This window comes from Bombus huntii, chromosome 9 (genome assembly GCF_024542735.1).
Source record: "Bombus huntii isolate Logan2020A chromosome 9, iyBomHunt1.1, whole genome shotgun sequence".
Lineage (NCBI taxonomy): Eukaryota > Metazoa > Arthropoda > Insecta > Hymenoptera > Apidae > Bombus > Bombus huntii.
The window spans coordinates 11,451,092-11,678,269 of record NC_066246.1 but is presented as its reverse complement, the minus strand read 5'-3'; the positions used below and the strand labels follow the sequence as shown (position 1 = coordinate 11,678,269).

General features: G+C 37.3%; 8 protein-coding genes and 2 long non-coding RNA genes across 24 annotated transcripts; 4 read left to right on the top strand and 6 right to left on the bottom strand.

The window, feature by feature from the left end:
• Positions 1-12,825: 12,825 nt before the first annotated feature.
• LOC126869358 (dynactin subunit 6) lies at positions 12,826-14,307 on the bottom strand. Its single transcript, XM_050625760.1, has 5 exons — positions 14,165-14,307; positions 13,802-13,972; positions 13,598-13,725; positions 13,385-13,527; positions 12,826-13,310 (listed from the first exon to the last, which is right to left on the bottom strand). Exons 1-5 carry the CDS (start codon positions 14,191-14,193, stop codon positions 13,209-13,211), a joined length of 573 nt encoding a protein of 190 aa, XP_050481717.1. The 5' UTR covers positions 14,194-14,307; the 3' UTR covers positions 12,826-13,208.
• Positions 14,308-14,987: 680 nt separating this feature from the next.
• On the bottom strand, positions 14,988-132,930 carry LOC126869348 (probable nuclear hormone receptor HR3). Of its 5 annotated transcripts, XM_050625747.1 has the most exons (10): positions 95,549-96,620; positions 85,483-86,675; positions 38,833-39,060; positions 31,302-31,467; positions 29,628-29,854; positions 26,667-27,044; positions 25,039-25,311; positions 24,001-24,225; positions 22,868-23,206; positions 14,988-19,862 (listed from the first exon to the last, which is right to left on the bottom strand). In XM_050625747.1, exons 2-9 carry the CDS (start codon positions 85,604-85,606, stop codon positions 22,947-22,949), a joined length of 1,881 nt encoding a protein of 626 aa, XP_050481704.1. In that variant the 5' UTR covers positions 85,607-86,675; positions 95,549-96,620; the 3' UTR covers positions 14,988-19,862; positions 22,868-22,946. The 5 variants fall into 5 exon arrangements, with proteins under 5 accessions (XP_050481704.1, XP_050481699.1, XP_050481701.1 ...); XM_050625742.1 differs by lacking the exons at positions 85,483-86,675; positions 95,549-96,620 and adding an exon at positions 129,060-132,930; XM_050625744.1 differs by lacking the exons at positions 85,483-86,675; positions 95,549-96,620 and adding an exon at positions 129,090-132,925.
• Positions 115,636-117,156, bottom strand: LOC126869362 (uncharacterized). Its single transcript, XR_007690909.1, has 3 exons — positions 116,972-117,156; positions 116,206-116,261; positions 115,636-116,110 (listed from the first exon to the last, which is right to left on the bottom strand). It is a non-coding gene; the product is annotated as an uncharacterized LOC126869362 (long non-coding RNA).
• Positions 132,931-133,299: 369 nt separating the features above from the next.
• On the top strand, positions 133,300-140,817 carry LOC126869360 (uncharacterized). 3 transcript variants are annotated; one of them, XR_007690906.1, is made up of 6 exons: positions 133,300-133,539; positions 133,636-134,978; positions 135,491-135,636; positions 135,734-135,910; positions 136,004-139,246; positions 139,950-140,817. It is a non-coding gene; the product is annotated as an uncharacterized LOC126869360 (long non-coding RNA). The 3 variants fall into 3 exon arrangements; XR_007690907.1 differs by having other exon boundaries at positions 135,734-135,914; XR_007690905.1 differs by having other exon boundaries at positions 135,734-139,246.
• A 23,128-nt stretch (positions 140,818-163,945) lies between these two features.
• Positions 163,946-176,953, top strand: LOC126869347 (histidine decarboxylase). Of its 6 annotated transcripts, none has more exons than XM_050625739.1 (16): positions 163,946-164,130; positions 168,544-168,576; positions 169,673-169,959; positions 170,664-170,921; positions 171,204-171,347; positions 171,999-172,065; positions 172,447-172,609; positions 173,300-173,370; positions 173,558-173,577; positions 173,670-173,768; positions 174,144-174,364; positions 174,535-174,662; positions 175,484-175,645; positions 175,705-175,781; positions 175,864-175,972; positions 176,449-176,953. In XM_050625739.1, exons 2-16 carry the CDS (start codon positions 168,549-168,551, stop codon positions 176,787-176,789), a joined length of 2,175 nt encoding a protein of 724 aa, XP_050481696.1. In that variant the 5' UTR covers positions 163,946-164,130; positions 168,544-168,548; the 3' UTR covers positions 176,790-176,953. The 6 variants fall into 6 exon arrangements, with proteins under 6 accessions (XP_050481696.1, XP_050481695.1, XP_050481694.1 ...); XM_050625738.1 differs by having other exon boundaries at positions 168,506-168,576; XM_050625737.1 differs by lacking the exon at positions 163,946-164,130 and adding an exon at positions 167,774-167,995.
• Positions 176,954-181,097: 4,144 nt separating this feature from the next.
• On the bottom strand, positions 181,098-197,393 carry LOC126869359 (protein quiver). Of its 3 annotated transcripts, XM_050625761.1 has the most exons (7): positions 195,987-196,516; positions 192,545-192,801; positions 189,465-189,520; positions 188,609-188,758; positions 185,147-185,194; positions 184,577-184,723; positions 181,098-183,960 (listed from the first exon to the last, which is right to left on the bottom strand). In XM_050625761.1, exons 4-7 carry the CDS (start codon positions 188,631-188,633, stop codon positions 183,704-183,706), a joined length of 477 nt encoding a protein of 158 aa, XP_050481718.1. In that variant the 5' UTR covers positions 188,634-188,758; positions 189,465-189,520; positions 192,545-192,801; positions 195,987-196,516; the 3' UTR covers positions 181,098-183,703. The 3 variants fall into 3 exon arrangements, with proteins under 3 accessions (XP_050481718.1, XP_050481721.1, XP_050481720.1); XM_050625764.1 differs by lacking the exon at positions 185,147-185,194 and having other exon boundaries at positions 188,609-188,696; positions 195,987-197,393; XM_050625763.1 differs by lacking the exon at positions 185,147-185,194 and having other exon boundaries at positions 195,987-197,389.
• A 3,132-nt stretch (positions 197,394-200,525) lies between these two features.
• On the top strand, positions 200,526-202,975 carry LOC126869354 (protein phosphatase methylesterase 1). The gene is made up of 9 exons (XM_050625755.1): positions 200,526-200,541; positions 200,617-200,865; positions 201,029-201,221; positions 201,283-201,392; positions 201,468-201,701; positions 201,938-202,003; positions 202,087-202,409; positions 202,486-202,618; positions 202,775-202,975. Exons 2-9 carry the CDS (start codon positions 200,792-200,794, stop codon positions 202,791-202,793), a joined length of 1,152 nt encoding a protein of 383 aa, XP_050481712.1. The 5' UTR covers positions 200,526-200,541; positions 200,617-200,791; the 3' UTR covers positions 202,794-202,975.
• On the bottom strand, positions 202,857-206,410 carry LOC126869350 (kelch-like protein 5). Its single transcript, XM_050625750.1, has 9 exons — positions 205,597-206,410; positions 205,279-205,440; positions 204,881-205,194; positions 204,681-204,776; positions 204,419-204,608; positions 203,970-204,357; positions 203,685-203,897; positions 203,414-203,585; positions 202,857-203,332 (listed from the first exon to the last, which is right to left on the bottom strand). Exons 1-9 carry the CDS (start codon positions 205,823-205,825, stop codon positions 203,255-203,257), a joined length of 1,842 nt encoding a protein of 613 aa, XP_050481707.1. The 5' UTR covers positions 205,826-206,410; the 3' UTR covers positions 202,857-203,254.
• A 151-nt stretch (positions 206,411-206,561) lies between these two features.
• On the bottom strand, positions 206,562-210,500 carry LOC126869349 (mucolipin-3-like). Of its 2 annotated transcripts, XM_050625748.1 has the most exons (4): positions 210,352-210,500; positions 209,984-210,256; positions 209,088-209,373; positions 206,562-208,965 (listed from the first exon to the last, which is right to left on the bottom strand). In XM_050625748.1, the coding sequence occupies exons 2-4, from the start codon at positions 210,124-210,126 to the stop codon at positions 207,499-207,501; spliced, it is 1,896 nt and encodes a 631-aa protein (XP_050481705.1). In that variant the 5' UTR covers positions 210,127-210,256; positions 210,352-210,500; the 3' UTR covers positions 206,562-207,498. The 2 variants fall into 2 exon arrangements, with proteins under 2 accessions (XP_050481705.1, XP_050481706.1); XM_050625749.1 differs by lacking the exons at positions 209,984-210,256; positions 210,352-210,500 and adding an exon at positions 209,635-209,921.
• A 916-nt stretch (positions 210,501-211,416) lies between these two features.
• On the top strand, positions 211,417-218,614 carry LOC126869357 (BTB/POZ domain-containing protein KCTD16). The gene has a single exon (XM_050625759.1). The coding sequence runs from the start codon at positions 211,949-211,951 to the stop codon at positions 212,699-212,701; it is 753 nt and encodes a 250-aa protein (XP_050481716.1). The 5' UTR covers positions 211,417-211,948; the 3' UTR covers positions 212,702-218,614.
• Positions 218,615-227,178: the final 8,564 nt, after the last annotated feature.

Below are 227,178 nucleotides of genomic sequence, written 5' to 3'. Positions count from 1 at the left end.
AATTCGTCTTCATTCGACGGTTGCATGTAGCGGCGACATTGTTTTGCCCGGAGTTTGCTTATTATTATATTTCTGCATCAAGGCTGAATCAATGTTCTGAGGCGAAACAACAGCATGAGTCGCTCTCGACTCGCGTCGTCCTTTGACTTCTGTGCCGCTACACATCGATGACTTTGTATTAGGTAAATTAATTTGTGACAAGACGCATCAAGGAGAGAAGTTCATCAAAGAAGTTTTCACGCTACATATTACTTATCTAGAACAATACATTCTCTTCCAGAATCCCTAAATTTAATTCGATTAGTTTTTTAAAAGAACACATAAGAAAGAACGAAACCCATTTTTTACAATGCCTGAAACTTATGAATAGAAGCATTTATTGAAATTACCTACTTTAAACTTACCTATCGAATATTACCTACATACATGATAAATAGATAATCACTATCAAGATATAATTGTATATTATCTATGACATCGACGAATCATGTTTCCTCTATGTATAGAAAACGTAATATAAAGAACACGAAAGTCTGATAAATATCTACAGAGATATAAATAAATAGAGTTTCAAGAAAAGGGAATAAATCACGCAGTAATACTTGACAGCAATCATTTACGAAGCTTCTAACAATTCTCAAAGCTCCTACTCCTTCTCCAAGTAGGTATTGTCATCAAATTATCTACTTAAATCCCCGATACCGTAATATCAAAACGAAAGCATCTGCTCTCAAGTTGTCAATCGATTTTTAAGAGAATAAAAGCCAAAGTCAGGGAACGATTTCGTAGAATACACAACGAGATTGATTCTCGTGTTGAGTTAGTACGATCTCGATGACGCTGAGCGGATTGACACCAAGAAGGGTGCATCATTATCCTGGGAGTGGATTGGCTCGCGCCAAGATCGTTCGGATAACAGCGCTCGTTAAGGAAGCGTAGTGCGGGGGTGGCATGGTGAGCAACCTAATGGGAGACACGTTCATCGGCGGCGTTCGCGGGCGAACGATAAAAATACAAGGGACGCGGTTGGTGGGCTTATGGCAACGCTTACGGTGCTGAAAGCGAGCTGGCTCGTTAACGCTGATCGCTATGCATACTCGTTATGACGTAAATACACCCACGTGACCGGTCGCGTCTAATAACGCGTCGATTATGCACGTGAGTCGGACCACCCAAAATAGCTCGCCCATTGCACCGAATTTTGATGAACGTTAATTTGATGAGTAAGAATAGCTGCCATTAATTTTGATAATTCGTGCGTTGTTAAGGTATCGCTGTCATTGAGTGTTTAAAAAAACCTCTTTTAGATTTTTACATCTTTTTCGAATTATTCCATAATGAAATTAACTTTAGTTATATATGTTATGGGAATGAGAACTCGTACAAACAAGGAATAGGAATCGAAGTTCAGTATCTGAAAGATTCAAGTCATAATGGGTGAGAATTGTATCATCCATTTCTACTTTTACATTCAATCCAACATTTTTACATTTTACGTTCAATCCAACATTTCTACTTTTTACAGCTTTAATTATTCTAATGTGATCTTTGTAACTTTTTCTGTGAATTGCATACTTAAGTACAAATTTTCTATTCTCTTCTAATAATTTACATGTTTGACTATTTTTCCTTAATGTCACATTAAATTTGCATTTTGCTGTTGTAATATTTACGTTATTTATTTATTTATTTATTTAAGGTACAGAATATATAAAGAGAAGGAGATTTTAAGGTACAAGGAAAAGAAAAGACGACCAAAGGATGCAATTACTTACTGGCGCATAATTTCCCGTGGCAGGTTACACCCATTCGTGGTTTCTTCTATTTGTAGGCGTTTCCAAGCTGGGCTAATCGGTACATCACGCTAATAGTGGCGCTATTTCGGCACTCGTTAACGCAACACGAGTCTAATTGAGCTTTACAGAATCTAAAGTTAAACGGCTGGTCGTTATATGAAAGCGCAAGAACATGTATCTTCGAGTTCGTTGCGACAACAACCTTTAAAGACGTCTAAAATTATTTGATCAATTATGATTTTTCAAACTTAAGAAACCTCTTGGCAATAGAATAATACAATTCGATCAAAAGTAACTCTGAGAAAACAACAGAGCTAAAAATAGTTTCATTAAAGTATTGATAATTAAATTATGTTGAATACATTATATATTCATTCATCATATTCATGAATACATACGAAGAATTATATATATTATTAAGAATTCATTTATATTTTCCTTAAATTCAGGAAACTTCCTTACAATACAAGAATACGATTCGATCCAGAGTGACCCCAAAAACGTATCGGAGTTAAAAGCAGTTTCATTCAGTGATAATTAAATTAAAATAAATATATTATACGCCCCTTCGTTTCCTCAGGTTTCAATGGTCTTTAAATACATTTAAATACAGAGAATATGTTGCTGTATGAGAAGCTGTCAAGGGAAGTTTATCGTGCGAGGCAAATCATCTTGATAAAAGTTGTTCCCGGTGACAGCGAAGCGGAAATGAGTATCGACCGGATCTGCAGGCGGATACGGAGCTTGACAAAATGGCACTTAACGGGTTGTAAAGCAAAATGAAAGTGCTGTAAATAAAACTCAAGAAGCGGTGCATGTTGTCAGGACGTAATTAAGACGACTTTCTTGCTAGAAACACATTATAGAAATTTATTTTCAGGTCGTCACTTGTTTGAATTTTTCACGAAAACCGCATATTCTAATCCATGTCATATTCATTTATTTTTCTAAATTCATTTAATTATTTTGTATTTATTTCTATTTATTTCTATTTCTATTTCTATTTATAATTAAATTCATTTAATTATTTTGTATTTATTTCTATTATTAATATTCTTAAAGAAGGCTAAAATTAGTTCTGATGATTAGAATATATTAAACAACAAAAATGAAAGGTTCACGAGATTTTTCACGAAAAATTGTCGATGTAAACTCTTATAACTTTATGAACAAAAATCGTGCAACAATTTGCTTAGAGCTATTTTAAAGGACAAAACTCAATTATCGTCTTGTTTAGTTCATTTCCTTGAAAAATGTTTTTATACAACATTACAGAGTTGAAAAAATAAACATGCCTATTTTTTGACAATTTTGTGGAATTTAAACAATTCTGTGGTATTTAGAAACCTTTTTCTACGATAGAGATTCTACTTTCTCCTTTACAACGATGCTTTACAAGTTGATGCGTGATCTTTTTACCGCTATCTTACTGTACTTTGTTATATTAGTATCTCATTCACTTGGTATCATCCAATGGAGCTACTTTACTGTTCTGTAAAATAACAAAATATAACAAGAAATCTGTGAACTCGATGAGTTCGTTAAGTTTAACAGATAACTCTAATGTTAAACCATTTATATCTTCTTGGAACCATTCTCAACTGAGAAAATTGTGGAATCGTAAGCGTCTTGGTGACTGAAATTCACACGGAATTCATTTCTGCTAGCGTTTCTCATCATTTCACGCGCGTCGACTTATGGAGCACGGATTTTCCCAAGCAGAATCTCGCTAGGCGTGCAGGACGAGTGGAAAACGCGCGCAAGGAGATTCAGACACGAATACTCAGACGGCCCTAAATCTTGTCTCGCGAGGCAAGTCACTGGGCTTCTCTTTATTTTGCTCCTCGAAGGCGTCGTTGCGCGCGACCCGCGGAGCTTTCGTTACGCACGTGTGAACGGAAGCGTTGACTCTTAAACGCTTCGGTTCTTAAGCGCGCCGCGACGCTCCCGACGACAAAAGTACGACTTTTAATTGCCTGATGTTTCGTCAGCCGAACGGTACGATACAGTGATGTTTACAAAGTTAAATTATTCGAACAGTACGAACGGATTATTTATTAGTTTATGCTAAACCTATTTATGAATGGATGTTTATGCATTTACGAATATGGAATTTTATAATGCAAAGAATATATGCACGATATGTAAATACCTAGACAATATTTTTATGAATATAGAGAAAACATATTCAGCAGGTGATACAACTTTGTATTTAAACTTCATATTTTTAATTGTGTTTATTTAGTTGTATATGGACCTTCATAACCACCATCTGTCTAGCGGTAATAGACGAAATATATCTACCACGTTTTTGTTAAGCTCCAATTATTTCCTAAGAGCAATTCATTTTTCTTCCTTTCGCTTTTCTTTTAATCACATGATCTTTAAATGTAGAAAGTGAAATTAATATTTCGTACGTTCTATTTGTTCTAATATATACCTTCTTTATGTATAATTACATTTATATATCTTTTGTATTTTATATAACTCATTAAAAAGAAGAGTACTATGATGCTCAAATGGTTGAAATAGATGTTTGAGAATAAGTTAAGCGCAAGTTCAAATTTAATACGGCTAAACTGGATACTACTAAAATGGAGGATAAAATAGTACTATCTACGCTTGACGACTCATTTCCTTTGCAACATCTCTTTCCTTTTATCTTCCTCGGACAATTTATTCTTTCCCCTTCTTTGTCACCTTACTTCTTACGCTTCTCTTTCTCCTCTTTCCTTCGTTTATGGGGTATTACCCACGAGCTTTTCACAATGATTTACAATAAGACGTTTAACCAAATCTTGACTCAAACTGGAAATATATATCGAATATACACGTCGAAATATATCGAATAATTGAAAAACATTGCTACGGCAACAGAAACCTTATCACGAAACGCTTAGTTCTAGACTAATCATCTTTTCTAATATTGTCCAATTTTTACATTTTACACTTCAATTTATTAAATTTTCAAAATTAAGTAACGTCCCAAATTCATTTACTAATTCAATCCAGGACCCAGAGATCCGCTATTCTTATATCCATAATTCAATTCTGATTCCACGAAGAGAACACCAGTTTCTTGAGTTCCCGACAACCGCGAGACACGCGAATCCATCAAGCAAGTAGAAGAGGAACGCAACGTCAGATGAGAGAGGCCACGGTGGCCGGTTCCGTCAAAAGGGACACGGTTGCCGCGCCTGCGTTTCCAAAGATAGCAACCACCGTACGGGGGAAAAACGTGGATGGAAAGGGTCTAGAATTCGCGATTGGCGGCTTGGTATTATTTGCGTCCGCAGCGGCTGAGAGAAGAAGGGCCACGGTTTACGAGAGAGCGCACAGAAATCGATGGTTAGCAAATTGGTGGGCGTCGTAGAAACCGAAACGACGCGTACACAGTAATGGATTAACCAAAGGTTTTTGGTTCACCGTGGCGACAAATCGTACACTGTGAAAAGGAGACGCTGGTAACCTATCGCGAAACCTAATCCATCGTCGTGTCGCAGCGCGAGCCGCAAATGTTAGGATTTGTACGCACGAAGACAAAATGGCTCGCCCTGTAATCGGTGGGATTTCCGTAGCGTGCATCACGACACGCTGCATTAGCAGGAAAGGTGGACAGTTTATTGCGTTTGGTTGAATGATGCGTTTCAAAGGAGAGCAATTCGGGAGTTGAAGTTAGCATGATGAGTGTAAAGAGCTGTTGAAATGGCTTATAATAACGTTCTGCAGTATTTGGGTACACTTCTATGCAGTAGTTAGCATTCTTGGTACTAAGAACTATTTTATTCGAAAGTTGCTCGTCGGATATTTGCTAATAGTCTGTTTTTGATGTTTTTTTCTCGGAATATGGATAGATATAATTTAAGTATACACGTAATAGATTTATTTAATACAAGTGTAATAAATAACAGGAAGGAAAGCCCAGAGGAGGAGGAAAGGTAAGATGGAAACAAGGGAGTGAATAGAATGCTTGGAAAGTAATACTTTTGTTACTATTTATTTAAGGATGATGGCGTGAAATAAATTCTTACTTTTGTTTTCCAATCTCGCATACAAGAAATCATCCTGAATTATGCTTTAATCGATATTCCAAGAATAGGTTGTCCTCTTAATTGGTGTCCGATAATCAAGATTTTACCGTATAATTAAATATAAATGCCTGTGTAACATATATCTATATGAAACTTCATAGACGAGAACTGAAGATCACGCGTTTACGAAGTGCGAGAATGCAGGAAAAAACATGCTGCTTGAATTATGGCGGACATTTTCGTTGAGACGTTAAACGGGTACGATACTTAAATCACGTTAATCGTACGGGACACGACTAAACGGGTGCTATCTTAAGAGGAAGCCCGCAGTCGAGAGAAGTGGCGAACGTCCTCGACGCTAAATGGGACGTGCTTTCAATTATGCGTGAAATGAAGGCGGCGATGCGTGCGTCTGCTTGCCGACAGGCAGCACGAACGCGCGTATGGCACGTCAAGCCAGCGTATATGTACATACATAGATGCACTCGTAGAAAGAGCTTGAAACGTTCACCATGCTTGTCTGAATAATCGCCAAAACGAATGTAATCGGTTTTTAATTGTGCATGGAAAGTACATTTGTAAAACAGGATTTATGCCGCAAAATCTCACTTCCAGGTGCATGCATAGAGAAGTTTCGTAAAATGTTGCGTAATCTGCCTATCAATTAATGAATTTCACATTAACTCATATATAAATAGGGGAAGACTTTATACATAATTTAATTTTATTTCATTTGATTTTTTCTAAGAAATCCTCAACTATGCGTCAAAGTTAAACTGTGGCCTGAACCATTAACTACATTATTCCTTTAGCTGTATCCATGTACATACATACATGCGTAGAAAGTTTATATAGTATGATAATAAAGGTTAGTCATACACATGCACACTTTCCAGCTATGATTACGCGTAGATAGATACAGCACGAAAAGCGTGGAATCTCGTCGTGGTTAACGCTCGCGGCGCATGGTAATCACGAACTCGATTGATTAGCCGACAAAGTCGAGCCGACAAATTAGAGGAATGCCATCTACGTTCCTGCTTGGCTCTCCCTCGGCAAACCACATCTGCATACACGCTTCTGTTCTGTGGACGAAGTGGAAAGATTATCTGATTCGACGTGTATGTACGGTAACTTTTTCGTTCGCAGTAGTCTGTGTCTACAAAAGGGAGGTAATACGTTATACAGCTGATATTTGCGAAATTGTTCATCAATTTCTTCTTTATTGTTTGAATTCTTTTAATGAAATCAACGTATATCTTTTTTTTAATGATGTTTATTTAACCCAAGATACAATTTTAAATACATTTTGGTATTCACAATAAACTGTGAATTTTGGTAATGATGTGTTAGGCAAAGGTACCGATACGCGGCGGTACGACGTAGCCATACTATATTATGTGTCGGCGCTTTACATATGAAATCAACGTATATGATACGATCTATGTGACAAATTTTATTATTAAAACATTTTACTTTTCTCTTACTAGCAAGTAAATAACGTAAAATCTGATTAAGGACTAATGTGGCGTTAACATTTCATTTGAAGATTTTGTTCAGTTTATTTGCGTTGTTGAATTTCGTTTCTTAATTTTATAAAGACCAAGTAACAAAATAAAAGAAAGTTACGCAACTGAAACTTTATCCTTCGTATGTATCTTCCGCTTTGTTCATAAATCAATCAAGAAACGGAAGCGTGTTAATCTCCGCGTTTACTTAAACGGAGCACAGCTGGCTCGGTCGGCTAATTAATTTTTTCTCATCGCAAGTTATTATACTGGCAGGGAAGAATATGTACACGGTGTCGTCGGTGTACTTCAAAGCGATCGGCAGTCGCATTCGGATGCAAGGGACAAGTCGAACAGCAGCTCGACGTCCAAAGTCCAAAGAATCACAGAGACGGACTTTGTACGAGATAATCTTCTTCGTCGTCGTCCTCTCGATTTGCTCTTCTTTCTCATTTTAGCTAACAACCACTGAATGTCGATAGACACTTGTGCAGATACGTGATCTTGTACGCTAATTGCATTCTTTGTTAATTTAACGTACTAGTAAAATAGTAAAAGTAATTGTGTCAGGAATAATAAGATCATTGATAAGGTAGTATGTATTTTATATAAAATCTTAAACATTGAAATATTCTTAATATAGAATGTAAATTAAATACATATGTATCTAAATAATGAAAGTGAAACAGCATTCTTTCAAACGATAAATTTTACACGATTAAAATTAAAATATCATTTCAAACAATTGTTCCCAGACACGGTCTTAATAGTGTCTTATGAAAAACAGAAAATACGCACCGACTGTCATATAAAAAGTTATGTAACCCCCATTACGAAAGATACTGATGACTTTAAAACTTGCCAAAAATTTGTTACTTATGATAATATCTGCCTCTTCGAAATAACGTTTTATATTTTCAATCGAATTTTCAGAGATCAAATATAACATAGGATAGAAAATAAGAAGGAGAGAGAAAGTGAAGGCCATAGAATGTAGTAAAAATAGTGGGATGAATATCCGGCTGTCCGAAACAAGCCTAAATACGTCTCGAAAATATTCTATGGCGTAACGGGCGAATGGTACAAAGGATTCGGCGGAAACGTCGGGTATACGACTGAATCCTACAAATAATCCCGTCGAAGCGTCGTCACGCTTCGATGGACACATAAATGCCGAGCTCGTTCGTGCATGAGTTTCTTGCGTCTCGAATCGCCCACGCTGATCTCTTTGCCTCTCTGTTATCGCGAGGAAATCAAATTTTGACGAAGTTTTACAGCCAATGAAACGGAGAATCTATGACTTGGTGAAGTGCATTCATATATTTTTACGATTGCAAATTTTCATCGAAGAAAAACGAATTCGTGAACAAATATGAAAAGTGAATAGTGAGATATTATATCATTGTTGTAAGAAAGAAAAATATGGTACGATATTTAACAATTGGAAGCTTTATCTTGATAAGCAGATTAGAAAATTAGTATTACGCAAAAGAGTTTTCTAAAAAATACAAGGGGATACGTTAAAGTTTAATTGTGTAAAATTAAAAATAGCATTGGTATCAAATGGGATTGGAGATATGTTGTTGACAGTGTTGGTGCGTATGAGGGGTGGCAATGGTTTGTGACACGAAATCGCCTACATTTCACTGGAACGAAAATGCATGCGCATTAGGCGAACCGAGAGAAGGGTGTAGAAATAGCGAATCCATGAAAGTATTAAAATGCAAAAGGCATAAAATATATTTGAAAGTTAAATACGAGTCAAGTGGCGCCCCGATAGGGTGTAACCAGACTCGAGTGGTCGGGGCCCCTTCCATCCCTCTTGTATTCATTGTGTTCGATGGTTTTGGCAACTTCTCTTTGCCTTATGTATTACGTATAGGAATATAAGTAAATAACCTTTGTTTCTTCTTGTAAATATAAGATTAATTGTGAGTATGTACAATAACGTAAATAGCAAAGGGTATTCACGTACAGTAAAGTACTTTTTACGAACTGTTGTTAACGATTTCATAGATCGAATATATGATGCAACAGTAAGCATTAATCAGAAAAGAAAAAAATGCAGCTGAGCTGTTATAAACTAAGAATATTGATAAACTTCTATTTCGAACTATGTAGCATTTATTACACTAATTACTAGGTAGTGAACATTTCAACAAGAAAATTCTATTTATCAAAACTTTCTGGCCGTAATTTTCACGATCGCTGACCGCTGACATTTATACCCTCGACATTTTTTTCACTTCTGTCAATCATCGAGCATCGTTTGTGTTTCCTTCTCGAACAGGGCGTACAATGGCCGCGCGATTCCCGAGGATTCCCTGGCTCGTGCACAAGGAGGAGAGAGTTAGAGGGGCAGGGGGCTGCTATTGTTCCGGTGTAGCCTTAATGCGCGCCGTTGTAAACAGCGTTACAATGGAATAACTTCGTTAGCATAATCGCGTCACAGAGTCGCCTGGCGCCCCCTGCCGCTCCCGCTCCACTGCACCCCTTTTGGATTTTACGGGTGGTTTCCCTCCGGACAGCCTTGTGGGCGGACCCGATCCGATCCGCTGCCGCGTTTAACCGTCGCTCCAGTATTATTCATTGTCACGATTGAATCGTTTATCTCGTCGCCTCTCGGCTGACCGCGCGGCGGGATCGCTCTCGACGACATCGTGTACACGGTATCGACATGGATCTCTCGACATGCGACGATTTCATCGCTAAATGGACCTAAACGACCCATCCAAGTTTCAATACCGAACAGATGATTTGCGAAGATTTCGGTCATATAAGATACTTAGAATGATATGGAGGTCGAGTCATTTCTTACATTTCTGATTAACTCCTCGTATTTCCATGGATAAATTATATTAGATTGAGTTATAAGTTTACTCATTCTAGTGTTATTTCATACAATGTCATGAGAACCCTTATTTTATTTAACTATAAAACAAGCAAAGACTTAATTCGCAATGGATTAACGTTTTCCCAGTAATTACGGGAAATCTCTGTCAAACCGCGGCGATATCGAATTAATTCTACGCGCGATCCCGTCGACGTACATGACATTTTTCGCCCTCCAGTCTTCGTTTGCGTTCACAATGGAAATGTTAAGCGAGTCGTGCATTCGCAACGCTCGTCACTCTTGTTCGCCGCTCGACAAAGCGGTTCTCCCGTGTTGTCCGCGGACGTCAATTTAAGCGCAAGAGCGAGGGCGCCGAGAGTTGTTTGACGCGTTCACGATCGCCGCCACCGTTGATGGACGAAAGATCATCGTGAAACGTTCTCTAGGGACCGTCTATCGCTAGCGCAAATCGTCCAACGATAACTATTCCCTGAATTATTGGCGGATGATTTTAATGCGGTTGAAGTTCCACTTGGTGCTAAATTCATTTTGTGCTCTTCGTGATTTTCGTTGTTTTATATTGCAATTGCAGTTGCAGTTGTAGTTCTTTTCATATTCCATCCATTAGGCCCGATTATTAAGCAAGAGTAATCCTTGTTATAAATCTAAAAATGATCTTTTTCCATAACTACGGTAATCGCCTTTATAAATTAGAATTATATGCTACAAAAATAAAATTTTGTTTATAAGAAAATTGTTTGTATAAATTAATTTTGTGGAATTAGTTTACTGTTTCTGGATAACTACTTTTGCGAAGGAATTTCTTTATGAAGATACTGCGGCCCGCATAATTGATGTAGTTATAGTGTCGTAGCATATTATAGTGCTGTAAAAAGTAATATGTGAAGTATTAGTAGTAAGTTTGAAGTTGAAGAAACATTTCAAAAGTATCGTAATCCAAAATTTGTTATGTTGTTTGTTATATGTTCTATATCTCGTTTGAAGTATTTTCAAATTAGCAACTAAAGAATTAAGTCTCTTTTCAATTTAGACAAAAATCATCCGCTAAAAGTTTATCAATAATGAATTCGCTCTAACAGGGATAAGAAAACCTTGCACAAATCTGTGGTTGTTACGCCATTAGGGACTTTCCCTTGGTTGTGCCGTCGTACTGATTTCTGGCTTCTCCCAGCGCGACGAAAAATAATCTCTTTTCTTCTTGTCTCCCCCTTCTGGCCTAGAACGCCCGCTGCGGACGTCAAAATATGACAGCTCTCTCGGGTCACCACTTTCCGCGACAAGAGTTGCGTTCAAGAGGGTTGCGAAGAGCGATCATTAAAATAAAGCGGCACTCGCGACCGCTACGCTCTTAACTGCGTTTCCTCTTCATATATTCCTCCAGAAAAATTGTTGTTCTATTTGTTACATAATAAAACATATTAAATTTATTTTTTTATTTGAATAATATTCAATTTTTATATAAAATATATTTAATACAGAATTTCGTATAAAACGTTTTTTCACATAAACTAGAAAATTTAATAGTATAATTACTTATCGTAAAATTTTATTAGAAATTGTTAGATGTAACTAAAATAATCCAAACATAACAAAATTTTATGTTATACTGTATAGATAAAATTGAGTAAAAATTGAATATTATTTCTGTTATCGTTCAGAAGCAGTTCAATTGAACTTTATGTAGTATAAACAAAATAAAATGTCGTCTATAGATGATTAATGAGTTAATTCGGACAAACTATGTAGTAACACGACTCGCACATTTGTTGCTTAAATAAGCATCGCATTGAGAGCCACTGTGGTACGCGGCTAAGCTGACGGAAACGGTAAATGGTTCGCATCCAACCCCCTCGTCGAGACGCTAATTCATATTCATAGGTGTAGCGTTTAGTATTGTGCCGCCGCGATTCTCCGGAGAGTTCGCCCGGAGAAGAACGTCGAGAAGGAGAAACATCAAGTTATATTAACTTGTCGCATCGCCGACGCGCACGGACTCACTGATATCGCGAAATTTCGTCCAGGTTCCTAAGCTCCAATGAATAATAAGAAATATATTTTTATTTACAGATCTTGCGACTTATATGAATAATTAATTAATTATTGGAGCTTAATAAAGGATGGAAATGTACTCATAAAATGCTCAATTATAAAAATTTCATGTAGATAGAATTATTTATATACATGTATTTTATATAATAAATAAGTAAATTATATAGGTACTTTGTTAATAGAAATAGAACATATTTCATATTTTGCACTTTGTTGTCAAAAAGTGTAAATGTTAAAAACTGCAGAACCGTATTCAAATCCAATACGTAATAATAAATAATAAATAAATAATATAATTAGGATATAATAAAATTGATAAGTTTTTTATAAAACAAGTTTTCTCGTCAAATTTCAGAACTGATTTCAAAATAGATGATAGTTCTGCCATCTGTTGGCACAGCAGGAAATTAAATTTATTACTAGGATATACATATACACCTCACTCTACAATGTACATATAGTCGATTCATTGATTAAAAAGCATAGTGAATATAATATGATACAGTAGTACTATTCTTATATCCTAATATGTGACAAGAACACTGAATAGATGTAGGTTTTCTATGATGTTACAGTAAACCATAAAATCTTATATAAGAAGCATATTTTATTTAATACTTCAAAGTATTATCAAATATTCTGTAAGTTCACTTTTAAATATTTGAAAATAAATCTATATTAAAAAATTATTCACAAGATGCTATTATACATACTATATTCATTTTTGTTTCAAATAACTCATAAGGGCTATATGCTGATGTATTGTACATTACATGTGAAACTACTCATAATTTATCATACATATAATAATAATACTTTTATAGTGCAGAATGTATAAATACAATTAGAAAACAGAAACGCAATTAAAATGCACTGTTAGTTTTTAGAATTAACATTAAATGTATAAATATCTGCTGCATTTTTAAATCATTATATCGCAAATATATTACCTAAGAATGTATATAGTTTGTTATAGCCCCCCTTCATTTTTTGTTGGTTTTACATTAGGTTTACGAATGTGATGGTAAGTTGGTAAAATTTTTAACAAAAATTCTATTTGACTTATTGGAGGCTGAAATAAATAATAAAATTATAAAACAACAAAATATTACCTATAATGTAACCCCACATTCAATAGAAACTCACATATGGTTTATCGTGCATTTCTCTACGTTGGCATTCGTTACCATAAATTATTGTATTTTCTGGTATTGTGTCTGCTTCTGTGATTGTGCATGACGTTCCTATAATACAACCATTGGTCAGTTCAACCTCACGACCAACATGAGCTACAAATAAAGATAAAATTATAATAAGATGCATCAGAAATAAATAAGTTCTCAATTACAATATAGTAACCTTTGCTTTCTAAAATATTATGATCTCCAACTTTAAATGCTTCACAAGTACAATCAGTTTCAAATACATTATAATTGCCTATTATTTGTACCGGAATTGTTGTTGGTTCGGGAGTATCTGGTGGTAACCTATAATAACATAATTAAATGTTTTAGTCAAATAATAAGTAAGAAAGAGCAAAGAAATGTTTGAAATTAAAATTACCTATTTGTTATGATCGCCATTTCTTCTATAATGTTCCCTTCACCTATTATAATTGGGCCAGCTTCTGCAATGATACTTGCTCTTGGATGAATTATAGTTTTTGGTCCAATAGTGATATCCCCTTTTAAAATACTTTCCTCGCATACTAAAGCTCCTACTGCTATTTTTACGCTATAGAAAAATTATGTTTCTGTTTTATATTTTAGTAACTACACACATAACAGACTTAACCTCAAAAAGATAAAGATGAATATGTTAATTTCAATAGATACATTGAATCCTTTTCAAATTTTTTGTGATAAACGAATAATGAGAAGTTAGTAAAATAAAAGTATCTTAAACTAAATTTATAAATTCTCTCACTTTGTACGACGACTGCCAAATGTATTCATTTTAGCGTCTGTCACTCTATCACCATACTCTTAACACGCCCTCCTTGGTGATTTCGAAGAATTAGTCGCCGCGGATTTCTTGAAGCAGCTTCAACTCACAATAAATTCATATTAACATTAAGAAATATTTATGTGATGTACAAAATATTTAATTCACCTTTCTTCTTCCTTATGAAATATACAGAAAATTTATTAATAATATCGATGATTTTATTTTTATTAAATCTGGTATTAGAACATTGAAAATATTTTGTAGAATAATAGAACAGGTTCGAAAAGGATTCCACATAGTTGTAGAATAATTAAATTGTTATTTAAATTTTATAAATATATATAGTTACAAGTGTTATTTATGTAAAATAACACATTTTGAATCCTTTTCTAGGTTTTAATTTTTACATACATACTAATTAAAAATTCAGCTAAGAAATGAAACTAATAAATAGGTTGTAAAACCTACAAAAATTAAAATCTACAAAACTGAAGATGTAATAAAATATGAAAAATTATCATAGTACCTATATGATCCATATACATATTTTATTCCATCATCCTTTCATTTTATAATTTATGTTGTAAATGAAAAAAAAACAATAATGTGTACTGGAGTAATGGAGAGAAAGCAGAATCCGTAGGAAGATAGAGCGTAATTGGGAACAAGACTACCTTGAAAGAAACCGTGAGAGGAAGTGTTAAAAAGATTAAGAAAGTTAAGGAGGTGGGGATTAAGATGAAAAAGGTGAATTGATAGCGCGTGAGTCGCACCACCCTAAAGAACATAACTCTTTCACTCGTTTTTTCTTTTTTTTTTAATCGATATTTAATATAACTCTATATTATCCGTCAACTTTTATTTATATATATTATATATATATTTTTATATATTATATATTATAAAATTTAACTCCAAATTGCGATAATAACGTCTAATTGCAACGTGCGTGCGCGTGTACGTGTTGCGCCTTTGTGTGTGTGTGTTTTGCATTAATTTTTTTCTTTAATTCTTCTTTTCTCTCTCGCTCTCGTTCTCTCTCTCTCTCTCTCTCTCTCTCTCTCGCTTTCTCACTTTCTCTCCTCCATTCGTTTCGTTTTTGTGATCTTTTTGTTTTATTATTTTGTTTCTTAAATCGTACTTCGGTTATTTCCGATGTCTAAGTAATGTAACTGTTTTGTGTACATGTATTTACGCCTGTGTATGCATGTATGTAGGTTCGTATGTGTGTGTGTTTGTTTGTTTGTTTCATGTTATGCAGTACCTGTGTGTTTTGTACGCTGTGTATATATGGGTGGGTTTGGTGGTCGTGGGTGAACGATTACAGGTGGTAATGTATCTTGCACTCGCGCGTACGTGACTGTGTACGTGTTTTTCTTTATCTACAGTTAAACGAATTCTACGCACTTACTCGTTAATCGGCAGAATAATATGCATTTCTTAATTTCGCTACAAGTATATTTAAACCGTCCGAAAACGTGTCAGTCGGCGCACCGTGACGGATTCGCCATCGCTATCGTCGAGCCTTCTTCCTTTTCAATTTGTTTTGTATCTTGTTCTTCCTCTTTCTTTCATTCTTGCCTTTTTCTATTTTTCTCCTTAACACCCTATAACTTACTTCATTCTCTCGTCCTTCCTCTCCTTATCTTTTCTCACCTTTGTTTTTCTTCCCTCTTTCTTCACAATTCGCTATAACTCTCGCGTCTCCGACGTCTCAATAAGCGATGTCTCGTCTGAGAATACCACGTTTCCCTCTTGCACTTTCGTCGCTACGTTTCCTTTTACTTTATTATTTCGTTATTTCGTTACACCTCCTTTTTTGTCTGCACTCGACACGTCGCTCAACTCGGTCGAAGTATACGAAATGATGATTAAAAACCGAATAATCCCTTAAGCAGCGCGTCCTTTCGACAATATAATTAAATAGTGAACGCTGTGAACAATTGAAACGTTAATGTAACATGACGTGAGTTGTCCATTTTTTTTCTTTTCTTTCTTTTTTTTTTTATCTTCGCGAATACAAAAAATGCGCTCGATTATTTCGTTCGACGAACGATGATTCGGGCAGTCAGAGCCGCCACTTGAGGGATTAAGCGTCACGCTAAATTACAATAAATTGAAGGGGATTTTGTTACGAGACGCGGACGATACTTTACGGTGAAGAAAACTTATCTATAAACTCTGTTTAAATCTATCAACTACGGTCACGCTACGCGGTCTGCTAAGCTGCGCTAAAAATGTGGGACACTTTATAACTGTAAAGTATCGACGCTCCCGATGCACTACGAAACTCCAACTTAGCGGCTTAAAAACTTGGCTAATTCGACGTTCTCGAGAGCTGGCGTTTGGAATACGCGCAGAAGAAATAATATAGTTGAATAACGGACAGTCAGTCATCGTCATTTGTCTTTATCTGACATCACGACGAACGCGAAGTTTGAAAGATATTTATCAACGATGTTTAAAAAACAGTCAGATATGTAAATATTCATATTGCGAAGAATTTAGCGAGGAATTTATTCATCTTTCGATCGAATCAGACTTTAAAATTTTCAACTAACGAAATATCCTATTATTCATTATATATTATTCAGTGATTTCGAGTGTTTAATTCTAATACAAATTCGCGGCTTTTATTTAGAGATTAAGAAGATCAAGACTACAATTTATTCAACTATACAATATCCTCTGCTCAATCGACGACAGTCACAATCTGGCGGATTGGAGATGGATCGAATCACGAAGAACGTCGCAACCGCAACTAACTCACGGGGTACACGATCTTGGAGCATAGCTTTTTTTTTTATAACGGAGCTAGAATTTTTTCGAGCCATAAATAGAAAGTCGAAAATACAGGACCGACATCATTCTCGATTTGAAAAAATCATCGAGTCACCCGATTGTTGTCGCGTTTTCCTTAAAGCGTCTAACGATATTCGCCAACAATAACATCTCATCGACGACCCAACCGTTCCCTTTCTGCGATAGAAACGGCCGGCTCTATATTTAATAATACCTAACTAACGCGCTAATGTGTGTGTCTTTAACCGGAATCGTTGATCGCGTACAAAAAACGGATTTAACAGCGAAGTGAAACGTGCGGCCGCAACAAACGACGTCTCTCGAAAAAGAAAAAACCTATTGGTCGTTGATCGTCATCACATTGATACTGAATCCACGAAGTGTCTCTTCACGATCCATTTACAGTCCATGCGTCGAGCACCGAGCTAACGCGATTTCCGTAATATTTCTCGTTGAGAAGTCCGTGTTTCGCTGATAATTCATATTCGTTTGTGATAGCGGATTTTAAAAGATTTCTTTTGTTTCTTATTTTTAGTCAAAGCAACGAAAGGAATGGAGATTCATGTACGATCCTATTTTTATCACCGTTTCTATTATTTTCTTGCCTTTTCTCTTCTTTTTTTTTTTTTTTTTTTTTAGAAGATTTAGAAAAACGTTTATTTAACATAAAAATTGACCGAGGGGTTTTATTTGGTGTTTTTAAATGGTGAAGCAGATTTATTTGTTTACACCGTTGTTTCGTGTTACTCATGAAATTTGTAATTTCTATTTCTGGAAGTTCTATTAAACTTACATACGTGATTATTGTACTGAAGATATTATTACATTGTTAGCATTTAGTACCAAATACCTAAAGTAGTCTTTGTCTAACTAGAAATATTTTGAGAAAGAAAGTAGAGTACACGGCACAACAAGCGCAAACAATCTCGAATGGAATTACGCAAATGGCTTGTAATAACCGAGTACAACAAAATGTATTATATATACTAAATTTCGTATAATCAGTTGTATAACATTAGTATCCAATTATTAACGAAACTATAATGTGTAACTGATTTTTTTTCATTTCAAATTAAATAGTATAATATTCAAATTCATAGAAATTTAAAGTTCACTAAACAAATCATTTTTATCAAATTTTCTTCAAATATCGAATTTGTTCAGGAGGTTGTTTTAATATTTAAAATTATCGCTCTGAAAATGATCCTATGATTACAACACGATTCAAAGAATGCAAAAAGCAGTTGTTCGTTCGGACCTCACGGAAATCGAATTGGCGCGCGCTCGTTCGTGACACGATAGGTGACCAGCCAGTATCCTCTGGCCGACGAAAGCGAGGAATGCCGGTAACGGTGCGTAAAAACGCTTCGAGAGGCTTCACCGCGGCGATGGATTATTATTTAGTTAAGAAGTACGTGTTTACGTATAAAGAGATGCGTCATACAGTGCCGTACAGTACCAAAATGTTTATAATGCGCACATAATGTTACCTCGATTAATCTCTATCTACGCGCTCGCGCAGGCATCGTGTATGTAAAAGTGTTCCATTTTAGTCGTATTCTTTTTAGTCTCGCTGCAGGTGTGTGTATATCGTGTGTATGTATCCGTGTGCCTGTGTTTCTCGTACTTTTTTTTTCATTTTTATATCCACGTGTTGCGTCCGTGAGCCGGCCAGGCCGGTCCAGGGACAAAAGTTCCATTCTTTTCTTTATTTTATCTTTATATATATATATATGTATGTATATATCGTATATACATATATACATGTATACATATATATACATATATGTCTCTCTAGCACTCCTCTTTTTATATTTTCATTCTCGCGTTTCACCTCTTTTTTTTCTTTTTCTTAAATCTTCTCTTTAAGCACAGGGACCGTTGAATCTTGATCGTGCCGCCGGAATGTGCTCATTTTTCACCCTTTTTAATATGTATATATATTTATGGTATATATATGCGTGTGTGTTTATACATATATAGAGTCTAAAGTAGCTCAGAGGGAACTATGCGAACCACTAACGCAGGAGTTGAACAGCGTGGCCAGTTAGACATCGCGTCGACGTTTTCCCTTATTTCATTTTTCGTTCATACATTCCATTTCCTTCGTTCGTTTCATCTATTTTGTTTTATATAGCGTTGACATCTCCTCGTAACATCGATGCGATCTCCAGCTGAACACAACGCCGATACCCTTCGTCGACGCTATTTCGTTCGGGTAATTCTTTGCTTTTGCACCGTTTGCGTTTATTTAAATGTATTCAGTTTCTATGTCGCGAGCGACGACCCGACCAACATTCTTTAGTACACGCCAGTCCCCCGTAATATAGATATATGTATATATTGTTATATATGTCGTCCGTGGACCGTCCTGGCGGGGCCCTTAATTAACCACTTTTTTTACTTTATTTTAATTAATACAATATATATACTTCTTTATGTATGTATCATCATAACAACCGATATTTCTCAGTTCTCTCTCTCATTAATTCTATTATCACGCAGCTATCTTTCTCACACGCTTCTTTCTCTCGTCCTCTGTTACTGCAATTCTTAATTTTCTTTTTAAATTCCTTGTCGTCTCCGGCTCTCTTTCTCTTTCATTCGCTCCATTCGCACGTATTTTTCGTCTCGCTCTCTCCCACACGCACGTAATCGTAACACACTCTTCCTGTCACAAACTCGCACGCTTCGTACACTTTCTCTCGCTATATATAATATATTTTATATCTGTGTGTATATATATATATGTATGTATATATATATACTTCTATATATCTTTCATATATACTTTATGTTGCTTTTTATGTATACTTTATATATAACAATGTTATGTTTATTTAAGGCCCAATACGTTCATTACGAAGGAAATAATCTGCAACAGAAAGGAGACGAATATACTGTTAAACGCTTGTACCTTTTTGCTCCCTGTCGTAAGCACCGCGAGTATAGAACTATTCAGTCGATAAAGACGGGTCCAAGTGTTTCTTTTTTTTATTTCATGAATGCGTGTGTGTGTGTGTGTGTTTTCTTGTCCTTTCTCCCTTTTCGTGGCGCCAGCTTCCGATGCGGCGACTCCAACCTATCGAGGCTAAAAGAACGCAAGTAGATGCGTCCCGCCATGGTCAGACCGAGCGGGACGAACCTTACCTCCGCTCGACTTTTTACAAGATATTTTTTATGGCTTTGAATGATTAATATTCTCTATCCAAATTGAATTAGTTATTTCAAGTCATTGGAGTTTCTCCTCTTTTAAGGACAGAAAACATACATCTGGAAGAAATTTTGAAATAAAGTGTAATTTGTGAAAACAAATGGTCTATTCATTTTGGACGAAGAATTTTAACAATTGAATTTCTTTTCCTAACATTTTTATCGCAGTGTCTAATTCCATTCGCAAGAATTACATAATTGATTAAAATTTAAAAAGTACAATACTAATACAATAATATAGTATTATTAATTAATTAATTTCGTTTAAAATTTATTTCTTCTTTTCGTAAAAATTATTGAAATCTGTTCTGAATGTTGTTTTTTTTGCTGTCATCTATTCGTTCTGATTGCCTCGACACGCCCGTTTCCCTACGCTTTCCATTCACGCTGTTCCTCCTACGATCCTGAGTTCGTTTTTGCATGCCATCGTGTCCCGACTCAATGCTCCCTAGGAAGGATCACTGTAGATCAGAAACAAGTAACTTTCGACTCGCGCGCTGAGAAAGCTCGAATTCCGTGATTGATTTGGCGATCGCTAGAAGCCTACCGGGTTTTCAGAAACCCTTTGCAAACACCGGAAGAAACAAATTAAAAGACACGGCAGATCATTTCGATCATCTCACGCGATTAATTTATACAATATGTACAAACGCAGAGGACGCAATGTTAGCGTCGTGGTTATCGTTATACGCATCATATTCGTATCGATTTTAGAATGAACCTACGATGAAGAGTAATTAAATTAGTCCTGAACGCGAACGAAACGCGTGACGAAAACGATTCTTATATTTATATCATAATTACAAACTTTCATAGGTTAGAAAAAGCACATCACGTAACGATTAAGTCGCTTATAATACTTTATTATTTCTTACAAAATCGTCCCAGGATGAGACATTTAAACGTGTATAATTCAAAATTCGTTTGCTTTACACAATAATCTGTCGATTTATATAATAACAGCTAAAAAAAAAATAAAGAAAAAAGTAACGTTTAACGCTCCATGTGAGCACGTGACAAGCTGAGAATAAGTTAGTTAGCGTCGCGGGTTATAACTTCGAGAGGAACCCAGAACGCGTGCTCAAAGAGACGCGTAAAAAAACCCGGTAGACTCTGTACGTCCGTGTTGTCGTTTTACCTGGTCGAACGTTCGGTTTTCGTCGCGAACCCTGTATTTTTCTTTCAGAAACACCAAGGTAACTTTCACTTAACAAATACGATTAATTAATGTTTGCGGAGGAGATAAAAAAAGGAGAAACATCGAAACAGATAAAAGGAAAAAAGAAAAGAAGAAGAGGGCTTAGCGCGAATTATTCTACGGCAGTTTATACACGTCGAAAAAGGAAAAAACAAAACGAGAGCTTTTAAAAAACGAAACGAGGGGAAGATGATAAAAATAAAATAAAAAGAAATGTTAATAAACATAATAATAATAATGGTAGTAATAGTAACAGTAACAGTAATAATAATAGTTATAATTATAATATAATAATAATAATCGTAAACGATACTACGCAGTTTCTGACCAAAAAAATACAAGTTACGTGTCCGTTTTCTTTTCTCCCCCTTTCTCTCCTTCTCCTTATTTATAACGACGAATAAAAGTATAGAAATTTAACGAAGAAACTTACAATGACCGCAAGCTAACCGCAGTTACTTGTTTCCCGCTCGAAATCGCCGACTTTTTAAAGCCAGGCCACGCTTTGCATGTAAAATTCAAGATCCGAAGCATAACGAGCTGTAAACGAAGTTGGTTGTTTGGGCAATCGTGAAATCGGGTTGCGCAGGTCTTACAGATAAGATTAAAGATATTCTATTATCTCGGTTACGAAATGGTCATGCTCTATCATCGTTATACATTTTCGTCAATAGGAACGAGACCAAAAAGGAGAATTTATGTACAAAGCTGTATGTGGCCTAACAACCACTTGTTCGACTTCGAATCGCAATTCGCTCGTGTCTACGACTCGATTCGAGGATCTTAACTCTCATTGGTTGAATCGGAGGGCTTGAAAGAAAATCGTGCAAGTCACGGGCGAAAATAAATCTTTTTATAACATAAATCCTTTTGTACTTAAGCACACAACGATGTCTCTGGTCGCTTGATTAAATTACAAAGGCTCTACACGAGCGGGAATTAAATATAATGAACTTTTTCATAAATTAAATCTATCTATATAACACTATCCGTTTCCTTATTTATTTAAGCATTCTCATTTAAAGCTATGAAAGCAAACGCGAGTACATAGTATGATTAAAAAAAGAAGGAAGAAGAAAAAAGAAACAGAAGAAGAAAAGATAACTATTTTCTTCGTAATATCCAGTAGACTCGAATCATATGCGAAAACTTGTGTCCTGCTTTTGAACGAACGACTTGTAAGAATTAAAGTACGTATCAAGTATGGAAAAGAAGAACGACAATTGACGGTATCTCATTACTCGCACTAAGTTCTTTTAACCCTTCGACTCTTCGCGTGAGCGCACGGCCTCCAAAAAGAATGCGCCTCCGGGCGGTTATCAGAGCGACACTTCCTAGGTAGCTTCAATGCCCAACCTCGCAGTAACGTCGTCGTTGATACGCGGTTGCCCGCTTCATCGTGTCCTCCCCAAAAATGTTATTCGTTTCTTTTTCTCTGTGTTCATTCATTTCCGGACGGTGAAACTCACCTTGACAGAGCAAGGCCCGGCGCTACTCGCGTACCGCTTTGTTCGTCAACGTCGGGACGCCCTGCGCCGCGTCGATCGTTCAGCTGTCGACGCTGAAAAGCTCTTTGTGAAGGGCCGGGAACTCGAGATGCGGCTGCGACCGTTTGAATTTAGCCAGAGCGTCCATGTGCAACAGAGAAATCTCCCGGAGCTGTGGGATTTTCGCGAGGATCGCGTCGCACACCGTCACGTCGCCCTTTATGGGCGACACGTGGTTACGATCCAGTTCCGACCTGAGCGCCCTGATCACCGCCTGTGACAGTCTCGTGATTTCCGCGAGCCCTTTCAGTCCCGGCCGATCTGAAATTATTTTTGGACCTGTTTATTTCTGGCCATTCCGACCCTCGCCTCCGCGGGGATGTTTAGCGGGATTCAATTCCTTTCGTGGAGGTTGTCGGCTGTTGAGAAGGAGTAGCATGCAGGAACGGTTATTGGGAAGACGGAAGGGAGAGAGGAACGAGATACTTCCGTCGAACGAGTATTTATAAGCGGCGATTAATTTTGTGGAGGAGCGTCGTGACGAAATGGGACGAATTAAGCGGCCTGGGGATAATTGGGGGGCCGAGTTCCTGGATAATTTTGGAGAATGAATCAGGGACAAAGGGACGAGAGGAACTTGATATCGTGGCATTTATAGTGCCATGTATGTGTTTTAAATAGGTAGCAACTTTTTTAATCGCTTCAATTAATGGCATTATTTTTAGTTTGTATCTTTCTTAAGTCGAATTTAGATTTTACTGTAGAACTCTGACGCTAACTAGTTAAGAGAATTTTAATACCATCCACTCTGTAGTTACTGAATCGATTACCGTCAAAAGTACTTGGCTAGGAAGCTAATCCTTTTGACTCCACGAAGCAAAAGATATCAAAGGTTATAATTGCATTTATTCTGCTTAATGAGGCGCTATTGCTGTTCTTCGTGTTTTTTCTTTCATGTAAAATAATTCTATGATATATTGCATCGATAGATGAATACGTAACTATAACAATACCTTTAATTAGTAACGAGTGATAATATTTTTTTAGCGTTATGTGATTGAAAGGAAAAGAAATGCATTCTAAAGTAATAATATAGGGTTGAGAACTTCACTAACCGGGACTAAGAAGAACCGCTGCACTGTAAAGCGCCAGCTCTGTTTCCGTAAGCTTCAATTCGGCGATACTCCTGGCTAACTCAAACACGCAAGAAACAAGTTTCATTTCCGCCGTGTCCGTCGTGTAAAACGCATCCTGTGGTAACATGGTGTCACCGTAGAGGACACAGTTCTGCTGGAGATCGAGGTACCTGCTCATACGTAGCACAGCCAACTCGAAGGAACCTGGAAACGTCATGAGCAGTAGTTAATTAATTGAGAAAATTAACATACATAAATGTATTCAACTAAACGTATATAAGACAATGTTTATAAAATATTTTGATAACAGTATTTAATTAAATTTTTTTATTAGAATAATGACAAATATTTTTTTATAATATATATACAGCTTACAAGTAGTTAATGAGTATTTTACAAGTATTTAATAATAACTCTTTACAAAATTTACTTTTATGTCAAAATATAAATTTTACGGTTAATTATAAGCTTTTAAATAATTGATTATACAATAATTTAAATTTATTATGCGTTGAGTTAACAGTTAATCTTTAAATAGTGTTTATCTTTAACAAGGTAATCTTTCAATAAGATAAATTTTACTTCATAGAGTTTTAACTTTCCTATTAAAAATGTATAAGGTTAATATTGACACAGTTAGCATCTATTGAATTTCACTACCTCTTCTCCGATGTTCCTCGATATATTCAAGTTTTATTTATCTAGTACTATTCTATTTATAGTAATTTAAACAACCTTAAAAATTGAAACTTTAGTTAGCACTAGTGAATGATTGCGTGCGTGGGATTAGACTTTTATCTTACACGCCCGTTACGGTTTTTCTTTCTTCCAAGATAAGGCGTGGGACTACGCCAGTATTTATTTAACTCGAGCAATATTTACATCGTTCTATATACCATTTTATGATTCACAATCGAATAAAATCCGCCGCAATTTATTACTGTAACTTTAAACTGCTACTTTCTATTTCTCTACTCCAATAAAGCTTGATTATGAATATAAATTCAAATTACTCACCAGCTTTTAGTAGAACAATCTGGTCGTCCTGCGAGAGCTTCATGAATCCAGGAACCATCTTGGCGAACTCGATGATCTGCTGGATAACGGTGGTTAGTTTTTGGGCACACTCAAGCCAAAGCTGCTCGTGCGCCATGTTCTTGTAGTAGATCAATCTGGAGAGATCGTGCGGCTTCCGGAAAGACTCCTGGATCTGTTCCGTCGACAGCAGACACGTTCTTGCGTGTGCATCCGCTATCGTTTTTGAGAGCAACTCGCTGATCTGTGCCGGATCTACGAAAGTCCATCAGGATGTCGGGTTGAAATCTCACTCTTCAACGATTATATTAATAAAAATATCAAGAAAATAAATATTTAACAGTTACATTCCACTTATTAAAACGACTATACGTTAAGAGATATTACATAGAGAGAAAAATTGTAAATTTTTCAACACGTGTTGCACGAATCATTAACAAATATAACACAGAGAGAAATATTGTAAATTTTTGAATACGTATAGCATGAATCAAATATGTATATGTATAAGCGATAGATGGTTAAAAAAGAAAAACACTGCGGTTAGTCTTTGCTATATATGCATTTGTTGCTATCTTTCACATGTTAGAATGCAACGATTCGATATGGGAGAGCACGTTTTCCAGGTTAAGTTCACGTAAGCCAATATGGACCAGCGAAATCTATGGTCGAGTTCGTTGTAGATCTCCATAATTACAGTACTTTCAAACTACATTATCGCTACAGTTACCAGAGCCGTTTCACTTCAGTTTTCAAGACAGAGAACTTTAAACGACCTCTCCTTTGCTTCGAAGAATCGCCACGGTGAAATTCAAACCCTTTCATTCAATTCCTCCCCTCAACAATTTAAATTACCTACTCTCAGCCACTCAACTCTTACACTGTTGTCTATAACTTTGGGAACACTAATCAAATACATCTTACTACTTCTTCGAGTAAGTTTCCAATGTAACTTGTAGATTAAATAGGATAAATATTTGACGTACTAGAGTTGTTAAAAAAATCAAATTTACTATTACACCTATTAAACAACTAAACGATCAATGTATTTGCTTTCGATATAGCTGAAAAAACACCAGGAAAGGTAACGCGTTTCTATTACTAATAATTAATACAGAGAAATTTTTTCATAATTTTCAATACTTTTCAATAGTTCAAAAATAAGTCCCGAGTAATTTATACAACGGAATAATATATTTTTATATACAAATACCGCTCTTAAAAATATATTATATAAATACCATATGTGAAGCTTATTACACAGCTATAAAAATTAAATTCCACATAAATCTATGCTTAATTCCTAACAGTAACCATTTACATTTTCCATACTGAAATTCACTCCGCTATATAAACTCATCCTCTCCGTATATTCATCAATTTTCTCGCCTCAAACCTACACCCTCTTCTCTAAACACAGAAAAGCGTACTCTCCCGTCGGCGACAACAAGAAAAAGAAACACGAGAACTACCGATCGATTTAATTGACGACGCAAAACAGAAAAAAGAGAATACAAGAATGAAAACGTAAAATAGAAAGAAAAATAAAACGCGAACGAAAGAAAAAGCGCGACGCATGCCCATGCAAAGGGACACAAACGTAACCTCACATCTCGCATGGGACATACTGGGCAGACTCGGCACTTCGTCGTCCTCGGATGGATTGCTGACCCTCTGTTGCTGACTGCTCAGAAAGGTCGTCGAGTCGACCATCGTGTACGAGCCGTGGCCCAAGCTGGCCAGTTCGACGGTGGTCTCTTGCTTCACAGCAACGATCCCACCCCCGCTTAGGGAACCGGCACCACCACCGCCACCGGCAGCCGCACCACCGCCGGTGCCAGAACCGCTCCCTCCACCACCCGAGCCACCACCACCGGATCCACCACCGTTACCACCGCCACCACCGCCTCCACCGCCTCCGCCGCCGCTACTACCTCCACCACTACCCCCCGTGCTGCTTCCGGTCGTCGAGGCAGACAGCGACTTCCCTGGTACGCGAAAAGTCAAAGTTCATTCGGTCTCTGTACCTCGCTTGCTTATTTCTTTCTCCCTACTACTACTTCTCTTTCTCCTTTATTTCTCTCTTTCCGTCTGTTACTCTTATTTCTCCTGTTACGTTCTATTCTTTTTCTTTGCTTCCTTCTCTTTCCTTCTCTTTTTTTTTTTTTTGCTTTTCCCCCAACGACAAGAGAAATTACGCTACTCAAGGGTTAAGTATAACAAGTCCTCGAGTTTTGAATCGAATAGAAATTGAGATGAGGTTTGTTGGCTTGTCGAGATGAGACGAGATTCGGTAGAGGATGTCTAGGATGGAACGGACGGCGAAGACCTTTCAAGGATGGAATGCGGTTGCGATCGATCCTGCTTTTTTTTGGATGGTAGGTAGGGAATTTGGAGATTGTCGCTTCCTGACTATGTGTTAGTGAATGTATCTATAGTAGAACCTCGCTTATCAGAACATCAATTGGGAAATTGTAAGGGTGGTACCTTGTAAAATTAGAAAAAATATATACAAGAGTAAGAAATGAATAAGAAGGTTTGGTTCTATTTAATTATTCATTTTATTCAGAGAAATTATATTATTCAAATAGCGTGTGTTATTATTAGTTCGAATAATCAGGATTGGGAAAGTTAACAGTGAAATATAAAAGAATTTGTTATTAACACTAGATTTACTAATCTTTAATATATGCCTAAACATGTAATACACGTTACAAAAATAAATAGATATACAACAGTTACAAAAAGTATTTGCACGCTATTATATTTAATTGTTATAGCATATTAATTAATTAAGTCAAAATATATGAAATTTCGTATCACAAAGTAATACTTTTATACGACTAAAAAAGGATACTATGAAAATAATATGTATATAGAACCTTATAAAAAGAGCGCTTTGTTAAAAGAAAACGTAAGTGGGCAAATGCTTTTTATAGCCACTGTATGTAATCATATTTCCGTCTCAATAGAAGTAAACATTAATATCATCAAAAACTCATTTTGGCTGGCTCGATAATTCCAGTGGAATTACCAATTAAAGGGGATATTATATTGTACAAAATGACGAGGTACATGCGTTTATGAGAATAACTTTTTAAACATTTACAAAGATGTTACATTTTGTTGCAACATCATCGCGCTTTTCAAACGGTAAATCAATCGTATCTTTATGACCATAGCGTTACTTCGTAGCCACCAATATCAATATTATTCACCGAATGCATCGTGCAGTCAACTGGCAGTGATAAACACAGTAATTGTATCAGCCGCGTGCTACTGAAAGAGACCACTACTACTTGGCGTTGCTTGTTCATCGATTGACATCTTGTTACCTCTCTTTCGTTAACAATAAACTTCAATGGAACTATAAACTCCTGGCTTGGCTCGGATTCAGCTATATCTGCTACTCGGCCAGATTCACGTTGCATTCGATCAAAATTGAAAATATACATCGCGAGAGATTCGTAGACTGCTGTACATTATATCGTAATTCTGGGAATAAATTATCGCAATGTTTAAGCAATTTTATAGATCTTTCCTCTAAATATGTAAAACTAGTGGGTTGTTTTTCGTGAATTTGAGGACTTGGAATGGAAGAAGGCGTTATTCATATTTAAAGGTCAACTATTAAATTTTTATATTTAATAAACTAGACTAGTTGAAAAATCTTGTTATCCTGAATAAATTTGACTGGTTTTTTGAACAGTTTTAAAAATAAAATTGTATCGAATCGTAAACAATAAACGGCGTTTCGTTTCGCTGTACGAAAGTAACCAAAAGCAGAGGGGAACTTCTATTGAAACGAACAGATTGAAAGCAAGCAGAAAGCAGGACTTCGACCAACGATAATATAAGAAATTCAAACATCAAGTGTTGTAACTTTGTTTCTGACCAATTATCAATAGAGTGTAAACTTTTTTGCGAATAATATGTAAAAAATACAAAATCTACAAAGTAAAGTATATTTCTTTTTAAATTATCTTTATAAAAATATGAATTTGCATAAATATCCGCTATTTAATCATTAATCACAGGATGATCTTTACTTCGATAAATATTTGGTCGCCCAGAAAGTTCGTCCCGATTTACATTTCGACTCGATATACATTTATTATATTATATAGGTGCTATTTTATTCCACAACCTTTCTGCATCTTTCACGCAACTTGAATAATCCATCTTTCCAGAAGCTCTCACATTTTTTGGCGAAAAACTTTTCAATACGATCTTTCAGGTCGATCAAATTCCTTAAAAATCGAAACGAACTTTCCGGGCAATTCAATATAAGCATTTCACATCTCTCAGTAGTTTTAAACACAAGATATAACACTAGACATCTCAATTTCTTATATAATATTAAACTTGGATTTACATTAACTTACAATTTCACCCTTTCAAAAAGTACATTATTAAATAAACCTTCATACGTTAAACCAAGCTTTTTTCACTGTTTATCGAGAGATAATGAAAAAGAGACAGATTAGAAGCGACCCCAACGTTTGTTTTCGTTTTTTTTTTTCGAAAAAAAGATGGACTAGATTGAAAGGATTTTAGAGGAGAGTACTCACCGGTGGTGACCACGCTGGGAAGTACCCCAGTCGCGGTGACAGCGGAGGGCGTATCAGGGGCGACAGTGTCCGCGACCTGCGTCTGCGTCGGTCGTGGATCGTAGGTCGTCGTGCTGTCGACGTAGTCGGCGCTAAGCTCGTAGTTCGTCATCGCTTGATGATTGTAATAACCCGACCCACCCGTGCCGGGGCCGGGAGAAGCGTATTCACTACCGCCATACGTGTACCTGCGACAGCAAATCGAAACGAGGATGAGAACGTGCACTTCCTCTCTGATCAAAAGCTTCGAGATTGATATGCTGAAGTGTCGTTTCGTTGTAGACCTTTATGCGGCATAAAATTCCGATACTATACATTTTTATTTTCACATTTACTTTCAATTCATTTCATGATTTTTAAGAAGAATAAATGTAATGTATTATTTCTGTTTTATATCTTAAAAAAAAAAAAAGAGAAATGAGACAGATATGCGTGCATGATGAAAAAATCTTAATATATAGTATTTATTTGAGCCTAGAATATTACTAGTATAATAAGCATACTGTATAACCTCGTTGAAAGATACGAGGACGCTTGCTCAGTTGTAATGTACATTCCGATAAATTATGAAACTATTAACAAGTCTGATGTATTTTGTTTTTGTTAACATTAGAGTGCATATGTAATAAATAATTCACTAGATATCGTGTGTAGAATGCGAAATAATAATTCTATCATTAAAATTAATAAATGTTCTCATGCTTTTGAATAAGTCTATATATTTGACGATTAAATTACGATTATGTTGTGTCCATGATACGCGTATAAAATTAAGCCTGATTGGTATTGACTAATGCGCTTGGATTGCATAAAAAGGAGTCCCGGTGTTAGGTAATCATGTGTATGTTTTACGATGTAATTATGTTATTGTATGTTTATGGAATCTATCATTGCACATATCTATGTATCACGCTAATTGTTAAAAGATAATTGTTCAATTAGCGGTATGTATCTTTTGTTTAATTGAATACACTGATCGATATATCTGATTTGGAAACGCAGCTGATGTTTTGAATTTACTTATCTTATCTGCTTTTTTTATACTGACATGACAGGAAAGAAAAATTTACACCAACAATACAAAACAGAACTTCTTTGAAACTGCAGCATTATTAGAAGCTGTGAAGTTGAAGTTACGTCTGATTAGTTTAGTTATGTTATGTCTGATGTCACTTATTATTAGTCACATAAATAGATCAATCGTATCATATTTTTCGCTTTAAGTTTTGCGTTTTCTTTTTGTCATCTAAATATCTCACAGTTTAATTAGAAGTTCAATATTATCTTAGTATGACTAATGTATCAAATGAAGCTTGAATCAACAATGTACGTGAAATGTAATGTTTTCAGAGAAATACGAGTATAATATCCATAAAATTCTAATTAATTTCCTTGTAGACTATATTACAGCTCTTGTACACCTATAACATTGCTATTATTAATTTCATTAGGTAGTTCAGAATAATCAGAGCACTAGTATTTTCATTAACCTTCTGAAGCTTCATATAATATGTAAATACATTATAAGACTCAATCAATAAAATGACAAGATGAATTTACATTTATTTCTTACAATCATTAATGATATTTCACGATCATTTACATCTGACGTGAAATTACTTTAGACTAACTTACCCGCCATTGAAAGGGTGATGCTGATCCGAACTGCTTGGGGTCTGATGTTCAAACACACTGCTATCGGGCGCTGTCTCAGAGGCCGCTCTCATTTGTGCCTTGTGGAACCTAACTTCGTCCTCGACCTTCTCTCTTTGCTTCTTCGACATGCGCCCGAATTTAACGGCTGCAACATGAATCATATCACTTCGTTGCAGTATCTTTCGACGTTTACCGCAAAATCTAAATTTAAACTTGTCCTCTATCAAACTCATATAACAACTAGTTAGCAAGAGAATCACTTAAATTTTTAATGTGTTTTATTCTTAATTAAATAGTCGATGTCCTCAATTAACTACCAGAAATCAAGAGGCGCAGAGAAGAAATGATACAAGTGATGATATCCTTAGTTTGGAAAACTGGCTAAACTTAAATTTCAATGCCCTACGATTAAAGTTTTGTGTACGAGAGCAAATTAAGATTTCCAACAATTTTTTTAATAAATGTGGAATTTAGAAAGCATTTAACCGTCATATTTTAGGTAGATTGTGTAGTACATAAAATTGTAAAAATATAGATACATAAGTAATATTCAAGTATAATGTTATAAAGAAAAATAAATAAGCAAAAATGCCCTTCAAACATTACGGCTCATTATTAAATTCATAAATACTTTGAAAATATCAACAGTCCCCTTGATAACTACAAAGCTTATCTTATATTTAAAAAAAACGCGCTTCTATCACTATTCCACCGATCCTAATTCCAGGCTGTAACTTCTTTCCCTCATTACAAATCTGTAATCAGTAATTTCTCTTCGACAACGTCATACCAAAGCTAAACATATATTACATCAACGAAAATTACCAATTTTGGATCGATGATCTTCTTCTTAAGTATTGTATGTATTTCGATCGCTATATACATATGTATCTCATGGTGTGACTCGATCATTGTACACGGGTTAATTGACTAGTCTCGATTCGATCAAACTTCGGAAGAAACAACTTTAATAAAGATCAAAGATCGACGAAGCACATATATACATGTATATAATCCTGTTTATAAAGTGGTCGCTGAACAACGCTACAAAGAAACGTTCTGATTCGAAGAACGCGGAAGTTCTTTGCATCTCTCGGACTTCTTCGTCGTTATCGCCGGCTCAGATGCACCCACCCATCCCAGTGACGTCACTGCACCACGAACACTATGACAGAAGAGCGCGCGCGATACGCTACGTCACGTGAAGCGTTCAACAACCGCTAGAACCTGAATCGTTCGTCTTCCTTTTTCTTCCGTGTTCTCCAGTTTCTCAAGTTCATTCGCGAGTTCAGACGAGACGCGCCTCTTTTCAAACGAGCTATTGTTGCGGCGGCTTCTGATTGCTTCGAAAATTGATCTTCCTTCCGGCGAAATTTGAATCCGTGTGATTTAGGGCTTCGATTCGCACGAAACCAGACTAGGAGAGCCGAGAAATACGATTGGTAACGAAGTTTTGAATCTTGTTTATTTCGACATAAATTGATAAGATTGGTATAATTGATTAGAGGAAGTTACTTGCGATGAAGTTACTTTCGTTGGTAAAATTGATCTCTACCGGACTGTATGATTTAGTTTTTGATTCGAATAAAATAGGACGAGTAAAGTCGGAAAGAACGTTTGATACTAATTATGTTTATTCGGAGCTTAATTTATAAGATTAATTATTTCAAAGGAATTGCTTGTAAAATTATTTTCGTTGTTAAAATTGATCTTCCTTCAGAACAAATTTTTGTCTATGTGACCTTAGCTTCGATTTGTATGAAATAAGACAAGTAAGATCATAGATAAACGTTACAAAATCGCCAATTATGTTTATTCAAAATTAAATTTAATTTCATGGTCTTGATTCTTTGTTCACTCAGCAAAGATAGTTGCATAAATTTGTATAAAATTTTGTATAAAATAACTTGCTTAAAAATTTTAAGGGATCGAGAGCTATAATTGACCTGATATATGACATTTTAAAAGTACAGTGTGGTTCGTTTTAACGATCCCCATCTACTCAGCTGAGTGCTTTCGTTACTCTTATGCAGGGATTTCAAAGTGTTAAAAATAGGTCCAATTGTAAGTATCCTATGAGCGATTTGACTCCAAGACCTTATGAACCAACTTTATTTGAATTCATAAAAAAGAATCAGATAGACAGATCTCTAGCAAGTAACTTTTTCAATTAGTATTACGTAAACTTTCTCTGCTGAACAGATTGATATAATTAATATTACGTAAACTACTTAACTCTCAACAATAAAATCTCACCAACCTCCCTTATAAATCAATGACCCAAGTAATAACGAAAATTCAATTCTCTTACATTATCAAATTCTGTATATTACATTAGTCCTTTCGTTTCTAGTACTAGCTCTAATCATAATCTATGGATCGGTCTATAGATGCGCTAACATAGTCGTCGTCCAAAAACAGCCCGTAGCTACTAATATTACCTATTCCTAGTCATCACCCAAACCACGGCAATGTACATCCAATAAACATACACGTATTCAACTACTATTCTATTGATATTATCGACGTTTCTTTTTCCTACTCTACGATAACAACATACCCAAACTTGCTCCAACAAAACACATAAAAAACAAATAACTATATCGGTAATACAATTGAACCGAAAAAAGACACAAACTGAAATCAAGATTTCAATGCATCAATCAAATCCTCCCCACGACTCTCCGCATTGACATCTGAAAAACCGGAGTCTAGCGTTAGAAAGAGAAAAGAGGAGGGGGGGGGGGGGGAGCGGTGCTTCCGTCCGTCCTCTCTAAAACGCATTTCGATGCACTCACGACGAATCTCGAGCGGTCGGTTGTGCGACCGCATACGCATGACTTGACGCACATATTCATGCGCGCGCGTGCACACACACATCAGTTTGGTACCGTCCCGCTCTCGGGGACGGGGTTGTTGGTTACGCGCGAGAGAGAAATGTGAGCCGTTGGTGAACGAGACGCGTGAAAAAGGGGAAAGAGAAAGAGAGACACGAGTCGCGAGACGTCAGCTGCCAGCTGAAACCGCTATCGGGATCGCCCGCGGAGGAAAACGAGAGAGAGAAGCTCTAGCCGGACGACGGAGAGGCAGAAGCGGAGGGTGATCGACCGAACGCGGCAAACGAGCGACCGAGAAAGCAGACTGGGGATTCTGATGAAGCAACGAGGAGGCAACGACAGAGGGAAAGAGCGTGACAATGCTGGCAGAAAGGGAGGGAGAGAAAGATGACAACAGGAAGAGTATGCGCTCGCGCGCGCGCATCACCGGTAGCACACGATGCACTCTCCTCTGAGCGTATATGAGAGCGCATACTGCAACGAGACGAGGACAAGAAGACTGGCTCCTTATCAACCGACGCAAATACTCCCGGACGCCGGCTTGTGAGAAGCAACGCGATTATCATGCCGAATCTATGTACATCGGGGAGGATTTGTTCTCGTTGCTCGAGATGTTCCTCTTTCGGATAGCATATCAAGCCATTTAAGGGATTCCAGCGTGTCCAGGGGTGCGCGACGCGCGACCAACACACCTCGCGGTGAGGATTCAACGAATGGGACGTCAATGACCTCACGGCGGAGCGTTCGGTCGTGAGGTATTCGACGTTTCGGTTTTGACAGCCTGTTGGGAGAAGGGGGACAGGGTAGGCAGTCTGGAAAGTTGATGTGTCGGGAATGCTGGGTTTGAGGATGAAGAATTTGGGATTGGGAAAAGGGTTGTAGAATTCTTGGAAATGTAATTAATATATTGGCGATCGAAAGAGTTTGAATATATCTGTAATGCTATTTCTATAGAACTCTTAAAAATCCTCATTTAATGGTCCTTTCTATAGAAATGCTGCCTTTAACCTAAATTCCACCAGGACCTACAGGCCCTATTTCTTCTAAGGTCTAAGATCTGCTAGAGAATGTGATAGATGAGTTCACTATAAATACACCTTCTTCCTCTTTTTCCTTATTCTTCCTCCTTTCCTCTTTCACTTTACTATAATTCCACAAATACTTCTAAAATAGATTTTAAGAAAATTCATTAAAAAATGCTATGAAATCTAAAGCTAGAGAATGTCTAAAATTTCTTGAAATTCCATTTCTTTCTGCTATCTGCTTCATTAGTCATATAGAGATTAAGAGCGTAAATTTTTCAAGAAGTCAAAGTTCATGATAACAGGATCTTATTCTAAAATATTCAAGAATATTTATGAATCTCGTCGGCGAAGGTGAACGGTTGATTAACAGAAAATGCAGATATTTTGAATCGACTGCTTGATAAATGCTATTTTAATCTGTCGACTAAGGCAGGATGTTCTTTGAAGGAGCAGCATGGCGTACAGAAGAGATGAAGATCGATTGGATCCTTATCAAGCATTTGCAAACGATGACTGGTGAGGAGACGGTCGATTATTATCGAAGAACCAACTTGCACGATTAGGATAATATTTCCAAACTCGTTCTTTCTACCTCACAATTTAATCTTACTTAAATCTCGAACTATTCCTATTTAATTCCTTTTTCATCGTTTACAATATAGAGAATTTTTAAAAACAATTTTTTTATTGATTTTAAGGACTGCAGAGAAATATGTTAATTTTAAATCGTGACAATATAAGATGAACAATTAGATCGGCAGCAAAGTCCGTTCTTTCATATCAAAAACAGCTGCGATTCCATTCAGACGCGACCGCAATGTCCTGCTTTTCGGCTGCTACTTTATCGAACGTGGCTTTTTATCTAACGGCAGAAACCTGGAAGCTCGGAGAGTATTCATTAAAAAACTTTATGAGCACTCGCAAAAACGAACTGTCGAAACAACCTCTATGAAACACTTCAACACACGTAGACGTGCTTCGACATAACGTGAAGATTCAAAAAAAGATGATCCTTCTTTTAACAATAATTATACGTTTATGTTGTTATGACGACAATTTTTTTAAAACGATTAGGATTCTTTCAATTCTTTACATGATGACCAATTCATCAAATATCGTACAGTGTGTCAGATTTGCACGAATACATGAAATTGCATTTCAAGTTATTAAAATTACAAAAATTACAAGTTGGACGGGGGGATGTAATATTGAATTTGTATCTTCTGGTACGAATTATTTTTCATTATAGAGATCTATACAAAATTTTAGAATATATTTATATAAATATATTTTATTTTATTTAAATTTTATTTATATAATTTTAAAATTATATAAATTTATATAAATGAGATTTATAATTATTAAAATATAATATATATATATTATTATAATAATTAAAATTATAAAATATATATTAAATATATTTAAAATATATAAAATATATAACAAACTAGAATAAAGTTTAACTATTTTCCACGCTATGTACCTACAGTGATGGGCGAAAGAAAGATTGAAAGATAGGAGGTACGAAGCAAAATTACATTTGACACGAGCAGTGAATAAATATAATATACTTTGAAATTGATGACTGTCATCAATATGATAAAAGATTATTAATATCCATAGTGTAGCAATTTTAAACTTTCCTTCCTTACCACTGTACATGCAGAACATAACGAAATTCTTTATCTCAAAGAAATATCTAATTCAAAGGAATGTCTAATTGAAAGAAATATTTTAAGTTAATGCTTCGCGATAAAAGGACAGATTCCTCAAATCGAAGAAATACCTAAAATTAATTTATTTTCCACAAAAAATTTTATCTATCCTATCATTTCAATTGCATTCTTCCAATCTTTGTCAAATTCATAAGATTTCTCCGATAAAACCGACATTCAACCACGTGAAAATCTAAAAAGCTACCTGCAGCCACATCGCCGGGGCACAGACCTGAACGCTTGCGCGTGAATGTCGTTAAACGTGTCCAAGACATCTCGTGTAAGTAAGTACTCAGGGTCCGATAAGGTGGAGCAACGTGGTAAGAGGCCTAGCTGCACCGAGAGGAGAGCGAAAGAGCGAGAAAGAGAGAATCGTGCGGGGGTGTTGAGACGTGGCGGAGGTTCGGGTCGAGAGGGGGCTGGACAGCCTCCGATAAAGGGTCGTACACCCCGAGAGGCACGCGTGGCCGCTGCTATCCCCGTGTATCTGATTTGACGAGTTCTTTCTCTCTCTCTCTTTTTCTCTCTCTCTCTGTTGAATGTTTACGTGTGACGTCGCCATGGTAATGCGCTCAACGTAAATTCGCAAAATTTCGAATCGATCGAAACGAATAAAACTGACAAAACGTTGCCACTCTGAAACGTTTTCAAACACATACATTTGCATCGATCCGTCCATTGTGACACTCGTATCCCGTGAATTGGCTTTTGTTGAAAATTTGCTATAACGTTCCATAGAGAACATCGTTTTGGAAATAATACGCAGCAATTTACGTTATTGAAACACAAAGTTGTTTTTTAATTTGACAACTTTTAGGTTTCTTTTTTTTCGACATTGTGTATAAACGTTTATATGCAAACGTCGATCACTTTTATAGGACGCGTACGTGTATTCAGAGTATAAATCGATGCAATGTGGTATTATAAAAGCCGAACAAATACACACCGCACGTTAGCTGCTTTCATAAATATGAATCGTGACATCGAAAGGGATAAAAAAAAATAATATATTGAATCGTATAATCGTGATATAAATTTCATTTTGTAATTGACCATTCTGTTATATTCGGTAGAACAGAATGCACATATGAGTGTATATCGTAGAACGTACACGTTCACGTGTCGCGTAATTAAACTCGATGATAGCGCTCGAAACAAAGAAATTCCATTTCCATATCGACGCTCGTGATTTGTTGGATCGTTGCTGGAACTTCTAACGCGACACTTATACATAAGCATTATCGTATAGTTCATTTGTTTACCAATTCCTTTCTTTCCATCCCTAGCCGTAGATAATAAAAATCGAACAATTCATCATAACTATCTAAAATGCATTAGAAACCGAATATAAATCAAGAGCGGGAAAAATACGATAATGTTATTTCTGTTGGTTTACTGAGTTTTATATTGATATCTAAAAGGAATATAACATAAATAAATAAACTCAAATATTACATAGTTGAATAACCTGTTAAATCCAAAAGTCTAATAAACTTTTATTAAAAAAAAAAAACAATAGCATACCTGGTGTTGGGACAATCAATATTTTTGCAATATTCACGAGGACAGGAAAAATACGTATAAAATTCGAAAACCAAATAAACAGGCAAGAATTGATTGAAAGAATATTAAATTTGAAAAAAGTTGTTTTTCTGCTGAGAACGTAAAGCTTGGTTATCATTATCTTCCCTTATAGCCCCCAAATATTAAGAAGCAACAAACGATACCAGTTTCTGTTAGTTTTACTATAAGTGTTTACATTAATCGATGGAAATATATCCACGGATAAATTTCCAAGAGAGTGACATCGTTTTCTAAGTAGCAGTCGTTACGTTGTTCGTTAGAGATGCTAACGTAAACTAACGCGAGTCCGTGACAACCTTGAGGTTCTCCGAGAAAACAGAGGCTCCAACCAACGATATGCACTCACCATCTCTAGACATGCCGAGGCGTAGGCACTTTTGCAACCGACAGTACTGGCACCGGTTTCTGTTTACACGGTCGACCACGCAATTCTTGTTCCGCGGACATTGATAGTTGACGACCGACGACTGAGACCGCCTGAAGAAGCCTTTGCAGCCCTCGCAGGTGATCACGCCATAATGAACGCCGCTGCTCTTGTCGCCACACACCTTGCACGGGATTATTTCGATCTGGGCTGAAAACAATAAACAAAGGAAAACGTTAAATTGTCTGTAACACCAAGTGTCAATCGAAGACTGATACAATAATCAAAGAGTAACTAATTAGAGATTCAGTCGTTGCATGTTACATATAAAGTCCGGTTACATTAAGTTTTTTCATCTGGTAGATTAATTGATATTGATTAGAGGTTATTTTCGTAAAATTTTGTTTTTTAGGTAAAGAAAGTTTTCGTATCTTAATCAATGCTTGGATTGATTTCTGAGTCGCCCCAATATGAAATTTAAATCTACATTTATAAACTATAATTGTAAGATTCAAATAATTGATGATTATTGATTGTAGGATACTTCGTCATATGTTATTTATACAGATTTTATTTCACTCGTGTGCTCATTTAAGAAAACATGAATGAATTTATTACTCAACCTAGTTTCATTTCTCCTTTCTCCTAATTCCTATTTCTGCATGCAATTCATTGTTAATTGTTTACCACTTAAACCAATGTCCAATGTTCAGTTCAAGACATTTATTTACTCTTTCATCATTTCTTGATAATGTGTATCAAAGAGGAAGGACTGAAACGTCTGACGTTTTATATGTTGCCACTTTATTCCTGGCTCGTCGAAGTTCATCACACCATCGGTCGTTCTCGCATAGTATATTTATGGATAACCTTTCGATTGGGAGACAATACTACACGGCGGATTCTGTAGCGATGCAACCGCGGCAAACCGTTCGAATGTATCGTAAGCTATCTACCAGGGAGTCACACCAGAGATTTCCTATCACTTTAATGTGTCGCGATAAAGCGGAGGATAAACGTGGCCGGCGTTTCTGTTAGGAAATCAAAGCTAGAAAGAAACGCAGCCACTTTGCACCGCGAATACCATGTCAGGCAGAAAGACGCCTTTCATGTACAAGTGTTTCTACAAATCGCAACTCCTTATCCCGGATGCACTCCCATCAAATCTTAAAAATCGCCTCTAAAAGATATCTTTGTCTCGTGTCGACGAGGAAGACGTGACTAAAGTTTCGTGCTAAAATCCTGTTTCCTCTATCACGTAAACAATTGCGATAAGGCGAAAGGAATATCCATGTGTCACAGTTGTATGTTCTCAGATATAAGATAATAAAATTATTTTAACGAGATGTTTCTTGCTGTTTTAAAAAAAATAGGAGCTGCTTTAATCGAGAAGAATATTTTGTGTAATGTTCTACGAAATATGTAATATCATTTTCCCATTCTATTTAGAATGTAAATTCAATGTATCAATTAAATTGTATTAATATACTTCTATATTTGAAGATGGGACAGAGTTCGAAGTATTCAAATTTGCCATAGTTTAGAGTACCTCGTATAGAATTAACTTGGAGTCTAACTGGATCGTCCAAAAGGTTATTTTCTGGACTGGGAGTTTGCACTGATACCCTGGTTCTCGTCGTTTCTGGCGGTTGAGGGCTCGTACTGTCCGCCCCCCAACTTGGCCCACCGAATGTTGAGAGACTTCCCTCCATTTACGTTTCACACTAGGGTGTTTCATTTAAAATCCACCAACAACCCTTACATATGAACACATATTACGGTGGTATTTCGCTGAATTTTCACAATCCTTTTAACCATCCATTGTTCGCGCGTTACAGTTCACATCATATAACTGCCGCTATCGCCCCACCAACTTGTGACAACTTTCCACAGCGAAAAACAATCGTGAAGAGTTTCCACAACTTAGTCATCGAACTGACTCAAGATGTCGTCCCATCGATTGTGAGATGGTATATGGAACAGAACACTGTGAGTACTCTATTCCGAACACGTTTCACGCTGTATCCTGCAAAGAGGGCGGGATAGGATGTCCCACGGACACACGAAGAATTTTTCTTCAGCAGTCTAAAGAGGATCGTTTGTCGAAGAAAATTTGTGCTGACACATAATCGATTCTAGCTCGATCGATGGAGCTGCATGAGCACAATCACCGAGAGAATGTAGCTTCTTGAATATAATTCACGTGTTAACCAGATACTTTCCTTAAAATGCTGCAATACGAAAATAGTCTTCGAACTTTTATATTCGTCTTACTGCCCTCTGCTGAAATCGTGGAATTATTGGTCATAACAATATCGGAAAGACGACGAAAACGAATGAAGGGATGTTGGGAATGAACGAGGCGGCGAAAATTTGCGTTCCAATATTCCACGGAACAATTTCCAGTCATGTCTATTTATACGCTTTCTAACCTAAATTTTGACCAAGAATACATCCCGATCTCTGTGCGAAGCAACCCCTAAATCAATCGCGGCTTATGGGTCGCGATTTCGAACGCGCCATCGAATATGGAATGCGCGCGACAAATTCCCGTCTCGGGCTTAAACCTCATTGATCACCACACGCTTGCTTCTCCTTCGCATACGAACGAACGATCTACCACGCGATACCAATCAAAATCATCCAGCCTACAGCCTTCGTTCGCCTCTTGCGGGCGAAAACGATTGAAAAAGTTGGATAACGCGTGGAAACGAAGTCGGAACCGGGAAAGACGCGATGGAACGGAAGGAAAAAGTAGAAATGCGGCTGCTGCAGTGGCTCCCGTTGCCCTCTATTTTCGTTCTCAGCTCGGTAATGCAGCGTCTACATCGTGTGCTGCGAGGGCGCTAAAGCGAGACAGAAGAAAGAGGGTGTGCTAGAGCAGGAAGAAGGAGAGAACCAGCGAGGCTACCGAAGAAAGAGAGAAAAGAGGAACGATGTTCACATGCTTTGTATATTATATATGTATACGTACATATGTATATGCATACGTACATGTGTGCATTGTATGTGAATGTGTTTGTATATATAAGTATCAATGTATATATGCACGAATATATACATATATGTAATGCATGGATGTAAGTATGGGTAAATATACTATATGTAGGATGTGTATGTACATATGTATGCATGTATGTATATGTGCACGAATGTACCTATGTATATATGCATGTAAGTATGTATGAATATATGCGTATATGTACTTACACATCTATGTATGTAGGCATATACTATGTATACATATACGTGTATTTATGTATATGAGAACGCGCACGCGAATGTACACACATGCACGTGTGTTAGTGCATCATTCGTACAAGCTGCCGGCTACTGTATTGGAGCGAGGAAGATTCGAAGCGGCTCGTGTCTGTATATCGTGCTTCTCTCGTCCAACAACTCTAGCGCCACGAGTAGCGTCGAGGCGCTTGCACCATACGGTCGAACATTACATAACCGAGAACGATGAACCCAGAGTACAGTCACCCGGCACGCTCGCATCTTTGATGTGCGTCATGCCGTTGCCTCGAGGAGAGTGCACAGCGCTTACTATATACCCCGGAACTCCCGAAATCGAAGCCACTTTGTGCCGTGGTTATAGCTTTGTCCGGCCATGCCTCGGCAACTTTAGCCTTTCCCCTTAGATATGCATACATGTTCCTACATGTGCATACGAATCACGGTAAATACGCGTGTGGAATCGACCAACGGAAGCAGAGTGTATTCTGTGTTTGCCAGATCGCGGAAACAGAGCTCGACGTTTGACGTTCGATTTCGTGAGGACGGCTGGAACTTGTCCAGATCTTGAAACGATCGGACGTGTATATACCATGGAACGATTCGCGAATAGAATCAGTGACGTCCTCCAGACTTTTCCACTTGTTTGTAAAGAGAATTACGGGATCGAGCACGATATCGTTCGATCTGACCGCCACGACAGATCACGATATATTTACTGTATTATTAACGGAGTCATCGAAATCTTTCAGCCTCAGAAATATTTTAAGAATGTCATATTGTGATGGCTAGAGCAAGTTCTTATATGAACAACTATGGAGGAAAGCAGAATAATACAAAGAAACAATTATACAAAGAAATTCGTTTCACACTTTTTTTGGAATTACTGACGTCCTCTATAATTAGGTGGCTTACTTTTGTCCTCTTTAGTTAAAACGTTCCATCTATTGCAAAATTAAAGGAAACTGAAGTTTTAACGTTCTCTTTGTTCCACCTTTATTCGTCTCGTATAACTTTACTTTAAACTACAAGGAACTTAAAATATTTCAACGTATCTTGAAAGGTGAAAAATTCTATATAAGACATTTTAGCTAAGGAGAGAAGACTTCTGAAAACGTACTTATACCTATGAATTGCAATGAAATTCCAATTACGGACGAAGGAAAACTTAGGGCGAAGAAAAGGTCGTAGAAACAGTGTGAATGAAAAGGAATCTTGTTAAGTTTTTCTCGTTCTCGTAATCAAAGCCATCCAGTCACATTGTTCCGTATGGAGTCTCCACTTGGTTCGAAATATGTACATATGTACTTTCGATGCTCTGAATGATACTACGCACAGGGATAAATAAATAGAGCTGGACGGCGAAAAGATATCATTAGCTACGGTACCGATTAAGTCGAAACCAGTTAATCACGTAACTCCGTGAGTTCGTTCGAGTGGCTGACCCAAGATTTTCCAGACAGGGACAGGAACGAAGAATAGAGTAAATAGAAAGAGACAAATAGTAGAGTGAGCGTGTTGCATCCAGAACACTCGAAACTTAAGCCCGATCGTCAAGTAAGCTCCTTCTCGAGCAGTTCTAGTTGAAGATTTTAGGACGATGGTCAACATATGCAACGTTGCTAATATGTCCGGGAATAATGAAATTCGAATCATTTCCTTCTGTTTCAACCCTAAACTGGTTTTATTCGCCATAATTTAAGAAGAAACAAAGGTAAATGTGGGGAAAGAAATGCATGGTCTGAAAAATATAGGTTAAAGTATAAATAAATATAGAGTATATTATTACTAAGTCAGATGTTATAGAGAATTAAAGTGCCAGACGGAGAAATAGGCGTCATCAAACTTTTACGACGCGAGGTAAAAAAGAGATGATCGAAATAAATAAAATGTCTTTTATTTGAAAAGACTATTACGAACGTCTATCACCGGTAGAGATATTAAAGGTTTCTGACTTGAGATAGTTCGAAACAGCAGTTACAATTTCCAGTGAAATCTAATTGTAAGGCAACCTGACGTTTACCAAATCGAATCAATAAGTTCGGTGTTCGTTGTTTCGAGATAACGATTAATTCACCAGCGAACTAGAATATTGAGCAGCCACGAGATTTTGCATAATTTTGTGTACAATTCGTCTAAGCGATCGAGTATCAATATTGCATAGACGATGCTTCAAACAATCGGAGGAAAATTAATGACTCTAAGCATAAACATGGTTTCTTGGTTACATAGTAACGCATCAGCCACATATTGCAACGATCTCTTATTTACGATTGCTGGAAGCTATTAGCTGTTTCCGACGACACACGAGAGAATCGTGTATTTTTATCCTTATGTAAGCGTGTTTTCTTTGGAGTGTGAATCGAATCGACGAAAAGAGAAATTCGGCGACGAATATTCAACGATACCGAGGAGACACTAGATCCATATTTCACTTTGCCTCTTATGCTACCTATAGTCGGATCATCCGACGAATGAAATCCGCTTCTGTTTTGCACAGAATCGAGTAGAAAGTGGTCAAAGGTTCCGACTATTACAGGTAGACGTGAACTCGCAGCTCGACAACGTGAAAATTGGGAACGCATATGTGGCTTTGGTTACCGATGGAACGGTGTGGAATACCAATCGAGAGAAACTTACAGTGCGACAAAGTGAAACAAGGAACGAGCTTTAGAGTCGTGCTCACGCAAGCAAGCAAGTAAGCAAATCAGCAACGTGTCGACACGCCGGCCAACTTTAACCGAGTTGTAATATCCAGTTGTGACAGAGCGTGGCGCGTAATCAACATATCGCTATCTCGCTGACATCTATCGTTCAACGACGTCGATGAATATCGGCGGCGGAGTATCTTCCTCGCGTTACCTAGTCACACGACAGTTCTGTCAATCTTTCGGCTCCATTTACCGTCGTCGTATGTCGAACGGACACGTCATGCCGGGCGCCTTCCGCTCGAGAAGGAGATTTCCTAACGCGGCAGTACGGTTCTCGATCATTTTCGGAGCACACCGTGTCCCAAAGAAGCGACGCGTGAATCGTTCACAAATAGCCGATCGTTTCCACCGCGGCAGAAACTCCCACACCGCGAGTAGGCGCGAAACGTCGCTAGGTGCCGCGCAAGCGCCGCATGTAAAACGTAATGTGTACACTGTACACGTACAGAGAGAGGTGTGTACGTAATGTGTACACGGACGACTGAACGCGCGCATTCACGCACTCACGTACGCACTATGAGCACACACCACGGGAAACGCGTACACAGACGGGAGGAGGTCGCGCGTTTTCCACCTGGAGCCTTTCCAGCCACGATGATCACTTTGTTGGCTGCACTTAACACGCACGCACACGGAATGCAACGTCGAACGGCGGAGCCAGCTTGTCCCGGTAACACATCGACGGCACCATCGTCGTTTTCTTCTTCATTGTCTGGCGTGGTGTTCGACCGAAGGCCGACCATGAAAACACGCCGAATTTCGTGTATCTCGTGGTATTTCGAAACGCGAAGAACCGCAACGTCTTCGATCGCGCATGGAGCACTCGAGCAGAGGTGGCGAGTAGAGTGCTGCTGGAGCAATGGCAACGGGAGACAGAGAAAGGGGAGAAAGGAGAATGGAGAGTGCGAAGAAAGAAAGGAAGAGGGCCGAACGAGGAAAATGCTGGTGTAACGCGAGCGGAGAAACGACGGAGGCGAACGTACTCTTCGACCGAGCGGGACCACTGGCACGCACGCATGCACGCGCCCGCACGCAAGCACGCACGCACACGTGTACTCATGTACACGCGCGCATACGTAGTCACGATGCCTCCACGTTTCCTTCCTCCGCGGTAATTTCGGGAGTCTCGCGTACCAACGCGTACACCGCACGTCACCACGATCCAATCGACCGTCCGATCCGAGCGGCAAAAGTGGCAAAACCAACACGCGGTACGCGTTCGTTATCTGATGTGGTGCGGCCACCACGCTTCCTACTCGGGCCCAGCGGGGAAAACTCGCGGAAACACCGTGCGACTGGCGCATTAGAATATTTCGGGGGTTTGATGAACCTCGCGGCTGTACGGGATACCCGAGTCACTGGCGGAGAAAGGAGACGAACAAAGGAAAGAGATAATGGAACTGACAAAGATGGAAAAACGAGTGAGCCGCAGGGGGCGGAGGGGAAGAAACAAAGAAAAGTAGGGGGAGAGAGATATAACAAGAGAGATAGAAAAAAATGGTAGGAGAGGGGGTAGAGCGGGAGTAACCGAGGGAAAAAAAGCATAGAAGAAGTAAAACCAGATAGATAGAGGGGAGATGGTGATAAAAAAAGACGGAAACAGAAAAAGGGGGGGTTAAAGTGTAGAAGAGGAAAAGAGGAAGAACGTTAGAAAGGAACGTGAGTGTGAGAGAGAGAGAGTGAGAGAGAAAGAGAGAAAGAGAGAGAGAGAGAGGTGTTTTTCGGGGACCGGCGTTAGCGAGTTGGCATCTCACAATATGTCAGAACTCCCCGCGCTTCCCCACCGCCGAATGACGCTGCGTCGGGTCACTGAACTGTGCGCGCCTCCGCCGATGATGGCCGAGTGCCTCACCCTTCGCTCTCCCCACCCTAATGTTCCTTGTAGCCCTCCCACCACCCGCGCAACACGACCACTACCGAGTACAGCCGAGCTGCGCCGACAAACCAAACTACGCTACGATCGTCGACTGCGCAACTCCGAACGATCACGGAAACGCACGACGAGGAACACGAGCGAGGAAGGCGGGCTTTCCGATCTCGTCCCGTGTGGCACAGCACGTTAACTTTATTAGCGCAGCTCGTTAAGGACACACCGGCTCCTAAATACACGTGCGTATCGTGTTTCCCTCGACGATGCTCGGAAATTGCCGCCTCGGAAAGTTTGTCTTTGGGGACGAGAACTGTCGCCGCTGCTACGACCGCCGCGACTAATTAAAGAACCACGATGGTTTTCCGTTTACTCTCGCCGTTTACGACTTTAACCTAAGGTTGAGTAGTCGTGGCGCGACGCGGTGTAGCCAAGACCGCGAACGCACCACCGGTTAGCAGGATTTTGGAACGGGAATAATGGATTTAGAGATTCCGCCCGATACCAACCGTATTTTACGACCAGATTTTAAACTAACGAGCGTGGCACCGGCGTTTTATGGACACTATGATTCAATAAAAATGGAGGTACGTTACTTTTATGGATATATCTTTACCTTTTATAAATTAGAAGAAGCTTGATGGACGTCATTATGACATGTCTCAAGTATCGTATCCACACAAAAAACGTTTCCTTTTTCGGAAATTTTTATTTCATTTGCCATAAAAGCAAAAATTGCAAATACCAGACGAAGTATTATATATAAACTGCTTTTTGTTTATGTGAATGTAGAAAAATATGTAAGAAAGAGGGAAAAACTTCTGTACGACATGTATTAGATAACCTTGATTTGATATTCGCACGAGAAACTTCTCTACGGTTGCATGGGCGGAATGCAAGACTTAATCGGCGAACTCCAAGTTCTCATATTTCACAATTTCTTTTTCAATCGAACTATTGCATATCGGCCGCCACGGGATTGCTACACGGTGCGTAACAATCAGTTTTAATTTATATTCAGTGTTAATGCGATTCCACGATCGGTGTACGCTTTAGGCATTTGTGCCAAGGTCACTTTCATTTTTGTGCCGAGCATAATGCACTTAATGCAACGTGCACCGCTGCCCATTGAAAGTATTTTGATTCAACAGTCAGTCCTTCTTCACGCGCTATTGCATTTTTCATTCCCGATTCCATCTGTTGTAATGTAATCAGTGATTCGAAGTTCAAGCATAAACTATGTTCGACATGGTACACAATACTAAATCATTTTGCATACTACTTCATCTGTATCCAACAACAATGATTTATACAAAGCAAAGAAAGCAACACTTTTTTAATATCCTTAACACTCACATTAATAGTATCATCACGAAACGTCGTTTCATCTTTCTCGCCATCTCTCTCTCCCACCTAAACATGCACACATACGTTTTCCAGAAACCTCATCCCTCGAATACTCCATTTGGCCCTCTGTCCCAACATGAATTTTCAAGTTATTGCCTCTTTCCTTATAGCGTTTCCCCTTAAATCCTCCTTGCATGCACACATCATGTTCCCTTTCACCCTCCTACCCTCTTATACTTCTTTCTCACCCCTGACTTCCCCTAACTCGCCCTTATCATCAAATAACTCTTTCAGAAGTTCGTTCCTTCTCTCGGACACGCGCACGGTACTCCCCACTACCACGACTCATCCCCACCCCGTACAACTTTATTTTCCATCCTCGTCCTTCACAGACAGTTTCTCTCTCTCTTTCCCTCCGGTTCCACCCCCTCTCGCTCCACCACGTATTATTGTCTCTGCCCCCGCGGCCGCAGGCATCGCCTCCTCTCACTTCAGGCCGTTCCCTCGTTCGTCCTCCCCCTCTCCCGTGTCCCTTTCGCTCCTTCTCTCATTTATTGCATAACCGTGCACGAGGTTGCCAACCTGCGCCGCGTAATACTCTATAAATACGTTTCGCAAATAAATAATCGCCCCGGCGATATGTCTCTTTGCGCCGTTCCAGCGCCTCGACTGGGCACCGGCGACGTCGTCGTTACCACGCTTGGAATTTACACGATGAAATGGCCAGATAGCTGGAGCCGATAAGCGACCCTCGTCGATAACGAGCCGTACATGCCTCAGAATGCACGTATGCACAATGCACACACGAGGGAAGCTGAGATGCGTGCACGCATCCGACGCCCAACGTTCAGCCACTTTCCCTGTGTATAACTATATGTTCATACGTGACGATATGAGGTACGAGTTCGCTCTCGATACACTTTTTCTGCCATCGGGCTGCTGCGCGACGAACGATACTAATCGATTCTCTTCCATGTTATGTAATTTGCAAATTCGGATCAGTGTTTGGTTTTCTTCACACTTACTGATCGATACCAGTCCCTTTTACTAAGCACTTGCTTGATTTATTATTGAGTTCCACATATATATACATCTTTGCTAATAAATTCGCTGGTAATATAAATATTTTTAACACCATTAGGTATGTTTTCTTTTCCATGAAATAAGGTAGAAAATCTCTAGAAAAATTTGATCTTCTGAAATGTTCCCGTTGAGAGACGTTAAGTTACATAACAGGAACCTCCAGAGCCACTTTACAATGCAAACCTGTTTCAGTTTCGTTCCCTTTGCCTTTGCGTACGCGCCACTATTCGCCAATTTGGCGTTATATTCGACGAGGTAGTGGAAGAAAAATGGAAGAAGAACATACCGCATGTTTCGCTTGATGCCTCTTTATGTATATCTCGAGGTCGAAGGCTGCGCCATAAATGGCGAAAAATCGGCCTGATCCAGGCTTACCATGATGAACTCGGAATCGCGAACGATGAGCCGCGTGAGCCAATCGTGGTCACGCCGTCGATCAGCTGTCGGGTAAATTTACACCAGGTGAATCAGAACTGTATGTGGCTTAGAAACATGTATCGCAAGGCGTGTTTCCACGGGAGATGTGAGGTACAACCAGTGCGGATGTCGAAACAGCTTCGATCGGTCGTAACTCCGTTAAGCGCAGAGACTTGGCGCAAATTACTCGGTCGAAGTTGATGTTTATTTCCATGACACTTAGGAACTTGCTGCGAAGTTTGTTGTCCCCTCGCGGCCCTGCTAAATGATGTCAGACATCGCAGCAAGGAAGCAGCCGAGTGACAGCGTTAATTCGCGCTGTCTTCTACGATACACTCTGTTAGAGGACCAATCGCCTCCAGTAACAAGATGCTGATACTCGAGTGGTATTTGCGTGTTGTTTTGGACAATCTCAAAATTTTGTAGGAATTGCATAATTTAATGTTTCATGCCTATATTTATTTTTGAAAGTGCTATTACAATTTCCATGTTATTGAATAATATTTTAAGTACGTTTAATACATGGACTATTTCCTACTTTTTATTTGATAAATTATAAATAAAAATCGTATACTTTGATACCTCTGATATAAAAAACTGTGCATTATATGACCATTTTACAGACCACATATCCGCTGTTTCATAGACTGATTTAATCTGAAACTGTTTACTCATTTTCTATATGGTAAACGAAATTCTACCTTTAAAAAAAAGTGATTTCGGCTCATATACTTTCATCTATTATTCTATTTCTTCAATTTTCAAAATAATCAATAAATATATATTCATCTATCATGAGAAACAACCTATAAGACATTCTTCAATATATTGTAATCATCGATATAAAAAAATGTCGTTTTATTCGAGTTGCTCCAAAAGAGACTACTCTTATTGTTAGAGATACTCCCTTAAGTCGCTACAAACAACAACAGTATTACATAACCCGTGGCTGAATCCAACACCGATCTAAGGATGATGCGGTAAACTTTAGTGCACTGTGTATGCACCACAATTAGAATCGTTTCATCTGGCAGGTCGGGCGGTACGGTGATACACCTGCACCATTGGGAGAGTTTAAAATTTCGTATGGTCTTTTCAACCGCATTGAGTCATTGTCGTGTACCTTCGTTTATTAGAAACGAGAACTTGGCTGGTCTCAGTTTATCCAAATATTTTTTCCATTTTTATTGCTTCCTTCTTAGTTCTCTATATCCGCGTAGCAGAAAGCAGACGTTGCGTGCAGTCGCTGAAGCGAGCTCACGCGTTTGTCGTCGGCAGTTGCGAGTGGCGTGAATCTCGGAATGAATGTAGGTCAGGCTATAGAATAATCAGCATGGAGGTAGATTCTTATGAACGAGTGCAAGCGTTCCGCACGCTTTTAATATTTCTCTTCTTTCTACGGCCTGTCGGCGTCGTTAACACACCACACATTCGCGGAAACGCCCGCGAATAGACTGTGCATTTTGCGTCGCGCAGCGGGGCGTTACGATTAGGATTGACATGCGATTGCGTCCCGTTCGGCTGCATCGTCCAGATTCTATCGAGGTTACCGATAAAACGTTCCCTATCGTTTGTTATCTCGCACAGAGACAACATGTTGTTTGACGTTCGGGTTACCGCAACGTCGCCGAAGAAAAAGAAACTTCGCAAAATTTTTCACTAGAATAGCTGAAGTTTGTCGTCGAATGAAGATGATACCGAATACGTTCGAGTCGACGCGAGAAAAGTTTGAGACCGATAAGATAATAGAGAACCACAGCTACCAATTTTACCCGTACGTTGCAATTTCTTGGAATTCGAATCGAACGCCGTTTTCATCTACTGGCAAGATAACGAACACGCAGTTTATTCGAGTCACCGATCTGTTTCCATCGCCTACACCCATGCATTGCTGCCTAAATATACGCGGGACAAAATATAGCGTGATGATCTTTGGGAATAAGGTACTGACTAATACATAGCTCGGAGAATCCCACGCAACGTGAATATTACCGAGACGAACATGCCTAACGTAACCGATTTTTCGATTTACCGATAGTTATTTTTAGATATTAATGTTTCGATTCGATACTATGACTACGCCTATGTAGTCTCCATGATTGCACGGGGCAAAATGTAACGCGATAAAAGGCAACCGGTGTAATCCGTGAGAATGACCGATCTCATGGATTACGTAATAATTTAACGCGAGAACGAGAGATGCAAACGGCCCTTGGGGCCACGCAGTGCGCAACTGCGAAGGAGTCCCGCACGGTCGCACAGACAAGAATGACCGTTACAGTTTCCTTAAGCGAATTCAGATGTGGCAACGCTTGCGACACTGCGATGCCGGCATGGACATGGTGCGGCGTGGCGCGGCGGTCGATCGACGGTGTCGACCGGTGCCAAAATCGCTCGAAAAGATTTTTGAATTTGGGCCGGGCCGGACGCGAATAGCTCGGAAACGCATCGGCCGATTCAACCGGTTCAACATTGTCTTCCGTTTCTCGTGGTCATTCATTATGTATTTTCGTCGCACGCAGTCTCTGCTGCGGACGCGTACGTCGCGGATAAATTGTGGTCCGTTACGCGCACGAATTTATCGTATCAGGCTATGCTACGTCGGTGCACCGGCCGCGAATACGGGACTGATTTGCATCTCTGCTCGTCGGTCGACTTTAACAACGACGCGATTCGCGTCCCTCCGAGTCACGCTCTCCGGATCGTTCGATACTTTTTCATTCGTCAGCAGACCATGGCGCGTGTCGTTAGTCGGTGAGGCTTTTCGTCGATACTCGTGGAAATCTCGAGTAGAGCCCCACAGCATTTTCTAGTTTTGGCTGCTAAAATCGATCGCTGGAATATTTTGTGGCACGGCAACGGTGCATGCCGGTAAGAGACCGTATCTTCCAGCGACATCTACTATCCGAAAACTCGGACGCTTGAAAAAAGAGCCGGGTTGTATAAACGCGAAGAGCGGTCGCGTTCTTCCCGATGCCATTTACCTTCCGTCCCTCCAGACGATGTTATCTGTTTATGTTAGCGCTTCGATTTTACGAACGTGGACACGCGCGGGTCTATCGACAGTGCGTTTATCCTGTAAGGATTATAGTATGAAACGACAACTAATGGCCGTGTTATATCTCACGGCGTCGATTCGATCGCGAGTTAATGTCTATTAACGGTTGTCTGTACGATAGATTAAACGTTCAAGCACCATGTTTTGAGACATTTTAGCCACCGCTCACCGTTCTCTGGTCGGTCGCGGCCTCCCTTGTGCTTCTGATCGAGCCAACGAAAAGCTCCGACGGGTTTCTCATGCGAGAAAAGTCAACGTTTTTCCAGCGGTCAATACGAGAAGCTAACTGGCGACCGGGTGTCGGAAGGTTAGTAACTTGGTCAACGGTGAACGACCGAGGGAGGGAACTGCGCATGCGCCAGTACGCCGGTGACCCAGATGCGCGCAACGTGATTGCCGCTCGGCCGTTCTCGCCGATTCTCGGCGACCCTCGGGGCCTCTCGCGGTCGCCTCGCGGTTGACCCACATCGCTGCTACTCGCGGCACTCGCCACCACTCGCGCGCTGTTCGCGCCATTCGCGCGCTCTCTCTCTCTTTCTCTTCTATCTCTCTCTGTTTCACACACACACCTTTCCGTCTCTTACTGGTGCTCTCGCTCACTCTTCCTCTCCCTTGGCGATTTATCGATGCTCTTCTCCTTTGCACCGACTCTCTGTTGAGTATCCCGCGAGAATTGGATGGGTTCGATGATGACGAAAGCAATGATGATGGGTGTTAATTTGATGAAAATTGAACAGATGGGAAGTCGGTTGTTAATTAGAATATACGTGCTTTAGTGTTTGAGTTAGGTTAGAGGAGAGTCGCAGAGGATTCGGGAGAGTTCGTAGAGGTTACGCTGATAAAATGAGGGTTTGATTGTCTGGTATCAGTTCTACAAACCGGTTAACCAAAGAAATGATTTTAATTAGAAAATTGCGTTGTTGGTTGGAGCAACATTGATTCAAATGTTCTTCTGTTTTATGTAAATGGAGAAGGAGGGATTGAAAAAGAAAATGTCAGGGTTATTTGAACGAAAATAAATTGGGAAAAAAGTTATGAATTTACATTTCATAATTAGATAGCGCCCGACGTAAAAAAAAAGAATTTGAGAAGGACGTGTGTAGCGATAATTTAAAAAAATTCGGGAGCCGGTAGCACTCGTGATTCGAGGAAAATTGGAGGGTCCGAGAGGATCTCTGAAATATGAAAAGGCACGTACGGTGTGTCTGTACTTGAAACTGACTCACTGAAGCGTTGTTCACTCGTGACTACCACTCGTCTGAATTCCACTACCTTTTTGCTCGTGCTCGGGTGTCAATGCTGTTTTGCCGTCAAAAGAATCGACATAATATTTTTACAAGAGCTTATATCTCGTTTCTTCACGATCTTCACGATCTTACTATCAAATGGAAATTTATGACCTTATTAAAAGAGAATAATAAATATATAGTATAAAATAAATTTCCTGAAATTTAAGAAAAAAATTCTCATACTCTGTATTAATATTTTACTATAACGCTATCGATCTTCTGAAAAGACAAAATTAGAACGTATAATTAACAAGAAACTCGTTTTTCTGCGTCGTTTCGTGTTTATCTAGTTGTTATATCTGACTGGAACGATTCGTAGGAGAGTAGGCTCGCATATGCGAGGTATTTCTTCCAATAGTGTATAATTTGCACGGTGCTCGCACCTACGTACGAGAGAATGTCGAAAGGAGTCACAGCACCTTGAACACCGTCGCGATATCGCGTATAGTTAACAATATTAATGACCGCGTCCGATAATTGTTAGCAACCGTCGGGAGGAGTTATTAATCGCCAGTTTCGATTACGTTTCGCGCCTAACGACACCTTTATCAGTCGACATTATCTTTCGTTCACCCCTTTCCTCTTTTTTTCAGACATGTCTGGTGTTGTATGGTCGCTTTTCACTTCGCAGTCGATGCCCGTCATTTAAAGTTACGGCATATTGATTTTAATGCGGCACTCTCTCACGTTCACCAAACGCGAGTCCCGTTCGTTAAGAGAGAGAAAGAGAAAGAGAAAGAGAAAGAGAGCCAGCCAGTTGCAACTGAAGAAATTAATTCCTTTCAGCTTTGTCGTTCCTTTTTCCGGGGATCCCGTTTGAAGAATATCCGTAATGAAGTTCATTTCGTCCCCAAGGAAACGGCACGGAGGGGACTTTAGCTTTCGAGTGGTTCTGAAGAGCCGACCATCCTTCAGCCTTCTTTCCTCACTTGGTCCTCCTATCTTTCTTTCTTCCTCTCTTTTCTTTTTTGGTACAGCGCTTCAGCGGTAAACTAACGAGCCGGGCGTAATAAAAGTATTCGACACGAACAGAGAGCAATTGATGGCTTTTTTCTCCTTTTTTTCCCTTCTTTCTTTTTCGACTTTAGTTTTTGCAACGATAAAAGCTTATTGAAGTCGGTTAGTTCGGCAGGAAGTTGCGTCGAACTTGTCGCGCAATTGAAACGTCTTTGTCGGGAACTGGCGCAACCACGACGATTTACATCGCGCCAGTAAAACGCGCTCGTCATTTAGTTCCGTTTATTTTTAGTCTGCGCGCGGCCGACGCGTACAATAGCCTTTATTCGATTTGACGAAAGACCGGCACGCGTCACTCGTTTTCCGGAATGCTTGCAGTGAAATTTAGAAAGCTCGCCCGCATCTGCATGACCGCATGTCACACACTGAATATACATCGTCCCAACAGTCGATACGTGTCTGTACACAGTTGTGACAATGGGGGATGCTTGGAGGATTCCCTTCGTTTTAATCGTGCCTTCTTTTTCTCTCATAAATTATGTTCTCTCCGATACGAAGAACCTACATTCGAACGTTGTGAAAGACTTACGAAGATACCAAGTCCACCATCTCGTACCCCCATTTTTCGTGTATTCGTCCCGACATCCTGGTAACTGTCTCTTACTTAAACGTCACCTGTCGCGATGAAAGCCGCGCATTTTAAATTGACCGGAGCAATCCATTAACAGCACTGATCGATCAGCTGACAATCGACTGATCATAAAAAATTCATTATTTAACACGTTAGTCGGCACTTTTGTTCTAATCCACTTACTAGTCTGACGCCTGTTCTTACTGGCTCGCGTCGATGGTTCTTGCGCACTTCCACTGTCTGCTAGACGAATCGCCAGAAGCTGTCCGAATCAAAAATCCTCGTTACGCGATCCTGCTTCCTCTTGGTTTAATTACCGGAAAACATGACTGGCAACGATAATCGGCCAAAAATGTTGATTAATCGTCTCGCTGGTACTCGTCTACACGTTCCTACACGATCGAAACGGTTAATTGGCCGAGCGAATCGGTCGATTAATCGATTAACCGTCGAACGGTGTCTCTGCTACCTGAAACGGGGGTTCTCGATCAGCGGAACCGATCCGAGATACAACGACGTATCTTGCCTGCTCGTTTAATTGCCCCATGCTCCGATCGTTAAACTCGAAAAGCCCGATGACGATCTTATCGGTCGAGCACACGACCATCGACGACCGACAGATTGTAGTACGATGCATCAGACTATCAGACGAGTGCATATTCACGTGTGGCGTTCGTCGAACGCGGATGCACCGGAGCATCGAAATGTCACCATTCGAAATGCAAGCCAACGAAGGAGGAATCAATTTCCGTTTTGCATTTACATACGAAGTCGGTTTATTCGTTTTCTTCCTAACGTTCGATCTATACGATTTCAGATGATGATATTCAGCGCCGCCGTTTTTGACACGTGTTACGTGCGATCTTGCATATTTATGAGCGCCGTTTCAACAAAATTACAGATTTGTTTCGCTACGAGGAACGATATGTTGCTAATTTTGTTCGATAATATCTGATACAATTATTTATTTAATATACGGGGGCTGGTTGGTTAAAGTCAAAGGAAAACGTTAATTTTGGTTAATAACTATGATTAAGTGTATAATTAGTGACTATTTATGACATATTTTTCTATATTCGAGATAATCATCAGAATTTTATATCTTACTTGACGTAATGCATAATCCCATTGAGTTTTCTACATTACTCATTTTAAATTCATCATTCTATTACATTAGGTTAAATGTACGCAACACGAAAATTTTGTATTTCGGTTTTAAATGTAGATACATATACTGTACATATGTATATACACATTATTTTATACATGTTTTCTCTTAAACGTTACTAATAATAATTTCATAAATGTTTATTGCTTTTCTTGCTGAAAACTGTCTTGTTCACTAAGTGGTTATAGATAGAAGATTTTAAAGGATTCGACATACGTACGTCAGCAAACTGCCGACGAAATATAGGTCCAATAAAATCGCCGTACGAAATTCACTGGGCGAGTGTAGTCGAGAAATAACTTTGTGCTCCAGAAATGTATCGCAAGAGTCAGTATTTGAAACTACGACTATAAATTTTTCTAAATCTCCGCTTAAACTTTACCGCCGAACGGTCTTTCAAGAGATATCAAAACTTTGACTGTAAAGGATCTTCCGTTCTCCCTGGAACTCCCTCTTATCTTCGTTCTCCTAAAAATGTACAAAACAGCTTCTTCTCTAGAAGTCGTTCTTGTCCACTTTCGTATGAAGTGAAACTTCTATCCCGCATATAATTCCTTATGCATATAATTTCAAATCCTCTATGCAAAATTAACTAAAATCATAATACGCGCAGTAGCTCCACCAGAAATTTATCTAATACGAAATTCGACTAAGATTCTCCTTACTAAATTTTACATTAAAAATTCGTTAAGCTCAATAATTCAAGTACGAAAAATATTACGTTACGTACGGGCAAAAAATGCGCTTAAACCTGATCTACAAAATTGATAGAAATTTCATCCAAAGTCCTTCAAAAATGAATACAAACGCTATTACCTCCGTAATTTTGCATCTCCTCTAGCTTTCCTCCTTAATTTCGCCTCCATTTCACTCGAAAACCCCTACTTCAAAGTCCCACGTCACGTACTATTATCCTACTCTTAGCGACCACCTTCTTCCAACTAAATTTTCATCTAGTAGCGTGTGATGCAGGAAACGCGTTTCGTCGGGTTTGCAACCGTCTGGGACGTTGCCGTGCTCATCTACGAGAGCGCGAGTCCATTTTCATCGGAACGCGGCTTGCGCTTCCGCCTCTCGCGCTTGCTCGCTCGTTAATCGCGAGATTTACACGAAAGCAACGCGACGCTGCCCGCAGCCAACGTTTCGACCGTTCGCGAAATGATCGTGCATGGTTGCGTGCGTGCATGCGTGTGTCTCCTCATAGCGATTTCGCATTCGGCGCGCGACCAGGCGTACGCAACAACCGCGCGCAAACTGTTTGGAACAGCGCGGCACACGCGGTCGATTCATCGAACGCGCACATATTTATAGCGGGCCGAGTTTCCACGAAGACTTTTCCTGGCGATGGATCCTACCAACGAAAGCCCAGCCAACTCGAGCGAATTGCCGGGCTGTTTGGGATTCTCCGCGGCGAACCGTATCGCCCAGACGATGTTATTGTTGTTGTTCTTGATGATGATGATGATCAAGATAGGTGATTCATTTCGAAGGAATTGAGATTCATTCGATCGAAAGTATTTTTATTGGAATCGTTCGAAGGTATCTGAATAAGTCCTACATGGTATTTGCGGTTATTATTTAACAAGGAAGATATGTTTTTAAGTATCTAGGAATAGCGCGATATAATGTGTGATACAAGTTAAAGATAATAGCAGTGAGTAGATGATCGGCATCTATAATGTTGACAATAGATTAGAAATTAGTGTTACAGAGTTAAATATTTGTGGAGTTGGATAGTTTAGATTGAGGACATTGGAAATTTTGTTCGTATTGTCGTAGATAATTATTGTTTGGAAAGAACGGGATGTTTTCGGTTTTGGATAAAGTAACTCTTTTAATATGTAATCTTAACGCATTCCTTTTGCAGTTTCTTCGTATTTGATTCGTGTTAGAAGCCTCATTTATCTCCATAAATTATAATGGGACGTAGTTTTGCAGAATAAAACATTCCGTCGGTTGTGCAGTAGTTCATTATACCTACTAATGACTACTTTATAAAATAAATTAGCCAATAATTGTGACTAATGTCATTGATTGAGGTTGTAGTTCTAGAACTGAAATAAAACACCGTGGAAAAGCAGAGATCCTGGTTTGATTCGAAGTTAAATGAAACTTCAATAATCCAAATGCTCGTTAATTACAAACGAAAACAGAGTTAATTTACTGATCGATAATATTGCGAGGAAGCAATAAATACTAAATTGCTAGTATTGTGAATGTTTCGATATAAATAATCGATAGGCACTTCGATGTCTATTTCCAGTGGAGGGGCATAATTAATTGTTAATATAATTAAAGCTAGATTATATTCCCTAATTTGAAATTATTTTTCGAAGACAGTTATTATAAATAGGAAAATTCTAAAATACCTATATATACATAATAAATTGATATTTGTTTTAACAACTTAAATAACACTTAAGCTGGGAGATAAGCGGGTGTATTTATAAAGTAAGCCAACTAGTAGAAATTACGAGTGAAACTTGGAATCGTTGATCGAAATTGGGCTGCGAATATCACATCGCATAACCATAAAATTTATGCAATAGCAAGAGGAAAGGCAGCACACGCAATGCGTCTATTAAACGCACTACTTTATTAGTCCTTCTCAGGTAAAATATACGTTCTAACATAAGAAAACGAATCATCATGCTTGCTATTATGCAATTTATTACTGGCCTGTATGCTGAAAAACCAGGCAGAATAATTAAGATGCCCTTATCTACCATTCCTAACGACCAGATTAAGAAATCACACTGCTCGTATCCAGATAAAGAAGAAATACAAGTTGGCTACAATTTATCATCCAACTATTAGCACCTTCTGCCTAATTCATTAAATCCAGTTAAACGTTGAAGGAGCTATCGGACATTTGCTGTTCTAAGCTTAACTTTTTCTCTGTGTGCTTCATATCTGTAAATCATGTAACACAAGGATCTTTTCATTACCACCATCGCCCTGAGATCTAAATTGCGATAATTTATCGATTACGTGTGTACAGTAGTTTACAAAAGTATCTCTCTATAAACATTTATTGTATGTTTTGTACAAAACATTCCAAAATTTTATTAGCATTGTAACTTGATTCACACTATCATCATACTTATAATGGTAAAATTTAATATAAAACTGAAAATGTACATGGAAGTTGCAAGATATTTATTGCAAATATAGATTTTACAGAGATCATCAAAGTATTCGAAGCCACAAAGTTTAGTAATTCTATCTCTGGTACTAATTGCATATTTAAGAATACTCCATGATATGTACCGATTATTCCATGCCACAAATGTTTGCAGTAAATCCTGTGACGCATATACATTTGCAGAAAGATTTAAAATTTTACGAATATAATCACGGTAGTCGTATCCCATTACAGTGCTAATGATATTTCAAGAAGTTTAATACAACACACAGAATACATTCATAAAAATTTTCTATGGTAAGTATTCGGATACTTTCACGAATCATTGTATATCAATTTACAGTAAACGTTTGGAAAAATTCGGATCTCGTAATGGTAGTAAAGCTTTGAAACGGAATACAAAGCGATACGTTGCGCGCCCGTGAAACACGACAACGTCATTCGGGTATCATAAAGTTGCAGGATTATCTGTTGGCGAGCACACAAACGAACACAAGCATTATGAGGTTCCCATGTAAAATTGCAATCAACGTTACGCCGATCGTTCGCCTACGACTAGTCGATTCTCACATATCAACATGCCTAATCCGCCTACGCTTCGCTCTCGTCGTGCTCTCACGCTTTATTTCATGCGAATCATTGCGCCGCATTGTGCGAGAACAAAAAGAAACAGGCAAAAAGAAAAAAAAGGAATGGAAGGCGAAAAAGTAGAGAGAAAAAAGAAAGGAGCACGTATTAACGTTTCCTTCGATTTTATCGTTGCGATACGTTCCTTTTCCTTGGGAAGTATGAACGTGCTCCGAACGCACCAGTCCCGATATATTCGCAATGGTATCGATATTGAATTGCGTAATGGCGCGCTTACGATTCGCTTGTGAACTTTCGCAAGGTGTATCCTGCACGTTTATTGTTTTTCGCGTGGAAACTTCTTTCCATTCACTGTCACAACACAGACACTTCATCGTGGAATTTTGTGATTTAAATATATCAGTAATCGTTCACGATGTTCCGAGATTAAAAAGAAAATCTCAATTATCTATTTTGTTTGTTATGTCGAAGTTTGAATGAGTTTAGTCTGATATTATTCCGTTACAAATTTAGCAGTATAGGTTTTACGTTCTCTGTTACACGATGATAAGAAAGTTCTCTATATAGCTACGTAATATTTTTAAAATCGTGTTTTTTAAAAATAGATTTATATATACGATTAGATCAAGAATTGAAAAAATTCTAGCTACTCGTATAAGGAGATTATGAAGTTTTGACGATAAAAAAAGAAAAAGAAAACAGTGTATGAAGCGATGTTTGCTTTTGTCCGTTTTATTATATCGCCTAGCGATCGTCCAAGCACCACGTGATATTTTAAGCGCGGAATGTGATAGTAAAAGTAGAAACTAAACAATTATTTTATTGGTGGTGCCTGTCAGAAAGCTACTTATATCACTGGCTACTTTTATGCTCTTTCTTTTTCTAGAATTTTCGATATATTATTCAAATATAGAAAAACTATGAAAATAATTATCACGACTGAAAATGTATATTTGAGACGAGAAAAGTATCGTACGTTGACGAGCATAAAGTTATCAGTCTAATATTAGATATTGATCCACGCGTGTTCGTGTATGGTAGTCTATATTCACTGAAAAATCTAATATCTCACATTAATGTGCACGGGCCATTAATACGATTACACGAGCGAAAACTAATGCATTTCGTTATATTTCGGCGCTACATTATATACTACACGAGAACATCTTCGATAATTAAATACCTCGTAACTTTATGAACGCTGATATCGTTTCCAATAATTAATCATGAAACATCATTATGAACCGATTTTCCAATTTCCACAAATGCATGTATTTTATCCCGAATTTTAAGTAACATAGAAACGAAATGATAATTTACGTTGGATAGTATTTATGGAAGATATTTTAATAAGTTTGGTAGATTGAAGAACGAAGATTTTCGTAACGACGGAAATCGATCGAGTTGTTTCGCAAACGAGAAATAACTCGAATGAATCGGGTAAATGTCCGACTTCTACGGGGTGAGAACAAAGGTGCTTCTATTGATTATCTCAAAATAACTCGCACGGACTTAGTAATCACGGCGGAGGAACGACAACGGGTCAATCTTATAGTAGCTATGTAGTTTTCATATCCGGAAGTTTCACGACGTTGTCCGACGTCGGAAAATCGTGTCAAACATGTCAGGCTATAATTTTACGATATTATATGTACATAAAACGACTTATTGACTTATATTTTCTAACTATCATCTTTTTATATATTTACGAATTTTATCAGCGAAATAACACCTATCATAAAATATCATTGTCCATATCTACATATATTATAAATTGTAACATTGAAAATTGCAACATTAAATTCTGTCATTATTTACATATTTGCAAAATTAGCTATTTCATATGCATCAAGCACGCAGCAAAGCGATGTTAATACCAATTCACCTATTTTTACATTCTCAACAACTATTTTATATTACATCCAATTTCTGAACTCTTTTTTTAAATTACTTCGAAATCTTCAAATCCGCAGTTGCTCGCGGAACTTTATTATCACGGTACCAAATCTCCCTTCCCGTTGGATTTTATATCGTGTCATTTCCAAGGCGTGCAAAGGGAACGCGGAAACGTGAAATTGTAAAACTCATTAAAAGCTACGAAATACCTGGTTCAGAAAGAGCCGGCAAAAAGCGTGGTCCCGATGCGCCGCGTCGTTTTGCACGTTTGATGAAAGGATTACTGGACGAGCGCACTTCTTGCACGCGATGTTTACCCGGTGTTTTCAACGCGTCTACGTGTTTCCCCGGTTAGTTTTTCCGTCTCGTTAATACGTCAACACGTCGAGGCTTGCCGCGCCGGGCGTAGACATAGAAATTTTTAGAACAGAAGCTACGGATACACAAAGTAGTAGAGGTGATTCAAAAAACGAAGAACTGCCGGAGTGATTCGAGTAGAAATAGAAACAATCGGCCAAAGATTGTGATACGAGTTGTGAGAATACGAAGATTTTCCGGATTGAGATGAATGTTCAAGAGAAAGAAAGAAGGAAAAGGAACGAGAAATTTAGTTTATAGTCCGAATATTTAGTATCTGTATATTCGACATTTTTAAAGATGAGAAGAACCTAAAGGTTTCTTAAAAGGGCTACGAGCCAACGTTCGAAAGATCGCGTGGTGTTTGACATTTACGTGAAAATGGATTGAGATATGAATTTTGAAAAAAGCAATCACCGCCACTGTTTATCTTGAAAATTTCAGCTCTGACCGACTGACCTGCATCGGTCGGCCCTCGTATATACGTGCATGCGTCCATGCTCCCTCTCCTCGCCTCTTTATATCACTCGATACTGTGTATTTCTGATATCTTTGAAATTCAAATCCAACCGCTCACGATATTCGAACATATTTCAGAAAGTTTGTGACTCACGGACGCGAACTTTACTATTACGTGTACTTTGAACATCATCTCATTTCCAACAGAGAAAAAGAAAAGAAATAGAGAAAACAGTAGGAGGTAAAAAATTCGAACGTATTTTGAAGCTCTTGATTCTTCGAAATCACAAAGTTGTCGCATGCAAACGTTCGCGGAAGAGACGAGCATTGTTTGTACTTTTAATAACGCTCCGGTTGCCGCGACGCTCGAGCGTAGCTAACCGTCTGAGACGAGGCCTCGACGATGATACATCGAGGAAAGTCGAGTGGAAAGCGGACAATGACGACGTGTAAACGCTTACGGGCATTATATCGTCACGATAGGCCAGTTACAATGTAAGAAACTGATAAATGCCCGCAAAAGAGGATAACCCGCTGCTATCGCGTTAAGATCGGAATATCGTCTCTTGAGTATAATTTGCATCTCGGCTAGGTGAACGAGGTGACAGTTTGCAATAGTACGACGTGGATGATTCGTGGCGATCGGGTTACGTAAAGGGGAATGGGTGCAACGATAACGTTGCGGCGTAACGAATCACTGGTTTGTGGTGATGTTTTATGAGCGCGTCTTCGGCGAAGAATCGCGGAACAGGGTGACTGTGAGTTAAAAAAAGCTTGCTCTTTCTTCGCCGGTTGCTTTCATCCCGCGATCTCTGGCTTCGTTTGCATGCACAGCGAAGCGCAGTTTTGTAATCATTGAATACGCGAGAGAAGTTTGCTTTACTTTCTACTGGAGGTAATTATTTGAACGGTGGCAGAATCGCTTTGTACCTGCTAACCGTGGCAGAAGAGTATATTTTAGGTTCACCGATGGTGGTTAATTGTTTAAAGAATTTGTTAGGATATTATTGTCCAATGATGCTTGAATATTTGACCGCCTTTTTCAAGCGACTCTGCTTAAAAGTATTCATTGTTTATTATTAATAATATTGCTATTTGAGTTCGATAAGTCTGGTAATGATCACAATATTTAAATCAAGATTACGCTTATTTATGTATATTTTAAAAGTAACGTTTACAATAGGTATATCTATATCATACTAAATTATGTATTTATGTACTGTTATTAATGTGTAATGCAATTCTATTTAGATTTATGGGCTTCCGGAATTCTGTTTAATAGGTTGTCGCACCGCTGATCTTCGTTTCAAAATAACTTCTTTTTACAGAACCTTTTTACCTCTTGCCCACTTTATGAATCTACTTTCAAATCCACTGGCATTCTATCCAAATAAAAAAAGATAGAAAAAGGGGAAACAAAAAGGACGATTAGATAATAAACGATTCAAATAAATACTTGAATCGTTGAACGCACGCCTGCGATTGACGGAGAGTATCAAAAAGATTAGCGGGAGCGCGTGAAGCCGCGCAATTCCGCGCTCCTCTGTGCATCGAAGGCGAAGACGACGACGAAAGTCGAGGAAAGTGCGCGACGATGACGATACGTACATGCGTATGCCGGTGCTGCGGCGTGAACTCGAAGAGGGGCTGCTGAACAGTAGTGGGAGTGGATCAGCGAGTGATACAGAGAGAACCCCGTGTCACGATAGAGACGGAGTCATCTAATAGAACGAAGACCGGTAGACTCATGAGAGAGAGAGATAAAAGCATCGTGTTAGTGGAAGAAGGAGGCATAGAAAACGGCGAGAAGCTACGAGAGGAGAGTACGGAGAGACGGAGGAGTAGCAGAAAGGAAGGGAGATGGGGAACGGCAAGGGAGAGAAAATGCAGGGAGGAAGACGGAGAAAACGTGGAGAAAGAGGGAATCAGGGAGACCAACGTAGGATAGAGGAAAGAAGAGGGTCGAGAAAAAGATGGGTGAATAGGGTGCAAAAGAGTGAAAGAGAGGGAAGGCGAGAAGGGTGGTGGGACGAAGTGGATGGCGAAGGGTGAGAAGAGAAGGGGAATTGTGCGCGCATCGGCGTGCATTGCACAGTGCATGCACCTCCGAGAGGTGTGGGTGAGAAACGCGGTTGTGTTGGTACGAGCGTGTAACTGGGTCGCGGGTTCGACAACTTCAGCCAAGGCTGCTCGCGCAGCGGTTCTCACTCGCCGTTTCTGTCCGCGCGATTTCGCCGCCGATTCTTCGTTCTTTCCGTCCCTCATTCTTTTTCTCGTTATACGGTAGAATTTAACGGAAATTACGCGAATTACTATTCGTTGAATAATACTGTACGTTGAATAAAAAAAGTATATCAACGTGTAATTCACGTATATATAAGTTTGTTTGTTTATCGAAATAACTTTCTGATTTTCTAAAATCGCGCGTTCGAAAGACGCGTGGCGCATTCAAGACACGCCCGCGCATCTTCCAACTGCGTTTTAAATTTCACGTCCGCCGCGAATTACGGTAAAAATAACCGGTCGCGAGCACGCGTTTCGCCGCTTGCGGAGGATACGTCGATCGATACGATCCACCGCGAACGCGAGCTTCCCTTTTCCCTTGCCCAGACTTAATTGAGGAAACACGATGCCGCGAACGTTGCTGCCTGAACGTTCCAACGATTTCCTCGATCTTTTTTTTTCTCCTGCTTCTCGCCTATTCTCCTACTATTCTCCTAGGCAACTCGGTCGACTAGCATCCTACACCAAGAGTCCCTGTCTAGGATTATTTATGTTTCTGGTCTCGAACATCGCGCGGTTCGCATCTTCGGATCGACACACCTGAGTATCCACCGAGACCTTGTGCCAGCGACATTTTTTCCAATGAAAAGCTGTTTAGTTCTATTCTAGACGATCGAACTGCACAACCACGTACATATTTTTCATTATCAAATACATTGCATTGAAACTACAATAGAGATTGAAGCATCGCTAAAATTTTGCATTGAAAAGATATGTTAATAGAACATGTTTTAATGAATTTTAACGAAATTTTAATGAACTAGCTATCGTGAAAACAAGATATCTTGTTATATGTATCTGATTAAATACATGTCTGAATCTATTTATATCTGAACTCTTATTATACGAACGTAAAATTACAGATTGTGGGGAGAACCAATGAATTCTTATTATATGATATCTAATTATATGAACTATTTGTTCCACGATTGAATTCTACTGTACATCTGAAAGTGATATAAAGGACTTTACTTGTGAGTTATGATGGTGAAGATCGAAAGTGCCAGTGTGACGAAGTATGAGCACGTCAGTAGCCGTGAGTTTCCACGTCTAGGGTTACCTTGGCAGCATGATTTAACGAGGTTCGTGCAAAACAACGAGAGCCGCTTTAAGGAGACGGAACACCGTGAATGCAGCGGGAAACTTTGCGTCATGCCGCGCATTATCATGAAAGCACGCTCTTTTTATTGGTCCGCCGCCGCCGCGCTATTGGAGATCGACGACACGGTTGTCGGTATTGTTAGTCGATGTAAAGCGTAGTCGCTCATCTAGCCAGCAACCATTGGGAATAAATGTACTTATGTATGCTACTATTCATAAGTCCCCGGCCACTTACTTCGTGAATACATACTTAGCATTTAGTATAGGGATAAATAAGAATGTAACGCTGTGATCAAGAAACGAAGTTGACACGTATCAATCGTGTACATTATAGGGAGAACTAAATTGTATTATATGTCGAAGAGCTTATTATGAAGTTATTTCAATAAATATCACGTTTAAAGTAAAAATCTGTATTATAACCGTATTATAAATTTTCTATCGAAATAAAACGATTCTATTATATTTCATAAATTTGTGAAAATTCGTATTTCGTTGGTTTAGAGAAAATAGTTGAATTTTCTATTTGTACTTCGTCTACTATGTAATATGCTGCGAATTTTGTTGAATATACTAGGAAAATTTTGCATCAACTTACGAGGCTAAAATGACTCGGCGTTGACTGGAAGCGAATTTACTTACGTTCAATCTGAAGAAGATTAGCTATCGAAAATTTTCTAATCCCTATCGATTATCGTCTACGAGATATTTTAGAAGCAAAGATTTCCTGTATAAGCATGATAAATAAATGACCACGTGTGTAAGCATCGTTTCTAGTAACTTCGAATAATCTAAATTATTTTTATACTATAAAGTATTTTATAAATAAACCATATTACGAAATCAATTTTTGTTTTAACTTACCGATTGAAGTTTACCTTTCATAAAGAATAAAATTTATGTATGTTCGTTCAACATTTCCCCATTGTCTAAGGAGTATCAATGTTGCAAATGCATATTTTTGACAAACATCTATAAAATTTGGTGTTTCATTCATTTTGTCTTAATTCATTTATTAACGATTAAAAACTGCTGATGTCATACGAGCGTGATTCGTGCGGACGTAACTCATTGAATCCTAGATACAACGTGCTTCTCCTGTGTTGGTTGATCGTTTCCTCGATTTTATTGCCGCGCTAAAAGTATTGCTGAAATTGAGCGAACGCAACGCCTCCTTCCTTGAACGTCTAATTCTCGATAAATCACAGATTGCGTTCCGACCTTCACGTTTTTTTAGCGATCAGAGAACGTTTTTCTTGCTAAATATTGTAGCTTTCACGGGTTATAATTTTGCTAAATGTTTTATTTTTTAAAGTTCTCCTATAAAATATGTAAATCAAATAAAAACTAATTTAGAGTACTTTTTCATAGAACGTAATATACGCGTGAAAAGAAGCGCAAACAATGCGAAAAAATAGAAGTACAGACATTAAGGGAGTATTTAAGCCCTATGAGAGTTTGATTCGCATAGTTTTATTATGTCGCGTAACTGGGACGCGTATGATCGAAGAATCGAAGGAATTCCTTTCGAACAGAGAGTATTAATATTAATACGCTCATGCTTCACGTGAAGTATTCGAGAAATAAATTCTATTGCATTAACATAATATAGATATGTAGTACAAATAGCGCGTGATTACGAAATTAAAGAAATTTCTCCTACTTGATACTCGTATCTTAGATTAAATTATACAGAAGAAGAATCATGTATGTAAGGAAAGATTGACAATAAAATACATAGTGTTTCACTCAAATACGAACAAATCATCTTTGGCCAGATATTTCCATACTACGTAGAAAAACATTCATTGACAAGTTTTCAACTTCGACCTACTAATTACATCTAATTATTACGGTGTTTTATCTTTGCTATGTATGATAATTAATTAATTTGTCGGAAACATTCTGCAACAACATACCATCATTGCTCACCTCTAATGAACTTAATGCTTTGTTAGCTTTGCATGAACAGCACAAAGTAGGTATATATGTGAATTGCAGCAAGTTTGTATAAAAATTCTATCTGTAAGTTTCCTAACCCTTGATGAATCAATCAATTAAATATTTGCTAGTATTCATTAAAATGAACATATTAATAGTTACTGGACATAATGTTACATTCTTTTTATGACCGCAGCACTACATCTAGCAGTGATATAGGACCATAGTAGTCAGACAGACTAATTATCAATGATTCAAGGGAAGAAGAATTTTTTATATAATAATTAAACTGTGAATCTTTATACAAATCCATATTTTTATGAACATAACAAAAGAAATGGATAGAACTGAATTTTACGAACACAACTAAGGAAATGTAAGCGAATCTCATATATTATATTTATTCTGTGAATTACATCTTCACAGAGTATATTATATTATACTCTGTTATATTATATTATATTATACTCTGAATATTTTATATATTGCTGTATATTATATGTATTTCGTGCATTCTGTATGCGTTTACAACGTAATTAAAGAAGTGAAATTCAAGCAAATTCATTAAATATTATAAGGAATACCATATTTCCAGTATTTTATAAAACATGTATATAAATATTGGAAGCATATTATGTATATTCTTACACCTTTAAACTACTCACAAATAGATAAACATTTGTCATCAAATAATACGTGATACAAAGTTCCTTCCTGGTCATTTTACAATTTTCGTAAAATTATGACCACTAATGGCAATTGCACATCGCAATAAGCATCTCTAAAATTCATATAATCATGAACAAAAATAAAACACAAGTCCTCCATCTTCTGTTATGAATCTACAAATTATCCAGCAACTTTACGACTATCGAGGGAATTTAGCATAAAGAGAAGATTCATAGCGGTTCATAGTTCGCGAGGCGACTGGCGACGCGGAGCAAAATCTGCATGACACGATTACGTCACACGCATTTTCGTCGCGGCGGCGTGCGGAGACCCGCGGGAAATCGCGCGTTCTCGCCCCAAGTTTTCCTACGGTCCGGCGTTGCGTACCAACCGGTGGAGAACGCTTGTTTACACGAGATCCAACTGTCATACTCACACAGGATGCGATTACGTAAAACGCAGCGACCCTCTCTCTTTTTCTAGTCGCGACACGAGACGAGAACCGCGAAAACGCGAAGTTCGCGTACTCGAGCGCGAAATCGCGCGTCGCGACGAAACCCGCAGCGTTGCGACGCGGCCGCCGGGTAAACACGACGATCGATTCCTGCACCCTGCCCTGCCCTGCCCAGTCCAACTTCTCGCCACGCTACTCTACACCAACCGATGGACTTGCAGAAACTTTCCCGTGGCGCGCTTTTTCCCTTTTTCTCTCTTCTTTTTCTCTCTTCTTTCCTCTCTCGTCCTTTTTCAGTTTCGCGACCGGCGGCTTTCGAGGAAAGAGTAACGGGCTTAATCGAACTTTAATTATACGCAATGCTGACGTACATACGATATAATTGTTTCGTTACGTAACGCCGACGAATGGTCGCGTAGCGATGGAGGGGGTAGTTTGCACGAGTTTGGGGAACATATTGCGACGAAGGGGCTTTAAGGAAGATACTGATAAGTTTCGATGATGTTCTAGTTTTTTTCTTCTTTTTTTTTTTTTTTTTTTTTGAAAAATTATATCGCTGACTGTGAGTGGGTCTTGATTTGTTGAAACGGAAGAACTTTGTGTGGTTTTGAAATTAAAAATTGACAAAGACCATCTTAGTTGGATTCGTTTCAGTCCTTGTAAATATAAATATGATACAACTTATTTTTAGGAGGAGTAAGATACTAGGTAGGAAGATAGAGAATTTTTAAATAAAGAAATTATTTTGTTCGAGAGATTGATAGTCCAAATGAAGAGTTCACTCGATGACGAATTAGTCATCTCTGGTCAGCAGATTAAAAATCAATATTAATGAAAAGATGAAAAATCAAAATCTTTTATGGAAAGTGTAAAACTGATTCTATCATAACGTATCAAACTGATTCAGGGAATACATAAAAGTTAATAATTTCGTCGAGTAGCTACAAGAAAGCTTTATAACATTTTTTGTTTCTTTCAAGAATTTTTAAACGACTAAGTATATGAACGATATGATATAAGCGATGCAGAGGTAATTTGATCGAAAGCGACTGCGCTATCACAATCTTGTCTCTTTAAACATCGATAAACAAACATAGATACCATGAAGAGGATTTCCGCGATATTTATTAAAAGCTTGACGGTGTTACACTGTTTTAACTCAGTTACAATATCGATATATATATAACATGCTTATCGGATTATTATTATAAAATTATCCGTGCGACGCATTCGAGATAAACATGCTATTTGTTATTTGTGTAGAAGCTTGATCATGTTGTCCATCTTTTCCCACAGTTTTAGGACGACACCGCTAAAAATACCGGGAAACCGTTAGAGCAACGCCACGAAGCATTATTCTAACTTTACAATTCGTGTCGGAACGCTGCAGACCTTAATGATCATGGTTGTATGGTGATCACGTCATACCAAGAGTCAAGTCGTAGTCATAGCCGTCGGACTCGCCTTACGCAATCTTATCGTTCGTCTCGAGCTCACAATGTTCTTTCTCCTTTGTCTTTACCACATTCGGTCATTTTCAAAGATATACAGACCGCTATGAAATATTACAGTATATACAACAAGTTCATGAATGATCATTACGAATTGCCTCCACTCTTCGTCATAACGAAATAATTTCTCTACGCTTTCTCTTCATTAAAAAAAAGTCCTCCAAATTGCAAACTGTCCAACGAAAACGATTTAGTACACAGAGAATCATAAAAATTCGCCCATTAATTGCTATCGATCGATGAATTCGAACCGTTCACTGACTAAAGTCAGGTTTGACAAGTTTGCTAAATGTTGTCGTGTGATAAAAACTGCTTGAAGTATTTAACGTGACGAACGTTGTTACGTTTACAACGGTCAGAAGAAAACAAGATACAAAAAAAAAGAGAGAAAAGGGCAGTCGAAAACGTTATATACTACGTGTATGTAATGCTATAGCTCTGGTTGCATAATACTGCATCTGATTCTCTTCCTCCGTCTTTTCAATTCTTCGTCCCTGTTCTCCGTTTTACCTTCTGACGTGACACCTGCTCTCGCAGCGCTGTCGTGAATTTTTTCTCCTGCAAATCGGTACAATGCGACTTTCCCGAGGATTCTATGCTCGCGTTTCTGGCTCACATTTACGTCCCGTCACTACTACCGCGGTCCACCAACCCATTTTTCCAGTTTAGACGTGATACGTCTGTCTTTTATTATTCTTTCCCTTTCTTCTTTAGGCTGGGAGGGCTTTCGCGAAACATGATATTTCAAAGGAAAAATGAGAGGAGAGGCGAGAGATATACAGATAGAAAATGCGAGAAGAAAATTTGAGAAGCATTCGTGTGCAATTAATCGCTCGGAACAAGCGCGAATTCGTAATTCGCGGTGAACGCGACGTGGAACGCGGTTAAGCTAGTTTTTCGCGCCTGCCTGTGAGAATCGTGGCCTTTGGGTACTGAGATCGCGTTTCGTGCGAGCCAGTTAACGGCAACGTTTTACTGATCGATCGATTACTGAACGATGACTTTTTATCACGAAAATACTCGTTCATCAATACTTTTTTTTAAAACAAAATGGAAAGATCTGAGATTTCATTGTTAACTCCAATTTGATTGGGAAAATTATATCTTTTTAATCAGGCCTTATAAAAGGAATAAAAGTATTGGGACTGAGTAGTTTATTATATATATTACGAATAAAATTCCAACACAAAAAAAGAAAGCTAATAATAGGCAGATAATGATACAAACTGCGTAATTCTTAATATCTAGAAGCTATCAAAAGTATTAAAGCAAAGTTATAAAAATGGCAATAAAATCGCATTATTTGGTAGAAACCGAATCGTATTTTTCTACCTCTGAAAATCTTCTTAAATTCGAAACATTCTTAAAACATTAAAAATCGTTTCTTTTTCGTTGAAGCTCGTTAACACATAAAAGATTCGAGTACCACAGCAGGATTAAATACCACAATGCTACCACCAAATACTAAATCAGACAACTACAAATACTTTTTGAAGATTGTGAATGGATCTAAGAAAATAATTTTGCAGCTCCTTAATGGATGGAATCGAACACCTTACACTCGATACACCTTAGCTTGCAGCTCGCTAATGAGTCTAACGACTCCGCGCGTGTACAAAGACGCGTTCAAATGGACACATCTAAATTGGTAACGTGTGGTGACGAGCCAAGAGTGCCGTTTTTGCGATGCCGCCCTACATCGGATCGCAACATAGCAATGGCCCGACCGGGAATCGGCGGTCGATAATCTTCCTTCCTATCAGTGCCTTCCTGTCACGCTTAAATATTGAACTTTCCCCCGTGATAACGCGGCTCGATTGTTATTTCATTCCGAGTGTTTCGCCATGGGCCACGTGGTACTCTACTTTTTGTGACTCACCTGTTAAAACATACACATTAGCGCATACCGAAGGAAGGGTCTACGATATAGAATTTAAATGGTTCAACCGAGTACATGTTTGTGTTAGATCGACTTACAAGAGGTGATAGTAAAGCGTTATTATCTGTATTTAAGGTATAAGATAATAATGGGGAAAGTGGTTGCATTAAAGTTGTTAACTGAGTTCTGAGAAATGAACTATGGAAAAATTGTTTACATTTTTTTGTGTTACTGGAGATTCCTATAAAACTCAAGTTTTTATTATTGATCTAATAATTTACCATTTATAAATCTAGAAGTTTATACGTACTAACTAAAATAAAGTAACTAAGTACAATAAATAAAGTAAGTTAATCACAATATACGAGTAAGTACAGGACCTTATACAAGCTCTCTCAATAGGCTTAGCCATTTAAATTATAATATCTAACGATAATGATTCAAAAGCAGCAAACATCATTCCCCTCGACATTCTTCTTCATATTCCCACAATCGAACGAAAGAAACAGAAACGGGACTTTCTTTCCCATGAAACTTGCGATTACTTCCCTATCACGATCCCTTCTGGCTACTTTGTAATTTCACACCATGTTCCGTTAGAGAATCGTCGATCGATAATTAGCCAAGCGATCAAAAAAACAAACCAACGAGTCACGATCCATGTACAATTGACTAAAAAATTTAAATCACTGCGTGATCCATAAATCCCAAAAATTTATGAAAATGTTAGCTTAAAACTTTGCCGGCTTAGGAAACTCTTTAATCAAAAATTTAGAAAGAAAATTATCTACATAAAGAAAATGACCATTATCGTTAATATAAAAAATTGCAAACTAAAGAGATTACCAATAATGTAGTGTTAATTCTGAATTAATAACAAGATCAGTAATTTCATATTTTTTACTAATAATATACGTTTTTTGTTCTTCGTCTATATAACGTTTACCATAAACGCACGCATACGGGCTGATATTGTTCACGGTACAGATGATCTTGAGGTGCAAAGGTTAGAAACGTGATCGTAAGTGGAAGCACACCGTGTTGGCCCGACAATGGGTTTCACGATATCGAGATATCTCGCTTTAAGGAGATTCAGCGCTGTTCCCGTCAGCCAGCCGCGTACACATCGTATCCTTGCAATTTCCTATTCGTCGAAAGGTGCCGCCGCTTGTTTTTCACCGATTCCCATATCCGTGGCCAATATCGCTTGACCTATGGTTAATGGCAGTATCGAGCTTTCCTGTACGTGCCGTTCTGAGTGTAGATACCGTTCGGCATTCATCGGGAATGCGTGCCTTGGAAAACATCGACATGGAATTCGTGGTCACTAGCTTCACATTTCTATAGAAATTTCTATAATAACAATATACAAGGATGAAAAGGTAAAAGTTAGGGAGAATTTGAGAACGTTGGACGCAAGGTACTTGGAGATATTGTGACGAATTTATGTAGAATATCTGAAAGACATTTGGCCATTTGATTTGATGAACGGATTGCTTTTGATAGAAAGTAATTTAAGTTAAGAAATTATGTGTAGAAAAACTGGATAGTTTTTATCCTTTGCAGCGAAAATTCAATAATATAACATATTAAAATATAATTAAATAATATATGTTAGAAATTTCTAATTCAACATAATTTGATAATTCAAAATGTAAGTTTTAAAGCGTTTTTAATAAAAATTGAAACGTAATTATTAAATTTTTCGTAATTTAGATATTCTCATTATACTTTATGTTATTAATTTAAGAAGAGAAATACGATCGGATGGAAAATGAATCAGAGACTAGAATTAAATGTTGAAGATGTGATTAGTGTGTTTGAGCATTCGTGAATATGGATAGGACATCCGTTAATGTCTGTGCATTTTGAATAGTACGAATTGCAGACATTTTGGTGAATTTATGCTGAAGATATGGAATAAATTAATCAAGATACGGTTATGCACATAATCCGTTAGAATAATATGCGATGAACGGATGAAAGATTGAAGAGTATAAAACGCGATTGAGAATAATTCATAAATTTCTGATTATACGTTACTAGAGTAATTGTATAAAAATTTGAGGAATCTCCAGAATAATGTACTTGCATTATACAATTCATTAATTATAACATGTTACTCGATATTACGCTATTTCGATGTTTCTATATATATATTAATATACATGCTACCAGAGTAGTCGTTATATGGAAATTTATAAACCATCTGAATCATCGATTCCGGAACTGCAAAATTATTTGAATAAAATTATTATATAACGCGTCAGTTACCGCGAATATTTTAGTCGATATCATAATATTTCGATGTAATTGCATTATGTACCGCATAATTCGTTATGGTACATTAAACGTGATATAATGTAGCCACAGTATGTTAATATTTTTTCTCGAAACGTTCAACAAAGTGGTAAATATTTGATATCGGACCGAGGATATTTATAAATACCCATTGTGTGATATCAACGTCCTATTACGTCTTCGTGTCTCGATTTGTCGAATCATCTATTCCCATTCGTTTCAGTGTTCAATTATCTCCGTCGTTTATACACGCCTCGTCGCTCAATCGGTTTTTATCTGTTACGAAACAAACAACATCCGTGTACATGTAAGTCGCTGCGTTACTCCCGAAGACAATGAATCCGCGAGATCGATTCCAATCGAATCCACGGAATGGAATAATCGAATAGGAAGAATCCCACTCTTCGATTTAGTCAATGTTCTATAGTTAATAATTTCACTCTTCTTCGAAAGCTAAAAATGCATTAGAACGAAAAAGTACATAAAGAGCATAACTCGGTATCGACCTGTCTTCGCATCAGTCTGCTTCTGCATTCTCCGTGAAACGTCCACTCCGCCTGAAATTCTCGAGTCGTTAAAGTCGCATCGAGTGAACAACGCACGTCCATTAAAAGGCGAGAGAGAGAGAGAGAGAGAGAGAGAGAGAGAGAAAGAGAAAGACGAACGAAAAAAAGAAAAACAAAGAATGAGGCGAAAGAAATAGCAGAAACGCTGGAGACGGATACGAACAAAAAGAAAAGAAAACGCGAAAAAGCAAAAAAAAAAAAAAAAAGAGGAAAAGAAAGAAACGAGGGGAGAAGGAAGAAGCTCGATCATTGTCCGTCGTTTCCACGACAAAGCTCGTACTTTCGAACGATGAGAAAATGTTGCACGTGCGAGCCGTATCGACGTCTGCGCCGCGGAACGGCGTAGCATACGTCAACGATGACGACGCCACCGGCCACGACCACGCTGACTACGGCTATGACTATGACTACGACCACGACGTCGAGAACGACGACAACATCGTCGTCGTAGTTGGCGACGCGAGGTGAGCTTCGGTTGCACGGGCGCGCGGCTATCGATCTGGGAACCCACGCTTCCGTTTCTCCTCCTGTCCTCTACCGCGCCTCACCCTTCTGCAACTGCAGCTGCAGCTGCAGCAGCACTAGAACCAGCAGCTTCGCGGCCCAACCCTCGCAACGCTGATACTTCAGCCCCTACCTCGCTTGGTATCTTCCTACTGACTCTCTCTTTTCGCATCTTTCTCATTCCATCTATCTCTTTCTTCCTTCCACTCGCACGTTCACAGTTCTTCGCTCGACCGTTTCCTATTGCGCTCTCTGCCTCTTTCTTTCCCCGTCTCCCTTTCGGCGCTTCCAACTTTCTGATTCTTTCTTCCTCCGTGGTTCGTTCCGTGCACACCTATAGCGCGGCCATTTCAAAGGGTAGGTGTTCCTCTTTCTTTTCTTCCACCATCCCTACCCCCTTTTTCTTCCGCTCTCGCTATCCCTACCACCCGTTCGCCACGATTCTTTCGTTCGTTCGTTCTTTCTTTCTGTCTTCGAGCTCGTGTTCCGGCTCGCGCGCGCCCAGAGTTCCAGTTATGTGAATAATGAAGGGCTTAGAAGTCGAATAATTAATATCTCTTTAAGCGGCGTCGTTGAACGGATCTCCGGCCCGTGGCGCGTTTGTTTTAATGGTCTGTCTTCACGAAGACGTTTCAGTCTTCCCTTATAAATCACTAAGAGATGATTAACCATGGCAGAATGTTCTATACGAATTTCACGATGTTCTACGTGTGTAGATGTTTTTCTTTCTCTCAGTCGCGTTTCTGGTTGTACATTTTCCTTTTTTTATTCGTCCTCTCTTTTTCCGTTGCTATAATGCTACGTTTAACGTAACTCGAACTTGCTCGTTCCTTATTCCCAGGTGAAAAACATCGGCCGCGCGAACAATGAATTGCCAGAAATTTAAATAATGTTTCCTTGCGGCGTCCCGACGCGACGAATTATTCCCTCATATCTGCGATATTGTACCGCGTTTAAGCTATTGCTTTCTTGTGCCACTTTTCTGTGTTTTAATTGCAAACGGGATGCCCGGGTTTCAACACGAGTCCATTGCACGATATTACGTACCATCAAGAGAAATTATTTTGGAACTTTATTACACGCAAAATTGACCTAAATCGTCGTTTTTGAAGCGTACTCCGTGCAAGCGAACGTAATAATACAATCTCCATTAATTGTGGATTTGTAATTTAATGTGATATAATATTTCAAACAACTCCGTTGATGAGAGTTAACAACCATTTTTGCTCGGAATCAAAACTAAAATAAATAATTTTTTCGCAACATTTATCCTGCATTGAATGTATAGATTTATTTATTTTCGTATACTCTTTGTTTTTATCGTATCGAATTTGTTCATCGAATCAAATAATCTTTTATTTTATTTGACATTTCGCATTTGAACAAACGTCACCGACATAAATTTCTGATTTTATTATGTTATCATTATTAATGGCGTCAGAATGATTAATTTCGCCAATGTAAACACATATAGACAAGTCCTAACATCTACTGGTCAAGTGCGATTGAAATTAAGATAATTCTGAGAGCAAATGTTGTTACGTCACACAATAGTCACAAGTATACTATTACAATTCTGCTATATTATTTATGACTCGAACGTATCCAAAATACAATATTTAAAATCTATAATTATTTGACAAAAGAAATAGAAAATTATTTGGAAGTAATTTGTGAACTATATATATTTCTGAAATAATAATGATTCACTGCTTCAAAGTGTATTTACTTCTTCAAAATAAAATTTATTTTAAATAGAATTTGTTCAGACCTAGTTCATCTAACATGTTTTAAGCTATCGTAACATATCATATTTTTCTGAAAATAGCCCCGCAATAGAGTCTCTATCGTGTAAAGACTGGAACGTTTACCTACTTACAGTAGTCGTACCTATTACTATAATCTTATCGTATCACGACGTCTATAAGGTCGATGATCTTTGAATGACTAGTGGCATACGTGCACCGACAAGGGGCACTGCATATCGACTTTCTTGACCACGTGAATGATTACGTGCCAATTATTTCAGAATCATCGAGACAAATATTAGACGAGTATGACTCAAAGTCGAAAGCAGATGCTCGTTAATAAGACCATCCGTGACTAATGCGATTGCACCTATATCATTGAAGCTGCATAAATTGTATTTAATCCTACAGTTATATACAGTCGAAGTAAAGCGAAAAAATATGATAACTTTCATTTATTTGTGGAAGTCAAATGCGATATATTTCTAATGGAAAGATACGAAATCCCTCCAAATATATGATTCTAATGAACTACTAAATTGAAATTATTGAATTGTTGAATTACTAAAATTACAAAAATGAAACTTAATCTTACGAAGAAATAATTGCATAATGTTAAATTACGATATGACGTCATTTCAATAAATAAACTGTAAATATTTGATATTTAATAAATCTCAAACACTAGAGAAATAAAATGATTGCGTGCTTAGATATAGTATAATGATCTAGAATTAAGACTCTCATAGCCATAGTAGAACGATCCAGAATCCTTGTAATCATCGTCATTTAGGTCGAAACTCGCTCCGTTAGCTAGTTTGGTAGAAAGTTCGACAGTAACCGGACGGTAACCACGCGATCATAACAGCGCGATAAGTATGAATCGGGTAGCGATCACGACAAAACGATAGATGTGGATCGATTTCGTAACGACAACCTTCGAACCCGTTCGACGGCTTTGAAAACACGGCGACCAAGAGAGGACGAAGGATTGCCCTGATTCAACACCGTTCACTGACAAACTCACGTGGCTACTTTGGCTTTCACTCGCAAAAAATATACAAGGAAACTCGTAGATGACAAAGTCGACAACGTATTTGTCCATTCAAGAATGTTGAAAGAATTATTCTCTAAAGAATTAAATTTTGTTCTTAATTTTTTCTTAATATTACAAAAGGAAGGGTTGATCATTTCGTCTGGTACTAAAAATACGTAACATTTGGTTTTTGAACTCGACCTTTTCTTTGTCCTACAACAAGATTTTAATAGTTCGATGCTTTGAATCATTATTCCGCTCGAGTTGTCTATGGATTTTCTTAAATTAGGTTAAAGTGTCCTCCTGAATATTCTTTCTCTTTGCGCCGACGTTATATTTGCTGTGTATAGCTTAGAATGATCGAAAAATATTGTACTTTTATTCAAATCGTCAATCCTCATTCATCATGTTATTTAATTATGTGTCTGTATGCAAATTCTATCTTGTAAATTTCAATAAAAATATTTACCAATTTATCTATTTTATTACTCTATTTATCTTTTCATATACATTGAACCTTTTACCATCGTGTTAATTTAGCATAAAACGATTAATTGAATTAGGAAATTTAACGATTAGGGTCATTGTTTTCTAATTTTATTTACCTTTCTAGTAAAAAAAACTGTTTAAAATTTTATACATCTTTGTTCCATGAACACAATCGATAGGCCATGCAAGATAGACAATTACTGTCACAAGTAATAGCGACGATATATAATGGTATCTCTGCGAAGAGCCGCTTGCGAAACAACGCAATTTATTTCTTCGTCGAACGAAATTACTTAATTTCCTGAACATCGTTCCCGAAACGTTCACTACGTTTCGTTAATAAGCCATCGTTATTAGACGTCTCCTTCGCAATGAGAGAAGAGGCTGAAATCATCGTGGCTATCGTTATCGGCTGTAGCTCTCGAATCGAACGACACGCAGAAAGTGCGCAATTATTTGATTTTATTAACCGTCAAAGATCTGACTAATGCCATGAAATTATTGCTTGGGTCAAAGGTTGCCCCGTTGCGAAATCGATGCACAATTGTTCGTCTGTCGTTTCGGCGTGATCGTTTCTCGATTTACATACAACATCATTCGATAGTAACAGCTATCTAAAATTTTTGACGAAGATTATTTCATCTAGTTAATATAAAATAAAAACTCGAAATGCGCAATTGTCAATTAGAATCCAAATTTCGTCGTTGATCAAATAAGAGATTGATTACCTGCTAACTGATGCTGGTACGTCGAAAATATCAAAATTGGATTTACAATATTTGAAATTTGTCCATAACGTATTTCGATCTACCAACGACCTCATAAATTTTGAATGCTAGAGGACATCAAGTGTCCCCAATAATTTCAAGCTGTGGGTAATTTGTAGCTACATAATTAACGTCGTAAATATTTATATGAGGTAAATACGTGTATAATAAGCTTTAGTAGGACATCGTTATTTTAGAACAAAATTTTCGTCGTAAATTTTTAAGAAGTTATCTTTATAAATCAGTGTTCCAATTTTCCTTTAACCTTTTGTTTGAAGTTAAAATCATGATCAGTACCATTAAAAACAGTTTCGCGTTTCTGAGAAGCTCGGAAAAATGGACCAAGTTTCAAGAACGAGATTGCAGATGACATTAACTATTATTATAAAAAATATATCGTTCGAGTTTATCAAGTTTTTCACTTAACAAGCTATCCTATACCCTAAAAGCCTTTATATACGTATTATATAAATTACACGTTAAATACACGAGATATCTTCTTCGATTATTAAAAGAACGCGGTATAATTATTTCAAAAATGGTATATTTCAAACGTTAAACGCTTTGTAACACGGTTACATTGCCGAGATTAAAATTTATAACAGCAATTTTCGCTCAGCGCACTATTATTACTCCAATATCATGAAATCCTATTGAACTTAGTTTACTTTTAAATATCCGTAAACGCTTTGACCCGAAATATTATGCGTGTACGGGTACACTACACCTCTGTTTACGTTAACTTCATGTTTAAATACTTGCCAATAATATCCTTCTTTATCTGTCACATGTCTTACATTCATCTTGTAAGGAACTTCTTCCAGGATAACAAGATCAGCCAGCAGGTAGAGCAAACTTTATCGAAGGGAAATATAAGGAATCCCATCATTGGTACAGTCGAATATGTGGAATAACTCTATATGAAAAAATATATCGGAGATACGGAGTACAATCTTTTCGTACGAGTTGGTTGTTAATCGATACAGTATGATATTTATGATTAGAAAAAGTATTGGTACGTCATTGTATTTATTATAGCATTTGCATATAAATTAATTAGATCTAGATATACTAAATTTCATATCACTTAATAGTACTTTTATATGATTGCAAAACCTTGATACTGTGAAAATGAAATGTATATAGAGGCTGATTGAAAAACGTTTCATTGCAAGATAAGGGTATGTACCAGTACCTTTTTTATCACTTTACTGTGAAGTTTGCTAATTTTAAGCTGAATAGCAATGAATTAATAAGGAGTTAATCTACGCGCGAAGAAAAGTAAAAAATATAGAACTCGATATATTTTGTCTAAAGCTTCATTGAAGAAAATAAAGTCTGAACACGTTGTACCGAGAATTAGCCAAATGCATAAATATCCGACAAATTTTCAAATTAAATTTTCCCAAAAAAGAGGTTTTAAATGACACGATTTTATTTTACAGTCTCGACTTATTTTCGCAAGTAAAAAATGTCCATTCCTATTTAATTAAACAGTTATCAGCTCAATTAGTTAATTTCACACGTACGCGACAAATTTTCAAACTCAATTTTCTCAAAAGTGAAACGTCATATGAGAAAATGTTATTGCATATTCTCAACTTATTTTTTCACGTAGATTCATCCACTGTTCAAGTGAACCATCATTCACGTACGTCTCGTCAAGAACGCGAATAGACGTAGATGAATTAAGATAACAGGCGAAGTTCAAAACTCGGGGCGGCGTAATCGGCGAATGTAGAAGCAGCAGCGGTGGCTGTCGCCGCGAAATTTGTTTTCTCGACAACGCGAAGGCAGGACGACATTACCAGCCGACGTTACGGTCGTTCTTCTTACGAAGCTTTTGCGCAACCCGCTCTTACGTGGGTACTTTCGCTTTGCATAATTTACTCGCCGCGTTTCGATCGTGTATTCGTATTCGGGACGGCTATGACTCCCGCGACATCGTCCAGTTGCTTTTGAAACCGTCCCCGTCCTTTGGCTATTTCAAACCGAACGCGCGTTTTCCCCGGACTTCGTGGAAAATGCGCCGTCATACTCCTGTGAAACGATTTCTGTGAAACTTGTAGCCAAGATACACGTACTCTCTTCTATCTTTCTCTTTCCCTCTCACTGTTCAGTGTCTTCAACGTCCTCGAATTGATGAAGTTCCGTAGTTCGAACACAAGGCTCGAGCTATGAGCTTTGATCGTTCACGCCTCGAAGTTTGATTATCGATCACTCCGGCGCTACGAGTTCGCGCACCATGGCCAACGCGGAAATACTTCTCCGCGTGTTACAATGTTTGTAACTTGAGCATGATTGGTCGAGTAAAAGTCGTCGTTAATAGCAGAAATATCAGAATGATCAATCCGATCGATTTATCAATTTATTGTAGAGATTGCGTAGAGTTCTTTTATTTTAATTTTTAACAATGTTTTCAGAATTTTTTTATTTCGATATTTTGTAAAATTCTCTTTTTCTTCATTCTTACAGAGATTTTATGGAATTAGTATATTTCCATATTTTCTAAAATTTTGCTTTTTTAATATTTCATAGAAATTTTATAGAATTCTATTGTTTGAATATCCCACAGAAATTTTGTAATGGTACATTTTTGACAATTTGGATTACTTTTAAGAAAGTACATGGATAAAAACTTTTCCCTTTACATTTATATTCTTCTATTCTTCCTTTTTGGTATGACTTTTATACTTCGATCGTAAATAGTTCTAGTGTCAAATACAAACGAGAATTTTTTAGAAATCTATTAAAATCATTTGAGAGTTTCTAGAAATTTTGAAAATTTTATACGATTCAAAGTTGAGAGAATATTTGACTTTTTTCGTTTCAATGGGGACATAAAAACGAGAAGAGAGATAGATCATAATTTGAAACCATTTTTAGGAACGATTTTTAAAAAGGAACTCGTGTATTACGGTGTGACACGCTTGGCGAATCTGTGCTTTCCAGTGGGTATTTGTATTCGGTACGGCGCGCGGTTCACGACATCGTAAAAGCAGTTTTGAAACCTTTCGAGGTATCCTTGCTGCCGGTTTCTAAACGATTTCCTTTTCTTTCTTTCTCTGTCTGGGGTATTTTCACCAATGAAGCTTAATGTAAAAACATTTCAGAACATTTTATGACAACCCCGTTACACTCAAGCTGTTCTCAGAGAAGATATTTAAATAAACCCAATTCCCGAAAAATCCAAGCTAATTATTCTGTGTTAAAAATACATTTCTTAACCTACACTAATCTATCACAATATATGAAACGTGGAATTGCTAGTTTGCATGCGGATGTTTATGCCAACTCGTATTTCAACGAAGAAATAACGTGTATTTTATTTTAAATATTTCGTATAATCTTGTTGATTAAGTGTATTCTATATACTTCCATATATACATAAATTTTCGATGAATACATAAATATCTATAATCTACCGATAAGTTCACTAACAGAGGTTAAGCAAAGTGCACTTGTCCTGCTTTTTCATTATTATACTTTAATTATAATTTCAATTCTCATTTTTCTTAAATTAATGAATAAAGATAATTTACCGAATCAAATTTACGTAACAAACTCATTGACCCATTTTATTCTGTACTCTAACTGAAACTCAATTACTCCTAAGATCATTGGAACCGATATGTTTGACGGTTGCACGTTATTCACCAAAATCGTCGTTCACCGCAAACCTTTGGCTAACGATCGTTTGCCGTGAGCACACGCCCGTGAATCGATACATATTTACGCAGACGTATCGAAGTTATCTAGTTGGCCGATCATTTCGGAAGCTACATCAATCACGTGGCCAATGTTTGAGATCAATTCCAGCAATCTTGCGCGATAACGGGATCGAATAATCGACGGTGACGAACGTGTACCGCGTTTACGAGACAATTTAGTAGTCGTTTATCAGCCATTAAAGTCGAAATGTTCCGCGGTGGTGCACTGTTCCGCGTTTGCCGCCGCGCGAAATTCGAAACCAAAATTTTACGAATGGTTCCCCGGTGACGTAACTTCGCTGAACGAATGCGAGTCGCGTAATGAAATTAACTCGCAACAAAAGCACCGTGTAAATAATGTAAAACGACGTTTCAATGTTTCACCGTTGGAGCCACACTGGAAATTTCACCGTAGAACTTTCGCGCTGCGTATTGAAATTATGAAAGTGCCCCGAATGGGATTCACGCGATGCAAACGACGACATCCACCACGGAATACGAATTAAGAATATTCTATTCTTTTTCTCTCTTGTACAATCCTTTTCTTTCTTCTCTTCTATATTTTTCTTGTTTTAAAACGTTTATGTTAGCGAGTAAAATTCACCCATCGAGTTGATGCTATCGTTAACGCGACGTCTCGTTGTTGCGGCCAAGTACGGATTTTCGGGCGCGCGCGTCTGACGACAAACCGCCTAATGTACTGCGAACGAAACCCACGTGCGAAGTGAACGGTCAGACGCGCGCCGAATCAACGAAACCCTCCCACTCGCGTAACTGCAAATTCTGTAGGTTCGCGAACTTTGAACGTGTGATAAGTGCGTTGCATAAGTCGAGTTTACCATGTATTTTCAAGGAGCTAAAGTTGGACAATGTATCGAAATATTCCTACGCTTATTAGAAGTCAAACGCTTACATTTGAATTACATACAAACTCATAAACTTTCGATTTACTCAAGTTAAACTAGAATTTTAGTACGTAGAATTTCCTATAAAATTCCACGCCAACCATATATCATTCAAACGTCAAAAAGAAAAGAAATATTTGCCCGTTGCCTTATCTCGAGTCATATGAAACAGTACCACGAGCAATGTACTCCTTGATTCCACGAAGTAACTGTTCTCGCATAGAAACAAAAAAAAGCACACACACCTACTGTCCTGTACACAGTAGCAGGCAACTGAAGTACTAGTAGGCACGAAGCGCATTATTCTCAAAAGGACGTTATGTAAACTCGACAATTCCGTGGACCCCGTACAACGGTTCTCCGACACGAGTGGAATTAGAAAATTCACAGTAGGCCATCACGAACCGGCCGGTACGTACGCGTGATTCTTTTTCCTTAAGATCGTATACAATCGACGTGGGAACGGTACGTTTCTATAAGACATACACGCATACACGCATATACACACACACATACACACACACACAGAGGTAGATCGTAACGGAGCTTTTTCGTTACCTTTTATGCTCCCGGACGAGGTATGAGGCGTCTGCGGTGCGTGCGAGGTCAGAGGTAACGGCGAGCCCGAGGAGGTCGCGGAGTGTTCCAACTTGGAACTCACCGCGCTCCACATCTCGAACATGTTGAACGCCGTGGTGATGGCCTTTAGTCACTTCCAGGCTGCTACTCCCGTAGATCACCCGGCGCCCTTTACAAGCCCGGCGTAACATCCGCTGCGGCGCTCCGCGACGCCACCCGAAAGGACGTCTTCGTCGAGCGAGACGGATATCTTTCGAGGTGTACGCACAGAATACTATATATCTCGTGGCCCACGTGTCACTCGAATATCTTCTCTATATTGTAGTTAACTATCGTTCCTTGATTATTCTATATTATGGTAACGTTGTACTATGCACCAACACGTTTATCGTTACAGCTAAGGATCGTTACCCAGAACATTAATACGAATTTCACTTTGTACGGTTGTACCTTCGTTTCGTTTGCGACTTTTCGATTCTATACGATTAAATATTGTTTTTACAATATTTTACCGGTTCCTCGATTGCTTCACGTTAAATATTGTCGAATCGATGATCGTTAACAAAACTATTTCTTAGTAACACTTCTCTTCTTTTTTTTCTACTTTCTTACCGATTATTTACTAAGCTCGATTTTATTCACGTACTTTACAAACGGCACTGAAACCCGTTTCTCTTCTACCTTTTTTCTCCCTTATCGATACACTGTTATTATATGTATATATATATATTTACATATATATATATATAGAGAGAGAGAGAGATGTACCACTACCGGTACCGTGAACCGATTTTAAGCGTACGAACAGCGACGCGTTCTCTCCCTCTTCTTCACCGGTATTGCGTTAACACCGCGTCCATCGTCATCGTCCACTTCCGTCTCCACCTCCTCTTCCGCCTCCTCCACGCCACCCCGACTCGCCCTACACCACTGCGTGACACGGTTTACCGCGTATCACCTTTCTACTGTTATTAGTATCGTCAGCACCTTGGCTAATGAACGTCCCGCCGACTTGCCGACCAGCCTTAATCGCCGCGAAGTTGAAGCACACCGAGCCGACTGGTCGTGATCGTCGACGTTACGATCGTGTCCCTTGCTTTCGTCGTCGCTTTCGTTGCCAGTACCTCGAGTGACATGGCGCCACGGGCGTCTCACGTTCGTAGATCGTCGATCTGCAAACAGTTTCGTCAGCATCTTTGCCCCTCTTTGATTATCGTTTCGCTCGGTACTGCTGACATTTTTTGGGAAATTCGAGAATATGCAAGTTTTATCAAGGATGCGAGGTTTTTTTTCAGGAAATTCGAGGATTAGAGAAGAAGATGGAAGGTTTGAAAATTAGGATTGTGAGAAGGTTAGCAAGATGAAGATACTTCGGATTCAGCTGGATACAGAGAAGTTACGAATTAAACTATCGAATAAAGATACTAATTGATGTTTTGGATCTACAGATCCATTTAGGGTTTATATCGCATTTTTATTTAGGGACGCGTGTAATGGAAATACATGAAATTATATTTCATTTGTTTTAAGTAAAACGACTTGCTCCACCGTTTATCAAGTCTACGAAGTATTCTGCGCACGCAACGAAAGCACAACAAAGAGATTAAACGAAAGAGTAATTGTGACATGGAACATAAGGAAAGACAACAATTACACGAGCCACGTGTACAAGATGTAAAAAGAGAGTCACGCAAGAAGAGAAGTGAGAGGTGTAAGAGGATCGGATAAACCAGAAGCGACACGCACGTGTTTCGAGACGAGTATCGTGTTCGACACGTTGACGTATTCGTCTACTCACATATGCTCCGGGCACTTGTCACACGATTGCCCGACACCGTTAAATCGCGAATTTAATTAACACGTTGCATCCCGTTACGACAAAACATGCTCGGCGTACAGTGAAAGCAAGAAAAGAAAGCAATAAAACCGCAGCCCGTATACTTTATATCAGCCTGACGCCTCAATCGAGAAGTCAATCAAAATTCTTCTTCACCGAAAACAGCCTAACGCCCAGAAAAAGAAAATTTCTTAGAAAATGTCGAAAGGAGAATTGACTTAAAATGAACATTTGCAGCTATCGTACATATTTGCATCTCTCATGTTACATAACAAATTCCAACGTTTCGGTCGAGAGTTTCATCAAAATTTTGGAAAGAAGCACGAAATTCCACATCATCGAGAAACAACCAAATATGTATCCTAGAAGAAGAACGAAGAATTCCTTACAAGATTTCCACGACAAAAGAATAGAAAACTCTTCACCAGATCACCAAATTCCTTCAGAGAGAAGAACAAAACTTGTCGAAAGTTCGTAGTGAGAATTAAAGAATAGAATTGCTCGTCATCGGGGGATGAAGCAGGGCGTCGCGTAACCTCAGAACGTGGTCGATCGGTCACGACTTGACACGAAAATTCAGACATGTGCACATCGATCGTGCATTTCCGTACACGGGCTGTTCCCCTTTAATCCTGCCGCGTTGCAAGTACTAGAGCCCGTGTCGAGGGGAACCGCACTTTGCTATCGAGCGAACCTCGCAACCAAGCGACCACCAGCCGAGCCTGCCTTGCCTTGCCTACCCACCCACCCGCCTATATACCTATCCACAAGCGCGTATAGATATACACACAATGACGCGGACGGGAGCACATCCACCAACGGCCTATTCCGTGCTTTCATGCCGCTATACAGTGCCTCTCTAGGGCAGGTTGGGATTCACCGTGGAAGGAAGCATCGTCGAGGCGATGCGATGTGCCTACATTCGCGACTCTACTCGCTACATACGTACCTCTTCGTGTAAGTATGTCCCTGCGTATGTCCCTGCGTGCACGTTTAACACGTGTATGTGACGAGAATAAATGTGCACAAGGTGTATGCCAGAGAGAGGAACGTGTATCTGTATAGGTATGTGTGGTTTTTTGTGTACACCTGCATGAAGAGAGCATGTACATCAGGAGAAGGGAGAAGAGAACCGTGTACATGCAAGGTGTTCGTCATTTACGTTGCGCTCAGTAAGGTGAGTATGTATACATAACTACATGCATGTACATAGACGACGACACACTGCACCCGTGTAATGAACTGTGTCACCATGATTTGTAGTCCAACAGGGATGTGCACGTGTGTGACGTGGCGGCCGGTGTACACGCCAACGGTGTTACGCAATAACTGCGACGAAAGCGCGCGCGAAAAAATCGCGACTCCCTTATATACGCGCCTACATATGTATACGTAAATATACGGCGGTCCGGAGTGCACACCGGAGTACTCTAATGAACCGTATCGCTGCTATATTTAGTGCACCGGTAAACACGCCGCTACGCTAATCCGTAGATACTGCACGCACTCCTATCATTGTATAATCACGCAAAAAACACCATATATGTATCTGTGTGTACCACGATCGACGTTGCTATAGTAGTTTCGTCCGTGCAGTGTTCTGCAAGTAGTTTCATGTGTATAAGTGTGAGTACTCATACATAGACATACGGGCAAAGAGAACCCCGCTGCATGGTTGCAACCACGACCTACACACCGAGACGAATAGCGAACCCGCTATTATATATGGTTTGCAGCGGAGAACGAGTAGAGAGGAGAAAAAGATGAGACGGTGTACAGCCTGGTACGTGGAACAGAAAGAGATAGGCCTATAGAGAAAGAGAGTAGGCACACGATGGGAAAGAAGGAAGAAAGGAAGAGCGGAAGGAACGAGGGAGAGATAAAGAGGGAGATGGTGTACCGTAGTACGGGCTACATTCTGTCGGCCCCACTAGCCCACTGACTCGTTGCCTCGATGCACTCCTCGTTCCTTCTTTCCCTCTCCTCTACACACGGTCTTCTTCCCTCTTTTCTCGCTCTATTCTCCGCGGCTAGCGGGCCTCCTCGTTCGCCACGCGTCCCGTCGAACATGCACGTTTATACGGTATATATACATAACTCTACACACGCTGATATGCATCTATACACCACTCTATCCCTCCTGTATACGGTCTTTCCACCGGTGTTGCTCGAGTTCCGTGCCGGTGTGCTGCGCCTCTACCGATGAAATGGGGTGATAATGAACCGTTAACCCCTTTCGCGACTCGATGCGCGCCGGTTCGCGGTTTTTTTTTATGAATATATCTCTACACCAGCTATCGGACATCCGACGTTTTCGTTTTGTTCGGTGTGCACTACATGGTCGTGTAGCGTGGAATTCTTTAGAGATGATACATTTTTCGACTTATGAGAGTTGGTTTCCTTTAAAAATCCTTTTTTTTATAAATATACTTATAACGATTGATAGACGGCAATATAAAGCCTTCATTTTCTTGATAAATATTGAATTTCCTATACAATTTACTAGATGTATTTCTAACGTTTGTAATATTCATTCAGCATTTTTATAAAGAAATCAAAAACGTATTCACACGTTAATTCGTAATACGATTAATACACGACTTAATATGTAATACAAAAAGGAATCTGTAATGAAACTTTGTAAAACAATATATTACTTATATAGTTATCCAGGAAATAATGAATATAGAGCAAGTTCAATCTTTCTACAACGCAAAATTGTTCCTTAAACCGTGTCCAAAGTGTAACTATTATTCTATTCCGAAACATTCTCCAAATCCAAATCAAAGCGACATAACCAACAAAACATCGAACACGGGTGTACTCGCCATACCGGCGATAACGCCATCTCGACGTCCATCGCCGGTTAACGATCCTCCAATTCATCTATGCATCCATTATTGCGCGGTTAGCACGCTTACCGCGCGACAATGTGTAAACTCCTGGTCGATCTTCGTTAGCTCTGATGCAGACGAATGATGCGACGTTGTTCTGATTCTACGGCAATAATACTATGCAATTCGAGTACTTTATATTTTCCATAGTTGTATTATATTTCCAATAGTCGGATTTGTGCGCATTGTATCATTAAACGTATGAAATTGTCAAATCGCGCAGCATCGAAATCTTTTTCTACATTCCTGTGCGCTGTTTCTTGGACAAATGAACAAACATTACTGCTGAAACTTTACAAATGACACGTTACGAGAATGATGGAACCGACGATGTGAAAACGTTAGAAACATCGAAAAGAGACAACGTGAAAACATTAAAATGATCGAATGGAGGACCTGAGGAAACGATACATCTTCGTTTCACTGGACTATTCGATAGATCGATATATTTTTAATGAATACACACGATCGTGAAACCTACTATTAGGTTTGAGTTAAATTTGGCTGAGATTTAGGTCAGGTTTGGGTTAGCAAGACGAAAATTAGTCCCCTGCTTCTAAATTCCAGTATAAATTACCCATACAGTGTCGTGATTTAGCACTGATGACTATGCAATTCGTCATCTTTATATTTTTAATATTAAAACTTCCAGAGTGATCAAAATAACCAACTTGTAACTTCTTCATAAATTTTATAAATCTATAATTGAATTTTTAGCACTTTAATTATCTGTCTTTGTAAAATATATAGATAAATTTTGTTTTTCTCCTGCATTATATATTTTTCCATTTTGATATCTTTCATACGCTTTAGTTATTCTGTATAATACATAAAATCATGCAGTCTCGCGATTAGGAATATTGATGTATCAAATCAAGCAGGGCGAAATCGTAATAAAATTATGTTTCTCGTCTACACCAAGCATCATCACGGCTGAAACAAACGTATAGGCTGATATCCGGCGCGAAGTCTTTCTCTCGTCAATCTTACGCGTTCCACGTGACACGAAGATCCGCGACGCACCGCGTGCAGAAATTGAAAAACGCGGGTCGAAGCTACGCTAAAGCGGTCGACGCGTTCCTGCGGCACTTCGTAAACTATAGCCCGAGCCCGGCCGCTATACGTGTGTATCCCCGGTGCACGCGTGTGTCTGTGAATTACTTTCGCCCCGGGGGGCATCGCATCTTATTTAGGTCGTGTACACCGAGCGTATACTTTGGTTCTGGCACGAGCGTGCCGGCGTTATTACGGCATCGCTGCCACTGCTGCTGCTGCTGCTGTTCTGTCCGACACACCGAGGGACGCAGGTGATTCGCTTTTACACACTGCACCGCGTACAAACGCACGAGTTTTGTCATTGCGTTTCACCAGCTAAGATGGATAACGACTTTCCAAGGTGATACTTCAATTGAGATCACTGAACAGGTGATACGAGTATATGGTAAGTATGGGATATTAGCTGATTGATTAAAGCGTTGTTTGTTAGAAAACTTAATGAATATACGAATGAAATTACGCGAATGAAAGTTCTATTGCCTACGTTATATGTTGATAAATAAATCTTAAATGAAATTTATATACTTCAATATTGGAAAAAATGACATACTGTCGATTTATAGATATTCGTAGATGACAGGACTCTTACGAAAGATGAACTAAATCTGGAAAGTTATTCAGGATCAGAATCATATAAAGACCAACAGAGTAATGTTTAATTCATTATTTGTTCATAACTCACAGCTGCAAGTAATTTGTACATATTTTTACTATATCCCTTCAATCATCAGCTAGTATCAATACAAAATTTTTAAAATCGATTAATCCTTTTCTTAATAATTTAGGTCAATTATTACGAGATTAGTAGGTGTCCTAATACTAATGAACGGGGGTGTAGGTAGTAGTACGTACTCATTCGGATGAATAGTAGACTCGACAATCTGACTAGTGATTTATGATCCCATGTAAGTTGCCGAACACCTGAAGGGAATTTTATTGCCGTCAAGGCAATAAATGCAGGCAACAATCTGATTGATAAATTTTTCATTTAATCACGATAATCAAAACCGAGTTAACAAATCAATCTCTGAATATCTGAACATGTTATATACCACTGACGACTTTCTGATTGTTATATTTATGCAAAATTAAACACAGATAATGATCCGCAGATTTGCGATTACGTTTCGAAGAATCAGAACTGACATAAAAGTTGTTACGCACTCGAACTCTAACTCGAATACTGCTTCCAAAAGTTTAATACTTTAATTACTCGTATTGGAAGATAATTACAGGCAATTTGGAAGAAGTGGTTGGAACTAGCAGTGTACCTCCGCAATCTTCTTAAGATTGTTTCCTTCTTTCTTTTGTACTAGAAAATATATAAATTATTATAATCGTAGAATTTTAATACACCTAATTGTACCTTATTTTATAGCAAATGCTTTCACATCAGCAGAACTTATTAATGTAAACAGAATAATTCCTGTCACGAGGAAGAAATTTTAACGCATTCTTCGTTAATTCAATAAATATCATTGAAGATGAATAACGACAGATGTAACTGTTAAGTTTTATTCGAAAGTGACAGTCCAATTGAGATTATTTCGAGTCGATGATCACGAAAGGCATACATTAACGAGAGTTTCGATTGTGCTACAGTCGCAAACAACTTTTCCCGTTTCATATTGCGGCACATAGGTATTTCCGCTTGCATCATGGGGACATCGTTAGAGATAAGAAATTACGAGTATCCACGGCTCTAATGTGCTCGAGAATTATGCTTTCTTAATTACTCCGATGCACGTGGCATTTTATCGAGGACTTTCATTCAGAAGTCAACGACACCAACCTGCGTAATAAGTGTGCCACCAATATTTATTGGAAACGAGAAAGCGGCTGACGTCCAATAATCCACTTAAAAACACCTTAGGAAATTATTTTGATTATGATTGCGATTTAATTTTCTACTCGGTCAGTTGATAGGCAAGAATGTTACACATCCAGTATTTTAACGTTACGAAATGTAATTAAGAATAATCAGTGCCACTTATGCGATATTATTTATAAATGTTAAACCCAGTTTTTTAAAACTATTCCTAATGCATAATCTGTGTCATTAGAATCTATTATTATTTATCATCTTGATTCTTCATATTTGTTATTTCCGATTTTTATATTCATAAATATTTTTTGTCATTCGAGATTAATAATTTTTTAACGACTTATATTATACGTTTTTTTAAACATCATTAGATTGAATACTGACGAAATGTAATACAAGGAAAAGAACTGCGATTATTTTTAACTGTGTTGAATTGTAGATCTTCAATTACTTGCACAGTTTTTTAATTTTAGATCATTCTATTTTAACAATATCTAAACGGACGTAATTTCTTGTAAAACATATAATAGAAACGTTTAAGAAACCACCAAATGCCACTTAAAAACACTGATAGAGACCAGAGGAAGAGAACCACAATGTTTTACGCTCAATTATCTTCAGACATTTGCGAATAAATTCGCAACTTTGTGTCATTCTACCATAATTACTTTTTATAATTCACGCAACAAAATTCTTTAAGAATCGTCGAAAGATAGAAGAAAATCACTATGCTTTACGCTCAATTATACGAACGAAATTTGTTGTAACTTACATCGGAAGATCTTATAGTTGGAAAGACGAGTTAAGTCAAACACCTAATCATTCGGACATAATGATTTCTCTATTTAGAAATACCGTATTTTTCAACGTGTCATATCATTTCTGTTACGAATAAATTACATCGCATTTACATTTGCAAAGAGTAAAACCAACATACTTAATAAAATAAAATCTTATTATTATATATCTTTATTTGTTTCTAATTTCGTAGTTATAGAAAAACGATCCCAGTTAGCAACAGTTAAAAACGAACAAATTAGACAACGATGAAATGTGAACTAAAGAAGGACACCAGAATACTTTATATCCAATAACATATTTTGAAATATTTAATATTTATAATATAAATATTATTATATTTAATATTTAAATTCCCTCAAACGTTCTCAATTTCTTTACATAATCAATAGATCATCGTAATGACAATATTCAAGGCTATTATTTCAAAACACCCTGACAAGTCTTCCAAAACCTTTAAAACCTCTCACTCCCAAAAATCCCTAAAAATCAGCATACATCAATACGAAATAATCAGTGAATCGTCTTAACCATAATATTTAGGAATATCACTGCTAAATACACTGACGGGTTTTCGAAAAATCCTAAAATCCTCAGTTTCTCAAAACTAGTCCTGGAAACCAGCCCAGAGAAGAAAATTCACAGTGCAACTGTTTCGACTTCCTGTTAACGGTACTTCCGTCCCCAAAGATCGTATTCGGGGCGCGCAAAACAAAAGGAAAGGTAGCGTGTATTGCGCGCAACTTGGTGCGTGTCAGCGACGAAAATCGAGATGAGAACCCGCGCTTTCCCGTTCGCCTGCGTGCGATGCCAACGCGCATGCATACGCGCGAGTAAGTAAGTACACTGCACGCAGCGGCGTCGCGCGCACGCATGCACGCACGCACACAACCGATCGGCCGCGAGCGTATCGCCGCGCGCGCAACGTAGGTATTACTTAATAATATCCATAACCGGGAGGTAAATGGGAGTGTAGGCGGGACGGGGGGAGGGAAAGACAGCGGCGAAGAGCGAGAAAGAGCGAAACACTTGCGAACGAGGAGGCACATCGCGAGCCAGAGAAAGATAGGACGAGAAAACAGGGGAACATTCACAGTCGCATGAAAGGAGCGTCGAGCGTTCGGGAGAAAATAAATAATATTCGTATAAAATGAGGTATAAAAAGAGAAAAGGAAAAGAATTGAGAGAAGGAATGAGGAAGGAAAGGTCGAATGGAAAATGCTAAAAAAGGGAGAGTTTCCAATTTAAATCGTGGTTTCTTTCGAAACGGAGGAACTCAATCAGTAGAAACTGACAAATGGCACGGTAAACAAGTGGAAACGGTAGAGATCTCGCAATGTCGACACACAAGCACGACTATCGAGAGCTTCTCCGATCGTTAGCTGGTGAATGTAATCGATGCTAAAAATACGATCGAAAACGTCACTTGCATCTCGATCGCCGTGCCCCAAATACCACGAAAAATTTCCGAACGAACCACGAACCTCCCCTTACGTTTATCCTATATACTAGGTCGGGAAAATCAGATGTAATACGACAAGGTACAAAATAATGAGTCCGTCTACCACGATTATATCAGAACCGAGCGAAACGACGAGTTGATATACAATAAACACGTAAAATCGTGAAACCCACCACTTCTACGTAAGTTGCCCCTCGAGACGTCAACCAGGGAGTGCACGATACCTTTGGTCGATCCAAAAATCACCAGGTTGACGATAGCGATCCTCTCTTATCACAGAAATGCAACCCTGTCACAATAGCTGCGTGTGTGTCGAGGCCGGTGGTCTCGACGCATCGTTCACTTTCACTGGTGAACCGGCCATGGATACCGGGGACCACGGTGCACACACGGCTGTAGCTGCACACGCTTCTCGCTGAGGAACGTTCGCCACACGAGGGGGTGAGAGTACTCTCCGCGCCGAGAAACGTCGATATCTTTTTTTTCCCCCTCTTGCCAGCCGCCACTCGCGGCGAGTCCCAGTGTGTCCGATAACGGGGCTAAATCGTTCGTTATGCTTTCAAAGAGGATCCGCCAGCGATCTTTCTTCCCTCTGACCGACTGTCGACGGTCGTCGTGTTGCGACCGGGGCGTCGACTGACACTCGCGGACAGTCACGACCCCATCCCTGCGACTTTCCACGCACGAGGATCGCTGAGAGCGCGATCGAACCGAGCCGATAAAGGGGATGACTCCGTAGTCTCGCGTGCCATCGGTTCTCCACGATCCACGGCCGATTTCCGCTTGAACCCTCTTACTGTCGTCCAACGTACGTATATCCCCTGTCACTCACCACTCGCGGATCTTCAACCCCCTTACCCTTCTTCCCCTCGTGTTAGATTATTTTTATATATACATATACATTTATATGTATATATAAGATTCTTTATTTTTTTTTCAATCCAATAATCTCTACTATATCTATGTATGCATGTGTATACATGCGTAGGCACGATGACTTAAAGCACTCGATTCGATCGTACAATATTACCGCATATGTAAAAAAAACTGCCCGTTACACGTTCTCTAACGATCGGGACGATCTGGCCGCGTGTCGTTACATCGGTCGCAACGCGAAGCTCACACTTTGCACACGAACGTTATTTAAAGACCGGTAAAAGAGCCGTGCCGTTGCTGATGTAACTGTCCCTTGAACGTGACGAACACAGTACTTGCGCTACCGTGGCTCCGGGTTGACTGGTGCGCGCCGCGCAAGACCGGAGAGAGCCAGCCCCACCGTGACACTATCGCCCTCTCGCTCGGTCCTAGCGTGTCTCTCCCTCCGACTGACTACGAAGGGAGCGAGAGAGAAAGAGAGGGAAAGCGTGAGCGCAGAGAGGCAGTGAGGAGGGCTCGACAGAGAGGGTACGGGAGTGGGGTGGTGGGACGCGATAGGGAGATTACGTGGAGGGAGGAGGGAGAATCGAAAGGGACGAGGAGGGTGAGAGAAAGAGAGACGAGAAAAGAGAGAGTTAGCAAGGCGAGCAGATCCAGCAGAGTGCCGTAGGGGCGAACTAACCGAGGAACTCTATGTGTGTATGCGGCTATCTGTCCCTTAAGACAGACCGAGGGGGTTGAAACGGTGGAAAAAAATATACGGTAGAGACGCGGAGGGTGGTTCCTGACCGGTCGCGGACACAACACTCGCGAGTCGAGTGATTGTTGTAAACAGGAAAGGGTTGGCGTAGGTCGTCCCCCTGGCCTGCTTTTTCCTCCATGTGATCGTCGGAGTTTTCGAGGTCTGCGTAGCGCGAGAGAGGAAAAAGAGTGGTAGCGCAGCCGTCCTTTGTGAAAATCGCCGCGCGTCACCACGTCCGGGGGTTGAAGATGCGGTTTCGCCAACTCCATTTGAAATGGACTTTTTCGTCTAATGCAGGCGGTTTTAAGAATCTTTCTCTTTTTTTGTTTTTTCGGGTTTGGGGGCGGAGGAAGAGAAAGTGAAAACGGAGAGAGTGGAATAGGGATAGAGGTACAATGGAAGTGTGGATACTTAGGAGTTCAAAAGAGCTTCAAAAGAAGGGGGTGAACGAGGGAAGCATCGACAGAGTGTACGAAGAAACGAGATGCATTTCGTCGTGCCCGTAAATATAAAGTACCATGCGGTCACAAAAGAAAGGGAGGATTCTCAAAGGGGAGAAGCAGGTTGAGATAGGCTGGTCTCTCTTATTTCTTCGTCTTTTTTTTTCTAACAATAGTTCGCGCTCATTACGTTTTCATCATCAGAGTGATGTCACGAGCTAGGAAGCTGTCGTCGCTGCAGAGCCGGAACTTCTCTCGTTCCTAGAGATTTCCGGAAGGAAATTAATTTGCTCTCACGGCGAGCGTTTAATTTATTACCCTTGCACATTGCGAAGTCTTGGAGAGGAATGCAACGGGAGAAGCTCACGGTGGAAGTCGCATCACCGAAAAAATATAAAGAAAAATTTCTTTACTTCTTTCGTAGGCGTTAATAAAATAAGAAGGAACGGATTACCGACGGTGAAGAATATCGCAGCTTATCCTATAAAAAATTCTTCGGAGATATATCCAACACGGAAGAAGCTTTAGAAAGAGGTGGCACGTTTAAAGGGAAACAAGTGGAGCAACGTCGTAAGCAGATCGAGAAGAATATACGAGTGCGGAAACTTGTACGATAGGAGAAGCGCATGTCGAAGAGTGAAAAATAAGGAGAGAACAGCGAATAACTTAAGAATCAAACACCAGGTACTTACAAAAAACAAGGAGAATTATGAAAGTGTATCATTGTATGTTATTATCTAACTAAAATGTATTATACATTACATTGCATAGAATGAATTATATTTTATACATCATATATTAGTATAAATGTATGAACAAGCTATACTAAATAATTAACATTTTGTATGTTATGAAATATAATACGTTGGATAAATTCACATTGAACTATTTCGTGCTTCCGTTCTTATTATCTTGATTCATCAAACGTTTTAAAATCAACTACTGCTATTTAACAATGAACTTTATTACGCGCAGCATTTCTGCACTCCATTTCCGCGTTGAAGGTGAAATACTTACGTTCATGTGCAATTTTATACAGTTGAAAAGCATCCTCGTTTTACCACGACGTCATTGAATCTTCGCTGAAAGCGTCGCCACTCGTCCTGGTCAATGTAAAAAAGTTCTCCCTCTGGTTTTCGCTCGCGAAACTTACTCGTCACACAGAATCAACCATTCATTGGGAAGGAACGCGCCACTTTACGGGGGCGAGGAGGAAAAGTTCATCCCCAAAGTGGTAGACGAAAGATTCGCCTTTGCATACTGAAACATTGATATTAATAAAAGAAGAAAACCAAATTTTCAAGGGAGCAGAGAGGCGGCTGAGGGCTCGCGAAATTCCAGACAAAACGGAAAACGAAACAAAATGGCCCGTTCCGCAGGAAACGAATAGACTAGGGGAAGGGTAACTCGCATGTAAAAGGAAGAAACCGTTAAAAAGGGAGGAAAGGAACAGGAAACTAAAGAGCCTCCACGAGATCGTGCTACAGCGTATAGAGAAAAAAAAAGTGGAAAGGAGAGAAACTCAGGGAAACAGGGTCACGTTCGGGTAGGTCACTCACCCTCTTTAGGTTACCACTATTTATTTTGCAACGAACCGATAAAACTTTTTGGTTTAAATCAGATTGACTGACATCAACTCTTTAACCGGTACATTAAACCTTTTGAGGAATAAAGAGTAATTATATCTACTTTAGGTTACCATTATTTGTTTTGCATCGAATAGATAAAACTTTCTAACTTAAACAAAACAGATTGATAATTGGCATTAAGTTGCGAATATTTATATATTTATGGGAAATTTAAATGTACAAACAAAAATGTACAAACTATTCGAAGCAAAGTACTCTTTAGAATTAAAATATGAAGCGTACCTTTCTTTAAGTAACATTTTCTTAATTGCATTCTAAATATCGTGTCTTTAAGAAAGACGTTGAATTTGTCTCAATGGATCTATCCTGTTTCTTATAACAAAGGGGACTCGCACCCTCTTCGTATTCTCATTATTCGTTTCGCATCGAGCCGATAAAACTTTGCGACTTAAATCAGATTGATTGATATCGTGTCTTTAAGGGATCTTCTTAAAGAAATAATATTTAAAGACTTTTAACGGATCTATCCTTTTTATTCTAACAAAGAAGAATCGCAAGATCGGAGGAAAATTGAATTTTCATAAAGTTTCTATTGACATCGGAGGGCCATGAAAGAATGAAATTTCTTTCCTATTCCGCAAATTACCGGCGGCGATGCAAGAAGTTGCTCCCCGTTAACTCCGAGAGAAACGAAAAGGGAAGGCAGTGGCTCAATTATGATGGACGAATGTACGATAAATAGGAAAGTTCAGCTTGAATATTATACAAGTTCGTCCCTCTAGAAAAAGGCAGATAGGAGGTTGAGCGGAGAGTAGCGGAAGAAGGAGCGAAAAAAAGGGAACGAATAAAATTGCTTGGCGTAGCATGCAACGAGGACATACCTCGGCCATACTTTTTCAGAATTATAATTTAGCATGAAGTTAACTTCGGACGAATGTAAACGCTCCCGACGTATTCTTTCTTTGCATCCTCTTCCTCTTTTTCTTTCTTGTGCTTCCCTCTTCTCGCCCCTTTTTTATGGAGACGTTGGCTCTTTAATACGGAAGAAAGAAAGCTGAAAAATGACGGTAGAAAGTGGAAGAGCCCAGGGTATTCAGCCACAAATGCAAATGTCCTACGGCTCGCAGTAAATATAACCATAGAAGAGTATACCGCGTTTCAGCTTCTTTCTACATCATTTGCTGACATAATTACAACGTTTTTTCAGTCGCTCATAGACAGACATTAGCCTAGGATCAAGCTTACCTCGAACGAACGTTCTTTCATCACTCCATCATTCCATCGTTATAAACAGGCTTGATCAACCAAAAAATTACTCGTTTAAATTCAAATCTATACGATAACGAATTTAATTACCATAATCATCTTCAGTCAAGAACCATTCCCATTGACATTTCATTTTCATCCTCCCACAGCGGACGTTGATCCGAAATACCAAGCAGGTGATTGCCAAGCGACAACTCCCATCCCAACTTCCTACTTTCATCTTTCTACCCTCTTGATAAGGTATTCATTTAAATTTTTGAGGGCTTTCGCGGAAAGTTGTCCGATTTTCCTGTGACGAACGAGAGGCATGTTCTACGAGCGGCGCACGCACTTGCCACGAGACGATCGATCTCACGAGGGATCGATCGGCAGGGATGACGCCTATAGGCGTTATGTATACACGACAAGGAAGGTACACCCATCGACTGGCTACCACCGTTAACCCTAATCAGGAGTCCAGAGGCTGCGTCGAATACAAAGAAGCCCGGCTGTTGTTCGGCCGCACGATCTGAATTAACTCGCGAACGCGGAACCGGGCGTGCAACCACACCGACGAGAATGCAAAGGAGCGGTGAACCAGTCGTTCTTTTACGCCCGTGGAACATTACGCGGAACGGTACCTGTTTCTTCGTATGTTCAACGATGAAAGATTCACGTGGCACCGCGTGAATACTGAAGCCTCCGAATAAAAGGAAGCGAGTAAAACAGGATCTTCGCGGTTCTTTCTCGGTTTTTTTCTTTCATTTTCTTAAATCTTCGGCTCTTTGCCCGATTGCGTTTGTTGGGTTTCTTCTTTGTTTCGTTCCAGGTGTGCCAGCCATTGAACGGTAAGTGTCAAATATCGTTACATCGAGGCAGGTGAAACGGAAGATATACAGCGATCTAGGGAAAGTTGAAGTTTTAGGGTTTTAGCAGATCTCTCGATCTCGGATCTTTTATTCGATTTATTTTTTGCACGTGTTAACACTAGGAGTAGAAAGTGGTTAAATGATATCAAATATTTTCGTAGTGAAAGTTGCTTGAACTTAAGCTGCTCGTTACTGTCATTTACTAGATTTGAATTTTATCAGTTTTCGAGTGAAGTTGACGTCCTTTCAACTATTTCTTGGAACACGAAGCACAATTTGAATTTATTGTGAATTGTGTACAATCTGAGTTACAAACAACAAAGTATCAGCTTCTTTGGCGTCACTTTAGATATCCGTTAGTTGAAGTTGGTTTTCTTGTTTTGCCTCAAGATACAGATAACTTGATTTATATATATGCAAGCATAAATTGAAATTACTGAACACAGGTGGCTTAAAAAAAGCAACTTGGCTAATCTGAACAAGGATTTACCGTTTTAATCGTCGAAATTGTTAAATTTGTTTGATCATAGTATAATATTTTTCTTTTTTTGCAACGCACAAACGAATATTCAGATTGTTGTATTTTACTTTTTATCTATTTTATTTATTCTACAAATGTTTTATTGGATTTTCCGCGAAAATCATCTTTTTTCTGTGATATTCTCTGTTCCAAGCACAACTTTTAATAACAGTGTACTAGTGGCAAGTATACAAAACCGATAACAATATAAATGTAGCACAGCCACAGCTCTTGAATTTCCGACATAGTTTTTCGCTATGAAAATATTTTTATTAAAAGCATAAATGCACTTCGTGTGCAATAAACAAGCTCCAAACAGCGGCACAAGGTGATGGACAGTACCGCTATAAATTCAGTGTTATTTCGGACCTGATGTCCCGTATCATGTGACATCTGTAGCGGAAAACGTGCAAGGGCGTGGAGCTCGAGATATTGCATAGTGTCCATCACTCCAGTGGAACTTCATAATAATGGAAAGTAACCGTGACAGCAAGCAGCTTGTAGATATTACATTCTTCATTGTCCCACGAACATTATCGCCGTGATAGATCATTCGAACGCGTTTAATTTTCCTCTAAGATACGGACGAGATTCTATTACAACATTACATGCCGCTGTTGCACGAACGTTGTAACTTCTTAAGCGATAAAATATGTTATTTAAACACGTTGAATCATACCGGAAGATTCAAGGAAACGAAATTTATCATACAATTAAGTAAAGTACACTCGGAGCCGAGGTTAAGGGTTAAATATTGAATCCAACATGTCTTATGAACTCGTGAATTGTATTTTTTATTTTCCTACAGAATTTTCTTAATAAATGTGTCCAATTTAAAACTATACTCGAGGTATATCGCGACACGACCGAAACTCCCGAGTCTATATTCTCTTCTTGCACTTTATTTCTTATGAACTCTTTAGCTCTTTTAAGTCTTTTACCTCTAGCTCTTATTCTTCGCGTTTTACGTTTTACTCTTCGACTCTCTTGCTTTGACTCCACTCTCTGTCCCCCGACCGCGCTTTAAAAGCATATTTCACTTCTTTATTTCTTGTCGTGCTTGTAGAACATACACGTATCCGCGAAATTTTCTTTCCATTAATTTGTATACATATATTTCTTTTTTACTTTATTCTCGACTTGATATTCGTCTAGTGGAAAGTTAATTGCAATCTAACAATTAAGAAACTAGCTTTGCATGAATTTTGGATAAATTAAATCTTGTTAAAAGATTTTATATTTTCATTTTAAAGCTAACTAAATATTATTCCATTGAAGTTCGTGCTGAAATAAAAAAATAAAAAGAATAAAATAGTAGTAAAAATACTTCAAGTTCTCTGAATATCATAAAATTGCAAGATCTAGATGGAAGGGAAAATAATATTATAAAAAATAAATACCTACATGAAATTCCATAACCACAATGTTAAAAATTGTACCGTGTAGAAAACTCAATAAAATAAAGCGTATAAAAAATTGGTCTGTCCATCACATGCGGAGTGTAACACAATCAGTCCAGTATACTATAAAAATTGAAATCGTATGATTGTTCGATCACCGCGAACGGACCGACACACGATATCGTACCGTTAGGTCGTCCACCCTCCTGTCGATCTCATTGTCGTTTTGCGCATTATACAGAGATTTCCGTACAGGTACGTGGGAAGATCGATTGATCTATAGTGATCGAATACCGAACTAGAAAAGGACTCCTATTATTACGTACAGCGAAGGCAAAGAGACTCAGTGAACTAACAAGGTTACCTACACGATCGAGATCGTAGGCAAAGGTGCTCGTCGTGAATGAATGAGAACTCGGCGCAGAGAGGAAAGTATTATAAAAAAAAATAAAGGAATATCCTCGAATCGAGTCATCGCACCCGCACGGAACGACGTATCGCTTTTCGTATGATTTTTCAATAACAAGAGAAGGTTTCCGCTACAGCGGCCGCTACGCGGGAAACGGAAGAGGAGATGCGTTTATTGTGCTCCTGAACCACTTGTCTTTATAATCTATAGCGTGCATGCTATTCGAGAACTGGGTTTACCGTTCGAAAAGAAAAAATATGTCTATATCCTGTATATATTTAGATACGGTGTAATGAAATGGCGGAATTTTATTCTTCGGAATTATTTGAGAATTCTAAGTTCTGGGGTGATATAAATATGAAACTGTCGTTAATAATTGAAATACGATGAGAGCTGCTTCATTTCTAATACCACTAAATATTTCTTTCATTATTTAATCAAAAACATGACAAAGTTAAATTGATTTTTATAGCTTGTATAAAAAGTAACGAGATCGCGGATACATTAATTATTATCTAAAAATGGTTTAGTTTGTTCCATCTAAAATCCTGCAACATTAATTTATCGTTGGATATGATTAACGAATGGGTGATTTATATACTATCTATGCATATATATTATAATACAACGTAACCGTATAATTCTGACCGTTTCCTATTAATTGTTTGTTAACAAGAGCATGGCGGGTTTATTATAAAGGAACGACCGATGAAATTCGCAGTGAGGACAATATATTTCGTTTGACTGAAACTTTACTACACTAGCAATTGGTAAATACAGCTTACTTGTTAAACAGGCAGTCATATTCAAAAAGATACGGAACGATCAAATAGTCGTTCAAATTATCAGATATTGGAAGTGTTATGTCGTCAGCAAAATCATAAAGCGTGAAGGTCAATATTCTCGATGGTTCAGTGAAAAAACTAATATCTTCATAAAACAGTTTATTATCTTTTATTGGGAGATAATCCGAAATTTATGAGATGATATGAAAGCAATACAAGAGCATGGAGCAGAGATATCAAAGGGGTAGGTAAATATCCGAAATCCGGCGTTGATCAGTCTGTCAGAAGGTAACGATTATCAGCAACGATAACGTCGATTCGGCTTATATAAAATGGTTAGAAAGTTCCATCTCCCGTCGTGCTTGCTTAATTCCTCCTCCTACTCGCGTCGCCTAGTGCTCCCGTGGATAACGAATTTGGTCGGAGACCCTGGCGTGTGTATTCTGTTTACCGGTTCTACCGTGTACGGTGAAACGGCGGATTACAGTTATTCACACGCGGTCACTGTCAATGACCCGTATCTTCAACGTTCCTGACTGTCCACAGAAAAGCTATCAGCCAGCTAATGGATCTGTACACTCGTCGTGAATCAATTAAGCAAATGGAAGACCAGAAATTTTCATAGGAAACTTAGTTTCACAGACTCCCTCGAGAAATATGAAAATTGGGAAGAAAAGGAAAGAAGCGAGTTGAGAACGTTAAAAAGAGAAATCTTAGAAACATATCCGTAATCGTCGAATACGATACAAGCTACGGATACAATCGGAATACAAAAAGACACGGTCGACAAAGGAGGCAGCAAGCTGTCACGAGGATCGCGAGGGAACGACTCTCGGCTTGCACAAAGAATAACGCCTCTTTCAATCAACTGAAACATAGCCGAAAGTCTCGATATGATCGACTTCGAAAAAGTCCGACGGAACAATTAGAGCTCTTTCGAAGCGGCTGTGGAGGATCTCTCAATTTCGACAAACGGAGAAGCTCCTTTCTCGTTCTTCGTCTCTCGTGGTTTACTCGGTAACCAGTCAAGGGTTTAGTCAAAGCTAGGCTGCGAGGAGAAAAGAAAACGAAACGAAAGAGAGTAAGAGGAGGAAGAAGAGGTGGAGGAGGAGAAGAAAAATGACGAAAAATTAACAGAAAGGGAAAAAAGGAGGCGAAAGTATGATCGAGGGGTAAAGAAGTCTCGCGTTGCCAAAGGCTTGGACTAGGTTGGAGGCGGAGAAAAAGAGAGCCGGAGAGCGTACTTTTCTCCTTCTCTCGTTCGAGAAAACAAGCCTGACGGTATGGCACTACCGGTGAAGAGCAGAAGAAAACGAAGAGATAGCGAGAGAGGGGTTGCGACGAGAGAGATGACGAGAGCGACGAAACGAAACGATCGATAGGTATGTATGTATGTACGCGTTATGCATATAGGCGCGATCGATGCGGGCCTAGGCGCTATGAGCGATATATAGGTACGTAGGTAGGTAGGTAGGTAGGTTGGTAGACCATTGAAAGCGTGCAGGGATGTACCGTTAGCCGCGTCACCCGCCGATATATAACTCTGCCCATTGAAATTCCTGTCGTCACCCGAAAACGAGCAGCTCCGCTCGTAGAATTGCCGGCGAAAGATCGCGCAATCGCTCCCCGTCGTTCGCGCGACGTTTTCACCAAAGCGACATTCGAACCAGAGTTTTCTCGAAAATTTTATTACGTTTCCCGCGGTTGAAGCCTCCGTCGAATGACAATCGATCCGCGTACGCGACAATCGAATTTTTTCAAGCAGCTGCGTCTTCGCAGAAATTACTTTCTCCTCGAGACACTGTATGCATCAGCTTTATGAAACTTTCGTGAAACTTTTATGGATCTTGAAAGTTGTTTCTTTTGGAGTAGAATTTTATATATTACTTCGAGGATGGTTTTAATGTATTATCTTTGGAGGTTTCTTTGGAGGAGTGGAGCTAGAGAAAGAGAGACAATTAACGCGTTCTTTAGAGGTCACGATCGCGCAACAATGCCATCGTACAATGTCCAATTAAGAGAGAAAAAAATATTTTATATGATTTCAATCGACGTTCCACTCACAGAGATCCGGATTGTTTTCGCGGCAGGGACATGGCGCGATCGCGTAATCGGCTTGCTCGTGAAAGCGACGTATCGCCAAACTCGATGACTTCATCGCCATTTTTTTGGGAATCTGAAAATTTCACCAACATAGTCCTCACCTGCTTCATTGTCGTAACATGTGCACCGACCGTTGCAATGGAAACTGATATAATGCGGAGAAATATTTGTAATATTCCTATAAGATTATAACTGTGATACAATAACATAGATTATAATTTTTATAAATCTCGAATAATGAATCTAATGGGTCGTTAAGAATATGCATCGGGCACTTGGAAATTATTGTATATAATCACTGTGGGTCTTAAAGAAACTATCTGTGAATTTCAAAGTTAAAGAAAATGTAGTAGATCACCCTAATAAAGAAAAACCATTTCCAAATTCCTTTACCAGCAACATACATATAGCAACAACGTTGCGGTCGTATCGGTTACCATTTACCGATGCTGGATTTACTTGTTTCTTTAATTAAGTAGGGCGGTTGACGAGATTTTCCTCTCTATAGGGGACCATAAACGAAAGTCTCCGCCCGCTATTCCCCGCCGCGCCGCTTTGAAATTCATTGCCATTTGCAGTACCTGCTCGCAGCGAAATGAATCGAGACATTGTCGTAGGCAGCTTTCTCGTTGGAACAGGCGGGTTCATTGCACGGTTTCGGCACTGTAACAAGATGCGAGGTGAAATTTACAACGAGCACAGTCATAAATTAAAATGCGACGAACACGGGTTCGATCGTACGCATTGACTGTCGTTCTTCTCGAGGCCTGGTGAATTCACGCTCGTCAACAGGATATACCCGTCTTTGGGCTATCCATTGTGTTTTTTTTTTGACCAGTTTTTCTTTAGTTGTTGTCTGATTGTTCTGCCTTCCTTTAGCTTTCTCGTTTTGGTGATTTGGTTTATGGTGTCTAATCTTTGGATGTTGGACGATTTCTCCGACCTCGCATCTATTCTGCTACGCGATTTGGGAATTTTAGCGAGAATTTTAGCTTCCTGTGAACGTGTTACGAGAATTTGTACGTTTCAGATCTGAATAACAATGAATTTATGGGTTCGATGATGGAATATTAATCACATAAACGTATTTATATGGTCATTGGAAGGAGGGTAGATGGTTATGGTACTTAAAATGTTAATGATGTGTCAGATATCGTTTTGTGAATTCTAAGAGATCTTAAAAGTAGAATTAGTCACTTTAATCATAATATTATTCTCAATTTACGCTCTCTATCAGTGAAAATTGTTATTGTTAACGGACTACTGGATATTAATATTATATCAATATCGACTTTTATCTTCTGCATAGAATATCCTATTTCCGCTTGAATTTCTCCATCCCATGTATTCATTTTTAACTTTACACTTAATTTGATCTAATGTAAACCCTTTTCAATTTTTATTTTATGAGTAATTATACTTGTAAAATTTCCTGGTATCTATAGAATGATATCTTACTAATATTTAGGTAGATCTACACAGATTTTGACCATTCTACCATTTTCTAATATTGAAACATGTAACCGAACCACTTAATTCTTTCACGGATTATGTCCGGTTATGTTTCACGGATATACAGACATCATGATTTTAATATTATCGGATTAATATTACAGATAATTTTGCACGGTTCAAGTCGCAGAGATTCGCTCGCGGATCTACCGAGTTTCTGGTTGCATAGAACCCGACGAAAATGAAAAAGAAAAGGGTACGGGCCGGGATGGAAGTGGCGGGAAGAGGGGTAGAAGCGCGAGAGAGAGAAAGAGAGGAAGAGAAAGGGAGTATATATTTAGTCGAGTTGGACCGATGCCAAGCTCATCAACGAAAATGAAATCTGGGTCTCTCTCTTTCTTTCCCTTTTCCTCCCACCTTCTGGCCATCCCTCTCTTATCCACCCTTTTCTCTTTCTCTTTTACTGTCGCCGCTTCTGCTGCTGGTCTCACTCGGAGATCGTCGTCGATGCTAAAACGTCGTCCACTCGATATATGCATCGCGACCTGCACCAGAGTCGAGAATTCGACTGTTGCCCTTCCCTCGTCCAGGTTCTTCTGTTTCATGCGCTTTTGGGCCTCGCTGAAACGCAGATTTCCGCCGTGATGAAGGCGGTTACAAAGTGAAAAGCACGCGGCTCGTTCCATTTAAGGGTGGCCGCTGGTTTCGGGACACGCAGATGCACCGAGAGAAGATACAAAGCTAAAAAGAGGTTTTTTTAATTTCGTTGGTTTCTAAAGACGATCTTTTCTTCCTGGGTTTTCGATGCTATTTTGATAACTAGATGATGATATACATTGAATAAAGAATGATAAATTGGTTCAAGAGGCGATGTAGATTTGATTGGTTTTAACTCGAATGCTCAGGGTTGAGGATCATACGCAGCAGGTGTACGGTTAATTTTGTTTACTTCTGTGTAAAATCGATTTCATTCTCAGGCTGTTAAAGATCGCGTGAGCTCGAAACTCATCGCGGCAAAATTTAGTCTCACGAGCAAGATATTATTTCGCGTAATTGCGTTGCAGCTCCCTATTGACGTCCAATTGGACAACATGCAATTATCATATAATCGGTTGCTGTACGTTCGTACCTGCGAATAAAAGATATTAACAATTACGTAATCTTCCTCACGTAACGTGGCTCTCTTTCTTGGACCCGGTTTGTCTCGAGAAAGACAAGCCCGATAAAATCAACCCTTCGTTTTCTTGTTTAATTCAATAGTTCCCAGAAATGTTTTCAGTAATTGTAGGTAATACTAATTTATGAGATACGATGGATGTGTAAAATACAGCATTGTGAATAATATTTTCTCGTGCAAAAATTTCATCTCTATTTTATTCTAAATATACGAAATCAAATCTTGACTACTATATTGCGTAGTAGAAGGAAAGAAAATAGCTACGATTCTTATAGCAAAAAATTGAAACCAGAATCTATTGTATTATCTAAGATTTTACCTCCCTGATATTTTATTGACTTTATTCTCATTAGGATGTTAAGCGTCGAACGAATTTTATATATCTATCTCATACTTAGTAAAAAACAAAACTGTTCAAATACTTTATATTATATTTAATAATATAAAACTAAAAAATGTAAAAGAAGGATTAATATTGAGCAGTTTTAAATGTTAACGATCCTACGATCATAACTTTCTTCCTTTTTGTACAATTACTAAATAGATGCAGAAACCTTAAAGAAAAATGATATTGACTTTAATAGAGGTGGAAATTTATTATTTTTTATTTATTATTATTTATGATCTATCTATTTCCCTCGTTGTTTATTGTCTATTATCTATTATTATACGTTTATTTCCATTATGACACTTTAACATTTAAGTATACCTCAAAGATCCGTAATTCCAGTGTTAACTTCATCATGGAACACAGTACCGGTTCTCCACACAACAGAACAAGACTCCGCTGCCATGCGAAAGTATCAAACTCAAGCGAAGCGAGCACGTGGGGCGAGATGCTGGTTTTGGCGAGTTGCGCAACCAATGAACTCGCATCGACCAGGTTCGGCATACGGCCAAAGCGAGAGTAACGTGAAACGAACAGAAACTACACCGATGAAGAAAAGAAGTGGGGAGAAAAAAGAACGAAGAAAACGAAGAAGAAAAGAGGCGACGAGGCTGTAGGCCCGGGTCCGGGCCCGGAAACGATTTGGCTGCCGCAGGCGGGGAAAGCGGCGACTAACTTGACAGATGGTTTTCTCCCTTCGCATTCTCGCGCCTTCTCCACCGTTGCGTCGCGTCGTTACAACCGCCGCCATGACCGCCATCGGCGAACCCGCGAGTGAGTATCCTCTGCGAATCGATTACTCCATTCTTATTCGGTGCGTTGTAATTTATTCGACGGCTAATACTTGTACACACGAGATAGATTGTACACAATAGCCAGTTTTGAAATGGGTTTTCGGCTATTTTGAAATTCGGTTGATTTGACCTACGACTTTCTATTTCAAGTTTTTACGCTTGTAAGATGCTTCATGGTTAACATAATGTTAATGCGTGTAGTTATTATGATAGATGTTTTTAGATTCGTACGTCGCATATTCATGATATGTAAGATAAAAATAATCGAAAAGAGTTAAAAGGCGTACGATACAAGTGATAACATATTTAGTCTGACAACCGTATAACCAACGTTGAATTTTAATAGGAAAATATTCGTGCCTTCAAATATTAAGATATCTACGATGTAGTTCATATTCATAAATGCTTATAAATTCATAACATAACATAAATCTTTCAGATTGTAGAGAAGTACCTATAATATGAGATAAACCTGATTTTCTTGTAGTACTTTTCATTAAATATTTTTATTTTGAATATTATCTCTGTCTTTCCAATGGGATGATGTAATATATTAATAAATCTTATCTTCTAAGGTTCTAAATGTTCTTAAATTGACACCAATAAAATTATTAGAGATCTTCAGAATGCAATTGACATCATTTACTTCAAATCTTCGAGATATAATTTGATCTTGGACATTCAGTAATTTCGATACATTAAACGGGACATATTTGCCAGATTGTAATAACGATAAAAATAAGTTACGATGTATTCTTATAACTACATATATCGTTGAATCTCACAATGATCAAGATTATGATGGAGATTATTAGGAAGTTATTAACATGTATAACTTATTATTCAAAAAGACACTTTTGAAACTTTTAACCAGGAAATACCGACTACCAAAGGCTGTGAACATAAGTGTATATTGCAGGCGTGAAAGTCAATGTCGAAGATTAACACTAGAGTTAACAATCTATAATTCGTACACATTATTCGCCTGTATTTGTAAAAGTATCTATGTGTATATAATAGAAATATTCGAAATAAACGCAATCACGTATTTTAAATCTTCGTGTCTTTTGAAAATTACCTGAAAAATATAGTTTAATCGGAATCGCGCGAATCGAACAAACGGGTTGTCTCGTCTGTTCCTCGATTCGACCTTATCGATTTTTTTTCATGCCGAGCTTTAAGTGCATCAGTCTCGCTCTCTAGCGAATTTGTTTGCCTTCGAATTTGAATGAATCGATTCTGCTCGATATCGAATTCAAACATACCGGGGTTTGTTACCGAATTCGAGTGCGTCGGTTCCGCCGGCCGACATCAGGCTTGGAACTCTCCTGCATTCCTTGATACACCAAATACGAGCATTAGAACTCTGTTTACCGTTAAACTCGAACGAATCGATATTCCTTTGACAACCAAGTCCATCTGCGCTTGATGGTAGGGAACTGCGAATGGAATATACGCGAACATCGTTTTCTTTCTTTCCTCTTCTGTTTACTGAAGAGGTCCTGATACTATTCTATTTTTACATCGTCTAACGACTCGGTGAACTTGCCCCTTCCGTGCTTGTTTCGCAACCTAACGTATGATATGATAACATTATGATAATGTTCCCTTTCTCGGATTGACTTTTTACAAGCATGCAACGAGGCAACGCGCCGCGTAGCCAACGCAACCCGTGAAACTAATTATGCTGATCACAGTTATCCGTGCCCTCGTTGCGTAAAATATTTAGCTCGCCACACGGAGCGATTGCACCTTATTTTTTCCAGGAATTTTTTGCCCCGCGAAAGACCCGTTGCAGACCTCGGGCTACGCCTCGAGTTCACGTACACTGTGTATAACGTTCACGGTGCGTACGCGATTCCTCTACTACGCCCGGCTGTACAATGTAGAACGATCTAATTGAGCTATTCGTAACTGCACGCGTCTACGCGTTAGTCATTATAGTGTACATGTTCCATAAATAGAAACGAAATTCTGCGAACTTCGCTTTTCGCTTCTCTTTTCGCTTCTATTCAACAACATTATTCGATGTTTTACGATCGGAAATACTGTAGGGATGAGAGTTGAGTCTGTCTGTTTATTACGAATGACTAATTAAAAGTTTTGAATGTCAGAAATGCGTAAAAATATTGAGTGATTATGAAATTAGAATGTGAATGTATTTTGGTTGGGTATTGTGCAAAAATTTTAGATATTCTACGATAGTGATGTCACCATGGCAATGAATCATATTTTCAGGGAATATTTCCATGTAGCGTTACGTAGGATCGAACCTTTATATGTACTTTTTATTGTATTTGTTTGTCACTTCTTCTAATTCGTAAATGTTTTAAAAGTACTTTAGTAAGTACTAGTCCGCGATAAAATGTTATGAAATACATGTATGCAGAGTGTAGAACGAATTTTGTTTAAGAATTAACTTCCATATGTTTCTCATGTTCTTATTAATTAGGTATATTTCTATAATAAATGATATAGCATTCATAAAATGATTCGTTATATAATTATGGTTTTATTCAGCTTACAGCTCCTGCTTTTCTCTTTTCGGACGGAGTACAATAAAAATTCTCACGATATAAAAGAAAAGTAATAAACAAACAAACGGTACGTTTAACGTTACACGTTGTAAATTTCGTTCTTTTACGATCTAACACACAGTCTCGAGATTTTTTGCCGACCTTATATGGCACGATCAGCGATCGTTGCGCAAATCTTTAATACAGCGTACTTGCATTTTATCGTTCCTTGATCTTTCTCCGCGTGTTGCCTTTACGCCCGCAGGCAAAGCCTCCAGTGCGTGTAAACCGTCGTCGTGCGATGCTTATAATTTAACATAAGTTACAATTGACAACGTAATGTCTTTTGATTTGCGCGCGCAGCCTCCAGTCGTCGTAATGCGGCGACGCGAAACGGCCCGCCGTAAAACACGAAATTACGATGATTTATCGCGCACGAATACAGGGGGGATTTTCGCAAGACGTTCAATGATACCAAGTGCCGTGCTAACGGGATTAATTTCGTTCCGATATCACGATATTTTACACTTCGTTAAATTCGATTACATCTATTAATCATTCGACGTTCATCCGAATCGTTCTGTTTATCGTCCTTCCAGTTGTATAAAACGTGTCCATGAATTGTGCACTTGTATAGAGGAAGGCTGAACTTTGCAATAGGTAATATAAATTTTGTAGAAAGAATGACGAATCGCGCAGTGTCGTACTTCGCATAAAAATGCGTTCGTATTAATCGGTAATGGAATGAAGTTGTAGCAAACGCGTATAAAAAAATGTATCTTAATGATAACTCACTTGAACAATATTATAGAGTTTTTGTAATTTTGATAGCGGAACACAATGTGAAGACTTATTTCATTGTAACAAATTTATATCGTATTGAAAGGAGGCTTAGACGTTTCATAAATGCACGGATATTAACTAAGAGTGTTTAAAACTAATGGAACAATTAAACGATTTAATCAATTTCTTCGTCAAACAATTTTTTTTCTATTGTGGTTCGTGTGTAGTTTAGAAGATTTTTCTTGAATCTTTAGAGAAATAGAGGAAATTTCTATTAATATCTCTGTTAAGGAAAAGATAAACATTTACATCGTTATGCATTCTGTAATATTACTTATTATTTCAGAAAATACGAAACAAAAATTGAAAAGCTCCATTAAATAAACAAATAAGTAATCGAAACAGAAAAACCTTTTTCATTCGTCAGTTTCAATTTCCGAATACAAACAACCGTTCAGCGTGAGAACCAAGAGAGAATTATTCGCAGAACGCGCGAACACGATACACGCGACATTTCAACGGCCGTAAAAAGAATTAAGTTGAACGAATTCGAATGAATATTCGCTACTGATCGGTCAAACTGCCTCGTCCACGCTTAATACGTGATATAATAACAAGCGTGACAACGCGTAACAACTAATTTTATTATATTAAAAGACCGTTTCTTTTTCGACGATATGAGTTTTATAACTATTATTAAGTACATAAATTTATCTAATAAAGTGTCGTTATCACATCGTCTATCTGATAAAGTACCTAATTTACTTGATAATCGATATTGACACTAATTAAGAAGTTTATCGAGAAACAAATTCTTCTTTATAATACTTGAATTAAAATAAGAAAAAGAACTGCAGAATAAAACAGAGTATTTCAGAAAAGAATTATAAACAAAGATATCATAAAAAAGAAAGTACACGTTATAATAAATGTTATTAATTTTGGTCAAAGTTATCCAAGTAACTAATCAAAAACAAAAATGATTCTATTACTGTTAGGATTAGGGTCAGGATTAGGCCTGTTACCCTAGAACTGCCATAGAAAAGTCCATTGTATGCCAAAAAAAAAAAAAAAATGAGATTAATATCTCCAGCTTCTAACATTTTACTCAACCCTACTATATTCATAACCAACCCAACCTATATTCATAATCATTTACTAAAATTCTAAAAAGATTTAGAAATACATGTTACGTTCTTACTACAAAAAGAATTAGAAAAAAATCAGTAAACACTTTTTTTAACAAAAAAATTTCCACACCTAAATCGTCCTCAATGTGGTGGCGCGGCGGCTCAAACGCTACTTGCAGAAAATACGCAGCGTTCCAGTGAACAATTTGAGAGAGCATTATATAATAGTTTAACGATTCGCGAACACGAACCTGCAACGCTCGCGAACGCAAAGACCGCCGCTTCTTGCTGGTCGCTCGTTGCACCGCGAAGAGGGGAAATCATTGATATCGGCGCAAAGAGGAAAATTTATCCTCGTCCTCGAGCAACGTCCCCGAGGACAGTGAGAGTATACCGCGCGGCGCATTGGTTGCACGTGTGCGTGCGCTCTCATGCAATACGCGTCGTCGAACGCGACTTCATGCAAAATTTCAAATTTTCCTCTTCGCAGCTATTAAACATCGCGAAACCATTCTGTTTCTAACTCTTTCACCTTCTAGCTTCTTCTTTTTTGCTCTATAGTTTTTAGTCACGTAGTAAGTCGTTGTATTGTGTTTTCTTGTTGGCGAGATCTATGTTCTTTTCGTCTTTCTTTCTTGGCTCGCGTAGCAGTACCGTGGACTTTGTACTTGGATTTCGTAACTTGCAAGATACGTTTACATCACGTACCTTCTTGCTTTTTATTGAAGCTGATACTGAAGGTAGCTGGGCGGTATTTTTTTCAGTTTTTTTTTTTTACGGCTAATATATCCTCTGATATCGGTGTTAAGTTTTATAGCATATTGTGTATGGTTATTAATTTTCATTTCATAAGGGTCAAAGGTCGAAATTATTTATATCGACTATACAGAGTATTTCGTAAAGAGGTAAAAAAGGTGATTCTACGTATATAAATCAAAAACATAAAAGAATTTTATACGGTTCTTTTTTACGAAGAACTGACTTTAAATATTAAGTACAATTAACCGTGTTAATTATGTTCATATATATGTATTGGGTAATGATAAACATTCTCAACAATTTCAAAAATAATAAAATTGATGATACATCGGTAGCCAGCTTTACTACAAGTTCCCCATTGTCCAATACTATAAACACAAACGTAGGTACAAATATTAGCATACAAGAAGAAAAACTTTCAACTTATTTTTTCACGTAGAATCTGGGTTATAATATCAGCAACAGGGCACACTGGTAATTCACGTGGATTCATTGTCACGAATAGAACGAGATTTTCACAGCGAGAAAAATGTATTACTTCGTTTTGTTGGACGTTAACGAAGCAACCGCTATTGTATGCATGTTTGGACTCCAAACAAATCCCGAGATCGCAATCCTCGTTTTGCTACTCTGTTCCAAGCGTTAGGAAAGTTATGTAGTTGTGAAATAAATTCGTGACCGGACTGCCAGGTGACTTCGATCACTGGTAACACTGTGTTTATCCGCTCCGCTGAATTATACATTTTTCTCTGTGTGGGCTACAACGCAAAGCATCGATGACACCACGCGGCCTTACGGGAAACTTTAACGAGATGTATCGGTGCTATTTCGTTAATTCCGTGAAGGTACTCACCAAACGGTTCTCGAAAACTCTCATGTAAGCACGTGAAACAGGGACAAGGAACTTACCTGAAAAGTAAAAAATGATAACGATTAGTATTACGACGTTTTTTTTTAATCGAATCGCTGCTACAATTATGGGTAATGACACAGTGAAATTTAGATTAGTTAGTTGCGATTCGAATTTGATACATGTACATCATAGTGAATAGGCGCGTATATCTTTTAACTGCTGCGGTATTATCGTAGAGTACTCTAAATGATATTAAATGATATCTATGTAAGTATTGTTACAATGTTCGTTCGCGAATAACACGCGATACTAATCTTCAATTGGGTGCGGCCTTCTCATTTTCTAATTACATACATAATGCTAAAGATAGTCTTGGTTTAGGAATGGGTTTACAAATCAAATGTAGTCTGAGAATATAATAGAATCTTGTCAACGTTTTTAAATTTTTACATATTGAAACATAAGATAATAACGGTAATAAGAATCATATACAAATTTGAGGCTAAGTGCAATTTTTTAGAATAGCATAATTAACCGATTTAATTTTTATATTAATCCAAAGAGGGAAACATTTTTTGTGCAATTATTACGTGCAATTCCTAAATATGTATATTTATTTCGATATGTCTAATTTGAAATAAAAATTCTTGTATTTATTTTATGATGACTTTTATTTCTAATTTCTTTATTGGAATGCAGCAAAACTTATATTTTATCGTAGCAATTAAGGGATATTAATTTCGTAAATATATAGTCAATTACTTACTAGTTAATGTATGCACATACCAATTTCATTGTCTACTAAATGAATACATTTACTAAAAATAGTAGACACTTATATTCTTCTCGACACTTTCGCTAAACTGTCACGTAAATGCATACATTGAAACGTCAGCATATACCTTTACTAAATTTTACGCTTTCACTGTGATATATGCAAGGAAAGGGTGGTTCGAGAGTTCGTAGCTTACAAGTGAACGAGCCAGCGAGCCTTAAATGAAGAAAATTTATCTATTTTTCAAGGTAAACGGCAATTTCTTACTTCAACAATGCTAATTACTTCTCTTAGTCATTTATTAAAATTATCAGTTGCTTATTATAATTCAACGATAAGAAGTTTTCAACTTTTTGTATTTAAATAGAGAGATATATGGACAAATTTTGAACAAATGTAACGAAAATTGTTTCAAGTTCTATTTCGGAACTTTACATCTCGAATGTTGTAATTTAAACTTCATATAATACCATAACAACCTCTGATAATATGATATCATAATTCCATAATGATATGATAACTATAATAGTTATCAATGACGTAATACCATAAACAAACTCTACTCCGTGTTACATTGAATGTAATATGTCCACATTGTCCACCAGTTACCCGGACAGTATATTCATCACATTTGTTAAATAAATTATGTTCCATAATGGTTACAAAATTACAAAAATTATTATTATAAAGAAAAATTCGTGACATAAAAGAATATTGCGAAATATATCATAATCATGTACCAACAAATGTCAACAATTTTTCATAATTTTTTATTCCTTTTTGCACTCAAAATATCGAACGACTCAAACGAAAAATCCATCCTAGATCACAGCAACCCACGCAACATAAAATATAGTAGACATTCAATCCAGTAGATTTCAATCTCGATCAAACGAGTTCGTCAACGTGAGTTCACGCGCATCCTTCGCCCACCCTTCGAGTGAAAAATCGAAGCTCGGTAGGCGCGCGTATTCGCGGACCGATCGTTCCCATCGAACATCGTTTTCCCGTCGAAACGTTCCTTTCATTGCCGTTCCCGTTCGTGCGAAGAAAAGACTTGGTCGCACGTCGCAAATACAGCTTCGAGCTATTATTACGCGCTCATTTACAACCCCCTTAGCCCCGTACCTTGAGCAAAGAACAAAACGGAAGCTCGGTCTTTTACAAGAAAAAGGCAGCGCACCGTCGTGAGCCGAGAGCCGCGGTGCCGTGAGCCGTTCCCGTCTCGGTTGATGTGAAACGAAGTTTTTTAAAAGGCACCGTCATGCAACTATCAACGTGCATCGCGAGGCCTTCTCGTTTCTTTGCGTTTGTTCGGCTGGCCGAGAGACCGTGCACGCTCCTAACGTAAGGAGCGATTGTTGTCGGCAATAGGCCTGTCGCAATCGGAAGTTTCGTCTTGCAACCGTCGCTCGGCCGTTTCGCTTCGGTACGCCGGCGAGAGCCAACAATCCCGCTCCAACGATTCACCGGAATCGGAGAGAGACCATTTCGATGAACATCTCTCCAGGTTCGTCCCGAAGATTTCTTTCTTTTTATTTTTTCTTTTTAGGGGGGGGGGGGGGGGACGTAGAAGGTTGATTGCTTGGCTGAGATTCGAAGACGAGTGATTTGGTGGATGATTACTCCGATAACTGGACCGTTCGGATATTTTAGCACTCTTTGTTAATATAATTGCATGTAAAAGTGTGTGTATGTATAATCGTACGGGAACAAATACACGTCAATTAGCGTACGTTTAAATAAACGTTAAAAATGTTTGTCTATGCTTCCTTTTGTCAGCGATTTTAGAATATTTCAGTTTAATTTTCATTTTATATTTTTAGCGAAAAGAACCACCGATATAAGTGACAAGAAAGATACAAGCGAAAACATGGAGATAGATTGCATATACTCGATAATGTCGAGTGAATGAATTTTTAATTCGTAGTTGCATAGGATCTTTGATTTATTGAATAATCATTGGATCGATTGAATGTTCTGTGCAGTCACGGCAACTCGCATCAGCGTTGAGCCCAAGGAAATTTATCATTCAGGAAAATGGAATTGAAAAGGAGCTAAATGCGGACAGTCCGTTACGCTTCTAATAAAAATCGTTAAACTCAAAATAGGCGTGCTCGATACGAGTTTAATCGGACTTTGCCCTGATTTATAAGCCAATGGAAAATAGGTCTCGGATCGTTAACCACTCGGGAGTCCTTGAGCGTATAAGGCGTTTTATACTCCGAGTAAACGATCGAGGGAAAGTCACAATACTTAGTTTACGATACACCAAAGGCGTAACTGTCTTCCAACCATAGGCGTTCAACCTGTTCCAACGAACCATTAACCATTCCTCCCGGAATCTCTTCAATTTGCATATCTTTCAATTAACGAATATCTCTCTTTATTGAAATGCAAACATAAAACACTGGAAAGAAAATATGAAATACATTTCTACAGAAACGAACTTGACACCTGCAAATTCACACAATTCCATAATACAAACTTAATTTGAAATTCCTTATTCGATCACAAGTATATTTCGAATTCGTAAAAATCTCAAAAATGAAGGAAATTAAACGAAAATTGCTAAGTACATTCTTATCATGGAAAAAGCGCGAATTTGAAACATGGTATCCGAATCGGTGATTCCCATATCCACCAATAAAATATTCGAACAAGGTGGCTGACTATAGCGCCGCACTTGGAGCCGCCTTAGTCGGTAAAGTTGAACATCGACGATAACTCCCTCACAGTTATCAACGGTCCCGGTCGATACAACAACCGTTCTCTAAGCGCCAGTCGGCTTCGTAAGATTGGTCCACGATGATCGTGGCGTCAGCAGCGTCATCTGACGTGGTATTCAGTACCATTGCGGCGACCGGCCTTGCAAGGCTGCAGGCCATCGAACTCTTGGCCTACTGCCGCGCTACGTAATACGTGTACATGATGCGCGAGAACGAGGATAACCGGCATGCAAGAGGGAAAAAGGACGAGCGATTCTCGGTGGGAGCGGTCTCTAACTCTGAAAATCTGAAAGAGTGGTGGGCGAGGCCAGTGCTGTACGATCAAGGTGTGCGACCACTTCAGACACGCTGTCCAGTATGAGTTTCCGAAATTTCATTTCACGGGATAGGGTCAGAGATGCAATTAAATGATGCTTCAAACGAAATCGAAAAATTGCAAATTGCTAGAATAATTTGGAAAGGTTCCAATATTGTGGCTAAGTTGAAGGTAAAGCATCGCCTTGAACAAAACTGTGCAGTAATAAACGATAATTGAAACGGTAGTTGGTACTAGGAAAATATTTGAATGTAAATATACAGAAGACTTCAAATAAATGTTTGTTATACTAAGGAAGGTTTCTTTGAAACGAAGTTTGTTTCAATATCTGTTGATTATTGACAATTTATTACACCTGGCTTAGCTTGATCCTCTATCTAAAAGAATTTTCCATCTACTCCCTTTTCTTTTTCATTAGTGATGATAATTTACCTACATTTTACCTATGCCATGTTTTATACAAATGCTATAAAGTACTACTACAACAAGTATAGCAAAATGAAGAAATTATAATACATTTAATAAATACATAATTATTTATGTATTACGTATAAACGAATACGTAAGTAGAGTCTGTATTTGTAACCATCAACCAAACCTTCAAGAGCGACGATGCCAAGTTACAGTTTCATTACCTCTAACCAAACCTAACCCAAATCCGTATTATGCAAACACCAGTCTCCAAATTACGATGGCCGGGAAACAAATAAAACGGTTCCGGCGATAATCGACAACGAGCAAGAGCCCACCAGCAAGGTAGCAGAGAATTGCACCGGTACCATAATGGCGAAGCCCGAATGCACGAAACGCAAAGTGCCCTTTGCCGCGGTTATTCGTCGTTCGCAATATTCCTCAGCCATTCAACGTCCCGGCATTCCTGCGACGCGCGTATAAAAAAGCTTTCAGTCGGTGAGAGGCGGTTCGTTTTATAAATGGGGAAGCAGCACGGTATGCTCGGGAAAAAGGGGAGGAAGTGGTGACGTCGGCACAAGGAATTTCATCATATAACTAGAATGCAAGGTATCAGTCGGTTTTAAGCGCGCCACAGGAGGCCAAACCGTGCCACGGTCGCGTTTCGAAGCGGGGCTTCGCTGTCGGACGCACTTTTACCCTACATCGTTCTGTAAGCTCGTTAACGAGACGAGTCTCGTGCGCAAACCTGACGGCCGTAAGAAGGGAATTAGATTGTTAAGGGTGTGAATTACTCCCTCGTCTCTCCTTCAACAGAAATCTTTATCCTTTCGCTTTTTTTAAATGTTACGCGTTTCACTGTTTCACACATGCTTCCTTTACTAGGGTGAGCGGTTTAGCGATTGTATGGTTGTGTGTTTATGCGAGTGACGTGATTCATGCAACAATGGGAATTTAATGACTGTAATTTTTGCGTGGACACGTTTACAATAAAAACTGGGTGCTCGTTTTTGCCATGTTTGTAGTCTCGTTTTTATTAGTGTCTTTTTTTTGTGAAATGTTGTTGGTAGTTGCAAAAAGAAATACGGAAAAAGCGTGATGTATTTGTTTTTTCCTTTTTTTTGTTTTTCTCTCTCTCCTTTTTTGTTTTTACTAGAAAGAAATTCCAAAATTCAATACGCTGTGAAAACTTAAAAAATAGGTATTATTTTTTGAGAGATTATAAACCTCTGCAGAGTTATAAATTGTTCCTCTTTTTCAATTTCATTAAAAAATTGTGTTTAGCTAAAAGTGATATGAAAATCGCAAAATCAACAAAAATGGACTTTATCATATTGTTTCCCTGCGGTCTTCATATATTTTCTCTGAAGAGCCATTCGAGGCACGATTCATTTACACACCATGTATTTTCGATGCTGATGAGAGTTCAACGCTTAATGGAATATTCTGTCGTGTTACGTCGTTTATTGCGCTCGTGAACAACACGGTACCAGGTTTTTAATTACTTTTTCTCCATTAAAAATTCTAAATTTAAAACTGTTTCCTCGCGTGTCGTAATTTTATAACTATTTCTTTCAATTTTACAAATATAACGAAAATTGAGACTGGATATGATTACGAATTCCTGCTCGAGATAAATGTAGCGAAAAGAAAAAAGAAATTTATATGCAAAGAAGCTCTTTCAGAGTAGACTGCTCGATTGAATGTAACTGAACTGTAAACAGGTCTGATACACGAAAGTGCACTCTACTTTGCCAGAATTTCCTTTCCCCTTGGCGGCTTCCATCTGTTTACGTCTATTTACCAAACTAGGCTTGAATTGCTCGACGTACTACTTGCCCGCTCGTTTGATGTGTCCCGAAGGAAATCGCGAGACACTATGAACTAACCCTTGATATAAAGTATAACTTGGAAATATCTCCTTGTCGTTGAACTTCGGTTCAGCAACATTTTTGTAGTTCAAACTTTGGGAAAATCGAATTTCTCTGTTCCGCATAATTTTCTTCAATAAATACAATAAACAAAATTTCGTTGAATCATACATAGCAGCCTCATTCGTTAATTTGATTTTGATTATCAATAGCATAAACTTTGAAAAATAAATACACCACACAAATAATTCAATGCGTCGCTCAGTAACCGAGCCATAAAAAATTCTAAAGATAAAGTTTCCTGGATTAAAATGCATTGCATATTCAATATCATCCACTAGACTTTTATTGATCGCTCAACTTCCATAGCACAGTTACCTCTAAAAATACTAATTGCTTCGTTTCAACAAATAATTCCATACAATCACGGATTTCTCCTTTACGAAACAAATATCGGCCATTTAAAATCTCTCTGAAATTAACCGCATCGTCCAACAATGGTCGAAAAAGAGAATATTCAGGGGAATCCTACTGTGTGTATTAATTCTATTATATCCTTTAACACTTTGCGTAATAGATGCTAGAAACTGATAAACGGACAAACATCGGCGGAATATATAACGTACGTTTGCTTGGTGTGTGGCCGACACGAACAGTTAATGGCAAACTGCCTGACCCCGTAACCCTCAGACCTAACAGATATACTAGTGTGATTAATGCCTGGACGCGTTACTTCGAAGTTTCCCTTTTCCGTAAAACCGGTGCACTAGGTACACGTGTATGATATGATCGTAACGTAATATCGGGCGACATTAATCAGTTCACAGCAACAATTTCGTTCATCGTCCTCAACCTTTTCGCAAGACGAACAGAATCTTTGTCTCGCAATTATTAATCGTATCGCAAGATTCCAGATGAAAAGGAAACTTAATGTGCAAGATCTAAATTTGTTCGTGTTGTTAGATCGTATTTATAGAAGCGACGATGATTATTTTCGCGTGTTTCATGGAAACACGGGAATAACTTCCGATGTTTACTTCGTTCTTTGCGAAGGGGTTAATGAAGAGAAATATTCTTTTTCTTTGGTTGCATTTTATTTGCACGGTGTCTTTGCCTTGCAGAAATTACTTTTTACGGTGTAAAAAGTACAAGATGTTTGGGAATATCCATGGAATCTCCTTTCATCCTTCCAATTTGAAAGCCATCTCGCGGAGGCGTTTATCGACCCAGCGATAATGACGCTAAACCGCACAAATTGATGTTAATTCGACCTTTGGAACGATGAGATTTTAAAACTTGAGAACAACAGACACCGGTATTCCCTTTCTTTCGCTATAAAGACTGTTTAAAACACGCGATATTTCGATCGATTCTGATAAATGAATATATTAGGTTGCATTTTACAATTTTGCAACATTCAATAACGATTTTCGTTTATGCATAGTTTTATTAAAAAACACTCTTCTATCAATCATTCAATGATGTTTAAAGCAACAACGTTTTACATTCTTAAAGCGCAATATAAATTTTTTTATACAGATATAAATTTGTCAAAACTGTCATCGAAATGGCAAGAGCACGAATCAATAAATTTAGCGAAATCATGATCAAGAAAGATATATCAATAAAAATGATTCATACTTTGATTACAAAATTTCATTACTAAAGTAACAGTTAAGTAATGAAATAAGAAATCGATATAAAGTATGTTCAAAACAATTCAGGTGTAATTCCTAAGCAGAATGCTTAGAAAAACATGCAAAGCACAAAACATCAAGCCGGCCGATTATCGTATATCGATGGTATGTACGGAACACGTGCGGTAAATAGCAAAGTGCCTGACCTCGTAACCTGTAGATCCTAGAGATGTGCTTCGTTATTTCAGCATAATACATGAACAGGTAGCCCAACGTAAGAACGCTTGACAATAAAGATAAACTCTGCAAAAACGCAGAAGGACCTTAACCTACGGCAAGACAAGTCAAATGATCTATTAAGTGAAACAAAGTCGCACGCTTTACATAACGACAATAATCGAGCCGTGACAATTAAACGCGACACATGTTAGATAATTATTCGTGATCGCGGACGAGGATTAATTACCTTGTTAAACGATATTCGAGCACGATTGGTGAGTATCAGCGGTAAGCAACGAAATCGTTGACCTAGTAACATTTGCGAATACCTCTCCGATCGAAAAATAGATGTTTTTGATTCTGGGAAATGAATAACATCGAATATCGCTATTCGACTTCCGTCGGAATAACGGTAAAAATAATTTTAGAAACGAATTGTCGTAGAAAAAATATTCTCCACGGAAACGTCTCCGGTTTTCCGGAGAATCCGCGACAAATTTTGTTTGCCCTGGCCAAAATCACAAAGGGATGAAAAAATACACTTTGTTTTTCATCAAACAACAATAATAAAAGCCAGGAGAACCTACAAAATTCGTATTAAATCGAGGATGAAACCTTCGGAAGGCAGAGTGAACGCAAGGATGGAATGTGCGAGTGTAAAAATAAACGAACGATGGGTCGTTAATGCAACGGTACAAACCGCTAACAAGGCGTGCTCGCGTGGATTCGGCGTAAGGCAAATATTATAACCGACGAAGGATACGCCTCTAAACGCCTATGAATGGTTAATGAACAGAGAATATTACAACAAATATTGCCTCGTAAAGTTTCCCATGGTACCGGACATGAGCTACAAACGGCAAAGTGCCTGGCCTCCTAACCTCTAGACCCGGCGCGAGATGTACCTTGAGAAATGGCTGCTCGCGTGAGCATCGATTCATTCGAAGTCTTCCTTTTTCCGTTATGCGTAATACGCGTGCATGACGCCGCACGCTTCGCCGCGGTCCGGGACGAAGGCGATTAAAACGGCGCTTTTAACGCGCGAAAGCTTCGTCTGCGCGCCGCAATCATCGTAATATCGTAATAATAAGGCGGTTAAAAAATTGCCCGGTTAACTGTGATTCTAGCACCCGCTTGCGGCTGCCTCCGCGCACCTTCGCCACAACCGGTTCCATTATCTTGCCGAACCGAGTCTCAATGTATTCGCCATTGAACGACCGGCGTGTTACGATAACAGATCCGTCGACGCGCTACCACAGTACTGTTAAGTAATATTTCGTGTCAGCGATTGGGTTGACTGGCAGGAAGACAATGGACAATAATTTATGACTGTACGAATATATTCCTGATTGGTTGGTATTTTTGGAGTGTTAATATGCTTCGCTTGCACGTTGACACTGATAAAAGACTGTTTTATTTTTATTGCTGTGGAATGTCCTTTTTCAAATTAACCTGCTCGCTTCCACAGTAGTTTAGTAAACCAATAAGAACAATACAACTGAGCAGCGTATGTGTTGGGCAAGTTCTGGAGCGTTGCCTAAGGTTCCTTTTATTACTTCATATCACAGCTTTGGTTCCAAATTAAATTCATATGTTTTAACTCTTATTTAGTGGAATGACGATTAGGTGACTCATAACTGTTTGGATTACCTCATGTAATTTTGGAGGGGTGATTTTTATCTTTTCCTTCGCACGATAATGCTTATTGATTACCGATACTTGTTAATTAAGGTATATAATGCAAATTGATATCAGATATGTTAACATTTCTGTATATTATTACTAGATTCAAAATTTGCATTTGCATGAAAAAATAACAAACTACATAAACAAGACTAGCATGAAAAAGAGACACGAAAGTGGCTAAGTATGTAAAAATATATTGCAATACGCCTTAAGTTTCAAAATCATCCCCCACTTTATCTAACTTTCAATAAAATTCCAATAATTCTTCCTCCAGACTTTCCGCTACCCCTCGATTCACCGTTGTAAAGTTCCAGCGATGCTCGATGGAAACGTAAAGCGTAAAAACAAAAGGCGATATCGTGCGCGATACTGCATCGCGGCAACAGCGGTTACCCATAAGCCGTAACAATGAATCAAGCTAATGTAGACGGAACTGGCTGGTTCGCGGGAGAAGAAGTCGATGACGGCGACAACGTCTGCTAGATATAAAGAAAAAGGAGCAACTGTATATCGATTGTAAATCAGTGGCAAATCCTGCCGGTAGAGGGATCGCAATTTTTCCACGGTTCGACGAATTCGCGCCGCTTCGTCCCGGGGCAAACGTTTTCCTTCCACTCGAACGAGCCGCGTGTTTCAAAGAGAACGGTGAGACAGCACGTGGTGGGTACTCGCGGATCACCGAAGTAACGGTGTCCGGTAACCGCGTCAGAGCCGGTGCTAGCGGTACTCGAAAGCGTTCCGTTACTCGACCGACAGATCCGCTAACGCGACTCGCGCTCTCTCCTTCCCGCCGCTAGCCATTCTCTGCCCCTTTCTCTCCCCGCCATGGGATGAGAAGCGTGCACGAAAAGCGCCGGCATATCGGGCCGCTCCGTCTCGCTGTACAACCCGCGACGAGTAATGGCCCTTCATTACGCGGCCAAAGCGAACAACCGACCTCGACCATCTCTTTCCTCTCTGTAGCTAACTCAACTTTGATTTATACCCGCTGCCACGTGGACCTTGCCCCTCTCGTATCAACAGTCTTTTTATATTAACGGACGCTTTCTTCTTTTACTTTGGTGCTTGGAATTTGGTCGTTATTACATTGAGGAAGATATGGAAGTTTAACATGTTCAATTGAGGTACTTGTATAATACGATGAGGCCAGAATATGGCGAAGTCGCAATTATGGATATTGAAGCATTTATGGAGAATTTAAATGTGCACAGATATTTATACAAGGCATTCAATGTAAGATATTCGTTATAATATTCAACGGACAAATGCCTGTTCAGACTGCATTTTTTAACTGTGTTCATAAAAATAAGAACTTAGAAACGGAAGAGTTCTTTTTGCAAAATATGGTAACAAATATTTATATCAGAATTTTTTTCTCTTCCTAAATAGAGGGAATGGTGATTAATATTTGCGATCCATCTTCTTGTTATAAAAATTTCAGTGTTAGAATATTTCTTTAAATTACAAATTTTATCAATGAACACCATCTTCTTTTGAGTGGCTGCCACTATTCGATAGTATAATTTTGGCCCGTAAGCCAATATACCGTTGATCGTAGATGAAATCTAATGGTTTGATAGAAGTTTCGACGCTGACTTGGCCATTCGATATGGTAATAGCGGATTCTGAACGTTCCTGATCCCGTGAGGAGTGGCTCTGACTGCGTGAACAGCATTCGGCTATGCGAATTAAAAAACGATTCAGACTGGCGTAGTTCGTTATTAGTTATCGCAAAATGTTCACGTTGCGATGGCATCACCGATATGGATGGTTGCTAGACAGGTTTTATTTTTGTATTGCGTTTCCGCGTACAGACAGACGGACTGTTTGCCTAAGATGTTTATCATCTGATTGGATCGAAGATGGATCGATGATTTCGTTAATAGAAAAATGATGCAGTTGCGATTTATGTCAGGAAGTGGAGTAGGTCCTAGCACAAATCTTTCTAATGTGTATATTTAGCGCCTGATAGTTGCTAAATATTTCTAAAGAAATAATTATAACGAAGCTGATTCAGTATCTGAATTAATAGAGGAACCTGATATTTTTATATAAGAGAACTTCAAATGGAAGAATTATTTATAGAGATCTCTTATAGTGATTATTTTATACTTATAAAAAAATAGATAAATGGCACAATACAGTGTACATACTAATTATATTCAAGACACTGAATAAATATCAGTGAAGATAATAAAGGATAAAATACCCATGTAGAAGTAACATTTTTACTATGCACGAACTTTTTAATGTGACAAATTATGTAACTTCTGTCTACAGCTGAAACCATTTCAATAGTACAAATTCTTTGAAGTGAATATTATCTGGTTTTATTTCAATTTAAAGGTACGACAAATTCGTGCGTTACAGTTTAGCAACAAAAGCCGACTGATCGAATGAGCAAGGACGTAGAGTTGCGTAATTCCCGAGCATACTTTTAATTACGAATTTGCCAAATTGAATTTCTTTTATGAAAATTTACGTAATATGATCGAGAAACTGCTTCGAGCCCCTTCGTACATCTGAATCAATTGATTCAGTAATTACTTTACGATCATTTAACCGGGCCAAAATTAATTTCGTTAATTAAAATGCGACGCGGTATCGCAGAAGTTCAAAGCATTCCCCAGGAAACATTACGTGTTCGACATTGATCCGTTTTAGTTTGGCGATGCGCCATGTAAGGGCCCTTCTAAGTAGATATTATCGCGTTACGGTCGGAGCATTCTCGAATATCTGAAACTTTCACCTATATTTTATAATCAATGCTTTATAGTTGCCATTTAATCGATTCATTTAATTAGTACACGACATCAATAAGAAATATATTCTTGGATATTATCTTATATCGATATGGACTGAAACTTGCAAGCTTCTTCTGTTAGAGAAACCTCCACATGGCATCAGTTTGACTTTAAGAAAACAGAAAGGATCAAGACACAAAGAAGTATGTATTTGACTCGCTGAACCCATTCAACTTGCAAATGATCGTCAAGTTTCTATCTACTCCCTAGTCAATGATATAGACGTAAAGTAACATTCAACGCTTTATGTTAATATTACATCAATATTACATCCTGCTTTCTTTACGAAAAAGATTCTAGAGAGATGACAATCACACGAAGCAGGCGTTAAAAGTACCCTTAATGCCTCTAATCGTATAAAAGTAATTTAAATTGAGATGCCCATAGATGTTAAATATAACCCTACCGGAAGATCTCGATCGTTTCCTATTCGTACCTGTGCCCGTGATCGGTGGAGACGCCAACTGCGAGCTGCTTATATCCGGTGGTTGTTGATTTTGTTGAGTTTGTTGCTGTGGTTGCGACTGTTGCTGTTGTTGCTGCGGACTATTCGCAGCTACCTGCACGGAACCCGGACTTGCCGCGCTTTCCGCCATTTTATCTTTTTCTTTTTTTTTCCTTACGTTCCTCCTTTCTTCGATTCGCGTTGCGACTTTTTTCCCTCTTTTTCGCATGCAGTTGCTCTTTAAACTTCCATTAATGACAGCCGCGACATTTTTCTGGCGTTCGAGGGGAGGAAAACGTGATTCGAACGTGATCGGTTGTTACACTGTTCCCGTTTTCGCTTCGAAGCTCGGCGATTCGATACGACGAGGCGAGTAGATGCTGAACGTATTGGATCAGGCACGTCTCTATCTCGCTCCGCAGGTGGAAAATTGTTACCCTGACTCGTACCTGCGCACAGCTCGCCGCTTCTGCTCGATTAACGAATTTCTTCACACTTTTCGATCATAGATGTATATATATATATATATATATATATATATATATATATATATATCGTTTTTTGTAGTTTTCTCTTTACACGTTACAAGATAGTACTTTTTTTTTTACATATATCTTTTATTCATGTTATCACGATAGACCTTTTAACAACGCGTCCGTCCGTATGCTGCCTCTGGTATCTTCTCCTCTCTTATCCTGGTTTATTGCTGATGGACTTTCCCTCTCTTTCAGTCGTGCCTCCCTTGTTTTACGATCAGGCTATCGTTGTCAACGGCCTGAACCAGCACATTACGCTCTTACAAGGAGAAAATTCCTCGACGGTTGCCACGCAATCCCGTTTGACATCAGAGGACATTACGACGGCTTCGAATCGCGATCCAGATGCCATCTCTTCCGCGAACGAGATTAAAGATGCACTGTCAAGGACTGCCCCTGTGTACCGTTCGATCGATCGTACTGTCGACCCGGCAAAAGTTCGACGATTCGATTAGTTTGGCAAGCTAGTCAACGGTATGTATTAATTCTTCCCGTGGTCGCATTCGTGCGATCGAATCAATGGCGGCTAATACGTTAACGAGATCGATGGTGCATCGAGAATGCAAGACATGGGAAGGTAATCGGTATACGATCAATTTTTGCTGACCTTCGTGTACTTTTCTCGTGTATAGTCGATCGTTATCATTCTGTGCTTGTTGATCACGATTCGTTCTCTGGACAATGAGATGAGTAAGAAGGGGAGTCCTTTAATCACGATAAATAAAACTTCATAAAAATTTCGAGAGGAAGAAAGACGATGAAATTCGAGTCGAAAGTATGTACGAATATCGTTCGCCGTTGAAAGAGTTTCTTTTTTCTCTCTTCGATCAGTCGTCGATTTTTTTCAGTCACTTGGATAAAGTTTTGTCTTCGAGCTATATCTTCAGTCCCCTTTTGAAAATGAAAGGGAACAAGGTGAAAAACTAGGAATTTCGGGCACACCCAAGATAATAACAAGCGAAAAATCGCGAAAAAGAAGGGAAGCTTATAAGATACAACAATGTATATGTTTCTTCGTCGATCAGTCGAGAGAAGAGAATAATCTCGAGGCACTGTTTATCGTATCGATCGCAAAACGTTGTCGACCTTCGTTACTTTGTAATGAAAGAGATCGACGTCGATCCTCTTTCACGATAAAGACGAAGGGAAAGGAAGTTGAAACAATTAAGGTACGCGAGATAAATTTGAGAACAAGATACAAGGATTGTAACAACGATTGCGTTACGTGTTCACGATCCACGTATCAATAATCAGTCAATCGAGAAAGGCATAAAATTTAGGCACTCTTCACCTTGTATCAACGATATCTTAATTCAGTTACTTGACTCGATCTACTAGACGATCCAATGAAACTAAAGAACCGCGAGAAACGATCGAGATTAATAATAATATACCCTGAACACGGTAACGTTGGCGATAAATGCTAAAAAAAAAGAAGTAAAAAATCTCCAAAGCGGAGTAACGAATACGGAAAAGATAGAAAAAGGCAAAAGGAATAGAGAGTCTGGAAATTTTTACACCTAGAACGATCAGTCAGAAGTACCGATTGAAAATACTTAGGCACTCGTTTGTCCTTATATACGTTATGTACGTGTATTTACGTATTTGCGTTGTGTACATATGTATGTGTACCGTGTTGATATCGACCCTTTCGTATCCTCGAACGTTACCCCTGTCAGGGGAAACACGAAATGGAATTACGAATACCCCGACGCGGCACGCCAACAAACGCAGGGGAGAAAAGCTGAAATAGGGTGGCGAGGAAAGAAAGACGGCTAGGGTAGTAGGAGTGGAACGGCGAGTCGATAGGTCAGTGGGTCTCGTTCAAAGAACGACTCTCTTCGATTCACCCGCGCGTTCGTACGCGCAGCTACGTCGCCCTCCTGCCTTCTAATGCCCACTTCCTCCACCGGTCGGTGTCCTCTGATGCGTCAATTTACCTAGTCGATTCGATATCTAGTAGTAACAGCAACAGTAGAAAAAAGGAAAAAGAAATGTGGCGGCAGAAACAAGGTGGGGCAACGAGTCGATAGGTCAGTAGGTCTCGTTCAGAGAACTGTTCTTCGAGGGAGTTTCATCCAGTTCGCACTTTCGGTTTCAATGTTTCTGCTCGTTAATCTGGATGCACTAATTGCAGAACCGTGCGTCGTGAGTTTTCTAATCTTCTTAAAGATATATACGCGTCACTGGCAGGGATAAGACACAATTAACGACGTTGACTCACGAATTATTCCCGAATAAAAAAAAACACTTTGCACGAACGACTGTCAGCTTTGTTTTCTCGTAACTTATAGAAGTAATGGCTTGTTGAGGGCTGTGTCCGTTGATAATCGTCTGTATGTTTGACAAAGGTTGAAGTTTGGAGGTGACCCTTAACACTTTTTTGGGGTTGCTGATCCAAATCTCAAGGAACGAGGTGCACGCGTTTATGTGCGACCTTCGCCACGACTAATTCGGTAGCTACGGTCTTCGGTCGATATTCCGTTAACAACCAGCTTCGTCGTTCAACACGACGTCGTGCAACGTAGCGAAACAATTTGATACCCGCGTTCGCGTTTCCTGTTCCTTCACATTTCGCCTCGTCCCGATCGTCCACTCTTCGATCGATTTCCTTCATCGGACTAACGTCCCACGGAGCAAACCACCAATTATCGTTATTTCAACAAGTATTATAATATCACGTAATTTCAATAGTTCTTTGAGGAACACGATAACACGATAGACGATATCAGTCTCAGTTGTAAAATGCGACGAAAGTTCAGTCATCGACTAGACGACGTTTTCCAAGCTTCAAGTATTCACACGAGGGAGCACTGCGAAGGATCATCGCATGCTCGAGCGATGTTTCCTTAATCATTGTCCAATCTCTCGAATCTCGATGAAGGTGCCACGACTCACGATCCACCTGATTTCCATAATTTTTAATATCACACGATAGATTTAGTGTCAAGCTCTGCTCCGAGATGAATTTTGGCCAAGGATCACGATACTCGTACACAGAGAACCAGTCAGACCGCCAGTCGGATCTACTTGGCCTCGTGGGCTTTACGTCATTGTCGTCTCCGTCATCCTGGCTCGCTGGTACGTGATCGTTCGTCCCCTCGATTCTGGCAGGAACACAACACGGTACCACGAAAACAACACTTGCAAGAGAACCCACGTCACAGCTGTCGCGCGTAGATCGCGTCACGAACGGGATCACCCTCGGATGTTTCGAAAAAAAGCTCGTGGTGATGTCGTTTCAAAGCTGAACGTCTCGTTTCGGCTATGCACTTCACGGGGAACCAGTGGCTCGAGCTTAAAGCGACCGTCAGCAGATGGCAGCCAGTGTTGAGCCACCGTTCACTACCACCCCGCCCGGATAACACTGATTCATATATCCATTTCCCTCGTAACTGATTGTCCCTCTACTCAACATCCCTCGTCGACTGATCCGGCCACCGCTCTAATGTACCAACGTCTCACACTTTCTTCCCGTGTTTCGCGACGATTTCTATGGGGTCACATCGCTGATAGAAATTACCCGAAATATATCGAAATGTTCTATCTCCGAGGCCTGTGTAAGAGGGAGAGTTTCATTGGTTCAACACGATTCAGGGATGAGACGCGCACGCGCCACCACTGCGCGCTCTGGCTAGTATTCGTTCGATCCGTTACCAGCTTGTATTCTTCGGTCAGATAGACTCTTCCGTCTTCGAAGCGATAAAGTTACACTCGTATCTCGTATCGTTCCTTCCATTTATGAAGATAATCTAAGTTAATTTTGAGGAATTCAATTCGATATTCTTCGTTCTTCGAGTGGCGAGGTTAGTTTCTAGTAATTTTACGGGTATAAAATAAAATTCGGCGAGAGAGTTGAAAAGAAACGGGTTGTCTGTCGATACGAAGGGTCGTGCCCCTTTAAGGTGAGATTGCCTCTACGATAATATATTTGTCCTGGCCTCGTGTGTGTTTTTTCGTTCCATTCGGATTGATTCGATGTTCTGGTGGTGGTGTTACAGGTTGCTCAGTTCGCACGTTTCGTTAAACGAATGGAAAAGTACGCGCGACAACGATAGAGAACCTATTTCTAATCCTAACGACAGTTCTGGCTAATGCTATATCTCGATCAACGTGACGACGGGTGAAACAATAGAGAAACTACTTCAAATTTTTAAAAATGTTCCATTAGAGTCGTACCACGATCAGTATGACAGTGACAGAAGCTTGCTTCAAATCCTAAAAAAAAGTATTAGTCAATGTCACGCCTTGATTACTATGATCACGGCAGAAAATTAATTTAGGAACCTAACGAGACTATTAATCAATGTCATTCGTTCATTAGAGCGAGAATAACGCGTAACAATAATAAAAACGTTACTTCAAATCCTAAAAATGATAAAGTATTAATCACAGTAAATTCTTAATAGAAAGCGTTGCATTCGTTTTTTCTTTCACGATGGAATTTCTTGAAAGTAATTTCTATCGGAAGCCATCGATCGTAACGTCGTAACTGAAATTCGTGTCGACGGCAGCTTTATTATCGGTTACAATTATTTGCACGTAACGCGCGTGCAACGACGCTCATATTCCGTGTTTCATCGTCTCCGTGCCATTGAATTTATCGCTACCGTTATACACCTTTCGACTGGATCCCCGCCTCTCGTCGTGTCCGTTTGAGTTAAAGCGCCGCTCGAACCGAGTACAAGCGAAGACTACACCGAACACTCTCCTCGCTCTCTTCGGGCTCGACACGAGTCGCTGCATTTTCAGAACGGTACTCCTAACTGTATCTTACATACGTATACATGTACATGTGTATATACGTCTGTTTCTACTCACCTGTCGGCATCGCGACCAAGCACCCGCGCATACCGATCGGAGAACAAGGGAAAACGACCGCGTCGATGACCCTAGACGAGATGACGAATTCTTTGAGTAGAAATTATCCATCGGCTCCCATGGAATTCGAGGGAACCAAACAAATCTTTAATTCACACGTCTTCATGCGTTGTATAGATATTGGAACACGATTCTTAACATCTGGATCATTGACAACTAAGGTGTAAAGTTCGTATCAAAGAAATTAAAATTGAAGGTTTACGAAGAAGATAAAGTTTTATCCATGTTTTTCTATAAAAGTATTATTCAAATCTCCAAAGCTTGCATTGTTATAAATATGCGAAATTTCGATGAAAAATGATAAACTATACTCTGGTAGACCTAGTACTAAATTCATATCTTATGACGTCACGAATTTGATAATATTCTTGAAAACCATCTTATCTTTTTTGCATGTGCGATTCGACGATTGGAACCTCGTTGTTGGAGAAATTTGATGAATCGCAAGTTACAAGCTAGCAGTGTGAGTACATTAAATTTCCAAAAGTCAATTTTATGCGTCATAAATATCATATTTAATGAATTTTAGAGAATTTTAAGAACCGTTTATGGAATACAGAGTACCTCGTAATTTCTTAATATCATTTGTCTCCTAATTATTGTGCCTATCCCTATTATTAACTAAAGAATTTTGACTTTCGCGAAGTACGATGAACTACATTTTCTACTCTCTCTCTTTAAGTCTACGTAAGTCATTTGATATGGAAACACGATCCTTATGTTCGTATCTAATGCCACATAACATAAAATGCGATATTGTTTTGAAGACTACGCGATCTGGTGTAAAAGACTTAGTTATTTACGAGGCACAATGAACTCTATTTCCCAACATTCTCCTTCTTTTTCTCGTTATTTTACGCGGTACGTTATACGTTCTAGTTAAAGCGAATTGAATTTTCCGAGGCCTGATTCAGAAAATCTAAACCGTAGCTAGTCGATAAATATATTCTCCGTACAGTCGGAACATCCTTTTAGGAATCCTTTGTGCGACCAAGATTTTCTCATTACGTCGACCCGGTACTAATTTATTCGTACACGATGGGCAATCAGGGAGGAAACGGTTAGTCATCGTTCAACGATCCTTCGTTGAATGAGACGCGACGAGTCAGCTTTGAAACAAGGTAGAAACGTTGCATACAATTAAGGAACAATCGGGCATGCATTGAAATAACGATCGAAGATCAAGAGAGAACGGTTTGAACCGTTAATCGTTTTTAGAATCCCGCTTCAATGAGCTACACGAAGCGAAACACGGACCAGAGAGAAACGTCGAAGGAGTGGAGAGAAAAAAGAACGAAAAAAGAAGGAGAGAGAGGACATACGATGAAAGGGGGAGAAGTTCTCGGCTGGCTCGAGTCAAACAACGTGTAGCGGATCTTCTACGCGGGTATACACGTAAGTACGTACGTGCGGATCGCGTGTAGGGATACTCACGTAATGTAGGCCCGTTGCCGGAGATACCGTAAGACCTTGCTGTTACGTCACTAGAAGCCGCGTGATTAGGAGAAAAAGGATACCGGCGAGAGGGGAGAGAAGGAAACGGAAACTCTGTCCTCGGGATGCGCACGCTGAGTGCCGTCTATTCTTGGAAATTCGTCGGTGCAATGTTTCCTTAGCCCTTCAAATGGCTTTTTTTCTTTTTTCTTTTTACTTTTTCGTTGCCTTTTAACCTATTAACCATAAGACGAGTTACTGGGAATATAAATTTCTCCGAATTGTACTCGATTCAAAGACTCCCCAGGTTTTTTATTTATTGTTTTATTTGTGTATTTTGAGCTCCTTAATTATGAAGTAGAATATTATTAAATTAATTGTAGAATTATAGATCAGTCTTACTTCATTTGTAAACAGTTTCTCCACGTTTCTAAATGTTAAAATGGTTAATAACGGAAATGGAATAAATCGTTTACTTGAAAGATTACAATTTCTGATTGTTAAATGGATTGAGAATGGAAGAATTAAGTAGTAACTTTGAATAGATCCTTTTAATAATTTTGAAATAAATGCGAGATTGTCTGTTTTTCAAGATGCAGTTTTCCAGATTTGTTGAGTTTTCCAGGCTTAAAAAATAATCCTATAATGCCAGACTAAGTGGAATCGGAGTCTTTTAATGGCTGCAAAATAGTCCCAATTAACAGAATTACAACAGAACTGTAGTTCCAGGCAGTTTGGGAGATAGCATGCGGGAATCGAAAGTGATTATGCAGCTGTTCCACGCTGAAATGTTTCTAAAATAAGAGACGTATGTGTGAAGTTATAATTACGTGTCTGTAAAAGTTGCTTATAAATTTTGATGTGCGAAATGGGCTAAATGATCTTCAGTTGATCTCTTCGGTCAAACAAATCTAGCCGTGCTAAATGAGACAATATGCCACTTTTATACAAGCTCTCATACTTACGAACTTTAATTTTACTCTCATTTTTTCTAATTCTGTACTATTTTTAACAAACATTCTTTTGCCTGATGCGTTCTATGCGTTGATACTGTCAAAGATTTACTTTATCATATCGCTATTTGTCAGTGTAAATAAATAGAATTTTCACGACATTTTCACGATGTAACGAAAAGTCGATGAAAACGTCTCCAAAAGAAGTTTCATTTCTTTCGACGAAACTGGTAAACGATGCGTCTCGTGTTCGCCGGAGATTTCGTAAGAGCTGACGTTTATTTCGTCACGTAAGTACTTACGATGACTGTTGAGGCTTCACGTGAAATCATCAGCCCTTCGAAACTCCCCTCCCTCATTTTCCTTCTCTTCCACGGAACCTCCGTCACCGACACGGTCTGCGTCCACGTGTTTCTATCTGCGGTCAGTGCACCTTGCTGCACGAACCACGGCCATTTACCGAAGGTCCACGTAACGCGACCGTGCTTAATAATCTTTTCTCCCAAGGATCGTCAACCTTGCCGATAGAGATGGAGAAAACGATAGGGAATAGACGGGATCAAGAGGTTGATACTCAAAGTCCATGGACCTTCTTCAGGGTGTCTAACCGTCTGACAGAGTGATTAATCAAACTAAGCTTTCTTCCACGAGCATTAGAGCGTGTTACATAATTTCCTATTAATTTGATAATTACAAGCTACCTCGCTTCCGAAATATGTAGCGCCATTAGATAATTTTAGAGAATATAATTAACCCCTTAATGCTCGAATTTCTTCTTTTTGCTTTCTCGTTTTTTTCTTTCTACTCTACCGGTAAAGAATGATTAACTATTTTATTGCAGAAAACCATTTATCTAATTAAAAGTTCATAAATACATGAATCAATCAATATTTTTCGAAACGATGGACGATATTACGTATGCCTTTTAAGAAGCTGATTTTTATTTAGTTTGAATTCTTCTAATTTTTATTGAAAATCTTTAGGTTGTAACATTACTAATCTGAAGTTTGATGAGATGTAATTTTCGATATGTATCTCACGTATCCCAACGAAACGTAAGCTCAAATATAAAAAATGCTTACGCACGAAATAAGCGATATAAAATAAACGTCTGCAACAATGCAATTGGAAACAGAAGGATGTACGTGAGCATTGATCGTTCATCATCCATCCGGTTTGATATCGCGCCGATGCAAATGTTCATTGGATTTTCGTGTCGATGACACGTGTTAATGGAACGTTTAGCTTGGTACACAATACGGAAGTGCAAAGTGCAGATGAAGTCGCTGAACTTGCACCTCCTCCTTCGCCATTCTTATAAAAGAAACGCTGACCTTTCGTCTTTAAAAATATTACCTCATATTCCTGGAGTCGTGTTTATATTTTCCGCGAAAAAATTCTGGATCTATTTTATTTCGAGAAAGGTCATTGAACTCTAAGAAAATATACACCACTTGAATCCAAATTATGTTAGATTATAACATATGACGTATTCTATTTTGCATCCATCTTCTAAAACTCCTATTTTTATAGGTGAATATTTGTATCTTTGTACATACATCACTGATGATTTATCGCATATCATTTGAATATTAAGAATTTTCTTTTCCATATACAATGGATACAAAAAGTATTTGCAAGTGTCCTTCTTTTTTATCAGATTCTACATACTTCATGTTCATAGTATCAAATTCTGGTAATGTGAAATGAAAATACTAAATGATACCTAAATTTAATATGCTTGAACGTAATTAATATGTAAACGCTATAATAGATGATGCGAGAACGTTTTTTATAACCACTGTAGAATTTAATTAATAGAATTTAACATAAATTCTTATGAAGCATAAATCGTCAAAAATTGGGCACTTCAGGTATAACCTAATAATAAAATAGCAGCCTATATTTTCATTAACCTATTTTTCGCATCTTTAGGGATATACAAGAATTATGTAACTTGAAGTCCAATGACAAACAACCTACTTATGTCATCACCCTCTTAACCCAGTCCCCTTTTTTCACGCTTACCCTGTCTATCCTAAACGCAACAATTCCATTCTTACGTATACTACTACGACGTTCGCAAGTCGAGCGTGTCGATCAGTCTTGTCTACTCGCAGGTAAGCACGAATACCGGTAAGACCAGGAAGAACGTGGATGGTAAATAAGATGAAGGGAAAAGGTGGAGGCCCTAGGAAGACTCAAAGGTTCACGGCCGGGTGGTTGCTTTAAATCAGGCAGGTAAGGTGGTTTGACGGGGAAGAGACATCACTCGCCACGTGGTGGCTCAAGGGTCATTGTCCTGCGGTCGAGCTTCGTCGAGGTGAATCGGCTTGAGAACCAGGTACTTGTTCAAAAGTTCCCGCTCCTTTCGGCGCTCTTTCAATGCTAGACTTCAGTCCGTGGACACTCGCTTTTGTTCGTTTACATTGCCATTTATAAACGTATTTCATGAAACGCGACCGGTTTCGATGGACAAAGCGCAGATTCAACTCTTGTCTTTCTGTTTCACGTTACTGAGGAAGTTACTTACTAATACCGAAGACATTCATTTTAATCTCGAATATATCGATTTGTTGTTAACTAACATTTGACTCTTTCATTCGCGGAAGAAATCGTATATACACCTGTATAGTCAGATACATACAATCATTCACCAAAGTTTTCGTACACTATATAAATAATGTGTATATGAAATATTTATTTACTGTTACTCACGTAACAGTAATATTTTCCCTATGAAAATATGTTGAACACGTAAGGAGAAAAGATTGTATCTTTTTAGCCTTATTATTTCAAGCTGTACATTATATTGTCCTTAAAGTAGCTCTTAATTAATCTTCTTATATATATATAGAATACAGTAAATTTGAAAAGAAGTTTGATGTTTTACAAACACCTTTTGTAACTGATTGTTCATATATATATATATATATATATATATATATATATATATATATATATATATATATATATATATATATATATATATATAGTCATTTTTTCTCTCAATAATGTAAATAATGTTGAAAACGTAATTTTTCCAGAGAGTCTGCGCAGTAAAATGAAGCAAGAACCTACACACACGACGATATTCAACTTTATTCATTCACAGTATTATCTTTGAAGAATCCCCATTTCAACGAATATCTGTCACGTTTGTGATATGGAATTAAAAGAAAAATCTACGGAGCACTTTCTTCTCACTGAACCGTGAGATAAGTTAATCGTAACCGCTTCCAAATTCTAACGAAGAGTTAACTCTTGCTTTCGTAGCGGGAATTCCAAGAACTAAACGCCGAATTCCTATCCAATTACGGCGGGCATTATCGGCAAGCTACGGATAGTGGAACAACGCGCGTAGAAAAAGCCAACGTGACTGTAAATTTTTTTACGAACGTGAGAGATAGAGAGGGCAGCGGGCTGTGAGTTTCGGCCCTGGCGAGGACGAACAAGCCGAACGAGCGAGCGAACGAGCGTGTAGCACCTGCGGTCGACGACCCTTGCGGTGCTATCGAATACCTGCCGACACGAAGCGACGATCCGCTCGTTTGCTCGCTCGCGATCGCCTCACTCTTTTGGTGGCCCGTTCAATACTTCGCTCGTGAAGCCGATTAAATCGGAGAAAAAAGCATACACACATATTGAAGTTCGCGAAACGATGGTGCAGATCGATTGAAGACCACACGGGATAAACGCGATAAGTTCGTTTTTGTCTACTTCCTGATTTTTATGTTACTTCGTCGTTGCAACGAAGTATTTCAGTACAATATACTTGAAAGGCGGAACCGACTTGTTACGTAACACTGGAACATATATGTAAATTTTACATATTAATATAAACACATACATTACATATTAATAATATATATTAACTTTATATATTAATAATAAATATATATATAAACTTTGTAACACTGGAATTATTGAACCTGCTACAATTATTGGAAAAATGCAATTATTGGAAGATGCTTTTGATAAAATTAGTTCTGCCATTTATTCAGATAGGAACATAATTAGGAAGACACACATCCACGACGTGTTGTAGTAGAGCTATTATATAATTAATACTTATATTATAACAATCGAATGTTTTAAACATCTTTTTGAAATATTCAAGAAGTTGAAGAAACTTGGCAGTAGTTCATCTCAAAAACTAATTACAAGACGGGATTAGTTGATAGTATCCTGTTCAGTTTTAAAATTGTTCTCCTATAAAACACAGAAAGCTCAATTTATCTCATATTTCTCTTCCATGGTCTTAAATCTTAATCGAATAATAGGATACAACGTATAATTTACTTCAACAAACTGTTATGGCAGGACTCATTGCATAAAGTGATAAAAATGACAAAGAAATTTTTCGAAGCAACTCGACTTTTATCAAAATAGACATATTATAATACATTTCCATCTATCAAGATTATCAAAGACAGTGCATTTAATGTGTAATTAAAATCTTCGAAGTACTTGTATAATTATTCTCAAGAAGGAAAGATGTATCCGCGTTGTTATTAATGAAATGTGATTATTTCGGCAAAAAATGGAGTAATTTATTTTAACCAAGTGGACTAGTTCAGATATGTTGATTAAAGATTTGCGATGGTTTGGAACACACCGAAGAATCTTGTGCGTTAACGCGTAAGCAGATCCGGTGAAATCGGACTTGTTCTCGATTACGCGCGTTACCTCGTTGATGCGCAATTAAGTTGCATCAATTTTGAATTAGAAAACGTTCCAGCGTCTGCTGATTCCTGTTCAAGCGATATTTCAAAGACACACACATACGTGCTTTTACAAGAGAAGAGGAACGACAGTGGAAAAATGAGATTTTTTTCATCTCCTACGATCCTCGTGGTGTGAAATTCAATGATGCAGAATCTGCGTGAAAGACGAAGATTTAAACAGGTATTTGATGAAACTTCTTAAAACTGTCGAGAGTTTTCAACGCGCTTGGCAAGCTGACACGAGTGGACTTGAATTTACGAACAAGTCCTGGCCAAGATTTTCGCGCCGCCTGGAAAATTGTCAATCCCATCTTCCGGCATTCTGACTGCGAATCATATTTGCATCGAAGAAAATCTTACTTCATCGTCCTGCCAATAATTTTGTTACGGAATGTTTACCCTAGGACGGCAAATAAATTCTGGAAACTTCGCCCGACTGCGTTGCCAACATACACGTATACAGTGTATACACACGGTTCGGTTCAACGAACTCCCACACGATCTTCTCTCCTCGGAGAGATTCGAGAAGTTGAATTAATACCAAACGAAAACCTTGAAAACACGTCGACTCGTCGTAAGTGAGCTACGATCAAGATTAAATGCATATAATAGTGTGTCCCGCATAGTTAAAACCGGGATGATTTAAAGCCACAGAGGAAGAGGCTAGAGCCGAAGAGTTCTCTAAACTGCCAACGGCAGAAAGCAACGGATGACTTATTTCACAGTTAAAATAGTTAAACAAGCTGGGGATAATTGAGGCGACAATTGTATTTGTTCGCAGCAACGAGTTTCGTAAGAATAATCTTTAGCATTTTACGTAGCGATCTTACATGGTGATCTCAGTCCTTCAACTAGTCGACGGCCATCACATGTTTAGATCGTTGAACCTGTGTTAGACCTTTCCCTTGCTCTCAAGTTCAAAAACCCGCGTTAATCTTCGAGTAAGCGGATTATTTTTGTCAGGTGAATCACGACCGAGGTATGACTATCGCATGACAAAACGCAATCCTTGTATTAAAAGAGAAAAACGAAGGAATGTGAAATATTCGTCATCCGCTCTTTTATGTTTATATCTCAAACGTGCTACAATAAACTGCCTTTTCAAGTATTTTATCCATCCTTTGAACATAAATTTAATTATGACCAAAAAAAGATAATTGCCTTTTTACCTTTCTGTTTCGTTTATTTAAAATATATTTATCAGTATGGGACACGACAGAGAATATTTGAAAATATTTTCCAATTTCGATGTTTTTAAAATACCATCTATTATATTAAAGTAACCAACCATCATATTTTTGTATTTTGTGTATGCGCCATTGAATTAAATAAAAATTAAACATATGCACATACGCCAATATTCATTAAAAGTTTTATTTACCATGCGACCAATAACCCAGATTTTTCTATGTCAATAATAAATTAAGTGATCCAGATTCTGAACAACGTTTCGGCGCTACAGTACGAATCCTCGTGGACGTTTTGATCTTATGCTACAATTAAAAACAAAAATTTAATGTACACCGACGATAGCATGAATTATAGCAATGTAAAATAAAAACACAATCTGATAACATAGACAAAAAATAAAAACAAACATAGACTAAATGAACTAAACTCCTAACTGAATTTCTGTTTCAAGCCTAGAAGAAAGGATCTTCGGATTAAGGAAACGAACGTTTACCATCCATCAAGCTTGGCTAGATCGTTGAACCTAAACTCGACCTTTCTTTCCGCTCTCGCTTAACCAAATCGATATTCAAGGAGAACCTTGAAAAGACCCTACTACATTACCTTCACTCGGCCAGCTCGGTATCGAGAGTAGTATAGAAAGACTTGTAAGACTTAGAGGTGTCGGAAGAGGCATGGTCCACGGCCAGGAAGAGAACAGTGGGGAATATCTGTAGGGGGAGTAGGAAGAGAACAGAGGGGGAGTAATAAGAAACAGCTGGTGGGTTGAACGAGCCTCGAGTTCAATGACTGGAGAACGAAGGAGCAAACCGAGTTTCGAGATAGGTAGGTAGGTAGGTAGGTAGGTAGATAGGTAGGCAAACGGAGAGTCACGTTTACTTGCGTAGACGCACGCGGATGCGATTGTATGCGTGTTAAAAACGATCGTCCCGATGTGTCATGTATATGGATATATAAATGTATGTTTGTCATTGATTAGGGATTGATTGATTGGTTGGACGTAATAATTTTTCGCCGAATTAAAGGATGTGTAGGAAGAATTATGGTAATCTTTATAATGGACAAACGCCTGGAAAAATAAGTTAACAGTCTTACATTTAAACTTTTGACAGGAGCGTCAACTTGTCTTAACTTGCCTTAACTTTGCCTCCCGAGGCGATTGCAATATATTTATTGGATAAAAATCTCTATTTGGAAAATTGTCTGTGTTTGATACAATGTATTTTAATTAACGAATGAAAGAGTCTATAATAATTTTATTCTTGATGACCATTATAACTATGTGTAGTAGAAAATTATGATACAATGAAATTGATCTCTAGGAGATAATATATGATAATAAAATTGGCATTTACAATCGTTAAAGATTTATAAACGTCTTGTTGTTTAAGAAACTCTACTGATTTAAGTTCCAAAATATGTAATAAGGAAGAATATACATTTGAAGAATCAAGCACTATTTCTACGAATCTATCAAAATGTTTGAATATTTATAAGAAACAGTATATAAGTACATATCAATTAAACAGTACCTATATACTAAACATTATAGGTATATATGTAACGTATAGATTGAAGCAACGTCCCCGAATGCAATTCCGAGTTTCGGAATCCGCTATGACTCACGATTTTCCTGATTGGGCTCATCGCGTGGATCGTTTTACGCTGACACGGAACCGAAATTACCGTTGGCTGCGCAAGATGATCGAGCTCGCGTTCGCGCGCGGCGTTTTGCATCGAGCCATGGAACGAGCTCGCGTCAGCAAGCTTCAGATCTTTGTCTCCTCACCGTGGAATGCCCTCGCGCGAGAAGTCAGATGTCTTTGTTTCCACGGTAAGATTGTATATCGAGATATTAGTCCTCTCTCGAACTCGACTTTTTCAACCGTTGCTTGGGCTGAACGAATACATACGATATTCTTGAGACAGTTGAGCGCTGTTACCATGAGGAATTAGAATTACGAACTTGGACTCTGTGGGATTAAAATACAAAGGATCAAGATAATATTACTATCAAGAACTCCTGAGGATAATATAGATCTGTAAATTAATTACAAAGAAGACATGGAAAGATTGCTGTGTGTGTTTTAAAAAATGTGAAAAATCATTTAAATAGAGTGTCTCGGAAAAATTTCTTTAACGATATTTGTATTGAGGAGGAAAGGTATAATCTACTGTCTCATCTCAAAATACAGGTATAAGACTGAGAAGATAATTCTAAATGAACATTTAAATAAACCATCAAGTATCGATCTCCAAGACGAAGATATCAATAGCTTCAGTTTTTCGAGTTCTACCAATGAGCAAAATTTTATCGAAAAATTATAGTTACACGTCTTTCCGCGATATTTATTTTGAGGAACAGTAATTTTAATTTTAGCTGGATGGAAGTTAAGAAAATGTTGATTGAAAGTATCGTGATGATTTCGTCATCGACATCGATAAGACTATTGTATGCATGATCAAGAAAGGGTGGGGACAGTTAAAATTCGATGTAAGACATTTACGAACGGTCGCTTCGATCATGGGTCTGTCATAACGGTACCTTGAAACGTAATTTGGGTAGTGCCACCCATCGACTTATACCAGCTTTGGTTCATTGCCTACTATCTGCCTTCCTGTTTGTTCACCGACACAATCGATTTCTTTCAAATACTTTTTTGTCCAAGACGGTCACGTCAAACCAGACTTATTTTTACAAACTTGTATTTGCATAAGAACGACAACTGGTTAAATTTATAATCGATGCGATTTAGCAAAATGCAGACCGTTTAAGCAACAAATAATTGAACCACATATAACTTTGCAACCTTTACACCTGTTTCAAGCATGACAAAACATAAACTGTAAACGCGAATTTATTTAAAAGCAAAGAAAGAAAATATAAACAAAGAAGTTGCTTTCACTAAACCTACCGACACTTATTGTATTCCTACCGTGGTTGGTCAATATATTACTTGACAATTATGTACATTTTCATACATATGAGTCCGAACTTGTATTTATTGATATTTTTGGTACAATTTCTTCTTTAGCTAAATGGAATAAAAATTCCTGCCTTGACATTTTTTCTCCCGTTGTTGCTTTATACAAAACCCAGGCATTTATTCCTGTTAGGTCTAGAATATTGAAAAACACCTGGAGGGGCCACCTACAAGATTTCGACTTGACACTGTATTTTCTTACCATTTGGTTATTTCTTTTGAGTTGGCTATGCCACATTGAGATAGCTTTTCTTTTATACTGATTGTATATAACAGATGGGACAGGTTACATATATTTCTTGAAAAAAAAAGTAAAATGAGAAGTAAATGCTGAAAAATACATATTATGCATATTTTAAGGAAAGTTGTATAGTTTGATGGCGATGTGATAATGTTTAAATATGTGAAAGTTGTACAAAAGTTTGGAGACGGTCAAATTGACCGATGGTGGTAGATTTAGTGTTAAGAGCTTCACTCGATAAAATTAACCGTTAACACTAACCGACAACGTATAATATAGACATACACAAATGTACAGTTGAACCTATTCAAGCAAAATGCAGTATAAACAGAGATGCTTGTAGATATACGATCATCTATTATACATTTAATTGTTATTACTGTTTCTTGGAGGCATTAAATTATTGTATTTTTCTTATACTCTTGAGAAAAAAATGGTATTTTGCGAATCCGTTAGTAAATAAATAGTTACTGTTACTTAAAACAATTTAGTGATATTATTGCATATAAATCACCTAATCAAATACATATGTACAAAGAAAAGTTCTCATTGCACTAAAAGCTTAATTCTCAAAAATTGCTGGCCACTGAAAAGATTAAAATCGCAAGAAAAAAGCGGTTGTGACAGAGCTCCTATGGGATTCGGAATTCAGATTGTTGCATTCCAGACGACCTACCTACTAGTGAAATACGCCACAACCGATGTAACTCACGTCTACGTAAATGAGTTCGTTCACGTTCGAGGTAACCGCCTAGCTATCGACATGTGTAACCAGCGTACGTGAATACCATTGATGGTCCCAAAGTCAAGAACCACGGTAGGCTCACTCACGTATCTTGCGTAATGTCTTACGAGAATTCATAAAGCCGTATCCCACGTAACAGAGTTTCTACGTGACCCATTCCGCCGGCAAAGAAGAAATAATGGCACCCAACATGTGCAAGTTTATCTTCGCATCTTAAAGAACTGGGGAAACTTCTGTCGTTAACCCTTTCAGTAATGAATATTCCGGACATTAATGATTACTACATACGATTTGCTATCGCCATCACGGCAAGCATAAAATTACGTGGACTATATAAAATACCAATTAGTTGCTAATGTTTGCGGTATCATCATCATTCTCTATTTTGCAACTTATAGAATTGATCAGTATATCTAGCATCCATACTATGAGCATCTATACTCTGCGTGTACTTTAAAATGTACTTCTTTCACCTATACTTTTTTCATCAGAGAAATCTCCAATTTAAGTAATAATATCTGTCTTAACGTATTTTTTACTCTTTCGTTTCTCGTGCTATGCTTTCTATCGGAACGTACAAAGACGCCACAGTTGTTTCAACACCATCATTTAGAACCTAAGATAATTAAAGGGACGTAACATATGCATGAAGAACAACGAATGTGTATAAAGGTGAACTTCCACTTAACAAGAATCGCCTATTAAACGATAGATACAACCACCTCTTATCTCGTAACTTAGACCACGAAAAATTTTCGTGTAATACGGAAACGAGAATCGCACGAAGGCGAGCAACGTTATCGAGGTACCAGCAGTTCGTCAGGTCCGCGTTTATGTAAATGATGCGGCAGGCAAAGGCACTTTAGTCACCGGAATCCGGACTTGACCGGCCGTACCATCGCGGGTACCACGAAAGTACCTGGTGGCCCGTGAGAGAGCGAACGAATGCGTGTATGTAGAGGAGGCATACAGAAGGCCGGTGTGCGTGAACCGGGCCCGTGTGTTATGCCGTACGTGTATACGCCAGGTTCAACGACCTTAGCTTTTGTTCGTGTCCCAAGTGGCAAGCCCCGTCGACGCTTAGTTCGAAAAACGACAGTGGGCGCCGGCTCCCGAGGTCCGAAGCTCGCGTCACAAACTAAAATCCACTGCCGACCGTCCGGTTAGGTAATCGATCGCAATGCCCTTACGTTTACCAAGGTCTTTGCCACCTGTCACAGGAAGAGTATCTCGCTTTCCTACCTGCTTTTCTCCCTTCCCTCGTTCCATTCGCCACAGTTCCTCTTTCTCTTTCTATCTCTGTGCTTCTCTTTTTCTTACTCTTTATCCCCTACTATGTACTTTACAGCTATCTCTTTCTCTCTATTTCCCTCGAGAGACACTCTGTCTCATTTCTTCTATTTTGCCAGATAGATTTCACGATAATCGGGATTTCGCGAGATGCGCTGAGTTTTAAAAATTCGTGGTCACACTTGGCACTCGCTGTATACTTCCTCAGTTTGCTCCGATCGATCGGAAAGGTCGATGATCTCGCGGTTACGCGTTCACGAAGGTCGTTGAATAATTCGTACAGCCGTCTACGTCGATCCTGGCGATTTAATTTTTCAACTTCGCTGTGTCCTCGCTGCTTATCCTTCGTGGAAACTTGCGAGTTTGCTCCCAACTTTCAAGGTAATCGCGTGGTAATTGATTTCAGAAAATTCTGCCAACTTTCAATTTCCCTTGGCTCCCTTTTCTTTTTATAGCTTTGGGACAGTGATCGAGGCTAGGAAATGCAAATCGTTCTTGAAATGCACCATACTATGTATTGCGTGTAACGACATTGTTGTTGGGTTATCGACGAATTGAGATTGATAAGAAAATTACAGCGACGATAAGAATCTTGAAATCAGAGAGAATCTTCGAAAGCAGAAGGCGATGAAGGTAGAAGATATTGGAAAGGAATATGAGATGATGACTACACGTCTAGGAACCAGAAGTACCTCGCTGACTGACCTGTGTTCGTTGTCAGTGTGTTACTGACCTCGAGTGACCCTGCTATCACGACCGTAACTCCGCGTACTGTTAGCTTCCACAAATATATTTATTTCTTCGGTCAATACTCCGCTCAAGCTGCAGCTTTGCTCTTCCTTAAAACGTCACATTCATTTGCAATTTCGATCAAACTTCTTCCATATTTTTGATAAATTGATGTGAATGTTAATTTCATTTTATTCAGTTTCATTGTAACATGACGAGATGTAGTCAGGTAATAAACGATATGCTTCATGAATTAAAAAATAGTAGGAAATCGACTTGTTTGTAAGTTTGAACAATTTGTTTAAAAATATCCATAGTTAGAGAATGATATTAGATAATTGAATGTGTAATTGATCATAGGTATGTAGATTTATTCGAAAATACAGGTAGACGAGTTGGATCCACGTCTAATCGTCAGTGTGTTACTGACCTCAAGTGACCCTGCCATCGTGGCCACAACACCGCGTACTGTTACCCCGTGCAAATGCATTTGCTACTCGTGCCGCGTGACGAACATTTCGATCTAAACCGTACGGAATAAAGATCGATCGTTCTTTTTTTAGACACACTGACGAAATCAAGTAGTCGGGATTAAATCGAACGTGTTGTATCAATTTGTGTCTGCCGATATACATAAGAAAATCAGAGAAAACGCGTCTCAGTCGTGTGTGATTATGTGCACGCTATGTATAATAATATGGTAGGATTCTATTCATCTAAAATAGTAGGGGAACCAACAGTTCACACAACTGGCTCGGTCGTATGATAGAAGTTCGGTAATTTTTCCCATTATCTATGATTTTTCAAATAATCAGAACTTAGCTTCAGATAAGTAGATTTAGGAGTTCAATTAAAATTTCAATTTAATCAAAATTTCGTCCCAATAAATGCAATTCGATTGTAATGATAATTAGCTACTAGAAACGATGAAAAATAAAGTCATAGAAGAAGAGAAAGAAAGTTGACATTTCTGAAAAGCAGGGTGCCAAATTTTGTTCGTTGACTCACCTCTTATGGTGCTAGGCATCTTGTCCGAGTTCACATATCCTGATATCCAAAACGATATATCTCCGATTCACAGATCGATCCGTTTTGCCCACTATTTTGCACTTAATTGATTAATCACAATCTAATCAACGAAACCTCGTGTTTCTCTGTTTTCGACACTGAATCAAATAGCACCCTTACACCCTCACCGCGATGCGTCTTCATTCACGTTGCGTTATCTAATGTCAGACGACGCGCTTCCAACGCATTACGACGCCAATCGCTGTTGTTTTCGCACATCCGTAGCTGTCGCAAGTGTCAAACACACTCACCACAAATCCTTGTCCATCGATCGGCGATCTCAACGTTTCTTTTTATATTCATACGTCCAAATTTATTTGTACCACGTTTTCTCTCTCTGCTTCATACGATACGAATTTTAACGAGATTACTTCACACTCCTCGGTCTTCCCGAAAGTTACGAGAAGATAAGTTTGAACTGTGAAAGATGTTCCAGAAGATCCAACAGTTTGACAAGATGGGTCTCAATCTCCAATCGTACACTTCGATTCAAAACTTTTGCACTGATGCACGTTTCGAACAAAGCACCCTGATAAAGATACAAGTATCCAGATAACGAAACCTTTCAAATGACAGGATTCGAAGATTTCTCGTCTTTCATCTCCTTAATCAGGAACAAAGGAAACCGTCGGTAACCTTTGTCGTGGTCGTCGTCGCCCTTCGCGGATGCAACTGGTCACCAACAACAATGGCGGCGGCGGCTTCGACAATGGTACCAAAAACTTGCTATGAGTTGACCACAGAATTACGATCTGTGTTGAACGGTAAATGGTAGCTGGTGCTGTCAACGTCACGTAGCGAATCCAGGTAAGACAGACTATTATCCAGACAACGAAGATTACAGCAGGATTGCCGTTGTTATTAACCGGAATAATGGTCGTGAAAAATCAACCAGGGTAGTTGACAATAGCTCCATACACCAAGAAATCCCCAGACACCGCTTCATTAACAGGAAACACGTTCTATATTACTTTGTTCCTTTCGCAGATGTACTCTTATATGTTCTTGTATATATCTTCTTCCAAAAATCTTAGGTATGGTCCTTTTTCGTCAGATGCAATGATAAAACGAGATCCAAAATGGTCAAACTGTATGACGTGATCGGTACCGAAAGATTTTTTCCTTCCCAATGGTAATATTCGACGGTTTCTCCGAGTTCGCGAGCCACGAGTGGCCGTGTTCCGCTTTGTCTTCTATCTGTGAACCAAGGTTCGGCGGTGGTCCGGTGGTGGTAGCCGGTGAGTGACTCTACCGTGGCGCGGAGATCCACAGGTGCTCGCACGGTGCCTCGTACCCTTACCACTACCACCAACCCCCTCCCCTCCACCGTTCCGTAGTCGACTCTTCCGCCTCCACCACCTTCTCTCGTACCCCTACCAAGAGCTATACCGCGACGAACCTCTTCGCATAGTGGTATCGTCGTCTCTCTTCATCCCCTCTTCGAGAGAGTCACAGTCAGTTTCTTCTTCGGCTACTACTTTTTCTTCTTCTTCTTCTTCTTCTTCTTCTTCTTGCGCCACGACGTCGTCTTCCTTCTGTGTCTCTTTCGTCTGGTTTTTATTTATCACCGAGCTCCCCGATGCTCTGTGTGTTTCTTCCGCGACGGGCTCGTCACTCGGCTGCACCATTCACCGTTATTCGCCTCGTACGGCACCCTCTTCGCATTCCTCCCTTTCTTCCCCCCCCCCCCCCCCCCGGCGTCGTCGGGTTGCCCGTTTTACCCGCGACTCTCTGCACCGTAACCCTCGTTTCTTGATGGTTTGCTCGCACCGACCGCGAATGTCACTCTTTGAAAAGGGAACGCGTCGACGTCGCCGGCGATATCGGTGAAGCGGTTTTTCAGTAGCGTCATCAGCACCATGGGAGACCGTTCTTAGATCGTTGGCATTAGGATCGCGTGCTTCCGAATTCGAATCGATAAAACATTAAATTTTAAATCGAGCGATGAACAGTTACGAAAGTCTCTCTCTCTTTCTTTCTATATATATATATGTGTGTGTGCTATGGCTATTTTTACTGAAATAGAATGATACAAGATTAATCTTGTACCTCAAGGCGAGTAAAATTTAAGTAAATATTACGTATGCTTTGTGTAGATAAAAATTTTCCTTTTCATGGATGGTAGCAAATGTTACTGTTATTCAATTATAAAACAATTATGTTGTAACAAATTAAGATAAGCATTTACAATTTACTCTACTTACTACGAGTTTGTGTCTAAAGATAGTAAATATATTACTGATTCTTTCTAACGAAAAATTACATTTTATTGGTTTTGTTATAGTAAGTAAATAGTACAGTAAATAAGAACATGAAATGTTTCCAAGTGTTCATAGCTACAAGGAAACTTGTTCAATACTTTTTCGCGTTTACTACCTTTTTCCATAGTTGGTCAGTATAGAAATGGTATTACCTCTGCTCGTTTAGCCATTGCGCAGTCTGTTTTCAGTTTGGAGCCTCTTTCGTTTTACAGTGTACTATCAATTCCGCTGCTGGCCAGTTAATTAAGCTTCGAGCAGAGTTAATGATTCCGCGGTGGAATTAAAATTCAAAGGCCTAACCGCGATGGATTTTTCGAGTCAACGCCTCGGCAGTACAGTTATTGCAAAACAACTATCCGATTCTAAAGAAGGCCACGCTGATTACCGACTAATTCCGAGCGTGCATCGCTCCCTCTAATGAATTGTTCGCGTAATGCCAATTAGCCGCGTGAAGAATCTTAGCGGTATCAAAATCATGCACTGCGAAAAAAGATGGAACGAGACACGCAGATTTTAATCTAAATAAGCCGTACGTTACTCCGCCGCCATATACATACACCTATATAAACCGTACTCGTTTTTTCTGCTTTATTATTTTGCCTCATCGTTGCTCCCACTAATTCACGGCTTTGTTTTTAACGATATTCATGCCTACTTATTAATTTCGTATTAAGCCTGGAAGCGATTTCTTTAGCCGGATTTTAAAGTCTTAATCAGTGGAAATTTTCAACTTGAAGCGAGTAAGATTTAAAAAATCTCTAAAGATATTCATAAGGTTTATAATAAATTCTCATAGGATTACAAAACTTTTCTAGTAATACCTAAATTTCTAAAAGTAAAAAAATATAATTAATCCCGTTGCGTACGTCGTGGGTTCAAATCGGAATATAGTTTTACGGTATTTTGGTAGATACATGCAATTTAATATCACGAATTTTTTAAAGAATTTTTAGCATCAAAACTATCAACGACCATGATATAAAACTTGTATCAAAGACAAATTATGTATTGTGGGTTCTAACTATTCCGATAGCTCTACTGTTATAAAATAGTAATATATTTTATACGAGAATTATTTATTACTACTAATACTATGAAGACCACGAATATTTCGACCAGCAGTGAATGTGCTATAGCCTCCAGAAACTACATCTAAAATAATATTTCTCTAATCCATCTATCGATTCAATCTTAATATCTATCCAATTGAATCATCGATACTAAGACGTCTGAATGGTCGAAAAGAGTATACCGATATCCCGGAAGCGAGTATATCCCGGAAGTTCGTATTAATATCGATACACATCAAAGTCTGGTACGTTGCATTGTTAAAAGCTGAATTCGATCGAATCGACAGCCACGTGGAAAGATATTTAACAAATCCGCAGATTTGCAATAATCTGAAGAGTCGAGGAATCGCTGAGGCTAAGCCTGACTGCCTGCCGGCCGAACGTGAATATTCCATTGGTCATTGACCTCGGGCCGGTCTTTGGCGCCGAACCCAAGGCTAGCCTGCCTCTCGTAAAGTGGGAGCTACAAGTATTTAGTTATAGAACGTTGTGCTCAGCGATTTTCGGCAAAATCGTCACGCCAATAAAATCGAACATTAATCGCGCGTCGATTATCGGGCAAAAGACTTTGCGCCTCTTTCGTTGTTCGTGCGCAACTCTTTTACGCGAGAAAGACATCGGGCGTCAGAAAATCAATTGGACACGATTGATCACATCGTACAACATACCCTGTTCCGAATGGAAGTACGATTCTAAAACAGACGAGCACCGTTAGGTATTCGTTGAAATTTATCAGGCGCGGCGGAAACGGATAATTTGAAACTGAACGTATTGACCAGTTATTGTCATTCATGGTAATTTTGTAAAAAATTATTTTAAAATACGTAGGTGAAATCGTGTTTTCTGAACTTTTTTTTCGTACTCTTTTCGGTCATTTGTAGATTTGTATCTCTTTTTTTGACATGTATCCGGAGGTGTTTCTACTCTATGATCAAGACACTAATAGACCGAATTTTGGCCTTCATAAATTTAAAATCTTCTATAGCATGTGTCGAAATTTTAGTCACAAAATTTTGACTTTGATCGTCGTTAGATAGGAAGATACACGTCAACGATCAACTTCGGATATGGTCAACGATCTTCAATCTTGACTACGATGAACTAGCTACTATCGAAGATATTACCGGAAACAAGCAGGAAACCAGGATCAATTTTAACCACGCACAACTTCATCACGACGACCTGGCGTCGCGCTATTGGCCCATTCTTCTCTAGGAATGATTTTATCGTTCCTATTTTTTTTTTTTTTTTTTTTTTTTTGAGATAGAAATCATCACTCCTTACAATCTTACATACCCCATATTCTATCGGAGAATTGGTCCATCACATTCTTTTTCAATCCTTATTTCGAAACTTCTTTCAATTCAGATTGAAATGTTCACGAAATATTCTACATGTTTCTCCTCTTCCTCGTTAGCGTAAATAAGTAAAATTTTCGTTCTATTCAACGATGCTACGAGACGTGTTTCACTTCCTGTCGCTTAAAGACATTCTAGCTAAGTTCTAGCACAACATAATTGCTACTTTCCTATTCTTACTGCGCTCTTAGGTTTAAAGAATTGCGTAAATGTCGAAGAAATCCTTCGAAAGCCATTGTTCCCTGCTACGTTGTCGATTTTCCAATTTTCTCAGCTTTTAGCATTTGTTCTCCGGCAAGGATAATGCAATTTCGTCGCACTTCGTCCCGAGAAACTTTCCGTTGAATCATTTTCTCGGAAACAGAATTTTGGTCACCGTGAAAAACATAGTTTCTTGCGTTCATCCTTCCAGTTTGTAATTCGGTCAGACTTCTTGTCGCTTGATCCTCTTGCTTGCCTACTTAAACGAGAATAATTCACGCGCTGTAAATAATATCTTCCGCGTTATAATCTCAGGGATATGATTTTGACCAACGCTCTTTTCCACTTTCGTACTCCCACGTTCACTGCTAAAAATAAGAAAAATCATTCCTTTCTTCTTATCCCTTCTTTATTCCCACGAACGTACTTTTTCAAATATTTCACATGTAAAGTTCTTGCATTAAATTTCTCGGCTGTACTATTTCCTTTCATTGCAAATTTATTCATTTTATCAATATTAGAACTAACGAGGATTATAATATAAAATTTCTATCAAAGAAGCTTTGAATGTAGTATTAAAATGAAAAATATGTATGCGAAAAAGATGCATAGCGTAAAGGAAAAAGATGCTAAAATTACCGACGTCTAAACGATTGAAAAATTTTCAAGCAATACAGTTCTAATTTCCAGTAATTCTAGCGTTAATGCCCGTTCTCTTTCAGATTAGGATTGCAATAGAATTGATTTTGTTGAGTAGAAAATCAAGTATAATGTATGACACATTTCAAATATCCATATCCAAATAACCGTATCATTAGAAACGCTTCCTGATCATCGAAATGTGTAGATGAAGTCGAGCTTGTCCAAGAAGTGATTCGCGATATTTCAGATGTACAGTAATTGTTCCATTGTAAAATGGGAATAAGAGCAATTTAACGCGCAAGGCGAAGGAAATAAGCTGCAAGATAAATGATACTTTTAGCGCTTTAATTTTCCTGCTATTACTTCAGCCGTGATATATCATAGTTTTAGTTATTTGCACTATAATTTCGTTGTAAATACATTCTGTAACACGGTCGAAGATTCATTCACGATATACGGGGATATCGTAAGTATTCCATTAGGGCGCAATATATCCTCGTAAGCATGATTGTAAGCGGGAGAAACTTATTCATTCTTCGGCATAAATATTGGGCTACCTGCTGGTCTTACACTGAAAGTGATAGTTCATCGAGATTTTCAGTCAACGATAAGCAATTAATCGATAAAAATCTTAAATTTCAGCAAGATAACGATCCACAACATGTAACAAAAGTTCATGCAAGCGATTTGCATAGAGGTAAGTAATTAACAACTATAATTTCCTGATTTAATTCGTATTGAACGAATTTGAATTAGATAAGGAATTTTGAACGATCCAGCAAAAGTCTGTAGCAAATCAATGTAATCTCATGCACAATAGACGAGCAAAGCATTTAACTTGATTACACGTAACTGATGAGATTCTTATTAGAATTATTTAAATGTATGTATATTGGTTCTTTATAGTCTAATGACTTTACAAAATTTACATTTCACCTGTTATAAATGGTTTAATCGTAATGATAATAAATTATAAATAAGGATTTCTTAAGAACAAGGATACAATTTTGCATCAGCAAGATAGTGACTTCACAAGAATTCATTCAATTTCAAAATACCCATCCCGTGAGAAATGTTTCGCCATGATCTTGGTAGCTCAAGAATTGCATCATCGATGTTATTCAAAACTGCTGCCGCGTAGACTAGTCCTTGATCTTGCAAATTCAGTATCGAAAACCTTGAGACCGCTTCTACGAAACGGTGGTCCTAGTCCCTCGTGGCCTCATCTTTCCTCGAATAAATCTAACCTTCGTTGTGTCCAGGTGCGTTAACATATGTGTATACAAGTCGTCGCACAGAGGCGTAGGAGTCGCTCAAATAAGCACTCTATTGTTTGTTAAACGCGTACAGATATTTTTGATATCTTACTCCGATCTCGAGTTTCTGCCGCGTTATACCGTGAACACAGCCGATTGTTGTACTTCACCTATTGTCCTCTTTATGCTCTCCACAATGCTTAATTTCACTGATTGATGATCGATGAGTTAGAGAGCCCTATGTGGACAAAAATACTCACCATTTACTTTTTACATACATCTACATATATTTACCTGAGAATAATGAAACTTCCATTCTTCCAACGTTAACGCAATCTTAAGCAATCGTGTTTCTTTGTTCCTACTACCTTGTCCAGGTATTGCCATTGAGAAACGCGAAGTTACAGTGATATTTATTACGTGTTTATTAATGGATTAATCAATCAGCATCGCCTCGATGACACACGTACGCGAACGGAATCGTTAACGCGAGCCCGAGTCGCACATGGAAATTGACTGACACGATAAGTGCGTAATTGAATTCATTACCGATAATTCTATTTAATTACCATCCTCGAAATGCATCGTACATTTGTTATGATAACTCGTGGCACCACCGTTACTCCAATTAGTCCCGTTTGAATAATCGAGATCGCATCTGATTCCCTTTATCGTTCTCGCTATCCAGTCGATAAAAGTTCATAAATAAAGCAGAAAGAATTATTGTTAATGAAGCTGTGGCTCTATCAAGTGCTTATTTCCCAACAAGAACTGGGATATAGATTTTTCCTTCTGTTCAACAGTTATCAGGTTTTTCCATCCCGTAAGATGCAAATCCACCGGATAAATCAAAACGTAAATGAGGATTTCCTACGCTGGAAGCGCCTCTGTTCGTGGCCCGACCATTGTTTATAATCCAATTTTAATACCTTCAAAGCACCATGGGCTCTGAGACCACTCCATTAAACCCGCTTCTATGTACCTACATGTTTACGATCGATGATGCACGTGGGCGTGCAACAGAATGAAAGTACCGGTTGCAGTTCACAGCCAGCAAACCGTGATGCATCGATGGAACGAACTTTGGCAAAGTTGAGAAAACCAACGGCATTGAAACTCTCGTTCCTCGACGAAATTCGAAGTTCCAATTAAAGAAGGAAATTGAAGATTCGATGGTAGGGAATAAAAGCTTGAAATTTGTTGGAAATTATATCGGAAAAGTTAAAGTAATGAATAACGTTTATCTTGAAATAAATTGGGAATTATTTATGATTGTAAGCAGAGAGAGAAGCACTAATCAATTATTGTAAGAAATATGTAGGGCGAAACATGAAAGTTAAGAAATATGAAACCTGCGATAAGATTTTTAAAACGAATGCAAATTTTAAGAGAAAACGAAAGAATGTTAAAAATAATTTAGAAGATACGCGTCCACATGAAAATTATTTAAATTATAAGCAATTTGACTTACATCCATAGACTACTTTTGAAATATTGCTATTATAAGAATCGTGTAAAACGAAACCCAAAAGTGAAGAAGGACAAAAGTAAAAGATGTGGCAAATGGAGTGAGCAATATGGGGGTTGTTTTAGTGGCTACCCTATCTGTGCATCAAGGTTCTCGGATTCAAGTAGTGTATGCGGTCGATCACGCGTGTGGGCGTACGATAGAATAGAGGTACCGGACGCGGGTTATACGAATACCGCGCGAGCAAGCAAACGAACGGCTTGCAACGGTAAAACGTAACCGTTGTGCCCCCGACTGCGAGAGAGGCCGTCGTTGTGAGAGCGGGTTGGAGAGGGATCCCGATGATGTAAGAGAGAGGGACAGGAGGGCTCCAATGGTTGTGTGTAGTAGGGGAAATCGACGATGTAACACTGCCACATAGCGGTACAGCATCCCCACCGTTCGTAAAATCATCCTCACGGAGGTTCACGGACAGTCGTAATTCGTGGCTATCCCCGCGTACAGAGAGCTGCGCGCGATCGTTTTCTTTTTCTTTTATTTTCCTTTCTTTACCTTTCTTTCGTGTCTCGTCTCGTTCCTTTTGAATTTCTATGAAACACCGGGCGACTGGTATTATCGAGCAATAGCCTCTACTCCGAAGAACCGGTACTCACGGCCAGTAATCTTATCTATTAAAGCAGTCAATACATCGAGGACATGTTTTGTTCTATTAGCGACACGAAGTCGTGCGTCGTGGTCTTTGATCGCGATGAATCACGCGTTTTTCTCGAGACACATCCAAGCGTAGGAAGATCAGTACGACGACGACGCATCGAGCCCTCCTTGAGATCACGGAATTGGCTTGCATCCCTCCGTAGTTTGCAAGTTGACGATTCCAAGTAAAATGATAAATTCGTCGTTAATACTACTGTCTACATATGTACCCAGAGTTTTTGTTACTTATTAGAAAAAAATTGTACATAATCGGTTGCAATTTTTTATTTTAATTAATGAAATCTAGGAACTCGCAAATTGCGAGAATGTCGATTGGTTTTGATAACGTTTTATTGTATAACTTGAACATTAAAATATTTTGATTTGTTTTGGACATTTTATGACACCATTACATCTTTTATCGTTTTACTACGGGTATAAACATTAAAATATTTATATACAATGTTAGATAAAAAATCTATTTACGACATACATATCTCTCTACTTTGATAAATCGCGCTGTCAAACAGCACGCAATGAATAGTTTCGTCCACGAAGATCGTAAGAAACAAAATCTTTTTTCTTCTTTCTTTTTTTTAACTTTTTGTAATGCATCGTGACCAATAGCTCGAGAACCGGTATTTTATGGTAAGGATGCTATGCATTAAATGGCTCTCGGAACGATTATTTGTTTCCTCTTACTATCTCTGATTTATATCCGTCCTCGCGTAAATGGAGCTGTAAAACGCATTCAACGATTGGAAAATCGTTTAAGTTTCACGGATAGTCGGTATATGCACACAAAACTTTTATCGATAGAATGGAAAGTATTTATTCGCGAAATTTTTATTTCCATCCAACAACGATACAAAACATGTAGGTCAAATGAAAAATATGAATTCTCTAAACAATTAAACCCGAAAAAACGTTTTTTACAATTTCATTACAGGTAATAATCCTAAATTGTTAAGCCTCGTTTATCTCTTATTTTGTAACTTATTTTATCCTTCGGTGTAAATTTATACAAGGATAAAAAATCAATACGCACATACACATTATACATCAGTGTTAAAAATACGAGAATAAAATTACAGTTCATTCAGGCGAGATTATTTGCGTAATTCATAAATTTAGAAGAAGTGTGGTAAAAGTGACAATGTCTTTAATTTAACACAACTCTGATCAAAGCTACACTTTAATAAAGAAACTTTTAGATATTAAAAACATTACTATACAGGATCCGGCCGAATATCATGTACAAGGAGACACGACATGATTCCTCGTGGAAGAATGAGAGAAAAATATAGAATAACATTTTTTCACAAAACGCTCTGTTTACGAAAAAAGTAAATTAAAAAATTTATCAAACTCTATTTTCTTGAAAATGAATCCTTAAATGGAAAAATGTTATTCTACATTTTTTACTTATTTTCACACTTATTTAGTCCTGTCCAGTCCAGAATTAACCATGTTCAAGTATATTTAATAATTTTTCAAACTCAATTTTCTCGAAAATCAAGCTGAGAACGAAAAAATTTTATTCTCATCCTTCCACAAGGAATCGCATCGTGCCGCTTTTAGCTGTTATTCGCTGTCCCTTTACATGCTCATATTTAGAAATTCATGGTAGAATTCTCTAAATAAACACAAATGTTACATATCGTTTGAAGCGATTCGTTCCCCATATTTATCTTGTCTTCAGAAAAAATGTACAATCGGAAAAAAATGTACCGAGTTTCTCAAATAACGAATCGATGCACAGAGTTGCTTTTTCGAACTCAAAATATATCGAGCTACCACCCTCTTTGTGGCAAAGGTCAATGGAAATCGAGGAAATATCGATGGAGCGAGGCATTCTGTATAGAAAGCGAACTATGCGAGAACGATCAAGAGGAAACCACAGTGAAGAATGTTGCAACGTATAATTTCGGACATGGACCGATATTATTGATGAGTTCGATTCTTCGAATCGATCAGGAATAATATCCCAACAGTGCGGGATACGGTGTTACTAGACGGGGCGAGGGGAAATTACGACGCCCACGGCAATCAACGGTACATTGCACTTGCTGGTAATGCTCTGCACTGCGTAAGTACGTATAACAATATACGTTAAATAACAGGTTTACGTATAAACAAGCCGGAGTTCGGCAATCAAAGTGTATGCGGCAGCGTTCGAAAATTCACTCGCACCGATCGAACAGCCAAGAAATATTTGATTGCTTGTCCAGTTATTCGCATTATTTTCGTGCGACGAACACGCGCAGGAGCACGTTAGGGAATTTGCATTTCACGTAAACGTCAAATGAAACACGACCAAATTGTGACAACCATAAAAAAAAAGGAAAGCCTCAAGATATTACGGTAACCCTTTTCTGCAATAGGTAAAAAAAAAGCCGTATTTTGTAAGTTATTTTTCTATGGCTTTGTGGTACATAAAATACAAGGTACATTTTCAAATTGTTCTATTATATTTGGAAGAACAATACATTTCAGATTAAACTTTATACGTATTCGTTAAAAACCATTCATTTTCTGTATGAATTTGAAATATATTAATTTATCTATTTAGCAATACATACCAATACTAATTTCAAATAAATCCGTATCTCGTCTCGAAATTTTCAATGTCCGACGTTAAGATCGAACCGCCGAAAAACACTTGTTTCTTTCTACTTTAAGCTTGATTGACGTTCAATTCAACATGTAACTTACTGAACAAGTATCGCGGTTGGATTCAGTTGCATGCTTATGATACAGATTAATTAGAGGCCCTAAGTACAAATAAATTACGACGGGACATGTTAATACGTTTAATGAACGAGTTTCAATGAATCGGTGCAAATTAGTATAACCAAGATGTATAACAACGCGTTCGCTATGTACGATTAATTGGTGTTTTCGGTCTTGTAATTACCGTGGGTTTCGATACGGTGCTTGGGTACTGCTTGATACGCGTGTACACCTGTTATTACTGGCGTATTATCTGCGATCGTGGAAAATCGCTGTGATTTTAGGATTAATGCCCCCACCTGCACACATAGTACGGTCACACTCGGGAGAATTCGGCTGAAGATATAGCTATACGTACACGTTCTATTCCCGAGTATACATGTTTTGATACACTATATGGTTTAATACGCGTACCATTCGCTTTTATTTATTCTAAGGAATTTGTTTAGCTTGTCCATGTTGTTTTCGCAGCCACGACAACAATTTGTTTGCTCGGGCTTTTTTACAGATGTTCTCTTCGTCGAATCATTCGGACAGTCAGTAAATAAAACAGTAAACTTTTGTAAAAAGTATAGAGGTGACTTTATTAAATTGAATTCAATTTCGAATTTTATCATTTTAATTCGAAATTTTTGTTTGTTAAGATTTAAATGCTTAAAGGTTTAGATATTTGAATTTGAATTTGAAATTGAAAATTTAATTTTAAATAAAAATTTGAATTTGTATTTGAATTTAAATTATTCAAATTCGGAAAGTACGTCGAGATATAAACCTTGCTGTTAGAAGAGTATCTTGTGACAGATATTTGAAAGATTTTGTAGAGCTTGGTGCCGTCAGTGGGCAACAAACAGAATCTAAACATGAACAAACAGTGCTGGAAGTGTACAGTGCAAGGTAATGCAGTTCATGAGAAGCAGGGCCTACCTGATCAACCGCTGATAACTTAGAAATGCAACATCTGCATTGTTCTAAATTCAAACCATCATTTACCAATTGTGTGTGAACCAAGCTTATATTATTTAAATTAATTAGAAAATTTAAACGATCATATTCTTAAATACTATTCGACCTATTTAGTGAATGAAAAAAAGAAAAAGGGAGGATTCAAAGAAAGAAATTCGCACTTTGATAACATGTATGTTAATTACATCTTATAACGGATGAAGGTACAATTTCACAAACAAACAATCACGATTAATTAGCCCAAATTTGTAAACATGTTGTCCCAAGATTAAGCGAGTGGGTAATCTTTTATGGTTCTCCTTTCTATTTATACTTCCGAGAAGGGTAATCGCTCTATTTTCAGTCATATTTTTTTACAGCAAGTATTTATCTTATTGAAAAACTAATGAGGCAATCATTATTAAACGAAGAACGTGTAAAATGGAAGAGCTGAATGTTTTGAGTGTCGTAAAATTTAATTTGGAGTTTGATACGCGTACACAAAACTGTGATAACAGATGGTTCTACGAAATAAATAAATGAATTTATGTTCTAATGAATCTAATGTTCAGATACGTAGGCAAATGTATTAATTGACATAATTTGATCACGAGTTTTCACGATCTTGTGAAATACTTACTACATCGTAATAGTAAGAAAGAAATACTGATCTTCTTCGGAAAACTTTTTAATTTTTCTATTCTTTCTGCCGTATCATAATACGTTCTTTATTACATAATTGGATTTTCATTAACTATAATGTTGTATGCTGCCAATGAACTTTTATAGCAAACTTATTTCTATATTGTAAACTTTATATAATATCGCTGCTACAACAATGATGTAATTCAAAAAATACAATTTCAGAAAACACAGGTTTGCATGAGATATTACATTTTTGCGAGAACGTCATATTAAAATGTCAAATTAGCATAATAAGGTATGGAACTTACGTAAAAGGATTCTAATATTTTCATTCAGTTCATTAATTCGCGTCTGTCTTTAAAACTATCCCTATACTAAGTTATGACCCTCTTGATGCGATTTTATATACGTTTATAACTATAAAACTTGAACTTAAAACTTAAAAAGCTAAAAATATGAACAAGAAAGTTTAAGTGAACTAAAATAATTAAAAACTCAGCATTTCACAACGCAAGTGTAATTATAATTAAATAGCAGTAAGATTTTCTGGATGTTAGAAACACACAAAAAATGCAACGAAAGAAGAGAAGTTACAATGGAAGAAAATGAAGAGTATTCAAGAGAATTAATCGAGATTGTGCGTGGAAACGTAAAATCGTTTATCGGTAGTCCCTTAAGATTGCAAAGCTTAGTCACAGAAATTGTTCCTCATTCTGTCTTGATCTTCGGTTACGCTTGCGCTAAAGCAACTGGTACTTAGCGCGTCTCTGTATAAAAGCGGCCACTTGTTGAACGACTTGCATTCCACCGATTCTCCTCAACCGTGAATATATCTATTTTTCGGGGTACGGAAAATCATTTTTCGTGTCGTCTGCAAAGTGATTGCTGTCTAGCAAAGTTCAAAAAGTTCATTTTTTCGCAACCCTTTCGATCGTGCTGAATCTTGCTGCTCTTACTCGTCGTGGTCGAAGCTTCAAAGAAAAGGTAGGATTTTTATATAAATTACGTGATAATGTTAAAGTTTCGATTTTGTATATGTTCATTGCGTTGAAGAAGTTTCTGATAATGTTCAGAAATAATTTTAGTAAGCTATTGCTGTTCATAGGTAAAAGAAGTTTCGAAGCAAACTCGAATTTTGGTTCGAGTTCTGATGTTTCCTCGATATTTTAAAAATTTCAAAGGGAATTTAGCGAATAATTGATTAGATATCTTACATAGATGTCAAAGTATGCATTCGTGCAAGAACATGACATATTCCAGTTTGTACATTCGACGAAAATTATTCCAGTGCTTTCCTAAATTTTTCTCGCATATAAAAGATGAAGATCATTTGAAAGAATTCTGAAGTTTGAAGATTGCATTCTATAACACGTGATTCATTGAAGTATTGGCTCATAATTTTTCATAATTCCTATTGACATTAAAAAATTTTAACAACTCTATCTTTCAGGAAATAATCAGGAATAATAAATATTAAATATAATTAAGAATAAGTTGTTATCTTTTAAATCGATGTTCCAACGAATCCACTCTTTAATTGCATCAATTACATTTCTGTGATTAAATGATCCAAATAATTGTCTTGAGGACGCAATATTAAAATTGTTTCTAATAAATTCAATGTATCAGGCCCGTGTATGTTAATGAAACGGTTTTCGTTGGTCAAGTTGGTTATCGGTAGGGTCAGGACACGTTTTCATCAGATTAATTCTTCGTTCGTGATAAAAACTCCGAATCGGTATCAAGTACCGGTGGCTCGCATCATACGTAAGCAGTCGGCATCACTGATAAATCCTTCGAATCGCGCACGAATACTGAAAGCTACGGGAAATTACAAAAGTCGGAAACGGAAACGGTGGAAGGACGAGCTTTTAATATCGTCGAGCGTCATTCTGGCTCAAGCTCGAGATCCTTGTGACTACCGATGTTCGATTTTCCATTTTGCATCCGGATGGGCCGAGATCTTTTATTTTCTTATTTGTAATCGGTGGGTGATAACGCCTTGATCGTTCCTTTCTCTAAATCCTCATAAAATTGTGATGCTATTGTCGACTGTCTGAATAAAGAATATCGCAAAGACGCGCTATCGATCGGTTGCTTATTAAGGAGAAAAATTAAAAGATATTTGTCATTCAGAGCCGAGCTTAATTTTTTCAATTATTTCATTATATTCGAGTCAATGCCAAGATGAAGTGAAAACAAAAGAACTAATTTAAATATTTAGAAAAATTTATATGCATACACATTATCAGTTCAAATTATTGTCGGCTACTGTACAGTTTATGAATATGAAGTTTAAAGCACGCAAATTTGGCTATCTTGACCAGTCGGCCAAATCTGCCATCCAAACTTCTCGGTCTACGTCTTAGAAAACACAAACAGTACTGGATTTCCATGATACTCGTGAGCGGAATCCCCTGTTACTCAAAACAAGATTAAGTAATATATGTCCACTTGACTTAAACTCACTCGAAACACCTTAATGTCTGCTCGCGCGACATGATTTTATCAATTAAATTAGAACCATACCAACGATAAAAATATAGAACTTGTACACTCCTCGCCAAAAACCACTCCTGACCCAGGTGTGCTATCTTTAATTTCTCAATAACGCGTGTAAAGTTTTTCGTCTACAATGTATAACATCAAAACATTATGAGCTTAGAATATGCGATTCGTTGAAAATAATTAAAAATATTATGAGGTTTAATGTGTAACAAAAAAAATTGTTTTATTTTAAGAACGAAATGATAGCACACGTACAATAAGAAAATAATAATCAACATAAATTGTAACTAACAATAATTATTTATCAAACATATGTACTTATTTAATAATGAGTACATCCCTCTTTATTTTCTATTACTTCCATTGTACGATTTGATATCGATTTATATAGTTTCTGGATATAATTTTGACTTAACGTATCCCATTCACATACAATTGCATTTTTTAATTCTTGTACGTGTCGATATTGCTTTCCATTCGCGTATACGCCGTGAACAAGTTCTGCCCAGCAATTTTCAATAATATTAAGGTCCAGGGAGCGTGCAGGCCACGGCAAAATAGATATATTATTTTTATTAAAATATGATTGGACCAATATTGATGTGTGTACAGATGCATTATCTTGGTGAAAGGTGTAATCAGATCCAGAAATGCGTCCTGCATGATTATTTATTTATTCTTTGATTAAATTTATGTATCGGACACTATACATTCTCCCATTCATGAACTTGATACTTGTCTTGCCGAAATAACCGATGTCGGCTCAAACTATCACGCTGCCTCCTCCCATTTGTAGTCGAATTGCCGAAATTGTCTGTTTTCTTATGTCATGAAAATAATATTGGAACCCATCAGCACCATCCAAGTTGAATCCTTTTTCGTCTGAAAATAGTACCCTTCTCCATTTCTTTTTCTAATGCACCTTTTCTTTTGCAAAGCGTAAACGTTCTACTTTATGTCCCATTGTTGACGAAGGTTTCTTTTTCAATTTTGGCCTCTTAATATTTTTACAGGATAGTAGAACTCGACGAACACTTGAAACATTGGCACTAACACTAGATTTTTCCATTATTTGCTTCGTTAATTGTTTGTGTTAACTGCGAGTTGGAAACTACACGCGAAATTGCTCGCTTGTCACGATCGGATAACGATGACAGCCGACAAGTACTTTTCTTTTTGTCATAACGTTCAACATTTTCAAAGAAATTGTGTATTACTTTATGACTTCATCTTATTACTTTCGATATTTTTGTTACTGACAACTGTTGCTGTTTTAGTTCAAGAATTTGCTTTTTTTCAGACTCGTTTAATTTTTATCCACGCCCCATACTTACAAATTTATATAATATTGTACTGTAATCTTTACTCGTTGATAGATCATGAACTACTAAGCAATTTCTAAACATATTAACAGAGTGTGCTATCATTTTGTTCTCAAAATAAAACAATTTTTTTGTTCTACACACTAAACCTCATAATATTTTTAATTATTTTCAACGAACCGCATATTCTAAGCTCATAATGTTTTGATATTATACGTTACAGATGAAAAACTTTACATGCGTCACTGAGAAATTAAAGATAGCACACCTGGGCTATCTTTTTGGCGAGGAGTGTACCAAACAAATTGACACAAAATATATACTAGTACGAAAAACACGCGTAAAATGTGAAACATGCAAGAAGAAAAACAAGTTTTCATTCATATATTTTACAAAAATTCGATGAAATCCTCAAACTACTAAATCATTTTGTTATCTAAACCTGTAAAATCTTTTCTATAAATCTAAAAAAATTACAAATTGATCATTTTGATCTATTTAGTGGTTCTGGTAGTGTTAATTGAATTACTACACAACACTACTGTAATCAGAAGAAAAATATTCGATTAAATATGCGAATTAGTCGAAATTTTGTTTTAAAAGAAAAAAAGAACGATTGCACGATCGAAAAGATGCGAAGAGAAGGTCAGTCATCAGATAGTTTAATCCAGGAAAGCATACGATCTAGTTCTAGGCCGTGAGGAGCCTTGTGACACTAGCCTAATAAGCTCTGGGCCCATGTGACAAGCGATCGATGATGAATCCGTACAAATCATTTGCGAGTACCTATCGTAGCGTTAAAATTCGATGCTAGGTCAACACGCATAGGGCAGCTAAGCGTATCTACTCGGCACGTTCGTTCAAATCCGCTGCGCCGTTGCGCTAAGCTTCCGCGAAACGCGTGGCAAGTTCCCTGATATTACTATCCAACACGGTGAACAATTAATTATAAACGTCGACACATGCGCCTGCTACGGTGCCATCGAAATTTTGAGATTTGGCTATTGTGAGGATCAACGGTGAGCGAGTTGATCCTCTTACTACTTTCTCAACAAAATATTTTATGTGAAAATCGTTAGTGCTCTTTGAGTGTTGTTTCCATTCGAGTGTTATTCCAATCTTGATAGTGATGATAGTTTGATAGCTTATTCCATGTAAAACAAAAGAAAAATGTATTGTGATTTTCTTTTGCTTTCGTTCACGTACTATTATATATTACATCCTCGTTTATCAGAACACCGATTAATGATCAATTATCGGAACATTGATCGATAAAAGATTTGGAGATGGTATTGTGTAAGAAAGATTGGCAAACAAGAATTGAAATTGAGAGAAATGGTTACAGTTTGATTGAAAAATATTCTTGCGTGTTCGATATGAGTATTTAAGAAATAATTCAAAAAATAAATTATCTTTTCTCATTTGAAAACAAAGTTATTCGAATTACCTGAGAAATTTGATTATTCAAATTGCGTATATTAGTAATAATTTGGATAATCAAGATTCTATTGTATTCATTACTTTTACAGGGTTGTGTATTATAGTGTGTCGATTCATTTGGTTGCAGATAATATGAATCTAGAGGAGTACCGCAAACATGGTGAGTAAAAAACATTTACTTTCATTCTAATGTGCGTAAAATAGTAAATATCCAAGTATTTACTGATTAATTCGTTTTAATCTGCGTGGCGTATACGTGATAGTAATAAAATAATAGCCCGTTATATACCGTTACATGTAGGTATTTATGGTTCTTGGGAATATTTGCACATGTCGTACTCTTATCACACGATCAAATACTCACGCGTGAAACGAGAAACTTACAACGAGCGATCGAATAAGATTCTAAGCATTAAAACGATACCAATAAAAAGGAATCACCGTAGGGGAGAGTAAGTCTATGGGATCTTTATGGATTCGATACTGTTTCCAATACGCTAGGTTCCGCCTTTACAATCTAAATCTCTGAATCCTAGGCAAAGCATCCGTATGAGATTTCCCTTTTCCTTAAATCCAATTTCGTACGAAAAATCGATCTCGCTGTCTTCGTCTCCCTTGTTATCTATTGATTGTTTCAAAGGCCAACTGACTTTTATAGCAATCTATATCACAACTTGATTCTAAATTTTGTACAAATTTAAGGTGTTGCCGATTTATCTTGTGAAGAGAGTTACACGGTATATAAATCGTTTAACGTTTAAGAATTGCTAAAGCTTGTATGTCGGAGCCTGATTGACCTGCGACTTTTAGAAACCGTTAAATAACACGAATCGAATCCTATCGTGAAGCGTAATGTACATCAGAGAAGCGAATTGGGAAAGAAACAGAGCTGTTATTCGGGAAAACGGTTTCGTCTGTACAAGTATTTTCCCAATATACTTAAGATCGAGTCCCCTAAATAAAGAAAACTAAAGATAATCGGTTTAGAGATTTCCACCGGGGCTTAATAATTGATTTTCCCAAGAGGCAGTTGTCGTCGAACTTTCGCAATGTAACAAAACGCTTTGAAACGTAACAAAAGTTTAAAATCCATCGAACAAGTAACTAAAAATCTTAGGAATGTAATCTTGAAATTTAATGTAAATCCAAAAAAGCAGGAAAGAATACCAAACTATATCGCGCTAATGATACTTCATTGAATCCATAAATTTATATTGAAAAAGCAATTTTTATATCGACTTCATCGCGATTGTTAGGAAAAGAAATGGTGGATTACATTGCCGATTATCTGGAAAATATTCGATCTCGACGCGTTTACCCGGCGGTTTCTCCCGGTTACCTGAGGAACGTTTTGCCTACATCCGCACCTGTGAATGGCGAACCTTGGGAGGATATATTCGCAGACATCGAAAGGTGCATCATGCCAGGAGTGACGCATTGGCAGAGTCCACATATGCACGCCTATTTTCCAGCCCTTAATTCACCTGCAAGTCTGCTAGCCGATATGCTGGCCGACGCAATCAATTGTCTTGGATTTACTTGGGTAAGAACAATAATGTGAATATCGCACACGTGTAGAGTGAAATGGTTTAGTTTATTATGCTTTCTCTTGTTCGGCTTAAAACTTCTGTCATGTGTGATGTATTTAACGATATTATATTAGAAACACTTTTCAATAGTACGAGTTAAGTACTGGAAAGAGAGCATTGAAATCGATTATATTAAGATCTTCCATGATGGCTGTATATAATGAACTTCGTTTCGGATTAGTAGCTTTCTCACAAGCCAAGTTCAGAAGTTACCGTATTGAAATTCGACGTTTTGTCTGGTACTGTTAATATGAGCTCCCATTGTCAGTTCTTGCTAAAAGATCTTGTATTTAGTTTCGTACCTGTGAAACTTGACGTTATCTATGAACGCAGTGTTCTTTAGAATCTCACGCGTGTGTTAAAAAAATAATTGAGTCGTAATATATATTATATATAGTCGTAATATATTTTAGTCGTCTATACGTCTATTAAAACTTCCTATAAATAATAATTACAAATAATTTAAATGTCAAATTGAACACTTTCGATACGAGAAGTTTGGAAATTTAGCTGAATATATTATTATAAACATACTCCAATATATTATGATATAACTATACAAGGTACAAAATTTCCATTTTCCCAATCGTGAAATTTATTCGCGTACTTTAAAAAGTGTGTTTTGTAAAATGTATTTTATGTTCGCCTACTTTAAAAGGCTTCGAGTCCTGCGTGTACAGAACTCGAGACAATCGTAATGAACTGGCTCGGGAAAATGATTGGCCTGCCAGATAAATTCTTACATTGTCCTGGAGGATCCGGAGGTGGTGGCGTGATACAAACAACCGCATCCGAAGCCACTCTCGTTTGCTTACTCGCAGCGAGAACCCGAGCAATTAGAGACGTGCAACAAAATGAACCGGATCGTTTGCCTGCTGAGATTAATTCGCGTCTTGTCGCGTATTGCTCCGACCAGGTACGTACTTTCGTTTTAAATCTTTTCCTAACACGAACTTATTTTCCTAAGAGAACTTTGAATATCTTTACTCTCTTGTGAATTTATTCTTATAACCCAAATGGTTTCCATTTCATAATTATTACGTATTTATCTATGTCCCATTCTTTTTATTTTTTTTTTTTTTAATCACTGAACATCATTCTACTTTCATTGTACGTTATTCTGTCATCGTCGCCTTTTAAATATTTGAAGACGTGATGTAAAAGAAATCTTACTTTCTGTGATGTAAATGTCATATAGGCTCATTCCAGTGTAGAAAAAGCTGGATTAATAGGATTAGTTCGAATGAAGTACATCGAATCTGACAATGAACTGAGTATGAGAGGAGAGGCTTTGCTCGAAGCAATAACGCACGACAGAGCTGCGGGATTACTTCCCTTTTTTGTAAGTATCGTTGCTCATGCTTACGAAAAGTATTTCGGTGTTAAAAATAAAAATTTGGTTCGAAATAAATATCTATCTTTGACACATCTATCTCAAGCAACTTGAACATAATTTTAATTAGAGATTCTTTCAATCTAAGTAGTTCAGCGTGATATTCTTTAAGAAAACATATATATAATAAATAACTCATTGGAAAAAACCTACGGATATTATATAATATCGTATTAAACCGAGAAGCGATTCACGAGAAAATATTTGTTCTCTTTGTTTCCAATTAACATTATGAAGGTGAATAATGATACTGCAGTAGAAAATAATCGAGACGTCAATTAAGCTTGCCAGATTTGTTAGTAGTTGGAGAATGAGGTGGACATGACGTAGCAAGGCGGATTGTATCTCTCCTAGTTGGTCCCTAAGGACATCGACATAAAACAGTCTTTCATTTTTCAATACAGTAAACCCAATGTACGGGAAAGTAGATTCTATTACGACGCTGTAGCTATTCAAACAGGAAATTTCAGAAGATACTAAAACTCGTAATAAGTTTCATCGATAAACTGATTTTTAGAACTACATAAAATAAAACTCTATACTACATTATAAATCGATTTAAAAGTCAAATTTGTTTAACGTGTTTTTTTCATTATCAAGGTTTGCGCTACTTTGGGTACAACGGGTGCCTGTGCTTTCGATAATCTCAAAGAAGTTGGTCTTGTGTGTAAGTAAACTAAATCGAGTGAAAAATGAAGTTACTAAACGTTCGTGCGATACACATTAGAAAGATACATAGTGTTTTATTTCAAAATTAAATAGACAGATAATTCTGGTAATACGAGATTGGTTGAGAACGTATTGAATTTTAAAATGATTCTCTATAAACGATAATAACATAATAAATTCATGATACTTTTTTTCTATAGTCTTCAAATATATAAATTAAACGTTCACCTACGAAAGTAAGTTAATTATTATTATAATATAATCTCGATCAATTTAATTCATAAATTAAACGCTCCGAAACTGTAAAATCGTGAATTAATTTTCATTCGTGATTTAAACCCTGTTCGATTCGAATCATCAACATTTAGGTTCATTGTAGGTGAACAGAATGGACTCTGGTTGCACGTGGATGCAGCTTACGCAGGCAGTGCATTCGTGTGCCCTGAATTTCGCGGCTGGCTTCAAGGAATAGAATATGCCGATTCCATTGCATTTAATCCTAGTAAATGGCTCATGGTGCATTTTGATTGCACCGCTATGTGGTGAGTTATATACAAACATCTGAATTTTACTTTTATGACAATTATTCGTTCACTGTTCCTAATAGAAGTAAAAAAAAAATGAACATCAAATTTAAAGAAGCACATAAGAAAGGAAATTTGTAAATCTGCAAATCATTATAGATCCGATAAATTCATAACCCCGAATGATTATTGGCTTTTGTCTCTTTTCTCATGGCTTATAGATTGAACAGCGGATACAGAATGAGTTTTTTCATTCTTCCTGCAATTTCCGTCGACTCGTTCGACTAACCCGGCATAAATCACAACCTTTAAGATTGATATTTGAAAGCCTGTTAAAGTTGATAGTGCGAGGAAAAATTGCTGCCAAGAATTTAATGCTTTATAAAACTTGCTCGTGGTTGAATGTATTTCACAATTAAAACAATCCTTTTGCCGGAATATTTCTTGTAAAGTTTCTTTTATTATAGTTATATTCGATAGTAGGTATATTCAATTAAAATTCAATAACGACAAATATGTAAACCTGCCCGATTAAATATTAGTAATCCGAATCGTTCAAATGATTTGCGATATAATAAGTGATGTTTATATGCTGTATCGCGACCAATTGAAATAAATAAAATTCTGAGGAAATATATAATTCGTAGAGAAACTATAAATCAAAGATGTGTATTGGTTGTAAAAATTAATTGGAAATAACTCTTTTAGGGTGAAAAGTAGCCAAGCATTGCACAGAACCTTTAACGTGGATCCGTTGTATTTGAAGCATGAAAACTCAGGTAACGATGCAGCTACACAACTTTTGTATCACGTTTAATATAACCTCTTGAATTCAGTCGATTAAAATATTCGATTAAACAAAATATCTTATTTATTATTTATTTTATCTTATTTTTTATTTTATATTTTATATTTTATATTTTATCTTATTTATTATTTTATCTTATTTATCTTATTTATTTGCAGGGCTTGCTATCGATTACATGGTAAGTAATCAATATATTCTATAAATACTGTTAGTTTTACCGATGAAATTAATTCACGACATTCATGCGTTATTCTTTGTTTATAATTTTAGCACTGGCAAATCCCATTGTCAAAGAGATTCAGAGCGCTGAAATTGTGGTTCGTCATTAGAAATTACGGAATCACCGGTCTTCAGAAGCATATTCGCGAGGTTTCTATTACATCATACTTCTTATGTGTTAAAAAGCTGCGTGTACAATATACAAAAATGTTTCTGCAATCTTTCTTCGCATAAATCCTTAGATAATTGTGCTTTTGCGTAAAAAAATTATTCAGTATCGTTATTAATAATTATATAAAAAATATATTTCATATTTCTTATATAACTAGTCACAGATCACTATTACCTCTAAAAGACAATGTTCTAACTTCAAGTGATTATGGATATTAACTTATGTTATGTTCTTTAATAATATTGGTCAACGAAGTTGCATCGCAGGATTTTATTATAAATGCATTCTGTTACGTAGGCAATGTTTAGAGTTAAATTTATTTCTCTATAATTTTGCTCTAATACGAATTTCAGGGCGTTAGACTGGCACAAAAATTTGAAGCACTCGTTTTAGCAGACGCGCGCTTCGAAATTCCAGCAACAAGGCATCTAGGACTTGTAGTGTTTCGTCTTCGTGGAGAAAATAATTTAACAGAACGTTTATTGAAAAAGATGAATTCGAGGGGCCGTGTTCATTGCGTACCAGCTGCTTTGCATGGAAAATACGTGATTCGATTTACGGTCACTTCGACTAAGTAAGTCAACATTTATTAGAAATTCATTGTTTCGTGGCAGGTAATGATTCTTAGAAAATGAGTTTCGTAAAAAATTCTGCGAATCGACAAATTATCGAAATGTTGGAAAACGTTGTTTTTTAAAAAATAATTCTGACTAAAGATTTGTTGAGCTTTGATTATAATTTTAGCACCACCAATGAAGATATCTTAAGAGACTGGGCCGAGATACGAAATACAGCAAACGAAATTTTAGGAGATACCACAACTTCTCCTGTACGAGCGAAAGTTCCACTTGCAGGTAACGCAGAAACGAACGGTAGATCGACTGACTTTATACAAACAATCTCGTGCAATTTTTAAAGTATTGAGGTAAACATTGCTTGCAAATTTTGTATGCCGCTCAAGCACTCATCGAGCGTAAGCTTGTTCTTTATTAAACATTCTGTTTCAGATTTTCTAAATAGATGGAGTTTCGTGCTTTCTTTTTTTCTTTCTGTTCGTAAAAATTCAAATCATTCCAGTTTTATACAGAAAGAGATCTTAGGTTTACTAAATGAAAAAGTATTACTAGAATAAATTTTTACTAGCCCATTAAATGTTTATGGAACGGGTGGTGTATGAAATTATTACTGAAGTATACGATTAACATTATTAACGTATACAGTTAGTATTGGATATTAAACAGTATATCATATTATACATAAATATACATATACAACAGGATTGATCATTTGTAAAGATTCAAGATGGTTCTTTTCTTGTGATCTTTTTTTTTAATTATTTATGTAGCGAATGTTATTTATGTAGCGTTATTAGAGTTTCATTTTCATTGTTTATATGCCAATACTTTTTTGCTCAAAATTACACCAAATAATTTGTATTTTTAATTACACCAAATAATAAGAAACAGTTTTATTTCTAATCACTTGGTTTTGATTTTCTTTCTCCTTTTTTTATACGAATGCATGTCTATAATTTTTGGAATGCAGAAAGCTCAGGTAAGACGAGTTATCAATACTTGTGATTTTATATTTTTTATTCTGCTTTTATCCTTTAAAGATATTAAAGTTAATATCAAAGTTACTGGGATAATTGGAGTAAGTAATAAATGGGACTTTTAATTTTCAGACACTCGAGAGAAGAATGAAAATTTTGGTTCAAGTTTGTTGTTGGCTAATTCTCCAATGTCACCAAAAATTGTGAATGGCAGCTTCGCTGCAATATACGATACTGCGGATGTATTCGAAGAATGCACGAAAGCGTTTGGTCAACTACGACTCGAAGCTAGAGATAGTCCAGGTAAATAAAAAATTACAACGAATAAAGTAGGAAAAAGCAAAGTATATCTTAATTTTAAGCTATGCGGCGCCGGATTCGAGGAATATTGATGTCAGGAAAACAATTCTCTTTAGATTCCCGCATGGATCTCGTACAGGTAAGCGTAATATAAATTACCTTCTACAATGTTTTAAAATTACCGATGCATATTTTTATATTTGCATTGCTACATATTTTAGGGATACGTTAGCTGTCGTCCAGCTAGAGAAATGGCGTCGGAATTGCCATTGCAAGAGGACGAAGATTTTGGAACTAGTGAAATCTCTGAAGCTAATCAATCCAAAAATGGCAAGTAATATTAGTAATAACAATAATAATATTAAACTCGAATTAGAATTCTTAATTGCATATGACGAATGATTCCAAGATATTCCAAGAATATTTTAATATTCGTTATCTGAAGAACATGCGGAATATCGAATACAAACCAAAAAGATAAATCGACGTATAATTTCGAAATGTCCTAAATAAGCTAAAATCATTTTCAAAAGTTGGTAATTTAATTACGAAAAGAAATGAATGGGTTGAATCAATCAATGATTTCAAGTCTATAGTTCTTCTTTGCAGAAGGTAAATAAAATACAGCATAAAATTATTGTTAATTCCCTTACTGAGTCGAAAGAGAACTGAAACTTAAAGTTTCGAAAGCTAGGGTTTTATATGATATGAATTCTAAAAAACGCTGCCTTCAAGATCGATCGAACTTTAAAGCTTCGAAGATTCAAACTTTATACACCACTAATTTTCCTATTTTATATAACCAGATGATCCTGGTGAATGTTCAACCAACCAACAAGAGGCGGATGTTTCCGGAAACACAGACAAATCGTTAAGAAGACAAATTTCTAATACTCGCCCAAATTACGTTGTGAATGGCTCGGTAAAGATCGGTTCTCAAGACTGCTCGAACACTCTAACGTCCATAATGTCTGCCGAAAGTAATCTGCCGAGAAGTGAAACAATAGCTGCGATCGGTCATCGTCCATATAGCGGCGATTTGTCATCGATGCAGGGCCACAATGAGAATCCTGATGAAGGAAACGAAGGCAGCGTGGGGGACGCAGCTGTATGCAGAAAATGTGGTCATTGCATGAAGAAGGAATAGAGTTATATTGTGACAGTTCCCGACTGTGTGTACTCCTTCGATGTCGTCGATGGATTCTATGTTGTTCAGATTTAAGCGTGGTGCCTCGCAGGGCTCGCGACAAATTGTTGAAGAGAAAGTACATAATCAGCTACGATATTAAATCTGAATTTACCGTCTAAAAATTACCCTCTATTTAATTAACTTCCCTATCCCGTTTCTTTTAAGAATATTTAGAATATTATACTAGGAATATTTTAAGGATATTATAATACTATGGTTTATTTTCTCTCGACAAAGTTGTAAGAATGATAGAATTTTTGTCTTGAGCAAGTCAAGAGCATATTTTAAATCAGAGAAACGGATGTGTGAAAATTTATTAAATTCTTGGGATTGTTCATAGTATTTTTAACGGTGGATATATTCTGTGTTATGTATGATATATTATGTTTGATGGGATTGGAATATCATTATTTACCATGAATTTCTGCTAAACATTGAAACGCAAAATTGAAGCAAATATCGTGTACTGTATACTGCAATAACCAATTCGAAAAAGGAACGAGGAAACAACGTGAAAAGAAAATTTAACGGCATAAATTTTGTTGTAAATTCTAACAGAACAATTCTGATCCAATGTTTCTGATCTGGAAAAAGAGCAGGGAATAGGATCTAAGAAAACATTTCAAAAACCAAATCCAATGACATAAAAATTTTATTGCGAATTTGAATACAACGATGACGGATCTGACCAATCTAGGCCACGGTTATGTTTTGTTTTCCAATCTCTGGAAAAACATATCTCAAACACAATTCGGCCTATTGTGAATGATAATTCTTTTTAACAGTTCCGTACTTTTATAATTCTCTCATCGTTAATAATGATTTAGATGACGAAAACATCGCTTCGATATTATATATTAACACGGTTTCCTTTTTTTTTTTCAAACGACATAAAGAGAAGAGGAAGAATATATGTACACATAAATGTATATTTTCATTGAGATATGTTAAGAAAGTATCGCACCTGATACTCTGTTACATATCGCGCTAACAATTAAATCTCGAGGGCATAACGTACTCGTAGAATCTGTGTCTCCACACACCATCTCTAATCGGCTTAACAATCATTAAATTACAATATGCCCTTACAACCATCTGTCATGGTTTTGCTTGTCTTCAATTCTAAACAATTTCTGTCCAATAACTCTGGTTTATAACAATCATATACCGTCTCATCTTTAACTACAATTGGAACAATCTTATATACCGCACCATTTTTTTAAATACCTCTTTCAGCCTTTCAAGAGCTAGCATTGATAAATAACATTATGTGTCCGGATTTGTATGAAAGATTCATGAAAATATCTACGTTATACGTCTCTCTATGATCTCTTCATGCGTTGGATTACATCGAGATTTAATACCACAGATCCCATATTGGTCAGGATGTATTTCAGTTAAAAAGAATCGATAACGGTCGAATTCTTTAGCAATGTTTCCAATTTTTTCTTCAACTTTTCCTTTCCTTCCCCAATAAATTCTATATATCGCCATATCCGTTTATTCATACTATTTGTACGAAAGTATGCGTTTCTTAACACTACATGATTTTAAAATACTGACCGCGTTTTCAATGGTCATATATCTCGATTATAGCTAAGCACTAGCTTAATGCTATTCCGCGGTCCGATGCCACTATCGTACTAGTCTGATAAAAAATTAACAAAGTTAACAAACTCTAGAGCAAATAATTCTTCGTTAACTGCTCTCTCTCTCTCTCTCTCTCTCTCTCTCTTTCTCTCTCTTTTAAGAAGACACGCTGAGCTTACCGGCTAAATATTACGTATCGTTGGACATTTTACTATCACGCTGAACGTTAAACAGCGTTCAACTACTCAATGTCAGCACACGATAATTTTTCATCATTATCGAGACGTGATTACTCTGCGGAGGCAACGATATGTGCATGAAGAAAAATTATTTCACTCTATCACCAGCGATTTTTACTTTCGCTTTTCGTAAAGGTCTATACCAATAATATATAATAAATAATATAGCGAATCTTTGGAATGCATAAATGCTAAATTCTCTGATAAGAAAGCATACAAGGCAATGGTTAATCATTAATTATATATCTACGTAAAACATTGTTCGTTAACGTCTGTTAATAATATTGACTGATTAATATTAATTATAGTTTCATAACGCAAATTCGATACGATAATTAAACGAAGCTACAAAGCACCTGATACTCTATTTTATTTTCTTACGAGCTAGATATTTATCTCTTCACTTCGAACACGTCATTCGTATTAACAATATCGTGAAATCATATGAAATATATGACGCTAAGGCAACGATCGACGAAGTTGAAAGAAAATAATGTCCTCATGGAGCTAAATGGGGAACAACGAAATCACGTGCTAAAGTATAATTGAGAACGCTACTTTGCTATCCAAACATCGCCTCATGCCATCGTATATACTCTATCAATCGTTTTAAAATCAACGTAACTGACACCAACGAAGAATCAAGAAGTCAGAATAAATGAACATCTCGGGGCAACGATCATTCAAATCGATACACATCGATACACGTAGAAACAGAGGGGGGTTCTTGATACTTGCATCGTAAAATATATAATCATCATACATCATTCAGTTTATGCCCAATGTTCATCAACATCGAGACAAAAGTGTTAGAGGATATCGATACATAGGTTGACATCTCGGCGCAATCGTAAACATCGATCTTTAACAGAGACAAAAGTGTACATCGATAATAATCTCCTTGTTATGCAAGCACTTAGATATGAGCTTTCGTGTAAATAGGCGAGCAAAGAAAGTATCGATCCTGTGTCTTCCTTTCCTCTTTCATTTTTTTTTTTTTTTTTTTTTTTTGTTTTTCTATTTCGAAACTGAAACAGCCTCGATCAAGACGAACAAGAATCTCTGACGTCCGAAGTTCTGAAACATCGTTAAAATTTGCGTTAGAAGTTTATCTAATATCATCGTTTAATACTTGACAAAGTAAGTCGGTTCAAGATTCCGTTGATTCGATCGAAATGTAGCACGTCGGATCCACTTCGTGTTCGATCGAGCTGTTTAAGATTCGCCTGAGCGCATTCGCCATTACTTCGCATGATTATTTGTATCGGTAACGTTATGTGGATTCTTTCCAGCTGCGAGGCCAAACTTAAAAATGTAGATCCGCTTCGTGTTACATGCTGATGTCAGTGTTGTCATTGCAGCTCCCATCTCCTGTCTGCTGCATTTATCAAACATACTCTCGCATTCTTTACATATAAAACCTTCGATGAAATCGATCTATGAAAAAAAACTACATACATAAGAATTCGATATCTCAAACTTTTCTTACCAAAAATATAGAGGTACATGAGTTCTTGACAATAATCTTAATAAGATCAATCGAATTACTCTTCGACCTTCGGCGAGTTGCGGTGTAATCAGCAAACATCGATCGGATCGGTCGCGCAATGACAAACTGGAACGAAAAGGGGCAGACAGAAGAAAAACGCGAGAACAAAAAGATTCGAAAAAATAGCCTCGCAGCCGCGCGTGCGACAATGAACAAATGACGCGACACGAGCCGCATGGCTTGCCAGAGAAACACCGGTTAGCTCGCTTTCACTCGCAAGCACCGAAGCTTGTTTGGCAAGAGGCTTCACACCGGAAGCCTCTCTGTGAGGACATGCGCGTTCAACTTGGCCGTGCCAGCCATACCCTGAAAAAGATTTACAAACTGCGTGATCGTAAAGCTGCTCGATTCACGAGTATTCTCGAGCGAGTTCAACGTCGCTTTCGTCGATCGAGTTCCTCGTTGCGTGTCGCCTAATCGATCGATCGCGATCGAACATTAATTCCGGAAGCCTGGAAGCGCTCGAGACGCCGCTGATGCGCGTAACTGGCGTGGCACGATCGAAGCTGAAGGCCCACGTTGTGCTTTTTAATTAATTCGGTCAGCCCCGCGTTGCATTCGTCGGAATGGAAGGTTCTGTGTTCGGGTTATTGTTACTGAGCCGAGCCTCATTTTAGAAACAGACTTTCGTATTGATTAGAATATTAGAATTGTAACTTGAAATTACCGTACTTGAATTGTTTCTTGTATTATTTCCCAGATATCGTAAAAAGATTTTAATATTGCAATTATCGCTGTATTTAATATTGCAATAATTGAAATAATATATAATAAATATGTAGAATAAATTGAAATAATAGTTGTTGGAAAATTTTGAAACAGTTCGAACAAAATTTGTTCTATGTATATATATATATATATATATATATATATATATATATATATATATATATATATATATATATATAAAACAAATATATATATACATATACATACATATTTGTTTCATTTATTTTAAAGTCTGTTACCTGTTGAAGCATCGACTACGGGATTTTTAGTCTCTCACAAAAATTACTAACAACAGATTCATGCAAGTGTCATGCAAGGTGTTACTGCACGGCGATACGATAATCGCGGGACAGAGGAAAGGGGATAAGATCGTAACATGGATGGTAATACGCAATTTTAATCGGGCTGCAAAGCTTTCATCCAGAAGCCGTCCGTAAAGTTTCCTCTGCCTTTTCACTGTTAATAAAAGTGCTACAATCCATGCACTCGAATTCGCACTTTTCTACGTGTGGAACACACTCCTGCTAAATACGTGATTGTCGAACTCACTAGTGCTACTGTGGTACATCCCGCGCGCGCGTGCCTTTTAATGATCAATCTTATACATGATTCATTGTTAATCCTATAGCAAATTTCAATCGAGTCCCAATCAAATTTTTAATGAATTGATCCCGACCCCACCCATTCTGTAATTAAATCTAATCAAATAACCTTAAAGCCTTTGATAATATTCTATTATGTTACGTATAATTGAAAAAGTAAGAGAGAATAATTTGTTTGGAAATTGAAAAAGCACACGCCCGCGACTCAAGCAAGTCGAAAAACGTAGAGCTGGAAAATTCTGGTGTCGATGCTTGCCGGCTGCAGTCGTTGCTTTCTCATGACGTTGCTGACGGATGGACATGCCGAAACCATGCGGCCTGAACGTTGATCTACTTTAAGCTCCGTATACCATGGGCCATTCTCGTTCCACTGTCCTATGGTGCATGATGCGCGAAACACCGGTGTCTCGTTAAGAATGGCAAATGGGCAAACGTATAAAGGACGTTAGAGACATAGAACAGGGGAGGAAAAGTACGACAATCGTTACGACAATGTATAACAAGAAACAGAGAGTGGTTGAAGGTGCTGATAGTTCGTTTGTATGTGATATACAGAAACGATTTGTTCGACTGGATAAGAGTCAAAGGTGTGTGCATAGATATCGATGAATCACGATCGAAAGTGTTCAAAGAGAAACTAGTTACACATCTCAAATTTGATTATCTGTGATAAAAATCTTCTGAAAGTGCAAAGGATCTTCAATATATTATGAACTTGGTAATATTCTCGTAATCAATGATCATTTATAAAGTTACTTTTCAACGCTGAAATAGTGTTAAAGCATATAACGAGTTAATACGAAAATTGTCCATCAGTCGACCTCTATGCGCTAAAATAATGAATGTATATCGTGTTTCTCTTTCTCTCTGTGTCTCGATTATCCTCCGTTACTTGGAGATTTTCTTTGGGAAAGCAGTAAATGTGTGTTTGAGATAATACAATTAGAACACTCATTAGCTCCAAGATCTTGCAATGATCGAACAACGTTGCAAACAGTATACCTACGTTTCAAAGTTCTGAAGTTTCGTGATCCACGTTCGCTTAGATATACGACGAACTTGGTATGGAACATAGATAAACGGCAAGCCGATGGAAACTTTAAAAATGAAAGAAACATTCCAAAATACCACGACATAATGACGAATACTATTTCTTACGTATCGGGAGCAGCTCGATTCGGCCATCAAGATGCTTTGAGAGCTAGAAAACTTGATGCTTAAGACTTTGTAACGATCAATGACCATAAAAAAGTAGCAAAAAGTTCTAATTGTAAGATACATCAATACTGGAAGAAAAAACGAAAGAACTGATTGACAGGTGCAAGAATGGGATGGTCTCGATCGATTCTGGATTGCATGCAACAAAACTTCGTCAGAAAGGGATTCCCATCTCATTAGATTTTATCAAATAGAAACATTACCCGAACATACAATGAATTAAAGAACGCGTCTAAATTTTTACTCGCTTCAGGCTCAATTTTCTGATAGCTCGAATTTGATTTATCATTCTCCGTTTAATTTGTTCGAAAATTATAATACGAACAAACTGAAAAATCTATAATAAATTATCCGTTTATATCAATTGGAAAAGATCCATATTTTTTTTAAAATACGTACTATCTTCCAATAAGATAAATTTCACTTCGAAGCGAATTAAAATTGTCGTTAAAGATACCATCGCAAAGGTATAGGAAACATTTTGGAGGGGCTATGAATCAAGAGGAAGAGCGCGTGGCAAAATCGAGAGTGACAGAGAATCGGATGATTTATCTACAGAGAACACGGTCGAGATATTTCGTTAAGATTTATGCCGAAGAAAGGATCAGGACGAGCGAGAGTGCAAAATTCTTTGAAGAGAAGAGAATATGGATCGTCGATTCTCAATTCATGAATTGATTCACAAAAATTGAAATGTACGGTTAAAACGGTCTGACACGATTAATCGATGATTGATCGATTCCCTTCTCTTTCAAGGAACACGCAGCTCGTGTCTTACCTTCCTGGTTTGGTACGAACGTGAAAAGAAACACAACGTGTTCCGTGTTATCCAACCGGTACGTGACTGGTGAGAACCGCTCGTCTCGACGAGAGTTCAAGTCGCTGGCTAAAACTAAAATTCTACGAAGGATATGATCACTGACAGGTGAATCGAATAAATCAGTGTTATACGTCGTGACCATTGCAACGTTCTACAAAGCAAGCTGGGGCTCCTAAGATGACCGAGCGTAGTACAAGGATCGTCAAGAGGATCAGCAGGAGTGTAGGATTCGAACACGAGGTCGGAGACACACGATTGCACATATCCTCCTCACAGAAGCACATGTGACCAGTGCCGGTACTTTCCATCATGCACACGTGGTCCACCATGAATAAATTTATTTGTAGTTGCGAAGTGCAGGTCCGCCTCACGCTCTCATATGCTACGAACAGACGAAAAAAATACGAATAATTATTATATATTTAGAAATTGTATATACGAACAAAATATAACGTGATTTACAAATTTTAAATTGTGAAATAAATATTATTTTGATATAAAAATAATTATATACATCTATAAATTGTATATAAATTATCCTAGAAGGATTTTAGAATAATTGGAAATAATATCGTAAAATAAGAAAGCTTAAAGAAGAGAATTATAGAAGCGTGTGTAGCAGGAGCTTAGATTTTCTTAGAGTTGTATAATTACGAAATAAATTATTTGAAACTCTTCCTTGTTCCAAACCAACGCTTTTAGTTAAAAATATCGGGCTCGTAGGCGTAATAATGTCAATATTGCTTATTAAAGCTTCATGGAAAATGATTATCAGTATTTACAAGGAATCTTGGATAATTATTTTGCAAATATCTTGAAATTTTTTTTCCTATTTGTTTTACTTTTCTTATTGAGAAAAAGGTTTAATTGTTTTCACAAAAGGTATATGAAATGGACATTTAAAGAAATGAAATAGAGAAAAATATAAAGAACACAAAGAAAATTATCGCACGAGTGGAAAGAGTGAAAAGATGAAGAAGTGAAAAGGAAGTACTTACGTGACTTGGCGTTGCGAACCATTTTCACGCAACAGCCATGGCAAGTCATGAGAGGTGGTTGATCCCTTGGAAGTGCGGTGTAATTAAAAGGATCCTTGCATCTGAGATCCGTCCATGAATCGCATTCGTAGCAATAAATAGAACGAGCTGTAAAATATAACTGTAATAAAGCGCGCCATTCATCTATCTTCAAACTTCAAAATGAATGTAGACGAATATGGTAAAATATTAAGCGGCATAAGTATCATTACTTTTAACAAAATCAACTTCCTTGAAATAGTACTGTAGAAAATATACTTCCTTGAAATAGTACTGTAGGAAATATAGCCGTAAAGAAAAAATTACGTTAAATTCGCGAACTAAATGTATTAAACAGAAATCAAATTATGAGCAGGGACAGCGTACAATTAATTTATATATCAATCTTATGCAACTAAATTGCAAAGAAAAAAGAAAAGGAAATAAAAATAGTGGGGAGAATGAATCTTCAGACAAGAAGCCCTGCGGAATAACGTCGACAGATAACGATGGCAAGAAGGATACTGAAGTGAAGCTGGTTTGATCACTCACTCTGGCACTCCGCGCGACAGACGGTGGCAACCGCGAGTACAATTGCCGCTGAAACGAAACATTGGCCATTGCTTTAGAAGATAAAAAGAATAATTTTAACTGTGGATATCTACGAAATGATAATCATGAACAACAGAAACAAAAGGGTGCACACTGCTAGGTCTACCCACTATATTGTTCTTACTACTACTACTACCTTCGCTATTTGCAACGACATTCATCGTCATGATTGCATTCTAATTTCACTCGTGACTACGAATACATTAGAATATCTTGATATCTAAATATTTTATTATTTGCGCGATTAACGATATCGAATAGTTAAATTTTCTTACAATTGACAATATCGTTTGAGATATTTCACATTTTTGGGTTGTTAATCCTTTCTTTTTGTTTTCTATCGTTCGTCTACTAGATGATAATTGCTTAATGAAATTTTGATTCTAGTTACGCAATTTTGAACATGATTAAAATATCTAGATATCTCGATGAACGAAATTTTAATTGAGGTAGTATAAGAATTTTAATAGTTGATCTAAAGTATTATTCATGATACGAATTTTTCAATGTTGCTCTTTGGATTTATGTTGTTCCCTGTCAAATATTATAACTATAAGATAGGTTTCGATGTGAAATATATGGTCATTAGTTTGGAAACACGTGAACTCTAAACTCGACCCGTACTCATAGAAATAGAATAGGTTAATAGTTTACGACATACTTATAGTACTTTCTTGGCGTTTCGTGCTATAAAATAACAACGATAGGAACACGTTCTCTCACGTATTGTATTCTCTGTTTTTGAGTTTAAGTTTCAAAAAGTCACACGAAAATTGTTTCTTTATAGAAATGTTAAAATATACAAATGATGAAATGTATTTTTCATTCTAGTTCCATACCTTCCACTATGCAGGATGACTTTGTTGTAGCATGTGTGGGAAGCATGTGATTAACGACAATGACCATTCATCGAAACTTCTGTCGCTTTTTACCAACTTTAAAAACTAACAGGTACGTACCTCGTGCACAGGGGCAGCGATCGTACGCGTGAATACTAGTTTAATTAATTCTAGAATACCGTTTTTACATAAACCTATGTACAATACATATATCTACGAAAACAATAACATGAAATGAAGTTACATAATCACTATATATTGTTGACGATAAAAGTACTCTTCAATGTCTTATTCAAACAATAGTTTCATATTTAGTAATACCTAATAAAATGTATAAAACGTTTACATGGCATTTTTCAAATTTCATAATATTCAATTTATGTAGGAATTGAAAGATTGTTATTAATTTTCCATAAACAAACCGGATATTTAAATCCTTCTCATTCGAATTTGTATTTTTATTGAAAAAAGATTCAAAGTTTTATTTGACCCAATTAGCAAATAACAAGTACATATTTTATTTTTAGATTTTTTCAAAACCTTAGAACATAAACGAAATTACACTTGAACATGAATGACCCAGTTTGCCTACGAAGTATGCTTCGTTTGAACGTTTACTGTATGAACTTATACTTCACTTTTATGAAGTGAATATATTTGCTTACAGAGAGATAAAATATAAATTCTTATGTACAGATGTATGTATATATATATGTCGGAGATGAAAGGACATCGGGGCCTTTCTTTTGGAATGTTTGGGAAGATCCCCAATACTTTAGTCCCGACTTTTTATTATAGCTGTACTTAAATAATAAAACTGAGAAATATGTTGTTTATGATTTAATCCGAGTATGGGTGCTCGAGATTTGTGGCAGTGGGCTTGGGCTCGAAGTGACATAACGGGTCGCTGAACGTAGCTACGGTCACGGGAGAGACGTGTACCTAACAGAAGTATGAAGTAATTATATAGTTCTCCTTAAAAACAAAGATTGAACCGTGGGTACAGAGAGGTACCCGTACAGAGAGGTACGAAGAGGAGTATATAAGGGCAGTTCCACTTGGACTGACATTCAGTCAGACAAGTTCTACTTGTACTGTGGACAAGTACGTTAAGTCACACCAGAATCGTGGATCAAATTGCATTCGTCATCCCGTTGACCGTGGATTCGTTATCGAACCTAAATTCATTGTCATCGACATCTCGATTATAAAATCATCGCTATTACTCGTTAAACTCTGTAATAATCACATTTGTATCAGTAAGTATTATCTATAGCACATAACAACAATGGCCAATTCACGTGAAGATTCATTATACGTCCCTAACTCTAATGAGAACCCGACATATATATGCGACGATTTTCGTCCACGAGACGTTCTCGAACTAAATGAAACGGAGAACGTCTTATCATAATAACGAAAATAGACGTGTACTTCATCGGAGTGGAAGAAATTGAGAAGGAAGATACTTTTATCAACGACTACGACTCCTGTATGTCCACCTTTATCTACACTAATCACAGGCTTCTGTCGCTACTTTCCCCTCTGCTTTTCGTCGTCTGCACACTCACCCCGAGCAGCGCGCTTGATTGTCTCCAAAACAATCGATAAAGCACGTTCCATTCGTATTTAACTATTCAGGCACAGTTACTGTTTCGAGGGAGTAAAGGCTTTAGCAGACTCGAACGGTGTAAAGCGATGAATAACACAGTATAAGAATAGGTTGCGAATTTTCTCTTGTTTGTCCTTTATTTCTTTCTTCGATCCGAGTTCTAAGAACTCATCAGATTATAAATACAATCCACGATGGAGAATAGTGAATTGTATTAAAGCGCTAAAATAGTTTTGCGTATGCATCTTTTTTAATATTTGTTTCTTTACGATTTAATTTATCCTTAATTTATCCACACCCTCGATGTGATTGAACAAAATATGAAATTTTTTAGGAAGCCAATATCAGGAAAAATATTGTTTATATATACATTAATGTTAATTTACGAACAATAAATGTTATTTTTACAATTACTATATTTATAGACGAAATATAGCCTACCTACTATTATTGCTGTAGGCTGTATAAATTAAACGAGGATACACTTACTAGCATCGCAATCAGTGCAATTAATATACAACCTCCATTACGATATAACAGCTATACAATTACAAAATACTATTATTTAGAATGCCATGTTCATTTCAAATGTTAATGTACAACCAACAGGTGGAACAGAAAGTATTCTCCTTAGAAAATCAAAAAAGACAATCAATTTGTAGGAGATATAACTACAACAGGGAATTCAGCTATTACAGTAAATGTAGATTTGAAACAACTTTAACAACACAGTTATATGAAAAAGATGTAACAAGTCGTAATAAATTTTCGCTCAAGTCCGCGCGTAAGTTTTCGTGTTTTTTTATTTGTATGTATGTTTACACAACGTGTCTGGGATTTTGTTTACAAAAACACCATAAATAAAGAACGTGGCTTAATCTCTGCTTTCTTTCGTCTGGTAAAAGGAGTTATACAATAAAAAGAAACAGACATTTTTTTCGCAAAACTCACCCACTATCAAGTGATTCAGCGACATGTTTTTTGGCGATGGTTCCTTCTTACTTCCGATCCAAATTCATGCCGTGACACGAGCTTACTCCTACAGTAGGAATGCAGGTCAGACGCGATTCACGGAATTGCATTCGTCCGTTAGGCAATTTACTGGAACAGAAGGGACAAATTTCAAAATCTCGACAGGTATGTTTCTTATTTATCATTAACTAGTGGCCGCTAATAATCGAGGGACAAAGCATAATACAGCTGAAATAGAATCGCCGCATTTAGAAAATCAATATCTCGAATGGATCTATGGATTCCACAGCGTTGTAAAATTACGGAAACTTTAAGTTAATAATTACGTCGTTTGGCCTCGAAATATGAAACGTGAACCGTGTCAAGAAGATACAGAAAACGATGTTCTAAAAAAAGAAGCCAAGCTATTAAGTTGGTGCATACGAAAATGTATCTGGAATAAAAATTTTAATATGCAAATAGTGACTAATCCAATTTCATTATACTAGGCTAATAAGAATTATAAGCCCAATTACTGATCTACTAATTCCGTTGTTTTATAATAAGCCTGAGAATAAACATACATACATATATATACATATATATATATATTTCAAATAGATATGGATATAAATATTCTCTGATATATGCTAGTAATTAGAAGTAAGTAGTATTTAGGTCAATATATTCCGCTTTTCTTGCAATCTTGCAGCAATGCGGTATGTAACTGAGCCAAGAAATCACTGCATATTCTCGTTTTACGAATTCGTAACCTTGGCTATTTAATATTTTATCAGATATCTTTCGTATGCAAGGAAGTACGTTATGCGTATCAAGAATTTGTGTATGTGTTTACCTTCACGTAATGTCATGCGAAAAATAGCAGATAGTAGAATAATTGATTCCGCTAACCTATCAAAAAAAAAAAAAAAATAAATAAATAAATAAATAAATTTTCCTTATCTAATCTATAATTATAAATAGCTTCCATAGTAACATAGCCGAGTACTCATGCACAGTACTTTTAACACTAAACCTACCAGTTTATTTGTCAAATTGACCGCTTTCAAACTTCTGCATAAATTTAACCATATTTAAACGTTATCATATCGCTTTATAATTTCTGACTTTTCCTAAAACATGCATACAATATATTTTTCGGTATTTACTTTTAGTTTGCTTTTTTCTTTTCTAAGAAGGAATTGTATTTTGCCTTGCCTATCGCGGGCGGTCAATTTGACCAACCGATAAAATATTTTAGTTACTCTTAAAATAAATGCAATCAGTACAAAAAAAGGCTATTTCAAAGTCAGATGACAAACAAAATCAGTAATAACAAATAATAACAACTGTTACGCTCGTAACTTTATCATAAATTATAATCCATCCCTCGATCAAGATGGCCACCAGCTGTCAACACGTATGAATTCAGGCCTATAATAATCCTAACCGCCATAAAATTTAGCATTTTTTACAGTCCATTGTAACAAACATTTTGAAAGTCGAGAAGTTTCTTAGGATTATCACTCATTGCGATAAAACACGGGAAAAGCGGGTTTTTCCTAACTCCATACTCGAGTAACCGTTGGTGAAGAATGGCCAATACTCATCAATATTTTCTTATAAATATCATCGTCACAGATCATATTCTTACTTGCTATCGTCCAGATTACATCTTTCGACCTTTCGACCAGAATACATTACAGTTTGTTAGTCAATCAGCTGACATTTAACCTTGTTATCTCTAAAACTCAGATAGGAAGCATCTCAGAGCGTTTTGCGTAAAATTGTTATAAAAGCAAAAGTAAAGCATATCAAATTTGACAATAATTTTGTACTCCGTACATGGAGTTATTCTGTGATAAATATTTACCCTAAAATGTTACGACTTTTAAAAAAAATTATAGAAAAAAAAGTAACGGACATAGAAGAAGACTGTTCAGTATGCGATGAACAAGAAACTTCAGCAACTGAAGACTGCATGGAAACATATGAAAAGCTGTTTACAACCAAATCAGAGTTGAATATTATTTATAAATAAGCGTTTACGTCCAGGGCAAAAAGGAAAGAAATTATCGTTGACAGCAAAGAGTGAGACTGATGTAGAGAATCAACGTATCGAAACTGGGCCCGATGGGACAGTTTGGAAAGAAATAGATGCAAGTCCCAAACCTGGCAGGACATCAATTTATAATATTTTTAGGGATACGCTAAACGACATATAATGAAAGGACAAATAGAGACGGCATTTCATCTTATCATTGATCACCGTATAAGAGATCATATAATAAAATGTATGGAAGAAGCATTTAGAGTATTGGGGATTAAGAGGGAGTTAGATGCAACAAAACTAGATGCATTTATTACTCTGCTATATCCCCGAGGTGCATGTCAGGCAAAGAATTTAGATGTTTCATATTTGTGGAATAAAATTTGGAGACCTGCATTTTTTCCAAAAACAATGAGCAGGAATGACTTTGCTGAAATTATGAGGTTTATACGATTTGATAAGAAGAGCGAAAGAAGCCAACGTTTACGAACCAATAAATTTGCAATGCTATCTATAGTATGAGGCCGATTTATAAAGAATTCACAAAATTGTTATAAACCTGGTGCATACATTACTTTTTTATATATAGAATCGCGGGAAAACCATGCAATAAAACTATCAATAAGTTTAGATTCATTACTACAAAAAACTTGTCAAGTAAGAAATTGTAAAGGTTACAAAATTACGAAAATTTGTTTAAGATGCGGGAAATATGTATGCGGCAAATGTACATTTGATAATAAGATAATTTGTAAAAAATGTAGCGAAGTTGAATAAGATATATCTCTATATAAATAAAAGTGTAATTTTTTATTTAAGTCTATAATTGAAATTAAACAAAAGTAAATTTCGACGAAACTTAATGAAAGTTCATCATTTTATATACATTTAGTTATAAATTAACCATTATCTAAGTTAAATCATAAAAACTGTTACTTCTTTAATCATCGGTCATTTTGACCGCACACGGTAGAAATAGGTATACACGAAGTGTCAGTAGGTTTAGTGTTAATATCGCACAAAATTAAAACAGGCGATGCAGGATTTTTAAAAATCACGGGTTGATCAAACAAAAATTATCATAAATTACTCTCAAATAATATCATATCACATTACATATTACTATTAAATAACGTGATTTTATTATTCCCGTATTGACTATGTTGTTTGAAACTTGCTTTTAATTGAATTGTGCACCCAGTCTGTAACACAGTTCAATAAGGAAGATATTATTATATCAGAGAACAAGAAAGAAATTCCTAAAAAGCAAGACAAATCTTCGTACCTGCTCTAAAATACGCAGAATAAGATAAATTACGTGACGGAATCAAGTGCTTTTTGGAGTTTTGCTGTAACAAGTCCAGCCATATCAGAATGAATAAATAACAAGCTTAACGAGCTTAATTATCCTGTAAGCAATTTATCATCAAAGTTTCGCGCCTCCCCAACTTTCTATGCAAGCTTCTAATAATTCTATATATTCTACGATGCAAACATTAAAATTAAAATACTACAATTCTGCCCTTAGCTAAAATATCCTATATTTTATTATAAATATTCTATATCTAATATTTTTTTATTTTTCAAGATATTGAGATATTTGTTATATGCTATAGAAACTGTCACGGAATAATATTTAAATGTTTGAATGTAATGAAAAAGAATGTGAGAGATGGTACAAAGAAAGCGGTTAAACTTCAATTTTCATCGATTTTGAAATCGTAAATGTAGGAATTTTTAACTACGGAAGGCAGAATTATATTATAAAACGAAATTACGTCAATTATAACAGACATTAGAAATATAAACCTATTTAAGAAAAGTTAAACTAGGAAAACTCCACAAGGTATACAACACAAATTTCAGAAACCAGCAATATGATTTACCTCTGTGATATATTGACGAAAATTTTTGGCCGTTTGTGACGTACAAAAAAATAATTTTCGAAGGACAACTATAAACTGTCACACGCTAAACGAATGCGTGACGTTTTATAGTTTCGTATGTATGAATTTGGCATTCATCGTATCTTCTGCCACAGTGTTGTCGTTTCATCTTCTTGCCATACTCCTTGTCCGTACATCGAACAATACTACAACCTTCTTCTTACGTCACCGTACTTGATCATCATAGGCCAACGATCCTGAAATAATTTCAAGCGAAAAGATTCGACGTTTCCAATGGATCGTCTGAGAACGAACGATCGTCAATGCTTAACGAGGGACGATGAAAATCAGAGACTTGTAAGCGCGCATATCGCGACGCGTGAATCGTCGAGATAAAAAGGAAAACTGCAATCTTGATTAAACGAGATATTCAAAATGTTGCACGAACGTAAAATTTAACACGTTAAATTCCACGGGGGTCACCGGTAACCGGCGCACCAAGATTAGAAGAAATACATAATTTGAACAAATGTCAATAATTATAAATTTTGTATTATTACCATCGTTACTACAATGGTGTGACGAAATTAATGCAGTATAAAACATATATAAGATGGTTGAAAACCGCGTTTATTAGACACTAAGATTTACAATTCAAGTGGTTGCTTATTTGCACAGCTTATTTTAATTCATTTCTTAAAAAATATTGGCAAATGTAGAGAAAATGAAAATAGTTTTCTTTAACTGAAGGTTGATTCTAACAAATACGACGAAAATTGTTGTGTGATAAAAATACACGCCATCTTATCGCGCCATTGCATACAAAGTTACACGTAATTATACAAACAATGCAAACGTGGGTCACGTAACATACTCACTTCAAATAAATGGTAAGTTTTCTATTGTATAAAAGAGTGTTTTTGTTCTGTTTCGAAATGTGATGACCATTAGATTTGTTTAGGTGCAGCTGTTTCTGAAATCTCCTTGTTTTCTTACAGGAAGCTACACATTCCTGTATATACCGTTCGATGCGTTTTTTAATTATCTACAAAGAAGTGTTAGGGTACTTGGATTGAGAAATAATTAGTTTAGAAGATATTTTCACTTTAATTTATTAAATTTAATGTATGGGAGACAAGGAAAGGACAATAAAACAGTACTTTTATGTTTATGTATTTGTCTTTCATAAGTTAAATTTGACAAATTAAAGTTAAAATATCTTTTAAAGTAATCATTTTTCGACCCAAATATCCTAATACTTTTTTTTAGAAAACTAAAACATACATCGAGCAGTGTATCAAAAAATTTATAGTTCCCTAAAAAAGAAAAAAGATAAAGATCATCCTGAGATTTCGAAAATGCCTTCACCTAAACAAATCCAGTGAACATTTTTCATACAACAAATAACCTACGAGTTATTTGATGTGAGCATGTTACATGACTCATGTATACTATTGCATACTATTTTGTATTCCTGTATACTATTTTGTTTTTATTAGTAAAAAGGACAAAGTTCTTAAAAAAGGATCCGTTAAGGTTCTTGTCATTTTCGATTTTCTTAATTTAACAAGGAGTAATGTACAACATCATTTTTTTCAGAAAAATAAAAGTTCATTATTTTTTTCCTTAATAAATGCCTGAAGAGATTCGTTTCTGGAGAAATTAAATAAAGAATAATATTATTACACTGTATACCTTTTTTATTCCATTTATTATTCATTACTACTACTATTTTATTTCATAATCTGGTAGAAAAGATCTGCGTAAAAAAATTGTTATTGATTATTTGAAAAAATACTTGTGCTTTTACGTAATTTAAAACGCGAAATAAGATAAGTAGCTTGTGTTCGTACATCAATAAGCTTTGCGTCTATATAAATTTGCATAACTTAAACGCACTAGTGGTATAGAATTTCATATAATGCTTCAAATCTCTGTGTGCGACAAGGCAATTGATCAGCATATATGTATACGGCGATCGATTAAACGGCTTGATATCACACACATATAATGTTTGCATGAAAACAAATGAAATGGCCGTTTGATGTATGAAATGCATAATGGAAAATGTTCATGAAAAAATATACAATGCACATAGTATAGTGCGCACCAAATATTTTGCACAAAGAAAAACAATGATGGAACGAATCGAATCTTCGAATCTTTTTATAAATTCATTACGTGCAATGTTAACAACCTTGGCATGTTGGTATTAAAAAATCAAGTAAACAATCAATCGAATGAATAAACAATAAAGCAATAAACTTTCTCTTGGACCCAACTGTATCGACAACGATTAAATTTTAAGCATTTATTGCTCTAAATTTCACGAAATTTATCAATCTTTTAAAGCGAACTCTAAAAACTGATTTTGATGTTTTGCTGAATAATTAATATTAAGGATATATTTATAATACGATATTTAAGGTATTAGTAATTAGAAATTAGTAAAAATTAGTCACGATGTATTTTCTTTGATGTAAATCGAGATCAATTTACAAAAATCGAAAGAAGATTTTCATAGTTTCTCGAAATAAAAAGCTAACAATTAGCAAGACAATGCGATAAGTTGTCTAGATCAAGAAGTGAGAAAGTAAACATCGTAATATTTCCTGGTAGTTTTAATACCGCAACCATAAACTTGGATTTTCACAGGTTTCAATCGCTTTCAGAGGCTTCAACATCTGCTGCGTAAAAGTACCACCGCATTAAGGTTGAATTGTTATTCATAATATAAAACGAAGTGACATTTTCCTTACATAAATATATGATAACAACCCGCTATGCTGATCCAGTTATTTAAACAGTACATGAAACGTGAAGTGCAACGTCGTGAATCTTTTTCATTAATGTCAATTTAAATAGACAAAGCGTGCAATGATCAAACATTTACCCTCGCGGTCAAGCGTTGGGCGACTGACGGACGAAAGAAAACGCGTTTTATTTTAACAAAAAAGAAATATGACTAAGAAAGTGCGTAATAAACGAAGTTACGATTAGTGCGACGTGTTTTCGTTAAATTCAACGTTATGAGATGTAACAATTATCTCAGTAGCGTCTTTTAAATAACAAAAAATCCAAGTAAAAAGTAACGAATCAATTACGCCGAGGAGAGGGGGGAGGGAGCAACGGAGTGGAGGGCAAAGGCACAGCTTAAAGCCGCGCAAATTGATATTACTTTAAAATCGCATAAAGAAATAAAACACTAGCTATCGACAAACAAAACAACGTGCGCATAATTTCAGTATTCCTGGTTCTACACAAACTTAACATAATACGTTACGAATATTACAAAAATTTCAATCGTTCACATAAAGAATTTTTACGTATTTCGACGAGAATCAATTGTCCTTACAGGCAATCACAAATAAGCCAAACATGAAGGAACATTTCTCGATAGTAATCTTAAAACTGTACGTTTTATACCCTCGTCAATACGTACACAACTCATAAGAAGATCTGGAATACTCAACCGTACAACGAAACCGGAAACTCGTCGAAGAACAGAAGATTAGGAACCGAAGATCACCAGTTTCCAAGAGTTGCTTGGTCACCGTCACTATCGTCGATTAATCGGTGTTTCTCGGTAATTTGTACGATCACTGCATCACCAGCATGGCGGTGGACGATTCCACATACGGGATGGACGGTGCGATGTAAGCAGGTGCAATGATTGCGACTACGCTAGCGCGTTTGAGCGCCGGGAAGCATCGTGGCACGGTCTGCGAAGCGCCACCCAAGTCGCGCAATCGGATAGAAGCGAAGTGCGGATCCAGGTCGATCAATATGACGGGTCAGCAGTCGTTGCCTCGTGTTCATGTTGCGGCAACCACACTGTGGTTGAGGGAGGGAACGCCACGTTTGCGCCGTAGAATCTAAGCTTCGTGCGTTTCATCTCCGTCAAACACGTGCATGCGTATTGTCATGAGCAATTTTCGGATCATTTGAATATGAATCCTTCCATTAAACGAGAGATAGAGTTTTGTTCTTTGCTATAGTGCTTCGAGTCAAATATTAATAGAAGTAACTTGTATAGATTGATTTGCGTAAATGTGTATTTTAGTGATATAAATATTCGTTTTGTGAAATATTTCTGTTCAATTGATTTGAATAAGAATGTATACATTGTTGAAAGTTTTAGTTTACTCAAACGAGGAAGATTATTTATTGTTTCGTTATACTGATCAGTATAGAACGAACGTATTTATTGTTGAGAAAATGTTTGTCAAATTATTTTCGATGTTTGTATCTTAATTATCACAAGGATTATTCACAAAGTAAAAATTGATTTTTAATATTCAGATAATAAAAATAGTCTTTTGCATTAAAAACTATGGCTTAAGAAATTTAAACTCCAGCGAATAGGAACGGAAGAGAATCATATATTAAATTAATAGTTTAAAAAATGAACAGTTGTTTATGCAGTCAGGATGCATTACAATTGGAGAACATTAAGTATGTAGTATGTAATAGGTTCTGCGCGAGATCATCATACCAATTAATTATATCATAATACAGTTGAAGAAATACATTCTATACCTCATTTGCAAGATATTCTGTTCTATACTTTATTTCTAATTTCATAGAGAAATTTAGTTTCAATTCGAACCACTATTATACTGAATCGATAACGTCGCATGCGAAACGAAAATGGTAGGCGGAGTCAGGTGATCGCCAAAATGTGAATTACGAAAAAGCGATGAATGTTACATCTATTCTGTACCTCGTCGGTGTTAATATATAAATAAAATAGAGAATTATATGATAAATTACCAGCTGATAGAAAATTACTTCATTGACCAAGGAAAAAATAAACGTAACATTAAAAATGGAGCTCTGTCTTACGTTCTGGAATACCAATCTCGAAAAGAATCAGAGTATCTTTCACGCCTCTACAATTTATAACGTTGTTATAAATATCGCGACGCGACGATTGAAAATCTGTTTGAACCATAGGTTTAAATGCGCTCCGTTCATTCAAGCAAAACTTTAGTTAGTGCTTGATAAATAATAAACCTCTTAAATAAACCTCTTGGCATTAAATTTATTTATCTGAACATTAAATCTATTATTTTTGTTACAAAATTTATAAATTATATCCTTGATATCTTTATATATCTATCTTCATTTATCTTTTTATATTTATATCTTACCATCAATTAAAAATAATTATGCTCTTAATTTATAGCAATTATACTGTTAATTGAAAATAATTGTACTATTAATCTGAAACAATACTATTCATTCGTAACAATTAAATTAATGATTTATTTTACCTTTAATTTATTTTTAACTCTAATATTAATTAAATCTTCGAAATCTTTGAAATGTTATTTTATTTCTACTTAATTTTATTTCAGTGCAATATTTAATTTTTCATTTAACTACTTCATATAAAGTCAACGCCAATGCAAAGTGTAACTATTGAGTGTTTGTGGCAAAAGAGTCAAAAAATGAAACCGTGTTCATGGATTTGAGGTAGGAAATGTAATCAAATTGAAGGCAACGGGGTCTCGTTATACATTTATGCGTGCTATAATTAATATGTCACATGGTTTAGTTCCTTCGGCGATGAGTTATATGATTATTTGAATTAACATACTAGCTTAACTCTCATGAGTTCTATCACACCCGTATACTCTTCAATAAGTAATAATTTTCGATATTAGTTCCAAATTAGACACATATATTTTTGATACTGAATGCTGTCAGGGTTACGAATTATTGTACGATGTTTGTAATGATCGGTGTAATCATTGTGTGGAAGATGAATGTTATGTGGCGCGTGCTTTCCTTCTAATTTATAAAGATTTATGTAAGCGCTGCCTGAGAGATGAATGTTGCGCATTTTGGGCTAAGAAATATCTATCTTTTTACGTTATCTCATGGAATAGAGTCAGAACTCAATATTCTTGTTAACGGCTTGAATGTTGAGATTTATGTGTAATGTTGTACAAATTATTGGCAGATATCATACTTAGTCACCTCCTCGTGATGAGACCTGGTAATTGATACTGTTCTCCAAAGATTAATTTTTACATTATTTTTATGCCAATCGATTCATCTTTGAAAAACGATACCAAACTACGCAACCTATAATCTAGTCTAGATTATCCAAAATTCTTTTCGGAGTCTTTTGATGATCTAGATTGGACTAATGATTCATCGTGAGATGCCGTGGTATGCGGGCGTTTAGTTAGATATACCTTACAATTAGAAAATTATAAACCGCGTTGCCGCGTTCGGTAGCGTTAACTGACATTTAATGCAACTGGCAATAAGCTTCACTTTCGGCTAACCTGCTATGTGCGAGAATACTGGCATGGGAGAGGATTAAAGTTGTTCGAAAGTAAATTAACAATATGTAATGATTTATTCAAATCTTACTCGATTTCGATATTGACAATTGACTGACAGACTGACGGATATAAAATTCTTCGATTGACAAAATGATGATTCTTCGATAGACAAGATGATAACTAACTCTTCGATAGACAATGGTAATTATTCGGTTGACGAACGGTAATTAATATACTGACTTCTCTAAGTCGCTACATTTATTTATATCTATCGGAGATGAAAAAAGGTCTTTCTTTTGAAAATGTTTGGGAAGATCCCCAACGTTTGTTCAACTGCCGACTTTGTTTACAATTTAAATTGTCTTAATATCGTTATAAAAACATAATTAGATAAATATAAAAACATAGTTAGATAAGTTTTCGCAAGATATAGCTTATAGCGGCTTTAACTGCCTTTCGCTTCAAGTACTGTAAACACGGTTTCAAATAAACGTTTTAAATTACCTTGATTTGAAAGAAATTACCAATTTTACTTTCGCGCTACGGATCGCGCGGGGCGCGGGACGTGACAGTGTGTGTTTTAATTTTAATTAATTTTAAAATAAACATATGTATCTAGACTAAGTCCATTGTGCGCACTTATTCTACAAAAATACATTGTCTAACTTAGGGTAAAAAGCTAAAAGCTCCTTTATCCAATTCTTTTAAATATTATATTATTAAATAGAACAATTGATTTAATAGAGTATTTATAATTTCATTTTTTAAATTTTGCCCTTTGATACGAAAGGCTGCCAATAGAGCTGCGATCTAGTATACTTTAATTTAAGTGGGTTTTAGTTCTAAGATCTAGATTAAATTAATTTCAATCCTTATTACTGGATGGCTAAGGACGGCGAAGGATGGTGATGATGGTCTTATTGTTAGTTTTAGACCCTAGTTTTAAGCCTTACTTTCAAGTCTTACTTTTAGTTTGCATCGTTAGTTTTAAACATTATTGTTTAGTTTTATTTTTAAGTCGCGTCGTTTGTTTTAAACCTTAGTTTTGGTATATGTATTTGTGAAGACAGAATATTTCATTGATATATTATGAATTTATCCATAGAAGTAAGATTTTTGTGAACTTTTGCTCTTTTCATTGGTCTTTTGCTTGTTCCATTGAGCGTAATTTGTCCGCCTGAGTTATCAATAAATTGTCTTGCAAGTTTCTGATTGTAAGTCAAACTATTTGATAATATATAATTAATAATTAATCGGAGAATACGAAGATGAAGATAGGAGAGATTAGAAAATTCATTTTTATGCTTCAGATATATTAAATTACGATTTCACTTGAAATTAATTAAACGAATCATTTAACTATCATTGTAAAGTTATTTGTTATTTTGATAGCGTGTAATGCTTTCTGAAATATTGTAGGAGGATAGAGTTCTATACTTCGTTGCGGTTATAGGATATCCTGTTCTATATTTTATTTATAATTTCATACAAGACTGCAGTTTTAATTGAAACCAGTACTATACTGAATCGATAACGTCGTATGACACATAAATGGTAAAGGGGTTAGGTGACCCCCAAAACGTAGTACACAAAAAATCATTGCGTGTCACGTCTATTCTATTCTTAGTCAATGATATTACCTCGTCCGTACATACACATACGTATATCGACACAAGATAACTTTGCCCAAGAATATCGGTAAGAAAGAAAGAGACGGTATGATAGCAATAAATTCATCGAGGCGCTCTCTCTATGTAGAAATACTGATTTCAGGTAGTAACAACCTAAAGCTGTCAGAGGAGTTTTGGCATTCCGTTAATCGTGAAAAATACAACGATAATACAGTTTGTGATGTATTTACAAAACTACTGAACATAATTGTGATTACAAACAGTATTACTACAGAAACAAAGGAATTATACTGGACTAGGATATATTGAATATTAATATGTCTTCCCTCCAAAAGTCGATTCTGAAATCGAAATTACCACCATCAAGTGTCAATTTTGGAATTGGCTCTAGGTTAGATTGTTGACTAACGTAAATTTGAGATGTTAAATAAAATCTTATCAAAATTAATTTCCTCATAATAGTACTTTAAAATAGTTTCTAACATGGATTTAATAGAAGATCTTAAATTTCATTGTTACTGTAGTTTGTGTATTTTAATTTTCATTATCAACAGGGTGAGCAAATCAAAAGGGTTTCAACGTAAGAGAGATTACGACCCAGTTCAATGGATCCCATATTTCGATCATTCTCAGGATGTAAAAATAGGAAATGACACATTTCATATATATACTAAGGGTACAGAGGGTCCGACGTTAGTATTGTTACATGGAGGTGGTTACAGTGCGTTAACATGGGCAGAATTCACTGTAGGTATTAATTATTAAATGTATAAAATACAGAATAATTTGGATATTGTATATGTTTCAGAAATCACTTATGACTATGGTAGTATGCAAAGTTATGGCAGTTGACCTCAGAGGTCATGGAGATACTCAAACATCAAATGAAGAAGATTTATCTTCTGATACCTTAGCAGAGTGAGTAAAATTTTTAGTCAATTACGAATATAAATTATATATATATATCTACATTTTGATTGGTTTATCTACTAGGGATGTTGCAGCAATTGTGAAAGCAACAACAGAAAATGATCCCGTAATCCTAGTGGGCCATAGTATGGGTGGTGCAGTAGCTGTTAGAGCTGCATCATTAATATCAAATTTGTGTGGATTAGGGGTTATCGATGTTGTTGAGGGAACAGCTATGGATGCATTAGCATCTATGCAAAGCTTTTTAAGATCTCGACCATCCAGTTTTGGTTCTATTTCTCAAGCTATAGAATGGTGGTTAGTATTTTTAAACTTTATAAACATAAAATAACTAAATCTTTGTGTGTCTTTCATGTAGTTCTTATTAGTTATCAAAACTTGCTATTCTAAGCAAATTTTTCAGAAGGAAGGCACATTTTTGGCTGATCCTGTACAAACTAAAATGTTATTTACTTCTTTAATGTATATTACATATTTGTGTTGTATAATCAAAAACGAGATTATAGAAGAATGTCTAATTATCCACATTTTAGTGTACGAAGTGGCCAAATCCGTAACATACAATCAGCTAAGGTTTCAGTTCCTGGACAAATAACAAAGTTAGTACCTGTATGCATAATATATTCAGGTATCACAGTTGTGTTTTTACTGGTTTCTCATGTTACAATTTGTATTGCTATAGCACTGAAACTAATAAGTTAGCCACCCATGATATCGATTCATTATCACAATCGTCATGCGAGTGTAATTCAGAGCCTACGATTTCGCGAGAGGATATTATTCAAGAAGAAGAACCAGTAAATATGCCACCACCACCTGCTCCAACTAGCACTACTGCTACTAAAAAATATGTTTGGAGGATAGATCTATCCCGAACTGAACAACATTGGTTTGGATGGTTTAAGGGTTTATCAACAGCATTCTTAAATGTACCAGTTCCAAAGGTACTATTGCTAGCTGGCGTTGATAGATTAGACAGAGAACTTACTGTTGGTCAAATGCAAGGTATAATTTATTAAAGTTCAAATTTGTATAGAATATTTATGAAATGTATTAAAACTAAATTTTCTTGATACATAAGGTAAATTTCAAATGCAAGTATTACCAGCTTGTGGACACGCGGTACATGAAGATGTTCCAGATAAAGTAGCAGAAGCAATTGCTACTTTTATGGTTAGACATAAATTTGCTGAATCAGTATCAGATTTCCCACGGTAAATTTAATTTATAAACAATTAGCAGAACGTAATATTATAATATGCGTAATATTATAATAATATAATATTATAATAATATAATATTATAATATATTATAATATTAAAATATATAATATTTCATATGGGTTTATTATATTTTGTATATGTTCCAGAACATTTCCTGCTTGTTAGGATTCTATGAAATGATACAATGGACCCTTTGTCAAGTAATATGATGGCAAAAAATTCAATGAATTAGTTAAAATGAGCATTTTATTTATTTAAAAAAGATATGTTCACAAAATATATATGAATACATGTGTAAATAAAAACATTTTCTCGACAAGAAAAATAAATTTGTTCGACATAAAAGATATATTTGTTAAAAATAAATTTGAATATATTTATACAAAAGACGTAGGTATAAATATATAAAAATTGACGATAGTACACGAAACGTATCAAATACAGTACAAACGTTACATTATCTGTTTTGAAATACCATGCTGTTGAACATGCATTTATAGACAAAATAATGCTACTTTTATAATATAGTAACATTTACAAATTCATCCTTCGATTTAAAATTTTCAATTAAAATACTTCAATGTGCTTTCAATATTTCGTAGTTGTGCACATGCAGTATTTTACTATTAATCAAATCCGAAACTAGTTAAATTTTTTATAACAACACACGGAACTCCTGCACGACCAGCATTTAAGGGAGCAACCTTAAAATATTTTAGTAATATAAATATCTGTGAAATATGCCTAAACATTTAACGAATGAATAATATTCGGCATATACTCACTGGTTCCCATTCATTAAGATGTGGGTCATATGCTTCAACAAGCGTAAGATATTGTTGACCATCATAACCCCCTACAGCCATAAGTCTATCACCAAGCACACAAACACCAACTGCATCTCTGGGCACACTCATTGGTGCTACCATAGTCCATGTATCTGTTTTAGGATCATATCTAATAATCATAACATTTATGTATTAATCACTAATACTTATAAGTACATTATTTTTTATAGTATAATAAATTCTTTATATCCCTTATACATATATATACCTTTCAACACAATCAAATCTGCTAGCATTAGGATTACTAGAAGGTGCATCATGACCACCTAACGCATAAAGACATCCGTTTACAACACCAACGCCCACACCACCTCGTCGTTTTGACATTGGTGCACATGGTGTCCATTTATTTGTATGGGGATCATAACATTCCACAGTATTTAAACATGAACTGATATCCCTTCCACCTACAGCATATAATCTGAACATATACATGTAGGGTATATAATATAACGATATGATCACTTACATACCAGATTATTTAGAAACTCACTTATCATTTAATACAGCAACACCAACTGTAGATCTTTGTATAGACATAGCAGAAACTGAACTCCATTGACGTGTAGCTGGATCCCATCTTTCTACAGTATCAAGGAAACTCCAACCATCATGACCACCAACTGCATATAAAGGTCCACCTAACACAGCTACCCCCAATCCATGCCTATGCATATTCATAGGTGATAGTGTACTCCAAGTAAATGTTGAAAAATCAAAACATTCCACCGTATTTAATGTTTTCAATCCATCCCTTCCACCAGCAACTATTAATTTTTTATCAACGACAACAGCACCAAATTGAAGTCTTCTACCACTCATTGTAGCAATCGATTTCCAAGCATTATCACGTAAAGAAAATGCATCTATAGAAGTAGCACCTAACAGAAATAATGGTAAATTAATTAAATATTCGTTTTGTAATTTTGCCAATTCATTTACCCTTATTAGCATCCATTCCTCCAACAGCTAACATATGACCCACTGTGGCTTTCCTGGGTTTTGTACGTCCTGACTGAAGTAATGGTCTACGTTCAGGTAAAAGATGATATTTCAATGCTTCCATAACTAATTCCTGTGCCAATCTTTGATCTTTGAACATTTCATTGCTTTCAATATTGTCTGCTATAAACTGTATGAATACATATTAAGTTTACACTAATATTGTAATATTTATTTAAATATGGAAAAATGTTTAACTTACTGCAGGAGACAATAGGGGCAACTTCACGAGGCTTAATAACTTGCTTGCATCCTTTCGTCTACTTTCTGAATCATATTCTAACCATGTCATAAGAGCCTAAAGTATTAATATTAAAAATAATCATTAAAAATTAAATTAAATTTCTTAATATTCTTTCTATATATAGTTTAGTTCTATATATAGATGTTATAAAATCTTACATGAAAAATAATTTCTTCTGAAGGAACATTCAGATCTTCAGATTCTAAAAGTTTGGCAACTTCAATGGCAGATAATAATAAAAATTCTTGATTTTTTGTAACTTCCATAAAATGTTTAGTTGTATATGCGTTGGCATGATCTAATAAATCTAAACAACCCTGTGTATCAGCAAACATCCTTATCCCTAAGCAATTACTTGGATGAAGTTGTTTCCTGAGAAATTGACAACAAGCCTTAACAACTGGATTCAATTGTAGCAAACACGCTGTTGCTAAAAGAGTTTCTATACTATCTTCTCTTAATTCTATGCAACCTGTGTTCAAAAACATAAAATTAAATTTTCCGATATTCACAGTTATTCACATTTATTTAAAACCTTTTATACAAATTATTATACCTGTGTAACAATAACAAACTAAGGTCCATAATGCATCCCCATCAACACCCGTTAGCTCAACTTCATTTTGTGTAGATTCTCTCAGAGAACTAGTAAACATGGCAGCAAAATATTCTGAACTTGCACTAAGTACTAAACGATGTGCAGGGAAACGTTTTTTTCCTGAATTAAGAATAATACTGTATAATAATATATAATAATATAATATATATATATTATGTTATAATCACAAATAAATAATTACAAATCCTTTGTATCAATTCAGAATCAAATGACTCATTGCTGAGAGACAAACATTTGAAGACAAAGGAATCTTACCTGCAATTAATATGACATCTGTCAATTGTTGTTCATGTAAATATTTTTCCATAACTTTAAAACTATTTTCTGCGTGCTTTGACACGCGAAAATTTTCATCTTGTGATGCAGAAATACTAGATACCATGCTTGAGATACTATGTTCACTAGCAGATCCTTCTTTGTTTGAGAACAGGAATTCAAGCTCGACTTTGTTCGATCCTGCTCCGGTATGGCTTATTCTTGACATTTTTGTGGAAAATGATTTTAATTACTTTTATACAAACACGTTTGATTTCCTCAAGGCACTTATTTCGTGGAATTTCTTTAATTTTCATGCGATTGATGCTTTCTTATGCACTCAAGCTTGACAATAACAGATCACCACGCTTCACCTTGACAGTTCGAAATTTAAAACTGGATGTAAACAGTGAATCGGTTTAGGTACGGTCAGTGACCAGCTCTGTTCGTTTCTTGGGTCAGTGCACTCCATTTACCAGAGTTCAATATAGGATGAATTGAGACAAAAAAATCAATGACACTTTGAAACTGCAATAAATGAGCTATTTATGGTGAAAGTTCCAGTAAAACTATACATTTACGTATTTGTGGATGACTAAAATCATATTTCATGTATTAGAGGACAAACTATCGTGAAAGCTAAAAGCAACAGCATTCTTTTTGTAATAAAACATATATTGAAAAAATATGTTAACGTATTAATTTATAAATTCAAATTTATCAACTTTTGAATTTCTTGACACTAATGAATTGATATGTATTTCATGTCACTAATAATGTTTCTGATAAGGTGAATGATTCAGATAAATGTTATGCATCAATTCTAGGTTATATAGTTTCGATATTTTACTGTGTGCACAATATTTGAAAGTATACATTGCATTTGTATGACTCATTAAAAATGTGAATAATTTCATATTATTCAATCGTAGTTAACATAACATAGGAGAAAATAAAGAAAGATATAGAGTGTTCAAAAAATTATAATTTTATTGTATTTTGTAGTATATTATAAATATATTTATATATTGAATATATCATTATATATTCAGTATACATTTATTATGCATTCATCTTAAGAAAAACATTTCATTTTGTAAAATTTACAATGTACATCATATAAAGATACCAAGATATCATGTACAATGCATGTTGTATAACATGATACAACACTTAAAATTATGTAAGTACATGTAATGTACATGTGTAAATTACAAATTTAATGGCTCTTCATATTAATACTTAACAATATGCTAGTTATTCTGTTTTTATCACAATTCTAGAATCTATCGCATTATTAACAGAGATAACATGTTCTTATTTATAAATACTTATATTTTGAATTAATTTCATTCAACTGTTAGTTTTAGAAAACAATAATTATAAATTCACGTATATATAAAATTGTACATTACTTACTTAACTGACTTCAGCATATTGCAGTTTTGTTTGTATATTTAAATGCTCCTTAATAAGAGGTGGATTATATTTATATGTACTAAAGAAGCTCTCAATAAAAACAATATTTTACAATTATTTATGGTCCATTAATACTTTGTATACATAAATGATAAAGATCATTGTTGTTACTATTAACATCTCATTTTTAAATACTGAGATGCATTTAGTAAAATATCTTAAATAAATAAAAATGGGAAAATATGAATTATTCATTTCTCATTATTAATATCTAGCATTAATTATCAATATTAGCATTTATATCTTTCTAAAGTATAAAACTAGTAGCACTTTATTGCGGCGTCCAAAAAAAAAAACAAAAATAAAAAATACGACACGGTAATTTTACAAAAATTACTTTATATGATGAAATTGTCATTATAGTACCGAGTATCTGCCATGGAGCCATAATATTTATCTAAGACATTATTATGCTTTAATGCACTATATACAGATTGCTCCTCCACACGTTTGTTCCGATTTCGTTGAGAATTCCGTACTTGATCCTGAGAATGACCCGTAAAAGGGTCTTTTCCGACAACAACAAAAGCGATCTAAAAGCTCCGATAAATCACTACTTTCAGAATCATCTCTATAAAGGCCACTAGATGCTTCATCTGTACACGCCGCAATAAAAGTTTGTAAATCATTTTTCGGAAAGCCATCGCGATAATAAATTTTGATCGTGTCATAAGCATCCATTATCACAGAAATAAATAAACTTAAAACCACATATATATACAACGAAATAAACGTATATAGATACATTCTAGAATACCACCATAAAATCGGAGATTTGGTAAATGAAGTGGCAGAAAATGTGGCAAACATATCATCTCCGTTAATGAGAGCGAAAAGACATTCGGAAGTTGTAGCAAGTGATCTGAATTTCAAATGGTACGGGCCTAAAATTAACCAGCCACAAAAAGTGAAACCAGCATAAATAAGGATCGCGCATATTAAAAATCGTGCTACCTTAGGAGCAGCTTTTTTCAATGTTAAAATAACAACGTTATATGTTTTAAAGAAACCGAGGTATCTTAATACACCGAACCAAACAAGTAAATTTCCTGTACCAAGAAATATGCTGCATACATTCCAATGATCACTGCCAAACTGTTTTCGTTCGATTTGCTCTTTTATAGCTGAACCCATAATAATTAAAAGATCATTCACGATAATCATGACATACCACAAATTTAAAAATTCTAATCTTCCATCAAGGCTCAACGATTTGTCATATGCTATTTTGAAGAAATTCATAGTTTCAAATTTTAACAATTGTGCTCTGTATATAGCTCTTGAACATAACACAAGAGATACAGTACAAATTAAAATTACAAGTAAATTTAATAATGTTCTTAGCGCTGATTCAATACGATTATCCGTTGTATAACGCGTATCACCTTTACATTGTAATCGCTTTGGTTCAGCATCTAATGAAAGCAGCATTTGTCCATCAAAATCACGATTATCAAAATCAATTTTAATATTAAATTGATAACAATCAGGTGGTGTCATAGGACCGGCAGCCTTCAAATTAACTGTTTTTAAAGCAAACTTTAAATAAGCCCTGACAAGGGCTGAAAAATTAACATTAATGTTTTGTTTAGCAAGTAAGAGCTTTGACATATTAAATTCATTATGTACCTGATGGGTTATATTTATGCAAGTTTCTATAACTTCTTTATCAAAAACATAACTTTCATTAAAACCAAATATAATACCTTCTTTGTATTGATATAAGCATAGAGTAACTGGACTAAACGAATTATCTTCTTCGGTATATGAATAAGATCCAATTGCATTACTAAGATTATAGTAGCCATCTAAAGCATAATCAATTGTACTATAGAAATCATCTCGTTTATAAATTGCTAAAGGACCTGTCACTGGTGGATAAACTGGTACCTGAAAATAAAAATAATGAAATAATATAATTAATTTTTATATTTTTAATATATATTGACAGTAGCTAGTTGTATATGCTATATCTGAAACAACTTGCTAGTTAAATTTTGAGTATATGTTACCTCTAAGGAAGTATCCCATCCTCTGAGAAATAGGTGCGAGAAAGCTACTCGATTATCCCAAGTATAATTTACATGTATGTAGTTGTTATGTGCAAATAGACATAATTGTATTGTGACCAGCAGAATTTTAATAACTTGCACAATAAATTTATATGGGAAACGACGCTTTGCTTGCCATTTTTCAATAGGATTCATAAAGAAGAATTTCAATTTTCGACGCATCTTTTCCTCAGTAAACATTGTCGTCTTACAGGTAAATGGATCCGTTGTAGGTGAATGATGATGACTATAAACAAAAAATGTTTCCAACAAATATTACAGGTAAGCTATTTTATAATTTATAATGTAATTTTAATGGCACTTCTATATTCCATAGTTTTAATGCAACTGATGTCTTTAGACTATGTTATTGATGATAGCAATAATTTTTATTTATGCACAAAAAATATAAAAGAATACATTTGTTGACTTATCATTCCAAGGATTTAATTATTCACATAATTAATAGATTATTTAAAAGCAAATATTAGTTTTTATAACTACTTACAACTTGTTTTATCTGAAGCATTTTTAATGAATACTTTTTATCTTGTCCTTATTACATATTTACTTTATTATATATTTATATTATATATTTATAAATTTAATAAATTGAACGCAATTTTCCGAAAGATATTTCTATGATGACACGTCGTGCAATAACGCATTTGTAAGATACGATATCGGGCATAATAGCTAACAAATAGTATACTGTATATACCAGTTAACAAAGAACAAAAAAAACAAAAAACAACAAAGAAGGATGTGTCGTACGAGAAGTGATGGACGAAACAGAATAATCATTACCATCAAGGACGTATCTAACAGTGAGATAATAGTGAGATAAATTTACGAACCTTGGACTGACCGTGTTTTCATTGAGTAATTTATTTTCGCCAGCTTGATCATCTTCGCTATCAGGTCCGTTACTCCATGAATGGTCCTTCAGAATATTACCCCTGGAATCTTCTCTCACGTTCCTTTTTCTACCCTCTGACATTTTTTCTTTGGATCGTTATATGGCACGACGGTTAAACTCAAACTTTCGATCCAAAAGTTATTTATCCCGCGGAATTGTCGTCCCAGTTTCCGACGGACGATGAAAGAGCGAGTTGTTCACATACGTTGACCTATGCAGCAACACGAGTGAATTATTACGCGAGAATAGTTTCTTTCGTGGAACCTTATTCAACGTAATATAGGATAAATAGCCTTCGTAACGTACTGATTTATAATCCGCAATGAAAGGCGATTGTAACGATTTCACGTCGCTAACAGCGGCCATCGCAGGCCATCCAAATCACGCATCGAGTTTGACTGATCAGCGCGCTACTTCGGCCATTCGTGAAACCAGCTGACCAGAAAGTAGGGATAAGTGGTAGGGAGAACGCTAATGGTTCAACGATAAAATAAGTGTTCATCACAAATATTTAGCGTCGCATTTTTTTAAATTTATCTGTGTGAATACACTGATTTTATCGTATGTAAAAGTGCAGCTATGTGGAAGGAATAAAAAGTACGCCGGCAGAATGTTTTCAAGATTTTCAAATGTTTACTGATAACTCATTTCAGCTATATTGAGAGTTGAAATTTATACAGCTTAGCCGTCTTAGCCTATCGTGCTCTATGTAAGTATGTACTATGCATCTATTCATGAACCACCTGAGTAATTGAATGCGAGAATTGTGTCATGAATATTTACATATGTAAATATAATAACAAAACCCGTGTTCGCATAGTAAATTAATTACAATTGATTATATTTTAGCAAATTTAGATCCACAAAATGGTGATATTGAACAGGCATTTTCCCGCGTATTTGTTCGGTTAGTTAATAAGAATGGCGGAGCCTGAGAACGGTGCAGCGACAAGTGCAGGGATGACAAAAAGCAACGTACGATGTAAATGATATAATCAATTACCAACCAACCGAGAAAACTGGAGTACAGTTGAATGTAGAGAAGAACCACAGGTGATATGTAAAGGTAAGTGGATAACGGTATTTATTTCCTATTTCACGTTGCTGGACTGTCCATGAGTAAAATGGTATATGATACATTGGTGAGTGAAATTCGTAGTCAACGAAGTAGTATCTCAAAGCGTGATAGGCCGACAAACTTTAACGTAATCAGATATCGAGACACGAGTGGAAAAAGAGGATTTCATTAGGAGGATAACACGCGGTGGATGGTCCGCGTGCGGTGATCGAATGACAAGGGGGTGGTGCGCGCGTTTCACTGTTCGAGGATCGGCGCGCGTTGTAGGTGCACCTTCTGCGCCAGCGTATCAAGCTTCGCAACACATACGAGTGGTGCGTCCTGCCGCGCGCGCCAAGTGCCTAGGAGAGGAAGCGCAGCGACGGAGCCGAGTTAAGCTTGACTTTCCTCCACCGACCGTAGGCGCAGTCTCTCATCGTCAGTCTTTCTCGTTCTCAGCTTCGGGGGAGCACGCTTTCGGAGTCAGATCTATCTTGGAGTGTGCCCACCTCGTCACAACCCTTAGCTGTCCTCGGTCACTGACCCGATATATCGCCCCGTTCTTGCTGTTCACGCTATCTCTCACGGTGCTGTGTGCAGTGTGGTCTCTCTCGAGAAGTGTTTGTTTTACGGGTTGCAGTCAGTATCGTTGCACAATCGAGAATAAACACAGAGATTCCGTGTGCATATACATCGTTTCTCTTTTTTCCTATTGGTCATTGCCATCTCGTTATACATCCCACCACCCGTTGTACTTCGTTGCTCTCACGCATACGCTTGCTGCTGACTCGAGTCGCACCGTGCGACTGTACGCGAGACGAGTCTATCAGAGAAGCGTCCAGAAGCATGGGGGATCAACAGCAAACGGATCAGCAACAGGAAGCCGTGCCAAGCGTGGTGGAGTTGAACGTGGGTGGTGTATTTTACACCACCGCTCTCACCACCCTCACTCGAGAGAGCGATTCTTATCTGGCTACTCTGTTTTCGGGAAAAACGCTGATAGAAAAAGATGCCAAGGGAAAGTATTTCCTGGATCGCGATGGGGTCCTGTTCCGTTATGTCCTCGATTTCCTGCGCAATCAGGCATTAGTCCTGCCAGAAGGGTTTCGAGAGAAGGAAAGATTGAAACAGGAAGCAAATTTTTACGGTCTGCCCGGCTTGGAACGTGCCATTCTGGAGAACGGTAGGTCTTCCGGTTCTCTGACCTCTTCCGGGAAGAAAGCATCCGGATACATAACCGTCGGTTATCGCGGAAGTTTCGCGTTCGGTCGCGAAGGTCTGGCGGATGTGAAGTTTCGGAAGTTGTCGAGGATCCTTGTATGCGGCCGCGTGACTCTTTGCAGGGATGTATTTGGAGAAACTTTAAACGAGAGCCGTGATCCGGATCACGGTACCACGGATCGTTACACCTCCAGGTTCTTCCTGAAGCACAGCTCCATTGAGCAAGCTTTCGACATGCTTCAAGAGCAAGGTTTTAAGTTGGCCGGTAGCTGCGGTTCCGGTACAGCTGGCAGCAATTCGGAACAGCTCAAGCCTGGAGTGGATTCCGAGGAAAATCGTTGGAATCATTACAACGAGTTTGTCTTCATCCGCGAGTAAATAGCATACTTTGTTCTTCCTTGATCAGAATTAGCTAAACGAGCGTGCTGTTGGGAATAATCGGTGTGACGCGATCGACGAAGATCCAGTTCCAGCAACGAAGTGGAATTCTCCAGTATTTTTTCGTCGACAAAAGCACAGAGCAGTCGGCTTCTTGAAGACTTTCCTTTTCGAACTGAGATAACAACCGGTAGGGTAAAGAGTAGATGAATTTTTTCGTCGTTATACGACCGTTGTGCATGTACTATTCAAATTCATCGAACTATATTAAAACGATAATGTCACGAATTCCTCTTTCAAATATTCTTCACTTGTTTCTTCCACGAACAAATTTGAAAAGAATATTGATGAAAGAGATGCCGTAACGTTGTCAATGTTTGGGTGAAATTCGCCTGCAAATGGTGTGGAGATCTTTGTCGAAATTACCAGACTTGTTTCTAACACGTGTTCTTTACCGTGGTGTTGAACGTCGGTCGAAGTACCTCGGAAATGAAACAAAGCCGAATTCACTTTGCTTAATTCTGCGGTAATTGCTGATAGTACAAAGACCAACGAGACTTGGAAGATGACGGAAAGAGAGAAAGAGAGAGAGAGAGAGAGAGGGATAGAGAGTAACATTGGATCATCAAGTTTTTAGAAGTTTGTTTCAGCATTTTACTTGTTGAGGAAGAATTTGAAAATTTTATTAATCTACGAAACAAAAAGCTTTCGTTATAACGAGAGATGCGAACGATGTTGGACGATGAGGAAAATCAATATTTGATCGTCAGATCTGGAGAAAGTTTAGGCGAAGTCCCTTCATCCTTTTTTCCGTTTCTTTTTCAAGATTCAAATGTATTCGCCACATATCTGCAATTCATTCTTCGCACTTAACCGTTTACTCGTTGAATACTATATTATTCTAGTTTGAATCGAAAAAGTTTTACCTCGAAAAATATAATTCAAAGTTTGGTATTGATAATCAGAGACTCGTTGAAAATATTCTCCGCTTTTCTATATCACCCGAGAAGAACCGTCGGAACGTTTCGAAGAACATAACGAGGTGCAACGAATTCAACGTGTTTCTCCCAATCTTTTCATCAACGCACACCAAGAGAAGGATCTCCAAAGGAAATATTTAATGAGACCAAGTAGCGTAAACCGATCAATAAACCGACATTGAAATTATTCTAAAACGGTTATCGGAGCTGTCGAAGAATCTAGGATTCAAGGATTAACAGGGTGTAACACCCAACGATTCTCTTCTAAATGATACGATAACGAAATCATCTCTATTAATTCGTACTATTATCATCTCGACGAGATGAAAGGAAACGGGGAAGGATGGATTCAAAATTTAGCTTCAAACAATGCTGGTGAACTGTTCGAGGTTGAACTTGATATTGGACAGTTTGCTTGTGTTGCACTGGATCGAGCCTCGTGTGTACGTATCGTGTAACGTAAATTGTGTGTACTTACGTACAAGGCAACCACGTTGTTAAACACATGTCGAGCGATTTGAATAGCGTGTATATCGAACGCCTCTCATAAATGATTCTTTGTTAGACTCTAATTAAAGATTATATGCGACTGGTCTTCGTTTTCGCGTGCATGAAATTGTGCAGGGCAAGTAACACAGAAGTACACTCGCTTTCGACGTTGGTCGTGTTGCGTGTAGTATGCTCGGCGTATTTCTTACGACAAGTTAGGTGGAAATAGTTGTAATTTTACTTAATGCAGTAAGATACGTAGATATTTTCTGACCGTGCAGAAATTTGGTCGATTTCTTCTTGTCTTGTTTGGGAGTTGCTCGATATTTTAAATGATTCGATTAATTCGCAGCGTGTACACTTGGGGACGATAAAGTTTTCGAACGGAACGAACCGGCTTTTGCGTATTTACCGGCGGGAAAACGAACAAAACGCAATTGCCGTCGACGACAATGCAACGCGGCGGACAAAGGAGACTTGGATTTTTAGATAAGTTTTCCTTGCTCCTTTGTGGAAATGAGCTTTATTTAAAAACTGACGATATTTTGTTAATACTTTGAAAGATACCTATCTCTATTAAACAAAACACGATTTAATCCTGTTATATTCTTTACGTCATTTTTGACCCAATCGTGTTTCTCTCTGGTTAAAACGTCTCTTAAGTTTGAAAAAGCTATAAAAGAATCGTTATTGATGTACGTGATTTCTTGTTTCAATTTTATACTAAAGATTTTCTTGGAGTACATAGCTTAAAAGATGTAATAAACATTATTATATATGAAATTCTTTCACGAATGCCCAATGACTACATATTTAACATTACACTATCGTTTTGGCAAAATTAAGAAATAATTATCTTTTTTCTGTTTCTAACTTTGTCTTTAAACAGATTAAAAATCGTTTCTTCCTTGGAATATGAATGAATATGGGACATATAAATGTGACAACAGTAGCAGGATTAGAAAGACTAAATAGATTCATCGAATAAGATAGTTGTTTCTTGAAATTCTTCCAGCTCCTCAGTGATCAAGTTTAAACATAATGGTTCCGCCCGAAAAAATTCAAATATTCAGATTCTGCGTGGATCCGTAAGAATTCTTTCGATCCGACTATTTCACGTATTTCGCTATTTTCTATTTCAAACTGAACGCGTCCAAGTCGAATTGATATGGTTTCCGCGCGACTGTTTTTCCCTTAGCGAGACAATCTTATTTTCAACTCACGCGAATGAAGATTCCTTTCTGCCGGCACACTAGTTTTTATTAGATTCGGAATAGAATTATTTACGACATCGTATCGCGTTTGCTTGAAATCTACTGATTGCGACCACGAATGCGAATATCGGCGGACATTCGCACAGAGGACGAGAATAGATTTGCAAAATAGCAGTGCATAACGTAGAACGTAACGGTGCAGTGTGATATTGCGAATTTGAATATCTCGCTGTCAAGTCAAACATCGTCAGTATAAAAGGAAAGGATATAGAAATCGATGAGAATCGTGTTTCAAATTATTATTAAACTGTAGATGTTTCTGTACATTTATGGGAAATTTGAACGTGCAAAAATGTACAGAATGCATTAATATGCAAAAGTATCAAAAATATGCGAGATATTTGTTACCTAAACATTTAAATGATGAAAGAAATATTGGTTGAAGTTCTATCTTTTTTCTTGGATTTTTAATTTATCATTAGGTTGTGGAGTTACACATTTATGTATTTAATTGTGCAAAAATATCCAAAGTAAAATGCTCGTTGTAATATTTAAAGGATGAAACAAATCTCTATTTAAGTCCTATTTCTTTAATTTAATGTTCTCAATTTATGATTAGGCTGCAGATTTATGCATTTATGAATTTAAGCATCCGAAAACATCCATAGTAGAATCTCTATTTAAGTCCCATTTCTCTAATTTATTCCTAATTTATCATTAGACTGTGAATTTGTGCATTTATGAATTGAAGTATATAAAAATATCCAAATCAAAATACTGGTTGTAATATTTAAAAGATAAGACAAATCTCTACTTGAATTGCATTTCTTTAGTTGTATTCGTGATTTCTCCTTAAACTGCGGATTTAAATTTAAAAACATACAAAAAGTTCGAAGTAAAATATATGTTACAATATTTAGAGGATGAGACAAATTTGTTTTCTGTTCTTTTTTTTTTACTCGCTTTCATAAATCGTTTTAAGAATTTGTATAAACATCTATTTATAATGAATTACTCCATCGAAATGAAAGTATTTATTTCAACGGATTTCTATTTCCGCGGCGTATTTATAGCACCTTCAATCGTTCGATTTGTAAAGACATTCTTTTTTCTCGTCTTTCGTCGACTTTGTTCGATGTTCTTGATACCGCAAGTCCGGTTGCATGCATAAAACAGGGACGCGAGCCGGTTGGTTCCAGACACGAGCATTTCATCCGGAACATTGAAATTCGGCAAGAGCAAAGTCGATATTTTGTGCTCTGACGATTGCACGGTTCATTGATAACATGGTCGACGTGTCAAAGGACACAAAGCCATGGATGATCGAGTTGAGAATTGCTAGAATTTGACAAACAACTGATGATGTAAAATGTAAAGCAAGCTTCGCTATATCGCGAAAGTGAAAATATGAAGCTTGCCACGTCACTCTGCACGAATGTAAAGTGTCAGTTGCACGCCGTAAAGCCATCGTGGATGTCTATGGTGATCGATGAAATGGTACGCATGCATCGAACGTGGTTTTAGATATCATGGGGTTCGTCTTCCTAGGATCGCCTTTTGTATTTTAGTTTCACTCGACGAGGAACGTTCGCGCGTTAGATAATATACATTCAGGTGCATCGAAGAAATTGAATGTGGCGTTGGATCGAGTAGAAACTATGTTCAAAATTTGACATATCATTGTCGACTTTCAATCCGATTTATTATTAGAATTAGTGATAATAGGCATAGTAGTTTAATTAGAGATATCTTAGCGATACTTTTTTGGGATACTTTATTGTACAACTATACATTGCAATAAATTAACTCTTTCAGGACCGATTTTGGATCGTAGAGAAATGTTTCTGTTTGTCAATTATTGATGATAGAAACATATATTTCTGATCTTTTTCTAAGAAAGATAGTGTACTAAAAGTGGGACCGTTTTTCACTAAAAATGAACACATTTATCCTACGATACAATTTTATAATGCAATGTTGTTTGTACGCGACATCGAGTGTGAAAGGGTTAATTGTCTATCGTAATATTCTGTTCCTATTAGAAATCTATAGAAGAATCACCTACATTTAAAGGAATGTATGATCGATACGTAGAATCTAAAAAAGTACGAAGTTGAACTCGAAATAGGTCAGTGGTCAGATACTACGCAGAGAATTCCACGAATCACGCAAATCCAATAGGCCACATTCCCAATTCTGATGTACCTGGCGTTCCGTGTCGAGATAGATTTGAAATCTTTGGTTCTTAGAGTATCTCGTCGGTATCAGTTACTTTGGATATCTCGTTCGAACCGCTTCAATTCTAGAGATAGAAGTCGTTGTGATCGAGGAATGAACGATCGAGGATATCGTAGCATGATCTTCGAAACGATCAAAAAGTCCACGAGATAGGAGGGCCCTAATTCGTAGATTAGAAGCGGCGTACCGCGATTCCGTTCGCCGTGAAAGGAAATGAGCCTCGGACGAGCAAATTTAGAAACCGATCAAACGAATAATTGATTTAATAGTCTCCACGGCTGGCACGATTTCTGGCGCGTGTTTACTCGAGCGTCTCGTTCGAGGGTCTCTTTCCTTTCTGATCGAAATGAATTCAGCAAATAGAGAACGGGAGTTGCGTGCATCTTTGACGAACAAACGCGTTAAAACGCGAAAGCTGTCGACGGGCACGTGGCCAAAATCCCTCGAATCCTTCCACTGTGGTGAACTAAATCACATCATTCGCGTGAATTTTCTTTCAGAGGGATCCACCGGTCAAACTTTTTTCTCGCGAGGTATTTCGAGTCGAGAATCTTCAATCACTACATCGTATTATATATGGAACGCGTAGATTTCTGGCTTATCAAATAAAAACGGCGGTCTTAGGGGAATATTGGGAAGGTTAAAGGTTCCAAAATTGAAAAATGCCCTTATACATTTCCATCAAGTCCTTCATTGATCTTCTCGTTCCATCTTATCGACGTGTTCACGTGCGATGTATTAAAGAACTTTATACGTGGTTTTCAGATTCAACAGCGTAGAAGGTTAAATATTCGTGCTTTTTCCTTATTTCCGCCTATGTGTTCGCCTACGCGAGAATTCACTTTCACTGCGCGTTTGTTCGTCGAACATAGATGTGACCTTTTAAAGGTGTTAGATAGCATGTAAGACGAATGCTACGCTGTGACGATACTGAATCATTGTACATGTATATACATAAATCGAGAGAGAAAAAATAAAAGAACAATACGATGGCCGAGTGGAATTACTTCTCCTAGGGATTTCTCTCCCTTCCTTTCATTTGTTTTCCTTTTTTGTTTCTCGAGGATTTAATGTAAGCCGGGTTGTGGAATAAGGTGGATGATGATAACACTGGGGTGTCTGTACTACTGCCATATATGTATACCATGAAGCAATTTGGTAGGGAATTATGGGGTAGGAATGAAGAATAGGGACTGTCGGTGATTTACTAGAATTTATTTTCATTTCAATGATTTTTTGATTAGGATAATGATAGAATAATGATAATATGAAATTCAAGTCAAAATGTGAGCAATATATGATCTATTAATATAACAAATTAAATAAATGTGATAAAATTGAATTGAATAAATCTATACAATAATTCACTAAAGTATTTAAACATCGTAGAAAGCTTTCATGCGTATTATACAGCTTTTTGAAATTTCATTAATTTATGAGAGGTTGCTAGAAGTGTTCAACGAGTTTTGTGCGTCATTGTGTATATCTTCTTTAATGAAATTGAGATCATCTATCATTTGATAACAATCTTATGCAGATATGCAAATCGTGCGCAGATTCGTGTCCAAATCCATTAAAATATATAATTAATCGTTTTTCGATCTAGTAAAATGTTATCCTGGCTACGATTAATCGAACTCTCGATTAGAACAATATCGAACATTGTTTCTGTCATGTATTGTATTAACAAGAATTAAGAAAAAAGTCGCGTTCCAATTTCAGTAGTAATACACACTACTGAATTGTGTAATTACGTAAGCGTTAAATGATCAGTATCTTCTCAGAAACATTATAATGAAATAATCTAACTAAATAACGATAAAGCTGATACTATTCAGTTTCTACTATCTCTAACGAAGATAATTTCAATGCAAGGAAAGGTAAAATTAATTTCTAAAAGGACGCAGTCTCCATTTAAAAGCTTCTATTATAATTGCAAATTCTTGAATCGTGAGAGCGCCTCCGGGTTTCGAGTGTATCTCAGAACTTTCTCCATGTTATCTGATTCCTCTATTATCCTAATCTTTCGTTATTAGCCTGTACATTAAATTGCTAATACCTAAACTCTGCTTTAATAAATCATTCTGTCTCTGCTTGATAACTTTCGTAACTCTTTATCACAATATTTAATATTTTTGAATATAAATATAATTTTATATACAAATTTTTAAATATGATTTTCGTTACTAAATTGAATATTCGTAATTCCATGTCATAGTTGCACATATGAGATCACATATTGTAAATTATCTCTCAATTGAACGCAACGTATCTAGCGAATATTTTCGTGAATCGGTACGTAAGCTTCAAGTACCTGGTTTCAATTTATCGAAATTAAGCCGAAATCGATGATGAAATATTATAAAAACAAGTTTGTATATCGACAATATGAGCGTTAAACGTACAAGCCAGTTTGAGCTTTTCTGGAATCGATACATTTTCCATCAATCGGTAGTTTTGCCACGAAGAGATACCCCGGGGTGATAGTTTGTCTTGGTAAGAACGGACACTACGGTGTTAATGGTGACACGTATTCTAACGTTCTCCAAGGGGTTGCAAGGGTGAAATACTTCGCGTGGCGAGGACGAGCTCGTTGTGAAAGAGCAGATTGCACGTTAACGAACATCACCTGAAGGTGTCGGATGTAAACTCGATTGGCACGTCTGAATGAAACGCGGCAGCCACGGATAGACTTTCTGAAACCGTTGCTCCGAACTACGGGAAAAGCAATCTGTTGCTTAGTTTCCATTCATGAGTCTTGTACCGGTGGTACAGGAATAAATATCATCGACATAAATGACACGGAAGCCAGGATCCTTTACAACGGTCATTAGCGTCGTATTGTATTTGCTCGAATCGACTCCGGAATATTTCCGTTTTACAATCGAGCTCGTTGCAACTCGAGATTGCAACCAGTTGCGTTAAACAAAAGCAATTCATTCTGGCACGTGTGTTAAACTGGTTAATAAGGTTCGCGCTGTTCTTTACGGATGATTCGACAAATTGTTTTCCAGTTCATTCTTTTGTTTCTTTTCGCTCGGTTTTCTATTTATTCGTAATCGAATAAAGCCGCTTGATGAGTGAAATAATGAATGTTGCCAGCGGATAAGTAAATTGTATGGAAGATCCACTTTGTGAAATTGAATTGATACAAATTAAATAAAAAATGGATAAAGGAATTGATTTTATATCGTGACTCGCTAAAATTTATACAGACTAGTTTGTCATAAAGAAAGGCAAATATTTAAGTTATGTATATTCGACGTATTCACAGGGAATTGTATACATAGGAGCAGGCATGCAATCCCCGGCGACCACGGATCCATAAAATTTATAGGTGCAATATCTTCGATGCCTATAATAAACAAGATTTTATATCGATATAGCATACAGCCCAAATTACCAATTTCGCGAAAAGTAGCATTACCGTACATTATACAAATAACATAGAAAATAAGTAAATCGTTATAGAAGGGGACTGAAGTTTCCTACAGGAGCTTGAACGATATGATCATCAAGAGTCCTGAAAATGTTATATGATCTGTATTTACTGATGCATTGATTGTGTGGTCGATTAATTTTTTACTAACTGTCAATTAAGCAATATTTTATCAGAGATTTGCATCTAGGGCACACACTGAAAGACCTACCTTCGCATCTACACAAATCGTTGAATACTCGACTTCAGCTGGAAGTGAAATATTTGAAATTCCATTTCTGCGGATATCCCCCGATTCATTACCTCGAATTTCCTTGGTCAACTCTATATTATCCTCCTGGCATCTCCAATGCCATCCTACGCTGTTTCTCCAGCTGTGCATCGATCGAATCCGATAATTATAACGGCGTGGTTACTCGCTGCGGTTCCAACGACGATTACACAAGTGAGAATTTCCATGTCGTCGATACAGCTGCACACCAAATAGACGTGGTTGCGTATAATCGTATCGATGACCATCGTCCTTCAAGTTAGCATACGTGCGTAAAATAACTCCAACATATTTGAATCGGGTAATCAATTCAACAGCGTTAATTATTATCTTGCAACATGTGTTGTTCACATGTATGTAGTTTTGATCCATCATAAGTGGATTCGGGATATGTGTACATTCTCGTGCAAAGGTACATCATTTACATTCTCGATCATATTTCGCTCTGGATAGGAAATTACGAATATTAAAGCACACTGTAAAGTCTGTGGGAATTACATATTACAGTCACGAAAGAGTTCTTTTTATCGTAATAATGAAATTATTATTTAAATCCTGCAAAAAAGCTTTGGGATCGACTAAATTGCCAAGTTTAAAATACATGTATTGCAAATTCACAAAAATTTATGGAAAATTCTAAGAAGGCAATGGACAAATATTACACTTGGTACTATAAATAAATTAATATGCGGGATGTTCAAGGATTGTAAACGTAATACAATACAATGATAAAAGCACGATGTATGATAGAAGTGGACTTATAGATAAAATATTCGATATACATAGACGAATATGTATAGATGAAAGAAAATTATAGTTACATAATATTTCATGCCTTCATGTAAAATATTTAATGGTTATCTATCTAATATACAAATAAAAATGTATAAAATTTAATAAAACATAACTTTTCTTCATTCGTTATAATCAAACAAATGTGCCCATACTTTTAAACAGGGCATATTTATCATGTTTTTGCTTCATTTAATTAAAAAGATCTTTTGTCAACTTGAAAAACTCATCACGTCTCCCTTTACGTTTAATATTCAGTTAAGGGAAATGGGTGAATTTCCATCAAAATTTACTTTTTAATAAAAAATCAATCGAATACTTTTTAATATAAATAGATAATAAAATCTTTGAAATCCTACGAATTCCTATTAAATGAATATCTTTATCTTAAAAACAGGACTATGATTCAACAAGTTAAGTGTCATGATAGTCATCTTTGATGTATTACAGCCGAAAACGAATTAATGAAGAATCATCCTCTCTTTTCCTTGTTAGTGCTTTATTTGTTCCACAAGTCCAGTATTCGTGAATAATATCGCAGGGAAATTGAATATTGATCAGTGTGAGTGGCCGATGGTAAGTTACTTTTACAATAATTATACTCCATGCCGACGCTTCGTTAACGGGCGCAACTAAAAAATTACGAGTGACACTGTGTTTTCTCGTGGGAGGCTGGTAGCTTTATTTATTTATCTTTTTTGGTCAAAGAGAAATCGTCTCAGGTATTAACGTCGTTTGACACGTAAAAACAGGACAAAGGTGTTCGTTGGGAAACGAAGGTCGTAGGGAACGAAGCGTGCACGAATCTACAGAAAAGAACGGCGTACAGTGGTTGACGCGTATTGTTGCAGAGGTAATTGTGTTTCGGTTTGCTGGATCCGTCTGGTTCGATGGTTCGAATCAGACTGAATGTTCGTTCAGTTTGATCAATAAAAGTAGCGCGCAGGCGTCCTCGTTGGCTAGTACATGAAAGCCTGCGAGTCCTTGCCCCTGTATATATGTCTGATCAGGAATGGATAGACGATAAAAAAGAGGGTGAATCGCGAGGGATGATGTACAGTGATGATGTTCGAGGTAGAAGGGAAAAAGAGGACCGTGTGAATCTACCACGGAGTTTTTTTGTCACAGCTATGTAAGGAAAGGTTGCTTAATTTCGTTAATATCACGTGATCAATTAGAGTATACCTTTTATCTTTGACTCGCTTTCTTTCGCTATTTCTTTGTTGTTTCCCCTTTTAGTTTATCTTTCTTTCTGGTCGACCCAATTGCACGGAAGAAATCGTTTATTTTATCGCGGTGCGGACACTTCGTTTCGATATCCACTTCGTTTTTCCTTGTTTAGATTCGTGTAGTTAACAACTTTGTCACGGCATTACACCTAGTAATATCGACCAGGGTTATCATTAATTTCTGCAATGAATTCTGTCGTGGTTTTTGTTTTCCATCGGCGAGGAGATCGTTCTACACATTTTCATTTCTTTTAACGACGCGCAAGACGTTTCCTTTATTACTCGACATTCAAGTCGTGAAAATTCGAGAGAAAAATATTCGAGGCTTTTAAGTTTGCTTAGTGACCTTCTGGAACTTAATTTATCACTGAAAATACTTTCAAGTTCCGTCCATTTGTTACCTGTAGGGCTAACGCGAGAGTTTTTCCTCTTTTGTTTCTTCCTCTTCATCTCCATCTTTTTATCACAGTACATTAATGAAATTACTCGCTGCAGCGTGTTCGTCAGTCATGAAATTTGTAACAGAAGCTACATACTGTAGAATTTTAGAATTCGTCTATTTCACAGAGGACGCGATAAATTTCGTTTCGGTGTAATGGTATTTAGAACATCAAATCTTCCAGCAAGATTGCAATTTTGCTTGTCGCCGGTTGCCTTAGCGGATTTCAATTTTGCAACGTCCTATTTTTCGTTCATCTGACTCTTGCAAATATTTCATCGTTCCCAGTTGTGTATTTCAAAATCATTAAAGCTGCACATCTAGAGCTGTTATCGCAGAAGAAAATACGAAACCGATATGCCTTTGTAGTTATGTACAAAACAGATCATGAAAATTTTACGCGTTTAAATAGTCGTGTATAACATAAACTGTTTAACAGTGAAAAAGGATATAAATTGATATTACACGGTGAATATAAATTAAAATATTGACCGTGGTTTTTAATCATCCTTCAATGAACTCTCGATAAAATTGGCTATCTCGACTACCGCGCAATAAAGTCATTCGAAGTAGATAACCCTTTAATCATTTTCGAGCAGGTTGGCCGAGATTAATTAATTCCTCGTTGGTCGATGCACGGTTAGAGTTAAATTACTCGTCAACAGAATTTATTTTAAGGAGTTATCACGGATTCGTAGCAGGGAAAAGGTGCGTACTGCTACAACGGTTAGTAATTTATTTTATAGCGGTTACGTAACGGTTTTATAGCGGTTTGCACGATACGATCGGTCGGAAAAGGTTGTATCGTGATACAGGATAATGTCGACACAACGATGACCGGCTAACACAATGGAATAACAAAATGCGCTCGATCCATCTTTGCGCTGCGCCGGCCACGAATAAAAATGTATTTTTGGCGACGCGATTTAAACGCGTCGACCCTTTCGAGCGCCGTGTTCGACCACTTGGTTCAATCTCATATTATTTACTCTTTCTCAATGTGTTGACTTTTTCTGTAATCCTGCGCTCTGTTGACCCGGGATTGAAAGGAAAAGAGTGTCCCGTTCGATCACGTGCCACGTGGACCGGAGTTCCACGGGATTTTCTGACCCGGAAAAAGCCTTCGGCCTCGCGTGAATATCCAACTTTTATTAAAACTTCTCACCCCCCGTTATGCCATGGAAGTTACATGGCCGCTACGAATAGTCTAGCACGGGACGTTTGTACGGATGAAAATTAGGGGATCTCGGCAAAGAAAATAATCAGCGACATTGCACAAGGATTTTCGTTCTTTGAAAGTTGAATAGAACTTCCTTTGCTGCTGCAGGCGTTTACTATGTATCATGTTTTTCTTTCGTCCGCATTCTCCGCTCTCCAGGGAAGATTGATTTGTTAAGTTTCTGTTTAAAGGGGTAGATAAGTTTTGATATATTGGCTGTTTCTAGTTTGTTATTGAGAGTGCATAAATTGCCTTGATAAACAATGAGACAGTTGTCAAAAACCATCCTCTTTTAAACTCTGGTTCGGTCATGAGCGAGCTATATGCTCCAATGATATTAAATATCGAATTCATTAATACGAATGTAGTTCCTTTTATTAAGCTTTTGAAACGTCAAAAGAGATTTTATTTCAGCTGTGCATCGGTGTGTAATATAAATACATGGAAAGTTACATTTGTTACGTTTTACGTAAATACTTTTCCGACTTCTGTAATAAAACATGTTTCTCGATGTGCACGGTACAGGTTTTTAAGATGAAAATAACACAAATAGCCAAACTTTATAACGTTTGGTTTTTCAATCAGTACCAGGAATCACCAGTAAATGGTAAATGACCTGACAAAGGGGCAAAGTAAATTTCGCAGAGATTCCCAATCTCTTTAACGTAATTTCTTTAAATTTTTTTTTACATGTAGTTCTATTTGTGCTAAAGACATAAATTGTATTAAAAATGAATTCTAATTGATTTGTCTTTACTTTAAATTTTGTAATAACTAAAGTTTCTGGTTAAGAGGCAGATTAGTTAACAGCGCAACAGCAATCGTTATCTTATCGTGTAATCTACAGATTAGCACGTAGTAAATTGTAACCGGTCAAAGCAAGCTCACAGCGTACTGCGGCGTCCCGAATTTTGTATTGAATTAAATGAAGCGCGCTGAATCACTTCGATCAGAGGAAGTTACTGGATGCTCGGTTTACCTCTCGAAGCACGTGGTGGGCGTGCAAATGGGAGGATTCTCTAAATGAATAATAAACGTAGTACGTTCTATCGTCCAACACAAATCTTCGTGACGAAGCCATTTAGCGTAGAAACGTTTCCAGTGTAGCTAAAGATCGAGCAAAGTGCTTGGGTAGAATGAGCAAGCCTCGTGACTTCGTTTGATCGATTTTCACACCGTTATCCCATTTAAATGTGCTTCGACGTTTCGCTTAAAATTCTGAGCCCTTTTTATCCATTTGCGCGTAGAACCGGTCCTTGAACTACATTTAATGGCATAGAGAAAGCCTCGCTATTTATTCGCATTTTTACAACCCTACGATTCGATCTTTCGTCTAATGACCCACGCAAGGATGATTTTTGCACAAAAATAAAACTCGTCTCCTTAATGAGTTTTTCAGTAGTACGATTTCATCATGTTCTTTAAGTCATACTTAATGGTCGCTAGTAATTAATGGTAAGATTTCGAACAAAAGTGAAAGAAGTTTTTCTTAATGAACGGTTCACGTTTTCTATCTTCATCGAAGTAAACGTAGGAAAAAGTAAGATTAAATGAGTCGATCAAGGTAAATGCGAATCGATAAAAGAACAAGTAATTTTCGAAGTAATTTCGCGAGTAAATTGCAATTCCTATGTTTAGCATACTGAAGTACGAGCATTTCTTTTGCACGATTTTCATAGCCTTATTTTCATAGCCTTTCAGCGCTAAAAAGCATTCTCCGGTGCTTCCTGTCAGATTAATTCAAAACGAAAAATTGAGTGTGTGGACAAAATAAATTTGTAATTTCTCTGTTGTATGTTACTAAGCTCTGCGCGTATTTCCAGCGGTATCTCTATACCATTCAAAGTGTAAACCACTTTCTTCGTTTTCATAGCATGCTCTAGTACCTTCGGGGGATATGAATAAAGAAGCGTCCGAGCGAAATTGACGCGAAATACATTCTTGACTCGAACAGAATTCCTTATTATCATGCTTTACGCGACATCAGGAAAATGTATATTCCCAGCGTAAACTACATTTTCTCTTTTTTTATGACTTTTTTCAGTATCCTCGGGGAATATAAATACAGGATGTGCATATGAAATTAACACGCTACGAGTTCCTTATTACTATTCCAAACGCAGGTATTCCCACCCTTAAACCTTTAGAAGTACGATACCAAAGGTTG

Excerpts from the sequence above, each read along its gene's own strand:
- LOC126869358 (XM_050625760.1), bottom strand. The coding sequence starts at position 14,193 with ATGAATACATTTGGCAGTCGTCGTACAAA. Across the intron at positions 13,973-14,164 it reads TTTGGCAGTCGTCGTACAAA|CGTAAAAATAGCAGTAGGAG; the intron begins GTGAGAGAATTT and ends ATTTTTCTATAG. Across the intron at positions 13,311-13,384 it reads AAATGCACGATAAACCATAT|CCTCCAATAAGTCAAATAGA; the intron begins GTGAGTTTCTAT and ends TATTTATTTCAG.
- LOC126869348 (XM_050625742.1), bottom strand. The coding sequence starts at position 129,327 with ATGCGAAAAAGAGGGAAAAAAGTCGCAACGCGAATCGAAGAAAGGAGG. Across the intron at positions 27,045-29,627 it reads TCCCAGCGTGGTCACCACCG|GGAAGTCGCTGTCTGCCTCG; the intron begins GTGAGTACTCTC and ends TTCGCGTACCAG. Across the intron at positions 25,312-26,666 it reads CAGTATGTCCCATGCGAGAT|ATCCGGCACAGATCAGCGAG; the intron begins GTGAGGTTACGT and ends GGACTTTCGTAG.
- LOC126869357 (XM_050625759.1), top strand. The coding sequence starts at position 211,949 with ATGGGGGATCAACAGCAAACGGATCAGCAACAGGAAGCCGTGCCAAGC.
- LOC126869354 (XM_050625755.1), top strand. The coding sequence starts at position 200,792 with ATGTCTTCCCTCCAAAAGTCGATTCTGAAATCGAAATTACCACCATCA. Across the intron at positions 201,393-201,467 it reads TCTTCTGATACCTTAGCAGA|GGATGTTGCAGCAATTGTGA; the intron begins GTGAGTAAAATT and ends TTTATCTACTAG. Across the intron at positions 202,004-202,086 it reads GTTCCTGGACAAATAACAAA|CACTGAAACTAATAAGTTAG; the intron begins GTTAGTACCTGT and ends GTATTGCTATAG.
- LOC126869359 (XM_050625761.1), bottom strand. The coding sequence starts at position 188,633 with ATGTCGCTGAATCACTTGATAGTGG. Across the intron at positions 185,195-188,608 it reads GCTGAATCACTTGATAGTGG|CGGCAATTGTACTCGCGGTT; the intron begins GTGAGTTTTGCG and ends GTTTCGTTTCAG. Across the intron at positions 183,961-184,576 it reads GGTTCGCAACGCCAAGTCAC|CATATGAGAGCGTGAGGCGG; the intron begins GTAAGTACTTCC and ends GTCTGTTCGTAG.
- LOC126869347 (XM_050625739.1), top strand. The coding sequence starts at position 168,549 with ATGAATCTAGAGGAGTACCGCAAACATG. Across the intron at positions 172,066-172,446 it reads CAAAGAAGTTGGTCTTGTGT|GTGAACAGAATGGACTCTGG; the intron begins GTAAGTAAACTA and ends GGTTCATTGTAG. Across the intron at positions 174,365-174,534 it reads TTTACGGTCACTTCGACTAA|CACCACCAATGAAGATATCT; the intron begins GTAAGTCAACAT and ends TTATAATTTTAG.
- LOC126869349 (XM_050625748.1), bottom strand. The coding sequence starts at position 210,126 with ATGTCAGAGGGTAGAAAAAGGAACGTGAGAGAAGATTCCAGGGGTAAT. Across the intron at positions 209,374-209,983 it reads GAAAACACGGTCAGTCCAAG|TCATCATCATTCACCTACAA; the intron begins GTTCGTAAATTT and ends TTTTGTTTATAG. Across the intron at positions 208,966-209,087 it reads GATGGGATACTTCCTTAGAG|GTACCAGTTTATCCACCAGT; the intron begins GTAACATATACT and ends TTTTATTTTCAG.
- LOC126869350 (XM_050625750.1), bottom strand. The coding sequence starts at position 205,825 with ATGTCAAGAATAAGCCATACCGGAGCAGGATCGAACAAAGTCGAGCTT. Across the intron at positions 205,195-205,278 it reads AGTTTGTTATTGTTACACAG|GTTGCATAGAATTAAGAGAA; the intron begins GTATAATAATTT and ends TTTTGAACACAG. Across the intron at positions 203,586-203,684 it reads AGATTTGATTGTGTTGAAAG|ATATGATCCTAAAACAGATA; the intron begins GTATATATATGT and ends TATGATTATTAG.